Raw genomic sequence first — 282,978 nt, 5'->3', positions numbered from 1 at the left:
TGATGGGCCGTTGGCCTGATCCAGCAGGCTCTTCTTATGTTCAGGTGTTGCTGAACTACAACTCCCATCAGCCCCAGCAAGCATGAGCAATGGCCTGGGGATGATGGGAACTGTAGTGCAGCAACAGGTGGAGGGCCACAGGTTCCCCATGTCTGGTCTAGATAAATTTGCTTCATCCATTTGGCCACTGTGGAAAATGGGATGCTGGACCACATTGGCCTTTGGCCTTGAAGCAGAGCACCTCTGATGAGTTCTTGAGAAGTTACTTTTTCATTTAGGCCTTGGTTCTGACTTTACATTATCGGTTGCAAAGGCAATCTTTGCAGAGAAATCCCTGGAGATTTGGCGAGAAGACTATAATTACATAATTAGGTACATAATTAAACATCTCCTCCTGTATTCTCCTGGATTGATCAAGGAGCAGGTGCAGAAACATGCGGGAGGGAAACATGTTTGGGAGAAATCACCGCTGTGTCCCATAGCCTGACATTTGACAAAACTTGCTAAAGAAACAGTTTTAGAGGATCAATAGATATATCATTTATTAATGAATATTTGAACTATCAAATATCTGCACCCCATGGATGGCATAATAATAATAATAATAATAATAATAATAATAATAATAATAATAATTTATTATTTGTACCCCGCCCATTTGGCTGGGTTTCCCCAGCCACTCTGGGCGGCTTCCATAGGAACCAAAAATACACTAAAATATCACACATTAAAAACTTCCCTGAACAGGGCTGCCTTAAGATGTCTTCTGAATGTCAGGTAGTTATTTCTCGCTTTGACATCTGATGGGAGGGCGTTCCACAGGGCGGGCGCCACTACCGAGAAGGCCCTCTGCCTGGTTCCCTGTAGCTTTGCTTCTCGCAATGAGGGAACCGCCAGAAGGCCCTCGGTGCTGGACCTCAGCGTTCGGGCAGAACGATGGGGGTGGAGACGCTCCTTCAGGTATACTGGGCCGAGGCCGTTTAGGGCTTTAAAGGTCAACACCAGCACTTTGAATTGTGCTCGGAAACGTACTGGGAGCCAATGTAGGTCTTTCAAGATTGGTGTTATTTGGTCTCGGCAGCCGCCCCCAGTCACCAGTCTAGCTGCCGCATTCTGGATTAGTTGTAGTTTCCGAGTCACCTTCAAAGGTAGCCCCACGTAGAGCGCATTGCAGTAGTCCAAGCGGGAGATAACTAGAGCATGCACCACTCTGGCGAGACAGTCCACGGGCAGGTAGGGTCTCAGCCTGCGTACCAGGTGGAGTTGGTAGACAGCTGCCCTGGATACAGAATTGACCTGCGCCTCCATGGACAGCTGTGAGTCCAAAATGACTCCCAGGCTGCGCACCTGGTCCTTCAGGGGCACAGTTACCCTATTCAGGACCAGGGAGTCTGTCCTCCTCTCTTTTGTTTGTAGGTGACCCCACCTTCTCTGCCCTACCAGTGAACCTAAGATCACCAACTTTGATATTAGGGAGGGGCGGACTAGGATTAACAGTCACAAAATATGGATTTGTTACACCTGTACACTTGAACATTTACACATCTAGGAAAGGTCAGTGGTAGAGTTTAGGTTTTTTTTTGCATGGATAAGGTCCCAGGTTCAATCAGACATGATTCTTCTCCTCCCCAGTTTAGATTCATGGCAACCCTGTTACACTGAGAGGCAGTGACCACCCAAGGATACTCAGTTAGCTTCATGGCTAAGTGGGGATTTGAACCCTGTCCTACCAGCTCCTAGTCCAACAGTCTAACCACTACACCACAGCATGCATCCCGGGGACATGGCACGCCAGCCGCAGGGCATGGTGTGCATCCTGGGGGCATGGTGCAGCACCCGCGGGGGCGTGGCACCCATTGCGGTGGTGGGTGCGCGGCGCGTGTCCGGGGGCAGGCGTGATGGTACCCCCCCTCCCCGATAGTGCCGGGGGTGGTGCGCTCCCCCCACCATCCCGTTTCTCCGCCAGTGTATCTCCTTCTCCTTTCCCTCTGGGAAATTTCAAAACTCTCCATCCTGCTTTCCCTCACTTCCTCTCCCTCTATCTCCCTGATGTTATAAGAATTAGAGATCCCATTAAAACCTTATTTTAATCATGTTTCACTTTAATTGTTTCTAACCTTTTAGAATGTATTTTGGAACCTTTTAGAATGTATTAGGCTTGATTTTTGTGTGTTCTGCACTTGTGAGCCTCCCTCCTATGCTGCTCTCTCCTCTCTCCTGATCTACCTCTGAAAGTGGTACAAATGGCAGGATGTTTTAGCACCAGAGTGTAAATCAGCTATCCCTGAAGCTATCTGAGACCTAGGAAGAGGATTTTATCATGCTCTTCCCTCACTGAAGGCTAGGTTGCCAGGATAAAGCCAGACACCCAAGACATAAAATGGTCCAGTGGCCTGGGCACACAAGGACCACTCCAAGCTGATGTGGGGGTGAAGATACCAGGATGGAGCCATGTGTGCTTTACTTCTCATTACCTGTAACCTTTCCTGATCTATGTGAAGATTTTTTAATGATTATTTGCTATGTTTGAAATACTATATGAGCTTTTCTTCTGAAGTGCCTTGAGGCAGACCTTCTCAACTGGCATGCTGAGTTGAATGAGCTCTGTCCTATTACAATAGCTATAATAAATGTTTGGTCCCTAAATCCAGATGCTGGACTCGAAAAAGTTCCCTTGGTTCTGTGGTTTATTCAAAAGGTTCCTCTCCTGGGTAACAAACAAGGTGGTGTCAAGGTGAATTCTTACCACACTGAGATTCCCCTTCCACCCAAAAAAAGTGTGCGCACACAAGGGTGTGTATGTTAAAAGCAGACTAGAAGGACCATTTGTGTTTGTGAAAAAATAAGGGTGGGTGTTAGAGAAGCTAGGGAAAATCTATTAAATATTTTGGAGGATTTCTTGTCCATCTGTTCTCTCCACATCTGGAAACCTGTTAAGATATTGTAAGTCCCCATATGTTGTCCCTTCCCCAACCAGCCTAGGAGAGGTAGCATGGCTTTGTCAGGGGAATGCTGTGGACATAGCGTATCTTGATTTCAGTAAGGCTTTTGACAAAGTTCCCCATGATATTCTTCTGAGGAGCTGATAAAATGTGGGCTGGATGAGATTACTGTTAGGTGGATTTGTAGCTGGTTGGCTGGTTGTAGCTGGTTGGCTGAGTAAATCCAAAGAGTGTTCATTAATGGTTCCTCGTCATCCTGGCAAAAAGTGACAAGTGGGCCCCTTGCTATTCAATGTATTTATAAACAACTTGGATGAAGGAATTGAGGGGATGCTAATCAAATTTGCAGATGACACCAAACTGGGTGGGGTAGCTAATGCCACAGAAGAGAGAATCAGAATTCAAAATGATCTTAAGAGAGTGGAGAACTGGGCCCAAGCTAACAAAATGAATTTCAGTAGGAGGTGGGACACTTGGCTTACTAGCAGTACATGTGAAAAGGATTTAGGGATCTTAGTGGACCACAAGCTTAACATGAGTCAACAGTGTGATGCAGCAGCAGCAAAAAAAGAAAAGAATAAAAGGGAAAAGCTAATGCTATTTTATGCTGCATCAACAGAAGCACAGTGCCCAGATCAAGGGAAGTAATTGTTGCTGTTTAGTTGTTTAGTTGTGTCCGACTCTTCGTGACCCCATGGACCAGAGCACACCAGGCACGCCAGGAAAGTAATAAAGGTAAAGGGTAAAGGGAGCCCTGACCATTAGGTCCAGTCATGACCGACTGTGGGGTTGCAGCGCTCATCTTGTTTTATTGGCCGAGGGAGCTGGCGTACAGCTTCCGGGTCATGTGGCCAGCATGACTAAGCCGCTTCTGGCGGACCAGAGCAGCGCACGGAAAGGCCATTTACCTTCCTGCCGGAGCGGTACCTATTTATCTACTTGCACTTTGACGGGCTTTTGAACTGCTAGGTTGGCAGGAGCAGGGACCAAGCAACGGGAGCTCACCCCCTTGTGGGGATTCGAACTGCTGACCTTCTGATCGGCAAGTCCTAGGCTCTGTGGTTTAACCCACAGCGCCACCCGCGTCCCAAGGAAAGTAATAGTACCACTCTATTCTGCCTTCGTCAGAACACACCTGGAATCCTGTGTCGAGTTCTGTGCATCACAATTTAAGAAGCATGTTGACAAGTAGGAACCTGTGTTATGGAAGGCAACAAAGGTGATCAAGGGTCTGGAAACCAAGCCTTATGAAGAATGGTGGAGAGAGTTGAGTATCTTTAGCCAGGAAAAGAGGAGACTGAGAGGAGATATGATAGCCATCTTCAAATATCTCAAGGGCTGTCAGATGGAAGAGGGAACAAACTTGTTTTCTCCTGCTCTGGAGCATGGGACTTGAACCAATGGCTTCAAGTTACTAGAAAGGAGATTCCGACTAAGCATCAGGGAAAACTTTGGCAGTAAGAGTTGTTCGACAATGGAACTGTTTCCCTCAGGAGACTGTGGGCTGTCCTTCCTTGGAGGGTTTCAAGCGGAGCTTGGATGGCCATCTGTCAGGGATACTTTAGTTGAGACGCCTGCATTGCAGGGAGTTTGACTAGATGACCCTGGAAGTTTCCAACAACTCTACAATTCTATAAGACCAAGATGAAGTTGTGTGTAGGTGCTCTGAAACCCAGAAGGTGTCTGCTTCTCCAAGGACATTCAGTGACCTTAGCTTGTAGCTGGAAAAGTTGGGAACAATGCTGGTATAGGTCAAGGCAACCTCCCCTTCCCCTCTCTGACCCATGCCACATTGTAGAAGCACATTGCAGTGGCAAATTCTTCAAATACCTAAAGGGCTGTTGCATAAAGATGAAGGAAGCTTTGTTTCTCCTGCTCTGGAGGGAGGGTAGGTCCTGAAACAATAGATTCAAGATACAGGAAAGATAATAATAATAATAATAATAATAATAATAATAATAATAATAATAATAATAATATATTTATACCCCACCCATCTTGCTGGGCTTCCCCAGCCACTCTGGGCGGCTTCCAAAAAAATATTAAAATACTGTAATACATCAAACATTAAAAGCTTCCCTAAACAGGCCTGCCTTCAGATGTCTTCTAAAAGTCTGGTAGTTGTTGTTCTCTTTGACATCTGGTGGGAGGGCGTTCCACAGGGAGGACGCCACTACCGAGAAGGCCCTCTGCCTGGTTCCCTGTAACTTGGCTTCTCGCAGTGAGGGAACCCCCAGAAGGCCCTCGGTGCTGGACCTCAGTGTCCGGGCAGAACGATGGGGGTGGAGACGCTCCTTCAGATATACTGGACCGAGGCCGTTTAGGGCTTTAAAGGTCAGCACCAATACTTTGAATTGTGCTCGGAAATGTACTGGGAGCCAGTGTAGGTCTATCAAGACCGGTGTTATATGGTCTTGGCGGCCGCTCCCAGTCACCAGTCTAGCTGCCGCATTCTGGATTAGTTGTAGTTTCCGGGTCACCTTCAAAGGTAGCCCCACGTAGAGCGCATTGCAGTAGTCCAAGCGGGAGATAACCAGAGCATGCACCACTCTGGCGAGGCAGTCCACAGGCAGATAGGGTCTCAGCCTACGTACCAGATGGAGCTGGTAAACAGCTGCCCGGGACACAGATTTGACCTGTGCCTCCATGGACAGCTGTGAGTCCAAAATGACTCCCAGGCTGCACACCTGGTCCTTCAGGGGCACAGTAACCCCATTCAGGACCAGGGAATCCTCCACACCTGCCCACCTCCTGGCCCCCAAAAACAGTACTTCTGTCTTGTCAGGATTCAACCTCAATCTGTTAGCCGCCATCCAACTTCCAACCACCTCCACTCACACAGGACCTTCACCGCCTTCACTGGTTCTGATTTAAAAGAGAGGTAGAGCTGGGTATCATCTGCATACTGATGAACACCCAGCCCAAACCTCCTGATGATCTCTCCCAGCGGCTGCATGTAGATGTTGAAAAGCATGGGGGAGAGGACAGAACCCTGAGGCACCCCACAAGTGAGAGCCCAGGGGTCTGAACACTCATCCCCCCCCACTTTCTGAACACCGCCCAGGAGGAAGGAGCGGAACCACTGTATGACAGTGCCCCCAGCTCCCAGCCCCTCCAGACGGTCCAGAAGGATGTTATGGTCGATGGTATCAAACGCCGCTGAGAGATCCAGCAGAACTAGGAAACAGCTCTCACCTTTGTTCCTAGCCCACCGGAGATCATCGACCAGTGCAACCAAGGCCTGAATACCAACTGGAAGGGATCCAATGGTCCGCTTCTTCCAGGCGTGCCTGGAGTTGTTCAGCAACCACTCGCTCAATCACCTTGCCCAAGAATGGAAGATTTGAGACTGGGAGATAGTTGGCCATCGTGGCCACATCTAAAGATGGTTTTTTAAGAAGCGGTTTAATAACCACCTCTTTCAGCGGGTCTGGGAAGGCTCCCTCACGGAGGGAAGCATTCACCACCCCACGAAGCTCATCGCCCAGTCCTTCCCAGCTAGCTTTTATAAGCCAGGATGGGCAAGGATCAAAGAGACAGGTGGTTGGTTTCACTCATCCAAGCAGCCTGTCCACATCCTCGAAGATAACAGATTGGAATTGATCCCATGCAACTTGACTAGACAGTACTCTAGCACTCTCCCGCCCTGGCCCTGCTCCCACGGTGGAGACTACCTCTTCCCAAATCTGAGCGACTTTATCTGCAAAAAACTTTGCAAAATCATTGCAGGAGATCATGTGGCCCGTACTGATGATTCAGACTAAACATTGGGAAAAACTTTCTGACAGTAAGAACTGTTTGAAAGTGGAATGAATTCCCTCAGGAGGCTGTAGACTCTTATTTTTAGAGGTATTGAAGCAGAGGTTGGATTGCCATGTGTAATGGATGCTAAACTGAGTTTCCTTAATTGCAGGTGGCACAGTGGATTAAACTACTGTGTTGCTTGGGCTTGCCGACTGAAAGATCAGCAGTTGAATCCCTGTGACAGGGTGAGCTCCTGTTGCTCAGTCCCAGCTCCTTCCAACCTAGTAGTTCGAAAGCACACGGTGCCAGTAGATAAATAGATACCGCTCCGGCAGGAAGGTAAATGGCATTTCTGTGTGCTGTTCTAGTTTTGCCAGAAGCAGCTTAGTCATGCTGGCCATGTGGCCCAGAAAAACTGTCTGCAGAAGTGAACATATGCCAGCTCCCTCAGCCTTTAAAGCGAGATGAGGGCTGCAACCCCAGAGTTGTTCATGACTGGACTTAATTGTCAGGGGTCCCTTTACCTAGACTAGATGACCCTTGAAATCCCTTCCCATTCTACAATTCTATGGCTCTGTGGTTCTATGAAACTTGTTTTTCTTCAGCTCTACACATGGAGCCGTGAAGGCAGCAAGGGGTGAAGGCAAATGTAATTATTAAAAATAATGGTGATTTCTTTGGCATCGTCTTGCCAAAGCTCAAGAGGAATAAAATCATATTTGCGTCCAACATTGAACAACAACATGATGTAACTTCTTCAGACTCAGCCAGAAGAGACTGGTACATAAATACTTCTCCACTGTGCCACTGAGGGTGGGGTGGGGTTATGCTGCCCACATGGGGCTGAAGTGAATCCTCTTTGGCTCTCAAGCCATGTACGCCAGGCATGTTCCCTGTGATTAAGTCAATACAGCCTGGGTCTTCCAAGCAGATTTTGACTGCTGGTAATTTGCTAGCTCTGTTGCTGATAGCACTCAAGAAGGAGATTGCAGTAAAAGGCAGGTGCAGCATAATTCACCTTCTGCTGTTGCTATTGCTACTACCTGAAGCAACACCAGAGATGCTGAACTCAAAATGCCCATTGACTTTGATAAGGGATCCCAATGCACCCTTGAATTGGTACAGGCGAGGAGACTACCATATTAGTGGGGTCATATCCGCAGCATCTCCTATTTTCAATCCAAGCGTCTTCAATGAGCCTCCCTTTACCAGAACTTATGGGTAAGTCCTTATGTGCCTACCGTTGTAAAAGCTTTATGCAAACTGAATGTGACCTCATGGAGACCAGATGTTGTTGTCTGCCAGGCATGTCTCCTCATTTCTGGTACTTTTGCTTGGTCAATTATGTCTTCTATTTTCGTCCATTTGGTGGGAAATTGGTAGGATTCATTCTGAATGTCAGAAATTGATCTACTGCAAACTGTGTGCTTTCACGACTCTAGTGAGACATTCTCATCCAAATACACTCCTTCCATGGAAGTATTGTAAAACTGGGAATTTCCTAGCATTAGAATAGTCCATTTGGGCAGGAAGGGGTTGATGGACATCAGGTGTACAGATGCTGCAGACGCCTTTCATGATTTTTGCCCCCAGTCACAGATAAGTATGACACAATCTGGTCTTTGTGTGGAAAGAATGTCAAGGTGAGACACACTTTTTTCCAGGGAAGCAGTCGTGCTCTACTGGTATACCCTGTCCTTCTTGTTTGCTGTTCGGGAGGTCAATCAGAACCACAGGCTTTTCCCCAACCTCACCCTGGGCTATGACATCTATGACAACTATTACAATGCCAGAATGACTTGTGGTGCCATGGTGGACCTGCTCTGCCCTGGGCAGGCAAACATCCCAAACTATTACTGTGGATCATGGAATAAAGTATTGGCAGTTATTGAAGGGGCTGACTCTGACATATCCAAAGATATTTCCACCATGTCAAGCATCTACAAAACCCCACAGGTATGAATGTCAGGAGGGAAGGAAAAAATCCCAGAATGTTATTGCAATTTCTTTGGAGAGATGTGAAAATGTCATTGCTGCTTCTAAGGCAGAAGGAGAGTTTAGCCTCAACCCCCTGTTAACAAAGATGACTAAGGAGATTATGGACTCATCTACACTTACCCCATAGTTAGAAAGCAAAGGTCTGAGTGGCTTTCCATTTGCCCTGTGGTTTTTAGGCATGGATCTGAGAATTTCCCCCTTACCTTACTCCTTTCCCACAGAAAATCTGTTCTTTCCCTCTAAACCAGAAAAAAGCACCAATCTGTGATTTTGCCCAAGGAAAGCAATGGGACATGGGGAAGTGTGGATAAGCCCTTAGTTGAGTCTTCAAGATCCCACAGGTATAAATGGTGTGAATCATGGAGAAGGGTCTTTGAGGAAATTGTCAAAATTCATGCGGTAGAATGGAATCTTTCAGTTATGTGGATTCCTAGCCATCAAAACTGAAATAACAATAAATAAGTTATAAAAGCTAGTGCCATGTGTGATATACATGAGCAATTATGCAAAAGGAAACATTCAATAAACAAGAGGCAAAATACTTGGTTTCTAATTTGCTACCTATTGTGTCTATACAAGTTAAACAGAGCCAGTCCTGGGGCCATGAGTACTGTCTGCCTTAGAATAAAGGATAATTCTGTAAACACATTTCCCCACAACTTTTCATTTTGGGACACTCCAAACACATGTGTTGATATGTCCCTGTAAATTTTGATAATTTAATGAATAAATAATGATTAAATCATATAATACAATTAGATAAATTTGCTACAAGAAACATGTAAAAGCAATAACAAAAACACAATCAGGGCATAACATAAAGCAAACACAACCCATTCCAAAGACTCGGTCACCTTTTTTTGAAAGCAAACAACGAAATATGGTATATTGTTAAGCTTCCCTGGGATATTGTTTTCCCCCATGAACTTTGTCTTTTCCTGTTTCCCATGTCAGAGAAAAGTTATCATTCAGGCAAGTAAAAAGTACTAGATTTGGGATTTTGTTGTGGGTGACAACACTAATCTCTTCTGTTCTTTACTAGGTCAGTTATGGTTTTGTTTCTGATGCTCTTAATGATAAAACTCAGTTCCCTTTTGTCTACCGAATGGTCCCCAAAGAAGAGCATCAGTATCTGGGGATAGTCCAACTGCTCCTGCACTTCAAGTGGACTTGGATTGGCCTCATTGCTCCAGACACCAACAATGGAGAGAGGTTCATGAGGACCTTGAAGCCCCTGCTAACGAGGAACACAATTTGTGCTGCCTTCTCACTTAGCACCTCAGTACAGAAGAGAGTAACAGTGCCTCTCGAAACATTTTTCAGGTGGAACAAAGTCAATGTATTAGTCTACTATGGAGAGATGCACTACTTCTTTAGTACAATACATGCTTTGCAAAAATTGGTTGAAAAGCATATAAGACCCATTGTGGGGAAAGTCTGGATCACAACAGCTTTGTGGGACATCATCGGGAACTTGTCTTACAATATTCTTTCTCCCCTGCACATTCATGGGTTTTTTTCTTTCTTAACTCGTATTAAAAAAAGGGCAAATCATGACGATTTTGACACATTGCTCGATTCTATGATTCTGTTTGGGCATAAAACATTTCAATGTTCATATTCAAAGCACATATTGTCTGTGAAGGGAAGGAAAAGGTGCAGGGAAGATGACACTCCGGAGTCCCTGCCTGACAAAGTGATTGAGAAAATCCTGTCTTTGGATAGTTACAGTATTTACAATCTTGTCCTTGCTCTGGCAGGGGCCTTAAGGGCTGCACTTTCCTCCAAATCCAATCAGATGGTGGCGAAGGGTAAAAAGAGGCTGAAATATCAAAGGATACAGTCTTGGCAGGTATTCCTGTTTTCCTCAAAGGCTAAACAGGCATCGGTGCTGTGAATTCCATTCAGACTTGACTTTACTTTGCCTACATTTACTGTACTGTTACCCACATCTTAATTTTGCTGCTGAGAAAACAATCTGCCTCCACTTTACCACCTGATACAGTCTTGGCAGGTATTCCTGTTTCCCTGACAAAAATCTTTGCTCAACAGGAATCAGTGCCGTGAATGCCATTCTCAGGTGAAATCAGGCTTGCCTCAACACTGGCTTTGCTTTGCCTCCATTTACTGTACTGTTACCCACAGCCTATTTAGCTGCTGAGAAGACAATCTACCTGCGCTTTGCCACCTGCTCCCTCAACAAGGCTTCCTGCTATTACCAGCCAAGGACCAGTATGAATTAAGCAGCACATAAGTGGCACACAAAACACTACCAAACCATCCTACGTTCTAAATCTTGTATTAATAATCCAAAAATTGAGAGAGCAAGGTACAAGATCTACCACAGAAGCCACAAACAGAAAACTCACTCAAATTGTGTTCAAAAGGAACATTCAGTCCCTAAAGTTCCTTTAGCCAGGCACCTGTAGATATCAACGAAGATAAGTTTGATCAAACGAAGTGTCCGTGATGTTGCGCACGAGAGTTAGACAGGGTGCTGGCATTTGTTACCTGTTTCGCCCATGAAGAGTCTCAGGTTTCTTCAGTAAATTTTCTCTCATGGTTTTGATATATTTATAAACATTCACTGGTGGCACAAACCAAAACTTATTAGTGTTTAAATAAAATTCCTAAATAATTTCTGAACAGACAGGTACAAAAGTCTCTACTTACAGTACATGTGTTACATTCCTTCTTGGTTTAAGCTACAATATTTAATTTCTTTCTTCGGGAAATTCTTCCTCAAGATTTTCGTGTATTTACTTCATACTTTTTGCTGCTTACTTCATACTGGTCTACTACGAGTATTGGCAGCTTAGGTTCATTTCTTCATTACCAGCCAAGGAAGCTCATGTCTACACACCACTTCCAACAACCTTACTTTGACAAATAGGAAGCTTGCGCTTGCAGAATTCTTCCCAGGGTGAGGAATGAGGTTTATGGATCTCACGGCTTTAATCTGTCCCAAAAGGATGGAGCAGAAACAATGGGCCACAGATCCATTTCCCAAACACACACACAAAGTGTCAGTCTGTACAAACACCTTCATAGATTAGGCCAAGTTACCTAGATGGTTTTCTTCTTTTCTAAATGTGCATGCTTTCTTTCCTGTTCTAGCTTCACCCTTTCCTGGGAAGCTCCCAGTTTTACAATACTTCCATGGAAGGAGTGTATTTGGATGAGAATGGGCAGTTGACTGTCGAATCTGACGTTGTGAACTGGGTGCCATTTCCCAACAAGTCCTTTGGCGCAGTGAAGTTTGGGAGCATAAGCAGACAGGGATCCTCAAGCACAAAATTCATCATTGACGAAGAGGCTCTTGCGTGGTCCAGACTGTTCAACCAGGTTTGGAAAACCCATTCATTGCATTGTATTCCCTTTTAGTGATATGTTAACCTCTGAGACTCTGTTGGGGAACACAACAATAAAACTGCTGCCTCTCCAATTAATGGGCTAACACTATACAGGGGAGGAGATGAATGGAGGAAAGTCAAAATAAGAAACATTAAAATGGAGGAGCAGGTTGGCTTATGACTGGGGCATGGCATTTGCAGTGGTCAGAAAGCATGCCAGACTTCAGAATTGAGCACAACACAGCTGCTCCAAATACCTTTCTGTTTCAGCTTGTTGGTTTCTCTGGATTTGGATATTTTTAAACAATTTCAATGATTGCAGATTTGTACTGTGCTTATGTACTCATGGCAGACAGCTCCGTCTCCTAAACCCAAGGCCAATACAGTCTCCATGTAATTCTCTCTTCTTGATTATCTCTTTCGGCCCCAACTGTGTCCCAAGGAATTTGGCTGTCTGTTTTGTGCCATGGGTCAAAAAAAGCATCAAACACCACTCACGGGGTTCCCGTAGCATGGCGGATGGACCACAAATCTGACAGCTTTGTCAGATCTGGCTTCACAGAGCTGCTGGGGAAGGCGCAAGGGCCATGCATCTCCCCCAAAATCCCCAAGAGGAGCATTGGGGTGTCTTGGGGATCTGCTGTTTCACGGACGGCGGTTCGGCATTGCCAGTCTCCGCTCTCCATCCTGAGAGGTGTGGAGAGTGAGGGGGAAGCCAAGTGAAACGCTTTGGCAAACTAGGCACCAGTGCAGCTCTGTGAAGCAAAGCCTCAGATCCAGCCACAAGCAGGTACCATTCCAAAATACTGAAGCCGATTGTAAAGGTCTAATTTTGATTGAGTCGGCAAAAACGGGAGTGTTAAAAGGAAATCCGCTCCCGTTCCTGGTGCTATGAGCACGAAATACAGTACATACAAGTGAAGTTCTGATGAAGTTTACTTTGGGAGGTAAGTTAACACATGAACAATAAGGATTAAAAGATTACACACAGCTTTTCTTTTCTTTTTAAAATAATCTTTATTAGTTTCCCACATAAACATATACACATAGATAACAAGTCATACAAAGCAAAAGCAAAATAAGAAAGGAAGAAAAGAAAAAAGGAAAGGAAAATACAGTATATTGTGATTAAATAAAAAGTTAAAATGTAAAACTTCCAATCATTCTCATTATACTGCTTATATTGTCCATGTTTTCTCACACAGATTTATATTATTTCATATTATTTTTATATAGTCCGATAAAATATCTAATACACTTTTTGCTTACAAGTATCAATCCAGTTCTGCAAGTTTATTGTTGTTTGTACAATACAATTTTAAATATTCCTTCAATATTTCCCATTCTCCATATACTTTCTGGTTTGAAACTCCTCTGACTCTTCCCGTCAGTTTTTATAGTTGCAGGTACTATATCATAAGGGTCTGCCACTCTGTTATTGTTGGTAGTGTTTCATTTTTCCAGTTTCTTGCCACTATTATTCTAGCTGCCGTGATTGCATACATAAACAATAGCCTTATACTTTTTAAAAATTCTATTGGTAATATACCTGATAGGAAGATCTCTGGTCTTTTTTAAATGTAAATTTAAATAATATTTTATGTCCACTGTAGATGTTGTTCCAAAATTCATGGATAACTACACAGTTCTACCACATATGAAAGTATGACCCTATGTCCTTTTTGCATCTCCAGCATGTTGGCGACCTGCCTTTATACATTTTAGTGAGTTTTAAAGGGGTATGATGCCATCTGTGTAACATCTTCATAGTGTTTTCCCTGAGGTTGTAGCATGCTGTGAATTTAATATCTGTCCTCCACAATCTTTCCCATTGTTCCATGTAAATATTGTATGCAAGGTCCTGTGTCCACCTTACCATTACTACTTAAACTTGTTCCTCTTTTACTTCACATTCTAATAAGTAATCATAAATTCGTGAAATGTGTTTTCCTTTATTGTGGGTTAACTCTTTTTCAAATCTGGATGTTTCTTTTGCATTTAACTTGACCTGATCAATTTGAACCTGAAGTTATACTATGTTGTGATTGAACTTGACTTAAAATGGAGGCTAAACTGGAGAAGGAATGCAATGTTATTTAATGGGAGAATATTAAAAAATGCCTCTCTAGAAGAAAGTTGGGACTGATTCTCTGATCTTGTGTTATTTTTGGGAAAGAAATCTTTGACTTTTCAGAGTATTGAAGATATCTAATTAAAAGGAATTGCAATTGTGGACTTATTTCATCAAAAGATACTAGCTGGTTAAAAATCAAGATTTAAAAAAAGGGGAAAGAAGAGGACTAAATGAGACTTTTAAAAATATTAGTATTATAGCTTTATTCATATTGGTAATTAAAAATTATTTTGTACTGAATGGATGTTAGGATGGGAATATATAACTGTTAGAATTTGTTTTTGTGAGTAAAGTGGAAGAGGGGGAGGAAGAGCCTGGAAGTACTGGTTTCTTTACTGGGTTTAGTGAAATGGCCTTGACAAAGTACTGACAAAGCCAAAACAATATCTTCGCTGGTGGAAAAAGACTTCTTGTTTTGGAATTTAATCTCAGAGAGGAAGCTGGGAAACAGGGAGAGATTTGACCCCCGTCCCTTCCATCTTCAATTAGAAATGGTAGAAGAAAAAAGCCCAGTGTTGAAACAAACCAACAAGGGTGTGAATCAAAAGAACATAACATATGAATTATACAATTTGCTTTCAGAATTGAAAAGAGAACTGTCCGAGATAAAGGAAACTGTTGATAAGGCAGCTTCTCAAATTCGGGAAAATACTAACTTACTTTCAGAGGCTGTGAGACAATTTAAAGAGGTGAACATACAAACCACCGAGGTGGGAAAGGTTGAGGTGGGAGGTTTGAGGAAAATGCAAGGGAAAGTAAAGGTGGTTCATGGTAAAAATGGCGCTTCGTGTGAATTGATTTAGGAGGCTTTGACTTTGATGGAGACAAAACAGGAAGGGAGGGTAAAAGGCATGAGAGGCTACTATATGTGGTGGCAATGTAAAGTTATTAGGAAGACCTGAGAGGTAACATATAAAGACTTGAAGAGAATGCTGAAAATGACTTTTGTCAAAAAAAAAAAAAAAAAGAAGCTATCATTCTGAAAGGTATAGGACTTAATGGATGTACTGGGAGAAAGACTCTGTCCCGGCACCTGAGGGTGGACACCAGGGCAAGACCAGCCCATCCCTATAGAAGGAAGAAGCCACCGCCAAAGAAGATTTGTAAAATAACTTAGTGAACTATGCAGGACATAATAGACAATTTGAAACCCAAAAGGATATTGATTTTTCTTTTCTTTCTTTTTTTTTTAAATAAGGGAAATGTTTAAAGCATAACCTTGTAAGCTTTGTGTATAGGTTTTTACATTAGTTAAACTTTTAAAAGTCACTTGTAATAAGATGAACAAGGTTTAAAATTTGATTCTCAAGAATATAAGATTTTAAGGACATGCATGAATAAGAGTAAAATAATGGAACCAGGAGGGGGAGTGGAAGGAAGTCAGTTAAGATTTATGGTTTAAATTGTTAAATGTGAATATTATTACTGGTTTTTTTATTTTTTGGGAAAAAATGTTATCAAAAAGGGGGAAAGCATCAAAAACCAAAGCAGTGTCCATTCCACATAGACTGAGACTTTACACTGGCCCAGAAGTTACTTGGCAACAGTCTTTCATTGATGCTTTTTTCTCTTTTTGGTCAGACCCTTCCTCAGTCCAGGTGTACCAAAAGGTGTCGCCCTGGATATGCCAAAAAGGTTCAGGAAGGGGAACCCATTTGCTGCCATGGTTGTGCTCCATGTGCGGAAGGGATGATCTCCACTCAGGAAGGTAGGAGACTTCAGAGGAATGCGCAGCAAAAAGAACAATAAATTATGTCCTTTGTTGATTAAGGTTACGGTACAATCTTATTTAGAATTTAATAAAGTTTCAGCAGCGATTTACATAGTCTTAAAAAGCTTTTCAGGTACCACTGAGACAGCCTTGAGTATGTAAGAATTAGGCAGTGTTGCTGCATCTGGTAGGGTCCCTCGAACCAGCCAGTTTGGCAAAGTAGCTGGGGTGTTTGGTTTGTACTGGGAAGACAAGAGTTCCAGTCCATGCTCCTCCAAGGAATTTTTTTTGTAAATTACACCCATCTGACAATACCTGGTGTTGGGGTGAGATCAGATGTAGCTGCAATTAACAACTTGGAGCTTCAAGATCACTCCAAGCTCTTCCTTGGGAGGTGAATAAGGGGGTATCTGCAATAGGGAACTGCACAGAAAGGACCAACTCTCTGTGTAGATTAGCAGAAACATCAAGCCCTATCACTGTTTCTGTTTGAAGGGGGTTGGCTGGATTCAAAACTGACCTGCTTTTTTTGCTAGTCTGCAGGAAAATGTTCAAGCAGACACTCTTCTTTTTCCAGATGCAGACCACTGCACCAAATGTCCAGAACATCAACACCCTAACAAGGACAGAGATCAATGCATCCCCAAGATTATCACCTTCCTGTCCTATGATGAATATCTGGGGACCCTCTTGGCTTCCACTGCCCTGTTTTTGTCCTTAATCACAGGCCTTGTTTTAGGAATATTCATTAAATATCTTGACACTCCCATAGTCAAAGCCAACAACAGGGACCTTTCCTACATCCTCCTGGTCTCCCTCCTCCTTTCCTTTTTGTCCTCCTTTCTGTTTATAGGCCGGCCAAGGAAAGTGACCTGCCTTCTCAGGCAGACGGCCTTTGGCATCATCTTCTCAGTTGCTGTCTCTTCTTTGTTGGCAAAAACTATTACCGTTGTGCTGGCCTTCCTGGCCACTAAGCCAGGAAACAGGGTGAGGAGATGGCTGGGAAAGAGTCTGGCTAATTCCATTGTCATTTCCTGTTCCAGTATCCAAATTCTCATCTGTGTCATCTGGCTGGGTACCTTTCCTCCATTCTCAGACTCTGACATGCACTCCCAGGCTGGAGAGATCATCCTGCGATGCAATGAAGGATCTGCTGCCATGTTTTACACTGTCCTTGGCTACATGGGCTTCCTGGCTGCCATTTGCTTCACGGTGGCTTTCCTAGCCAGGAAATTGCCTGGGTCCTTCAATGAAGCCAAGCTGATCACCTTCAGCATGCTGGTCTTCTGCAGTGTTTGGGTGTCCTTTGTGCCCACCTACCTGAGCACCAAGGGGAAATACATGGTAGCTGTGCAGATCTTCTCTATGTTGGCCTCCAGTGCTGGGCTTCTGGGCTGCATCTTCCTTCCCAAGTGCTACATTATTGTACTCAGGCCTAGTCTGAATACAAAGGAACACCTGACTACAAAGACTTAACATGACACCTCATTCCTTAACTATCTTTTTGGTTTTTGCAATTGATAGCTAGCATGGTAGCAATAAAACCAGGACACATGAGTTGGGAATGTACCTCCTTAAAAGCTATTGTTTTGGAAATCAGAATACAAAATTATCATTTGAATCATATTCCATCCATTCAGTTTTATCCTGCTAAACCTTATTTATGAATTCTTTTCTGAGGTGTCTCTATATTTTGCCTAATAAGAAATCCTCATCACAATTCAATAATAATCAATGCTGTTCATTAAGAAAATAAAAATTTATTAGATAGTATTACAAACAAATTGCTTATGCATTGTTTTTCAAAATGAAAAGAACCATATTCCATTGGTATCTCTTTATTTCCTGCTGTGCACATCAGGAGAGTCACCTTGATTTTTGGTGCCATGGGTGTTTTTCATGTGGTGCAAGGTGCAAAACATTTTTTAAAGCAGTTGACACAGAATAGGTATGAGTCATGCCCAAGATATGCTGGATAATTTCAAAATATGCAAAGAGATATTAGGAAGCTATTAAAATAGGTTTGTACCTTTCAAATCAGTTTGTCTAGTACTTTTTTTGCTTTACCGTCTGTCTGTGGATACCCCTGTTAGAACATTGTTACACAACATTAACCTTGCTGTTCGAGCATAACTAAGCATTATATCCTCTCTAGATTGGATCTAGACACATCAAAAAGGGGTTTCAGGAAAACATGTTGTAAACATCACAATGGGAAAACACGTTGGCAAAAGCTGGAACTCCACAGCACCATCTAGTGTCACCATGTTATAACACATTTAAAATGTCTGGCAACAGGGACATCCAGCCCTTGCAGCCCAGCAGTGCCCACAGCAGCTTCCTCTTGCACTGGTCCTTTCTGAACCAATCATGCTGAGAAGGGAGCCAACCAGATTTGTGTTTGGGTTCCTCGTGAGGTTATCTGGTGAGTCAACAAGTGAAATGGGATTGAGGATTGGAGTGATCATTATGTGATATTATGGCAGTGGAGAGAGCTGTATTGTAACTTTTGAATAATATAAAGGTAAAGGGACCCCTGACCATTAGGTCCAGTCGTGACCGACTCTGGGGTTGTGGCGCTCATCTCGCTTTATTGGCCGAGGGAGCCGGCGTACAGCTTCCGGGTCATGTGAGCAGCATGACTAAGCCGCTTTTGGTGAACCAGAGCAGTGCACAGAAACGCCGTTTACCTTCCTGCTGGAGTGGTACCTATTTATCTACTTGCACTTTGATGTGATTTCAAACTGCAAGGTTGGCAGGAGCTGGGACTGAGCAACAAGGGCTCACCCCGTTGCAGGGATTCGAACCCCCGACCTTCTATTGGCAAGTCCTAGACACTGTTGTTTAACCCACAGCACCACCAACGTCCCTTTGAATAATATATATATGATAATAATAAAACAACAACAACACAACAACAGAAGGGAGCAATTATATATATATAATGATATGCAATTTTACAATGAACTGATGAAATATGAGGCCATTTCTTTGGACCATTAACACATAGAGGATCAAAGTGTGGGAAATGTTGGGTCTCTGCTTGTTGTTGTTTAGTCGTTTAGTCATGTCCGACTCCTCGTGACCCCGTGGACCAGAGCACGCCAGGCACTCCTGTCTTCCATATGTCAGGAGTGCTCTGATGGTGTTTCCTGCTTGGCAGGGGGTTGGACTCGATGGCCCTTGTGGTCTCTTCCAACTCTATGATTCTATGATTCTTCCACTTCCTCCCACAGTTTGGTCAAACTCATGCTGGTAGCTTCGAGAACACTGTCCAACCATGGGTCTCTGCACCCAAGTCCAAAAACATCAGAAGCATTGGAGATCCCTTGTCCACAATGATTGGGAGTGGCTCTCCAGACTTCCAGGCAGGAGCCCTTTTCCAGCCATACCTGGAAATTATGGGGATGAAACACAGAGTGTTCTGCATGCAAATCATGCACTCTAAGAGTCTAAGCCCAGAGCCATGGTCCCTCCCCAAATGTTCATTCAGTATTTCATTTCTCTTCATTTCTCCTTTCAAATACCTTGAATGCTGAGATTGTTATCCCACTTTTTATTCTATATACCTCCAAACTTCTCATTTTACTTGTCTTCTCTCATTTCATCTTCCCTCCTCCCTTCAATGCTTCTATCATATTACTCCAAAAACTTCCATACTTCCTCCCCACTCCTTTTACATTCACTTCCTCCTCCTATAACAGTTCTCCTCTCTTATCTCTTTCCTCTCTATTGCCAGGTTATTAGGATGACGATTTAAGATATTAACCTTACATCACTCAACCTAATTTCACGCAACACATTCTCTTGCCCTAGGCCTTCAGAAGAGTGGAACATCCCTTCCTTCTCTATCCCTCCCCCTTGAACTTATCTCCTAGAAACCTGTATTCAGCATACTTTAAACTGGCAGTACTGCCATTGGTCTAGGCAAAGGGTCTATGCATGGTCACAGGTGGGGGAGTCAGGAGGTACTGGTTGGGCTGTGGAACTGATGTCCACTGATGGTCCTTGGCTGACTCTTTCAGAGACACTGGGATAGGTCGTGCCAAGCTCCACTGCCCGATTTCTGACCCATGTCACAATGTAGAACTACAATGACAAGTTCACAGAAACATGTTTTTCTCCCGCTCTGCACCTGGATCCACCAGGAGAGTCCAGGAGGCTGCAGAGGCAATCCTCTCCTTCACAATTATTTAAAATAATGGTGATTTACTCCTTTTCTTACCAAAGCTCAAGAGACTCCCCACCAGCACCCTTGAAATAAGGTCATATTAGAGTCCAATCACAAGGAACGTAATGTAAGTTCTACAAACTTTGCCTGAAAGAAAGTGGACATAAATACCTCTCTCCTGGGCCCCCAAGGGTGGGCAACCTATGCTGCCTTTGTGAGGCTCAAATGACCCCTTGCTGTCTCTCAAGCCACGTATACTCTCTTTGATTACATCATGGCAGCTGGGCTTTTGGTTGCTAGTACTTTGATAGATCTGTTGCTGATAGCAGCCTATAGGAAGGGAGGGGTAGCAAGCAGACCCAGAATGTGTCGACTTCTTCCACTTCTGCTGTGGTTGCAGTTGCTACTACCTGAAGTAAAATCTGGGGTGCCAAAAGCAAAATGCCCATTGACTTTGATAAGGGATCCAAATGAACCCTTGAATTGGTTCAGGCCAGGAGACTACCACATCAGCGGGGTTGTATCTGCAGTACCTGTTGTGTTCAAGCCAAGCGTCTTCAATGAGCCTCCCTTTACCAGAGTTTATGGGTAAGTCCTTATGTGCTTACTGTTGTAAAAGCTTTATGCAAACTGAATGTGACCTCATCGAGACCAAATGTTGTTGTCTGCTATCCTCATTTCTGGTACTTTTGCTTGGTAAATCATGTCTTCCATTTTCATCCTTTTGGAGGGAAATGGTCAGATTTGTTTTGAATGTCAGAAAGTCATCTACTGCAATCTGTGCGCTTTCACCCACACTAGTGAGACCTTTGCTTTAGAATAGCCCGTTCTTCTAATATTTGAACAGGAAGCGGTTTATGGATCTCAGGTGTACAGATGCTGCAGAAGCATCTCATGATTTTTGCCCCCCGTCACAGGTAAGTATGACACAATCTGGTCTTTGTGTGGAAAGAATGTCAAGATGACACACACTTTTTTCCAGGAGAGGAGTCCGGGCCTACTGGCATATCCTGTCCTTCTTGTTTGCTGTTCGGGAGGTTAATCAGAACCACAGGCTTTCCGCCAACCTCACCCTGGGCTATGACATCTATGACAACTATTATGATGCCAGAATGACTTCTGGTGCCATGGTGGACCTGCTCTGCCCTGGGCAGCCAAACATCCCAAACTATTATTGTGGACCATGGAATAAGGTATTGGCTGTTACTGAAGGGGCTGACACTGACACATCCAAACATATTTCCACCATGTCAAGCATCTACAAAACCCCACAGGTATGAATGTCAGGAGGGAAGGAAAAGTCCCAGAATGTTATTGCAATTTCTTTGGAAAGATGTGAAAATGTTGTTCATGATTCTAAGGCAGAAGGAGAATTTGCCCTCAACCACCTGTTAGCAAAGATGACTCAGGAGACTCTGGACCCATCTACACTTAGAAAGCAAAGGTCTGAGTGGCTTTCCATTTGCCCTGTGGTTTTTAGGCATGGATCTGAGAATTTCCCCCTTACCCTACTCCTTTCCCACAGAAAATCTGTTCTTTCCCTCTAAACCAGAAAAAAGCACCAATCTGTGATTTTGCTCAAGGAAAGCAATGGGACATGGGGAAGTGTGGATAAGCCCTTAGTTGAGTCTTCAAGATCCCACAGGTATAAATGGTGTGAATCATGGAGAAGGGCCTTGGAGGAAATTGTCAAAATTCATGCAGGAGAATGGAATATTTCAGTTATGTGGATTCCTAGCCATCAAAACTGAAATAACAATAAATAAATAATAAAAGCTAGTGCCATGTGTGATATACATGAACAATTATGCAAAAGGAAACATTCAATAAACATGAGGCAAAATACTTGGTTTCTTATTTGCTACATATCGTGTCTATACAAGTTAAACAGAGCCAGCCCTGGGGTCATGAGTACTGTCTGCCTTAGAAGAAGGGATAATTCTGTAAACACATTTTCCCACAACTTTTCATTTTGGACACTCCAAACACATGTGTTGCTATGTCCCTGTAGTGGAACATCCTTTCCAACACATGGGATAACTGTTGAGTTTTGCAATACTTCAAGGAATGCCTAGAAACATCTGAAATATAATGTCTAGTAAAAATAAATTTGACTAATTTCCAAACACGAAACTGACTCGTGTGGAGAATCGATACTTTAGCTATTATAGGTCTAATGTGAGCTACAAATGTTCATTGTGATTGTGTGTGAGCTTTTTCCTTTTTAACAGTATCTATTTTTCATAAATTTTGATAATTTAATGAATAAATAATGATTAAATCATATAATACAATTAGATAAATTTGCTACAAGAAACATGTTGTAAAAGCAATAACAAAAATGCCATCAGGGCAAACACAACCCATTGCAAAGACTCTGTCACCCTTTTTTGAAAGCAAACAATGAAATATGGTATATTGTTAAGCTCCCCTGGGATATTGTTTTCAATGTCAGAGAAAAGTTATCATTCAGGCCAATATAAAGTACTATGTTTGGGATTCTGTAGGCAATAATCTCTTCTGTTCTTTACTAGGTCAGTTATGGTTTTGTTTCTGATGCTCTTAATGACAAAACTCAGTTCCCTTTTATCTACCGAATGGTCCCCAAAGAAGAACATCAGTATCTGGGGATAGTCCAACTGCTCCTGCACTTCAACTGGACTTGGATTGGCCTCGTTGCTCCAGACACCAACAATGGAGAGAGGTTCATGAGGACCTTGAAGCCCCTGCTAACCAGGAACACAATTTGTGCTGCCTTCTCACTAAGCATCCCAGTACAGAATATGGAAATGCTGTCACCTTCCAAAACATTTTTCATGTGGAACAAAGTCAATGTATTAGTCTACTATGGGGAGAATCGTTACTTCTATAGTTCAATATCTATTTTGCAATTCATAGTTGAAAAGCATGTAAGACCCATTGTGGGGAAAATCTGGATCACAACAGCTTTGTGGGACCTCACCTGGAACTTGTCTTACAATATTCTTTCTCCCCTGCACATTCATGGGTTTTTCTCTTTCTTAACTCATATTAAAAGAAGGCCAAACTATGATAATTATGGCACGTTTTTATATCCTATATTGCAGTTTGGGGAGAAATCATTTAAGTGTTCATATTCAAAGCACATACTGTCTGTCAAAGGAAGGAAAAGGTGCAGGGAAAATGACATTCTGGAGTCCTTGCCTGACAAAGTAATTGAGAACACCCTGTCTCTGGATAACTACAGTATATACTACCTTGTCCTTGCTCTGGCACGGGCCGTAAGGGCTGCGCTGTCCTCCACATCAAATCAAATGGTGGCGAAGGTTAAAAACAGGCTGAAATATCAAAGGATACAGTCTGGGCAGGTATTCCTTTTTACCTCACCAATATCTCTGCTGACCAGGACAATCACCTGTTCAAAGCCAGTTGTTTTTGTTGTTGATTACTGCAGTGGTCTCAACCGATCTGCTGATAACAGGGATCATTACCATGAATTCCATTATCGGGTTAAATCGGGTTCTCCTCAACACTGGCTCAGCTTCCTCCATTTACTGTACTGTTGTTGGTGTTTAGTCGTTTAGTCGTGTCCGACTCTTGGTGACCCCCTGGACCAGAGCACGCCAGGCACTCCTGTCTTCTACTGCCTCCCGCAGTCTGGTCAGACTCATGTTTGTAGCCTCGAGAACACTGTCCAACCATCTCCTCCTCTGTCGTCCCCTTCTCCTTGTGCCCTCCATCTTTCCCAACATCAGGGTCTTTTCCAGGGAGTCTTCTCTTCTCATGAGGTGGCCAAAGTATTGGAGCCTCAGCTTCACAATCTGTCCTTCCAGTGAGCACCCAGGGCTAATTTCCTTAAGAATGGATGCGTTTGATCTTCTTGCAGTCCATGGGACTCTCAAGAGTCACCTCCAGCACCATAATTCAAAAGCATCAATTCTTCGGTGATCAGCCTTCTTTGTGGTCCAGCTCTCACTTCCACACATCACTACTGGGAAAACCATGGCTTTAACTATACGGACCTTTGTTGGCAAGGTGATGTCTCTGCTTTTTAAGATGCTGTCTAGGTTTGCCATCGCCTTTCTCCCAAGGAGAAGGCGTCTTTTAATTTCGTGACTGCTGTCACCATCTGCAGTGATCAGGGAGCCCAAGAAAGTAAAATCTCTCACTGCCTCCATTTCTTCCCCTTCTATTTGCCAGGAGGTGATGGGACCAGTGGCCATGATCTTCGTTTTTTTGATGTTGAGCTTCACACCATATTTTGCGCTCTCCTCTTTCACCCTAATTAAAAGGTTCTTTAATTCTTCCTCACTTTCTGCCATCAAGGTTGTGTCATCTGCATATCTGAGGTTGTTGATATTTCTTCCGGCGATCTTAATTCCGGCTTGGGATTCATCCAGCCCAGCCTTTCGCATGATGAATTCTGCATATAAGTTGAATAAGCAGGGAGACAATATGCAGCCTTGCCATACTCCTTTCCCAATTTTGAACCAATCAGTTGTTCCATATCCAGTTCTAACTGTAGCTTTTTGTCCCACATAGAGATTTCTCAGGAGACAGATGAGGTGATCAGGCACCCCCATTTCTTTAAGAACTTGCCATAGTTTGCTGTACTGTTACCCACATCCTAATTTTGCTGTTGAGAAGACAATCTGCCTCCACTTTGACACATGATCCCTTAGCACGGCTTCCTGCAATTAGTAGCAAGGAAGCTAATGTCTACGCACCACTCCCTTACTTTGACAAATAGGAGGCCAATGCTTGCAGAGTTCTTCCACGAGTGTGGAATGAAACTTACGCATCTCATGGCTTTAATCTGTCCCAAAAGGCTGAAGCAGAAACAATGGGCCACAGATCCATTGCCCAAACACACACCCTGTGTCAGTCTTTACTAACTCCTTCATTAATTAGGCCAGGTTATCCAGATGGTTTTCTTTTTTTAAAAATGTGCATGTTTTCTTTGCTACTCTAGTTTCACCATTTCCTGGGCAGCTCTCAGTTTTACAATACTTCCATGGAAGGAGTGTATTTGGATGAGAATGGGCAGTTGACTGTCGAATCTGACATTGTGAACTGGGTGCCATTTCTCAACAAGTCCTTTTGTGCCGTGAAATTTGGGAGCATAAACAGACAGGGATCCTCAGGCCCAAAATTCACCATTGACCAAGAGGCTCTTGTGTGGTCCAGAATGTTCAACCAGGTTTGGAAAACCCATTCATTGCATTCTATTCCCTTTTAGAGATATGTTAAGTTCTGATTCTCTGTTGGGAGAAACAATATAATGTATGCCTCTCCAATTAATGGGCTAACACAAAACGGGGGAGGAGATAAATGGAGGAAAGTCAAAATAAGAAACATGAAAATGGAAAAGCAGGTTAGAATATGACTGGGGCATGGCTTTTGCAGTAGTCAGGAAGCATGCCAGACTTCAGAATTAAGCACAACACAGCTGCTCCAAATACCTTTCTGTTTCAGCTTGTTTGTTTCTCTGGATTTTGATATTTTTAAACGGTTTCCATGACAGCAGATTTGTACTGTGTTCCCTAGAACTTTGTAATAATGACAGACAGCTCTGACTCCTAAACCCAAGGCCAATACAGTCTCTATGCAATTCTCTGTTATTGTCTATTTCTGCCCCAACTGTGTCCCAAGGACTATGACCCTCTGTTTTGTCCCATGGATCAAAAAAAGCATCCACAACAAATCCGTGTCCATTCCACACAGACTGAGACTGTACACTGGCCCAGAAGTTACTTGCTAACAGTCTTTCATTGATGTTTTTTTCTCTTTTTGGTCAGACCCTTCCTCAGTCCAGGTGTACCAAAAGCTGTCGCCCTGGATATGCCAAAAAGGTTCAGGAAGGGGAACCCATTTGCTGCCATGGTTGTGCTCCATGTGCAGAAGGGATGATCTCCATTCAGGAAGGTAGGAGACTTCAGAGGAATGTGCAGCAAAAAGAACAATAAAATATGTCCTTTGTTGATGAATATTCAAATATAATCTTATGGTTGAATTTAATAAAGGTTCAATAGTAATGTACATAATCTTAATAAAGCTTTCCAGGTACCACTGAGGCAGCCTTGAGTATGTAAGAATTAGGCAGTATTGCTGCATCTGGTAGGGTCCCTTGAACCAGTCAGTGTGGCAAAGTAGCTAGGATGTTTGGTTTGTACTGGGAAGACAAGAGTTCCAGTCCATGCTCCTCCAAGGATTTTTTTTTGTAAATTACGCCCATCTGACAACACCTGGTGTTGGGGTGAGATCAGATGTAGCTGCAATTAACAACTTGGAGCTTCAAGATCACTCCAAGCTCTTCCTTGGGAGGTGAATAAGGGGGTATCTGCAATAGGGAACTGCACAGAAAGGACCAACTCTCTGTGTAGATTAGCAGAAACAGCAAGCCCTATCACTGTTTCTGTTTGAAGGGGGTTGGCTGGATTCAAAACTGACCTGCTTTTTTTGCTAGTCTGCATCTAAATGTTCAAGCAGACACTCTTCTTTTTCCAGATGCAGACCACTGCACCAAATGTCCAGAAGATCAATACTCCAACAAGGACAGAGATCAATGCATCCCCAAGATTATCACCTTCCTGTCCTATGATGAATATCTGGGGAACTTCTTGGCTTCCACTGCCCTGTTTTTGGCCTTAATCACAGGCCTTGTTTTAGGAATATTCATTAAATATCTTGACACTCCCATAGTCAAAGCCAACAACAGGGACCTTTCCTACATCCTCCTGGTCTCCCTCCTCCTTTCCTTTTTGTCCTCCTTTCTGTTTATAGGCCGGCCAAGGAAAGTGACCTGCCTTGTCAGGCAGACGGCCTTTGGCATCATCTTCTCAGTTGCTGTCTCTTCTTTGTTGGCAAAAACTATTACCGTTGTGCTGGCCTTCCTGGCCACTAAGCCAGGAAACAGGGTGAGGAGATGGCTGGGAAAGAGTCTGGCTAATTCCATTGTCATTTCCTGTTCCAGTATCCAAATTCTCATCTGTGTCATCTGGCTGGGTACCTCTCCTCCATTCTCAGACTCTGACATGCACTCCCAGGCTGGAGAGATCATCCTGCAATGCAATGAAGGATCTGTTGCCATGTTTTATGCTGCCCTTGGCTACATGGGCTTCCTGGCTGCCATCTGCTTCACTGTGGCTTTCCTAGCCAGGAAGCTGCCTGGGGCCTTCAATGAAGCCAAGCTGATCACCTTCAGCATACTGGTCTTCTGCAGTGTTTGGGTGTCCTTTGTGCCCACCTACCTGAGCACCAAGGGGAAATACATGGTAGCCGTGCAGGTCTTCTCTATGCTGGCCTCCAGTGCTGGGCTTCTGGGCTGCATCTTCCTTCCCAAGTGCTACATTATTGTACTCAGGCCTAGTCTGAATACAAAGGAGCACCTGACTACAAAGTCACCTGATTCCTAAAATATTTTTTTGGTTTTTGCAATTGATAGCCAGCATAAAGGCAGGACACATGAGTTGGGAATGTAGCTCCTTAAAAGCTATTGTTTTGGGAATCAGAACACAAAATTATCATTTGAATCATATTCCATCCTTATCACTGTTCATTTTTCTCCTGCTAAACCTTATTGATGAATTCTTTTCTGAAGACTGTTTTATATTTTTCCTAATAAGAAATCCTTATCGCAATTCAATAATAATGAATCTGTTGATTAAGAAAATAAAAAATTCTGAGATAATATTACAAATAAATTACTTATGCATTTTTTTTCAACATGAAAGAAACACTTTCCATTGGTATCTCTTTATTTCCTGTTGTGCATATCAAGAGAGTCACATTGATTATTGGTGCCAGAGGTGTTCTTCATGTGGTGCAAGGTGCAAAACATTTTTAAAGTAGTTGACACACAATAGGCATGAGTCATGCCCAAAATATACTGGATAATTTCAAAATATGCAAGGAGATATTAGCAAGTTATTAAATTATATTTGACCTTTCAAATAAATTTGTCTAGTCCTTATTTTGCTTTGCCAGATTATTTGGAAATAATCCAAAGATATTTCAACCATGTCAAGCATCTACAAGACCCCAGAGGTATGAATGTCAGGAGGGAAGGAAAAATCCTGAATATTCTTGCAGTTTCTTTGGAGAGATGTGAAAATGTTGTCCCTGCTTCTAAGACAGAAAGAGCATTTGCCCTCAACCTTCTCTTAACAAAGTTGATTCAGGAGATTCTGGGCTTGTCCATGAGTCGGAGCTGTTTCTCACTTGATCCACCCTTTTTAGGCACAGATCTGAACCATTTCCCCCATGCCTACTCCTTTCCCACAGAAAACCTGTTCTCTCCTTGTATATCGGAAAAACAGCAATTTGTGGTGTTCCCCAGTGGAAAGCAGTGAGACAAGGAGAAGTGTGGATGAGCTTTAGCTAATTCTACAAGATCCCACAGGTATAAATGGTGTGGATCATGGAGAAGGGTCTTTGAGGAACTTGTCAACATTCATGTAGGAGAATGCAAACAGAAATTACAAATAATGAAGTGATAAAAGCTAGTGCCACATGAGATATAATGTAAATATGAAAGACTAAAGTGGTGAAATTAAAAGGGTACATGATAGAGCAGTGAAGTGTCATAAGCTTTGAAACAAACTCTGGGAGCTCAGGATAAAGAAACACAAGAGAAAAGAGTACGTGAAATTTACAGTAAAGGCAAGACTTGAGGTTCACATGCCTAATGTATCCTTATTTGCTATATAAATATTCAAAAGATCATTATTTTCGTGAAAAATAACTGGATAATTTAGCTTGAAGTGGACAGTAGGGTCTCTCAGCCATAGATGTGTCTACACGTGAGGCCCAGTTGCCTGAATATTGCAGATGTCCTTGCAAAGCTCAGTTGTAAGTATATGGTGGTGTTAAGGTCTGTGTTGTGTAGTACCCATGTGATGCTGATACAAAACCTCACACATACACTATGTAGAAGAATGAAAGTTTACTACCCCACTTCTCTCCTCCCTTCTCTCTCTCCCTACCACTCTTCTCCCCCAACCTTATACAATATACAGCATTAAAACCTTCATCAAATATAACTGATCTATAGAAAGGAATGTATGATATGAAGAAAGACGATGAGTGTATTTTTGTAACTGGAGTAAATCTTTTTTTAAAAAATAAATAAATGAAATGAAATGAAATGAAATGAAATGAAATGTTCCATGGGGGTGGGGGCTGGGGAAATAATAATACAAGTAATGTACCTAGTAGTACAACTACTTCAATGAACACAGTATAACAGAAAAATCAAAATTGCCAACACTACATAGCCCCAAACAAAAACAACCCACGACAAACAGGTTACTGCGACCAAACAGCTAACTGAGATTCAGATAAGCTCAGCAGAGTAAGGATGCTTCATCAAACGGCCATTTATTCTCTCCCATATAACTGAAAAGTTGTCATTCAAGAAAGTACAAAGTTTTGCATTTGGGATTTTGTTGGGGGAAATGGCACTAATCTCTTCTGTTCTTTAGTAGGTCAGTTACGGTTTTGTTTCTGATGCTTTTAAGGATAAAACTCAGTTCCCTTTTGTCTACCTAATGGTCCCCAAAGAAAAACATCAGTATCTGGGGATAGTCCAACTGCTCCTGCACTTCAATTGGACTTGGATTGGCCTCGTTGCTCCAGATATCAACAATGGAGAGAGGTTCATGAGGACGTTTAGGCTTCTGCTAACCAGAAACACAATTTGTGCTGCCTTCTCACTTAGCATCCTAATACAGTCATACCTTGAGTTGAATGTGCTTCAGGTTGAGTGCTTTCAGGTTGCGCTCCATGGCAACCCGGAAGTAACGGAGCATATTACTTCCGGGTTTTGCCTCTCGCGCATGCGCCGACGCTCAAAATGATGTCACGCACATGCACAGAAGTGGCAAAACGTGAACCACGCATGCACAGATGCACTGTCGCGTCGTACGTTCCATCTCAATTTGGGCTCAGACCTTGTGCATTCCATAACAATGCACGGAATCAAATAAGTATAAATAAAAGATAAAATTGTAAAAGGAAGTAATGATAAATGATGAAAGTGAATGCATAAAGGTGCTGGAATAGCTTTTCAGAGAAGCCCTACACAGCCATATCTCTCTTATAATTTGATGGACTTGTTAATGAAGATCTCCATTTCACTGACATGGACTTGTGTAAATCAACCTTGTCTTTCAATGCTTAATGTGGTTCAAAGAGCAATAGAACCTCAGCAGCTAAAGCCTCATTTGCAAGAAATGAGGGTCCCTTCAGAAGGTCCTGCATTTTCAAGAATTTGCTTCAAAGTCCACAAACAGCTGCAGTTGAATACACTCTTCTTAAATGTTTAATGAATCATGATATACTTGACCCTATGAATAACATATATAATAATTGTCTTCCTCTGCCCAATTCTGTATGATGGAAATTCTTCCAGGGAAGGAGCAATCTTCTGGGGTCATCTCCACTCCATAAATGTATACCACTTTAATATTCATAACTCCCTCCAAAGAGTCCTGGGATATATAGATTGTTGCTTGTTTAGGAGCCCCCTCTGTTCAAAGTCTCTAACACAGAGATAAGCCATAGGATACTCACATGTGCTAATAGAAGTTCAGGTTTATGATACAACCCAACCAGCTGACTTGTCCATTGGATTTATACAGTAGCAATAATACCTAGACTTAGCTTAGTCATCATCATCATCATCATCATCATCATCATCATCACATGGTCTTTCAGAAGCAATACATGAACCAAAATGCACCATCTTTCAAAATTCAACCTTATCTGAGATTTGCAATGTGGTTCTCCAGCCAAGCATAGGTCCCTGCAACATCCTCCTTCTTAGAAAGAAGTGACAAGTTGGGTGTCTAAAGCCTCCCAACTTGCCCACCCCACCCCACCATCCACAGCAGGAGGAGGAAGGTGTGGTGATGGCCATATTGCTCTGGTCAGGCAGTGACTGAATCACGTGCCAGTGCATGGTTATGTTCTATGCTACACATCCTGGTGTCTCTCCTTCTGAGGGACCAGGAGTATCTCTAGCCATCTAAACTTGAATGTTGCTGCTCAGCATCCTCCTTTTGCCTCTGATCTTAGGTCAAGAAACACTCTCCAAGATTCAGAATGTTTAACTTCAGCTTTGGGTATGATGGAGCATGTAAAACAACACTGTCCTTCCCTGGAGAGCAAGAAGCTTGCTTTCTTTGGTCAAATCTTGCCCCCCCCATCCTGACTGTATGCACTCATGTCATGTAGCCAAATGGTCAAGGAAAATTATGTGGAAATACAGGTGTCTATAGCCTCACAAGTAACCCAACTCAGGGAAGGAGCTTTCCAGACACCCATGTACAGCCCACGTCTTCAGCGCCTGCATGAGCTGGGTGTCGGGAGCACCTTTTCCGACCTTCCGATTACAGGAACGCAGGAACAGCAGCACAGCATTCCCGAGGAATAGGTCCTGGTGCAGTGGACTCACATTTGCTCATGTGAGCACCTCAAAAGCAGCAGAGTAACGGAAGCAAAGCTGTGGAGGTTTTGTTGCATACCTAATTTATTTCTACTGATTAAACAAATAAAAGAACATAACAAACATGTACGAGAGATACAGCTCTCTCATGCTGCCATCTTGTCTCTAGACGGATCAAAGAAAACCCAACACAGTACTAGGGACAGAAGTCTGTAAGAATAGTTCCTCCCCCTCCTTTCTCACAGACAGAAAGCAAAACAAACATGATCTGGTGATCCTTGCAATGGGAGGGATGAAAATATTGACAGGAGCATCCCCAGCAGCAGGAGGAAGTTGTGGTGATGGCCATATTTCACTGGTCAGGTGGTGACTCATTCACATGCTATTGCATGATTATGTGCTCTGCCTTATATCCAAGTGTGAGAAAGAGACACAATCACTTCCTCTCCTTCCTAGGGATTAGGACTATCTCCAGCCACATATCTTGAACATTGCTGCTATCCATCCTCCTTCTTCCTCTCATCTTTGGTCAACGAACATTCCTAAAGAGTCTGAGTGTTTTACTTCAGCTATGGGTATTAAGGAACACCCAACACAACTTGCTTTCCTTGCTCACGGATACTTCCCACTGCATGGAAATACCCCCCTTATGTCTGTTGAAAACCCTTGAAAGAACCGAAACAACCAATTTCTATAAGCTTTTTTTCAAAGGCCTCCATAAAGACATAGAAGGAGCCCCAGTGGATCAGATCAAAGACTCATCTACTTAAGCTACCTGCTCTCACAAAATCCAGCCAGATACCCCAATGAGAAGCAACAAGCAAGACCCAAGCGCAACAACAGGCATCCTGCCTGTGACAGGGGAGGCAAGAACATAGCCCTCAAGCTATAAGCCGTTGATAACCTTGTTCTCAATAACCGAATCCTGCAGGAATTAATTCCACAGGTTAACTATGCACTGTGTGGAAAAGTACTTCCTTTTCTCTGTCCTGACTCTTCCTACATTCATCTGCATGGGACTTCCATGAGTTCCATAGTTATGAGGCAGTGTGGTGTAGGGATCAGGGTGTTTGTATGAGGGCCAAGGAGACCAGGGTTTAAGTTCCCACTTGAAGTCCAAACTTCTAGTATTATTACTGGGAGGGAGAAAAACTTTTTCCTATCCATATTATCCACACCATTCATGAATTTATAAACCTGTATCATGTCCTTTGGGACATGAGTTGGGACGCGGGTGGCGCTGTGGGTTAAACCACAGAGCCTAGGACTTGCTGATCAGAAGGTCGGTGGTTCGAAACCCCGCGACAGGGTAAGCTCCCATGGCTCGGTCCCTGCTCCTGCCAACCTAGCAGTTCGAAAGCACTTCAAAGTGCAAGTAGGTAAATAGGTACCGCTCTGGCGGGAAGGTAAACAGCATTTCCGTGTGCTGCTCTGGTTCGCCAGAAGCGGCTTAGTCATGCTGGCCACATGACCTGGAAGCTGTACGCCGGCTCCCTCGGCCAATAAAGCGAGATGAGCGCCGCAACCCCAGAGTCAGCCACGACTGGACCTAATGGTCAGGGGTCCCTTTACCTATCATGTCCTGCCTTGCTAGTCTTGATTCATCATAGCTGTTCTATACTTTCTTGGACTTGATTGAAGTTGGTGTTTGCTCAAGTTTAGCAGGGCCCAAAATGGCAGCCCCATCTGTTAGTTCTCACAAACATGCTTTGCTCTGGCTTTGCAGCTGCCCATTGAGTCACTCACTGATTTCAGGAAGTAGCACAGGAGCTGAAACTTCTTAACATTATAATTATCAAAATCATGGTGATTTATTTATCTAGTCCAGGGACTTCCCCAACGATGGCCTTTGACTCCACAAATAACATAAACATCAGAATCACAGGCAGAATGAGGTAGCTTCTTGTCACAAGCCTGTAAGGACTGGGTCATAAATATCAGAAACCTGACTTAAGAGATTTGGGGCAGGCAGGGCTCCTATCTGTGGCAGGTTTCCTTTTTCCACCTTTGCTTCTGAAGCTACTGTAGGAGACCAGCTGCACTACTAATGTCACTGCTATCACAAGAGTGTTTGACTTCTGCACGCATAGCCAGGATGCTATTACTGATGCTGCTATTTCTGCTGCTAATGCCCCATGGAGCCAGTGGGATGCTGAAAGCAAAATGTCCATTAAATCTGAAAAAGGATCAGGATCCGTTGAATTATTACAGGACAGGAGACCACCTCATTAGTGGGGTCATAATCAGACTAGGTGTTGGAATTTCCTATTCTGACTTTTCCCGGCGCCCCAGAAACAATTTTGTGCGGTAATTGGCTTTTAAATTACCTATCCTGCATTCACAATAGTTGTTATTTGCAAGAGACAGCACCTAATTTCTGGCCATCTCATATAAAATCTTCTGCCTCCTTTGCCCCTTTATTGCCTTTGGGAAAAGATTTGGGAACTGAGAATCAGCATCCAAGTACCTAGTGACCCCCTGGTGTCCTGCAAACAGGGAGGTTAATTCTGAACCCTTTCCCTGTTTTGACCTTCAGTTTAATTAATACAAAGGCAGCATCCAGAGCACAGTTGATCGTCTCACACCCATTCTGAATAGCGCCATTTAATGATAATACATTATGGGGCAATTTGGTTTCTAAAAATATTTTTTATGAAGAAAGGGCATTTTTAAATTAAATGCCATTGCACAACGTCACCCCCACATACGGTACCTATTCCCAGCAGAACTGCCTAACTTAAGTATCCTAAAGGTTTTGCATGTACTAAATCCACTGTGCAATTAATTTTTTTGGGTTTAATGGGAGTTTAAAAATCAGGATGCAAGTAAGGAGACCACCTCTTTCCCTCCAAACTCTCTTGAATGGTCCTACTGTGGTGGTGGAACTTGCCCTACTTCAGATGGAAAATGCTTTGGGGTGGAAGGAGGAAAATATTGGGGGGGGGGCGTTTTCACTGAGGTTCAGTTGTAAGGAAAATAAGAAGCATCCTTATTTTCATCTGAGAAATGTTGGGGGGTATGCATTCCCTTATTCTGAGCTTCTAGTTAATGCACAGGTGTCACACAAGGACACTGCTTATCTAACTACCTAGCCAGCAGTTGTTTGCATTCTATGGGTCTTAGTTGACTCTGTCCTTAAAACCTCTGTAATTTTGTTGCCAGTTCTCTTCAGACAAACTGACTGCTATCTCTCTCTTTCATATCTTCTCATCCTGTAGATAGTTATTCCAATCTAATTCATCTAAGCTACATTCACCTAATTCACCTAAATGCTACTTCTTTCCTTGTTGGAGCACCTGGACAAGATTCTGCTCCTTCCTAGATGCAGACTTTGACCCCTTAGATGTAAAACTAACAGGATCTTGTTATGTTCTTATAGAACAAGGAGTACGTTATTTTGTTTTCATTTAATAATAATAATAATAATAATAAATTTTATTTATATCCCGCCCTCCCCAGCCGAAGCCGGGCTCAGGGCGGCTAACAACAATCAAATAATCAAACAATCAAACAATCAAATAAACCAACATTCTAAAAATATTTCATTATAAAAATTAATTAAAATCAAGTTGATGGCAACCATTAAGCAAAAGTCTGTGCAGGTTGCCAGAGGAGGGAGTCAGGCTGCGCCCTGACCAAAGGCCTGGTGGAACAACTCTGTCTTGCAGGCCCTGCGGAAAGATGTCAGGTCCCGCAGGGCCCTAGTCTCTTGTGACAGAGCGTTCCACCAGATTGGAGCCGCAGCCGAGAAGGCCCTGGCTCTAGTTGACGCCAGCCTAACCTCTCTGAGGCCTGGGACCTTCAGGATGTTTTTATTTGCAGACCGTAGGTTTCTTTGTGGGGCATACCAGGAGAGGCGGTCCCGTAGGTACGAGGGTCCTAGGCCGTATAGGGCTTTAAAGGTTAAAACCAGCACCTTAAACCTGATCCTGTACTCCACCGGGAGCCAGTGCAGCTGATATAGCACCGGATGAATGTGGTCTCGCAGCGAAGACCCCATAAGGAGTCTCGCCGCGGCATTCTGCACCCGCTGGAGTTTCTGGGTCGTCTCAAGGGCAGCCCCACGTAGAGCGAGTTACAATAATCCAGTCTGGAGGTGACCGTCGCATGGATCACAGTGGCTAGGTCAGGGCGAGAAAGATAAGGGGCCAACTGCTTAGCTTGGCGGAGATGAAAAAATGCCGCCTTTGTTATAGCTGTAATCTGCGCCTCCATAGAGAGGGAGGTATCGAAGATTACACCCAAACTCTTAACGGACGGTGCTGGCACTAACTGCACCCCCGCAAGAGATGGGAGTTGCCCCCTCAATCCCATATCGTCCCGTCCCAGCCAGAGGACCTCTGTCTTCGAAGGATTTAACTTCAACCGGCTCCCACGTAACCATCCGGCCACAGCCTCCAGGCATCTGGTCAGTGTGTCTGGGGCCGAGTCAGGATGGCCATCCATCAACAGATAGAGTTGGGTGTCATCGGCATACTGATGGCAACCCAGCCCAAAACTCCGGACAAGCTGGGCGAGGGGGCGCATAAAGATGTTAAAAAGCATCGGGGAGAGAATCGCACCCTGAGGCACTCCACACACCAAGGAGTGGCGCGATGACAATTCCCCCCCAAGCGCCACCCTCTGTCCCCGACCAGAGAGAAACGAGCGCAGCCATTGGAGGACTGTGCCCTGGATCCCCACGTCGGCAAGGCGATCGACCATGTCGAAGGCTGCTGACAGGTCTAGAAGAATCAGCAGCCCTGACCCGCCTCGATCCAGCTGCCATGGATCGTGGGAGGCTGAATGGATAGTGGGAGGCTGAAACAATTGTTTGTTTATTCATTTATTTGCAGTCCATCACCAATTAACACCTCACCAATCCTGTCCACCTTGTTTGCCATCCAGGAGATCAACCAGCATCCTAAGCTTTCACCCAATGTCACCCTGGGCTATAGCATCTATGAGGCTGCTTTTGATGCCAGAACAGCTGCTGATGCCCTGCTAGACAGTATTCAAATATATAGTTGTGGAAGACAGAAGGACGTGTTGGCTGTTTTTGAAGCAACTTCTTCTGAAATCTCCAGCCAGATTTCAAGCATGTTGGGCATCTACAGGTAGGACTTTCATGGGGAGAGGAGACCAGCTATATTTCATTCCTCTTTGCTGTCTCTCCAGATGTTTCTCAGTTACAAAGCCAACCATTCCTTTTTTTATATATATATAATTTTTATTATTTTTCCAACATAAATTAAAACACAATACAACTGACAATACATAAACAAACAAACAAATAAACACGTATAATTTCATAACCTCTTTTTCCTAAACCTTATTTCAACGACTTCCCCATACCTCCCTTTTCTGCATCCCTATTTTAAACTTTTTCAGCAACCCCTAATTTCAGTTACTTATAATTCACTTTCTTTAATCCTTTTTCTCTTACCCAATTATTTATCACTGCGATTCTGTTTTACATTACCCATTACTCTGGTTTCTCTTCAGATCGTATAAATCTTTCGCCTTTTACAAAGCCAACCATTCCTGACCATCAGTCATTTTTTAATGTATTTTAATCTTTGTTGGAAGCCGCCCAGAGTGGCTGGGGAAACTCAGACAGATGGGCGGGGTACAAATTATTATTATTATTATTATTATTATTATTATTATTATTATTATTATTGATGGGAGTTGTAGTTCAGCAACATCCTGAGCCTGAGTGAGACCATAGAACAAACGTCACATTTTAAGAAAGCTGAAACTGATTTAGAAAGACCTCAGCCTCTTCCTCTCCCCCTTCTCGGACTGGCAATAAGAAGTATTTTAGGTAGGTTAGTCTAAGAGATTGTGACTGTCCCAGGGTTACCCATTGAGCTTCATGGAAAGGTGGGGATGCAAACCCTGTTCTCCAAGGTCATAGTCCAACAATCAAATCACTATGCCATTAAGTAGTGTCTTATTTAAAAGTAGCCCCTTGCTCCTATGCACTTCTTGTTTCTCAGGCAGCCTGTGGCAGTCTGGCAGCTAACTGAGCATGGAGGTTCACATGCCTGTGTAGCTGCTTAGCTTCTGCCTCTCATTCTGTGCAATAGCCCATTCTGCATCAAGCAAGAGGGTGGGGTGCCATGACTCCTGAAGGCCCCAGATGCCTCGCTCCAGCTCAATTCCCATTGGAGCCACGTCCTATTCTGAACAGCATCCCCCTAACCAAGACAGGGCATGCTTCCCAGAGGCATTTGGTTAGCCACTGGACAAGATGGGCTTTGACCTGATAATGTGACAGGTCCCCTCTTGTGCATCACTGAAAACAAGACACCAATCCTTTTTTACTAGATCAGTTATGACTCCAGCGCTCATAATCTTAAGGACAGAACTCAGTTTCCTTTTATCTACCGGATAGTCCCAAGGGAAGAAACTCAGTACATGGGGATTGTCAAGTTGCTGCTCCATTTTGGATGGACATGGAGGGGCCACTAGGTGGCGCATCGGAAGATGGCTGACAATAACATCTCTCCGACCCACATGAGGTAATTTGGAGGCTATGATGGGGGTAATTAGCCTCCTTAACCCCCCCAGGATTGTGGGGGGGACGGCCCTTGCCTGCTGTGCCCTATACCACCCCCGAATTTGTGGGGGTGGGGGCACTAGGCACAAAGCCCTCCTGTGGGATTCCGGCACTCCTGGACGCCGTCCCTGATTCGCGCCGCTAGTTGCAAGCATCTTCAAAAGAAACAATTTGGACGAGATAAATTGCACATGCTTCAAGGAAAAAGGGGAGTAAAGACTGCTGACAGAAGAGATCTCTGATAACAAGACAATAATAAAATATGAGAATATACGTCAAGATACGGTATGACTGAGGGGGGGGGAAACCTGCCTTCCTTTTTCTTATGTGATTTAACAAGAATCCCCTCCCCTAATGAGTCAGAAACTAAGGACTTAAGCTGTGGATTTAAGGCTGTGTGGAGATAAACTTTCGAACCAAAGCAATGTTTCAAGATGAAGCTGGAAAGCTAAGAGTTTTGGAATGATGCAGTTAAAAATGCCGTCGCCATTTTGGGAGGCATTGTTGGAGATCTTGGGTCTGGGAGGAGAAAGAGAGAAATAGAGTTGTTTACATATCGTGGATCAACTTCTCGGTGGGACTTAAGAGCGACAAATGCCAAATTTATGATGGAAAGAGCGATGCTATCTACGAAGGAGATATATGGAAACCATCTGGACTTAGTGGAGGAACGGGAAATCCACACAGGATTATTATTTTGCTTATCGGCTTAAGGAGACTAACAGAAGAGATCGTAAAGGAAAAATAGAAATTATATGAACAAGATATGATGTGGAAACACCAAGATAAGACTGGATAGAATTATGAATTTTGTGTGGACTGATTGGGACTGATTTGGATATTAACGCAGTAATAAGAAGATGATCCGAATCCCCCTTTGGATCTTGAAGTATGGGTTCCCCCAACAAAATTTAAAAATTTGGCTTTGTAATTTGGAATTTATGTGATGTGATTTAATTTGATGTGATTGGCCAGTTAATAAAAATTATTAAAAAAAACAAAACATTTTGGATGGACATGGGTCGGTCTCTTCGTACCAGACAATGACAATGGAGAAAAGTTCCTGGCTGCTTTTACACCTCTGATGATCCGTAGTGGGGTTTGTGTTGCTTTCTTGAAAAAAATTCCATTTTTGCAGGCACACGAAATGTCATCCTTACATTGCAAGCCATCTGTCCTAATACAAGTCAAGGTATTCATTTACTATGGGGACTCTGATCATGGAATTTATATAATCAAACATGCACAAAGAATTCATGAACTGAGGAATTCTCACGGGTTAGTCTGGATCACAACAGATCTTCCGAGCGTTGATGAGATGTTGTTTGGTGATGTGGCTTCCTACCAGCCTGCTCAAGGCTCTTTGTCCTTTGTAATGAATACCCAAAAAAGAACAGAACATGCCTACCATACTCTACTTTCATCTGTAGCTACATCTGAACAGTTTTGGTGGAGAGCATTTAATTGTTCATGCACAAATGATGTTATGTGGAGTCTCCTTCTTTTTTTTTTTTTTAATAATATTTTTATTGAACAATTTTTGATATAACAAAAACAGAACATACATAAACAAACATCAAACAATAATAAAACATAAAAACAAATACCATTTCATAACCCAATTTATAAACCTTACTTCCTCGACCTCCCCTTACTTCCCGTTTCTGTATTCCAAGTTCTTATGGTTGTTCAACGAAATCTTACCTTATTTTATTATAAATTTATAATATTCACCCTTGTTCTCTTCATCATAACCCTTACTGATAGTAACCATTTATTTTAATCCAACATCATTCTAACTGTCACCAATTTTATAATGTTTCTTTAAATACTCCTTAAACTTTTTCCATTCTTCTTCCGCCGCTTCTCTTCCCTGGTCTCGGATTCTGCTCGTCATCTCCGCCAAATTCATATAGTCCATCACCTTCATCTGCCATTCTTCCAGTGTGGGTATATCCTGTGTCTTCCAGTACTTTGCAATGAGTATTCTAGCTGCTGTTGTAGCATACATGAAAAAGGTTATATCTGTCTTTAACACCCCCTGGCCGACAATACCCAAGAGAAAGGCCTCTGGTTTCTTGGTAAAGGTATATTTAAATACCTTTTTCAATTCATTGTAAATCATTTCCCAGAATGCCTTAATCTTCGGGCACGTCCACCAGAGGTGAAAAAAGGTACCTTCCTTTTCTTTACATTTCCAACATTTATTATCAGGCAAGTGATAGATCTTTGCAAGCTTGACTGGGGTTATGTACCACCTATAAATCATTTTCATTATATTTTCTCTTAAGGCGTTACACGCCGTGAACTTCAACCCGGTGGTCCACAACTTTTCCCAATCAGCAAACATAATGTTATGACCAATGTCCTGTGCCCATTTAATCATACTTGATTTTACCGTTTCATCTTCTGTATTCCATTTCAGCAGCAAGTCATACATTTTTGACAAATTCTTAGTACTGGATTCTAACAGCTCAGTCTCTAGTTTTGATTTTTCCACCTGGAAGCCTATTTTCCTGTCTAGTTTATACACTTCATTTATTTGGTGATAATGTAACCAATCTCTCACCTTCTCTTTTAATTTTTCAAAGCTCTGTAGTCTCAGTTTGTCCCCTTCCTTTTCCAAAATTTCCCAATATCTTGGCCATTTCGACTCCATATTTAACTTTTTAACTGCCTTAGCTTCCATTGGTGATAACCATCTTGGAGTCTTATTTTCCAGCAAGTCCTTATATCTAACCCAGACATTCAGCAGTGCTTTTCTGACAATATGATTTTTGAAACTTTTATGCGCTTTAACCTTGTCATACCACAAATATGCATGCCACCCAAAAATGTTATTAAATCCTTCCAAATCCAAAATGTCTGTGTTTTCAAGAAGCAGCCATTCTTTTAGCCAGCAGAAAGCTGCCGCTTCATAGTACAATTTAAAGTCTGGCAGGGCAAACCCTCCTCTTTTCTTTGAATCCGTTAATATCTTAAATTTTATTCTGGGCTTCTTGCCCTGCCAGACAAATTTAGATATATCTTTCTGCCACTTCTTGAAACAGTCCATTTTATCCATTATTTGTAATGTTTGAAACAAAAACAACATTCTTGGCAAAACATTCATCTTTATAGCTGCAATTCGACCTAACAAGGAAAGCTTCAAATTTGACCATATTTCTAAATCTTTTTTCACTTCTGTCCAAGTTTTTTCATAATTGTCTTTAAATAAATTCACATTCTTAGCTGTCATATTCACACCCAAATATTTTACTTTTTTAACCACAGTCAACCCCGTCTCATTCTGAAACCTTTCTTTTTCAATCTGTGTTAAATTTTTCTCCAATACCTTAGTCTTTAACTTATTCAATTTAAATCCTGCCAGTTGACCAAACTCTTGGATTATTTCCAAAACTCTTTTCGTGCTAGCTTCTGGCTCCTGTAATGTAAGTACCAGGTCATCTGCAAATGCTCTCAATTTATATTGTTTGGCTCCGACCTGAATGCCTTTAACCAACTGGTCCCTCCTGATCATATTAAGCAAAACCTCAAGGACCGAAATAAAAAGTAATGGGGAAATAGGGCACCCCTGTCGTGTCCCTTTTTCAATCTTAAACTCTTCTGTTACAACATTATTTACAATTAATTTTGCTTTCTGTTCAGAATATATTGCACCTATACCATTTTCAAACCCTTGGCCTACCCCCATCCCCCGGAGGTTCTTCAGCATAAAACTCCAAGAAATGTTGTCGAAGGCTTTCTCAGCATCCACAAATATCAAAACGGCCTTAGTGTTTATGTTCACTTCCAACTTCTCCAAAATGTCAATTATGTTCCTTACATTGTCCGACAAATGCCTTTTCGGGAGAAAGCCCGCCTGGTCCCCATGAATCTCCTCCATCAAAACTCTTTTCAGTCTCTTTGCTAAAACATCAGCAAAGATTTTGTAATCCACATTTAGTAAGGAGATGGGTCGGTAGTTCTTAAGTTGGGTCTTTTCAGTCTCTGTCTTTGGTATAAGTGTAATATAGGCCTCTCTCCACGTATCAGGTGCCCTTTTCCCCTTCATGATCTCGTTGCAGACTTCCTTCAAAGGTTGTATAAGTCCTTCCTTCAACACTTTGTAATATTTGGAAGTCAGTCCATCTGGTCCAGGTGATTTGCCCAACGTCATATTTTGAATGGCATCTTCTATTTCTTGAGCTGTTATTTCCTGATTCAAAATTATCTTACTTTCCTGCGAGATCTTTTTCAGCCCATTTTTCTCGAGGAATTGTTGTATATCTGTTTCATTCTGCGGCCCTTGTGTATACAGTTGTCTAAAGTAGTTCTGAAAGCAATTTCTAATTTCTGCTGGGTTGCATATGTTCTTTCCTTCCACTTCTAGGTTTGTAACCGTGTTGAGTTTTTGTCTCTTCTTTATTTGCCAGGCCAATAACTTGCCACATTTATCTGCCGATTCAAAAAACTTCTGTCTCATTTGTTTAATTTTCCATTCTATTTCCTGATTCGTCAGTTCCATATATTGTGTTTGGTAGAATTTAATTTCTCTTAATATCTCTTGCGATTTTGGCTTCACTCTTAGTTTCCTTTCCCCTTCTTTTATCTTATCCAGAATTTTCTCCTTTCTCTCATTTTGCTTTCTTCTCTTTAATGTGTTTTGTTGTATCAGAAATCCTCTCATCACGGCTTTACTTGCGTCCCAAATTATTCTTTTTTCTACTTTAGTCCTTAGATTAATTTCAAAATAATCTTTCAGAGTTTTTTGGGCCTTTTTACAAATCTCCTCGTCTCTAAATAGAATGTCATTCATTCTCCATCTAAAAGAACCAGTTGTCGTTTGTTTCATCACCATCTTTACTGCATTATGGTCGGAGAGAGTTTTTGGGCAGATTTCCACTTTTTTTATACTCGACGCCATATTGCTAGTCACCCAGATTTGGTCAATCCGAGTCCATGTCATTTTGGCTTCAGAAAAGAAGGTTCCCTCTCTCTCTAATGGGTGTTTTGTTCTCCAAATATCTATCAAGTCCATATTGTCAGTCATTTCAAAGAAAGTTTTTGGTAGTCTTCCATCTTTTGTCACAACCTGTCTTTGTGCTTTATCCATATTTGTTGAAACCACTCCATTCATATCTCCCATCATGATTAGTTTATAATCCATATAGTCCGTTAAAGTTTCATGCAACTTCTTGAAAAATTCTGCTTTCCCTTCATTTGGTGCGTATACTCCCAGTATCAAAAATTTTTCTCCTTGGTATTGAATTTCAATTGCCAAATACCTTCCTTGATCATCTTTAAAAATTTGTTTCGGCTGCAAATTTTCCTTTACGTAGATCACCACTCCTCTCTTTTTTACTTTGTCTGAAGATATAAATTCTTGTCCTAATCTCTTATTTATTAACAATTTTCTGTGTACTCTTGTTACATGGGTCTCTTGTAGGCAAATCAAGTCCAGATGATCTTTCTTTAAAACATGGAATATATTTTTTCTTTTTCGGGGGTTGTTTAGACCATTACAATTCCAAGTTAGAAGTTGCAAAGCCATGATGGGGTTATTTAATTCCTCCTACAGCTCCCAATTGTTGTTCGTCCTTTGTCGGTGGTTCTGTATCTTTGTCCAATCTTGAAGGATGTCCTTCTCCTGGATGGGTCTCTTTCTGTAGGTCTTCTTCGTGTTCCTCCAAGAACTTGTCTTTATCACTCACTGTCTTTATTCTTCTTTTCTTCCCCTTATATTTAAAAGACAAGCCTTGGGGGAACTCCCACCTGAATGGTATGTAGTTCCTTCTCAGCAAAATCACCAGGTCCTTGTAATGTCCTCTTGCGTCCAAAATATTTTTCGGGATATCCTTAAAAATCTCAATGTAAAAATCTTCAATTCGAAGGGTTGTTTGGTAATGCAGGTTCAATATCTTATCTCGTTCCTCCTTTGATCTCAGAGTTATTAAACAGTCTCTGGGTCTATTCTTCTTCTGCCTTGCTCCCAATCTGAATGCACTTTCTATTTTAAATTGTTCTTTATCCAGCTCCTGCTTCCAAAAGTCGGAAAATTCTTTTGTCAGGTAGTCCACCAGGTTATCTTCTTCCTTTTCCGGCACAAGCCTAATCCTAAGGTTCCTCTCCTTGCGTTGCATATCTTGCATTGAGAGTGCCAGTTCATATTCATTAAGTTTCTTAAACACTGGTGGAAATTTTCCCTCCGCAGCAGTTGCAATTTCTTTAGCTTCCTCAGCTATTTTTCTTGTTGTGGATGATTCTTCCAATAATTTCCCAATTGCTTCTGCGTTTGAATTCACTTTGTTCCCGAGGTCAGTTATGCTTTTTGTATTTGAGTCAATTTTCCCAGAGATTTCTTCAATTTTTTTATTTGTTTCAGCAACTTGTACTTTAGTTTCTGCACCTTGCTTTTTTAATTCCTCTAGAGAGTCACTTATCTTCTCCAGTACCCTAGCAAAGGATTCATCTGAAGACATTATTTTCACTTTTGCCTTTGGTATAGCTGTAATTCCCGAGGCTCCTGATACAGAAGCCCTTCTTTGCATAGAAGAGTCAACTTTGTATTGTCTGCCAGATCTCAAGGTTGTTTCTTGTGAATCCTCTTTCTTGTGATGTTTCTCTTTACCATCTGCCATAACAAAGTCTTTCACTCAAGGTCATACCCACGCTCTAGAGCTGTCAGACAAAAAGTTCTCAGATTTAAAATTCCACTTGTTGCTGAAACAATTTGTAAGTCCTCTAGAGGGCGTACAATCAAGTCCTTACTTCCAAATTATTCTCCCACTCTCCATAAATCAAACAAAAGTCATGGTAGTTCTTTCCAATTATTCTTTCTCTTTCTAAAAAAAAATCCAAATCAGTAAAGTCCTGCAAAGTAGCTGTACTGTGCAACAAAGTAAATGTTTCAAGTTGAGAGTAACCAAAGTCAGTTAATTAAAGATACTTCTTTACCTTCTTGTATCCTCAGTCCTAAGCCGGTTCCTTTTCTCCGGCAGTTCTTTACTTGGTGGTGGATTTCTTAGCTCTCACGGCTCCCCTCTCAATCGGTTACGGCTGTAATGTCTTTCGCTTTGATCTTTCTACAGGACGGAAAGCAGACTTCCTTTTTGGTGCTTGTCCGTCTCGGTGTCCAATTTCTTCAATTTTAGTGTCAAATTAAATTTTAACGTTCAATCCTACTCACGGATAGACGTTCCTTTTAATCCAAATTCATTGGAAGAAGTCAGCGCTCTCCGCTAATGGCGACGCGGCTTCGCTTCGCAGATTGGGTGAAGACGACTCTCAGCACCGCTCCAACACTCCCTCCGCTGATCCGCAGCCTTTAAAAAGGCTATTTCACAGCGTCGGGGGGGCGCAAAGGTGCCCGCCGAGTCTCCAGTTCACAGGCTATGTGCCTGTGATTTTTTAGGGTCCCCGCTCCGCCGTAGCTGACAGGACCCAAACCCACGAAGCAGATCTCTCCCGGAGCTCCGGGAGAAATCCGCCATTAAGCGCTGGCGCTAACCCGGAAGTTCTGTGGAGTCTCCTTCTTTGGAGGTCTTTAAGCAGAGGCTTGACAACCATATGTCAGGAGTGCTCTGATGGTGTTTCCTGCTTGGCAGGGGGTTGGACTTGATGGCCCTTGTGGTCTCTTCCAACTCTATGATTCTATGATTCTATGATTATGTCCATGGAAGGTTGGACAAGATGCACAGAAAAGGAACACCAGGAGACTTTGCCCCAGGAGGTGATTGAGGCAATCTGGGCCCAAGACCACTATAGCATTTACTACATTGTCCAACTTGTGGCTCAGGTCTTAAATGCTGCATATTCATCCAGATCCAAATGGATGTTAATGGTAGGGAGAGGAGACAGATTGGAACTTGAAAGGCTGCAGCCATGGCAGGTCTGTCCTCTCCCCTTTTTGCAAATACGTTGTCCATCTGTGGAATTGTTTTAGAGTCTATATCTTTTATAGTTTATCACATTGTAATTGTTTAATAGGTTTAGGTTTTGTATGCCTCGTCTTTAAGGAGCATTCTCTCACATACAGCTTAATTAATTAATTAATGAATATATTTATTTTATAAAATTTATATACTGCTATATTGTTGAAACAACTCAAATCTGTTTACAAAAAATGATCATTAACATTTTTTAAACCCTTATTTGAAATATATAGAAAGTTAAAATCGTGATAGATAAAAGCAAATTAAAAAGTATGCAAACTTTCAAGAGTTCCAAAGAGCTTTCTAATCCATGTCTTCTATATATGTTTATTAGAGTCTTATCCCCAAGAGGATTTAAAACCTGATAAAGGACCCGTTGTAATGACCAAAGGCCATAATATTTAGCTGATGTGAGGCCTCTACCTCTATGGCCCTGATTTAGAATAGTTCGCTCAAAAATGGTCAGAGGTCTGGTACCTTCCTCAATTATCAAAGGAAAATAATATTGCATCACACAAAATACCCAACTTCATGAAAAGATTTGCTCAATCATATGCTCAGAATAAACATTTTGATTAAGCATATATTTGATTACTTTGATCCATTATGGAATTTGCATATAAGCCTTCAGTTCACATCGGCAACCCTGATATCACGTTTCCTAAATGCTGGTGTTTTCTCTGCCATTCTAGCTTCACACTTTCTTGAAAGAAATTTGGCTTTCCAATTCATCCATAGGAGGGATGTATTCTGATCAGAATGGGGAGCTGACGGCCAACTTTGATATCGTGAACTGGGTCGTATTTCCCAATAAATCTCACAGCAGAAAGAAAGTTGGGAGCATCCAGGGACAGGCATCCTCCGACATAAAATTCTCCATTAAACCGGAAGCCATTGTGTGGCCGGGGAACTTCAGCAAGATCATTGCATTCATTCATTCATTTGTTTATTGCATTTATATCTCACTTTTTCTCTTTTGAGCTCAAAATACTATATCTGGTTTTCTGCCTCTTCCTTTATTCCCTGAAGCAACTCTGTGAAGTAAGTTAGGTTGGGAGGAAGTGATTGGCCCAAGGTCATCCAGGAAGCTTCATGGCTGAGTGGGCCTCCCAGGTTCTCATCCAACCCTCTAACCACTACACCACACTGGCTCTGGTTCCCTTGCCAAGACATCTGTTAAATTCTGATAATTTGCTGAGTGGGCCCATTTCAGGTTAACCCTCAGCTGGCCCCTCCCAGGGTGACTGTGTACACCGCTGCTATTTTCCTTGCCCTCTCTGTTTTGAACTGATACACACAGATACTCAGATGGAAAGGGGGAAAGAGAGGAGAGGCTGCCTTTACACTTGTCATTGCTCACCTACTCATAGATGAAAATGCATCAACAGGCAGGAGAAGCAGCAGCAGTGAAAAGGTACCCAAAGCACGGTAGTGTGGCCCTAGCTGGCATGGGGACTTTAGCAGCTGCCCATAATGCCAATTGCTGGGTGAAACTGCTGTGGTAGAACAAGACATGTGGGACAGGTATAATTGTGTTATATCACTCCTCCATTGCCCACAATCCAGTTCATCCTCCCCTTTCCATACAATATTTCCTTTCAAAGGAGGAGTTTTTAGTGGCTGCTACCCACAAGGGCCATGTTCTAGCTCCATCGTCAGTTGCTAGGAATTGCTAGTGGAGAGAGTGATTTAGAATATGATAGACAAAAATTCTCAAGCTTAACCCCCCCCCCCAAAAAAAACCCACCTTCAGATACCTTCAAAGAACCAAGCCCTGTCCTTTCAGCCACTGATTAATTGCAGCCCATTGCCATATGTCCGTCAAGGAGACCTCTTGATTAATGCCAATATACCAAATTATACAGAAAACAAACACAAATCATGCCGGAGACAGGGGCTCATCCATGGCAGGAACACACTCCCAGGCCACACCCATTCTGCCTTTCAAGTTGGCAGACATGGGCTTAAGTGGCAAAGCGGGACGTGGTGAGCTCCCCAGACCCCACTGGGGAACATTGCCAGGATTTTAGCCTCTTAAATCCTGGCTTTCCCCTGCCTGAACCTCCTTGCAGCCCATGGAGGGCCGTGAGAAGCGACCACCATTGACTCGTGATGAAAACAGGAAACCTACAGTTTATTTTTTATTTTTCCAAAACCAAAAAATAAAGACAAAGTTACAAGCTTCAAATTCAAAATCCATATTCATTTTCTCACATAAGCCTATTACATAAATTACCTAAATTAAAATATACATAATTACTATAATTTAATAATTATTCAGTTGATTCTATTTTTATTTTCTTGCTTACCCCTGCACGTTTTATGCATTGTCTATTAATATTTCAATTCCGGAACCATATTTTATTATGTATTCCTTCACTCCATCCCACTCTTTGATTATTCTCTGATTTGAGTGACCTCTAATAATTGCTGTCAATTTTACCATTTCTACAAACTCACAGAGTTTGTTTTGCCAGTCAAATAATGATGGGATTTCCCCCCCCTTTGAGTTCTTTGCGATCAGTATTCTGGCCGCTGCAGTTGCGTAAAGGAATACATTTTTCTTATCTCTGGGGATGTCATTAGATATTAGACCTAACAAAAATACCTCATGCTTTTTGGTAAAATAACTCTTAAATAATTTTTTCAGCTCCTCATATACCTCGTTCCACAATCCTTTTACAATTTTACATCCCCACCATGTATGGTAAAAAGTTCCCACCTCCCTCTTACATCTTAAACCCACAGTTTAAAAAGCCACACATCATTTAATTAGATAACCCTTTACCTTCCACAATGTATAAATCACATTCTATGTTTTAAAAATGAATCTTTCTGTTAGAAAAAAGATGGTTTTTCCACAATCTCACAAAATTTGGAAGTGTCACATTCTCATTTTTAAGCTGTTAAATCTGGCCACATATTTTTTTAAAGGAATCTTTAATTGAGCCTTTTTTTAGTTGGGGCCTTCAAATGATGTCTGTAATTTATGCTGGTCTCCTTTGATGTTCCTTCTCCTTGTTTTGTAGGTCGTGCCTCATTCAAGATGCACCAAAAGCTGTCGCCCAGGATATGCCAGAGTAGCTAAAGAAGGAGAGGCCGTTTGCTGCTATGAATGTGCTCCTTGTGCGGAAGGGACCATCTCCGTTCAGGAAGGTGGGTGACTCCAGAGGAAAGGGAGAGGCCTGCTGGATCAGGCCAAAGGCCCATCTAGTCCAACATCCTGTTCTCACAGTGTTGAACCATATGCCTATGAAAAGCCCACAAACAGGCCTGAGCCCAACAGCCATCAAGGGAAGGGAGCAGATATTTAAACCAATGTTCGTAACTGAAGGCTTTCTTCCAGATATCCACACTTTCTAAAATTAGAGGGATAGTGACTGGACAGTGAATCTCTTTGACTGTGGCATCCTGCCAGTGGAATGCCCCTCCCCGTGGATACTCCCCTGTAGCCAGCAGTGACGTCATCCTGACACCTGCTATTGGTGGTTTTAGTTTTCATTATAGAGGTACATGTTCTCCTGAATGTGGATGCTGTGGTTCTGTACTTCCTTTTTGGATTGTCACTTATTGTCAAATGTATTGCAACACAGACCGTTATGGATGTAAGAGCTTTGTTAGTGATACTGAAGTCAAGAGGACGTCGTCAAGATGGTATATAGATGGTATCTGACACCAAGTAAACTCGCCAAATGTACAATAAAATTTCCAATGTATGTTGGAAATGTTTAGGAAAAAAGGCTCTCTATATCATATGTGGTGGCAATGAAAGCATGCAAAAAAAGGGGTGTGTGTTATATGAGGAACTCAAAAAGATGTTTAAATTCACATTCCCTAATAGACCAGAAGCCTTATTGGTGGCAATAATAGGAGAAGATATACCTAAGAACACAAGGAACCTATTTTTATACGCAACTGTAGCTGCAAGGATAACGTACGCAGAAAAATTGAAAGAAAGGATTGTTTCGACAAAGAGAACTTGCAAAAGTTAATAGTGTTTGTTGAGTTAGCGAGCTTGATGGCCAAAATAAGAAATTAGGATGCAAAGAAAACAAGAGGCAAGTGGGAGCTTTTTGAATAATACTTTTTAAAAAGTGATATCAAGGTTGACTGGCAAGTAGGATAAGCCTATGAGCAGCAGTAGACAAGTTGAAGGAAAAGAAAAGGAAAATAATAAAGGGGGGGGGGGAGAAAATGTAAGGAGTTGTGGCAAACTAAGAATTTGAAATAGGATGTCAATGGAAGGTAAGTTGGGAAGTCTATGCAAGACTAAGGCAAGTCTTGTATGGATGTAATTTGTAAAATGGAAAATGAATAACTAAAATTAAAAAATATATATACATATAAATAAATTTTTAAAAATCACTTAACGCTTGTGAACTGGTGCCTCTCTCCATCCTTATTACCATTCCTGACATCCCCAACATCCCCAAATTATCCTAACATATGGGGACACAACGAGTTTTGGATGTATGAATGTTGTCAGTGGTACTGAAGTTCTTTTCCTTCTCCTCAGATGCAAAGCATTGCACCAAATGCCCAGAAGATCAGCATGCAAATCAAGCGCGAGACAAATGCGTCCCAAAGATTGTAACATTTCTCACTTATGAAGAGCCCTTGGGGATTGTCCTGGTGTCCTTTGCCCTCTTCTTGTCCTTGACCACTGGTGTTGTCCTGGGAATCTTTGTTAAGTACAAGGAAACTCCCATAGTCAAAGCTAACAATCGGGACTTATCCTATATCCTCCTCATCTCTCTCCTACTTTCCTTTTGGTCCTCCTTCCTGTTCATCGGCCGGCCAAGGAAAGTGACCTGCCTTCTCCGACAAACAGCATTCAGCATCATCTTCTCAGTTGCGGTCTCTTCTGTGTTGGCTAAAACCATCACTGTGGTGCTGGCCTTCCTGGCCACAAAGCCAGGGAACAAGGTGAGGAGATGGCTAGGGAAGAGCCTGACCAACTTCACTGTCCTTTCCTGTTGTGGTGTGCAAGTTGTCATCTGCACCATCTGGCTGGGAATCTCCCCACCCTTCCCAGACTCTGACATGCACTCCCAAGCTGGAGAGATCATCCTGCAATGCAATGAAGGATCTGTTGCCATGTTTTACATTGCCCTTGGCTACATGGGCTTTCTGGCTGCCATCTGCTTCACAGTGGCTTTCCTAGCCAGGAAGCTGCCTGGGGCCTTCAATGAGGCCAAGCTGATCACCTTCAGCATACTGGTCTTCTGCAGTGTTTGGGTGTCCTTTGTGCCCACCTACCTGAGCACCAAGGGAAAGTTCGTGGTAGCTGTGCAGGTCTTCTCTATGTTGGCCTCCAGTGCTGGGCTTCTGGGCTGCATCTTCATTCCCAAGTGCTACATTATCATATTCAGGCCCAATGTGAACACGAGAGCACATCTAACTACAAAAAGTGAAGGTGGTGTTTGATTCTTAGCTCCTTTAAAGATTCTTAGCTTCATACAAAATATAACCTTGTTAAGGTGGACACTACACTGGTTTGTGTCAGGACAATTGGAAACACTATTAAGTCATAGAATCATAGATGACCTGAGTATTTCCAATTGTCTTGCCACACACTTCCCCATCATCTGCACTTCCCAAACAACCGGTTTTAGAAACAAGATAGTAGCAATGCTAAACTAATGAGTTCAGGTGGGAAATTTTCAGAAGTGGTCAAATCACATCTTTCAAGACAACTACAGTGGTACCTTGGGTTAAGTACTTAATTCGTTCTGGAGGTCCGTACTTAACCTGAAACTGTTCTTAACCTGAAACTGTTCTTAACCTGAGGTACCACTTTAGCTAATGGGGCCTCCTGCTGCTGCCGTGCTGCCAGAGCACGATTTCTGTTCTCACCCTGAAGCAAAGTTCTTAACCTGCAGCACTATTTTTCGGTTAGCGGAGTCTGTAACATGAAGCATATGTAACCTGAAGCGTATGTAACCCGAGGTACCACTGTACTACTAACTACCCTCTTCTTTGGATCAAGAATTAAGCTGTGAAGGAAGCTGTGCTTTGTCAATAGTATTTTAATTGTAACACCTGTCATAATTAAGTAAAGCAATGAAAGTGAAGTAAGAGATACTAAGTTAAGCATTTTACCACCTGTTCCAGAAACTTGAACATCTGCCTGAAGTGTACCACTGATTTTTAGCTACTGAAGTTCAAGAAAAGCTGTGTATATACTATTGTCTTTAAGCCTATGACATCCTTATATTTTGTTTAAATAATAAGCCAACTTCTACCTAAAAGAACACATGTCCAGACCTAACTTGGTTTCACAAACTCTTTCTGTAAATAAAATTTTTCTTGTTTCATGAACTCCTTCCTTAGACTCTAAATCACTAAATTTTCATGAACAAAACTCCACTATAGGATAGCCTGTGAGAAACAGTAGTCATTCATTTAACTGGTATACTGTGAGGTGGGTCTGCTATATTTAATTGGACAACTCTGGGCAATTCCCCCCCCCCCTCAATAAGCTTAACAACTCCTGGCAATCTCCCCCCATTTCCTCAATTTGGAGTCAAAAAAATTGGGGGCGTGTTATACACAGGGGCATGTTCTACGCGGAAAAATACAGTACTTCTGCTGCTATTTCTGCTGCTATTGCCCCATGGAGTCAGTGGGATGCTGAAAGCAAAATGTCCATTAAAAATGAAAAAGGATCATGATCCACTGAATTATTACAGGCCAGGAGACCACCTCATTAGTGGGGTCATATATCAAGGAGGTGTTGTAATTTACAAACCTGAATTTTCCCAGCGCCCCATAAACAATGGTATGTGGTAAGTGACTGTATGTTACTCACCCTACATTCACAATTGCTGCTATTAGCTAAAGAAAGCACCTAATTTCTGGCCATCCCTAAAAATCCTTTCTCCCTCCTTTGCCCATCTCTTGACTATGAAATAAGTTTTGGGGATTGGGAGTCATCATCTCAGTGCCCACTGACCTCTTGGTATCCTGCAAACTGGGAGGTTAATTCTGAACCCTTTCCCTTTTTTGGCTTCAGCTTAATTTACAAAGGCAGCATCTAGAGAACAGCTGATCATCTCTGCTCCTGCTTCTTGGGTGTATTGGCAAACCTCTGCAATTTGTTCAGGTCCTGTTGAATCAAATTGTTGGCCCTGGTTTGGAATGAATCAGCTGGTATTCTGACACCTCTCATGTGGGTGTCAATGCCATTATAAGAGAACAAGGGAGATGTTCATGGTGAGCTCTGTCACCTCTTTTTCTAGAAAATTGTACTGGTCACAGCTATGAATCCAGTACAGCGGTACCTCTGGTTATGTACTTAATTCATTCTGGAGGTCCGTTCTTAACCTGAAACTGTTCTTAACCTGAAGCACCACTTTAGCTAATGGAGCTCCCGCTGCCACCGCACGATTTCTGTTCTCATCCTGAAGCAAAGTTCTTAACCCGAGGTACTATTTCTGGGTTAGCGGAGTCTGTAACCTGAAGCGTATGTAACCTGAAACGTATGTAACCCGAGGTACCACTGTACAGAGCAAGCATGTAACTACTGTATGTACCGTATTTTTCACTCCATAAGACACACTTTTTTCTTCCTAAAATGTAAGGGGAAATGTCTGTGCATCTTATGGAGCGAATGCGTGGTCCCTGGAGCCGAATTGCCCAGGGGCAAAAAGCAGATCATTATTTTTTTTTGAAAGAGGGAAGTGGGTGTTGAAACAAAGCCGCTGATCTTTTGCCGGCTGGGGAGAGAGATAAGGGATGCTAGAGATAAAGGAGGCTGCCTGGGAGTGGGGAGATAAAGACAGCAAACTTGCAAAGGGGGGGAAACAGGAAGACTAAAGCAATAAGGAGAGAAATTAGAAGAAAAGGAGGAGCAAAAAACTGCTCCAGCTAAGGAAAAGACACTAAGGCAAACAAGAGAGAAGGGAGTGTTGAAAGGAAATAGCTGATCAGTGGGATCGGAAGAGAGATAAGGGACGTTAGTGGAGGCTGCCTGGGAGGGGGGAGGTAAAAGCCCATGGATCCTTTACATTGGATCACCGCAAATTCTCCCAAATTCACCATCAGATCACATAGCATGTCCATGGCTATAGCCTGCACTAAAAAAATAACACATCCACTCTTTTCTTTTTTAAAAAATAATTTTTATTGAATGGTTTTATGTTACAAAAAACAATACAGCCATACTACCACTAAATATAATTAAGAAATAAAAAATTACATACATCGATATTTAGTTTGTTATTTGTTATTTACCATCTTATTTCCTCCCAAACATTGGATACAACAACACACATTTGTGCAGACACCCACACACCCACACCCACACAGAAAATGATAATAATGAAAGTAAATATTTTTCCCCTTTTATCTTCCAAAATCTTTTCTTCAACTTTGACTTCCTGTCAAGTCCCTTTGCATATGTTTTATCTTACATCCGAATCTTACATTCTGGTTTCTCTTCAGATCGTATAAATCTTTTGCCTTTAACACATCCACTGTTTCCTGGGCCTGCAATGGTGCAAAAATATAGTTACAAAGCACGGATCCACATGGATCCTCAGGATTTTTGCATTGGGTCACCCCAAATTCACCATCAGATCACATAGCAATGATCTGATGCAAAAACAGGGCTACAATGGTGCAAAAACGTGGTTACAAAGCACGGATCCACATGGATCCTCAGGATTTTTGCATTGGGTCATCCCAAATTCACCATCAGATCACATGTCTGTGGCCACAGCATGAACCACAAAAATCATACATCCACTGTTTCGTTCAGAATATTTTTTTTCTTGTTTTCCTCCTCTAAAAACTAGGTGCGTCTTATGGTCAGGTGCATCTTATGCAGCGAAAAATATTTATTTGACTTCTGGCGCAATTCACACATACTGCTCTGTCTACTGTTCTCCTTCCTAGCAACTACACAAGTGAAGGGAGTGGGGAAGGTCCACTTATTTTTTTTTCTATGGCAGAGCAGCTTCTTTCACTATGCTTGTGGTGTCAGCCAGAGCCATTGCCTAGATAAAGGGACTGGTTTGGCAAACTTGCTCATGTCTATCTGCTCATATACAGGACCCCAAGAATTGGAAGTAACTCAAGGCATTGTCAAGCTGAACACCCACCCACCCAAATGCATAACAATACCTAATGTACAAAAACATTAAATAATTATCCTATATTATATAAAGAGAGCCACTTAAAATATTAAGAGCATGATTTAACCCAAACCCACTAAAAGCCTGGAGACAAATGGTAGGTTTTCACCTGGTGCCTGGAAGAACAAACACTTGGGTCAAGACCCACCTTAGATGCTGCTGTCATAACAAATCTCTCTTCCTGTCTCCTAAATATTATTAGTAAGTAATAATGGATGGCTGAAAAGCATGCATAATTACACTGAAATGCCCCCTGTTGCGTTGATTTGATGATTTGGAAATATCTCACCCATTTCTGATTCTACCTATAGGTCTTTTTAAATGGGATCCTCCTTACTGAGGGTGCTGGTTGTGTGCGGGTCCCAAGGACAACCCCGCAGGGTTAAATATTGTCAGGGGCGTAGCTAGCCTTAGCTCCATACCCAGGGATGACGCCAGGCTGTTTGGGCCAATCGCGTGAGGTGGCGTGATTCCTGCACTCTGTAAATGAGGCAGCTTGACGTAATTTAGGCACTTGCCTCGTGTTGCCGGGCACCCGCCCTCCCTCCCTCCCTGATGTTAGGCAGTGTTGCTTTGGCCTTGCTTTGGATTGGGTCACCTATTTTGGAATAGGGGCTGGGTAGGATTTTTTTCCATTTGGCAGATTGGCTTTAGCCACTTAGTTTTTGCCTACCCCCTCAGCAATCGTCACAACTTGTAAGGTTTGGTGGTTAGGCATTGGCTTATTGGAATGTGGGGGAGGGGAGGTGCGGCCATCACCTGCCCCTCCAGGAATAGGGTATTCCAGTAAAGGAATCTGGGGGTCCTGGATCTCGTCCGAAGTCCGCTTGAGGGGCTACGGCCATGCCAGGGCCACAGGAACCCCGGGGTGAGCTTCGGTCGGTCTTCATCGATGTTACTCCCTAGTTTGGTGTTTTCAGACTACCAGCCAGAGAGGCGGGGAGTCAGTTATAGTCTGTTGCCAATGCCTAAGCCAATACCACTCCCTTTTTCTGTAATCAATAAAGTTGTGGCCTAAAATTTGCCCAATAACTTAAACTAAAATGTGTGTCTGTGTGAAGTTATTTATGGGGGGAGGGGTCTTGGGGCCTCAGAGCGAAAATGCATACATGATAATACCAGCCTTATGGAACACCTACAGCTACCCTGATTGAATTTGCAGTTTTATTTTGTAGCAAATAATGCGTTGAGACAAATTTGTTACTCATATCCTATATGTACTTTTCAAATTCTGTTGCAGCAAAGACAACAAAATTCTAATCCATGTAGTCTATGAAAAATTATGATGTAATAAATTTGGGCTGACAGGGAAGTAGGTAGGTAGCCGTGTTGGTCTGACACAGTCGAAATAAAATAATAATAATAAAAAAATGTCTAGTAGCACCTTAGAGACCAACTAAATTTGTTCTTGGTATAAACTATTGTGTGTCAACTGCTTTAAAAATGTTTTGCACCTTGTGCCATGTAAAGAACACCCCTGGCACCAAAATTCAAGGTGACTCTCCTGATATGCACAGCAGGAAATAAAGAGATACCAATGGGATGTGTTTCTTTTTATTCTGAAAAACAATGCACTAGCAAATTATTTGTAATACTATCTAATAAATTTTTATTTTCTTAATGAACAGCATTCATTATTACTAAATTGCGGTAAGGATTTCTTATTAAGAACTATACAAACAGTCTTCAGAAAAGAATTCATAAATAAGGTTTAGCAGGAGAAAAATGAACAGTGGTAAGGATGGAATATGATTCAAATGATAATTTTGTGTTCTGATTTCCAAAACAATAGCTTTTAAGGAGCTACATTCCCAACTCATGTGTCCTGGCTTTATTGCTACCATGCTGGCTAGCAATTGCAAAAACCAAAAACATATTTTAGGAATCAGGTGCCATATTAAGTCTTTGTAGTCAGGTGCTCCTTTGTATTCAGACTAGGCCTGAGTACAATAATGTAGCACTTGGGAAGGAAGATGCAGCCCAGAAGCCCAGCACTGGAGGCCAGCATAGAGAAGACCTGCACGGCTACCATGTACTTCCCCTTGGTGCTCAGGTAGGTGGGCACAAAGGACACCCAAACACTGCAGAAGACCAGCATGCTGAAGGTGATCAGCTTGGCTTCATTGAAGGCCCCAGGCAGCTTCCTAGCCAGGAAAGCCACTGTGAAGCAGATGGCAGCCAGGAAGCCCATGTACCCAAGGACAGTGTAAAACATGGCAACAGATCCTTCACTGCATTGCAGGATGATCTCTCCAACCTGGGAGTGCATGTCAGAGTCTGAGAATGGAGGAAAGGTACCCAGCCAGATGCCACAGATGAGAATTTGGATACTGGAACAGGAAATGACAATGGAATTAGCCAGACTCTTTCCCAGCCATCTCCTCACCCTATTTCCTGGCTTAGTGGCCAGGAAGGCCAGCACGACGGTAATAGTTTTTGCCAACAAAGAAGAGACAGCAACTGAGAAGATGATGCCAAAGGCCGTCTGCCTGAGAAGGCAGGTCACTTTCCTTGGCCGGCCTATAAACAGAAAGGAGGACAAAAAGGAAACGAGGAGGGAGACCAGGAGGATGTAGGAAAGGTCCCTGTTGTTGGCTTTGACTATGGGAGTGTCAAGATATTTAATGAATATTCCTAAAACAAGGCCTGTGATTAAGGCCAAAAACAGGGCAGTGGAAGCCAAGAGGGTCCCCAGATATTCATCATAGGACAGGAAGCTGATAATCTTGGGGATGCATTGATCTCTGTCCTTGTTGGAGTATTGATCTTCTGGACATCTGGTGCAGTGGTCTGCATCTGGAAAAAGAAGAGTGTCTGCTTGAACATTTTCCTGCAGACTAGCAAAAAAAGCAGGTCAGTTTTGAATCCAGCCAACCCCCTTCAAACAGAAACAGTGATAGGGCTTGATGTTTCTGCTAATCTACACAGAGAGTTGGTCCTCTCTTTGTAGGTCCCTAGTGCAGATACCCCCTTATTCATCTCCCAAGGAGGAGCTTGAAGTGTTCTAGAAGCTCCAAGTTGTTAATTGCAGCTACATCTGATCTCACCCCAACATCAGGTGTTGTCAGATGGGTGTAATTTACAAAAAAAATGTTCCTCGGAGGAGCATGGACTGGAACTCTGTTCTTCCCAGTACAAACCAAACACCCCAGCTACTTTGCCAAACTGGCTGGTTCAAGGGACCCTACCAGATGCAGCAACACTGCCTAATTCTTACATACTCAAGGCTGTCTCAGTGGTACCTGGAAAGCTTTTTAAGACTATGTAAATCACTGCTGAAACTTTATTAAATTCAACCATAAGATTATACTTGAATATTCATCAACAAAGGACATACATTGTTGTTCTTTTTGCTGCGCATTCCTCTGAAGTCTCCTACCTTCCTGAGTGGAGATCATCCCTTCCGCACATGGAGCACAAGCATGGCAGCAAATGGGTTCCCCTTCCTGAACCTTCTTGGCATATCCCAGGCGACAGCTTTCGGTACACCTGGACTGAGGAAGGGTCTGACCAAAAAGACAGAAAGCATCAATGAAAGACTGTTGCCAAGTAACTTCTGGGTCAGTGCAGTCTCAGTCTCAGTCTATGTGGAATAGGCACGGCTTTGTTGTGGATGCTTTTTTTGATCCATGGGACAAAACAAAGGGTCATAGACCTTGGGTCACAGTTGGGGCAGAAAGAGATAATCAAGAAGAAAGAATTACATGGAGACTGTATTGCCCTTGGATTTAGGAGTCAGAGCTGTCTGCCATTATTACAAAGGTCTAGTAAACACACTACAAATCTGCAATCATGGAAACCATTTACAAATATCAAAATCCAGAGAAAGAAACAAGCTGAAACAGAAAGGTATTTGGAGCAGTCATGTTGTGCTCAATTCTGAAGTCTGGCATGCTTCCTGACTACTGCAAAAGCCATGCCCCAGTCATATTCTAACCTGCTTTTCCATTTTCATGTTTCTTATTTTGACTTTCCTCCATTCATCTCCTCCCCCGTATAGTTTTAGCTCGTTACATGGATAGGCGTAAATTATATTGTTTCTCCCAACAGAGTATCAGAACTTAACATATCTCTAAAAGGGAATACAATGCAATGAATGGGTTTTCCAAACCTGGTTGAACATTCTGGACCACACAAGAGCCTCTTGGTCAATGGTGAATTTTGGGCCTGAGAATTCCTGTCTGCTTATGCTCCCAAATTTCACGGCACCAAAGGACTTGTTGGGAAATGGCACCCAGTTCACGACGTCAGATTCGACTGTCAACTGCCCATTCTCATTCAAATACACTCCTTCCATGGAAGTATTGTAAAACCGGGAGCTTCCCAGGAAAGGGTGAAGCTAGAACAGGAAAGAAAGCATGCACATTTAGAAAAGAATAAAATTATCTAGATAACATAGCCTAATTGCTGAAGATCTTTGTACAGACTGACAATGGGATCTTTAGCCCATTGTTTCTGCTTCAGATTTTTGGGACAGACTAAAGCCATGAGATACATAAGCTTTATTCTGCACCCTTGGAAGAATTCTGCAAGGATTAGTTTCCTTGGCTAGTAATAGCATGAAGCCTTGCTAAGGAATCAGGTGGTAAAGTGGAGGCAGATTGTTTTCTCAGCAGCAAAATTAAGATGTGGGTAACAGTACAGTAAATGGAGGCAAAGTAAAGTCAAGTCTGAATGGAATTCACAGCACCGATGCCTGTTCAGTCTGTGAGGAAAACAGCAATACCTGCCAAGACTGTATCCTTTGATATTTCAGCCTCTTTTTACCCTTCACCACCATCTGATTGGATTTGGAGGAAAGTGCAGCCCTTAAGGCCCCTGCCAGAGCAAGGACAAGATTGTAAATACTGTAACTATCCAGAGACAGGATTTTCTCAATCACTTTGTCAGGCAGGGACTCCAGAGTGTCATCTTCCCTGCACCTTTTCCTTCCCTTCACAGACAATATGTGCTTTGAATATGAACATTGAAATGTTTTATGCCCAAACAGAATCATAGAATTGAACAATGTGTGAAAATTGTCATCATTTGCCCTTTTTTTAATACGAGTTAAGAAAGAAAAAAACCCATGAATGTGCAGGGAAGAAAGAATATTGTAAGATAAGTTCCCGGTGATGTCCCACAAAGCTGTTGTGATCCAGACTTTCCCCACAATGGGTCTTATATGCTTTTCAACCAATTTTTGCAAAGCACGTATTATACTAAAGAAGTAACGATTCTCCCCATAGTAGACTAATACATTGACTTCGTTCCACCTGAAAAATGTTCTGAGAGGCACTGTTACTCTATTCTGTACTGAGGTGCTAAGTGAGAAGGCAGCACAAATTGTGTTCCTGGTTAGCAGGGGCTTCAAGGTCCTCATGAACCTCTCTCCATTGTTGGTGTCTGGAGCAACGAGGCCAATCCAAGTCCACTTGAAGTGCAGGAGCAGTTGGACTATCCCCAGATACTGATGCTCTTCTTTGGGGACCATTCGGTAGACAAAAGGGAACTGAGTTTTATCATTAAGAGCATCAGAAACAAAACCATAACTGACCTAGTAAAGAACAGAAGAGATTAGTGTTGTCACCCACAACAAAATCCCAAATCTAGTACTTTTTACTTGCCTGAATGATAACTTTTCTCTGACATGGGAAACAGGAAAAGACAAAGTTCATGGGGGAAAACAATATCCCAGGGAAGCTTAACAATATACCATATTTCGTTGTTTGCTTTCAAAAAAAGGTGACCGAGTCTTTGGAATGGGTTGTGTTTGCTTTATGTTATGCCCTGATTGTGTTTTTGTTATTGCTTTTACATGTTTCTTGTAGCAAATTTATCTAATTGTATTATATGATTTAATCATTATTTATTCATTAAATTATCAAAATTTACAGGGACATATCAACACATGTGTTTGGAGTGTCCCAAAATGAAAAGTTGTGGGGAAATGTGTTTACAGAATTATCCTTTATTCTAAGGCAGACAGTACTCATGGCCCCAGGACTGGCTCCGCTTAACTTGTATAGACACAATAGGTAGCAAATTAGAAACCAAGTATTTTGCCTCATGTTTATTGAATGTTTCCTTTTGCATAATTGCTCATGTATATCACACATGGCACTAGCTTTTATTACTTATTTATTGTTATTTCAGTTTTGATGGCTAGGAATCCACATAACTGAAAGATTCCATTCTACCGCATGAATTTTGACAATTTCCTCAAAGACCCTTCTCCATGATTCACACCATTTATACCTGTGGGATCTTGAAGACTCAACTAAGGGCTTATCCACACTTCCCCATGTCCCATTGCTTTCATTGGGCAAATCACAAATTGGTGTTTTTTTCTGGTTTAGAGGGAAAGAACAGATTTTCTGTGGGAAAGGAGTAAGGTAAGGGGGAAATTCTCAGATCCATGCCTAAAAACTACAGGGCAAATAGAAAGCCACTCAGACCTTTGCTTTCTAACTATGGGGTAAGTGTAGATGAGTCCATAATCTCCTTAGTCATCTTTGTTAACAGGGGGTTGAGGCTAAACTCTCCTTCTGCCTTAGAAGCAGCAATGACATTTTCACATCTCTCCAAAGAAATTGCAATAATATTCTGGGATTTTTTCCTTCCCTCCTGACATTCATACCTGTGGGGTTTTGTAGATGCTTGACATGGTGGAAATATCTTTGGATATGTCAGAGTCAGCCCCTTCAATAACTGCCAATACTTTATTCCATGATCCACAGTAATAGTTTGGGATGTTTGCCTGCCCAGGGCAGAGCAGGTCCACCATGGCACCAGAAGTCATTCTGGCATCGTAATAGTTGTCATAGATGTCATAGCCCAGGGTGAGGTTGGCGGAAAGCCTGTGGTTCTTATTGACCTCCCGAACAGCAAACAAGAAGGACAAGATATGCCAGTAGACCTGGACTGCTTCCCTGGAAAAAAGTGTGTCTCACCTTGACATTCTTTCCACACAAAGACCAGATTGTGTCATACTTATCTGTGACTGGGGGCAAAAATCATGAAAGGCGTCTGCAGCATCTGTACACCTGATGTCCATCAACCCCTTCCTGCCCAAATGGACTATTCTAATGCTAGGAAATTCCCAGTTTTACAATACTTCCATGGAAGGAGTGTATTTGGATGAGAATGTCTCACTAGAGTCGTGAAAGCACACAGTTTGCAGTAGATCAATTTCTGACATTCAGAATGAATCCTACCAATTTCCCACCAAATGGACGAAAATAGAAGACATAATTGACCAAGCAAAAGTACCAGAAATGAGGAGACATGCCTGGCAGACAACAACATCTGGTCTCCATGTGGTCACATTCAGTTTGCATAAAGCTTTTACAACAGTAGGCACATAAAGACTTACCCATAAGTTCTGGTAAAGGGAGGCTCATTGAAGACGCTTGGATTGAAAATAGGAGATGCTGCGGATATGACCCCACTAATATGGTAGTCTCCTCGCCTGTACCAATTCAAGGGTGCCTTGGGTTCCCTTATCAAAGTCAGTGGGCATTTTGAGTTCAGCATCTCTGGTGTTGCTTCAGGTAGTAGCAATAGCAACAGCAGAAGGTGAGTTATGCTGCACCTGCCTTTTACTGCAATCTCCTTCTTGAGTGCTATCAGCAACAGAGCTAGCAAATTACCAGCAGTCAAAATCTGCTTGGAAGACCCAGGCTGTATTGACTTAATCACAGGGAACATGCCTGGCGTACATGGCTTGAGAGCCAAAGAAGATTCACTTCAGCCCCATGTGGGCAGCATAACCCCACCCCACCCTCAGTGGCACAGTGGAGAAGTATTTATGTACCAGTCTCTTCTGGCTGAGTCTGATGAAGTTACATCATGTTGTTATTCACTGTTGAACTCAAATATGATTTTATTTCTCTTGAGCCTTTGCAAGATGATGACAAAGAAATCACCACTGTTTTTAATAATTACATTTCCCTCGCACCTTGCTGCCTTCATGGCTCCAGGTGTAGAGCTGAAGAAAAGCATAATAGAGCCATAGAATCATAGAACTGGAAGGCACCTCAAGTGTCATCTAGTCCAACCCCCAGCAATTCAGGAATCTCAGTTAAGCATCCATGACAGGAAGCCATCCAACCTCTGTTTAAATACCTCCAAGAATGGAGAGTCCACAACATCCTGAGGGAATTCATTCCACTTTCAAACTGTTCTTACCATCAGAAAGTTCTTCCCAGTATTTAGTCTGAATCATCTTTCCTGTATCTTGAATCCATTGTTTCAGGACGTACCCTCCACAAAGCTTCCTCCATCTTTTATGCAACAGCCCTTTAGATAGTTGAAGAATTTGCCACTGCAATGTGCTTCTACATTGTGGCATGGGTCAGAGAGAGGAAGGGGAGGTTGCCTTGACCTTACCAGCATTGCTCCCAACTTTTCCAGCTACAATCTAAGGTCACTGAATGCCCTTGGAGAAGCAGACACCTTCTGGCTTTCAGAGCACCTACATACAACTTCATCTTGGCCATATAGAATCATAGAATTGTAGAGTTGTTGGAAACCTCCAGGGTCATCTAGTCAAACTCCCTGCCATGTAGACATCTCAACTACAGTATCCATGACAGATGGCCACCCAAGCTCTGCTTAAAACCCTCCAAGAAAGGACAGTCCACAGTCTGCTGAGGGAAATGGTTCCATTGTCAAACACCTCTTACTGCCAAAGTTTCCCCCGATGCTTAGTCAGAATCTCCTTTCTTGTAACTTGAAGCCATTGGTTCAAGTCCCATGCTCCAGAGCAGGAGAAAACTAATTTGTTCCCTCTTCCATGCGACAGCCCTTGAGGTATTTGAAGATGACTATCATATCTTCTCTCAGTCTCCTCTTTTCCTGGTTAAAGATACTCAACTCTCTCCACCATTCTTCATAAGGCTTGGTTTCCAGACCCATGATCACCTTGGTTGCCCTCCATTCCACGGGTTCCAACTTGTCAACATGCTTCTTAAATTGTGATGCTCAGAACTGGACACAGTATTCCAGGTGTGGTCTGACCAATGCAGCATAGAGTGGTACTTTTACTTCCCTTAATCTGGGCACTATACATCTGTTGATGCAGCCTAAAATAGCATTAGCTTTTTCTTGCTGTTGCATCACACTGTTGACTCATGTTAAGCTTGTGGCCCACTAAGATCCCTAAATACTTTTCACATGAACTGCTAGTAAGCCAGGTGTCCCCCATCCTATATTTGTGTGTCTGGCCCTTCCTGCCTAAGTGCAGAACATTTCAGCACCTAAGTGCAGGTTCTCTAACACCCACCCTTGTTTACACACACACACACACACACACACACACACACACACACACACACACAAACAAACAAACAAACACACACAGCCCTTCTAGTCTGCTTTTAACACACATAACCTTGTGTGTGCACATTTTTTTGGTTGAAAGGGAATCTCAGTTTTGTAAAAATTCACCTCTACACCACCTTGTTTGTTACCCAGGTGAGGAACCTTTTGAATAAACCACAGAACCAAGGAAACTATTTCCGAGTCCAGCATCCGGATTTTGGAACCCAGCGTTTATTATAGCTATTGCCAGTTGAGAACATCTGCCCTGAGGCACTTCAGAAGAAAAGCTCATATAGTATTTCAAGCATAGCAAATAATCATTAAAAAAATCTTCACATAGATCAGGAAAGGTTACAGGTAATGAGAAGTGCTCCATCCTGGTATCTTCACCCCCCACATCACCTTGAAGTGGTCCTTGTGTGCCCAGGCCATTGGACCATTTTATGTCTTGGGTGTCTGGCATTATCCTGGCAACCTAGCCTTCAGTGAGGGAAGAGCATGATAAAATCCTCTTCCTAGGTCTCAGATAGCTTCAGGGATAGCTGAGTTACACTCTGGTGCTAAAACATCCTGCCATTTGTACCACTTTCAGAGGTAGATCAGGAGAGAGGAGAGAGCAGCATAGGAGGGAGGCTCACAAGTGCAGAACACACAAAAATCAAGCCTAATACTTTCTAAAATGTTCCAAAATACATTCTGAAAGGTTAGATACAATTAAAGTGAAACATTGAAACATGATTAAAATAAGGTTTTAGTGGGGTCTCTAATTCTTATATCATCAGGGAGATAGAGGGAGAGGAAGTGAGGGAAAGCAGGATGGAGAGTTTTGAAATTTCCCAGAGGGAAAGGAGAAGGAGATACACTGGCGGAGAAACGGGAGGGTGGGGGGAGCGCACCACCCCGGCACTATCGGGGAGGGGGGGTACCATCACGCCTGCCCCTGGACACGCGCCGCGCACCCGCCACCGCAACAGGTGCCATGCCCCCGCGGGTGCTGTACCATGCCCCCAGGATGCACACCATGCCCTGCGGCTGGCGCACCATGTCCCCGGAATGCATGCTGTGGTCCCCGGGATGCATGTAGTGGTTAGACTGTTGGACTAGGACCTGGTAGTAAAGGTACCCCTGCCCGTATGGGCCAGTCGTGACCGACTCTAGGGTTGCGCGCTCATCTCGCTCTAGAGGCCGGGAGCCAGCGCTGTCCGGAGACACTTCCGGGTCACGTGGCCAGCGTGACGAAGCTGCAACTGGTGAGCCAGCACCAGTGCCGCACACGGAAACGCCGTTTACCTTCGCGCTATAAAGCAGTACCTATTTATCTACTTGCACTTAAGGGTGCTTTCGAACTGCTAGGTGGGCAGGAGCTGGGACCGAACGACAGGAGCTCACCCCGCCGCGGGGATTCGAACCGCCGACCTTACGATCAGCAAGTCCTAGGCACTGAGGTTTTACCCACAGCGCCACCCGTGTCCCCCAGGACCTGGTAGACCAGGGTTCAAATCCTCGCTTAGCCATGAAGCTCACTGAGTAACCTTGAGCGGTCACTGCCTCTCAATGTAACAAGGTTGCCATGAAGCTAAACTGGGGAGGAGAAGAATCATGTCTGATTGAACCTGGGACCTTATCCATAAAAAAACCCCTCTACCACTGACCTTTCCTAGATGTGTAAATGTTCAAGTGTACAGGTGTAACAAATCCATATTTTGTGACTGTTAATCCTAGTCCGCCCCTCCCTAATATCAAAGTTGGTGATCTTAGGTTTACTGGTAGGGCAGAGAAGGTGGGGTCACCTACAAAAAAAGGAGCGGATTATGGGCAGCCCCCATCTGGTCATCCATGGTGTGCAGATATATTCAAATATATTCATTAATAAATGATATATCTATTGATCCTCTAAAAACTGTTTCTTTAGCAAGTTTTGTCAAATGTCAGGCTATGGGACACAGTGGTGATTTCTCACAAACATGTTTCCCTTCCAGTTCTGCACCTGCTCCTTGATCAATCCAGGAGAATACAGGAAGAGATGTTTAATTATGTACCTAATTATGTAATTATAGTCTTCTCACCAAATCTCCAGGGATTTCTCTGCAAAGATTGCCTTTGCAACCGATAATGTAAAGTCAGAACCAAGGCCTAAATGAAAAAGTAACTTCTCAAGAACTCATCAGAGGTGCTCTGCTTCAAGGCCAAAGGCCAATGTGGTCCAGCATCCCATTTTCCACAGTGGCCAAATGGATGAAGCAAATTTATCTAGACCAGGCATGGGGAACCTGTGGCCCTCCACCTGTTGCTGCACTACAGTTCCCATCATCCCCAGGCCATTGCTCATGCTTGCTGGGGCTGATGGGAGTTGTAGTTCAGCAACACCTGAACATAAGAAGAGCCTGCTGGATCAGGCCAACGGCCCATCAAGCACAGCATCCTGTTCTCACAGTGGCCAACCAGAAGCCTACAGGAAACGCACAAGCAGGGCTCAAGCACAAGAGCCCTCTGCCCTCCTGTGGTTTCCAGCAACTGGTGTTCAGAGGCATTGCTGCCTCAACTGTGGAGACAGAGAAGACCCACCATCCGCCACCAACAGCTTCTTACTGCTCCATGAAATTGTCTAATCTTCTTTTAAAGCCATCTTGGTCTGATGGCCATCACTGCCTCCTGTGGGAGCAGGTTCTATAGTTTAGCTAAGCAATGCCCGGATAAATATTTTCTCTTATCTATTCTGAATCTCCCAACATTCAGTTAGACTGGGAGTTCAAAGGTTCCCCATTCCCATTCTGGACACATTGCAGTCTGGCTTTAGGCCTGGATAGCAGATTGGGAAAAACCTGGTGACTTTGATCACCATTTTCTGGAGAGGTTCTGCCCTGTTCATTCTCCAGGACCTATTGGTAGTTAACCATATGAAGGCTGTGTGGGTTGGGAGAAGAAGGCACTGTGTTGCAATGGTTCTGTAAACTATAGGGCTGCTATTGGCCTCCACAGTCACTTACGGACTCATTGTTAAAACCGTGTTTATGGAAGACAATCTTACTTGGCTATGAGTGATCGCCGATGAACATATTATTATTGTTATTATTACAACCTAAAAACACAGCTATCCAATTAGAAGGTGGGACTGAGAAATCCTGCCCCACTAAAAGATGCCACAGTGCCGCCTTTCAAATCAAAGGCCAAAAGCCCAGGTAAAAGAATAGTCTTTTCCTGGTGGCTAAAGATAAATAAAGATGGCACCAGGTGAGGCTCGCTGAGGAGAGCATTCCACGGTGGCAAAGGGAAAACTTGAAGAAGACCCTCTGGTGATGATCCGGGGCCTGGGTCTATTCATGTGGGGAGAGGTAGTTCTTGAGGTGGTGGATTCCTGACCCTCATAAGGCTTTTAAAGTCAAAACTAGCACTTTGAATAGAGACCGTCAACTACTTGGTAGCCATTGCAGTCATGACAGAATTGGTGTTACATGCTCAGGTCACCCTGCCCTGGTCATCAGTCTGGCCAAGGGATTCTGAAACAGCTGATGGAGCTGTGGTCTAAACCACTGAGCCTCTTGGGCTTGTCGATCACAACATTGGCGGTTCAAATCCACACGATGGGTGAGCTCCCGTTGCCAGTGACAAAAAAGAATTCCTAAAATGCTCAACCCAAGAGCACAGTTATAATAATAAGAAATCCTACCTCATCCCACTAAAAGTTCAGCACCACGGTCAAGGCCAGCTTATTTACCAAAGGCATGTATAGATGGGAGTGTCTTAACCTGCCACCTAAAATGGAGAATGATGGCAGCAAGAACATTTGGGGAGGGGGAGCATTCCACAGTTTAGCTCCAGAAACGGTCATCCTTCCAGACTTTCATGTAGGGGCCAAATCACAGGGCTGAAATTTAATGAGGTCACAAAATGGCAGGTCCGCCGGAAGAGCCAGTGACAAAACTGTGGCAGATGGAGGCAGAGTTTGGCATAATCAAGCAGCAATTAATGACTCAGGGACTAGTTTTGTGACTCAGTCTCCCCAAGTTAAGCAGAATCTTTGCATTCAAAAGCACTAAGTGGAAAAGGCTTTTTATTTCATATCACCCGGCACGCCTCACATTTTACTTGTCTACTCTTGTTTTGTCTTCCGTCTTCTTTTCACAGCTTGTATCATATTCCTCCAAAAACTGTCATCTTTCTTCCCTGCTCATTTTATATTCTTTTTCTTCCTTTCCCCCTCTCTTATTCCTTTACCCTCTTTTCCAAAATTGTAATTTTAGATATTAACCCTTTATTACTCATTCTAATTTCCCACAACACATTCTTTCGCCCTTTTTCCTCAGAGCAGAGAGATCTCCCTTCCTTCTTTAAACCTTTGTCCTCCTTCAGCCTCTCTGTCTCCTGGACACCTTATGCCCCTTTAAACTCTCAGTAATGCCCTTGGTCCAACCAAAGAGCTATGTGTGGCCCAGGGGCAGTATGGGTGAATTAGGAGGCACTGGGTGGGCTGTGGCACTGAGGCCCACTGCTGGACCATGGCCCAGTCTTTCAGAAGTGCTAGGAAAGGTGATGCCAACCTCCCGTGCCCCTCTCTGACCCATGTCACAGGTAGAACCACAATGCAGTGGGAAGTTCTTCAGATATCTAAAGGGTTGTCACCTGGAAGATGAAGCAAGGTTGTTTTCTTCTGCTCTGGAGGGTAGGACCTGAAACAGTGGATTCAAGTGACAAGAAAAGAGATTCAGACTAAACTTTAGGAAGAACTTTCTGACAGCTGCTCGACAATAAAAATCTCCTTCTGAAGGTGGTGGACTCTTCTTCCTTGGAAGTTTTCAACTAGAGGTTGGATGGCCATCTTCCATGGATGAATTAGTTGAGATTCCTGCATTGCCGGGGGTTGGACTAAATGACCCTCAGGGTCCCTTCCCATTCTACATTTCCATTGTTCTGTGATTCAATTAAACATGTATTTCTTCAGCTCTACACCTGGCGCCATAAAGGGAGTTCAACATGGTGCGAAGGCAAATGTAATTATTAAAAATGATGGTGATTTCTTTGTCATCGTCTTGCCAAAGCTCAAGAGGAATAAAATCATATTTGCGTTCAACATTGAACAACAACATGATGTAACTTCATCAGACTCAGCCAGAAGAGACTGGTACATAAATACTTCTCCACTGTGCCACTGAGGGTGGGGTGGGGTTATGCTGCCCATGTGGGGCTGAATTGAATCCTCCTTGGTCCTCAAGCCATGTACATCAGGCATGTTAACTGTGATTAAGTCAATACAGCCTGGGTCTTCCAAGCAGATTTTGACTGCTGGTAATTTGCTAGCTCTGTTGCTGATAGCACTCAAGAAGGAGATTGGAGTAAATGGCAGGTGCATCATAACTCACCTTCTGCTGTTGCTATTGCTACTACCTGAAGCAACACCAGAGATGCTGAACTCAAAATGCCCATTGACTTTGATAAGGGATCCCAATGCACCCTTGAATTGGTACAGGCGAGGAGACTACCATATTAGTGGGGTCATATCCGCAGCATCTCCTGTTTTCAAACCAACCGTCTTCAATGAGCCTCCCTTTACCAGAGTTTATGGGTAAGTCCTTATGTGCCTACTGTTGTAAAAGCTTTATGCAAACTGAATGTGACCTCATGGAGACCAAATGTTGTTGTCTGCTATCCACATTTCTGGTACTTTTGCTTGGTCAATCATGTCTTCTATTTTCGTCCCTTTGGAGAGAAATGGTAGGATTTATTCTGAATGTCAGAAATTGATCTACTGCAAACTGTGTGCTTTCACCCACACTAGTGAGACATTTGCATTAGAATAGCTCACGCTTCTAAGATTTGGGCAGGAAGGGGTTGATGGATCTCAGGTGTACAGATGCTGCAGACGCATCTCACGATTTTTGACCCCCATCACAGCTAAGGATGACACCATCTGGTCTCTGTGTGAAAAGAATGTCAAGGTAACACACACTTTTTTCCAGGATGGGATACCTGCCACCCTGGTATATCTTGTCCTTCTTGTTTGCTGTTTGGGAAGTCAACCGGAACCACAGGCTTTTCCCCAACCTCACCCTGGGCTATGACGTCTATGACAACTATTACGATGCCAGAATGACTTGTGGTGCCATGGTGGACCTGCTCTGCCCTGGGCAGGCAAACATCCCAAACTATTATTGTGGACCATGGAATAAAGTATTGGCTGTTATTGAAGGGACTGATTCTGACAAATCGAAAGATATTTCAATCATGTCAAGCATCTACAAAACCCCACAGGTATGAAAAGGAAAGGAAGGAGGGAAGGAAAAAATCCCAGAACGCTATTGAAATTTCTTTGGAAAGATGTGAAAATGTCGTTCATGATTCTAAGGCAGAAGGAGAATTTGGCCTCAATCCCCTCTTAACAAAGATGACTAAGTTTGTTCACACTTTCTCCCATCCCATGGCTAGAAACATGGGTCTGAGTGGCTTTCCATTTACCCTGTGCTTTGTAGGCATGTGTCCAAGCCATTTCTCCCTCACTCTACTCCTTCCCAAAGAAAACCCACTCTAAATTGGAAAAGCAACGGGATAAGGGATCTGTCAATAAGCCCTTAGCTAAATCTACAAGATCCCACAGGTGCAAATGCTGTGTTTTATGGAGAAGGATATTTGAGGAAATTGTCAAAATTAAGGCAGAAGAATGGAATAGGTAATGAAAGCTAGTGGCATGTGAGATGCAAATGAACAAATATGCAAAAGGAAACATTAAAGAAACAAGAGGCAAAATACAACAAAAAGTGCATGACAAGGCAATGGAATGTCATCTTTTGAAACAAACTCTGTGAGCTCAGGCTAAGCAAACCTTAGACAAACCTGTAAAAGTAAGAGCAATTTACAGTAAAGGAAAAGCTTGAGACTTACATTCCTAATGTGGTCCTGCTTATTATTTACATATTCATATGCTACCTTGACTCATGAAAGATAATTAGTTTCATGGAAAATAACTGGATCACTTAGCTTTAATGGCTTCTCTATGCTTCCCCTCTATGGTCCTCTTTAATCAAACACAGAAGACATGGCAACTCTTAGCATCACAGAATGATAGAATAAAAGCGGTTTAAAAAATGCAATCAGGGCATAACCTAAAGCAAACGCAACCCATTCCAAAGACTCTGTCACCATTTTTTGAAAGCAAACAACTAAATACGGGGTGTTGTTAAGCTCCCTGGAGTAAAGCTTCTTGGCCCCGTAAAACTGTGTCTTTTCTCTGTTTCCCATGTCAGAGAAAAGTTATCAGTCAGGCAAGTAAAAAGTACTACATTTGGGATTTTGTTGGGAGTGACAACACTAATCTCTTCTGTTCTTTACTAGGTGAGTTATGGTTTTGTTTCTGATGCTCTTAATGACAAAACTCAGTTCCCTTTTGTTTACCGAATGGTCCCCAAAGAAGAACATCAGTATCTGGGGATAGTCCAACTGCTCCTGCACTTCAACTGGACTTGGATTGGTCTCGTTGCTCCAGAAACCAACAATGGAGAGAGGTTCATGAGGACCTTTAGGCCTCTGCTAACCAGAAACACAATTTGTGCTGCCTTCTCACTTAGCATCCCAGTACGCAATGAGGAAATACTGGAGCTTTCTAAAATATCTTTCATGTGGAAGAAAGTTAATGTATTAATCTACTATGGAGAGATGCGCTACTTCTATACTGCAATATATAATTTGCAAAGGATAGCTAAAATGATTATAAGACCCATTGTGGGGAAAATATGGATCACAACAGCTTTGTGGGACATCACCGGGAACTTGTCTTACAATATTCTTTCTCCCCTGCACATTCATGGGTTTTTCTCTTTCTTAACTCATATTAAAAAAAGGGCAAATGATGACGATATTGACACATTGCTCGATTCTATTGTTCTGTTTGGGCATAAAACATTTCAATGTTCATATTCAAAGCACATATTGTCTGTGAAGGGAAGGAAAAGGTGCAGGGAATATGACAATCTGGAGTCCCCACCTGACAAAGTGATTGAGAAAAACCTGTCTCTGGATAGTTACAGTATTTACAATCTTGTCCTTGCTCTGGCACGGGCCTTAAGGGCTGCACTTTCCTCCAAATCCAATCAGATGGTGGCGAAGGGTAAAAAGAGGATGAAATATCAAAGGATACAGTCTTGGCAGGTATTGCTGTTTTCCTCACAGGCTGAACAGGCATGGGTGCTGTGTATTCCATTCAGACTTGACTTTACTTTGCCTCCATTTACAGTGGTATCTCTGGTTAATAACTTAATTCGTTCTGGAGGTCCGTTCTTAACCTGAACCTGCTCTTAACCTGACGTACCACTTTAGCTAATGGGGCCTCCCGCTGCTGCTGCGCTACCACCGGGCGATTTCTGTTCTCATCCTGAAGAAAAGTTCTTAACCTGAGGTACTATTTCTGGGTTAGCGTCTGTAACCCTAGGTACCACTGTACTGTACTGTTACCCATATCTTAATTTTGCTGCTGAGAAGACAATCTGCCTCCACTCTACCATCTGATTCCTTAGCAAGGCTTCATGCTATTACTAGCCAAGGAAACTAATCCTTGCAGAATTCTTCCAAGTGTCTGGAATCAAGTTTATGTATCTCATGGCTTTAGTCTGTCCCAAAATGCTGAGGCAGAAACAATGGGCTAAAGATCCCAATGTCAGTCTGTACAAAGATCTCCAGCAATTAGGCTATGTTATCTAGATTCTTTTCTATTATTTTATTCTATTATTCTATTCTATTCTATTTTATTATTATTTTATTCTATTATTTCTTTTCTATTATTTTCTTTTATCTATTCTTTTCTAAATGTGCATGCTTTCTTTCCTGTTCTAGCTTCACCCTTTTCTGGGAAGTTCTCAGTTTTACAATACTTCCATGGAAGGAGTCTATTTGGATGAGAATGGGCAGTTGACAGTTGAATCTGACGTTGTGAACTGGGTGCCATTTCCCAACAAGTCCTTTGGTGCCGTGAAATTTGGGAGCATAAGTAGACAGGGATCCTCAAGCACAAAATTCACCATTGACGAAGAGGCTCTTGCGTGGTCCAGACTGTTCAACCAGGTTTGGAAAACCCATTCATTGCATTGTATTCCCTTTTAGAGATAAATTAACCTCTGAGACTCTGTTGGGAGAAACAATAATATACCTTATACCTATCCAAGTAATGGGCTAAAACTATACAGCGGTGGAGATGAATGGAGGAAAGTCAAAATAAGAAACATGAAAAAGGAAAAGCAGGTTAGAATATGACTGGGGCATGGCTTTTGCAGTAGTCAGGAAGCATGCCAGACTTCAGAATTGAACACAACATGGCTGCTCCAAATACCTTTCTGTTTCAGCTTGTTTGTTTCTATGGATTTTGATATTTTTAAGCAGTTTCCATGATTGCAGATTTGTACTGTGTTTACTAGACCTTTGTAATGATGGCAGACAGCTCTGACTCCTAAATCCAAGGCCAATACAGTATCCATGTAATTCTTTCTTCTTGATTATCTCTTTCTGCCCCAACTGTGACCCAAGGTCTATGACCCTCTGTTTTGTCCCATGGATCAAAAAAAGCATCCACAACATAGCCGTGTTTATTCCACATAGACCGAGACTGTACACTGGCCCAGAAGTTACTTGGCAACAGTCTTTCATTGATGCTTTTTTCTCTTTTTGGTCAGACCCTTCCTCATGCCAGGTGTACCAAAAGCTGTCGCCCTGGATATGCCAAGAAGGTTCAGGAAGGGGAACCCATTTGCTGCCATGCTTGTGCTCCATGTGCAGAAGGGATGATCTCCACTCAGGAAGGTAGGAGACTTCAGAGGAATGTGGAGCAAAGAGATCAATAAAAGATGTCCTTTGTTGATGAATATTCTAGTACAATCATATTTTGAATTTAATAAAGTTTCAACAGTGATTTACTCAGTCTTAATAAAGCTTTCCAGGTACCACTGAGACAGCAATAAAGGCAGGACGCATGAGTTGGGAATGTAGCTCCTTAAAACTATTGTTGTGGAACTCAGAACACAAAATTATCATTTGAATCATATTCAGCAAAAAGTACAATAATTCATGTCCTTTGTTGATGAATATTCAAGTATAATCTTATGGTTGAATTTAATAAAGGTTCAATAGTAATGTACATAATCTTAATAAAGCTTTCCAGGTACCATTGAGACAGCCTTGAGTATGTAAGAATTAGGCAGTGTTGCTGCATCTGGTAGGCTCCCTTGAACCAGCCAGTGTGGCAAAGTAGCTAGGATGTTTGGTTTGTACGGGGAAGACCAGAGTTCCAGTCCATGCTCTTCCGAGGATTTTTTTCTGTAAATTACACCCATCTGACAATACCTGGTGTTGGGGTGAGATCAGATGTAGCTGCAATTAACAACTTGGAGCTTTGTGATCACTCCAAGCTCTTCCTTGGGGGGTGAATAAGGGGTTATCTGCAATAGGGAACTGCACGGAAAGAACCAACTCTCTGTGTTGATTAGCAGAAACAGCAAGTCCCATCACTGTTTCCATTTGTAGGAGTTGGCTGGATGCAAAATAATTTGCTTTTTTTGCTAGTCTGCAGGAAAATGTTCAAGCAGACACTCTTCTTTTTCCAGATGCAGACCACTGCACCAAATGTCCAGAAGATCAATACTCCAACAAGGACAGAGATCAATGCATCCCCAAGATTATCACCTTCCTGTCCTATGATGAATATCTGGGGAACCTCTTGGCTTCCACTGCCCTGTTTTTGGCCTTAATCACAGGCCTTGTTTTAGGAATATTCATTAAATATCTTGATACTCCCATAGTCAAAGCCAACAACAGGGACCTTTCCTACATCCTCCTTGTCTCCCTCCTCCTTTCCTTTTTGTCCTCATTTCTGTTTATAGGCCGGCCAAGGAAGGTGACCTGCCTTGTCAGGCAGACAGCCTTTGGCATCATCTTCTCAGTTGCTGTCTCTTCTTTGTTAGCAAAAACTATTACCGTTGTGCTGGCCTTCCTGGCCACTAAGCCAGGAAACAGGGTGAGGAGATGGCTGGGAAAGAGTCTGGCTAATTCCATTGTCATTTCCTGTTCCAGTCTCCAAATTATCATCTGTATCTTCTGGCTGGGTACCTCTCCTCCATTCTCAGACTCTGACATGCACTCCCAGGCTGGAGAGATCATCCTGCAATGCAACGAAGGATCTGTTGCCATGTTTTACACTGTCCTTGGCTACATGGGCTTCCTGGCTGCCATCTGCTTCACAGTGGCTTTCCTAGCCAGGAAGCTGCCTGGGGCCTTCAATGAAGCTAAGCTGATCACCTTCAGCATGCTGGTCTTCTGCAGTGTTTGGGTGTCCTTTGTGCCCACCTACCTGAGCACCAAGGGGAAGTACATGGTAGCCGTGCAGGTCTTCTCCATCTTGACCTCCAGTGCTGGGCTTCTGGGCTGCATCTTCCTTCCCAAGTGCTACATTATTGTACTCAGGCCTAGTCTGAATACAAAGGAGCACCTGACGACAAAGGCTTAATATGGCACCTGATTCCTGAAATATGTTTTTGGTTTTTGCAATTGATAACCAGCATGGTAGCAATAAAGCCAGGACACATGAGTTGGCAATGTAGCTCCTTAAAAGCTATTGTTTTGGGAATCAGAACACAAAATTATCATTTGAATCATATTCCATCCTTATCACTGTTCATTTTTCTCCTGCTAAACCTTATTGATGAATTCTTTTCTGAAGACTGTTTTATATTTTTCCTAATAAGAAATCCTTATCACAATTCAATAATAATGAATCTGTTGATTAAGAAAATAAAAAATTCATAGATAATATTACAAATTAATTACTTATGCATTTTTTTCAACATGAAAGAAACACGCTCCATTGGTATCTCTTTATTTCCTGTTGTGCATATCAAGAGAGTCACATTGATTATTGGTGCCAGGGGTGTTCTTCATGTGGTGCAAGGTGCAAAACATTTTTAAAGTAGTTGACACACAATAGGCATGAGTCATGCCCAAAATATACTGGATAATTTCAAAATATGCAAGGAGATATTAGCAAGTTATTAAAATAGATTTGACCTTTCAAATCAATTTGTCTAGTCCTTATTTTGCTTTGCCAGATTATTTGGAAATAATCCAAAGATATTTCAACCATGTCAAGCATCTACAAAGCCCCAGAGGTATGAATGTCAGGAGGGAAGGAAAAATCCTGAATAGTCTTGCAGTTTCTTTGGAGAGATGTGAAAATGTCATTCCTGCTTCTAAGACAGAAAGAGCATTTGCCCTCAACCTTCTCTTAACAAAGTTGATTCAGGAGATTCTGGGCTTGTCCATGAGTCGGAGCTGTTTCTCACTTGATCCACCCTTTTTAGGCACAGATCTGAACCATTTCCCCCATGCCCTACTCCTTTCCCACAGAAAACCTGTTCCCTCCTTCTATATCGGAAAAACAGCAATTTGTGGTGTTCCCCAGTGGAATGCAGTGAGACAAGGAGAAGTGTGGATGAGCTTTAGCTAATTCTACAAGATCCCACAGGTATAAATGGTGTGGATCATGGAGAAGGGTCTTTGAGGAACTTGTCAACATTCATGTAGGAGAATGCAAACAGAAATTACAAATAATGAAGTGATAAAAGCTAGTGCCACATGAGATATAATGTAAATATGAAAGACTAAAGTGGTGAAATTAAAAGGGTACATGATAGAGCAGTGAAGTGTCACAAGCTTTGAGACAAACTCTGGGGGCTCAGGATAAAGAAACACAAGAGAAAAGAGTACGTGAAATTTACAGTAAAGGCGAGACTTGAGGTTTACATGCCAATGTATCCTTATTTGCTATATAAATATTCAAAAGATCATTAGTTTTGTGAAAAATAACTGGATAATTTAGCTTGAAGTGGGCAGTAGGGTCTCTCAGCCACAGATGTGTCTACACGTGAGGCCCAGTTGCCTGAATATTGCAGATGTCCTTGCAAAGCTCAGTTGTAAGTATATGGTGGTGTTAAGGTCTGTGTTGTGTAGTACCCATGTGATGCTGATACAAAACCTCACACATACACTATGTAGAAGAATGAAAGTTTACTACCCCTCTTCTCTCCTCCCTTCTCTCTCTCCCTACCACTCTTCTCCCCCAACCTTATACAATATACAGCATTAAAACCTTCATCAAATATAACTGATCTATAGAAAGGAATGTATGATATGAAGAAAGACGATGAGTGTATTTTTGTAACTGGAGTAAATCTTTTTTTAAAAAAATAAATAAATAAATAAATGAAATGAAATGAAATGTTCCATGGGGCTGGGGGCTGGGGAAATAATAATACAAGTAATGTACCTAGTAGTACAACTACTTCAATGAACACAGTATAACAGAAAAATCAAAATTGCCAACACTACATAGCCCCAAACAAAAACAACCCACGACAAACAGGTTACTGCGACCAAACAGCTAACTGAGATTCAGCTAAGCTCAGTAGAGTAAGGATGCTTCATCAAACGGCCCTTTATTCTCTCCCATATAACAGAAAAGTTGTCATTCAAGAAAGTACAAAGTTTTGCATTTGGGATTTTGTTGGGGGAAATGGCACTAATCTCTTCTGTTCTTTAGTAGGTCAGTTATGGTTTTGTTTCTGATGCTTTTAAGGATAAAACTCAGTTCCCTTTTGTCTACCTAATGGTCCCCAAAGAAAAACATCAGTATCTGGGGATAGTCCAACTGCTCCTGCATTTCAGTTGGACGTGGATTGGCCTCGTTGCTCCAGATATCAACAATGGAGAGAGGTTCATGAGGACGTTTAGGCTTCTGCTAACCAGAAACACACTTCTCCTTCTGCCTTCTCACTTAGCATCCTAATACAGTCATACCTTGAGTTGAATGTGCTTCAGGTTGAGTGCTTTCAGGTTGCGCTCCATGGCAACCCGGAAGTAACGGAGCGTATTACTTCCGGGTTTTGCCTCTCGCGCATGCGCAGACGCTCAAAATGATGTCACGCACATGCACAGAAGTGGCAAAACGTGACCCACGCATGCGCAGATGCACTGTCGCGTCGTACGTTCCATCTCAATTTGGGCTCAGACCTTGTGCATTCCATAACAATGCATGGAATCAAATAAGTATAAATAAAAGATAAAATTGTAAAAGGAAGTAATCATAAATGATGAAAGTGAATGCATAAAGGTGCTGGAATAGCTTTTCAGAGAAGCCCTACACAGCCATATCTCTCTTATAATTTGATGGACTTGTTAATGAAGATCTCCATTTCACTGACATGGACTTGTGTAAATCAACCTTGTCTTTCGATGCTTAATGTGGTTCAAAGAGCAATAGAACCTCAGCAGCTAAAACCTCATTTGCAAGAAATGAGGGTCCCTTCAGAAGGTCCTGCATTTTCAAGAATTTGCTTCAAAGTCCACAAACAGCTGCAGTTGAACACACTCTTCTTAAATGTTTAATGAATCATGATATACTTGACCCTATGAATAACATATATAATAATTGTCTTCCTCTGCCCAATTCTGTATGATGGAAATTCTTCCAGGGAAGGAGCAATCTTCTGGGGTCATCTCCACTCCATAAATGTATACCATTTTAATATTCATAACTCCCTCCAAAGAGTCCTGGGATATATAGATTGTTGCTTGTTTAGGAGCCCCCTCTGTTCAAAGTCTCTAACACAGAGATAAGCCATGGGATACTCACATGTGCTAATAGAAGTTCAGGTTTATGATACAACCCAACCAGCTGACTTGTCCATTGGATTTATACAGTAGCAATAATACCTAGACTTAGCTTAGTCATCATCATCATCATCATCATCATCATCACATGGTCTTTCAGAAGCAATACATGAACCAAAATGCACCATCTTTCAAAATTCAACCTTATCTGAGATTTGCAATGTGGTTCTCCAGCCAAGCATAGGTCCCTGCAACATCCTCCTTCTTAGAAAGAAGTGACAAGTTGGGTGTCTAAAGCCTCCCAACTTGCCCACCCCACCCCACCATCCACAGCAGGAGGAGGAAGGTGTGGTGATGGCCATATTGCTCTGGTCAGGCGGTGACTGAATCACATGCCAGTGCATGGTTATGTCCTATGCTATACATCCTGGTGTCAGAAAATGTGCAACCCCTTCCTCTCCTTCCGAGGGACCAGGAGTATCTCTAGCCATCTAAACTTGAACGTTGCTGCTCAGCATCTGCCTTTTGCCTCTGATCTTAGGTCAAGAAACACCCCCCAAGATTCAGAATGTTTAACTTCAGCTTTGGAGCATGTAAAACAACACTGTCCTTCCCTGGAGAGCAAGCAACTTGCTTTCTTTGGTCAAATCTTGCCCCACCCCCACCCCCATCCTGACTGTATGCACTCATGTCATGTAGCCAAATGGTCAAGGAAAATTATGTGGAAATACAGGTGTCTATAGCCTCACAACCCCTTCATGGATCACTGCCTTGCCGTGGCGAAGGGGCTTGAAGAACTCAGAGAAGCTATGAACTACGCCGAGCAGGGCACACAAGATGAACAGGTCATAGTGGAGAGTTTTGACCAAACGTGATCCACCTGGAGGAGGAACCGGCAAGCCACTCCAGTATCCCTGCCAAGAAAACTCCATGGACATGGACAAAGACAACAGGCATATAAAAGTTATGACGCTGGAAGATGAGCCCCTCAGGTCAGAAGGCGTCCAACATGCTACTGGGGAAGAGCGGAGGGCAAGTACAAGTAGATCCAGAGCTGATGAAGCGGCTGGGCCAAAGCCGAAAGGACGCTCAGTTGCGGATATGCCTGGAAGCGAAAGGAAAGTCCAATGCTGTAAAGAAAAATATTGCATAGGAACCTGGAATGTAAGAACCATGAACCTGGGTAAGTTGGAGGTGGTCAAAAATGAGATGGCAAGAATAAATATTGACATCCTGGGCATCAGTGAACTAAAATGGACGGGAATGGGCGAATTCAGTTCGGATGACCATCACATCTACTACTGTGGGCAAGAAACCCGTAAAAGAAATGGAGTGGCCCTCATAGTCAACAAAAGAGTGGCGAAAGCTGTACTGGGATGCAATCTCAAAAATGATAGAATGATCTCGATACGAATCCAAGGCAGACCTTTTAACATCACAGTAATCCAAGTTTATGCACCAACTACTGGTGCTGAAGAAACTGAAATTGACCAATTCTATGAAGACTTACAACACCTTATAGAAGTGACACCAAAGAAGGATGTTCTTCTCATTATAGGGGATTGGAATGCTAAAGTAGGGAGGCAAGAGATAAAAGGAACAACGGGCAAGTTTGGCCTTGGAGAGCAAAACGAAGCAGGGCAAAGGCTAATAGAGTTCTGTCAAGAGAACAAGCTGGTCATCACAAACACGCTTTTCCAACAACACAAGAGACGACTCTACACATGGACATCACCAGATGGGCAGCATCGAAATCAGATTGATTATATTCTCTGCAGCCAAAGATGGAGAAGCTCTATACAGTCAGCAAAAACAAGACCTGGAGCTGACTGTGGCTCAGATCATCAGCTTCTTATAGTAAAATTCAAGCTTAAACTGAAGAAAGTAGGAAAAACCACTGGGCCGGTAAGATACAATCTAAGTCAAATCCCTTATGAATACACAGTGGAAGTGAGGAACAGGTTTAAGGATTTAGATTTGGTGGACAGAGTGCCTGAAGAACTATGGATGGAGGCTCGTAACATTGTACAGGAGGCAGCAACGAAAATCATCCCAATGAAAAGGAAATGCAAGAAAGCAAAGTGGCTGTCCAATGAGGCCTTACAAATAGCGGGGCAGAGAAGGCAAGCAAAATGCGAGGGAGATAGTGAAAGATACAGGAAATTGAATGCAGATTTCCAAAGAATAGCAAGGAGAGACAAGAAGGCCTTCTTAAACGAGCAATGCAAACAAATAGAGGGAAACAACAGAATGGGAAGAACCAGAGATCTGTTCAAGAAAATTGGAGATATGAAAGGAACATTTCGTACAAAGATTACCATAATAAAGGACAAAAGTGGTAAGGACCTAACAGAAGCAGAAGACATCAAGAAGAGGTGGCAAGAATACACAGAGGAATTATACCAGAAAGATATGGATGTCTCGTGCACCCCAGGTAGTGTGACTGCTGACCTTGAGCCAGACATCCTGGAAAGTGAAGTCAAATGGGCCTTAGAAAGCACTGCTAATAACAAGGCCAGTGGAAGTGATGGTATTCCAGCTGAACTATTTAAAATTTTAAAAGATGATGCTGTTAAGGTGCTACACTCAATATGCCAGCAAATTTGGAAAACTCAGCAGTGGCCAGAGGATTGGAGAAGATCAGTCTACATCCCAATCCCAAAGAAGGGCAGTGCCAAAGAATGCTCCAACTACCGCACAATTGCACTCATTTCACACGCTAGCAAGGTTATGCTTAAAATTCTACAAGGAAGGCTCAAGCAGTATGTGGATCGAGAACTCCCAGAAGTGCAAGCTGGATTTAGAAGAGGCAGAGGAACCAGAGACCAAATTGCAAACATGCACTGGGTTATGGAGAAAGCTAGAGAGTTCCAGAAAGACATCTACTTCTGCTTCATTGACTATGCAAAAGCCTTTGACTGTGTTGACCACAGCAAACTATGGCAAGTTCTTAAAGAAATGGGAGTGCCTGATCACCTCATCTGTCTCCTGAGAAATCTCTATGTGGGACAAGAAGCTACAGTTAGAACTGGATATGGAACAACTGATTGGTTCAAAATTGGGAAAGGAGTACGACAAGGCTGTATTTTATCTCCCTGCTTATTTAATTTATATGCAGAATACATCATGCGAAAGGCTGGGCTGGATGAATCCCAAGCTGGAATTAAAACAAAACAAAAAATTTCTTTCCAGTAGCACCTTAAAGACCAACTAAGTTAGTTCTTGGTATGAGCTTTCGTGTGCATGCACACTTCGTCAGAAAGATTATCAACAACCTCAGATATGCAGAAATATCAACAACCTCAGAAATATCAACAACCTCAGATATGCAGATGACACAACCTTGATGGCAGAAAGTGAGGAGGAATTAAAGAACCTTTTAATGAGGGTGAAAGAGGAGAGCACAAAATATGGTCTGAAGCTCAACATCAAAAAAACGAAGATCATGGCCACTGGTCCCATCACCTCCTGGCAAATAGAAGGGGAAGAAATGGAGGCAGTGAGAGATTTTACTTTCTTGGGCTCCATGATCACTGCAGATGGTGACAGCAGCCACGAAATTAAAAGACGCCTGCTTCTTGGGAGAAGGGCAATGACAGGCCTAGATAGCATCTTGAGAAGTAGAGACGTCACCTTGACAACAAAGGTCCGTATAGTTAAAGCCATGGTTTTCCCAGTAGTGATGTATGGAAGTGAGAGCTGGACCATAAAGAAGGCTGATTGCCGAAGAATTGATGCTTTTGAATTATGGTGCTGGAGAAGACTCTTGAGAGTCCCATGGACTGCAAGAAGATCAAACGCATCCATTCTTAAGGAAATCAGCCCTGAGTGCTCACTGGAAGGACAGATCGTGAAGCTGAGGCTCCAGTACTTTGGCCACCTCATGAGAAAAGAAGACTCCCTGGAGAAGACACTGATGCTGGGAAAGATGGAGGGCACAAGGAGAAGGGGGCGACAGAGGACGAGATGCTTGGATAGTGTTTTCGAGGTTACCAGCATGAGTTTGACCAAACTGCGGGAGGTAGTGGAGGACAGAGGTGCCTGGCGTGCTCTGGTCCATGGGGTCACGAAGAGTCGGACACGACTAAACGACTAAACAACAACAACATAGCCTCACAACTAACCCAACTCAGGGAAGGAGCTTTCCATACACCCATGTACAGCCCACGTCTTCAGCGCCTGTATGAGCTGGGTGTTGGGAGCACCTTTTCCGACCTTCCAATTACAGCATTCCCGAGGAATAGGTCCTGGTGCAGTGGACTCACATTTGCTATTGTGAGCACCTCAAAAGCAGCAGAGTAACGGAAGCAAAGCTGTGGAGGTTTTGTTGCTTACCTAATTTATTTCTACTGATTAAACAAATAAAAGAACATAACAAACATGTACGAAAGATACAGCTCTCTCATGCTGCCATCTTGTCTCTAGACAGATCAAAGAAAACCCAACACAGTACTAGGGACAGAAGTCTGTAAGAGTAGTTCCTCCCCCTCCTTTCTCACAGACAGAAAGCAAAACAAACATGATCTGGTGATCCTTGCAATGGGAGGGATGAAAATATTGACAGGAGCATCCCCAGCAGCAGGAGGAAGTTGTGGTGATGGCCATATTTGACTGGTCAGGTGGTGACTCATTCGCATGCTATTGCATGATTATGTGCTCTGCCTTATATCCAAGTATGAGTCCCAGGGATTAGGACTATCTCCAGCCACATATATTGAACATTGCTGCTATCCATCCTCCTTCTTCCTCTCATCTTTGGTCAACGAACATTCCTAAAGAGTCTGAGTGTTTTACTTCAGCTATGGGTATTAAGGAACACCCAACACAACTTGCTTTCCTTGCTCACGGATACTTCCCACTGCATGGAAATACCCCCTTATGTCTGTTGAAAACCCTTGAAAGAACCGAAACAACCAATTTCTATAAGCTTTTTTTCAAAGGCCTCCATAAAGACATAGAAGGAGCCCCAGTGGATCAGATCAAAGACTCATCTACTTAAGCTACCTGCTCTCACAAAATCCAGCCAGATACCCCAATGAGAAGCATGCTGGCCTCCAGTGCTGGGCTTCTGGGCTGCATCTTCCTTCCCAAGTGCTACATTATTGTACTCAGGCCTAGTCTGAATACAGAGGAACACCTGACTACAAAGACTTAATATGGCACCTGATTCCTAAAATGTGTTTTTGGTTTTTGCAATTGATAGCCAGCATGGTTAGCAATAAAGGCAGGACACATGAGTTGGGAATGTAGCTCCTTAAAAGCTATTGTTTTGGAAATCAGAACACAAAATTATAATTTAAAATATATGCCATCCTTACCACTGATCATTTTTCACCTGTTAAACCTTATTTATGAATCCTTTTCTGAGGACTAATAGGAAATCCTTATCACAATTCAATAATAATGAATGCCATTCATTAAGAAAATAAAAATTTCTTAGTATTGCGAATTACTTACGCTTTGTTTTTTTCAAAAAATATATATCCCATTGGTATATTGGTTATTTCCTGATATGTTTATCAAGAGAGTCAACTTGCTATTGTTGCCATTGCATATTGTTTACATGGTACAGGGTGAAAAACATTTATATAGCAATTGATGGACAATAGGTGCACAAGTCATGTCCTCAAATATTCTGGAAAATTTTACACCTAAATTAGTTCTCTTTTTCCCTCCTAGAAAAACTATAAGAACTACGTAGGACACTCTCTGTTTAAAGTTTAAAGAACATTAAGTTTTAACCTGGAGAAGGATATATTATATAATAATCAAAAGACACTTTCAAAAATGTACAAACTATTTTTGAATTGGCAAATGTCAGGGAACTGACATCAGAGCGAGAGGCGAAGGGGAGGCTCCCAGATCCTGCTGGTGAAGGACCCAGCACCAGGAGGAGAAGCAGCTCGGTAGAGGGGGAAGGAAATCAGTGCAACACCAGGGATAAAGGGGGGCAGATGGGGGAAGCGGAGAGAGAGCTCCGGGACTCTTCACTGGACATCAGTGAGGAGAGCACAGGTCCTCCACTACCCACGCCCTCCCTGCGCAGAAGACTCCCGCGCAGTGAGAGGAGGAGGAGACTGGGAGTCAAACAGCTTCTATGCTGGAAGAGGTTTAAGAAACGCCCACAGACAGATTCTGCTAGCGACTGAGACAGCCACGCGGAGATGGGCTGTGCAGTCAGAACGGTTTATCAAGGCAATTTAGCGTAGAGAGGCGGCAGTTTACGCACGAGTAACTCATACCCATTACAGCAATCTGTCTGTCCCTGAAAGTTGCTCGTGCGCAGCAGCAGGCAGACAGCATCATGAGCAAGACGGGAGAAGTGAAAGCCCCGGAAGGGGCTGCTGGAGGGCAATCTCTGGTGGAGAGGAACCGAGAGTTGGAACAGCATGTAGCCCTTCTGATGGCGCGGCTGGACGAAAGGCGGTCTCAAGATGCACAGGTCAGGCCCACCCCCATAGCAAGGAAGGTACCGGGACTGGTGCACAAATTTGGAGGGAGGCCTCAGGACTATAGTGCGTTCCGAACGGAAATAGAATACGCGTTGGAACTGCAGCACGATTTTGCAGACAATGGGGCAAGGGTTGCCTACATTGTGGGTCACCTGCAGGATGGGTCCAGTGAGTGGATCAGGCCCCTTATGGCAACGCAGAATGCCGCCATGCAGGACCTGAGGAAATTTTTCCAGGCAATGGACGCAATGTTTTCCAGTGATGTACAACAAAGTGTGGCAAAACGGGAACTGATGAACTGTAAACAGGGAAACCAGTCAGTTAGAGACTACTGGTCACGCTTTGCAATGATAGTTCACCGTCCCGGGTGGCAGCTGGACTCTGAACCCATACAAATGTTATTTGAGGAGGGGTTGTCCCCAACGGTCAAGGATGAGCTTTCGCGCGCACCCCGCCCACAGTCCATGGATCAGCTGACCAAGGCTGTGCTTTCGATTGGCGTAAGGCAGGAAGCGCGGGCCCAGGAGAGGCGGGAAGGGAGAGAGCAGCGTTGCCATGACTACCGCATTCCTGAAATACCAAGGCAGCCTTCCCCGCCGGTGGAGCCAATGGAAATAGATGGGGCGTGCGCGCGGGAAGTTTCAAGTTCCAGCGAAGGTCGCAAAATGGAGGGAACGGATTGGAAAACCACCAAGAAGTGTTTCCTTTGCCAGCGGCCAGGACATTTTGCCAGGGCCTGCCCTCATAGAAAGGCCTGGCAAGGAATGGTGGGAGCCGCAGGGGGTGAGGAGGAGGTGGAAAAGGCACAGGAACAGGGAAACGGGAACGCTTGGCTGCCACTCAGTGGGCACAGCAGCCAGGCCAGCAACCAGTAGAAGTGCCCCAACCAGACCCCCCTAAGGCGGCTATAGCCATCGAAGTGGTGCTAGAACTCCCGAATGGGCACCCAGTCAAGGTGAAAGCGATGCTGGATTCAGGCAGCTCCTGTAATTTCTTCAGCAAAGACTTTGCATTAGAGCACCAGCTCCACTTATTGCCTTTGGATTTCCACTTGCAAGTAACCACCATTGATGGCAGGGAGCTTCTAGGAGGGGGAGTGACACACCAGACCCCACCAATGAGAATGAAGGTGTCCAGGCACTCGGAGACCATCGCCTTTCACGTCGCCTCACTAGCAGGGCCTCCAATAATATTAGGGATGAGCTGGCTAGCACAACATGATCCAGTGGTGGCGTGGCATCAGAGGACAGTCACCTTTGGGTCAGCCTATTGCCTGGAACACTGTCTAGGAGGGGAAACCCCAAGGATGAGCGTAGCCAGGGTGGCTGGGATGGCGGTGGAGCGGAAGGGGGAGGTGCCGCCGCAATATGCTGATCTGCGGGAGGTCTTCAGCGAGAAGGAGGCAGATAGACTACCACCCCATAGGCCCTTTGACTGTCAAATCAACTTGCTCCCGGGGGCGCAGCTGCCGGTGGGTAAGCTGTATGCCATGTCGGACAGGGAGATGAAGGAGTTGCGGGAGTTTATTGACAAGAACCTAAAGAGAGGCTTCATAAGAGAATCAAAGGCAGTGGGAGGCAGTCCGGTGTTCTTTGTGGACAAAAAGGACACAAATAAACCCAGGCTCGTTGTGGACTTTAGGGCCGTCAATTTGGTGTCGGAGCCTGTGACCTTCCCAATGCCCAGGATTGACGACATTTTGACGAGAGTGAGGAAAGGAAAATTTTTTACCAAGCTGGACCTCAGGGGAGCATACAACTTGATCAGGATGAGGGAGGGGGGTGAATGGAAGACCCCTAGGGGCATTTAAGTACTTAGTTATGCCTTTTGGATTACAGTCAGGCTCCGCCTGTTTTCAAGCTTTCATGCACCACGTGTTGGGGTCTCTGCTTTACAAGAACTGCATAGCCTTCTTGGACGACATCTTGATTTATTCGGACAATGAGGAGCAACATGTCAGAGACGTCAGGGAAGTGTTACAATGATTGCAGAAGCACCAGTTGTGGGTCAAGCTACAAAAATGTCAGTTTCACGCCAGAGAAGTTGAGTTTCTGGGCTACAAGTTATCTGACAAAGGCCTAGCGATGGACCCAAGCAAGGTGCAAGCAGTGTTGGAGTGGGAGGCTCCCAAGACACGGAAGGACGTGCAAAGGTTCCTAGGGTTCAGCAACTTCTACAGGAAGTTCATCAAGAACTTCGCCCACTTGACAGCACCCATCACGGATTGTCTCAGTAGCAAAAGGAAGTTTGTGTGGACAGAGGAAGCCCAGCAATCCTTTGAAAAACTGAAGAAGGCGTTCGCGTCGGAAGAGCAACTCCTGCACGTAGATTTGGAGAAACCCATGAGGCTAGAGACCGACGTGTCCGACCGGGCCATCGGGGCGGTCCTCTTGCAGCCAGGGAGGAGCGCCCAGGAATGGAAACCGTGTGCCTTTTTCTCGAGGAAGCTGAGCAAGTCGGAGCAAAACTATACTGTGTATGACTGAGAACTGCTCGCGATCTACGCGGCCTTTCATCGTTGGCGTCATCTACTGATAGGAGCGCAACACCAAATCCAGGTTTGCACCGATCACAAGAACTTAGAGTACTGGAGGACTGCACGAGTACTCAACCAGAGACAGATTCGATGGGCACAGGAGTTCTCCAAGTTTTCTTTCGAAATCCGGTATGTGCCAGGAGAGGAAAACGTAAGAGCAGACGCTCTCTCCCGGAAGCCGGAGTACTTGGAAGGAGAGGGGCCGCCGGAGACACGACACGTTATCCCCGAGGACCGATGGGTGTGTGGGGGAACCTTGGTGGGAAAACGAGAACTGGCCGGGCTTACCAGAAGCAATGTGTTCGCACAAACTAAAATCCGGGAACTCCGAAACGGAAGAGGGGCCCAAGAAGGGTTTGAGGAGAAGGAAGGGGTGCTGTACTATAAAGGGGCGCTGTATGTACCGGGGGAGACCCTGAGGGGAAAGGTACTCAAACAACTTCACGACAACCCCACAGCTGGGCACTTTGGACAGCACAAAACCATGATGCTGGTCACCAGGCAGTTCTGGTGGCCCAGGGTGAGGGAGGATGTACGGGAATATGTACGGGGGTGCGACCGCTGCCAAAGGGCAAAGGGGGAGCGGGCTGCCCCCGCTGGTTTACTGGAACCCTTACCTACACCGGGAAAACCCTGGGAGGTGGTGTCCATTGATTTTATGACCGATTTGCCCAAGTCCCGGGGAAAGACAGCGGTCATGGTAGTGGTCGACTTACTGACGAAAATGTGCCATTTTATAGCTTGCTCACATGCGGTGACGGCGGAGGAGACAGCCCGGTTGTTTGTGGAGCACATTTTCAGGTTGCATGGCACCCCCTTGAGGGTTATCTCCAACCACGGGAAACAATTTACTTCCCAGTTCTGGAGGAAGCTCATGAGCTTGCTGCAAGTCGAGGTGGGCTTCTCGACGGCGAGGCACCCAGAGACCAACGGGCAAGCGGAAAGAGCGAACAGTATACTCCAACAATACCTACGCTGCTACGTCAGCGAGAGGCAGAATGACTGGGTAGAGAAACTAGCGCTGGCTGAATTTGCGTACAATAACGCTGAACACGTGTCCACGGGAATGAGCCCATTCATGGCCAATCATGGGTGTCATCCCAGGGCCTTCCCGGGGAGTGGGGAGGAAAACTGGAGCGTACCCGCGGCAGAGCAGTTTGTGGAAGAAATGGAGGCCCTGCACCAGCAACTTAAGATGAACTTGGAGCGGGCCAAGGAAGTTTACAAGAGGCAGGCAGACAAGCACCGCAGGGAAGGGGAGACCATATGGGTGGGGGACCGGGTGTGGTTATCCACCCAAGGGTTACCCTTCAAAGGGGGGTGCAAGAAGTTGTAGCCCAGACGCCTGGGGCCATTTGAGGTAACACAGCAGGTAAATCCTGTGGCATTTAAGCTCAAGTTGCCCGACAGCATGAAAATACACCCGGTGTTCCACAGGTCCCTACTCTCACCACACAGGGAGGGGCAGGAATTCCCGGGGCGAGAGGGAGAAGTCACCACACACCCACAGGTAGAAGAAAGGGAACACCATCACTCGGCCACGGAAATACTCGATTCAAGGTGGCGAGGGCGCCAGGTGGAGTACTTGGTGGCTTGGGAAGGGGAACCCGGGTCAGAAAACACGTGGGTTCCCGCGGAAGCTATCGATGACAGGTATTTGGTGGAGGTATTCCACCGCCAGTTCCCGGACAAGCCCAAATCCCTAGAGAGATTCTGGGAGGAGCAATTTGGAACCACAGACGACAAAGAGGGTTTTGAGGGGTTTTCTGACTCCGAGGGGGAAGGAGGAGAGGCTTTGGAGGAAGAAGAATTGGACTGGGAGGACTACTCCGTTGGCAGGAACCAGAGCGGGTGGGAAGCGGGTTTCGAATCCACTGAGGATGGTGACAGTTCCTTCCGGGGGTTCCCTGCCTCGTCGGCCAAAGAAGGGGACGAAATTGGTTCCACGGGTCGGGCCGGGGGTGGAGGGGGTCCTGGGGGGGAGGTGGATGTCAGGGAACTGACATCAGAGCGAGAGGCGAAGGGGAGGCTCCCAGATTATGCTGGTGAAGGACCAAGCACCAGGAGGAGAAGCAGCCCGGTAGAGGGGGAAGGAAATCAGCGCAACACTAGGGATAAAGGGGGCAGATCGGGGAAACGGAGAGAGAGCTCCGGGACTCTTCACTGGACATCAGTGAGGAGAGCACAGGTCCTCCACTACCCACGCCCTCCCTGCGCAGAAGACTCCCGCGCAGTGAGAGGAGGAGGAGACTGGGAGTCAAACAGCTTCTATGCTGGAAGAGGTTTAAGAAACGCCCACAGACAGATTCTGCTAGCGACTGAGACAGCCACGCGGAGATGGGCTGTGCAGTCAGAACGGTTTATCAAGGCAATTTAGCCTAGAGAGGCGGCAGTTTACGCACGAGTAACTCATACCCATTACAGCAAAGAAAGGAGGAGGATATCAAAGAAATTACAGTAAAGTGGGAGAGGGACCTGGGACATACGATCAAACCCAATATTTGGAATGAATTATGGACTAAAAATGTAAAATTCATGGCTTGCTTCCTTATAAGGGAAAATCTTATGAAAATGTACTATAGATGGTACTTGACCCCTGTAAAACTAGCAAAAATAAATAAATCATATAATAACAAGTGATGGAGATGTAAGGAACAGATAGGAATACTACCATATGTGGTGGTCCTGTCTAGTGATACAAAGATTTTGGAATATGATTTATGAAGAGATAAAGAAACTTATAAAAATTAAATTTAGCAAGAAACCGGAAGAATTTTTACTAGGAATTGTTTCAGATAATATTCCCCAAAACAAAACCGGGTTATTTACTTATGCAACATCAGTAGCAAGGGTTATAGAGGCAAAACACTGGAAAGATAAAAATACACCCATTAAAGATGAATGGGTGGTCAAATTGTGCAAGTACTTGGAGCTCACAAAGCTGACAGATGCAATAAGAGATAAACCTAAAAAGATGGTGAAAGAAGAATGGGAATGTTTAAATAATTATCTAGGAGATAAGGGTTCATCAATAAAGACCTGGTTATGTTTAGAATGCTACCACATCATGTTCCCTGATGCCAGGATGAGGGATTCTATGGAATGCAAATAGAGAGAATTGATAAGAATAATGACCTGTTGTGACCTTGACGGAAGCGTAAAAGAGACGAGCCTTCTTGTGTTTTGCCTCATTCCCCCCTTTCCCCCACCTCTCCCCCCTTTTTTCTTCTTCTTTCTCCTTCTTCCCTTTTTCTTTCCCATAATGGCTTATATTCTATGCCACATACTTTGATATTTTTGGTAGTTTTTTAGCCTTTTCCATTATTATTATTATGATTATTATTATTATTAAGGATTTTTTTTGTAATTTTGGTTGTTTATATTTGTATTTGTATTTTGCTTTAAACAAATAATAATAATAATAATAATAATAATAATAATAATAATAATAATAATATTTTATTTATACCCCGCCCTCCCCAGCCAAGGCCGGGCTCAGAGCGGCTTACAAGCAATAATAAAAACAAGATGAATGATTACAACTTAAAAACAAAAATAAAATACAACATTAAAATAATGGAACATTAAAATATTAAAATGTAGCCTCATCGCAGGAGGAGAAGGAAAAGAAAAAAGAAAGGGAGGGAGGGAATAAAATTGGCTCCAAGCCAAAGGCCAGGCAGAACAATGTCTTACAGGCCCTGCGGAAAGAAATCAGATCCTGCAGGGCCCTGGTCTCATGAGGCAGAGCGTTCCACCAGGCCGGAGCCAGTGCTGAAAAGGCCCTGGCTCTGGTTGAAGCCAATCTGACATCCTTAGGGCCCAGGACCTCTAGGGTGTTGTTATTTATGGACCTTAAGGTCCTCCGTGGGGCATACCGGGAGAGGCGGTCCCGTAGGTATGAGGGTCCTAGGCCGTGAAGGGCTTTAAAGGTCAAAAGCAGCACCTTAAATCTGACCCTGTACTCCACCGGGAGCCAGTGCAGCTTGAAAAGCACTGGGTGAATATGCTCCCATGGCAGAGACCCCGTGAGGATAAATACAGATAAATATAAACAACCAAAATTTTAATTTTTTTTTAACCTAGGTGGAATCTACACACATATAAAAACCAATCTGAAAATGCTTTTTTAAAAGCGTTCTTAAAAATACATTGAATTTTTCACAAGGCTCAACATCACCATCTAGTGTCACATTGTATATTGCATTTAAAACATTTTATTTGCAGCTGTATAGCTGAGTCCCTAATGTACTTGCAATTGCAGATTTATTCAATTTTGCAAAGAAGTGGTGTAACATGAGGCCATTTCTTTGGACCATTAACACATAGAGGATTAAAGTGAGAGAAAATGATGACTTTGTGCACCCAAGTCCACTCCCAGTCACCAGTCTAGCTGCCGCATTCTGGATTAGTTGAAGTTTCCGGGTCACCTTCAAAGGTAGCCCCCACGTAGAGCGCATTGCAGTAGTCCAAGCGGGAGATAACCAGAGCATGCACCACTCTGACGAGACGGTCCACAATTAAAAAATTACCTTGTGGGGTATAAAGTATTATTATTATTATTATTATTATTATTATTATTATTATTATTATTACCTAACCCAACTGACTGGACCCACTCTGGACACTCCCAACAGAATTAAAAGCACAATAAACCATCAAACATTAAAAACTTCCCTAAGCAGGGCTGCTTTCAGATGTCTTCTAAAAGTCAGATAGTTTTTTACTTCCTTGACATGGAAAGGCGTTCCACAGGGCGGGCGCCACTACCGAGAAGGCCCTCTGCCTGGTTTCCTGTGACCTCACTTCTTGCAGGGAGGGAACCGCCAGAAGGCCCTCGGAGCTGGACCTCAGTGTCCAGGCTGAATGATGGGGGTGGAGATGCTCCTTCAGGTATACTGGGCCGAGGCCGTTTAGGGCTTTCAACACTTTGAATTGTGCTTGGAAACGTACTGGGAGCCAATGTAGGTCTTTCAGGACTGGTGTTATATGATCTCGGCAGCCACTCCCAGTCACCAGTCTAGCTGCCACATTCTGGATTAATTGTAGTTTCCGGGTCACCTTCAAAGGTAGCCCTACGTACAGCGCATTGCAGTAGTCCAAGCAGGAGATAACCAGAGCATGCACCACTCTGGCGAGACGGTCCACAGGCTAGATTCTCTTGCAACACATTCTCTTGCCCTTGATCTTCAGAAGAGAAGGACATCCCTTCCCCTTTGAGCTTCCTTATCTCCTGGAAACCTTGCCCTTGGTCTTCAGGATTCCCTGTTACGGACATGTGGGAGCCAGGAAGTCATGGCAAAGGCTTGTAGCGCCACCTGGTGCCTTGCTGACCTCGGTGACCAGCATGTCCGTGCCTTACAATGTATTAGAATGTATTGACCTTAAAAGGAGTTGTATTTCCTCTGAGCAGTGATTGACCAATGGGGCGAGGGGGGGGGGGAGCCATGACCGGATGAGGTAACGTGAGACATTGGAATGCAGCCATGCGGCTGGGGAGAACAAAGGATAATAAAAGTGACCGGAGAGGGAGAAGATGTCTGAATGAGCTGCCCTCCGTCCATGGAAATATTGCTGGCTCTCTGTGTCTTTATTTTATGCTAAACAAGCGCCATTGTGACGGCTGGCTCCGACAAGTGGTGCCCCGTGTGAGGCTGAATAAAAGGATACGGCTGAGGTTTTTAAAAGAGAAAAAAGAAGCAATTTAAAGCAAACAGTCTCAGGCAGACTAAGAGGATTTTAAAAGAAAACCGTGTGAGGTTCTTCAATTCACTCAACGGCTTCATCGACTTACCACGCCCGGCAAGGGTTTCAAAGCGCTTCACATCTTCGGATCCCCGGTGAGTCGATCCCTTTTATATTGATTTTAGAAAAATGGACAGCTCTTTGACTACTCCCCAACAGAAATTTTTAAAAGACTTAAAATTTCTCCTCTCCTCCAACAAATTGAAAGTTCCTGAGGGTGATTTGATACAGCTCATTCTGGCCATCGATGAGCATTGCCCCTGGTTTCCTCAAGATGGAACTTGGGAATTAAAACATTGGGATAAGATCGGGACGCATTTTCATGGGCATCCCAGCATTGGTGTTCGGATTTTAAGTGCATGGTGCAAGGTTCGATATGCTATGGGTTCTTTATCACCAAAAAATATCTCCATGGCTGCATTGCCAATACAACCTTCAGCTTCTTTAATTCAGCCTGCTGTCCTGCCATGTGTTCCAGCCCTCGCTTTGCCTGCAGCCCCAGATCCCAAACCTCCGGACTACAGTTCCTCACCAGAGGACCTAATCCTGCAAAAATACCGTGGTCTGGCTGGAAATGACCCTGCTCTTTCAGCGGCAGAACCAGCTACCCCTTTTCAATGTGCAGTACTTGCCTGTTCCTTAATTCAGGATACTGTGGTATTTCCCGTTATTGTGCCCCCTGCTGGTGCTCCAGCAGGAACTCAAGCCCAGCACCAACCTTTTGACTTTAAAATCTTGAAAGAGCTGTAATTGTCAGCAAGGACAAATGGACTTCAAGCTCCGTTCACACAGGCTCTTTTGGAAACCACATTAGCCCAACTTTTGGTTCCAGATGACATCAAGCTTTTGGCACGTACAGTTTTACCCCCATCAGCTGGTGTATTATTTGCCCACGAATGGGAAACTGCCTGCCGTGCTTATGCTCCAGCCTTGTTACAACAAATCAGAGGAAATAATCCAAATATTACCCTCGCAGATGTCATAGATGCCATGATGGGGCATGGCCCCTTTGCTCAGGCTTCAGTACAAGCCACACTGCTGCAGATCTTATTGAGGGATACTGCTCTTGCTGCTCAACAAGCAATGAGAAAAATCCCGGAACCCACCAGTATCCAGTCTAGGTGGGGTTCAATCAGACAAGAACCTAGAGAATCATATTCTTCCTTTATGGACAGGCTGATTACAGCAGTGAGTAGACAAATTGAAAATCCTGAAGCCAAACAAATAATTATCAAACAATTGGCCTTTGAAAATGCCAATGAGGATTGTAAAGTTGCATTACGACCGATTATACACCTTCCTGCCACTGACACAGCTACGATGCTACGCATTTGTCAGTCTGTAGGTACAGCAGCTCATCTGCTGGTGGCAGCGCAAAATAAAAACCAGCCTGTAGCCATCGATACAACGTTTCCAGCGTGGCAAACCAAGATCACCGATACCTCAGTGTGGGTAGAACAATGGCCTCCACCAAAAGAAAAATCCGCAGCAATGGCACCATCTTGGTTCTGAACAGCTTATTTCTGAACAATTGACTTTCGGCCACATTGAACCATCTTCATCCCACTGGCTCCAGCAGACAGGAATGCTTTGCTTTTACATTGCCAGTATATAACAATTTGCAACCCACCCAGCGATATCAGTGGGTTGTCCTGCCTCACAGCATGCGGAACTCCCCTACACTTTGTCAGCATTTTGTGAATGAAGCATCAAAACCTTTCCGCATGCGCCACCTAGAGGTGCTGCACACGAGCTGCATCTGGCAGTGTTTGCCTTCCTAACCATTTGCCTTGCCATCCTTTGCTGCACCGTTATACAAGGAAGAGAAGCAGCCGACACAGTCCAGTTGAAACCACCATATTTCACCTTATCGGCTGGCAAGCAGCTGTCGCCTGAATCCTACTCTGGCTGGCAGTATCCACGGCTCAGCCACTCTCGAAGTATAAGATCAGCGTTGTTGAATAAGACTTTTAGGGGAGAAAATTATCATAAGATATGGAGGAATAATATTTTTGTACAAGATATGATTAAGTTTACCAGTTTATTGCATGCTTCTAAATGTTGGGTGTGTATGCCTGCCCCCATTTGTTTTCAAATTAAAGAGGGGAAAGAATCATGGGGCATATATCCAAACTGTCAATATACATTGAAATTCATGTTTAATAGCTCTTGTTCTCTTACAGGAACATACAGTGACCAATCTCAGTGCTATAGAAGCGACACCAGTGCATGGCTAATAAACTAGAAAGGAAGCCTACCATGCAGTTTGGAATCAGAATTCTTATATTCTTGGCTTCCGGATGGAAGTTGATTATAGTGATTATTATAGTAGTTATTTGCATTATTTTGTGTTGCTATATACAATGTATTCCTTCTTTAATTTCTATGTGTACTGCATGGTTCTCCAGTCCGCGGCCCGCTTCCGGTCTCACAAGAGTCGCCTATGGCTCTCGATATAACCGTATTGGTACTGATATATATGATTCTGATTAAAATATAAAGAAAGAGGGCATGTGGGAGCCAGGAAGTCATGGCAAAGGCTTGTAGCGCCACCTGGTGCCTTGCTGACCTTGGTGACCAGCATGTCCATGCCTTACAATGTATTGGAATGTATTGACCTTAAAAGGAGTTGTATTTCCTCTGAGAAGTGATTGACCAATGGGGCGAGGGGGGGGGAAGCCATGACCGGATGAGGTAACGTGAGACATTGGAATGCAGCCATGTGGCTGGGGAGAACAAAGGACAATAAAAAGTGACCCGAGAGGAGAAGAAGTCTGAATGAGCTGCCCTCCGTCCATGGAAATATTGCTGGCTTTCTGTGTCTTTATTTTATGCTAAACAAGCGCCATTGTGACGGCTGGCTTCGTCACGGACACTCCTATCTCTCAGTTGCTGGATCAAAACCATTTTAAATGTAATCACTCTGTTTTGGGGTTGTTATTATATTTACTGCATTTGTCAGACACTTTTTCTCAGTGGAAAAAAAGATCTCAAAGCAACCTAACCAGATAAACTAAAACAGATAAAACCAGATAATTAAAAACAGCTAAAATGCTCATCCGGCAACATCCATGCTTTTATCTTGTATTTATTTTGTTGTTTAGTCGTTTAGTTGTGTCCGACTCTTCGTGACCCCCTGGACCAGAGCACGCCAGGCACTCCTGTCTTCCACCGCCTCCCGCAGTTTGGTCAGACTCATGTTTGTAGCTTCGAGAACACTGTCCAACCATCTCATCCTCTGTCGTCCCCTTCTCCTTGTGCCCTCAATCTCTCCCAGCATCAGGGTCTTTTCCAGGGAGTCTTCTCTTCTCAGGAGGTGGCCAAAGTATTGGAGCCTCAGCTTCAGGATCTGTCCTTCTAGTGAGCACTCAGGGCTGATTTCCTGCAGAATGGGTGTGTTTGATCTTCTTGCAGTCCATGGGACTCTCAAGAGTCTCCTCCAGCACCATAATTCAAAAGCATCCATTCTTCGGCGATCAGCCTTCTTTATGGATCTTGTATTTATAGTTTGCTTTTATTTTTATTTTATCCCAGAACTTCCCTGAGATCTTTTGATGAGAGATGGCATATAAATCTAATTGAAAAATATAAAAAATAAAATTGGTTACAAAAAATCCTACCCCACCTGATTAAAAGATGAGCAGCACCATAGAAGGCACCGGCTTGGGGGGGAAAAACACCTTTGGTGCCTGAAATACTTTCATCACATGATGAAAGGTTAGCTACTAGAGATAAAGCAATCAGTTAATCAGGGCCGGATTTAGAAGAAGAGAGGCCCTGGGCTGCTGCACTTGTGAGGCACCTTCCTACCCTCACAGCTAAAAGAAAATGAAAGAGTGTTATAAACAGAACTGAATGAAGACAAGGATGCTCAAGGGTATTTAAAATTCTGCAATTCTCAATTTCTCCTCCAAAGGACATAAGATGTTATTGTTAAACGCCATGGTGATTTTTTAAAAATGAAAAAAAAATAACACTGAAAAACTTTTGCAGTACCTGAAGTTCGTAAACCTTTTTGTGGAAGAAGCATTATTTTTTAGGAAAATGAAGTTGCAATGTTATTCTTTAAAAACACACACACCTTGAGTTTACAAATTATATTGCCTGGGAAGTGTAAATAATATCATCATGATTACCTGACAGTGTGGCACTTCTAGAATTTACTTTACGTTGTCCTTAAAATGTCAGTTTTAAAATACATATTAAGAAGTAAACTACAACCATCAAATACAGTAAGGCTAAAATGTTTTCCTCTCCTAGCCTTCCTCATAGGAAAATCTTCATCAAAATTTGTTTGTCTAAGTTTGTCACTTTCAGTGTACAGAATGCTCAGTGCGGACAACCTTTCTTGAGACATTGTGGCCCTTAATTCATTTTTAATTCTTTTGAGTCTTGAAAAAAATCCTCTCTCCTGAGCAGCTAGAGAAATAGCTGCAAGATTGCTTCCACATTAGGAAAGGAAATCTGGTGTTTTTTCCCTTGTATATAATTTGATAAATGTGTATATGAGACAGAGGGTGCTCTGCTCTTTACAATCCAGGGGTATATAAGATTTCTGAAATAAAGTTTCCTGCAATGCAGGAATCAAAACGCGATCCTTTGCAGCCCTTTCAACTCTGCAGTTCTGTAATTCTGTGCGATATATATGTAAGACACTGCATATATAAATTGCAATTTCAGCTGAATTTGAGGGAACCACTTGAAGCATCCCTTGTGTTGAGCCATTTCCATTGCTTTTTTTTATATATATAAAATTTTTATTAGTTTTTCAACATATATTATAAGACATTACAAACAACAATACACAAACAAACAAACATATAAACATGTATAATTTCATAATCTTTTTTTCTTATACCCAATTTCAACGACTTCCCCATGCCTCCCTTTTCTGCATCCCTGTTTTAAACTTTTTCAGCAACCCCTGATCTAAATTACTTATAAATCCCTTTCTTTAACCCTTTTCTTTCCTCTTATCCAATCATTTATCGCTGCAAATCTGCTATGCTTTACCCATGACATTTTAACACTCACTAATTTTACAACAATTTTTAAGATAAAATTTAAATTTCTTCCAATCTTCTTCCACCGTCTCTTTCCCTTGGTCCCGGATTCTGCCCGTCATCTCCGCCAGTCCCATATAGTCAATCACCTTCGTCTGCCACTCTTCCAGCGTGGGTAGTTCTTGTGTCTTCCAATACTTTGCTAGTAAAACTCTTGCTGCTGTTGTAGCATACATAAAAAACGTCCTATCTTTCTTTGACACCAATTGGCCTACCATGCCCAGGAGAAAAGCCTCTGGTTTCTTATGAAAGGTACACTTAAGCACCTTCTTAATTTCATTATAAATCATTTCCCAGAAGACCTTAATCCTTGGGCACGTCCACCAAAGGTGATAGAAAGTACCTTCAGTTTCATTACATTTCCAACATTTATTATTGGGCAAATGGTAGATTTTTGCAAGCTTGACTGGGGTCATGCACCACCTATAAATCATTTTCATAATATTCTCTCTTAGGGCATTACATGCCGTAAACTTCATTCCGGTGGTCCATAACTGTTCCCAGTCAGCAAACATAATGTCATGTCCGATATCCTGTACCCATTTAATCATAGCTGATTTAACCGTTTCATCCTGTGTATTCCATTTCAACAGCAAGTTGTACATTCTTGACAGATTCTTAGTATTGGGTTCTAACAATTCTGTTTCTAACTTTGACTTTTCCACCTGGAAGCCAATTTTCCTGTCCTGTTTAAATACTTCATTTATCTGGTAATAATGAAGCCAGTCCCTTACTTTAAACTTCAATTTCTCATAGCTCTGTAATTTCACATTTCCACCTTCTTGTTCTATGATTTCCCAATATTTTGGCCATTTAGATTCCATATTAAGTTTTTTCACTTCCTTAGCCTCCATTGGTGACAACCACCTAGGGGTTTTATTTTCCAACAGATCTTTATACCGAATCCAAACATTGTATAATGCTTTCCTAACAATATGGTTTTTGAAACCTTTGTGAATTTTTACCTTGTCATACCATATATATGCATGCCAACCAAACCTATTATTGAACCCTTCCAAGTCCAAAATGTCTGTGTTCTCAAGAAGTAGCCAGTCTTTCAGCCAGCAGAAAGCCGCTGCTTCATAGTACAATTTTAAGTCCGGCAGGGCAAACCCACCTCTTTCTTTTGCATCAGTTAATATCTTAAATTTTATTCTGGGCTTTTTGCCCTGCCAGACAAATCTAGATATATCTTTCTGCCACTTCTTGAAACAGTCCATCCTGTCCACAATCTGCAATGTTTGAAACAAAAACAGCATTCTTGGCAAAACATTCATCTTAATAACAGCAATTCGGCCTAACAAGGAAAGTCTCAGATTTGACCATATTTCTAAATCTTTCTTAACTTCTGTCCAACATTTCTCATAATTATCTTTAAATAAGTTCACATTCTTAGGTGTTAAATTAACCCCCAGATATTTCACTTTATTTGCTACCATTAATCCAGTTTCACTCTGAAACTTCTCTCTTTCCACAACTGTTAGATTTTTCCCCAATACCTTTCTTTTTTGTTTGTTCAGCTTAAAACCTGCTACTCGACCAAAAACTTGTATTATCTCCAAGACTCTTTTTGTACTAGTGTCTGGCTCTTGCAAAGTTAATACTAGATCATCTGCGAACGCTCTCAATTTGTATTGTTTAGCTCCGACCTCCATTGCTTTTGTTTATTTGCTCATTGCAAACAGCTGAAAGTCTGTAAATGTTGATAATCGACTTAATTTTCAGCAGGGGTTGAATAATTTCAATTGCTACTGTAGATACATACATATAGTTTCCTTGCATATAGGTTGTAGATATAGGTTGTAGATATACATATAGATTGGTTTTGTCAGCCTTGGCTTCTTTCCTCTCCACCCCACCCCTTTTACATTTGCAAATGAAGGCCATCAAGCCAGGTAATTGCCCAGGGCATTCCCCATTGTTAAGCAGATTAAGGTGAGACTTTTCTGCCCTCAAAGACTTGCTGCCATCCAGACCCCCAGGGGTCAAGTTAGTGATTAATTGGATTAGTTCAGTTTCACAGCTACACCCTCATAGCTTTTGCCAACCTGGGATGTCCTTTTAAGTTTAGTCAGGAGTGTGTCTGGATATAACTGAAGATTCTTTCTACCCTCTGCAATGCAGGGTATGTTTGAAGTTTCAACACTCCAGGTGTTACAGGTCATAAGAACATTACTTTATTCTTCTTGTAAACCACTCTGTGAGGTTTTTGTGTCGAACAAGCAGTATATAAATTGAGAAATTGAGAATTGAGAATTTGAGAAATGAATCATTTTGCCATTTCTGGGGCTTACAGACTGCCTTTTATACATCAGTGTAGAGGAATACAAATTAAAAATGAAATGAAATATTTCCTTTTAGTTTTGTAAAGGAATGTTAACAGAGAATATTTATTCAACACACACATTAAATAAACAATGGCATTTTTCACTGACCTGGCTGCATTTGGAAATATTTAATATCGAGGTCAATTTCATGTAGGTGCATATTTGGGCAAATTAGAGGGCTTGTATTTATGCTTACTGTATCCATAATGATGGTGACATTCCATTATTCATGTATTATTATTATTATTTCTTTGTGGAATTTGCAATTATTTATTTTTCATGCAAATAAATCACCTTCCTGAGAAATTGTATGAGCAGAGGCAATAAATATACAAACAAACATCAGAAGCACAAACACACATAAGAAGGTAGGAAGAATCATAGAATTGTAGAGTTGGAAGAGACCCCAGGGGGTCATCTAGTCCAACCCCCTGCAATGCAGGAATGCCTGCTGGATCAGGCCAGTGGCCCATCTAGTTTTCACGGTGGAAGCCCACAACCAGGAACTAAGTTTGTTTGTCATTGGCATCCGTCTAACTCGAAAGACAATGGAGTGTGCTTGCATGGGTGAAGTCAAACTGCTGCAATAGCAGCACGGAAGTGACCTCCCAAAGCAGCATTTGTGCACGCGCGGGTTGATTTCGGCGCTTCTGTGCATGCGCAAAGTGCGATTTAGCGCTTCTGCGCATGCACGACCGCCGAAACCCAGAAGTAACCTGTTCTGGTACTTCCAGGTTTCGGTGGTCTGCAACCCGAAAAAACGCAACCTGAAGCAGCTGTAACCCGAGGTATGACTATAATAACAATATGATTCTATGATTCTAAGGTTTGTCCACTGTGTGAGCTATTTTATGCTTAGTGACAGAATCACTGTGCCTGAAGCTTCTGACTTAAACTTCAGCTTAGTTGGTAGAGCTCCAGGCGTCAGCAAACTTTTTCAGCAGGAGGCCGGTCCACTGTCCCTCAGACCTTGTGGGGGGCCGGACTATATTTTGGGGAAAAAATATGAATAAATTCCTTTGCCCCACAAATAACCCAGAGATGCATTTTAAATAAAAGCACACATTCTACTCATGTAAAACCACGCTGATTCCCAGGCCAGATTTAGAAGGTGATGGGGCCTGATCCAGCCCCCGGGCCTTAGTTTGCCTACCCATGCTCTAGAGTCTAGACTCTTAATCTCAGGGTTTTGGGTTCAAGCTCCATCTTGGGCAAAAGATTCCTGCATTGCAAGGGGTTGGACTAGATGACCCTCATGGTCTCTTCCAACTCTGCAATTCTTAGTAAGAGCAGTTCAACAGTGGACTATCTCGGAAGGTTGTGGATTGCTTCCATGGAGGTTTACAAGCAGAGGCTGGATGGCCCTCTGTCATGGATGCTTCAGCTGTAAAGGGTAAAGGGACCCCTGACCGTTAGGTCCAGTCGTGACCGACTCTGGGGTTGCGGCGCTCATCTTGCTTTACTGGCCGAGGGAGCCGGAGTACAGCTTCCGGGTCATGTGGCCAGCATGACTAAGCCGCTTCTGGCGAACCAGAGCAGCGCACGGAAACGCCGTTTACCTTCCCGCTGGAGCGGTACCTATTTATCTACTTGCACTTTGACGTGCTTTCGAACTGCTGGGTGGGCAGGAGCAGGGACCGAGCAACGGGAGCTCACCCCGTCGCGGGGATTCGAACTGCCAACCTTCTGATCGGCAAGACTTGGCCTCAGGGGTTTTTAGACCACAGCTGAGATTCCTACATTGCAGTGGGTTGGACTAGATGACCCTTGGTGACCCCTTAGAACTCTATGATTCTATGATTGAAAGAGCCAGGGGGTAGTGCAGGACCTGGGTTCAAATCCTCACTCTCAGCCCTACCTACTTCACAGGGTTGTTGTTGGAGATTAAATGAGAAAAGCCCTGCATGCCAACTTTTTTGCTTCTTGGATGAAAAGACAGGAAATAAATACAATAATTAAATAAGTAAATAAAGACTCCCCCCCAGTGGGTCTGCAAATGGTACCTGAGCCCAACAACCCTCTCCCCATCTGCAATTCCTGGCAACTGATATTCACAGAATCATCGGATTGCAGCTTTGGAACCAAAGGCTCATCTAATTCACCCCCCCCCCCAATTTTTTTTCCTTCCAGTAGCACCTTAAAGACCAACTAAGTTAGTTCTTGGTATGAGCTTTCGTGTGCATGCACACTTCTTCAGATACACAGCATGCACACGAAAGCTCATACCAAGAACTAACTTAGTTGGTCTTTAAGGTGCTACTGGAAGGAAAAAATTTTTTTGTTTTGACTATGGCAGACCAACACGGCTACCTATCTGTAACTAATTCACCCCCCTACAAGAAGCTCCTTGGGTGGAAAAAAAAGAGAGAAGTGAATTAGATAAATGCAATAAACAAACAGTGCCCATATTTTTCAAAAAGCGTGCTCAGGATCTGAAAACTAGCCGGAGGCGTTAAACCCGCTTTGATCCGAACAAGGTCAAAGCTCTCCATTCTGTGGTTGGGTGGGGGTAGGAGAGGGGACGACGACTTGGGAGGTCGCCACGCCTCCTGCCCTGCAACGACCCCACCCTTCTTTTTCGCAGCCGTGACTATTTATACCCTTAGTTTGCAAAGCTTTCTCACACGCGTTTGCAGGGTCGAGGAGAGATCGCTGTCTTTTCTTCTCTGGGGAACGTGTGGATTACTGTACTGGAAATCATCTTTCGTCCAGCTTCCAGCAGCGCCCCTTTGGCTACAGAGCGTAGGATCGTCTGCCTAAAACCCTGAGGTTGGTTCCTTTTTACAATTGCTATGAAGTCTTTTTTTTTCAAATTGCCCACGCAGCCAAATTTAGCTTAAACCGCTGCGTTTGTGCTGGATTTAAGCTAAACTCGGCTGCAATGGCGATTTGAGAAACACAATTGCGCACTGTAAACACGTTAACGCATTGGCAGGATTTTAAGAACACTTGCAATTTTAGTAATAACAAATTTAGTTGGTCTCTAAGGTGCTACTACTGGAAGGATTTTTTTTATTATTTTGCTTCGACTACGGCAGACCAAGACGGCTACCTACCTGTAACTTGTAACTTTAGGGACACTATAGAAAAACTGAAGGAAAAATAAGATATGCAGTAGAAAAAAATATGGTAAAGGAACCAGGAGAGGGGGTGGAGGAAAGTCACGGGATTCAGGGAATCCCGGGGGGCGGGAGGTTTAATATTGCTTTAGTATATTTTTGTATTTTTCATTTTTGTTACTGTGCGTTTTTATTCTTGTGATATTTGTATAAAACCTAGTAAAATGTTACATATTTTCGCATTACGAAAGGTAGTCCAAAACATCCAGAGGGCAAGCCGATGCAGTTATTTGAAATTACGTTCTGCAAATAACAGCATCGGCTTGCCCTTTCGATGATTGCGACTACCTTTCGTAATGCGAAACCTCCAGAGGTCTAGCAACTTGGCGTGCGCTCCCGTTGAAGCAGGGATTTGCTCCCGGGAAAAGCGGAGTGTGTGTGGCTCTGTCCCAATTGATAGATCCGATCTTTAAAAATCAAATAGAGATGGGAGTAGCGGGCTTGGACAGAGAGGGGAGTTTTCTGAAAACTTTTGCCGGCAACTAGAAACTCCTCCCTCTCCCGACACCGCCGTCGCCAAAAGGGGATTTTTTTGCACGTTGGGGAGTCAGGGTCGGACAAGAAGGGTCAGTGGCGCAGCATATGCCGTCGCTGCCCAGGGCAGGCGCGTTTCCAAGGGGCGCGGGGGGCGCGCTCCAGAGGGGCGCGGAGAGTGCCCTCCCAGGCGCGGGATAGCCGCGCGCGCACCCTTCCTGCTGGCCTGCCTCCTCCAGCCCTGAGGACGGGGCAATTGCGCACCGCGCGCCCCGACTCCCGCGCCTACCACCAGCCGTCGGGGGAAGGGGAGAGCTGCTGCGCCGCGCTCCCGGCTGGAGAAGGCAGGCAAGCAAGCAGGGGAAAGGACGGGAAGGAGACAGGCGAGCGGGAAGGGGAGAGGAAGGAACTGGCAAAGAGGCACAGCAGCTGTAAAAATGTGTGTTTAGAAAGCAGGGAGGTTTTGTGTGTGCGTGCGCACAAATGCGGAAGCCCCGAATAAAAACTTGCATGCAATCATGGGCGCAGTCAGGATTTTTGTTTGCTATGCATTTTTATCGATTGGGTTCGGGCAGCTGCCCCCCCCCCCCCGCCGGCTGCGCCCATGCATGCAGATTGTGAAGTTGAAAAGGAAATGCTTCAGGGAAACTTCTGCGTAACTACAGTCCTTCGGTCCCCCTCGCTCATGCACGCGACCTACCTAGGCTCTGTTTCTCGCTCTTTGAAATCTTAAGCTGTTCTGCCCTTGAACACTGAGAAACCCCTTTTGCATTCCCTTGGGCAGCTTTCAAGTAGACGCAGGGAAGATCTCTGTCCCTCCCCCCCCGCCCCTCTTTCATAGTCAGCTCCCCCTCAAAGTTGATAAAAGGCACGAACCCTTCTCATGATATTGTATTCGTATCCTGACTTTTAAACGTGCCAGTGTCCATTTTTATTACTCCAGTTTGTATCCAACTAAGAACAAGTAGTTCATAGGTTTCTTAATTTCAGCAGGTCTCCTCGGAGTAAACCTGCTGAAATTAAGAAACCTATGAACTTCTGTGGGGCCTGATCTGAGTAGGACTAGCATTGGGCACAATGCCATATTTTTACGCTAGTTGTAAATTGCTTTGGCACTATTATCATTTATTGTGTAATGGGAGGTTATATATGTATGCACATATATATGTGTGTGTGTATGCATGTATGTATATATAAACACAACATATATACACAGCTCAAGTGTGTAAAACAAAAAACCTATAAATGGCTTACAAAATTTATAAAATAGAACGTTAAAATGGCTGAATAAAAAAATACAGTGGTACCTTGGTTTACAACCAAAATCCATTCCGGAGGTCTGTTTGTAAACCAAAACAGGTTGTGACCCAAGGCACACTTTCGCCAATGGGGCCTCCAAAAATTTTTTTGTTCGTAATCCAAAAAAATGGGTTGTAATCCAAAAAAAGGTTGCAAACCAGGACATGCACTTCCGGGTTTGACATGTTTGTAATCCAAAACGTATGCAAACCAGACTGTTTGCAAACCAAGGTACCACTGTAGTTAAAAGCAAATATTCGAAAACATTCAGAAGATTAAAATCCAGGGCAGTTAGTAAGAAAGGAAACACTTCTACATGTCAGTATTACATGGTGTGTTACAGAAATTAATGGAAAATTTCTAAAAATTTGTTGGTTTCCCCCCGGCTGAATGCATTACACATAAAGTTAAGGGTGAAAAAAAGATGTTCAACAAATGGTTTTCCTCTGAGGTAAAGTTAAATTAGCTCTAGAAATGTACTGCAAAAAACCAGTCATTTTTATCTTTCTTTATTAAAAAAATAAATGTCTGGATAGGCTTGCCTAAACAAAAATGTTTTAAGTGGGTGCTGAAAATAATACAGCAAGGATGCCTGTTTGATGTCAATAGACAGGCAGTTCCAAAGTTTAGGTGTTACCACACGCTGCATCAATTTAGCCCCTCTTTTTGCTCACCTGTATTTAAATTGTTCTATGTATATTTTTGGGAGGGGCCATTGGTCAGTCTCATCTGGGGTGCAGTTGTCTGGGGTTGCAGGGGGCGAGTGGGTGGTAGGCCCATTATGTTTTGGGGAGCAGGGTCCCTAAGACAGCATCCTAGGAACCCCAGCACCCCAAAAGCGACTTCTGCCTCACCACTGCAAAGTGCTGGTGCTATTTGCCCTCTTAGTAGCTAAATAGGTGCTTATATGCAGACTCACTGCAAAACATGGTCTGGAGCTTCATTAACTGCAAACCCTGAAATTTGGGGGCCCTCCAAACTGGTGCCTAAGTTTTGCAATCCTTTCGCACTGCCCCTGAACCCTGTAATTGACTTGCCCCTGGTTCATAGTAATACATCAAACTGGGATCCCTAGAACAGGCAGAGGCAAACTTGGCCCTCCAGATGTTTTGGACATTGGGTTTATTTGGTTAGATTTACAGATTATAGCCATCATCCCTGACCACTGGTCCTGCTAACTAGGGATCATGGGAGTTATAAGTTCTGTGTTTTTTAAAAATGTTTTTCCCCCCACATCCAGACATTTAATAATGTTACGCCATTCTAAATTTCAATCACACCACAGTTGCCTGTTCTGTAATGTGAAAGGAAGGTTAGGAATGTAGATCCTGCCTCGTTTAGTGTTGCAGCACCTGCTCTACTTGCCTTCTGATCAAGCGCTTTTACGGCTTAGAAGTTGAGGGAATTTTAATAAGTTTTAGTTTTTTCAAAAAAATGTTTCAAAATACAATGGGGTTCCCTCCCTTGATGTTACAGTATTATCTTTTTTAATTGATTTGTGGCTTTTAAAAAGCACACACAAAAAACCCCAAGCAGTATAGAAATTCTATGAAATAAATTAATGCTATATTTCCAATAGTTTCTGAAACAGTGCCATGGCCACACGTGTTTCCTATTTCTGAAGTGAGGCTTTTGCTTGTGGAAGAAAGTGCAGCAACAGTGCAGGCTAAGGGAAAAATTTGTGGGGGGAACACATGGTTTGGAGAAGAGTAAGTGACAAATTTGCAGAGAATAAAATCAATAAAATCCGCACCTTGTTGTGAGTTGCAATCACTGTGAGGTCCAAAAGACCTTGGGGTTCAGTACAGAACCTGCAGGTTCTGACTTTGGAAATAAGGAGCTTCCAGCAACTTGGATGAATCCAAAAACTACAGTGCACATTTAAGCTCATACAAATTGCCTTCCATTAAATTTCAATGGGTGCTTCTATTGAAAAGCAGTGATTGATTGATTTTCTCTCTCTTTCTCTCCCACCAGAAAAAAACTAGACTCTGCTGGATTGCTTCACAGTGACTGCCTCTTGCACAATGGGCAACCTGCAGAGTAAGATGGAGAGGACAAACGGAAGGAACCGGTTGGGACCACAGTTCAGCATAAAAGAGGCACAGAGTGGTTCCCAAAACTCTACAGAAGAATCTCCACTGGAGCCTTCCCAAGAGGATCTTTTGGAGCTGGAGGATGAGAATTTCGTTCTGGCACTGGAGAGCAGCATGGAGGAAGAGAAGGAACTGTCTAGTTCTGATGCGCTGAACTTGCCACTTCCAGCGCAAGGACATTGTGTCCAAGTTCCCCTGAACAGCACCCCAGGCGAGGTCCCAAAGCTGCGTAGAAGCAGACGCCTCCTAAGGCAGTCCTCCTCCACGTCCCTTGAGCCAGAGGACACCACCACTATAGAGCCACCAGCAAAAAGGCAGAGGATCTCTTTCGTGTGGAGATACTTCACGACAACAAGCAAATTTGTGGTCCAGTGCCGTGTCTGCCATAGGGCCATTCGCCTTGGGAGGCCTGATGGTTGCCAGCTGGTGGGAACCACTGCAATGCACAGTCACATGATGAGAAAGCACAGAGACGTCCTTGACAAGGCGTCGGAAAGTGGCAAGACTGCATCTTCCAGGCCTCGAACCCGGTCTGTCTCAGGCACCTTGGGGTCTCACTCCGCTCTTAACGAGGTAGCAGGAAGTGGCCAGATGACACCCTCCAGGCCTCACACTCGGTCCATGTCAGGCAGTTCTAGATTGCAGTCCACTCCGCTGACCTGTGTGGCATGCCAGCCGATGGAATACACTTTGCTAGAGAGCAACAGCAGCCAAGATTTTGAGTCCAGAGATGGCAACGCTGTGCTGGTACAGGAGGACTGTGCAAAGGGAAGGGCACTACCAGGACTCAAGGAAGGAGGAGCCTCTGGCTTCAAAATGCCCCAAAAGAACCCACTTCAAAAGGTTGCCGCCAACATGGAACCATCAGCCCATCGTGGGAAAACGTCTTTTGTGTGGAAACTCTTCGCCAAGGATGCCAATAGCAAATTTGCGGTCCGTTGCAGTCAAACTGTTAGTCTTGGGAAGCCCAGCGGCTGCCAGCAGGTGGGAACCACCACAATGCACAGAGATGTGGCTGACAAGGCCAAAAGAAGCAGCAATACAACACGCTCCTTCCCTCCTAGGGAGAAAGAAAAGGCAAATGACCGGCTCTGTGGAGGAAAGATGAAAGAGCTAGACTCTGTGGCAACTGACGCAGGGGAAAGAGCAAGGGTAGCTCCTCACCTCGTCCAGGCCAGGGGCAGTGTGACAGCCTCAAAGAGAACCGCACAGGAGATCCTGGGTGAGGAGGACGCCCTTGGCTCAGACGCTCGGCGCCAACGTTTCAGGCATTTCCGCTACCAGGAGGCCGAGGGGCCCCGAGAGGTTTGCAGCCAATTCCACCGCCTCTGCCAACAGTGGCTGAAGCCGGAGAGACGCACCAAGGCTCAGATGCTGGACCTGGTGATCCTGGAGCAGTTCCTGGCTGCCCTCCCCCCGGAGATGCAGAGCTGGGTCAAAGATTGTGGGCCGGAGACCAGCGCCGAAGCAGTGGCCCTGGCTGAAGGTTTTCTCATGAGCCAAGCGGAAGACCAGAAGGAGGCTGAGGTGAGAGACTGTTTTGCTCTGGTAATTCCAAGGCCCCAATCCTTTCGTTGTATTTGGATTCACTGCCTCAGGGAGTGCTGATCAATCTTCTAGCTGATAAATTAGACCCTCTCAGGTGCTGAGATCAGCAGATGGGGCCCTCGGTAGTTCCTGCACCCTCAGGTGGGTGGCAGAAGGCCTTCTCTGTGGTGGCCCCTAAGCTGTGGCACTCCTTCCCCACAGAGGTACATCTGGTACCTACATTATACAGCTTCCAGCGAATGCTGATGACGCTCATTTTTACCCTGGCTTTTAGGACTCGCCTTACTTCTATGAATCCAAGTTCTGAATTGTTTTTAGTATTGTGTTTTAATGCTGCAACCTGCCCTGGGACCCTAGAGTGAAAGGGAGGGTAAATAATAATTATTAATAATGATGATGATTATACCGTGTCGGCGCAAATATAAGCCGCTCCCTTCCTGGCCTTCGGGGAGAGGACGGGGGACTATGCATGGGACAGGCACCGCTTTGCAATGTTCCTGGTGCTGTTTGCCCCGCGCTCCTGGCTGCATACTGGATAATTTTTGTAAGGTCGTGAATATAAGCTGCACTTTAACTTTTCATGGTTGGAATTTGGGGGGAGGGGAGTGCGGCTTATATACGGGCCAATACGGTAATAATAACTTAATACTTGAACATTTATTCATCTTACGTTATTTAATGGCACCCCTGGCCTTTTCCTGACCTGTTTCCTGTCTATCCTCCCACCCCCTCCCCACTTTCTTGCATGGGTTCCTATCTCAGGCGCAGGAGATGTCATCCAAAACAACCTCACGTTTCATGGAGACAGAGAACACTCTGCCAGATGCCACTGAGAGACCACTGTTCAGGGAGATCAAACAGGAGACTGACATGGACACCACCTTTTTGGGTAAGGATCATAATGGAGCAGGCTTCAACATAGTCTCTCCTTCTCTTGAATATGCCTGGATCCTGTGGTTAAATTACGGAGCCTAAAATGCCTCCCTGTTTTCTTTGTCTTCTCCGTAGGATGTCAAACAACGTTTGGAGACAGCAGGGTGGCTCCAGAGGTTCCTTCTAGGCCTCCTCCTCTTTGTGGTGGACTGGAAATGGCTTCTGCTCAGTTGCAACAGGTACGGGGTGGGCGGAATTGTTGGGGAGATGAGCAGGGGACCACCCAGGTTCCTTTTTCAGACCCAGCGAGAGGTGCGGGATTTGATGGGACATCCTTCTTTCAGGCTCCCGTGTCCCTTGAGGACGTGGCGGTGCATTTCAAAGAGGACGAATGGGCTCTGCTGGATCCGGACCAGAGAGCGCTGCACAAAGAAGTCATGGAGGAAAATTATGCGAGTCTGGTATTTCTAGGTAAGGCTCCTCCTTGGTTTTGGCCGATAGATCCTGAAAGCAGGAATAGTTGCTGCTCTTTGTATGCAGCAGTGCATTGTGGGAAACGTCACGGTGTGTGACAGTAGCTGACAGGGCCTTTAGTGTGGCAATCTCCACCCTGCGGAACTCCCTGCCTTCTTTCAGACATCTACATAGCTGTCAACTTTTCCCTTTTCTTGCGAGGAATCCTATTCGGAATAAGGGAATTTCCCTTTTAAAAAGGGAAACGTTGACAGCTATGCGTCTCTTAAAAACTTTACTTTTCAGACACATCTTTACAATATGGATTCCCCCCTTTCAGCCAGCTAGTATCTGTTGCTGTTTTACTGATGTTTGCAAACACGTTTTACAGATATTTATTTTCATTATTTTAAAGTTTATTTATACTTTTCAAATTCATACATTTCATTAATTTCACAATCATTTTAACATTTCAAAGTTTGGCTTCCTCCGCCCCCCCCCCTTCTGCCGTTCCTTAAATTTATTTTTTAATATCTTCTGCATATCCAAACTCATTTAATTTGCTCATTTAATTATCTACTTTATATTTAAACTCGAATGAACTCGAATGAAACTGCAGGTTATTGCAGTAATCCTGCCAATGTTTTCATCTGTTTGCAATTTATCTGTAAATATTCACTAAGCCATTTCCATTCTTTTCTAAAAAGTTTATCTTGATTTCTTATTCTTCCGGTAAATTTCGCCATTTCTGCATATTCCATAAGTTTTTGCATCCTTGCTATTGTGGTCTCATACATAAATAAATTTCTATACAATTTAGGTAGTTCTGTCACTAAATTCCCAAAAGAGAAGCTTCTGGGTTTCTTGTTGTTTTTTTTACAAAGGTTATTTTGAACATCCTCTTCAATTCATTATATATCATTTCCCAGTAAGCTTACTGGCTTACCATTTTACAGATATTTATTGACTGATTTAATTGAATTTATGCCACGAGCTGCCTTGATATATGCTATGAAAGTGCAAATCAAAAAAATGCAAATAAATAAATAGTCAGTTAAATAAGTTCTGGCCCCATCCAAGCTATACATTTAAGGCAGCATTATAGCATTACCCAGGCCTATGGCTATTAATTAATCTATGACCTGTAAAAGTGTGGGGACTATTATTACAATTAGGTTGTCTGTCAGTATGCTCTTTACTATGTTTTTGTCATTGATGCTGTGTAATGTGTTTTAACGTTGTACGACGCCCTGATAAAGGGCAGTATATAAATTTGATAAATAATATCTTCTTTCTCTGAAAAAAGGACTACCAGTTTCCAGATCTGACGTCGCTTTGCAGAAAGAATGGGAAAATGAATTCCTTGAGGGCTCTGAAGAAGAAGAGACATTAGCAGGTAGGTGCTTAATTGACATGGGACTCCTGCATTTTTGGCCTAGCAAGCTATGCAGACACCTGGCAGACATTTTGATTTCTGTGTGGCCAGACTCCCATGCCCTCCGTAATTAAACTCGGCACCAGAAGGAGGCAGGACCTTTTTAGTAGTGTCTCCTGCACTCTGGAATTCACTTCTGAAAGATATACAACGGGGGCTCCCCTCAGTTTAAGAAAGTCTTTATAAAAACTCACCTGCTTTCTCTTACCTGTAACTGAATGCTGAAGAGGTAGCTCTCTACCCTGGCCTTGAGACATGTTTTGAGAGCCTGCCCCTTTCCCAGGACTGTAATATTTTTATCCTTTTTAAAATTACGGATTTTAGATTGTTGTAAACCACCCCAGGACCCGTTGGCAGAGGGTGCGTAATAGATTTACTTTATGCTACTTATTTTACAAAAACATTATTTAGCGCTTGATTATAGAAAAACCTCAAAGCAAGGCACAAAGCAACTACAGCTGTTCCCCTGCAGAAATCAAGGGTAAATTCAAATAATTTAAAATAGTAATAAACTACGAACACATCAGTATTCTAGATATCTGGGTAGACTTGTCGGAGCAAAAATGTTTTTAGCAGGCGCCAAAAAGAGTAGAGTGAAGGCACTTGTCTCATATCAATATGCAGGGAGTTCAAAAGTATAGAGACTGCCATACTAAAATACCAATTTCCTACAAATGCGGAACACATGTGGCATGTGTAACAGTATCAGTTATTATTTCCTTTTCACCATCAGAGGCTGTTTGATGGAATTGAAAGGGATCTGCCTCCCCGCTTAATATTTTCTGCTTTCTTTGATTTCATTGAGTTTCCTTCCTGATTTGAGGACCTGTTCCTGATTTCTCTCTCGATTCTTTCAGGTGATGGGAGTGATAGTGATGAAGAAAACAGTCCTCAAAGAAAGAAAACTGAACAAAAGCAGAAGAAGCGCTTGACTTCTGTAGGGGCTGGCTTCTGTGAAGTTCCAATACTGGCAGAACGTCATGCAGGAAACAAAAGGAATATTGAGAATGGAGAGAGACTGTTGATGTGCTCAGAGTGTGGAAAGGGTTTCATTGGCTGGATGAACCTTACTAAACATCAGAGAATCCACATGGGAGAAAAACCACATGAATATTCAGAGAACAGGAAGCCATTCTCTCGCAGCTCAGACCAGAGATTCCATGTTGGCACAAAGCCCTATAAATGCTCAGAGTGTGGAAAGAGCTTTGTTCAGAGCACGTACCTGAGAGTGCATAAAAGAATTCACACAGGGGAGAAGCCGTACAAATGCTTCGAGTGCGGAAAGAGCTTCGGCTGGAGTGGAAACCTGAACAGACACCACAGAATCCACACAGGGGAGAAGCCGTATCAATGTTCCCAGTGTCAGAAGAGTTTCCGTCACGGATCAAGCCTTAAACTTCACCAGAGAATTCACGGAGGTGAACGCACTTTATAAACATCGAGGTTTTTGTGGAATACATATGTTAATTTGCATTACAAAACTTGCACTTGGGAGAAACTCAACGGCTAAGAGCAGGCATAGGCAAACTCGGCCCTCCAGCTGTTTTGGGACTACACTTCCCATCATCCCTGACCACTGGTCCTGTTAACTAGGGATGATGGGAGTTGTAGTTCCAAAATACCTGGGGGGCCAAGTTTGCCTATGCGTGGACAGTGGAGCGTGGATATTCTGGTATCCCTTCAGGAGAAAGCACATGAATAATTACAACAACCTTCACAATCTGGTGCCCTCCAACCACATAGGATTTGCACCAGCCTGGAGCTACGATACTTTTGAATATTCATTTATCACTGTCCCGTTGTGTTTGAAAGGAACTATTGAACAGCACTTTGATTGACTTGTTTATTTCTAGAGTCATGTTTTCCCCTCATTATGACTTACTGGCATTGCATTGCAGTAGGATGTGAGGTTTTTCATCGTTTCTGCGGCTCCTGGGCTGCCTCATGTGTAGCAGTGCAGAAAGGCGAGCCTACTAAACCACAAATGCAATGCAATGAGCTATTTCTGCTTAGTTTTGTACACAGCACACACATTCTGATAAATAACGACCTTTTGCATTGCCTTGGCGACATTTGAAAATAGGTCTTGGAGATGCCAGTTTTGTGTGGATGCCTTTTGGATATCTAGACTGGATTTGAACACATCAAAGAAGAGTTTCAGTTAAACGTGTTGTAAATTTAAACAGGGAAATCCGGGAGGGAAAGATGGGACTCCACAGCGCCATCTGGTGGCACAGTGTTATATTGCATACACAACACTTTCTTTATCAGCCTAGCAGAGTCCTTGATGTGATGAGCACTATGTATATAATGTGTGTATTCTTATTTTGTTACTATTTGTATTCGTTATATAAGGTTATTTTTTATCTGTTGAATTTGCAAATAAACGGTTTTTTTAAATGAAACAAAATTTTGGGGGGGGAATTGTGTGACCAGAGGCCTGGCTTTCTTTTAGCTAGTGATTTAAACTCCACAACTTAAAGCCTTTGAAAAGCACAGCAGCCGTAGTTCTGAATCTGCATTTGGGCTTCCCATTAAAGGGATAGCTCCCATTCACACCATACCTTTAAAGCACTATTACAAAGTTGGAAGGGACCCTCAGGAATCTCAGCTAAAGCATCCATGACAAAACTCTTTGGTTCAGACTCCTTTACTTCACATTGCTTTAAACAAATGTGCAGGAATCAATGTAGGCTTATGTGGTTCTCCTAGAGGACATAGGACCTTACTACAGTGGTACCTCAGGTAAAGTACTTAATTCGTTCCGGAGGTCCGTTCTTAACCTGAAACGGTTCTTAACCTGAAGCACCACTTTAGCTAATGGGGCTTCCTGCTGCCGCCGCGCCGCCATTTCTCTTCTTATCCTGGGGCAAAGTTCTTAACCTGAGGTAATATTTCTGGGTTAGCGGAGTCTGTAACCTGAAGCGTATGTAACCTGAGGTACCACTGTACTTCTTTAAAATTGAAAGCTGCTGCTGCTGTTGCTTTGGTGAGCACTCATAGTCGAGTCAGATTGTCTTCCATAAACACGGTTCTAACAGTGGGTCTGTAAGTGACTGTGGAGGCCAATTCTGGACCCACACGTCCTTCCACAGTGGGGACATAGGTTTCCGGGTGGGAGTTGATCACAGTGAGGGTTTGCCAAGTGTGCCTTCCTCTTAGCACGTTTCTCCCTTTCGTCCTGAGTTTGAGCATCTTCAAAGTCCAGGACACCTTTGGTAAAGGCTGTTCTCCAATTGGTGTGCTCGCAGGCCAGTATTTCACAATTGTTGGTGTTTATACTACATTCTTTTAAAGATTTGCCTTGAGAGAGTCTTTCCACCTCTTACAGTCATAGGAAATTGGTAGGGCTATGGATGTTTCTGGCCTGAAATCCTGGTGTAGATCTACACTTAAGGTTTTTAACGCTAAAAAGGAGTTAAGGAATTATTCTGACAATCATATAACCATACGACTTTTTAAAAAAACATTCATAATGCATTATTAAAATATGACACCAGAGGGCGTTGCAGAGCAACCAGAAACCAGGGAGGGAAGGCGAAACCAAAGGGGACTTTTGCTGCCTTGACGTTTTACAATTATATTTCTAATATCGTTCTAATAACTTTTAAAAGGTGAGTGTAGTTCCAGCCCTAGACAGCCGCTGCCAGTCAGTCCAGAAAATACTGAGCTGGACAGATAGATAGTATAAGGCACTTTGCTATTTTCCTATTGAAGCAGAGGGCCAAAGCTCAGTTTCTGGGCATCTGGTTTGGCTTGGTCCCCAGTTCTGCATAGCCAGACTTGGTTTGCCAGGCCTTCTCCTGTGGGCCACAAGTCCATTTTGGGCAAGTCACAAAACATCTGATGTGGGCAGGGCAGGGCTCCAAAGAAACAACCAGGAGCTTAAATTGAGTCCCTGATTGTTGGATTGCTCCCACCACCCATCAGCTGAAACTGCTGCTAAAATAATAATAACAATAACAATTTATTATTTATACCCCACCCATTTGGCTCGGTTTCCCCAGCCACTCTGGCTGGCTCCCAACAGAATATTAAAAGCACGATAAAACATCAAACGTTAAAAACTTCCCTAAACACACCTGCTTTCAGATGTCTTCTAAAAGTCAGATAGTTGTTTATTTCCTTGGCATCTGGTGGGAGGGCATTCCGCAGGGCGAGCGCTACTACCGAAAAGGCCCTCTGTCTGGTTCCCTGTAACCTCACTTCTCACAGTGAGGGAACCTCCAGAAGGCCCTTGGAGCTGGATCTCAGTGTCCAGGTTGAACGGTGGGGGTGAAGACGCTGCTTCAGGTATACTGGGCCGAGGGCGTATAGGGCTTTAAAGGTCAGCACCAACACATTGAATTGTGCTCAGAAACGTACTGGGAGAAAATGAATGTGTTTCAGGACCGTTGTTATATGTTCTTGGCGGTCACTCCCAGTCAAACTGCTCAGAAGACTGATTTGACTTTCCCAGATAAGATCAGAGACCTACCTAGTGCTACTTTTCCAGAAGAAGAGGTAGAAGAAGAAGAAGAAGAGTTTGGATTTGATATCCTGCTTTATCACTACCCAAAGGAGTCTCAAAGCGGCTAGCATTCTCCTTTCCCTTCCTCCCCCACAACAAATACTCTGTGAGGTGAGTGGGGCTGAGAGACTTCAAAGAAGTGTGACTGGCCCAAGGTCACCCAGCAGCTGCATGTGGAGGAGCGGAGACGCAAACCCGGTTCACCAGATTATGAGTCTACTGCTCTTAACCACACTGGCGCCAGAACCCACCACGAACGCCTCCCTTTTTGTCTTAGAATGGCAATGGCACCCACATAAGAGGTGCTGGAAGTCACCTGAGAGGTTCCAGAACCTACCTGAGAGGTGCGGGAACTTACTTCTGGTGGGTTTCCCCCTGGAAAAAAAGCCCTGGACCTACCAACTCCACCTGGTACACAGGCTGAGACCCTACCTGCCCGCAGACTGTCTCGCCAGAGTGGTGCATGCTCTAGTTATCTCCCGCTTGGACTACTGCAATGCGCTCTACGTGGGGCTACCTTTGAAGGTGACTTGGAAACTACAACTACCGTAATCCAGAATGCGGCAGCTAGACTGGTGACTGGGGGCAGCTGCCGAGACCACATAACACCGGTCTTGAAAGACCTACATTGGCTCCCAGTACGTTTCCGAGCACAATTCAAAGTGTTGGTGCTGACCTTTAAAGCCCTAAACGGCCTCAGCCCAGTATACCTGAAGGAGCATCTCCACCCCCATCGTTCTGCCCGGACGCTGAGGTCCAGCGCCGAGGGCCTTCTGGCGGTTCCCTCATTGCAAGAAGTGATGTTACAGGGAACCAGGCAGAGGGCCTTCTCGGCAGTGGCGCCCGCCCTGTGGAACGCCCTCCCATCAGATGTCAAAGTGATAAATAACTACCTGACATTCAGAAGACATCTTAAGGCAGCCCTGTTCAGGGAAGTTTTTAATGTGTGATATTTTAATGTATTTTTGGTTTCTATGGAAGCCGCCCAGAGTGGCTGGGGAAACCCAGCCAGATGGGCGGGGTACAAATAATAAATTATTATTATACCCAACAACAACAGGCAGTATGGACCAGAGCACATTTTCCTATTGGCTGAATTATTTCTCCTTTCAGCCACTCCTGATCTGTCTTGGGTGGTTGCCAGGAGTAAATGCAGTATAAGCCGTCAGTGGAGACTTAAGGAAGCTGGAGAGGCTCCAGAAGTAATTTGCATTTTCTCACCATGGATCATAAAGAGAAGTAGAGTTCGTATGTCCTCCATTCCCCGCTCCACCGTGGAGCACAGCAGGGACCCCTAGCTGACCCCAATCCTCTCTGACGCATGCACATCCTGTACGCTTCCGGTGCCATTAGCCAATTTGCTTCTCTGGCTCATGGAGCAGAGTTGTAGCAAAGTGCACACAGGCATGAACATTTTGAGCATCACAACACTGGCGATGGTAAGAGGACTTTGGTTGTTCCCAGCAATGTTATGTTAGCTCTCTGAAATTTGGAATGTCTCCAGGTAGAATGGTATAAAGATAACCCCAATGGCAGCTGAAGGGCAGAAATCACCCAAGCTGCTGTCTGTAGGCTAATTTTGCTGACACAACTGGACTTTTGTCGTTTTCCTACTCCTTTCTCCATGTAGTCCTGCCTACATGAACTCTGGGAAGTTGCAGGGAAACAGCATAACAGGTTGGGGTGCGTGATGTGACTGACTGCTGGGTCCAGTCCCGCCACAGCAGATTGGAATTATCTATCCAAAGTCCTGAAACCTCATCACTGGGGAATAGTGAATGTCTAGTGTTTCCACTTTATTTTATTTTTTTAATTTAATTGAAATTTTCAGATAAACAAAAGCATACATAATAACAGACGAGACACAGATAACGAAACCTGACCATGAACATAATCCCAGTGCCAATTGTAAACACACAGAAAGAAGGGTTTGGGCACAAATAATAATGGAGAAGATGTAGACACACCAATAGGAAAGGCCAATAAATATAATTTATATATATTTTTCTTTTTAAGAATGTATAAACCAGTTTAAGATGTAAATAATAATACAAATACTTCTTTTTGCATCCGAGATACCTTGCAGAAAATCAAATCACAAGGACTCTGTGTGCAACCTTCACCCTAGTTTTTGCATTCAAAAGCTAAAAACACTCACTAAATCATTTTACGTCTGCTAAAAGTTTTCAAACTTTGTCAGATAGAACTAATTTAGCAATAACTTTAAATGCTGAGAGTTAAATCTTAAGAGCAAAGCCTAGGAATAAAGAGGACAGCAATGTATACTTTTAGAACCAGTAAATCACAATATGCAGGAAAACCAAGGCTAAACCAAGAGATTTTTAAAATTCTTATGCAATAACAAACCTAATAGATGTGTTTAGTTAACCATTACAATGCACATGTGGGTAGATTTACAGACCTGTGACTATAGTTACAATTTCTTATAACCATTTGTCTCCAGATAATTTATACATTTTCAAGCTAAATACCAAAAATGATTAGGCATGATATCAGTTCATAATGGAGGGTGGAGATTCAGGGTGGGGCAAGATAGGACAGCTCCCTGTTGTCACAAAACAAATTCAACAAACGAAAACCAAATAACTGAAAATGACACTTTAGATCTTAGTTGTCTGTTATACTCCATGACTTTTACTGCTACTGGTCTAAACCATAGAGCCTAGGGCTTGCCGATCAGAAGGTCGGTGGTTCGAATCCCCACGACGGGGTGAGCTCCCATTGTTCGGTCCCAGCTCCTGCCAACCTAGCAGTTCGAAAGCACGTCAAAGTGCAAGTAGATAAATAGGTACAGCTCCGGCGGGAAGGTAAACAGCGTTTCCGTGCGCTGCTCTGGTTCGCCAGAAGTGGCTTAGTCATGCTGGCCACATGACCCAGAAGCTGTACGCCGGCTCCCTCGGCCAATAAAGCGAGATGAGTGTGTAACCCCAGAGTTGTCTGCGACTGGACCTAATGGTCAGGGGTCCCTTTACCTTTACACTTGCCATTCCTTATTCCACTACTCTTTAGAGTGCAATGAATTATATCTCCAGTGCTGGGCCCATTTCAGCCATGCAGCTGTTGCTAGGTGGATGATTTGATCCTTATATCACCCATTTGGCAGGGTTTTAGTTTTTAATTTTTGTATCCCGACCTTTCATTTGCTTTCAATTCTACTACCCTTTTTTCCTTTCTCCTTCCTTGCCCTTCTCTCTCTCACACCCCACCTCTTAGCAAAAGCTGCATCTTCATCCTCAGGTGATGCCCAAGAAAAGGCACGTACCTGGCTGACTCCGTGACCTTTCTCCACAAACGCCAGGAAGGCTGAAGTCAGAGCCAGTTAACTCCCTTGTATCTGTCACTAAGGCTTTAAGCAGTTTATGTTTGAAGCATTCCTTGCCCTTCCCTTCCCCCTGAGGCAGGTAAGGAGCTTTTGTAATAAGTCTAATATATGCATTTTAAAATTGTTTTGCAAGACCTACTTACCCTTCAAATTCAACACAACCTAATCAAGTATTCTGCATAGGATTGCACTTGAAGAATTCCAGGGTTTGTTTAGCTGAAAAGCATCAGCATCCACGCTTTACAGAAAACGTAAGTTTCCAAAATCCATAATTATCAGGGCATCAACTTTTTCAAAACGACCAGTCTTCTTTAAACGGATATTCTTCTTGTTCTCTTATTCTGTAAGTTAAATCTGTGAGCTGCACGTATTCCATCAGTTTAAGTTGCCATTCTTCTTCAGCTGGGACCTCGCTCATTTTCCATTTTGGGGCTAACAAAACACGGACCACAGTAGTAGCATACATAAATAGTCTTCTTTGACACCTGGGAATTTCCCTCTGAATTATCCCTAACAAAAAGGACTCCTAACAAAAAGAAGACTGGAAAATGTTCCCTGAATATATGGGTGAAAATTGTGTTTATTTAAAAATGCTGTTAGCATTAAGATAAACAGTGTAAATAAGTTTTGATGGATGTAACAATGGATTACCGAATGGTTTACTTCATGTAAAATATGCAGGCATGTATGGTATGCAAAATGAACCACGGAAAGGGAAGAAGGCAAGTCATTGATTTAAGGTTGTTTAAATGAATACTTTGAAATATATATATACTTTTTCAGAACAACCAAAATGTTACTAAAGAGTATGCAAACTTTTGGTTGCACCAAATCTCTTCATAAGGCTAGAATCAGGCTGGAGTTTATTTACTTAAGAGATCACCTTACCCCTTATGTACCAACTTGATCACTTCAGTCTGCAGAACTTGCACCTCTATAATTGCCTGCCTTATCTCCATTCTGTGACTGAAGGGGGTTGAACTAGAATCATTGTACTGTTTTAGACGCCTCCTGAAAGCGTTTCTCCTTTGGCAGGTCTGCCCAGACACATGATTTGGTTACCCTGATGGAGAAAATAAGAATTTCACAAACTGTACCATTTTGATCAAACTCATGTTGGTAGCTTCGAGAACACTGTCCAACCGTCTTGTCCTCTGTCGTCCCCTTCTCCTTGTGCCCTCCATCTTTCCCAACATCAGGGTCTTTTCCAGGGAGTCTTCTCTTCTCATGAGGTGGCCAAAGTATTTGGAGCACTCAGGGCTGATTTCCTTAAGAATGGATAGGTTTGATCTTCTTGCATTCCATGGGGCTCTCAAGAGTCTCCTCCAGCACCATAATTCAGAAGCATCAATTCTTCGGTGTGCTCTGGTTCATGGGGTCACGAAGAGTCGGACACGACTAAATGACTAAACAACAACAACCATTTTGATTATTCCATTTTCTTTTGAGCCTATGGCCTAGCTAAACCGAAACGCCTGGCGCATTCCTGCCTGCTTTCAGAACTAACTGCTTTTAGGTACTGCACATAGCGAATGTCCGTTCCAGAGAGCTAGTGTGGTGTAGTGGTTAAGAGCGGTAGTCTTGTAATCTGGGGAACCGGGTTCGTGTCTCCGCTCCTCCACATGCAGCTGCTGGGTGACCTTGGGCCAGTCACACTTCTTTGAAGTCTCTCAGCCTCACTCACCTCACAGAGTGTTTGTTGTGGGGGAGGAAGGGAAAGGAGATTGTTACCCGCTTTGAGACTCCTTTGGGTAGTGATGAAGCGGGATATCAAATCCAAATCCAAACTCTTCCAGAACACTGAAAAGAACAATCTGTTGGGATCTATGGTGACCGCTGTTTACATGGAAGGAGAATCGGCTAGGCATGGCAATTGTGATTCATCTTGAATTGTTTTGTAGACACATGAAAGAGGATATTGGGAGGCATTTAATGAATAGGAAAATTAGTCAAGGTCTAAAGAAAGAAAGAATAAATGATTATATGTCATCGCATGTGTCAGGGCTACCCTAGGTCCCAGCTCACAAAGGACCAACGCTGCTTCGTTGTTAAGTATAAAAGCCTTTATTGAAGTTCAGTTTCACTTCCAGAGCCGCAGCGCGCAGCCCCACGTCTAAAGTGTCAGACCACTGATGCTCCGTCTGAGTCTCCTCCCCCTTGACACCAATTTAAGAGTCTAGCCTTGCTCCACCTTCTCCGCTGCTCCTTCCTCCTCTGGGTCCGCCTGCCCGCCGGGGTTCCGCCCTTTCTAGCCTCTTCTCCCGCTGATTCCCCTGAGCCTTCTCCCTCCCTCCGGCGGGCTTTAGGAGCTGGTTCCCCATCCGGGTCTCCTGCTGTTCCGCGCGCCTGCACATTTGAACTTGGCGCGCGCGCCCAGCCAGCAACTTTCCTCCTGACCGTTCCACTGCTGCTGTCACTGCTTCCCCCATCGGGGGGGCTAGCTGCAACTGACCTCCCCTCCGTTGGAGGCGTGGTCAGCCCTGACTCCCTCTCTGGAGGAGACACTGCTCCTGACACATGTGACTCCTCCCCCCCACTACGCTCTGGTGGGGAAACTGGTCCTGATCCTCCACTGCTGCTTTGGGGTTCCCCTCTGGCTCCTTGTTTCTGGTGCGTCCCCCCTGGGACCCCCCTTGCCCTGACCATCGGCGCCCCCTTCTGGGAATCTTCTGATTCGCTGGAGAAGCTCATGGAATCTCTCGGGCCACTGTCATACTCCCCTACGCTGCCCTCGGATTCTTCCCCTTCGCTCTCCCAATCCTCTCTCCCCAGTGCTCCTGCTCCTGATTCCCTGACATCCATCCCCCCCTCGAAGCCCCCCCTTCCCCCCTCCCCCTCTTCGGGTGTGGGTTCCGGGTGCTCCAGTCCAGTGGGTGTGAGTGCGGGATACCATTCTTCCCCCCTGGTGTGTAGCCGGTCCACTGGATCCGGCCCAACCGCAACGGGCTCGTCGACGTCGATTTCCTCTGCTTCCATCTCTCTGCTGATGTGCTCGAATCCAGGATCCTCCCCCAACACGTCCATGTCCTCCCCTCCCCCGGGTACCTCTGGTGAGACAGCTTGCAAAGGTCCCCGCAGCAGCTCCCTGCGCCACCCCACCTCCGGTTGAGTGTCCCACCAATAGGAGCGGTCTGTGGCAAACCCCGAGAGAGACCCCTCCGAGGAGCTAGTGTCTGGCGTCGTCTCTTCAGCTGATGAAAAACCCTGGAACGTACTGGCTGACAGTGTGGGCGTGAAGAGCCAGTCGTCGAAATACTCTGCCGGCATAGGTCTGTGTGGGAAGAGTGCATGGAACTCGTCTTTAAGATAGTGCTCCTCCACGGCATAGCACGGTACCCACCTGTTGGCACTGGCTGGGGTACCTTCCCTGGCGAGGAGGTATTCCACCCCCTCTTCCCCCCACCTCGAGTCCAAAATCTCCGTGACCTCGTTGAGTGGCGTCGCCCTCCGTGACCCCTCCCTCTTCGGAGATTCACTAAGTGTGTCTGGCGCGTTCCCTGTCGCCTGAAACCTGTGGGGTTCCCTGTAGGGTGTGAGCACTGACCTATGAAAGACTGGGTGCATTCTGGAGCCCTCCGGGAGTGTCAACCGGAAGGCCACTGGATTGATTTGCGCCGCGACCTGGTAAGGTCCCAGCTGCTTGTGCTTGAGCTTCCTCTTAGCTAGCGTCCTGGCCGGCACTGCCTGGGCTGCTAACCAGACCCAGTCCCCCACCTGGATGTCCTCCCCGACCCTCCTGTGCTTGTCTGCCTGCATCTTGTAGGCGTGTTTCGCCAGTTCCAATTGCCTTCGGAGTTGCTCGTGGACCTCCTGTAACTCTGCTGCTAAGTGCTCTGCTCCCCTTGGCTCCCCCTCCCCCGTCGTCTCTAACCCCGGGAAAGTTCTGGGATGCCGCCCATTATTGGCGAAGAACGGTGTCACTCCCGTAGACCCGTGCTTCGTGTTGTTGTAGGCAAACTCGGCCAGCGGTAGGTAGTCCACCCAGGTCGAGGGTTGTTGATTGGCGTAGCATCGCAGGTACTGCTGCATGATGGCGTTGACCCTCTCCGCTTGTCCGTTGGTCTGCGGGTGTCGTGCCGACGCTAAGTTGATCTTGACGTTCAGGATGCCCAGCAGCTTCTGCCAGAAGCTCGAGACGAATTGGCGACCCCGGTCGGACAGGATGGACCGCGGCAAGCCGTGAGCTTTGAACACGTGGTCTATGAACAGCTTGGCGGTCTGTTCCGCTGTGGCCACCTTCGCGCACGGAATAAAGTGTGCCATCTTGGTGAACATGTCTACGACCACGAGCACCGCTGTTTTGCCTCGCGAGCTGGGCAGATCTGTGACAAAGTCCAGGGCCACTCTCTCCCACGGTTCGAGCGGCGTCTGTAGGGGTTCTAGTAGACCCGCCGGCTTCCTGTGTACTGGCTTGGCCCTTTGGCAGGTGTCACACCTGGAGACGTAATCCGCGACTTCTCCCCTCACCTTGGGCCACCAAAAGTCTCTGGTTACTAATTCCGCCGTTTTGTCCTTGCCGAAGTGCCCAGCGCTGGGCGCGTCGTGTAGCTGCTGCAAGACTTTCGCGCGGAGGTCGTCTCCGGGCACGTAGAGAGCCCCTTTGCGGATGAGCAGTCCGTCTCGTATCTGGAACTCGTCGTCCTTCGCTGTGCCTCTTCGCACCTCCTCCATCTTGGATTGTGCGAACGAATCCGTCTGCAGCGCTCGACGCACCGCGTCCAGGTCCACGGCAGCTGAAGCGCACGCCCACGCTTTCGGTGCGAAAATGTGCTTGGCCGCCACCGGCGCCGCTTCCTCGAGATACTGCGGCTTCCTGGATAGTGCATCCGCCATGACGTTGTTGTCTCCCGGGATGTATTCTATCCGGAAATCGAAATCCGCAAAGAACTCCGCCCAGCGGATGTGTCTCTGGTTCAGGAACCGCGCCGTGCGCCAGTACTCCAGGTTCTTATGGTCCGTGCGGACTTGCACTGTGTGTCTGGCTCCAACGAGGAAGTGCCGCCACGCCCTGAAAGCTGCATGAATGGCCAGCAACTCCCTGTCCCAGATGGTGTAGTTCTGTTCCGCCTTGCTGAGTTTCCTGGAGTAGAATGCGCACGGCCTCCATTCCCCTTGCGGATCTTGCTGCAACAGGACGGCCCCCACTGCTCTGTCTGAGGCGTCCGTCTCAACCCTCATTGGTCTGCTGGGGTTTACATGTAGCAGCTGTTCTTCGGACGCGAAGAGACGCTTGAGTCTCCGAAAGGACTGCTCCGCCTGGTCCGTCCAGGTGAACTTCTTCTTCTTGGAGCTGAGGGTGTCCGTGATGGCCGCCGTCTCCTTCGCGAACCCTTTGATGAACTTGCGATAAAAGTTGGCGAAGCCGACGAACCTCTGGACCTCCTTCCGATTGCGCGGGCTCTTCCAGTCCAACACCGCGCGGACCTTGGCGCTGTCCATGGCGAGTCCCTTGTCGGACAGCTTGTAGCCCAGAAAATCCACCTCCGTCATGTCGAACTGGCACTTCTCTAATTTGGCGTAAAGTCTGTGCTCCCGTAGCCTCTGCAGGACCTCCTTGACGTCCCTCTCGTGAGCCTCCTGCGATTCCGAGAAGATCAGGATATCGTCCAGGAAGCAGACGCACTTCTTGTAGAGGAGTCCCGCTAACACGTGATGCATGAAAGCTTGGAAGGTATGGGAGCCATTTTGCAGACCAAAAGGCATTACGCGATATTCATAGGTGCCTAAAGGTGTAAACATGGCTGTCTTCCACTCATCGCCCTCCCGCATGCGTATAAGGTTGTACGCCCCTCGTAGATCCAACTTGGTGAAGATCCGTCCCTTCCTCACCGTCGCGAGCAGGTCGTCGATCTTGGGCATGGGGAATGCTGCGGGCTTTGTTTTGGAATTTATGGTCCTAAAATCAACTATGAGTCTCCGTTGGGGCGTGTCCTTCTTCTTCACGAAAAACACGGGACTGCCCCCCACTGCTTTAGATTCTTGGATGAACCCCCGCTTCAAGTTGTGATCTATGAACTCCCTGAGTTCTTGCAGTTCATCTTCAGACATGGAATACAGTTTCCCAGTCGGCAGCGTCGCTCCCGGCAGGAGGTCAATCTTGCAGTCGTAAGGCCTGTGGGGAGGCAGCTTATCCGCTTCCCTCTCGCAGAAGACCTCCAAAAACTCCTTGTACTTGTCGGGTACCGCTTGCACCATGCCTAGGTGTAGCTGCGGTTCATCCTCTTGCCCCTCCTCCTCCTGGCGGGTCTGGATGCAGTGTTCTGCGCAGTAGGAGGAACAGAAGGTCAACTGCCGCTGGTACCATGCCAATGCCGGGCTGTGCCTATCCAGCCAACTCATACCCAACACTATGGGCGTGTCCGACAGGTGGGTGACGTTGAAGCTGATGACTTCGCGGTGGTTTCCAATTTGCATCACCATCGGTGGTGTTTGCTGTACCACCTCTCCTCCCAGTAGCTTCCTGCCATCGACCGTGACGACGTTTAGGGGCATCGTGGCTGGCATGAGTGCTATGCGATGTTGCTTGATAAAGTCCACTCCAATAAAGTCTGCGTTGCTCCCAGAGTCAATGGTTATTGGTACTTGCATGGTGTGCCCATTGGGCAACTGGAGCGATGCGGTGAGTTGCACCACTGGTTTGGGTGGGAGGGGGTCTGTGGGCTGTAAAATCTCTGGGGACTGCTTCACTGACTTGCCTGGTTGGGCCCCAGTGGCTCTGTTTCCAACCAGGCTTCTTCTTCCCCCTGCAGCTGTTTCAGCTGCTCACCTGTTCCCTTTACTGTTGCTGAGGCTGCAGTGTGCTTCTGGAGCCTCTGGGGACACTCTTTGGCCATGTGCTGTGCACTGTCGCAGATGTAACACTTCCTGGTCCCTCTAGGAGCCTTCCCCTTGACTGCTCCCGGTGTTTGGGCTCTGCTGGCAGTCTGAGCCCTTGCACCACCAATCTCCATCGGCTCTTCTCCCCTTCCCAAAGGAGGCATGGACAGCGCCCGCCCCGCCTCTCTGGGAAAGAAAGGGGTTGTCCTGGCTGGGGTGCTTCCCTTACGTCCTTCCAGGCGCACACCAATTGCCAACGCTCTTTGGGCAACTTCTTGGGTATTTTGGGGTCTTTCTCCTCTTGCCAGTTCATCTTTCACCTCTCCACTTAGCCCCTCCCAGAACAGGTCTCTGACAGCAATGGAGTCCTTCTCCCAGCCCAGCACGTTCAGTAAGGCAAAAAAGCGCGAGTGATACTGCCTCACCGTCGCTTTCCCTTGCTGTAGTCCATGCATTTCCCTCCGAGCAATATCTACATCTACCGTAGATTTAAAGCAAGCGTCCATAGCTTTGATAAATGCATCGGAATCTTTGAGGGCAGGGTCTTTTTCGCGCCACAAATTCCGCAGCCACGCTTTTGCTTCCCCATGCAAATGAGTGATTATGAAGCCCACCTTCTCTTCCTCATCTCTAAAGTCTTTCCGAAGCAAATTGAGCGCGTAAACCACGTCAGCTCTGAAGTTAGGGTATTGCTGCAGGTTCCCATCAAAGTGCGCCACCAGGCTGCCCCCCCTCTTCCCGAGGCCAACTCCCTCCGGTTTGGGTCCTGGCAGCCCCTCTTTCCCCCAACGGTCCCACCTGGCTTGCAGATCCCGGCAGAGCGCTACTGCTTCTTCTTCTCTTTTCCTGGATGCTGCTACTTCCGCGTAAAGCGTCGTGACTGCTTCTTGCAGTTCTTTCACCTGGCTCTCTGTAGTCATCTTTGCCTATCTTCGTGAGCTCGCAAAACACCAAGTCTTGCCCCTCGCTGCACCAACTCACGCTGCGAGGTTTTTATGAGGGACGGAGCATACTGTCAGGGCTACCCTAGGTCCCAGCTCACAAAGGACCAACGCTGCTTCGTTGTTAAGTATAAAAGCCTTTATTGAAGTTCAGTTTCACTTCCAGAGCCGCAGCGCGCAGCCCCACGTCTAAAGTGTCAGACCACTGATGCTCCGTCTGAGTCTCCTCCCCCTTGACACCAATTTAAGAGTCTAGCCTTGCTCCACCTTCTCCGCTGCTCCTTCCTCCTCTGGGTCCGCCTGCCCGCCGGGGTTCCGCCCTTTCTAGCCTCTTCTCCCGCTGATTCCCCTGAGCCTTCTCCCTCCCTCCGGCGGGCTTTAGGAGCTGGTTCCCCATCCGGGTCTCCTGCTGTTCCGCGCGCCTGCACATTTGAACTTGGCGCGCGCGCCCAGCCAGCAACTTTCCTCCTGACCGTTCCACTGCTGCTGTCACTGCTTCCCCCATCGGGGGGGCTAGCTGCAACTGACCTCCCCTCCGTTGGAGGCGTGGTCAGCCCTGACTCCCTCTCTGGAGGAGACACTGCTCCTGACACATGTGACTCCTCCCCCCCACTACGCTCTGGTGGGGAAACTGGTCCTGATCCTCCACTGCTGCTTTGGGGTTCCCCTCTGGCTCCTTGTTTCTGGTGCGTCCCCCCTGGGACCCCCCTTGCCCTGACCATCGGCGCCCCCTTCTGGGAATCTTCTGATTCGCTGGAGAAGCTCATGGAATCTCTCGGGCCACTGTCATACTCCCCTACGCTGCCCTCGGATTCTTCCCCTTCGCTCTCCCAATCCTCTCTCCCCAGTGCTCCTGCTCCTGATTCCCTGACAGCATGATATTATGATAAGGGCTGATCTAAAGAGCCAGGTGATTTTGGTTGGTTCAAGGTGATGACACTGGGTTGCATCTGTTAAGAATCCTTTTATTGGTGAATAGTAATCACGTGTGTATAAAAACATTGCTTTGAATGGGATTCTTTACAGCCTCCTCCTTTTTTTTGAGGCTGTCTCTATGCACCTTTTGGGTTTCTGGGAAGGATACCCCGAGTCTAGGAACCCCCTTTTAATTTCTCCAACAACACCTGCTCTTAAATTTCATTTTTGTTGCTTGACCGTTTTTATAAAATGTAAAATGTGTTATGTATGATGATGATGAATATATTTGTTTACTGCTTTGGGCTCCTTTGGGAGGAAGGGCAGGATATAGATTTAATGAATTAATTGGGTAATTAATTGAACAAAGCAGGGGCATACACAATGGCTACTTCTATTGAATTAATGCTGCGGAAATTATTTAGCCTCGTCAAATTTAGTCTATTGGTCACACAAGCATCCTCAACCAGAGGAAGCCATTGCCAGGAAATACTAATGGGGAAGTCCATTCAGAGCATTTGCAAAACCTTGTGGTCAAAGGATGGGACATTTCTCTGGCAAAGTCAAGTCCCACAATCTCAAGCTTGTTGGTTTCATCACTCAGGCTTGCATTCACACAGCAGCTAATTCTGTTTTCTCAACTTTTTGCTCACAGTTACCGGTAATTTCCATCCTATATTTGAACTTCCTCACGACGTAAAAAACCACCTCTGGAAATATAGGGGAATATAGCACAAGTTCAGCACTCAAATCCATGTTCTTTGTTTCCATGGCAGAAAAAATCCATTGGCAAATAACGTGGAGATGAACATGCACAGTTCAAGAAGGACACTGACAAACTGGAACGTGTCCAGAGGAGGGCAACCAAAATGGTCAAAGGCCTGGAAACGATGCCTTATGAGGAACGGCTAAGGGAGCTGGGCATGTTTAGCCTGGAGAAGAGGAGGTTAAGGGGTGATATGATAGCCATGTTCAAATATATAAAAGGATGTCACATAGAGGAGGGAGAAAGGTTGTTTTCTGCTGCTCCAGAGAAGCGGACACGGAGCAATGGTTCCAAACTACAAGAAAGAAGATTCCACCTAAACATTAGGAAGAACTTCCTGACAGTAAGAGCTGTTCGACAGTGGAATTTGCTGCCAAGGAGTGTGGTGGAGTCTCCTTCTTTGGAGGTCTTTAAGCAGAGGCTTGACAACCATATGTCAGGAGTGCTCTGATGGTGTTTCCTGCTTGGCAGGGGGTTGGACTCGATGGCCCTTGTGGTCTCTTCCAACTCTATGATTCTATGATTCTATGATTCTATGATTCTAACGTGCGTGATTTCAGCTATATGCAATTGTAGGCGAGCTAGCTGAAATTGCATGCGTTAAATGCAAGCAAGACGGAGAACTAAAAAGTGCTTTCCGCACCAGATCCACCAGGTACGTAAAGAGCTTTTAAGCTCTCCACTTTCCTAGGCGGGCAAGGCCCACTCAGCATACTAACTCTGGGGTGCTCTCATGAGACATCGTGGCACAATCTCATACCCTTCAACATTTCTTGGATGAAAATAGGCACGACTATATACACAGGTCCCAAAAGATCTACTGTGGTTCCCTGTACATTTCCAAGCACAATTTGAAGTGTTGGTACTGACCTTTAAAGTCCCAAATATACCTGAAGAAGCATCTTTACTCCCATTGTTCAGCCCAGACACCGAGATCCAGCTCTGAGTGTCTTCTGCTGGTTCCCTCGAAGCCAGGTTACAGGGAACCAGGCACCTGCCCTGTGGAACATCTTCCTGTCAGATGTCAAGGAAACAAACAGCTATCTGACTTTTAGAAGACATCTGAAGGCAGCCCAGTACAGAGAAGTTTTTACTGTTTACTGTTTTACTGTGTTTGATGTTTTAATTTGTTGGAAGCCACCCAGAGGCAATCCAGTCAGGTGGGTGGCATATAAATAACAATTTCTTCTTCTTCTTCTTCTTCTTCTTCTTCTTCTTCTTCTTCTTCTTCTTCTTCCTTTGTGGCTTAGGGCCCTCGTATTTACGGGACTGCCTCTCCTGGTCTGCCCCGCAGAGGACCTTAAGGTCCATGAATAATCATAGTTTAGAGGTCCCGGGCCCTAAGGAAGTCAGATTATCCTCCACCAGGGTCAGGGCCTTCTCAGTGATGGCTCCGACCTAGTGGAATGCTCTGTCCCATGAGACCAGGGCCCTGCAGGATTTAACTTCCTTCCGCAGGGCCTGTAAGACAGAGCTATTCCGCATGGCTTTCAATTTGAACTTAGCCTGATCTTTTATTCCCCTTCCCTCTCTCCCCCTCCCCTTTTTATGAAGATTACCCACTCTGGGATCCCACAGCTAATTCTCCCCTGGTCTCTAGCTAGCCCTGGTGATCATCCAATGTTTTTTGGATAGATTCCCTCCCTAAACTGATTTTTGAATTCTGAATTTATTGTTATTCACGTTTTATACTGCATTTTATGCTGTTTTTTGTTGCATCAATTAAATGTTTTAAATTTGTTGTTAGCCACCCTGAGCCCAGTTTTCTGAACTGGGAAGGGCGAGGCACAAATAAAACTTTATTTATTATTTATTTATTTATTTATTATTATTATTCTATTATTATTCTCTGCCTTGCGCAGGCTCTGGGGATGTTATGCTCCCAACCCCTTCCCGCTTAGCCATGGGGCAATTCCAAAAGTTTGGGTATATGGAATTTCCATGTATACAGTACATGATACACAAAACCCATGGAAGCAAATCCCCATGTAAGACGTGGCTGTGCCCTATTCCCAGGTCCCTCTCAGGAATGAACCTGGGACCTTTTCCTGCCACCAAGCTCTTCACCTTGAACGGAGGGTTGGCTTGGGAACTTCAACCAGCTGGCTGATACGGGTTGAGAGGCCATGTTAAAGTTTGATGCAGGCCCAGAAAGAACACAGGTGTGTGAGAGAGAGGTTACGAGGGTGGAGGGGCGGGAGAGAATGAGAAAGAAATTCAGAGGGACAGACAAGCGCTCCAAGTCCCTTTATCACTCTCAAGGACTGCCAGGGTTCAAGGCTACAGAAAGTCCAATGGATGTACAGTAAATACAGCCCACACAAGTTTGCTAAGACAATTTCGCAACTTCCACAGTTTTGGAAGCACAAGATGGTCACAAAGTCCAGTCATTTTGGATTTGGCTCTGTTGCAAGGGATGGCTCTGTAGCACGTTCAGCTATTTTTTATTGCCTCATTCATCCCCCCCCCCCAGGATTTGTCAGATGAAAATTGCTCCTTTCCCCACATATGGTGGGACTGCCCATAGGTGTTTAAATTCTGGACAGCAGTTTGGCAAGAAGTGACCCAAAACCGAAAATATCCTGTTACATATCCCCATAGGAGCCAGTGTGGTGTAGTGGTTAAGAGCGGTAGTCTGGGGAACCAGGTTCGCGTCTCCTCTCCTCCACATGCAGCTGCTGGGTGACCTTAGGCCAGTCACACTTCTTTGAAGTCTCTCAGCCCCACTCACCTCACAGAGTGTTTGTTGTGGGGGAGGAAGGGAAAGGAGATTGTTACCCGCTTTGAGACTCCTGAAGGGGGGTGAAAGGCGGGATATCAAATCCAAACTCTTCTTCTTCTTCTCTACTGTCCCAATTAAATCAGGACATCCTGTTTTGGGGCTCTGCGCTCTCACGTGGGTCACTTGACTCGCCTGGGACCGCATCATGGAAGACGCACAGCCCAGTTTTTGGCCATTTTCTTGACATGGATGCTGGTGGCTGTCAGAATGTGCCATAGATTTGCATAGTGGCATTATGATAGCAGTTTTAATTCATTAAAGATCCCTAGCATAAAGGTAAAGGTAAAGGACCCCTGACCATTAGGTCCAGTCGTGACCGACTCTGGGGTTGCGGCGCTCATCTCGCTTTATTGGCCGAGGGAGCCAGCGTACAGCTTCCGGGTCATGTGGCCAGCATGACTAAGCTGCTGCTAGCGAACCAGAGCAGCACAAAGAAACGGCGTTTACCTTCCTGCCGGAGCGGTACCTATTTATCTACTTGCACTTTGACGTGCTTTCAAACTGCTAGGTGGGCAGGAGCAGGGACCGAGCAACGGGAGCTCACCCCGTCGCGGGGATTCGAACCGGCGACCTTCTGATCAGCAAGTCCTAGGCTTTGTGGTTTAACCCACAGCGCCACCCGCATCCCTATCCCTAGCATGGAATTTGCCTTTTTCACAGTGGCCACACACTGGGTCGACATCTTCATTGATCTATCCGCTATGACTCCAAGCTCTTGTTCCTGGTCAGTCACAGCCAGTTCAAGCCCCATGAATGTATATGTGAAATTAAATTATTATTTTTGCACTGGCATGCATCTCTTTACACTTGCTTATACCCAATTGCATTGGCCATTTTACTGCAGCCTGGAGAGGTCCTTCACAATCTCGTTTTCTCATCCGCAAACCTGGCCACCTCACTGCACACACACCAATGTCCCTTCGGGTGCTGAGATGTTTGCTGAACCTTCATGAGATGTACTTCACAAATGGAGCACAATGCAAATGAAAGTCCCTTAAGCTGCGTGCTCCAAAGGGCATGTTAAAGCTACACAGCCTTATGCTTTCTTTGGCAAACAGCACCTGGCCAAACCCCACAGAGGCATCCAAATTGGAGAAATACCTGGCACTTGCCATTTCCCCCAGTCCATCCTTTGTGGGAATGAGGAAATGTTCTCTTTTGATGGACATGTTCAACTGTTTGCGTTCTTCTCTCAGCTGCACCAGGAAAGACAGATGGCAGATTTCTTTGGTATCATGTTTCATTCATTTAACAACTTATTCAAAAACATCTTAAACCTCCATTTGGCCAAATTTGGTTGCCCACCTATAGATATACGTATTGAGACATCTGGATGGTTTATATTGAGTTATATGGGTGTGTTGATTATTATTGTATCCTTCATGTGAGCTGTTGGTGTTCTTTTTTCTCCTTCACTTTCCCCCTCTTCCTCTACTTTCATTGTTTCTTCTTTGATTCTATGAATCATCATCATCCCAGAACATTTGTTGTATAAAAAGCTGCAGGATTTCAGCAGAAAGTTATGGGATGCTCACTAATTGGAAATGAAACTGTTAGCTCAGCGCTGACACTGTTAGCAGGTTCAATGATCCCCCCATAAAAATGTCTAACCTTAGGAAAACTTATCAGTTAGGATAGAGAACTCAGACAGTGGGGGAGAATCACATGCCCACCTCATCTAGGCTGAGGGTGTGTGCAGAGGATGCCTTATTTGAGAGACCCCTTCCCCCAAAAAACTGGTCGCTATGGCACTCCAGCTATTATTGGACTCTCCTCTGCCCCAGGCAACATGGCCAATGGTCCAACTGCCTTCTGTGAGCTGCTCATGAGGCAGAAACAGTGACAAGCTGTCTTCTTCTTCTTTGGTGATCACTTGTAGCTGAGTAAGATTGTCTTCCATAAACACGGTTTTAACAGTGGGCCTGTAAGTGACTGTGGAGGCCAATTCTAGATCCACACATCTTCCACAGTGGGGACATAGGTCTCCGGGCGGTAGTTGATCACAGTGAGGGTTTGCCAAGCGTGCCTTCCTCTTAGCACATTTCTCCCTTGCGTCCTGAGTTCGAGTGTCTTCAAAGCCCACGACACCTTTGGTAAAGGCTGTTCTCCAACTGGAGCGCTCGCAGGCCAGTGTTTCCCAGTTGTCGGTGTTTATACTACATTTTTTAAGATTTGCCTTGAGGGAGTCTTTAAACCTCTTTTGTTGACCGCCAGCATTACGCTTTCCATTTTTAAGTTCGGAATAGAGTAGTTGCTTTGGAAGACGATCATCAGGCATCATCACTTCAACACTGGTGATCTTTTCTTCCTCCAGTACACCGGCATTAGTTCACCTGTCTTCTCAAGTGATGTAAACACCTCCTTAAAGACCTATCTATTTAGACAGGCATTCCCAGGCTCACAGGATTCATCACATTGTTCTGTTTTGCTATTTATTGATATTTATCAAATGTTTTATTGATGGCCTCTCTGTTTTTACTTATGTATTCCTTTGTATTTTTTGGATTTGAGTGAGGCATTTTGTTTTTGTTTTCCCAAGTAGCTTGCTGCGATTTAGGCAAACTGCTTTGGGGTTCTACATACTTAGAGGTACATAATATGCATGGGAGGTCCAGAGGGTGGCAGCATGAGAACAAGCCTTTTCAGTAGGGGCTCCCTTGTTGTGAAATGCTCTCTTCAGGAAGGCTCACCTGGTGCCTGCAGGATAAATATTGACCTCCTGTATCCAGAATGCTTAGCTCTAGTTAATGCATGATGGGGTTAAGACCACAGTTTTGCAGGTTTAACTTGGTCATGCCCTCTTACCTTGAGAGGAAGGGCTGCCAAAGCTTTTTATTCCCTCTCCTCCACCATGTGAATCCTAAGCAGGAATGTGTGCATGTACGCTTCTTCAGATACATAGGCTTCCATTTCATGCAGCTCAGTGTGGTGCCTTCCATGATTCTAGATCCAGGTGGGTAGCCGTGCTGGTCTGACGCAGTCAAAATAAATAAATAAAAATTACAAAATTGTCCAGTAGCACCTTAGAGACCAACTAAGTTTGTTCTGGGTATAAGCTTTCGTGTGCATGCATCTGAAGAAGTATCTGCAGAAGTTTACATGCACACGAAAGCTTATACCCAGAACAAACTTAGTTGGTCTCTAAGGTGCTACTGGACTATTTATTTATTTAGACTAAGCAAGAAAGTTAGTTTTCTTGCTGAGAAGGAGTGGGGTGCAATAATCAAATCATCTGCAAATGCCAAAACGTAAGAAACTTGTTTGGTCTTGCACTTGGTGTGCAAGGACTTGTCTGCATGATTGTGTGTACCCCAGCTGTGTGAGCAGGTTGTGTAGCTTCCCACTCCTTGCTCTAACTGCTTGTTTTTAATCTAGAAAGCCCCTTCTGAACTCATAACCTCCAACATTTCTCTGATGAAAATAGGGGCAGCCTAGCTTGCATACTGCCTTTGGTTTGATGAAACCTTGGAGCTGTTTCGTATAGATCTCTTCCGAGATCTGCCCATACAAAAATGCCACTTTAATGTCTATGAGTTTCATTTGTTTCGAAGTCAATACTCTCTCGGTGAGAGAGCCCCAGACCTGGATATAGGCATCCAGAGAATTCTTATTTTACTATTTTAAACCAAATTACCATTAAAACACCCACAGTGCCATCATCATGTATCTTTTGGCACCAGGCAAAAACTTTTAACTAAAGTTTTAACTAAAAAATAGCTTTTAACTATCTGTGGCCTTTTAGAGTGGGTGTGATTTGATTTGATCTGATTGTTTTACTCTATGTAGGGGTTTTGTTTTTTCGTTTGTTGGTTTGTTCCTTGCTTGTACGTCACCATGAGTTGAGCAAAAAAGGAACTAATACATTTAATAAATAATAATAGTTTATAAATATTAGTGATGATGACAACGGAAGCCGGATCACGTATAACTGCTCTGACGCCATCACAAGAACAAATCGTCATGAATGCACAATAAGTTAAAGATGTCTGCTGTGGGGGGCAAGTGCTGTCCCTCAGGATAGCCTTGAGACAAGCTGGGAAAGAGGGGGAATTGGATTCGGTACCTGAGTGGCCTGCAGGGAATTTCAAGGCAGGACTGTGATGGAAGGGGGGGCAGGTTTTTCTCATTGAAGCGGACCAGATGTTTGGAGCAAAGGCCAACGACTGAATAAAATGTGTGATGCTCTGCCAGCCAGTTTGTGCCAAATGGACAGCAATAGCGTTATGGAATGCCTGGGCCTGAAATAAATCTTCTTCCCAGCACCCAGGGTAGCTTCCTCCTTCCCTTCCCTCTGGGTGAAACACAGGACAGTGCCTTGCATAACAAACACTGCCAGTGACCTCTTTTCTCTCTCTCTGTCTCTCTCCCCTGTTTGCTTGCCAGGGGACATTCTGTGTGCTCTTTGTGACTCAAGAGCTGCCCACACTTCCAGCACCTCCTCCCTGGGGGCTGTTTGTAGAGGACGAGAGTCAGTTATAAAGAGACGGGCTGGACTGGCGAAGGCAGGAGCAGCACAGGGTGCAAAGGACCAGCCTCCACCTCGCCTGCCCATTGCCTGTATCCTGACCACCATGGGGAAGGGCCGGATCCTTGTGGGACCCAGCTTCTTTCTCCTGCTGCTGTTCCTCCTTCCTGGGGACACCTTGGCGTCCGCCACAGAACCGTAAGCTGCTTGCTGGAGGGGTTATCCTACCACACACACGACTTCCTTGCTTTCTGCAAAGTCCACCTCTGCCTCTATCCCCCAGAGAGCAACTCTCTTAAATCCCCATGCACAGCTTCGCGAAGGCAGAAGGTAGGGAGGCCGGCAGCAGGGGGTGCTAGAGCCAGCACTTACCTGATGGCTGAATGCTGGTTTTGCTGCAACTTACAGGGAGGGGAAGGGGCAAGGCAGTGCGGAGGTCAGCACAGTGTGGGCGCCCCGGTAGGTGCATTGGAGTAGCAGCAAGGAGGTCGGCGCAGTGCGGACACACCCGCAGAAGCATTGGAGTAGCTCCATAGGCACGTATGCTCTCTGCCAACCTCCCCACTGCGTCACCCGTCCCTCTGCATAAGTGGCAGTGATACAGGCACCTATAAAAATAGCACTGGCTCTTTCTATAGCTAGATAAAGTTAAAGGGCCCCCTGACCATTAGGTCCAGTCGTGACCAACTCTGGGTTGCAGCACTCATCTTGCTTTATTGGCCGAGGGAGCCAGCGTACAGCTTCCGGGTCATGTGGCCAGCAGGACTAAGCCGCTTCTGGCGAACCAGAGCAGTGCACGGAAACACCATTTACCTTCCCGCCAGAGCGGTACCTACTTGCACTTTATCTACTTGCACTTTGACATGCTTTTGAACTGCTATTTTGGCAGGAGCAGGGACCGAGCAACGGGAGCTCACCCCGTCGCGGGAATTAGAACCGCTAACCTTCTGATCGGCAAGTCCTAGGCTCTGTAGTTTAACCCACAGCGCCACCCACATCCCACTATAGCTAGATAGTCATAGTGTGACACGGGTGGTGCTGTGGGTTGAACCACAGAGCCTAGGACTTGCCGATAGCTAGATAGTCACGGGGAAAAGCAACAATTGGAGGAATTCCACCAAGGCTTTTGATGGGCCATAACTATAGTTGGGGCTTTATTTTCAGCCAGAACTTGCTGGAACTCAGTTCCGGCAACCTGTCAAGTGGGCGCCATTGCCATTCTAAGAGAACAAGGGAGGTGTTTATGGTGACTTCCAGCACCTATTTTTCTAGAAAAAATAGCCCTGGCTATAATGAGGAACCCAAAACAAAGAGCCCCTGGTGTCGTCCTCACTTCCCGGTCCCCCTGACCTTTCCTGCCCCCCTCCTCCCAGGCAATACTTGGTTCTGGTGCCCTACTTGATCCACACAGAGACGCCTGAGAAGATCTGTATCCAGCTGAACCACCTGAATGAGTCGGTGACGTTGAGCATCACTCTGGAGCATGGAGGGCAGAACAGGACCCTGCTCACTGACTTGGTGACCAAGAAGGATATGTTCGGGTGCCTCCCATTCCAGGTGAGAATTTATTGCTTGCCATTTTGCTCTATGCACCTAAATTGAGGTTGCCATGCTCTTCACATTGCAGCAGGCACCCTCATGCCAGCCGCTATGGCACTCATATCCACGACTTTTGGTTCCTCTGCTGCCACGAGAGGAGCACTGGGCCATGCTGCGCTGGGGGGGGCACCTGCACGGGGGTTGAAGTGTAGGTGGGTTACCACGAGGCAAGACACAGTGATAACAGCAAGAACTAACAGAACCGGACAACAGGGGCAAAGCAACCGCCTATATACATTTCCGAAGGCCTGGGCCACTCCCACTCCCAACGTGATTGGCTGCCTAAAGTTCCAAGCTGCGAAGCATGACTCAGAGTTTAAGGGCCAATGGCAGAGGCCCAAATCCTGAAATGTTCTGTGATTGGATATCATGTATCGAATCAGAACGCAGGGTCTCATAATCCTTAGTCTAGACTCAAGCTCAGGCAAACACAGACCACTGAATACATAATAGGGGTGCCTGCTTCAACCCCCCTCAAAAATTCACACCCAGAGCCATCGCCCCTCTAGCACCTCCTCTCCTCTCCATGAAAAAGATGCACCAAATACATCAAAATGCAGTATTTCCTATGCAGTCATACCTCAGGTTGAAGTAGCTTTGGGTTAAGCATTTTCTGGTTGCGCTCCGCGGCAACCCGGAAGTAAAAGAGTGCATTACTTCTGGGTTTTGCCTCCCGTGCATGCACAGATGCTCAAAATGACATCATTTTGGAACGGATCCCGTTCGCATCCAGAGGTACCACTGTATTAAGAAAAGGATAGGTGAGGATTAGGAATGTCACATGTACACACTGCTTTCCAAACCAGCAGTGGGAGCCCCCTGGATTCCAGGTAAGTGGGAGTCTATACACAGACCAAGCCTGCTCCTCTATTCCTTTTCCTTCCTTCTCCAGGTTCCCAAATCCAGTGGTTTTTCTAGCTCCCCAGAGACATTCCTCACAGTGGAGGTAAAAGGGGATACGCTGCACTTCAAGAGCCAGAAAGCTGTGCTGGTCAAAGATCTGGACATCCTGCTCTTCATCCAGACAGACAAGCCCATCTACAAGCCAGGGGAGACTGGTAAGTGAGAGGCTGGGTTTACGGGAAGGGAGAACCGCTAGTTAAGCGTCCCCTTTGTAAACAAGGCTCTCTACAGACCATGTTCAGCCTGCGAACGAGAAGATAGAGAGAGGTGACATGATAGCCATCTTCAAATACCTGAAGGGCTGTCATCACATGGAAGGGGGAGCAATCTTGCTCTCTGCTGCTGTTTCAGAGGGGTAGGATGTGAACCAACGGGTTCAAAATGCAAAGAAGGAGATTCTGGAAAGAAGTCAGGGACAACTTTCTGTCGGCAAGAAACGCTCGACAGTGGAATGGACTCTCTCAGAAGGTGGAGGACAGAAGTCTGTCCATAGTTTGGACAGAACTGAGTATACATTATGAAATATACTCAGAGTCGCAAAGTGATTTCATGCTCTTTATTCAGCTCATAGTGGTGAGGAGGAATGAATGTCCCCTCAAGGTATCTGCTTTATATACATTATTTACACAATGGGCTGCACATGATTGGCTAATTCCGGAATTCTACTGTAAGCCAATCAGGTTGTGGATTCACTTCTATCTGGAGCATGATTGGGTGGTTCCTGCCAACCAATCATATTGCTGCATTGTTCTAGGACCAATCTGACTGCTGCATTCTGAATCCTATTGTTCTAGGACCAATCAGACTGCTGCAGTTTGGATCCTATTCAACTCAGTACATAACACCCCTCCCCTCTAAGTTCCAGTCCTGCCCGGGAGGTCGTATTCATAGTCCTCGAGGTACGCCGGTGGCCTACGTGTGCGTTGCGGCCTGGGGTGTTCCCTGGTCCGGGGTTCAGGTTCTGGCTCATGTTCCAAGGATGCTGGCTGTGATGGGCCTGTCTGGTCTGGTGCAACCGGCTCGCTCAGTCGTGGTTCTGGTTCCGGTGTCCTTTTGGCTTCGCGGGTCCTCTCTGTATTTACTGATTCTGCCTCTCCTGCTGGCCCCTCCTGCTCTATGGGCCTCACTGCCCCTCTGTTCCCTTGGGACTCCTCTGACCTTTCCTCCTCCTGGTTTTCTCCCGGGAATCGTCGCCGTATCTGGTCGCAGTGGCGGCGCCAGCATTGCCCCCCATCCGTTAGCACCTCGTACGACACGGGACCAGTGACCCTGGTGACTGTGGCGGGTACCCATGCTGGGCCTGCCCCAAAATTCTTTGCGTACACTGGGTCCTGGGCCTCGAAGGTCCGGGGGTTCCTGCCTTCCCCCACCACTACCTCATCCTGAGCTCTATCGGGGTGAAGGCGGTCCAATCTGATTGCAAGGCGCCGACCCATTAGTAGTTCAGCGGGGCTCCGGCCAGTCGTTGAGCTGGGGGTGCTGTGTTGTGCTAGGAGGAATGTGGCAAGGCGGTACTCCCAATCCCCTTGCGTCATGCGGCGAAGGGTGTCCTTGGTGGTCCGCACCATGCGTTCTGCTTGGCCATTGGTGGCAGGGTGGAATGGCGCCGAACGGATGTGGCGGATGGCGTTCTGCGCTGTGAAGGTTTGGAATTCTCCTGACGTAAATGCAGTCCCGTTGTCTGAGACGAGAGTGTCAGGGAGCCCGTGGGTTGCAAACAGCCTGCGTAGTACCCGGATGGCTGCGGACGTAGAAGTGGACGGTACCAGTGCGACTTCCAGCCATTTGGTGTAGGAGTCCACCACTATGAAGAATGTTTTCCCCTGAAAGGGGCCAGCGAAGTCCACATGCAGGCGTGACCATGGTGCTCGGGCGGACTCCCAGGACTGGACTGGGGCCCTTGGGGGATCTGGGCGGGATTCTTGGCAGGCCTGGCAGTGTTTGACCCAGGCCTCTATCTCTCCGTCGATCCCCGGCCACCACACATAACTCCTGGCAAGGGCCTTCATTCTTACTACCCCTGGGTGTGTCTCGTGTAGGGCTGTGAGGACCCTTTTGCGGAGGGGCTGGGGAACAACGACCCTGCTTCCCCATAACAGGCACCCCTTGTGGGCTGACAGTTCATGTTTGCGGGTTGTGTAGCCGGCGAATTCTGGCCCGGGGCTGCTGCTGGGCCATCCCCTCCACACCCAGTCCAGGACACGGGAGATGACCCTATCTTTCTTGGAATGGTGTGCAACTTCTTGTGCCTGAATGGGGCGGTCGGGAAGCAGCTCCAGGCTCATAACCTCTTGTGCAGGTGCTGGGTCGGGGCCTGTTTCCGGTAGTGGTAGCCTGCTGAGGGCGTCCGCATGGCCCATCGCCTTCCCAGGGCGGTGAATCAGTGCATACTGGTAGCTGGCAAGGAAAATTGACCACCTGAGGACACGAGGAGACAGCACTTGGGGGGTCTGCTTTTCGGAGGCAAACAAGCCAAGCAAGGGCTTGTGGTCAGTCACCACGGTGAAGGGCCGCCCGTACAAGAAATCATGGAATTTTTTTACTCCCTTCACGATTGCCAGACCCTCCTTGTCGATTTGCGAGTAGTTCCGCTCGGTTGCGTTGAGTGTCTGGGAAAAGTATGCCACCGGTACCTCTCTTCCATCCGGGAGTTGGTGTCCCAGGACAGCGCCAATGCCATAGGGTGAGGCGTCGCATGCTAGCACCACCGGCAGCCTCTCGTCGAAGTGTGCCAAGACCGAGTTTGAGACAAGCAAGTCCTTGACTGCCTGGAATGCGGCCTCCTGGCGCTGGCCCCACACCCAAGGGGCCCGCTTGTCCAGGAGTCTGTGTAGGGGCTCCGCTACCGCCGCCTTGTGGGGAAGGAAGGAATGGTAAAAGTTCAATAGTCCCAAGAAGGCCTGAAGTTCAGTCTTGTTCTTGGGCGCTGGGGCATCACAAATGGCCCGTACCTTGTCCCCAGTCGGGTGGACCCCTTCTGCGTCCACCATAAATCCCAGAAAGTCCACCTGAGGCACTCCTAGTAGACATTTTTCCCGCTTCACCTTGAGACCCGCCGTCTGGAAACGGTGCAGAACGGTGCGGAGGCGGTCCTCAAACTCCTCTGGTGTGGGCCCGGCAATCAACACATCATCGAAGAAGGGGGTGACGCCAGGAATCCCTTTAAGGAGAGAGTCCATTAGATTCTGGAATATGCCTGGTGCCACGCTGACACCGAATTGCAGCCGCTTTACCCTGAACGCTCCTCTGTGCGTCACAATCGTCTGTGCCTCTGCTGTGGCCTCATCTACTGGCAGTTGTTGATATGCTTGGGCCAAGTCCAGCTTGCCAAAAATTTTCGACCCAGCCAGGGTGGCAAGGACATGGCTGACCACTGGCACTGGGTATGCATGGGCCGTGAGGGCCTTGTTTATGGTACATTTGTAGTCTGCGCAGATGCGGACCGAACCATTCGGCTTGACGGGTGTGACGATTGGGGTTTCCCAGGGGGCATTAGGCACCGGCTCCAGCACGCCTTGCTCCACGAGTCGGTCCAATTCCTCGTCTATACGGGGTTTCAGGGCGAACGGGACCCGGCGGGCCTTGAGCCTGACTGGTCGTACTGCGGGGTCAAGCTGTAGAGCAATGGGGGGGCCCGTATACTGTCCCAATTTCCCATCAAAAACCCCCGGAAATTCCTTGCATATGGCGTCGACGTCCACTTGTAAGCTCGTGTGGTTCACCCCGGTGACGGCTAGCCCCAGTGGTCCAAACCATGCCAATCCCAGTAAGCTAATGTAGGGGCCCTTGACCACAAGCAAGTCCAGTTGCCGCGTCCGCCCTCGGTATTGCACCCTGAAGGTCCCCACCCCCATTGTGGGGACCTTACGTTTCTGGAAGTCCCGGAGGGTGAATGGGGCCGGCCTGAGTTTGGGACCCCCAGTAGGACACAGTTTCCTTAAGGTCCTTGCCGAGATTATGGATAGAGTTGAACCCGTGTCAAGCTCCATGCGGCATGGGGCCCCCTCTATCTGTACCTCTACATAAATTTTCTCTACGTTGGGGTGGGGCAACTGGTATACCTGGAAGTCCGTGAGCTCCGTCGAGTTGCCTTGGTGTGTTGGGCCCCGGGACCTGGGGCTCTTGGATTGGTCATCTGATGCCTGGCGTCGGGTGGGCCGAGCTCGACACACCCGGGCGATGTGTCCCAATTTTCTGCACTGCCTGCACTCTGCGTTGCGGAAACGGCAGGTCCTCCTCTCGTGACTGTCTCCACAGCTTGCGCAGTTCCCTGCTTCTCGTCGAGGCAGCTGTGGTATGTGGGCTGCTTGAGTGCGCTGCTGTACTCGGTGCACCTCCTCCCTGTTGGATCCTGAGTCGTTGGTGAGGTCTTCGTGGTGGACCCTCGGTTGGGACGGCTGGCTCGGCCGTGCCTCTTGCGTCGACCTCTCGGCAGCTTCCGTTGCCAGGGCCTCCTCCAGAGCGACCTGGAACGTTAGGTCCTTCTTAGCGTAGAGGCGTCGTTGCAGCTTCTCATCCTTCAGGCCACCGACGAGGCGGTCACGAAGCATGTTCTCCAGCTCTGAGAAGTTGCAGAACCGGGCAGCTTGGCGGAGAGAGGTCACAAACCCAGTTATGGTTTCCCCAGGGGCTTGCCGCTTTGCATAGAAGGCATTTCGACGAGCCACCACAGAGGGCTGTGGCGAAAAGTGCCCCTTCAGCTGTTCCATTATTGTTTTGTATGGAACAGTAGCGACGTCTTCGGGTGCAAGGAGAGCCCGGGCGATTTCAAACGTCTCCTCTCCGCAGACGCTGAAGAATATTGCCCTCTTCTTGGCGTCTTCTTCATCGGTGACCCCTTTGGCTTCTAGGAGGAAGGTGAAACGGGAGGCATACGCTTCCCAGTCTCCAGATGCTGGGTTGAACGGCGAGAAGCTGCTGTCAGTTGCCATTCTGAGTTCCTTGTGTCCCGGAGCTGAAGCCTGGATACACGGTGCGAGGCAGCGGTGCGGCAGGTGGCGGTGCTGCGGTGCTGTGTGTGGCAGTCAGCTCAGCGGGATCCCATCCTCGTCGCCAGTGAAATATACTCAGAGTCGCAAAGTGATTTCATGCTCTTTATTCAGCTCATAGTGGTGAGGAGGAATGAATGTCCCCTCAAGGTATCTGCTTTATATACATTATTTACACAATGGGCTGCACATGATTGGCTAATTCCGGAATTCTACTGTAAGCCAATCAGGTTGTGGATTCACTTCTATCTGGAGCATGATTGGGTGGTTCCTGCCAACCAATCATATTGCTGCATTGTTCTAGGACCAATCTGACTGCTGCATTCTGAATCCTATTGTTCTAGGACCAATCAGACTGCTGCAGTTTGGATCCTATTCAACTCAGTACATAACACATTACATCTGGGAAATGAGCCCAGTGGTGTAGCATGGGGGCTGTGGCTCCGGGTGCCATTTTGTGAGGGGGTGCAAGCAAGCGCCCCCACAGCAGGCTCCTCCTTTGAGGCCTGGATCCGTGCAAGAAGGAGCTGCTCCTAGGCTGTGGTGCTTATGCCGGGCTACAGCTCCGCCGCCCACCTTCCTCAGCTGCGAGGTGCCTTGCACCCAACTGCAGCAGCTCAGTTGCAGGGTCAGGCCTGACCTGGTGGTGGAGAGCAGGAGGAGTGTGGGAGGCAGTTTCCCTGCTCCTCTTCTCCCCTGGACTGTAGCAAACGGGAGGGGTGCCCTCCGTGCCCCTTGGGGGTGTGCCCTGCATGCCCACCCCGGACAGCATGGACATATGCTCCGCTGCTGAAATTAGTCACTAGAGGGCTGTAACAATTTGTGTCCTGGGTATGCCTGGACGATGTATTGACACATTGCCCAGGACCGGTTGGGGGGCCAGAGCATAACAGCGGCTTCACCTGGCAGTATATTGTAGGTGGGGCTTGCCTGCACCTGACTCCAGTGCCCAGTGGTAGGGACAAGCTACCTCGGCCCCAGCCCCACAAGGGGCTGAGGCAGCTTGTTCCTCCCTCCACTTTTCAACATCACGACGTATTACCATATAGGGAGCTGGTGGCGCTGTGGTCTAAACCACTGATCCTCTTGGGCTTGCCAATCAGAAGGTCGGCAGTTCAAATCCCCATGGTGGTGTGAGCTCCCATTGCTCTGTCCCAGCTCCTGCCAACCTAGCAGTTCGAAAGCATGCCAGTGCAAGTAGATAAATAAGTACCACTCCGGCGGGAAGGTAAATGGCATTTCCATGCGCTCTGGTTTCTGTCACGGTGTTTGTTGTGCCAGAAGTGGTTTAGTCATGCTGGACACATGACCTGGAAAACTGTCTCTGGACAAACACCGGCTCCCTCGGCCTGAAAGTGAGATGAACACCGCAACCCATAGTCACCTTTGACTGGACTTAACTAGCCCTGGGCTCTTTAGACTTGTCTGCCCATGCACAGAGCGCCAGTGTGGTGTAGTGGTTAAGAGCAGTAGACTCGTAATCTGGTGAACCGGGTTCGTGTCTCCGCTCCTCCACATGCAGCTGCTGGGTGACCTTGGGCCAGTCACACTTCTTTGAAGTCTCTCAGCCCCACACACCTCACAGAGTGTTTGTTGTGGGGGAGAAAGGGAAAGGAGAATGTTAGCCGCTTTGAGACTCCTGAAGGGGAGTGATAAAGTGTGATATCAAATCCAAACTCTTCTTCTTCTATCTGAAACCCAAGGGGTGCATTGGTTGCCAGATGCGAAATAAATCAGCATGATTTTCAGTTCTTGTAGCAGCTCTACGTGGACACACCAGAGACTGAGCATGTCCTCTTCCATTGAATACTCTGTGCTTGTTAGGGGCAACAGAATGGGGCTTCAAAGGGCACTTACCAGATTATCACTATATTGGGGTTTGAATTGCACACCTGCAGGTTCAAGTTATGTAATGATAGTTGATTGGGAAGTCTTGCATAAGAAACCTGCTTCCTCAAAAGGTCTTGCTTTGATGTCATCTGTTCTCCCTACAAACAAATCAGAACGAATGCACCTTGAGCAGTTTGTATGGGAACCCATGAAGAATGGGCCCCTTTTGTATTTGTGTTGTTGTGTTGCCTGCTGTTTGGGGATTCCTTTTATATACATATTTATCTGCACGCAGAGCACCCATGCTACAAATCAGCCACAAGTCAACAGGACACAACTGCAACTGAACTTGCTTTTTAAAAATCTTATTTCCTTTCCAGTTCATTTTCGTGTTGCCACCCTGGATGAAAGTTTCCGACCTGTTACTGGAAAAGTGAGTTTTTCTCAGTGCCAAAGTATGATATGCAGATGGGTGATCAGAGGGTAATACCCATTTATTTAATTATTTAATGTTAATTAAAGCATCAGTTCAGACCAAAAAGAGCACCACTAGGACACTTGATGCTAGGAGCTAAATCCTGTACTAACATAACTCTGGAGCTAAATTCTAAAGGTAGAAACTCTGTTTTTTTAAAACAAAAAAACAAAACAAAACAAAACCAGTTTTCAGCTCTGTGGAAGGAGTAAATTATAGTTCAACACAGTACAGATCTGGTTAATCGAAAAGTCAGTTTAGATTTTATTTTATTTTAATAAAGATAGGCTTCTTCTTTTTTCAAAAAGTTCATTTTGAATATCAATCTTCCTAGGTTAAAAAGGTTAGGTGGTGGTTTTTTATGGTGAAAAATGACTCAGCTGAAAGTTTCAGCTTTCAGTTCAGTTGAAAACCAGCTTAAAAAAACTGATCCAGTTTAGCAAAGTGAGAGTATAAGAGGGAAAACAGTTAAAGTCGCAAACCAACTTTGCTGCCTCCTTAATATCACTGAATAGCTGGCCAGCAGAGCTTTTCTCTGTGCTGAGGGGACTGCCGACACCTGTCCCTGAAAACAGGGACGATCAGGCACCTGTCGTGACACGTTTGTCAGGCAATTTGAGGAAAAGCTCCCTCCACTTCATGTTGAGTGGAATGCTGCCATTATTGCAGCGGCAGGTGAAGTATTTGACATACTACCTTGCCGATCCTGCAGAATTGGTTTCAGTCAAAGAGGCCTGAGGAGGTGGACAAGAATGGGCCTGATTTACTCGTTAGAATTGCTGTTTCATTTGCTTTCATATAGTTGTTTTACTGGATTTCGGTTTCATTTTTAAAAAAATAATAGTTTCAAAATAAGATTTGCAAATGCAATAAACGAAACATTGAACTAAAATACATCATAAAAGCAACCATAATGGCAAGAGGAGTAAAAATGCATCATCATCATCAACATCAAGCTTTAAAAAGAATGAAGAAAAATGAATGAATGTTGGGATATAACATTCGTATTTTTACAAAATATATCAGGTATTCATAAGTGTTGCCAGATAAAATTGTATTGAGTAGGAACATGCCAAACACGAGATTGTTTGGTCATATGAATCGCAAACAGCCTCAAAATAGGTGCAAAGTCTGAAGGGGCCACATTGCCCCTGCCAGCACTTTATTCTATGGGTCAATTTTTCAGAGATGGGAATAAACTCAACTTTTTCAAACCATAAGTTCCAAGAGTGAAAAAGATGAGTGCTTTTACCCTTGGGAGAGCATTAGGTGAGTGGGGACCAGCAGATATCAAATTAATAGTTGACAGAGTTTTGTTTTGTTTTTTCTTTAATGGATATTGCTTCTATGTTGTCCTCCACCCATATTAAGCTGTTTAGAAACACTTTAAAAGGAATAAATGAGCATAAAATACTGCTGGGGAGGTTGTGGGGTGGGATTTGCCTTTGAGGTAGTTTCTCATTCATTGTCATCTCTGATTTCTCTCCCTGGCCCCTTCTATCTTTTGCTTCCACAGGTCCCATTGATTTACCTCCAGGTAAGTGGCCAATACATCTTCACCTCTCATCATAATAACCTATAGCTAGTTTGGGGGCAGGGAAACAATGTGCAAAGCAGAATGCAGCTATCCTTTGACATTCACATTTATCGGAATTTTGCGATGCAGTTCTCCAGCTGATGTTACCTTGGATAATCTCGGGCAAATATTTGCTACAAACAGAAAAAAGGGGGTTTAGCTATTAACTGTGGCTACAATCATCCAACTACCTGTCAGCAAGTTCTGTTTAACTCAACAGGGCTTGCTTTAGAGTTGCTTTAGAGTTAAAAAACTATATGTCTTTTTGTAAATAATAAATAATAATAATAAATTTTATTTATATCCCGCCCTCCCCAGCTGAAGCCAGGCTCAGGGTGGCTAACAACAATAAAACAATACAACAGTCTAAAATCATTTCATTATAAAATGAATTCAAATCAAATTGATGGCAATCATTGGGCTAGAGTTCTGTGAAGATTGCCAAAGGAGGGAGTCAGGCTGTGCCGTGACCAAAGGCCTGGTGGAACAGCTCTGTCTTGCAGGCCCTGCGGAAAGATGTCAAGTCCCGCAGGGCCCTAGTCTCATGTGACAGAGCATTCCACCAGATTGGAGCCACAGCCAAAAAAGCCCTGGCTCTGGTTGAGGCCAGCCTAACCTCTCTGTGGCCTGGGACCTTCAAGATGTTTTTGTTTGAAGGCCGTAAGTTCCTCTGTGGGACATACCAGGAGAGGCAGTCCTGTAGGTACGAGGGTCCTAGGCCTTCAACACCTGAAGGCAGCTTTTAATGTTTGATGCATTCTGTTATGTACTGAGTTGAATAGGATCCAAACTGCAGCAGTCTGATTGGTCCTAGAACAATAGGATCCAAAAGGCAGCAGTCTGATTGGTCCTAGAACAATAGGATTCAGAATGCAGCAGTCTGATTGGTCCTAGAACAATGCAGCAGTATGATTGGTTGGCAGGAAACACCCAATCATGCTCCAGATAGAAGTGAATCCACAACCTGATTGGCTTACAGTAGAATTCCGGAATTAGCCAATCATGTGCAGCCCATTGTGTAAATAATGTATATAAAGCAGATACTTTGAGGGGACATTCATTCATTCCTCCTCACCACTATGAGCTGAATAAAGAGCATGAAATCACTTTGCGACTCTGAGTATATTTCACATTCCACCCAGCACCCCGCTCTGTATTTTGTCAGAAGCTGACCAGAGTGGCTAGGGTAACCTGGTCAGATGAAATGGGTGGCGTTTAAGAATTGTTGTTGTTGTTCTTGTTATTTAGAGTGCAGGTGCTTAGGAGGTTGTGCTGAATGTAAGAAGGACATGAAGAAGGATTTGTCTTCTCCCTGGCCCCCTTGCAAAAATAAAAATCTATTAATCAGCTCGTTGTAAAATAAAGAAAAGTCAAGTCCTGGATAGAATCAACTCAGCTGAAAACTAGCTTGCCCCATTTCTTTGGGTTCAAGATCCTCTGGAAGGAGAGGAAAGGAGAGAACTGCACACATTATCTGCAATTTCTTTAAATCAGTATATCCCAGGCATAGGCAAGCTCGGCCCTCCAGATGCTTTGGAACTACAACTCCCATCATCCCTAGCTAACAGAACCAGTGGTCAGGGGTGATGGGAGTTGTAGTCCCAAAACATCTGGAGGGCCGAGTTTGCCTATGGCTGGTACCGTATTTTTCGCTCCATAAGGCGCACCTGACCATAAGGCGCACCTACTTTTTTGGGGGAGAATTCAAGAAAAAAAATACCCCCAGCCCCAAACAGCAGGTTGGGGAGCAGCGGGGCTGGCGGGGGAAGCCTGGGTCCCCCCCCCCAGCCCCAGGGACCACACATTAGCTCCATAAGATGCACAGACATTTCCCCTTAGATTTTAAGAGGAAAAAAGTGTGTCTTATGGAGCTAAAAATACAGTATATCCTATTACACATTCAGCTTCCAGACTTGGTAGGTGGCCTTGTTGTAACTTGTCCTGGCAAAGGGCAGGTAAGAAATGATGGTGATGATGGGGTGACGAGGAGGTGTCTACCTTCAGCAGGCTGTGAGGTTCTCTTTGCCTGCCTGCCTCCCCTTCTCCCAGCCCCTTAGGAGTGAATTTGTTTGCATGGTTCCTCAAACAAAGCCTCTGTCTGTTGAAATTGCTGGTTAATTGTCAACGAAGCCCCTCTTTGGAGGGTTTGAAGTAGGGCTGTGTGCAAGCCTGTTGATCTGCCCCCGATTTGCAGCCCCTGGATCAGGCCAATGCTCCCTGTGGCTAGAAAACTCCCCTTCTGTGCCGACAGAGCAGCTCTGGGATCCTAGGAGCCAACTCCACGCCCAATAAAATATCTGAGGGGGCTGGGCTCCCCAAAGTTGACACGCATTCTGATGGTGTGCATGTGGCATGTCTTCTGATCAGTTATGTGGGGCAGAGCTTACCTGGGCCTCCCCAATATTTATGCATTGGCACCCCTTTCTGAGCTGTTGCAGAATCCCTACTGCAAATATAGTAGCAGCAGACCCTCCAAACGTCCCTATTTTCCAGGGACATCCCTAATTTAGAGAAACCGTCCTGGTTTCTGATTTCATCCTGGAATGTCGTACTTTTCTTTAAAAGGTAAAGGTAAAGGGACCCCTGACCATTAGGTCCAGTTGTGGCCGACTCTGGGGTTGCGGCGCTCATCTTGCTTTATTGGCCGAGGGAGCTGGAGTACAGGTCATGTGGCCAGCATGACTAAGCCGCTTCTGGCAAACCAGAGCAGCACACGGAAATGCTGTTTACCTTCCCGCCAGAGTGGTACCTATTTACCTACTTGCACTTTGACATGCTTTCGAACTGCTAGTTGGCAGGAGCAGGGACAGAGCAACTGGAGCTGACCCCGTCGTTGGAGAAATGTTGGAGGGTATGGAGTTATCCTACCCCCGAGCTATATAAAGGCAATTCTGATAGGGTAGTTTCTTAAATGTTTAATGTTTTATTATGTGTGTGTATGTGTGTGTGTATGTTGGAAGTTGCCCAGAGTGGCTGGGGCAACCCAGTAAGATTTGTGGGGTATAAATAGTAAAAATTATCATTATGGAATGGGACACCCCTATTTTCATCGGAGAAATGTTGGAGGGTATGTAGCAGGTGTTTGACCACCTGCGATCCTGAATGCTGGTGGCATCTCATAGTTTATGTACTGAACTGTTGACCCCAATACTCCCCTTTCATGCCTATTGCATGTTTCTAGGGCTCTGGAGACAGGGACCTTGCATGGTCCCTGCTGCAGAAATAGCAATTGCTTTCCAACTCACCTACCCCAGATCATTACACCACTGGATATGTCCCAGCCTTGTCCTCTTCTGGAGCCAGAAACAGCAGTCCCTCCTTTTAACCTGTGTGATTCCCCCCACCCTTAACTTTCTTGTGACTTCCAGGATCCCAAGAACAACCGCTTGATGCAGTGGACCGAAGTGGAGCTGAAAGGGGGCCTGGTTCAACTCTCCTTCCCTCTCGGCTCTGAGCCCCCCCAAGGCACCTACAGACTGAAGGTGCAGAAAGTCACCAATGCATGGGAGGAGAGAGCCTTTGAAGTGTCGGAATATGGTGAGGAGGATGGAAAGGTCCCAATTGGGCTGCAGGGTATTGGGCACCCAGGATGCTGAGCAGAAGGGGGTTGGGGTTCGTGATGTATCTATCCCTTCATTTATTTTTCCTGCTGCCTTGTGGAGTTTGCACCCAACAGGGGCAAATAATAATGAGAAGTGAGGTCACAGGGAACCAGGCAGAGGGCCTTCTCAGTAGTGGCACCCGCCATGTGGAACACCCTCCCATCAGATGTGAAGGAAATAAGCAACTATCTGATTTTAGAAGACATCTGAAGGCAGCCCTGTTTAGGGAAGTTTTTAATGCTTGATGTTTTATCGTGTTTTTAATATTCTGTTGGGAACCGCCCAGAGTGGCTGGGGAAACTCGGCCAGATGCTCAGGGTAATAATAATAATAATAATAATAATAATAATAATAATAATAATATAATAATAATAATACAGTGGAGGAACGGCCGATAGGCTGTTTTGGAATCTTAGAGGTGAGGTTTGCAAGTCCAGCCAAAGCTTTCCTTCACCTCCCCTCTTCTTTCCCCTTCTGTAGTATTACCCAAATTCGAGGTTGTGGTGAAGGCACCTGAGGTCATCACGATTCTGGCCGAGGAACTGGAAGTGACTGTTTGTGGAGTGTAAGTGGGACTTCTCGGTGGGACGAGGGTGGTGGTTCCCAAAGTGGGCTGTACAGCCCCCTGGAGGGTGGTGGGGAGGCAACCTAGGGGAGATGCTGGGAGGCAACGGGGTGTTGGTGGTGTTGGTGGGTGCTGCAGGTGGTGAGTCAGGACTCCTGCTAAGTGACTTTAAATCAGAAGTTGAGAAACTGGCATCACTTCAAGTCCATCCATCACATTCAGAATTTACTTCATTGTGGTTACTAAATGTGGTATCTGTCAGGAGTTCAGCCTGCACTCGAGGAGGACCCTGGCAGAGACACATGTCCGACAGGCATGTTCCCTCCTCCTGGTCGATTGTTTGGGAGTTTCAAAAGCTTTCTTCTGCCTGAACATCACAGCGACCGATGGCAACCGATACCGGCACACTTAGGGATCCACAGAGTTTGCACACCTTGCATGACAGACCTCAGCAACTCAGCATTTGGGCTAATCTACTTTATTTACATATAAACACACACGGAGCACTGCAACATGGCTCCCTCTCTCTCTAGCATCAGACAGCAAAGAGAAAAAGAACAAAGGACAATAGTCCCACTTCACGGAACACAGTAACACAAACATCCTGTCTCCGTCACTTCCCAACATATACCGTCATGTGAAAGACAACAATCCCATGACTGCAATCATGGAGCAGGAATTCTAACAGTATCCAAGACCCTTTCTCTACCACAGACCCTGGAGAGAAGCTGCTGAAAGTCAGAGTAGACAATATTGGTCTAGAGGGATGGAAAGTCCAATCTAGTAACTTCTTCACCAAACTCCGGACAATAAGCACCCACGAAAAATAAACATATAAAGATTTTTTTTAAAGAGGCAGTCTTGACAATGTTCCCTATATCTCTGTATCCCTTCTGAGGTCTTCCCCACACTAACTTCCACACAACCAGGGCTGTCTTTAGCATATGTGGCACCGGGGTGCAAAAAACTGCCCAGCACCCGGGTGCCCCACACCCCTAGTGCCTATGGGTAAGCTGACCCTGCACACAACTCTGTGTCGGAGCAGTTTTTCTTACACTCCAGAGTTTCCCCCAGAAAAACCTGCTCTTTAAAGCTGAAATGCAACAAATCTGGATTTTCCGTGGTTTTCCATTTGCTCTGATTCAGTGGTAGAGAGTGGGTTTTCACGGAGAAAGCTCTGGAGAAAAAATAACCCCCAAAATGAGCACTCATAGCTTTAAAGCATAGATCTTGACTGCAAAGTACGGAGGAAATATAAGTGTAAATAAGCCCTTGATCAATGCTATCTATGACTGTTTCTGTCTCCAGGTACACCTATGGGATGCCCGTTCCTGGACAGGTGAAGATACGTGTTTGCCGGAAATACAACGATGCCGCAAACCGACGGTACAGCAGTTACACAAGCTCATGTTCCTGGGCAGAGCTGGGGGGTGTATGTGAAGAATTCAGTGGAGAGGTGAGTCTCCAAAATAAAACTTAGGCTCAATACAGATTTACAGTCTTAGCTGGGAAGGGTTGCAGCTCAGTAGAAGAACATCTCCTTTGCATGCAGGAGGTCTCAGGTTTGATTCTCAGCATCCCCAGTTAGGGCTGGGAGTTACAGGAAGCTAAAGGAAGACTTGGACAGCCAAAGCCTTCTCAGTGGTGACAACGTGCCCCAACAGAGGACTTGATTTCTGCCAGAAGCTGGACTTTTAGTGCTGCAGCTCCAGCCATCTGGACTAAGTTACCAGTTGAAATTAGACAGCTACCCATCATCAAGCCATTTGGGCAGCTATTTCACACACACCCCAAACAAAAACAACAAGAAGTCTTCTCCTGGAGTGAGAGTCAGCCATTCTACATATAGCATATAGATGACCCTTGGGGTCCATTCCAACTCTTCACTTCTATGATTCCATGTTCTTTGAATTCTATAAATGGCTTTATTGTTGTTGAGGCGTTCACAAAGGAAAGGAAGGATTGAACTCTGATTAATAAGAATACACACAGAGGCTTGAACCAGCAAGACTCTGGGAAGGGTGCGTATGATAGTCTCTCTCTGAGTCTCCAGCCCCCCTCGGCCCAGGTCATTTTATTCACAAAAGAACTTTTTACAGAGTGTTCGTAAGAACCAATCAGATTTCCTCTGAGCATTTAAACAAACCCCAAGTGGGGACAAAGTTAAACTATAAACACTAGTTAGGCATGCATACTTTGGAGTAAATGAATGAAAACAACAAAAGGGCGCATGCAGCAACCCCAGAGGTCATCAACAATCAGTACACGTGATAAGAAGGATGGCCAGGAGAACAGTGACCATTATCACCTTAATGTGAAACCTGTTTCCTGGCCCTAAGATTAACATCCAAAGATTAATCCAAAGCTACATCGACGAAGCTGCCCATTATCTCTGAGGACCCAGGACGTCTGCCTGTCTAAGTGTGTACGTGACTTGTGAAGCAAGAGAGAAATGGGCAGTAGAGGAAATGGCCAGAGATGCAGAGGGTTGTGGGATTTGATCAGAAATTATTGTCAATGAATCAAACCCAGTCAACACAATGCATTCATCATGGACACAATGGCTTGATGCATATTTTATAATTCCTCATAGTAATCCCACCTGACCCCACACTCTGGATATTTGCACTCCTACAGTTGTTTGTTGTTTTTGTTTTTAAATTGGGATGTTGTTGTTTATTTATTTAAATGACTTTTACAACTTGCTTTCACCCCACAAAAACCTCAGAAGTGGCTTGCTCAAAAATAAAATCCACTAATAAAAATAACTATAGCATTTAAAATATAAAACACAGCAGCATTAATACCAACATTTAAAAATAGTAATTTCACAGTGCTCTCTGAAACAAAATAAAAAGGGGGTGGAGAGAGAGAGAGAGACTTTCAGCATCTATCTAAAGATGGGAAGGGAAAGATTTAGATAAATTTCCCAGAGAAAATTCCAGAGTTATAGTGCCACTGTCAACCAGGCTCTGTTGCTAGGACCCATCTATCAAATATCTGCTAACAACGGGCTAGAGAGCAGGTCCTCTGATGCCAAGCTGAAGACCCAGGCAGGTTCATATATTTCAAGGTGGTCCTTTAAAAAATCTGGTTCTGGGTCATTAAAGGCTTTAAAGGCTTACAGCAGCACTTCCACACTGTGGTGTTGCGGAGAGAGCTAGTTGGCTTGGGTAGGTCTGGGTTGCAGAAGTAGACCCAGAATGTGTTTCTGTCGTGATTCAGGCATGGGCAGGGCTGGAATTTGGAGTCAGCTTTGTTGTTTTTAGAATTTGTAAAGATGGTTTTATTGTTCAGTTGTTTCCAGAGTTTGAAACACTGGCATGGTTTGCAGAGCTTACGTTCTTGTGTTTTATCCCACTTTTATCTCGTAAACAGCTTCAGTGGCTTCTAGCTATGGTTTATAATTTTGTTTAATAGTAGTATAGCAATAATAACACTAGGACAGAAAAAAAGAAAGAAATTGTCGTGGTCATTGTTAACAACCTTGCAAATCTTTGGCTTCCCAAATAGGCAGATGCAAATGGCTGCTTCTCTCAGGTGGTGAAAACGAAAGTTTTTCAGATGAAGAGGGATTCGTCTGAGATGAAACTTGAAGTGGAGGGCAAGATCGTTGAGGAAGGCACCGGTGGGTTTTGTGGAACAGAAGGGCTGGGTGTGCCGATCAGAACTGGGTTGGGGGCAGCGTGGCCACAGAAAGTCCATGTTGGGGCATGTGCAGAGTGCCCATTCAACACAACATCAGTGTTATGTACTGAAGTTCTCACCCTGGGCCAGCAGGGGGATACTGTAGATAGTTATGCAAATGAAGGATCGAAAGTGACGTTCAGTGATTGGATAGTTTTAGAAAGTTGTTACTGTAACAAGGTACTGGAGCTCTATATAAGCAGGCTGACTGAGCCCTTCAGCTCAGTTCAGTTCTGGCCTCAGAATAAAGAAGAGCTGTTTGAAGAATCGCTGTGCCGTCTGATATGTTCGCCCACAACCTAACAATCAGGTTGTGCTGACCAGTGGCTGAACATTCACTTTCCATTCAGAAGGACCCAGGTTCAGCAGCCAGCCTTGGAAAGCTTTTTTCCAGTCCTGAGGGCTGGTTAGATAATCCTTTCTGGAACTCTGGAGAGCCTCTTCCAGTCAGTGTAGAGTCTGACTCGGCGCAAGGCAACTTCCTACATTCCTGTTTAAATAGAGGGTCATAGCTCAGGGTTAGAGCATCAGCCTCGCATGCGAAAAGATCGCCAGCTCAACATCTCCAGGCAGAGCTGGGAAATGTCCCTGTCCAGAAGCACTGCTAGCAGCCAGTGTTGACAAAACTGGGCTTGATGGACCATGAATCGGACTTATTGTATTTTTTTATTTTTCGAAACAGAAATTTATTTATTTGATTTTCCATATTAAAATTTACATTCACACCACAACTGATTATATAAAAAGCAAGATTCCCAAGAATCTCCTGGACTTCCCTCCTCCCCTTTGTGGATCTCATTGTTAAACTTTTCCTACTGCATCTTTTATAACAGTCCAGATTTTTATATCTCCATTATATCCATTGTTGTCGTTACATTACAAGTGTTATTGCAATCCAGCTAATGGTTTTAACGGTTTGCAATGGTTTTTAAGATAAATTATAAATTTCCCCCATTCCTTATTAAAAATTTGGTCTTCCTGATTTCTGATTTTTCCGGTCGTTTTTGCCATTTCAGCATAGTCCATCAACTTGATCTGCCATTCTCTTGCGTGGCGAGTTCCTGCCCCCCCCCAGTGGAAATAAAGACATATGACACAAATATTAAGGTTAATGGGCTAAATAAAACCACAACTTTATTGGTTACAGGTGATGAGTGGTATTGGCTTAGGCATTGGTCCTAACCAACTATATCCGACTTCAGCCCGTCCGCTTGAAGTCCGGGAAGGGTTAACCACCAGTAGGGGGAGTCCTGCTGATGCACATCAACTAGGAACTCCCCCTGGGGTCACTGATAGGGGGCATGCCTTAGGCCCTCACCTCCATAGGCTTTGGACAGGGCCATGCCCCCCCCTGGAATCCTTTATCGGATTACCCTTCAATATGTGGGGCAGGTGATGACACTTCCTCCCCTCTTCCAACTACAGAACAATACCAATGCCCAACCGCCAATACCAAGAAAGTTGTGGCGATTTGCTACGAGGTAGGCGAAAACCAAGTGGCTGGTGCCAAATTGCCAAGTGGAAATTTCCTACCAGGCCCCTCAACGGTGACCAACCAAAGTCCATAGCAAGGTCAAGGAACGAAAACCTTATAGGGCGGGAGGGTGGGAAAAACTAGAACAACTGGCAGGCGGCAAAGAGGGAGATCCTCAGCCGCGTCCTGCCTTAAATAGGGCAGGCCATGCCCCCAGAGCCAGCTGATTGGCTGGCCAGGGGATGACACTGCTGGGAATCCCCCAATCGAGCGAGGCTCGGCCCGCAACTCCACCTCCTTCGGAGGGTGGAATTGGCTTTCTGGTAAGGATTTTGTCTTCTTTCCATCTCTGGGCAAATAGCATCCACACAGCTGTCATCGCATACATAAACAGTCTTTTCTATTCTCTTGGAATCTCAGCACCTAAAAGAAGAGCTTCTGGCTTTTTTGTAAATGAATCCGACTTATTGTAAGGCACCTCCCCGTTGTTGGGATACTGCCAGGGAGATAAGGTCCATCTGAGGCCCCAAGCTCACTTCCGCTGCGCCACTCTGCTCAGGCAAGACAGACAGAAAACGAAAGGAACATATAGCATAAACATCCTGTGAGACAGGAACTTACGCAGGCTGTGATGGATGGATTCTCAGATGGATTCTATCTCCCTGGCAGTATCCCAACACCCACCTCTCCCACTAAATTTGTTGTTTCATTTTTCGCAGGGGTGGAACTGACCGGAAACACTTTCTCCACAATTACCGCAACTCTCAGCACAGTTACCTTTGAAAAGGTGGACACTTACTACAAGCCTGGCATCCCACTTTTTGGGCAGGTATTTTTTATTTTTATTTTTATTATTTATTATTACTATTACTATTAATAAATTAAATTGGTATACTACCCTATACCCATAGATCTCAGGGTGGTTCACAAGATAAAATAGCAATATAAAAACCACAAAATACATAATAAAACTAAAGACAACCCAATAATCCCCCTGTACAATGGAATTTAATGGAAAATGCAACTTAAGCTATTCTGAAATAAGACACTGCAGTGCTCCCAATGTATTTGCCAATGTAGTTCCCTGTCTGAAATAAAAGTCTTTGCTGTGTATTGGCCTCTGCCCACCCAGGCGAAGCTCGTGGACGGTGCCAGTGTTCCGATGGCCAACAAAACCGTTGAGATCCGTGTTGATCAATCAGGACACAGAATCAACTACACAACTGACCACCAGGGGATTTTCCAGTTTTCCGTCAACACGACCAGCCTCACGGATAGTTCTATCAGGATCCAGGTGAGTGTTCCTGGGGACTGGAGGGGAAACAAGGGAGAGCTTTCACATTAACCAAGCCTGATGAGGAACAACTGAGGGAGTCGGGTATGTTTAGCCTGGAGAAGAGGAGACCGAGAGGAGATGAAACAGCCATCTTCAGATATCTGAAGGACCATCGGCACATGGAAGATGGAGCCAGTTTGTTTGCTGCTGCTGCTCCAGAGGGTAGTTAGAAAGGAGATTCTGGCTAAACATTAGGAAGAAGGATAAGAGCTGTTCGGCAGTGGAAGAGAGGACCCTGGAATGTGGTGGACTTCCCTTCCTTGGAGGTTTTTAAGCAGAGATCGGATGGTCACCTCTGCTGATCTCTTTAGAATCTTCGGGCATGATTTATCTTTTATCTGCTTCTTTGTTGATTTTAATTATTTTCTTCCAATGTTTTTAAATAGGTGGTTTTGATTTTATTTTATTTTTACTGTTGATTTCATTATTTTATTCTTTTGCTAAACTGTTTTGAGTGTGGGTTTTGTTTTGTTTTTTTACAGTCAAGCGGTATGTGAATTTTATGAAATAAAGAAAATTATTACTGTCGTACCTCGGTTGTCGAATGGAATCCGTTCCAGAAATCCATCCGACTTCCAAAAACATTTGACAACCAAGATGCGGCTTCTGATTGGCTGCAGGAGCTTCCTGCAGCCAATTGGAAGCCGCATTGGACATTCGGCTTCCAAAGAACATTCACAACCCGGAACACTCGCTTCCGGGTTTGCGGTGTTCGGGAGCCAAAACGTTCGACTCACAAGACGTTTGGGATCCAACTATGACTGTATTGCATTTTGTTGTACGCTAACGTCATTGAGGCATCCGTGCCTTTCCTCTCCCCTCTTTTTGTTTTTGTTTGTAAACCAGGCAATTTATAATTCAGGCTTGGTATGTCATGAATGGGGCTGGCTCAGTCCCCATCACCAGGGCGCCTCTCATTCAGCCTCGCGCTTTTATTCACCAAGCGAAAGCTACCTCCACATTGAGCCCGTTCCTGGGACTTTAAGCTGCGGTCATACTCAGCCAGTTCGAGTGCATTACAGCCTGAAGCCTGGGCTGGTGGAAGATAAGAAGATTCACTTTCACTACCTGGTAAGCCCAAATGGAGAGATCTTTGTTTCAGTGCCTTGGGCTAGAACAGTGAGGGACCACCCAGGGGGGCTGAATCTTAGGTCGTACAGCAGGGAAGGACCTCTGCCATTGACCAGTGCCATCGCTGTGTGTTGGTTGCTGCACGTGCAAATAGGTCAGAGAGGAAGCTGGGCATTGGTCTGATAACTGTTGATAAGACGGGGTTAGGTGGCTTGGAGCTGAAACGATCGATATTATAGCAGCCATATTTGCCTTATACATATGAAGTCCCTGACATTGTCAGGTGGGGCACTATGGGCAACTTCTGAGATTTGGTTCGCCTCTGCCAGGGGCTGAACCTTAGGGTGGCAGAGACTAGGGCTGCCATACTTCCAAAATTTCCCAGACCCAGCTGGGATTTAGGCCCCGTAAACAGTGTCTGGGTGGGAAATTGCTGAAATGTCTGGGAAAATCCAGACATATAGCAACTCATGTCGGAAGTGTAGATGCTGGCGAATTTCCTTTAAAATAACTCAAAACTTCATGGGTTTTTTTGGCCAAAAAAGCTTGATGGTGTGCCTGGATTTTCACTTTTTGAAATATGTCCTGGCAAAGTCCTTGCCCACAGAGGTTCTGCTTTCTTTCAGACATCCTTTTAAAAACTGCATTGTTCAAGCAAGCCCTTAGAACATGAAGTTTTTTTTCTTCTACCTGTTAGCTTCTGTCAAAGCTTTTACTGTTCTTATCATACTACTACTGTGTTCCTTGTGTTGTACTTCACCTTACTATATTGCCTATGGAAAATACATATTCCCAGAGTGTTCTTAGCAATCAAGCCCTCTTCCCAGAGAACTCTGAGGATTGTATCTCTATGATGGGAATGGGGCTTTATCTTAATAGCTAGTTATTTTATATTGACTTTTATTGATTTTGGGGGGCAGTTGCCCCTCCTTGCCGCCCCGGCTATGCTCATAGCTTTCAGCACCCTTAACAAACCAGTTTCCAGAATTCTTCAGGGGAAGCCACAGCTGTTTAAAGTGGTATGGAAACTGCTTTAAAGGTAAAGTCCAGATGGGGTCTCTTGTAAAACACAGCAGAGAGATACTGGAGGAGGGCATGCTTCTAGTGGGGCATGCTCTAGTTATCTCCCGCTTGGACTACTGCAATGCGCTCTACGGGGGGCTGCCTTTGAAGGTGACCTAGAATTGCAACGAATCAGGAATGCAGCAGCCAGACTGGTGACTGGGAGCGGCCACTGAGACCATACAACACCAGTCCTGAAAGACCTACATTGGCTCCCAGTACGTTTCCGAGCACAATTCAAAGTGTTGGTGTTGACCTTGAAAGCCCTAAATGTCCTTGGCCCAGTATACCTGAAGGAGCATCTCCACCTCCATCGTCCAGCCCGGACACTGAGGTCCAGCTCCGAGGGCCTTCCATCCTCTTTTTTTTTTATAATATTTTTATTTTTTCCATATAAACACAACATACATAAACATACAAAGACAAAAACAGAACAAAAAACATGTATCATTTCATATCCTAATTTCTTATACCTTTCTTCCCCGACTTCCTCATGCCTCCCTTTTCTGTATTCCAAATTCTTATCGATTGTTCAGCAAATCTTCCCTTATTTTAATTTAAATTTAGACTAGTCTTCCTTATTCTCCTTGTCTTAACCATAGCTAATAGTAACCATTTACTTTCCAGTCCAACATCATTCTAACTTTCATTAATTTTGTAATATTTCTTTAAATAGTCTTTAAATTTTTTCCATTCTTCTTGCGCTGCTTCTCTTCCCTGGTTTCGGATTCTGCTCGTCATTTCTGCCAAGCCCATGTAGTCTATCACCTTCATCTGCCATTCTTCCAGTGTGGGTAGCTCTTGCGTCTTCCAGTACTTCGCAATGAGTATTCTAGCTGCTGTTGTAGCATACATAAAGAAAGTTATATCCGTCTTTAACACCCCTTGGCCGACAATACCCAAGAGAAAGGCCTCTGGTTTCTTGGGGAAAGTATATTTAAATACCTTTTTAAGTTCATTATAGATCATTTCCCAGAATGCCTTAATCTTCGGGCAAGTCCACCAAAGATGAAAAAATGTACCTTCAGTTTCTTTACATTTCCAACATTTATTGTCAGACAAATGGTAAATCTTTGCAAGCTTGACTGGGGTTATGTACCACCTGTATATCATTTTCATAATATTTTCTCTTAAGGCATTACATGCCGTAAATTTCATCCCGGTGGTCCACAACTTTTCCCAATCAGCAAACAAAATATTATGACCAATGTCCTGAGCCCATTTAATCATGGCCGATTTAACCATTTCATCTTGTGTATTCCATTTCAGCAGCAAATTGTACATTTTTGACAAATTCTTAGTACTGGGTTCTAACAGTTCTGTCTCCAATTTTGATTTTTCCACCTGGAAGCCAATTTTACTGTCCAGTTTAAACGCTTCATTTATTTGATGATAGTGCAACCAGTCTCTCACCTTCCCTTTTAATTTCTCAAAACTCTGCAATCTCAGTTTGTCCCCTTCCTTTTCCAAAATTTCCCAGTATCTTGGCCACTTGGACTCCATATTTAACTTTTTAACTGCCTTAGCTTCCATTGGCGACAGCCACCTTGGAGTTTTATTTTCCAGCAAGTCTTTATATCTAACCCAGACATTTAATAGTGCTTTTCTGACAATATGATTTTTAAAACTTTTATGTGCTTTAACCTTGTCATACCACAAATATGCATGCCACCCAAAAATATTGTTAAAACCTTCCAAATCCAAAATGTCTGTGTTTTCAAGAAGCAGCCATTCTTTCAGCCAGCAGAAAGCTGCCGCTTCATAGTACAATTTAAAGTCTGGCAGGGCAAACCCCCCTCTTTCCTTTGAATCCGTTAATATCTTAAATTTAATTCTGGGCTTTTTGCCCTGCCAGACAAATTTAGATATGTCTTTTTGCCACTTCTTGAAACAATCCATTTTATCAATTATTTGCAATGCTTGGAACAAAAACAACATTCTTGGCAATACATTCATTTTTATAACTGCAATTCGGCCTAACAAGGAAAGCTTTAAGTTGGACCAAATCTCCAAATCTTTTTTCACTTCTCTCCAAGTTTTTTCATAATTATCTTTAAACAAATTCACATTTTTAGCTGTCATATTTATACCCAAATATTTCACTTTTTTAACCACAGTCAACCCTGTCTCGTTCTGAAACCTTTCTTTTTCTATCTGTGTCAAATTTTTCTCCAAAACCTTTGTCTTGGACTTATTCAATTTAAATCCTGCCATTTGACCAAACTCTTGAATTGTTTCCAAAACTCTTTTCGTGCTAGCTTCTGGCTCTTGCAATGTAAGTACTAAGTCATCTGCAAATGCTCTCAGTTTATATTGTTTAGCTCCGACCTGAATCCCTTTAACCAACTGGTCCCTCCTAATCATATTAAGCAAAACCTCCAGGACCGATATAAAAAGTAGTGGGGAGATAGGGCACCCCTGACGTGTCCCTTTTTCAATCTTGAACTCTTCTGTAACCACATTATTTACAATTAGTTTCGCTTTCTGTTCAGAGTATATTGCACCTATACCATTCTCAAACCCTTGGCCTACCCCCATCCCCCGGAGGTTCTTCAACATAAAACTCCAAGAAATGTTATCAAAGGCTTTCTCGGCATCCACAAAAATCAAAACCGCCTTGGTATTTATATTCACTTCCAACTTTTCCAAAATGTCAATTATATTCCTTACATTGTCCGACAAATGCCTTTTCGGGAGAAAGCCCGCTTGGTCCCCATGAATCTCCTCCATCAAAACTCTTTTCAGCCTCTTTGCTAAAATATCAGCAAAGATTTTGTAATCCACATTCAATAACGAGATGGGTCGGTAGTTTTTAAGTTGGGTCTTTTCAGTCTCTGTCTTTGGTATAAGTGTGATATAGGCCTCACTCCACGTATCAAGTGCCCTTTTCCCCTCCATAATCTCATTACAGACTTCCTTCAAAGGCTGTATCAGTCCTTCCTTCAAAACTTTATAATATTTAGAAGTCAGTCCATCCGGCCCGGGGGATTTGCCCAGCGTCATGCCTTGAATGGCATCTTCTATTTCTTGTGCTGATATCTCCTGATTCAAAATTGTTTTACTTTCCCGCGAAACCTTTTTCAGCCCATTTTTCTCGAGGAATTGTTGTATATCCATTTCATTCTGCGGCCCTTGTGTGTAGAGTTGTCTAAAGTAGTTCTGAAAACAGTTCCTGATTTCCGCTGGGTTGCTTATATTCTTTCCTTCCACCTCTATATTTGTCACCGTGTTGAGTTTTTGTCTCTTCTTTATTTGCCAAGCCAATAACTTACCACATTTGTCAGCAGATTCAAAGGTCTTTTGTCTCATTTGTTTAATTTTCCACTCTAATTCTTGATTCATCAGTTCCATATATTGTGTTTGATGAAATTTAATTTCTCTTAAAATCTCTTGGGATTTTGGCTTCGATCTTAATTGTTTTTCGAGGGCCTTCCATCCTCAGAGGGCCTTCTCGGTAGTGGCGCCCGCCCTGCGGAATGCCCTCCCATCAGATGTCAAGGAAATAAAACAGCTATCTGACTTTTAGAAGACATCTAAAGGCAGCCCTGTTTAGGAAAGTTTTTAATGTTTGATGTTTTGTCGTGTTTTTAATATTCTGTTGGAAGCTGCCCAGAGTGGCTGGGGAGACCTGGCCAGATGGGCAGAGTATAAGTCATCATAAATTATTATTTGCGTGGCGAGTTCCCGACCCCCCCCCAATGGAAATAAAGACACATAGCACAATTATTTTGCGAAAAAAATCCCTGCGTCCAGTCAGGCTTCCCTGCATGGCTCTGCTTGGGAGCTGACCTGGCAGGAGAGCAGAGTAGCAGCGGTCCTGTGTCCGTGTGAGATGAGGGATAAATCAAGTCCAGAGACAGTTCGGTTCTTATCTCTAGAAGCGTTTATTTACAAGCCATAAATCAGTCTCATTCCATCGGAGCTTTCCGGCATTCTCCCGTGCTCCAAAAGCACACACACAGCCTCTTAACTGAGCTACGTCTCAGTCAGAATCGAAAGCAAGTCTGAAAGCAGACACACACTGTGACTCACTTCTCTGCTTCAAGCTCCTCCCAGATACAGGACACCACGGAGTTTTAACCCTGTCAGTTCCAAACTCCACAATTATTAAGGTTGATGGGCTAAATAAGGCCACAACTTTATTGGTTACAGCAGTTACAGCTGGCAGGCGGGGAAAGAGGGAGATCCCCGGCCGCGTCCTGCATTAAATAGGGCAGGCCACGCGCCCAGAGCCAGCCGATTGGCTGGCCAGAGTGTGACGCAGCTGGGAATCCCCCCAATCGTGCAGGGCTGGCCTCCAGCTGCTGTGTGTATGGTGGGGCTGTGAAGCCCGCAACCCCACCTCCTCTGTAGGGCGGAAGTGGCCTATTATTATTATTATTATTATTATTTTATTATTATTATTTTATTATTATTATTATTGTTGTTGTTGTTGTTGTTGTTGTTATTATTATTGCAGTTAATCCTGGTTAATCAATGGAGGCTGGTCCATTAGGGCAAAATGGACGCAACCTCACTAACCTCAGCCAGACCCCATCTACCTACCTTCTTCCTTAGAACCAGTCCAGGGCTTGTCACTGCTTGTCGCCTTCCTTCTGCTTAGTTTCTGTGTTGCCCTTAGTCACAGCATGGTAGAGTATGGGACAGATTTATAACCAGCAGTTTCCATCTGCCATTGCCTCGGTCGCCCCCTACCCTTGGGCTCCCCACGTTCCACCCTGCCAGTTGCAAGGGCCACTAGACATTCGCCTCTTCCGCCCTCATCAGGGGTCTTCCTCCTTCCTTGCAGGTGATGGCTAAAGGGGGCGTCGTACATTCGGGGATCCATGTTCAGCCTGTGGAACATAGTGAAGGTAAATGCCACCTCCTTTCCATTTCTCTACTTGAATGCCAACCTGGTGGGAGTCAGCCACGTGCCATTTCCGTTCCAATTGAAATGGTGCTGTCCTACCTGGAATGGTTTTGCTGCTTCTTCTTCTGTCTGTTTTTAAAAATGTGCATTGTGTTGCTGTAACCTCCACACCCCTCTCGGGCCTCATGAGGAAGGCCAGGTAAGAAATCTTACAAATCAATAAATGGTGAAGATTTGACGTTTTCTCTCCCCCCCCCCCCGCAAACAGTTTTTGATCTGGGCTTCCACTGAAATGAGGCTGCATTTTAAGTTGTACTTTAATCCTGTTTTTAAGTTGTATTTTAATCAATTGTTTTTATACCTGATGTTAGCCGCCCTGAGCCCGGTTTTGGCCAGGGAGGGCGTGGTTTCTTACCCCCATCACCAGAAGTTTAAAGGTTTTAATTTATTCCACGGAACCAACTTAGCATCAATATTAAGAAGAGTTTGGATTTGATATCCCGCTTTATCACTACCCGAAGGAGTCTCAAAGCAGCTAACATTCTCCTTTCCCTTCCTCCCCCACAACAAACACTCTGTGAGGTGAGTGGGGCTGAGAGACTTCAGAGAAGTGTGACTGGCCCAAGGTCACCCAACAGCTGCATGTGGAGGAGTGGAGACGCGAACCCAGTTCACCAGATTACGAGCCTACCGCTCTTAACCACTACACCACACTGGCTCTCATTGTACTAATACTGGTTATTGCTGTTTAATCTGGCATGCAAGACAGTAAAGGTAAAGGTAAAGGTAAAGGGACCCCTGACCATTAGGTCCAGTCATGGCCGACTCTGAGGTTGCGGCACTTATCTCGTTTATTGGCCGAGGGAGCCAGCGTACAGCTTCTGGGTCATTTGGCCAGCATGACAAAGCCGCTTCTGGCGAACCAGAGCAGCACACGGAAATGCCACTTACCTTCCTACTGGAGCGGTACCTGTTTATCTACTTGCACTTTGACGTGCTTTCGAACTGCTAGGTTGGCAGGAGCAGGGACCGAGCAACGGGAGCTCACCCCGTCACTGGGATTCGAACTGCCGACCTTCTGATCGGCAAGTCCTAGGCTCTGTGGTTTAACCCACAGCGCCACCGACGTCCCTTTATGCAAGACAGTAGCCATAGATAATGAATTATTTTGCATATTGAAGTGCAAGGGGAAGTTATTGGGTTGTTTTTATTTTGATTATGTATTTTGTGGTTTTATATTCTTATTTTATCCTGTGAACCGCCCTGAGACCTGCAGGTATAGGGTGGTATATAAATTTAATATAAAAATAAAAATAAAAAATAAAATAAAATAAACATAAACATAAAAAAATAAGATGGGCCAGTGGCCCATCTTGTCCAGCATCTTATTCTCACAGTGGCCAACCAGGGGACAGTTATGGGAAGCCCACAAACAGGATTTGAACTCAAGACCCCTCTCCCCTCCTGCTGCTTCCAGCTACTAGCATTCAGGAGCATCACTGCCTCGTTACAAGAAAATAACATGCTATACAAATGCCCTCCAGAGTGTTGCTAGAGTTATGAGTGCCACATGGAACTGAGGGCTTCTCTATACTGCTTCACAATTTCTTCAGAGGCTAAGCGAAGGGCCTTTACTTGTGCCCGTCTCAACTGTTTTCCTACAGCAGTTCTGTTGGGTCGTTATTCCAGAGTCCCCATCGCAAACAGAACATGCACCTGTAATGACACGGCTCTGGAGACTATGGAACATGTAATGCTCTTCTGTCCCAACTGGACAGATGAAAGATCTCGGTTTTTAACTCCTCTCATGAACAAGCTTCATCTCCCAATCCAGTCCTGGATAGTGTCCCTTTTTTTGCAGGATTCTGATTGTTGGATTACCGAGATGACAGCTAACTTCCTGCTCAGTGTGATGAAGAGGAAAGCGGCACTAACTTCTTTTTAACACCACAGCTGCAGTCGATACGCTGCACAATCGAACGAAGTTCCAAGTAGCTTTATTGTACAAGGACAATGGAGCTAGGACAAATCTGAGGAGCTGAAGGACCCCTTTAACGATCCTCCTCCAGCCTCAGCAGTTTTTTGTCTTTTTGTTTCTGTACTATTCGGTCACTCGATGTTTTAAATCCTCTGTTGCTTCTCTTATCTCTTTTTTTCCCCTTCCTTTAAGTATTTGCCCAGGACGATATCTACCTTTACCTCCCCACCCCCATTTTATGTTGTTATTTCTATGTATATCATGCTATGGCCACACGGCTAATGCAATAAAACCTAGTGAACTGAGGGCTTTTGGCTTCTGGTTCTCATGCCGACTCCTTCAATGTTTCCTCAGTTTTATCCTCGTTGGTTGTCTTGAGAGCTGAAGCTCGGGCAAAGAGACCACATTGGAATTAATTCTCGTAACCCCTCTCTCTCCTCTGCCTGCTTTTGTGATTCTCTGCTTACCAGCCAAAGGGGTATTTTCTCTGGACCTCCCTGTGGACGCAGACATTGCTCCATTGGCCCGCTTGCTTCTGTACACAGTCTTGCCCAGCGGAGAACTTGTGGCTCACTCGGCAGACTTCCCTGTTGAGAACTGCTTCAGAAACAAGGTAAGGCTGTGGGGACTCTCTGAGGCCTGTTGGTTTCTGTTTCCCTCACTGAGCAGCTGCTGCAAGTCACAGGACTATGTTTATCATTCCACAGTCCAGATACTGCTGGATTCCCACGGGAAAGGGAGACGGGATGTGACGTTTCCTGTTTCCTTTGTACTGTCGGTTCTTTGTTGGAGTTGCTCTCTGCTTCTCCCAGAGACAAGATGTATATTTGCATGCTCTCTGCATAGAGTAGTAATAAAGCTTAGCAATGTAGCCATACCTGCCTCATCCTTTCGTTGCGGACTCTGGGTGTTTATACTCTGCTGGGCTCAAGCCAAGATGAGCCGTATCAGCTCGGAGGCCAATAGCTAGTTCGTTCTCCAGGACATCACCGAAGATGTCAGTTTGTTCACCCAATAGAGCATCGCCTTTACTGGTTGGACCAGTAAATATCAGCTCGTTGGCAGTGGCAGAGGGCAACCCAATGAAACAAAACAAAAACAAAGAGGGATTATTTCATGCTGTTATGTACATGAACAAATTCAACAAAGGCTTTTTTTATGTGTCCAGGTGGAATTGTGGTTCACTGAGCCCAAAGGGCTCCCTGGCAGCCAAACTCGACTCGTTCTTGCATCCGCCAAAGACTCCCTCTGTGGCATCCATGCTGTTGACAAGAGCGTCTATCTCTTGAAACCCGAAGCTGAGCTCTCCCCTCAGACTGTGAGTCTCGAGCTGCCTTTAAAACTGTCTTCAGGTAGAACATTTCCAGAGCTGTTTTCTCTCCTCCCCCACTATCACCCATACCGCCTCTTTGGTGCCATTCTTACTACTATCATTACTGTTATAATAATTATTTCAATTCATCCTTCTTCTTAAGGTCCCAGGGAGGGCTACAACAATTAAAACACATAATTGATATTAAAACAATATACAGTGGTGCCTCGGTTTTTTGAACGTCTCCACTGACAAACGTTTTGGAACTCAAAAGCTGTAAACCCAGAAGTAAATGCTTCCGTTTTCGAACGCGCCTCAGAAGTCGAACTTCTGAGGTGGCTTCCTGTTTGAGTTTTCCATACGTTTTGAGGCTTCCGTATTTCAAACATTTCGGAAGTCGAATGGTCTTCTCCAACAGATTACGTTCAAAAACCAAGGCGCCACCGTATTGCACAATATTTTTAAAAGGTTAAAACAACTTAAAATTACAAAAGAAAATAAGGTAGCAGAGGCAGAAACATCTGGAAAGCCAAACAAACTTTGGAGAAACAAGCAATGGTTGTTTTGGTCAAATGTGGAACAGCCTGTTGTTAACTTGTGGTTTGTTAAACACACCATGGCTTCAGCTCAAACCAGGCCAATATAAGTCAGGCAGTTTGAACACCCTAAGGTGCTCTTGTACAGAGTGGCGTAGCGTGGGGGGTGCAGGGGGGGCCGGCCGCACCGGGCGCAACATCTGGGGGTTAGGGTTGGGGGCGCAAATCCACGGGCTAGGGGGCGCAAATCCACGGGTTAGGGGGCGCAAATCCACGGGTTAGGGGGCGCAAATTACTTGCCTTGCCCCGGGTGCTGACAACCCACGCTACGCCACTGCTTGTACATACCTTACCTGGGAGTAAGTCCCAATGTGACTAAAATCTGAATAGACGTGTCCAAGATTGCACTGTAGGTTCCATATAAAAAGGCAAAGCGTTATTCTGATTATAAGATGAGCTGAGGATGAGGGATGAGTAGAACCGAAGAGCATTTCCACTTTTGAAAATGTGTGGGAAAACATGGAGCAGACCTATTTCCCTGTGCCAAAAGTCAGCAATAGATGGTGGCACCTGGAATCAATTTGGCAATAGTGTAGAATTTTCCCCTCCCCTCCCTAGATAGGACAAGTGCTGGGTATAAAGGACTTGGGGATGACCACCAGTATCGGAAGTATCGAAGCCTTTTTGGTCGTGCTGAATTGTGACTACTTCATTTTCAGATTTATGACTTGCTTCCTGTGAAGAACCTCAAAGGCTATCCACATGATAACCCTCATTTGAACGAAATGACCACTCGTCCCTGTGTGACAAGGAAAGCAATTATTGTGGGCGGCATCCGCTACAACCCTGATTCTTACACTTACGGTGAAGGGGACGCCTATGAAATTCTCAAGGTGAGCACTAAAGGTCAATGAAATACAGTGGTACCTCGGTTTCTGATCGTCTCCGTTGACAAACGTTTCGGAATTTGAACGCCGAAACATCACCTTGCCGACAAAGGTCCGTATAGTTAAAGCTATGGTTTTCCCAGTAGTGATGTATGGAAGTGAGAGCTGGACCATAAAGAAGGCTGATCGCCGAAGAATGGATGCTTTTGAATTATGGTGCTGGAGGAGACTCTTGAGAGTCCCATGGACTGCAAGAAGATCAAACCTATCCATTCTGAAGGAAATCAGCCCTGAGTGCTCACTGGAAGGACAGATCCTGAAGCTGAGGCTCCAATACTTTGGCCACCTCATGAGAAGAGAAGACTCCCTGGAAAAGACCCTGATGTTGGGAAAGATGGAGGGCACAAGGAGAAGGGGACGACAGAGGACAAGATGGTTGGACAGTGTTCTCGAAGCTACAAACATGAGTCTGACCAAACTGCGGGAGACAGTGGAAGACAGAAGTGTCTGGTGTGCTCTGGTCCATGGGGTCACGAAGAGTCGGACACGACTGAATGACTAAACAACAACAACAATGTACTGCCACTTCTGGGGTTGGGTTTTTTTCTACTCAAAACATTTCAATGACTGTGGCAAAGCACTGGACTTTCTAGCTAGCTAGAAAGAGAGAAAGAGCGAGTCAGAATTCCACCTCACTACCATGCCTCTGAGGGACGTGGGTGGCGCTGTGGGTTGAACCACAGAGCCTAGGGCTTGCCGATCAGAAGGTCGGCGGTTCGAATCCCCTCAATGGGGTGAGCTCCCATTGCTCGGTCCCTGCTCCTGCCTACTTAGCAGTTTGAAAGCACGTCAAAGTGCAAGTAGATAAATAGGTACCGCTCTGGCGGAAAGGTAAGCAGTGTTTTCGTGCGCAGCTCTGGTTCACCAGAAGCGGCTTAGTCATGCTGGCCACATGACCCGGAAGCTGTATGCCGGCTCCCCCGGCCAGTAAAGCGAAATGAGCGCCGCAACCCCAGAGTCGGCCACGACTGGACCTAATGATTAGGGGTCCCTTTACCTTTTCACCATGACTCCACATATATCAAACCTTTTGATGTACAAAATCCCCACCCCCCACCCCGTCTATGCGCTATAAAATGTTTCATAATGGCTCCTTGGCTTTTTTTACAGGACTTTGGCTTGAAAGTTTTCACGAGCACCAAGATACACAAGCCTCAGATATGCCAAGCCCAAAGACAGAGTAAGAACTGGCACTGGGATGAGGGGGCGAAACTGCAATGATGATGAAAATACACTGGTCTTGCTATGTAAAGCCCTGCGCAGCTTGAGATCAGGATCTCTGAACGATCACCTTGCCGTCTCCATCACTGTTTTCCAGATTTAAAGTTTTCGTTGTATATATTTTAAGTGTATCTTGTTAAGGGTGCTGAGAGGTGGCCCCTATTCCCCACACAGACGTACAGTTCACGGGGAGGGGGGGTAACAGTAAACCCCTCTTCGCAGGGAACACTGGGAAGCTCTGCAAGGGGAATAAGGATCTCCTAACAACTCTCCGAATGCTTAACAAACTATACTTCCCAGGAGGCTGTAGGGTGCGGTGGAGGCACCATGGCTGTTTAAAGTGCTTCACGCATAAACTAACATGTTTTCTGTTATGTACTGAGTTGAATAGGATCCAAACTCCAGCAGTCTGATTGGTCCTAGAACAATAGGATCCAAAAGGCAGCAGTCTGATTGGTCCTAGAACAATAGGATTCAGAATGCAGCAGTCTGATTGGTCCTAGAACAATGCAGCAGTATGATTGGTTGGCAGGAACCACCCAATCATGCTCCAGATAGAAGTGAATCCACAACCTGATTGGCTTACAGTAGAATTCCGGAATTAGCCAATCATGTGCAGCCCATTGTGTAAATAATGTATATAAAGCAGATACCTTGAGGGGACATTCATTCATTCCTCCTCACCACTATGAGCATGAAATCACTTTGCGACTCTGAGTATATTTCATTTTCATAACCTTCCTGGGACCTTAGGGTGAAGGGTAGGCAATAAATTAAATCAAAATAACAACATTCATCGCAATCATTAAGCAGTATGAATTATAAATTAAATAATTGATCATTATCAGTAGCGGTACAGTGGTACCTCGGTTTTCCAATGTAATCCATTCTGGAAGACTGTTCGAAAACTGAGACGCAAAGGGTGGTCTGCAATTTCAATTGAGAAAATTGAGGAAAAAGCACTCAGCGGAATCCATTCGACTTCCGAGGCACGTTAAAAAATGGACGCGTTTACTTCTTGGTTCTCAGCGTTCGAAAACCGAAACGTTCAGCTTCCGAGATGCTCGGAAATCAAGGTACCATTGTACTGATCGTTTTGTTAGTTTTTATTATTTCTTAATTTTTATTTTAACACTGGGGGGTAGGCGCTAAGTAGTGGCACAGAGCTGAATCACACATTCATGTTCCATCTGACAGAAAAATGAAGGGATGGCCAACATGACTGAGTAGGAAGAGTGCCTCCAGTGCTTTTTAGCGGCGATAAGCGTGCGCAAGTCACTGCGCAGTTCAGAAGTCGGAACAGAGCTTGAGTGGATAGCTGTGGGCAATTTCCCCCTGAAAGTCTGGCAATGTGTTTTGACACCAATTAATAATGTAAATAATATCCTCTCCTCTTAGGTTCCTTTGAACCTCAAGCTGGCTATGAATCAAGATATGCCCAGCCGATAGCGTATCTTAGTAGTGCTGGTGGTGTCTTCCTTGATTCCCCTGAAGCTACGAAGCCTGCCAGGAGTTTCTTCCCTGAGACGTGGCTGTGGCAACTGGTCGTATTGGAGTAAGTGGTATTAAGTAGTGGGTTGACAAAGCAGACGACACAGAGATTCCTCCAAGTGGTTCTTTATAGTAAGCTGGAACTGAACTGAACAGCAAACAGCTCAGCCGGCCTGCTTTTATAGCAGTGGCGTAGCGTGGGGGGTGCAGGGGGGGCCGGCTGCACCGGGTGCAACATCTGGGGGTTAGGGTTAGGGGGCGCAAATCCACGGGTTAGGGGGCGCAAATTACTTGCCTTGCCCCGGGTGCTGACAACCCACGCTACGCCACTGTTTTATAGGCAGCCGGCTGTCAACATTCTAACAACAACACCCCAGGGTTTCCCGCCTAAATTAACTGATGTGGACCTGAGTGAAAACTATATACACAATACCCCTGGTGGCCAGGGTGAGAACTTCAATACATAACACCCCTCCCCAACGAGATAAGGCATTAGTTACAATCATAGTGGTTCCGTTATATACAGCAATACCCTTATTGGTTTCAGTAAGGCACATAAGCATATTAATTGACCCTAATCACCATACAGCTTTACATGTGCAGTTTGTCCGGTGAACATAGTCTTTTAAATAAGCTGGGTGCTTGGAAACCCTGCCAGACCGCCAAGGGCCAGTACCAGAGTCCGGGTGGCCGCCCGATTCTGGCTGCGACCAAATGTGGCTTTGAGCCCGAGTTCCCTGGCTCTGCTACTGTCGAAGGAACCACTGCGAGCGGACTTGGCGGACGGTCAGGCACGGCGGTGGTCTGAGTCTCTGGAGAGCCAGGCAGACCCACCGAAACGGCTCGGCTTGGCTTCATGCCCTCAGTTTGTGAGGAAGATGTAGGTGGAGCCTCGCCTTCCATTAGCAACCGCTCTTTGAGCCTTGGGGAGAGATGGGGACAAATAATGTGGCAGAGGGCGTAGGAAAGAGGTTTTCAGGCCCTGTACCCGCAGGCCTCAGGGAGGTTCACAGCATAAAAATCAAATTACAGAAACCCCCTCCCCAACACCTTTTAAAAGGGCATTGGATGTCAATCAGCTATTAGACTAGTTCTTTAGCTAGTAAGACACCATCAATATGTCAATCAGCCAAAGAGGAATGCTTTTGCCTGGCTCTTGAAGGTGCGTAATGAAGGTGCCAGACGAACCTCCCTGGGGAGAGCATTCTGCAGACAGGGGGCCACTGCAGAACAGGCCCGTTCCCATGTTGCCACCCTAGGGCATGCCTATTTTCACTGCAGGATCATACCGTCCAACGTACTCGGGCTCACGCCTCCTTCCCCAAGCCTGGGAAGTGTTTGCCCAGCTTAGGCAAGGAGGGGTGATGCTCTGTCGGGGTCTGAGAGCCTCCTTCCCAAAGAAAAGGTGGTGGAACTGTGTTCCGGCGAATTCCACCAGAAAACCCCCCACTTCATACAGGTTCTCCATCAAAGCATATACAGTGGTACCTCTGGATGCGAACGGGATCCGTTCCGGAGCCCCGTTCGCATCCTGAGCAGAATGCAACCCGCGTCTGCGGGTCATGATTCGCCACTTCTGCGCATGACGTCATTTTGAGCGTCTGTGCATGTGCGAGCGGCGAGACCCGGAAGTAACCCATTCCATTACTTCCGGGTCGCCACGGAACGCAACCTGAAAATGCTCAACCTGAAGCTACTTTAACCCAAGGTATGACTGTACTATAATTCCCACTACATTAGTCTGACACGGTACCCCCAACAGCACCCTGGCTCTCTTGCAGCGGTAAACCCCTCCAGGGAGGCTACTTAAGTTCTCCCACCCACCCCAACCGCTTGTTGAAAGGCGCTGTGGTGATCCACACTAACTCCCCCCTCTCTTTTGTTCACCTGTGTCCTTCAGCGGCGATTACTCAGGTACAGGGGACTTCTTTGGCCACTCAGAGAAAGAGGGTGGCATCGTTCCAGGAGAAGTGATTATGCCTGTGACCATTCCGGACACCATCACGGAATGGCAAGTGGGAGCTTTCTGCTTGTCGTCAGACCACGGCATTGGCATTGCCCCGGTCGCCACTGTCAACGCCTTCCAGTTGTTCTTCACTGAGGTCACCCTGCCTTACTCTGTGGTGAGGGGTGAAGCATTCATGATGAAGGCCACTGCCTTCTCCTACCAGAAAAACATGATGAAGGTGAGGAATGCCCAAACTTGTCTCCCAATTTGGGGGAGAGGGACCCTCTTTCCTCTTTCCTTGGCATAGGATTAGGATCTTGTGGGCATAGAATATATAATAATAATAATTGTTGTTGTTGTAGTCTGGAGGGTTTTTTGTAAAAAATATACATTTATCTATTTTTAATAATAATAATAATAATAATAATAATAATAATAATAATTATTTATGTATACCCCACCCATCTGACTGGGCTTCCCCAGTCACTCTGGGCGGCTTCCAACAAAATACTAAAATACAGTAGTCTGTAGAACATTAAAAATTTCCCTAAAGAGGGCTGCCTTCAGATGTCTTCTAAAAGTCTGGTAGTTGTTGTTCTCTTTGACATCTGGTGGGAGGGCGTTCCACAGGGCGGGTGCCACCACCGAGAAGGCCCTCTGTCTGTTTCCCTGTAACTTGGCTTCTTGCAGTGAGGGAACCGCCAGAAGGCCCTCGGCGCTGGACCTCAGGGCTCCCATGGCTTTCGGAGACCTGTGCAAAGCTAAGCCTGGGCGCGCTGCGCCTCCCCGCTGTCCCCCAAGCTTGCGGGGCTGGCGACAGGGAGAAGCATGCATCTCCCCGCCCCCAGCCTCCAAACCATGTCAGGAGACAGTGGGATGGCGCGCTGCACCTCCCCGCTGTCCCCCGAGCTTGCGGGGCTGGCGGTGGGGCTCTCCTGAAGCCTGGAGAGCGGGAGGGGTCGGTGCGCACCGACCCCTCTCGCTCTCCAGGCTTCAGCGAAAGCCTGCATTTGCCCCAAAGGACGCACACACATTTCCCCTTCATTTTTGGAGGGGGAAAAGTACGTCCTATAGGGCGAAAAATATGGTATTTTTGCTAATTTATTAGGAATTAAATACCATCAATACATCATTTTCATATAACTTTGTTTCAAAGAATAGCATGCTGTAAACTTTAAATCCCAATTCCATAACCTATCCCATGCTGTTAATTGTATAGGTAAAGGTAAAGGGACCCCTGACCATTAGGTTCAGTCGTGGACGACTCTGGGGTTGTGCGCTTATCTCACTTTATAGGCCGAGGGAGCCGGTGTTTGTAGACAGCTTCCGGGTCATGTGGCCAGCATGACTAAGCCACTTCTGGCGAACCAGAGCAGTGCATGGAAACACCGTTTACCTTCCTGCCAGAGTGGTACCTATTTATCTACTTGCACTTTGACGTGCTTTTGAACTGCTAGGTTGGCAGGAGCAGGGACTGAGCAACGGGAGCTCACCCCATCGCAGGGGTTCAAACCGCCGACCTTCTGATCAGCAAGCCCCAGGCTCTGTGGTTTAGACCACAGTGCCACCCGCGTCTCTAATTGTATATTATATCCAAAATGCCTCACCCAGTGTATCATTACTGATTTGACCTGTTCGCCTTTCGTATGCCATTCTAATAATAATTTAAACATTTTTGAAAGTAATTTAGTCTTATTTTCCATCAACTCCTTTTTAAATTTAGAGGTTTCACTAAAGAAACCTTTCTTTTTGTCCATCTTAAATATATCATTAATCTCAAGGTATTGTAACCAATCAGGTAGCAATCGTCTTATATCTTCAAACCTCTTTAGTTTCAACTCATGATCTGCTTCCATTAATAGTTCATTAAAAGATGCCCAGTCATTTCTCATGTTTATTTTCCACCCAGAGATATCGTCTCCAGTGGGGAAAGCCACCGTGGTGTTTTTTGTTCTAATATTCCCCCCCCCCATACTAATATTCCCCCCCCCCATGGGCTGGGTGTTCATCAGTATGCAGATGACACCCAGCTCTACCTCTGTTTTAAATCAGAACCAGTGAAGGCGGTGAAGGTCCTGTGTGAGTGTCTGGAGGCGGTTGGAGGATGGATGGTGGCTAACAGATTGAGGTTGAATCCTGACAAGACAGAAGTACTGTTTTTGGGGGACAGGAGGCGGGCAGGTGTGGAGGATTCCCTGGTCCTGAATGGGGTAACTGTGCCCCTGAAGGACCAGGTGCGCAGCCTGGGAGTCATTTTGGACTCACAGCTGTCCATGGAGGCACAGGTCAAATCTGTGTCCAGGGCAGCTGTTTACCAGCTCCATCTGGTACATAGGCTGAGACCCTATCTGCCTGCGGACTGTCTCGCCAGAGTGGTGCATGCTCTGGTTATCTCCCGCTTGGACTACTGCAATGCGCTCTACGTGGGGCTACCTTTGAAGGTGACTCGGAAACTACAACTAATCCAGAATGCAGCAGCTAGACTGGTGACTGGGTGCGGCCGCCGAGACCATATAACACCGGTCTTGAAAGACCTACATTGGCTCCCAGTATGTTTCCGAGCACAATTCAAAGTGTTGGTGCTGACCTTTAAAGCCCTAAACGGCCTCGGTCCAGTATACCTGAAGGAGCGTCTCCACCCCCATCATTCTGCCCGGACGCTGAGGTCCAGCGCCGAGGGCCTTCTGGCGGTTCCCTCATTGCGAGAAGCAAAGCTACAGGGAACCAGGCAGAGGGCCTTCTCGGTAGTGGCGCCCGCCCTGTGGAATGCCCTTCCAGCAGATGTCAAAGAGATAAACAACTACCTGACATTCAGAAGACATCTTAAGGCAGCCCTGTTCAGGGAAGTTTTTAACGTGTGATATTTTACTGTATTTTTGGTTTTTATGGAAGCCGCCCAGAGTGGCTGGGGAGGCCCAGCCAGATGGGCGGGGTATAAATAATAAATTATTATTATTATTATTATAAACCACTTTCCTTACTACATGGTTTAGGAAAGCTCTATGTACTTTAACCTTCTCGTACCACAGATACGCATGCCAGCCAAATCTGTTATCTTGGGCTAGTCTGGTGTGAGAGAGTGAGAGAATTTGTTAAGAGGAGTCAGTCAAACAGTTGAGATAATCAGTCAGAAGGTATTAAGAAGGTATAGGCCAGTAAAGAAACAGAAGTTAAGATACTGACAGGAATATTATCTGAGAAACCATAAACTTGTTAATGTTTGTAAAATAAACTTGTTTTTTGGTTCACTTTTAACAACTGACTAGACTCAGTGTTTTACCAGAGAGTAACTGGTTGGTGGCAGCGGGGAAGCGAGCACAGTGGTGGCACAGGGATCAATAGACCGTTAAACGTCCGGGGACCCTGTGTGATCGCCACAATGACCTTCAAGATCTAAAACACAGAGTTGCGTCTGCCTCCTTCATTGTACAGCTTTTGAAGTACAGTGAAGATGCAGCCCTTTGCCCAGGCTTCTGGGCAGCTTTTAGGACCCACCTTGTTTTTATGGCTCTAAGTGGTTTCAAATTGTTTTCTAATGTCATTTCTAATGCTATCATCCACTCTGAGACCTTATGGGTCATCTGACACCTCTCATGGCTTTCCGAGTGTCAACTTGATCTCTTCCTGCTCCTCCTTTAAATTCTTTTTGTGGTATTCTGCTTCCTTCCCACCGTAACTTCTCTCTGTCCATGAACAGGTCACTATGTCTCTGGCTCCATCCCCTGACTTTGAGGCCATCCCAGTGGAGGAAGAGGCGCCTTCTTGTCTGCCTGAAAATGGGAGGAAAACCATCTCCTGGTTGGTGACACCCAAGTCTCTGGGTAAGCAGCAACACATCACATTTTGGATTTGGTGGGCGGGGTGATGGGGTGGTGGTGATGAGGGTGATGGTGTGAGGAAGAGGAGCAAGCCTGTCCCATCCTCATGTGGTAGGTAGACTATCTTCCTTCAGGGAAGATCAGGGATATAGGTAGATGGAGGGGAGATTATGCCTAAAGCAGAGTACAGTGGTACCTCGGGTTAAGAACTTAATTCATTCCAGAGGTGCGTTCTTAACCTGAAACAGTTCTTGACACTGAGGTCCAGTGCCGAGGGCCTTCTGCCGGTTTCCTTGCTGCGAAAAGTGAGGTTACAGGGAACCAGGCAGAGGGCCTTCTCGGTGGTGGTGCCCGCACTGTGGAATGCCCTTCCAGAAGATGTCAAGGCAATAAACTATTTTACTTTTAAAAGACAACTGAAGCCGGCCCTGTTTAGGGAAGTTTTTAATGACTGACGCTGTATTGTTTTCAATATTCGGTTGGAAGCTGCCCAGAGTCACTGGGTCAGGACCCCTGACAATTAGGTCCAGTTGTGAACGACTCTGGGGTTGCAGCGCTCATCTCGCATTATTGGCCGAGGGAGCCAGCGTACAGCTTCCAGGTCATGTGGCCAGCATGACTAAGCAGCTTCTGGCGAACCAGAGCAGCGCACGGAAACGCCGTTTACCTTTCCGCCGGAGTGGTACCTATTTATTTACTTGCACTTTGACGTGCTTTTGAACTGCTAGGTTGGCAGGAGCAGGGACCGAGCAACGGGAGCTCACCCCGTTGCAGGGATTTGAACCGCCAACCTTCTGATCGGCAAGTCCTAGGCTCTGTGGTTTAACCCACAGTGCCACCCACGTCCCTCATTACATATATAAAACATTCATAAAACATATGGATAATTACAATTAAAAAACGCAAGTCCAGCCCTTTCGTTAAAAACAGTGTTGGTATCAGGAAGTCTTCAATAGTTGCCTAGGAATATTTTAAGACAGGTGATGCTAAATAGCTCCATAAATGGCTTGAGGAGAAGAAAAGGCTACAGAGAGAGAGAGAGAGAGAGAGAGAGAGAGAGAGAGAGAGAGATGGGCAGGATGACAAGATGGACATTTTCGTTCTAGGGGAAGTGAACTTCACAGTCAGTGCCAAGGCCCAGCCCTGTGGGAATGCAATAGAGGTGGCGAATATCCAAGAACAGCAGGACACTGTGATCAAATCTGTTTTAGTGGAGGTAGGAGAGTTGCTTTAATCTCGGTGATGGTGGGGGCTTGCATGCATGTAATTGCACATATTTATGCTGGGAAAACGACACCTTAAAGATGGCAAAGTCCTGCCTCAGGAGGTTACCCTCCATGTCTTCCAAGAGCACATGTGGGCTGCCTTGGGAGATGATGGACTCTCTTTCCCTGGAGGTTTTTAAGCAGAGGATGGATGGCCATCTGCCATGGATGCTTTAGCTGAGATTCCAGCTTGCTGGGGGTTGGACTAGAAGAAGAGAGTTTGGATTTGATATCCCGCTTTATCACTACCCTAAGGAGTCTCAAAGCGCTAACATTCTCCTTTCCCTTCCTCCCCCACAACAAACACTCTGTGAGGTGAGTGAGGCTGAGAGACTTCAGAGAAGTGTGACCAGCCCAAGGTCACCCAGCAGCTGCATTTGGAGGAGCAGCTTGCTGGGGGTTGGACTAGAAGAAGAGAGTTTGGATTTGATATCCCGCTTTATCACTACCCTAAGGAGTCTCAAAGCGCTAACATTCTCCTTTCCCTTCCTCCCCCACAACAAACACTCTGTGAGGTGAGTGAGGCTGAGAGACTTCAGAGAAGTGTGACCAGCCCAAGGTCACCCAGCAGCTGCATTTGGAGGAGCAGGGAATCAAACCGGTTCACCAGATTACGAGTCCACCACTCTTAACCACTATACCACACTTGGTCTGAGGATTAGATCAGCCTCAGAGTCCCTTCCAACTCTACAATTCTGTGATTGTATGATCATACAGCCAAGGACTTGAGCAACGATGGTTGCAACCTCCTTTTGATGCTTAAGGCAGTACAGTGTTCGACTAAAGAGTTGCACAGGTGCAATGGGAATGTCATTAGTGCAATGAAATTATCCCTTCCCCTCTTCTGCTCCATCCCCAAATCTGCTCTGGGGGGATTTAGCAGGCACACTGGGAGAGGAGAGGGGAAGAATATTATATTGCACAAAGAGAAATCCTTGTGCAGATGGATCATTGAAAATAACCCTTAAGTTGAATGGATTATACCCAACTAACTCCTAATTAGAAAAAACCTATTACAGTTAATGAACACAGGTTTGGTCATGTCCATTAACTTCAATGGGCCCTGGCCACATTCACACCATACATTTAAAATGCTACGATGCCACTTTAAACAGCTCCAAATAATTAGAAGAGCTGTAGCTGGTTAGGCTGAGAGAAAGCTGAGACCCCTATTCCCCTTGCAGAGCTACAATTCCCATTGTGGTTTAATAATCAATTCCTTTTCCTAGGCGAGTCTGGGAACTGTAGCTTTGTAAGGGGAGTAGTCTTTGTCCATGGAGTTTTCTTGGCAGGGATACTGGAGTGGCTTGCCGGTTCCTGCTCCAGCTGGATCACGTTTGGTCAAAACTTTCCACTATGACCTGTCCATCTTGGGTGACCCTGCACGGCATAGCTCATAGCTTCTCTGAGTTATTCAAGCCCCTTCGCCACGGCAAGGCAGTGATCCATGAAGCAGCATATTAAAAAGCAGAAACATCACCTTGCCAACAAAGGTCTGTATAGTTAAAGCCATGGTTTTCCCACTAGTAATGTATGGAAGTGAGAGCTGGACCATAAAGAAGGCTGATCGCCGAAGAATTGATGCTTTTGAATTATGGTGCTGGAGGAGACTCTTGAGAGTCCCATGGACTGCAAGAAGATCAAACACATCCATTCTTAAGGAAACCAGCCCTGGGTGCTCACTGGAAGGACAGATCGTGAAGCTGAGGCTCCAATACTTTGGCCACCTCATGAGAAGAGAAGACTCCCTGGGAAAGACCCTGATGTTGGGAAAGATGGAGGGCACAAGGAGAAGGGGACGACAGAGGACGAGATGGTTGGACAGTGTTCTCGAAGCGACAAACATGAGTCTGACCAAGCTGCGGGAGGCAGTGGAAAACAGGAGTGCCTGGCGGGCTCTGGTCCATGGGGTCCGAAGAGTCGGACACGACTAAACGACTAAACAACAAGGGGAGTAGAACTCCTCACAACTCTCAGCAGAGTCCCTAACAACCTATAGTTTCTGGTATCCTTTGGGTGAAGCCATGACTCTTTAAAGGTGCATGATGTATGGTGTAGATGGGGCCTGTCCCCTACCCCCTCACACAATGCATTCATTTATTCTTCAAGTTTAGATCTTATTTCCTTCTCAAGGTAGGCATTAACTATTTCCGTTATCTCCTCAGAGTCTCTCGTTCTAACCTTTCCCCTTTCCCATTCTGTCTCCACAAAGCCTGAAGGGATTGAGAAAGACATGGTCTTCAGCAGCCTCTTGTGTCCAGCTGGTAAGTGCCCGGTGGTAGGGCCTTCTGCAGAAAGCTCACACTCTTGGTGAGATGACAATGGCGAAGCTGATCTACAGCCTGTTGCAGATATTAATACTGTGACTCCTTTTGGAATAAATCATTGTCCAGGCCCATAAGAACATTTTTAAATTTTTTGCTTTCCGAAATCTTCAGAAACAGAACATAGGCATCAAAACTACAAGCAAAATATCCATACAATGTCTTGTGCTGTCCAGCACAGGTTCTACATCTTACAAAATATAAAATAATTCAAACAGACCTAGAAGCAGAGGTCTGTCTCTTCCCACAGCATCCATTTTTTGCCTGGAGCTGTTTTTCTCTCAGAGAGGGATTTTTACATGCCCTTACTTCACAAAGCCTTGAGACAAAAGACACAAAGGCAACTCCCTTCAAAACGGATGTTTGCAACCCAATACCATCATCACATGATCTAAGGTTACAACACTCACATGTTAGCTACCAGAGAACAACAATCAGTTAGTTAATTATCTACTCAGCAAGAGCTCAGAGTGCTCTCCTTGGCTTTAATAGAGCCCTATAGAAAATATCCATGTTAAACCTTCAGCAATATACATTTAGCCATTTTTCATTTCTGTGTCAATTAAACCAGTTATACTTCACACGGCCTCCTATCCCGATCAGCTGGATACTTCATTGAAGAGGAAGGAGCTGGAGCATCTGTAAGGGGCATTTCATGGTCTTTCAGAAGCTGCCCATGAGATTGATGGGCAAAGGCATGATCAAAACTCTCTCTTTCTCTCCTGCTTGCAGAAAAGTCACAGTCATCAGCACCTATAGCTTTAGCGCTGCCGGCCAATGTGGTGGAGGGCTCAGCCAGGGCTTCAGTCTGTGCACTGGGTAAGTGGGGCAACCTTGGAGGGGCCCATGCTAGGGCTCCAGTTACTCTTGTAACTCCCCCCCCCCAAAAAAACAGGCCCAAGGAGGACTGAGGATGCTCAAAGGTTGTGTAACACTGAGGGTGCCTCTATACTAGTTTCTGGTGGGGTTCAAACACTTACCTTCAAATTTAGGTTGCGGCGCAATTATAGGTGATTGGTAGGTCTCTTGTGCAGCAAACCTAGTTTCCCAAAAGATCAGACTTATTTGCGATAAATAAAAGTGAAGCACTGGAAAGCACGGGATGACAACTGCTTTGATGCAGCATAATCTAACCTCCCCGAAAACAAATCAGAACAAATGGCCAAGATCACCTAACCTCCCTGAAATCAAATCTACATGTGGATGTTCAATGAAGAGACAGACTGGAGGCACCCTGATTGTCTGTTAGGGTGGGTAGGTGGGTAGGAGAAATGGGGGGGGGGGGAGTGGTGGAGGGCAAATGGAGTGGAGTGTATTGAAAAGGGGCTTGATGGAAGCCTGGATGGGAGCTCTCTGAACAATTCCTCTTGCCAGTCAATAATAATAATAATAATAATAATAATAATAATAATAATAATAATTTATTATTTGTACCCCGCCCATCTGGCTGGGTTTCCCCAGCCACTCTGGGCGGCTTCCAACAAAGATTAAAAATACATTAAAATGTCACACATTAAAAACTTCCCTGAACAGGGCTGCCTTCAGATGTCTTCTAAATGTCAGGTAGTTGTTTATCTCTTTGACAACTGATGCGAAGGCTTTCCACAGGGCAGGCGCCACTACCGAGAAGGCCCTCTGCCTGGTTCCCTGTAGCTTTGCTTCTCGCAGTGAGGGAACCGCCAGAAGGCCCTCGGCTCTAGACCTCAGCGTCCGGGCAGAACGATGGGGGTGGAGATGCTCCTTCAGGTATACCGGGCCAAGGCCGTTTAGGGCTTTAAAGGTCAACACCAACACTTTGAATTGTGCTCGGAAACGTAGCTTTCTTCCCAATTCCAAATGGTGCCTGGATCTTCCGTCTCCTCTCCTCGCACGCCCAAGCACCCCCCTGCCCTATGGACTGCCTGAGTTCAATGAATAACGAGAGACATGACAGTCAAATCGGGGCACAATTTTATTGACTACAGGTGTAAGAGGTTTGGTATAGGCACCCACTTCTGACCAGCCTGCTGGAAGGACTTAAATTTGGGATGAACCATAAATGAGGGAGTTCCTGACCTACATCAAGGAATAACCCTACCCCCCTGGGTTGCACCTGGGGAGTGCTGTGGCCCTAGTCCCCTTCTGGACGTCACGAAAGAAGCATCTCTCCTAGATCCCTTTAATGGGATAACTGCTTTTTCAGAGGGGCAGGCAGAGGCTACAACCTCCAATCTGACCAAGACTTTGCCTACCCAATGCCTAAACCGCCACTCAAGCAAATGCTCACCAAAGCTCCAATATGTGGCCTGATCTTTTTTTCCCTCTCCCCCCTCTCTTTCTCTCCCTCACCTCCCCTTCTCGTACTGCATCCCAGGAGACATCATGGGAACAGCCATAGAGAACATCCACCAGCTTCTCCAGCTGCCCTACGGCTGTGGGGAACAGAACATGGCCCGCTTTGTCCCCAACATCTACATCCTGCAGTACCTGAATAACACAGGGCAGCTGACGGAAGAGGTCAAGTCCAAGGCCATCGGATACTTAGTGGCTGGTGAGGAAGACTCGTAGCTCTGCGGGAAAAATTCTACTCTTGTTGTCTTCCTTTTGAGCTTTGGGGTGGGCAGGGAATGAAGTATCTGGCAGCTTCTGTCACTTTCTCATTTTCCCAATCTAAAATTCAGTTCTATATATTTTGCAACAATTTGCACTCTCTCGCTTTCGCTCATCATTAAAAAATTGTCAGCCTTTTCATGTGAATGTCTCTAAATCAGCCTTTCTCAACCTGTGGGTCCCCAGATATTGTTGAACTACAACTCCCATCACCCCTAGCTAGCAAGGCCAGAGCTCAGGGATGATGGGAGTGTAGTCCAACAACATCTGGGGACCCACAGGTTGAGAACTGCTGCTCTAAATAATATACCTATAGGCAGTTTTGACTACTGCATGCATTTTTTTTGCAAGCAATTTCTCTGAATACAATGCATTTTTGTATGATGTTTTCAATAATAGCTTATTTTTATGCTCTTTCTCTCTCTCCTTTCCCTGGCAGGACTCAAGGCAGCATTTTAATAATTAATTATATGATTAACAATTATATAGTAATTCTAGGAATTAAAATATAATGCATTTCTGCAAACATTGATTGGTGAACTGCATTCCAAAATTCAGATAAGTGCTAACTTTGAAGGGTTATTCATTCATTTATTTGAAGGGTTATTGTCAGGTGCAGGGAACTGGCTTTCTCCCAGCTTTGGCAGCAGATAAGCAGAACAAAGGGAAAGGAGTCCTTTTACTTTACTGATCACAGCGAGAGAACAAAAAATCCATTTCTTAGGAATGAAGGTGCTCCCAATTAAGGTTTTCACCCCCTTCCTCCCTAGTCACCCATGTCACTACCGCGTCTTGTAACCTGATCCCACAACCACTGTGCTTTCTGTGCTGCCACCTTATCTGCTCTTCTTGACCTTGGGCTGAGCAGATGAATGCTTTCCAGCGACAGTGAGTCTGTTAACTCCCTCCCTCCCGATTCTTCTCCTCCTAGCTGTTCCCCATCCAGTACTTCCCAGCTTCTGCCTTCTGAAGTATGTCCCTCTGCAAACCACTGTTCCAAATCTATACAGCCCTCCTCAGCATGGTCCCTGACAGTTACTCATTTATTTTTATATCCCACCTTTCCTCAAAGGAGCTCAAGGTGGTGTACTTCCTCTTTCCTGCTTTACCCTCACAATAACCTTGCGAGGCAGGTGACTTAAAGAAAATGCAATCCATTGTGAAAATGTAGAGTACTGAAGATAACAAGACTGGAAGAAGAAAAAAGAAAAAACCCCAAACTAACAGCACCCATCCATTTTCAACTACAGCATTAGTTGTTTCATTTCTAGGGGCCAGATTCATCACGGGGGCTGTGAATTCAGGGCATCATTTGAAGTCAAATAAATGTAAAGGGGAATGAAAAAGAAAACCATGAAACCTGACCTTTCAAACAGTGCGCAAGACCTTTATTAAGCAATATGTTGCCTTGCCACTTCCTTCCCAACGAGACACCTCCGTTGAAGTTAGGGTGAGATGCAAAGGTATTCCGACAGATGAAATTAAAATTTCGCCTTCCATTTTAGGCTACCAGCAGCAGTTGAACTACAAGCACTCTGATGGCTCCTTCAGCACCTTTGGACAAAATAACTGGGAGCCAGGAAACACCTGGTGAGATTGACAGTGCCAGACTCATAATTTCAGCGGTGTGTGTGTGTGTGTATGGTGAGATTTGGCAGGATGTCTGAAAAGTTGCAGTAGTGAGGTAGGAAAGCTGTGGAAGGGGGAATCTCTTCCGGCAACCTTGGGTTTCAGATAGTACATGGGTAGACAAGTGTAAAAAGCCCTGGACACAAATATTCATGGCCCTCTAGTGGTTCATTTACCAGAGGTACAGTCATAACTTGTGTTGCATCCGCTTCATGTTGCATCTTTTCGGGTTACGAACGTGTCAAACCCAGAACTGTTTACTTCCAGGTTTGCTGTGTGCTCACGCGCAGAAGCGGCGCTCTAGTTGTGGACTTTTTGGGGTGCAAACAGCACCCCAGAACAGATCGAGTTTGCAACTAGAGGTACCACTGTAATGTATTTTGAGTTAACTCTGGAAGTGTGCATTCGATTCTGATCAAAGAGCGCAATATACCATATTTTTCGCTCCATAAGACGTACCTGTCCATAAGATGCACCTAGTTTTTAGAGGAGGAAAACAAGAAAAAAATATTCTGAACGAAACAGTGGGTGTATGATTTTTGTGGTTCATGCTGTGGCCACAGACATGTGATTTGATGGTGAATTTGGGATGACCCAATGCAAAAATCCTGAGGATCCATGTGGATCTGTGCTTTGTAACCACATTTTTGTACCATTGCGGCAACAGTGGGTGAGTGATTTTTTTGGTGCAGGCTGTAGCTATGGACATGCTGTGCAATCTGATGGTGAATTTGGGGTCACCCAATGCAAAAATCCTGTGGATCCATGGGCTTTTACCTCCCCCCTCCTAGGCAGCACCCTTTATCGCTAGCCTCCCTTATCTCTCTCTCAATCCCTTACCGATCAGCTGCTTCCTTTCAACACTCCCTTCCCTCTTGTTTGCCTTAGTGTCTTTTCCTTAGCTGGAGCAGTTTTTTGCTCCTCCTTTTCTTCTAATTTCTCTCCTCATTGCTTTAGTCTTCCTGTCTCCTCTCCTTGCCAGTTTGCTGTCTTTACCTCCCCCCTCCCAGGCAGCCTCCTTTATTGCTAGCGACTCTTATCTCCCTCCCTGATCGCTTGCTGATCCGCGGCTTTGTTTCAACACCCAATTTCCTCTTTCAAAGCATTATCTGCTTTTCGCCCCTGGGCAATTGGGCTCCAGGGACCACACATTCGCTCCATAAGACGCATAGACATTTCCGCTTACTTTTTGTTGGGATTTTTATCTCACCACCTGCTCAGCAAGTAGCACTATGGTTGTTTATATCATGTGAGTGTCTGAGAGCGTGAGACAGGAAGTCTCAGTGCTGTTGGAGGGTTGTTGGAAGTTAGTTTCACTTCTGATTGTGATGTTTGTCTGTACTGCTGCTTGTTGCTTCGATGGCGTCCGGGGGTCCGGCACACTTCCCTGCGCGGCTCTGACCTCTCCCAAAGACCTTTGACTCCAGCAGAGTAAACACAGCAGAAGCAGAAGCAGGAACGTTCTGTCGTGTGGTAATAACTCAGGCTGAAACGCAGCAGTCTCCTTATCTTTAAAGGTCTTTATTCCTTAGCAAACACAACAGCTATAAATTTCCTGGCGACAGAGCGCACATCTTGCTGCTGCTCCACGGAGCAAACACGCACACTGTCTTTTTCTCTCTCAGAGATACTGACCACTCCCACTTCCGTGTTCTAAACACACCTCTCGGAATGTGAAGCGTCACTCAGAACTTCTTAACCCTGTAAGTTCTGACTCTCTCAACACCCCCTCTCGCATCACATTCTGAGAGGACTTGTGAGCACACCTTTACAGACCTCTGTGTGTCCCACACCTTCCCACCTGCCTGTTGAGTCTCCTCACAAATCTCTGGTTCGCACTGTGTGAGACCAACCCACGCATTTGTGACTTGAAACCTCTCAGGTGGAATTCCCTTTGTTGCCCGTGAAGACCGCCTGGGCACAAACTGGGGTTCTTCTTCTGACCCACTGGGGCCAGCAAGTGCGTCTTCTTCATCAGACTCCCCCTCTGACTTGACCCGTCTGTGAGCTTTCTCCATCACTCTAACAGGAGATGAGGGCTCACTCTTGGACACTCCTTTCACAACCTGTGGAGACGCCTCCCCCTGGTCCTGATCCTGATCATCGGCCAGATCACCATTATCTGGCTCTCCCTCCTGCTCAGATTCGGATTCAGACAGACAATCTGAGACAGTGTCATGGCTGACTTTGCGCCTTGAACTATTTCCCTGCTGCTCTTTGAACTCAGCATGCTTGCTGACCAGAAGCTTGGTCTGATCACCTTCTGGGTACGCAAATCTCCACCCCTTGGTCGCGGGTTCATACCCACAGAAGATCATTTCCTGGTACCTTGGACCACCTTCTTGCTGCAACCACTTTGGTACAGGCACCATGGCTCTGCAACCAAACGAACGGAAGAAATGCACCTGTGGCTTCTGTCCGTTGAGCAAGAAATATGGGGTGTCACCTACCACTGCATTGTAGCACCTGTTCATCGTGAAATTGGCCGTTTTTACTGCCTCCCCCCAGAAACTGTGAGGCAACCCAGAGTCACTCAATAGGACTTCTGAAACTTGGATCAGAGCCTTACTCCTCAGCTCTGCCACGCCACTCTCCTGAGGCGAAGTCACCTTGTGACGTATCCCCCTCTGGCGAAAGAAACTCTTTAGAGCAGACCCAGTGACCTCTGAACCACGGTCAAACTGGAAACCTTGCACCTTGGTGGAGAACCTCTGTTCCACCGCCGCAACCCAATCTTTGATCAGTTGCGCTGCTTCCTCCTGCGTTGTCAGAGAAAAAGCCCAGGAGTTCCTAGTAAAATCATCGATCAAAATCAGCAGATGCCTGGCTTTGCCCAGACTTGGCTGAGGCATAGGCCCAAACAGGTCTGCGTGCACAAGCTCAAAAGGCTTTGTGGTTACCCTCTCCACTCTGGGATAACTGCATCCCTTGTTCTTGGCTTTTCTACAAGCCCTGCAATTTAGGGTTGCACCACATTCTCTTACCTTGCACCCTTTGGTGCATTCTGATAACACCTGCAAGTCATCACAAGACCCGTGTGCAATCCTCTTGTGCCACACGCATGCACATGAAACATGAGTGTTCCCCTCTCCCTCCAGAGGTGATTCCAGAACAAAGAGATTGTTCTGATTTTTCTCAACACGTACCAGTTGCTTCCCCCCTCTGGAAATTGTACAGACATTGTTCTCAAAACTCACTGAATATCCCTCCTGTAAAAGACAAGGTACAGATAACAGGCAGTGTTTTATCTCAGGGAGAACATAGACCTTCAGTTCATCCTGCAAGAAAGAGACAAACATGTTAGCAACATGGGTCACATGTCCCTGTGAACCTGTAGCAAATTTAACTGTTTTCTCAGTTGAAACAGCCTTGCAGTTCCACATTTGTCCATCAGGTGGCGCTGTTACCAGATGGGCATTCGCAGCCGAGTCAACAACCCAACGTAGGACTCTCCCCCCTCCGGAGTTGTCCTTCTTTGTTGCCTTAGCAACTGACTTCTTGCTGCCCCCGACCTTGGGGCTTCCGCTGCAGGTGTTGTTGTTGTCCAAAACTGCCATAGACGCAGACAGCTGATAAGCGTTTTCCTCCCCTTCTGGAGCGCGTACTTTCTGCGGTTTCCCACGCCTGCCCCCTCTTCTGGTCTGGTTGCCCTGGAAACCCGGCTGGTTCCCATGGGAAATGTCCTTGGAAACATCCTGCCCTGTCTCCCTTGCTCTCTGTGGGCAGCTGCGACACAAGTGGTCCGGGGAGTTACAAACAAAGCAGCGGCGAACGGAAAAAGCCTGAACAGAGCACTCCGCTGGTCTGGCCCCTCTGCAACTGGAGGAGCCGCCCGAGCCAGCCTTGCCCTCTCTGATACGCCGTTCTTCTTCATCCCCCAGACGGCCGGTCACATATTCCAGCGTCAGCTGTTGCGGATCCATTGACTCCAAAGTTAGACACAAATTGTCATAACTCTTGTCCAGAGAGCTGAGCAAGATATAAACTTTCAGCTCCTCTGAGAAGTTCACCTGCAGCAATCTCAGCTGGTTGAACACAGAAAGCATCTCAGTTACATGCTTCCTGATGCTGTTCCCAGGACGCAGCTTCATCTCAAACAAGCGTCTGGTGGTGTGAATCTTTGCCCCAGCTGTTGTTCTATGATGCACTCTCTCCAGTGCTTGGTAGGCCTCCTGCGCAGTCTCAAGCCCCTCAACCAGTGGCAGTTGCGACCCCTCCAAACTGAGCACTATAGCGCCCAGGGCCTTCTGGTTCTTTCTGCGCGAGGCATGAGCTTCTGCGACTTCCGCTGCCGTTGCTCCGGCTCCTGGCTGGGGCAATGGGGCCTGTTGCACCGCCTCCCACAGACCCTTGGCTTGTAGCCAGGCCTTTAGCTTCCTACTCCACTCCTCCCAGTTCTTGCCGTCCAGCCTCTCAAAAGGGACGGAGTACGATTCATGGCTGTCTGCCATCTTGCCCCGGGGCCCGGCCTACTTACGGTACAGTAGCACCTCCCGGTCCGGCTGATCCCAGCTCCTCCCGGCTGGCTCCAGCTACTCCTTAGCTGGCCTTTGGCTGCTCCTCAGCCTCTTTGCCTGCAGTCACCTTTCCCAGCGTCTCATCGGCTGGCCTCTGGCTGCAGTCTCTCACACGCACGAACGTTTCTTATCTTTATTGCTGATCACCGATAACCTGTTGCTTCGATGGCGTCCGGGGGTCCGGCACACTTCCCTGCGCAGCTCTGACCTCTCCCAAAGACCTTTGACTCCAGCAGAGTAAACACAGCAGAAGCAGAAGCAGGAACGCTCTGTCGTGTGGTAATAACTCAGGCTGAAACGCAGCAGTCTCCTTATCTTTAAAGGTCTTTATTCCTTAGCAAACACAACAGCTATAAATTTCCTGGCGACAGAGCGCACATCTTGCTGCTGCTCCACGGAGCAAACACGCACACTGTCTTTTTCTCTCTCAGAGATACTGACCACTCCCACTTCCGTGTTCTAAACACACCTCTCGGAATGTGAAGCGTCACTCAGAACTTCTTAACCCTGTAAGTTCTGACTCTCTCAACACTGCTGAGAGAGAGCAGACATGCTGGTGGATTCTCTGTATATATAAAGTAGTTTATAGCTACTTGTTAAGGGTATCGGGTGGTTGCTTGAGAGCAATCAGGCAAGATGCCTCACTGGTTTGTTCTAAAGCTTTATTATTGGTGCTAAAAACCTTTACAATGCAGAGTGCCTCTATTCCATGCCTTGCTCATTCACTGGCAGAATCTGAGAGTGGGCGGTCCTTAAATCTTCCCCAGAAGAGCAGTCTCTTGACCCCCAGCCTACGCCTCCCCTCTCTGCGCGCAAGCCTACTGTGCAAGGAAGGCCTGGGTAACGGGGGACCTCCCTCCTCCCCGCTTTGCTCAGGCAAGGTGTCCTGGCACTGCCTTGCATCTTCCGAGCCCTGCATCTCCTCCTCACTAGAGGCGTGGCTTCCTTCCTCTGCTGAGGAAGTGCTGCTTCCCACGATCTTTGGGGGCTCTCTGTAATCCACCCGCCCTTTCCCCTCTCGTCCCCGAGCCGATGGCAGTTCCCTGACACTACTGATTGTCTCTTTCTTCTGCAATGAGATGCCAGAAGACGAGTGTGCTCCTCTCAGGAGGGAAGGGTCACTTATCACTGGTCTCTCTGGACTGAGGAAGATTTACAGCCAGAGGGTGACCACCAGAGAGACGCCCCGGTGTCTTGGGAAGCTGGTGGCCTTCCTGGGCGTTTTTCCAACACTTTTTAGGAAGAAAAAAGTGTGTCTTATGGAGCAAAAAATACGGTATACCAGGAGACTTAGTTTGGTCAGGCAGAGCTCCTGAGAAGGGTGACCAAGAGGATAAAGCAATCCAGAAACCAACCCTTATGAGGAACGCTTGAGGAAGTTTGGTATGTTTAGCCTGGAAAAAAGAGACTGAGAGAAGATAGGATAGCCATCTTCAAATATTTCAAGGGCTGTCACATGGAAGATGGAGCAAGCTCTTTTTATTGTGCTCTGGAGGGTAGGACTCAAACCAAGGGCTTCAAGTCCCAAGAAACACTGACTAAACACTAGGTGAAACTTCGGTCAGTGGCGTAGCGTGGGGGGTGCAGGGGGGGGCGGCCGCACCGGGCGCAACATCTGGGGTTAGGGCAAATCCACGGGTTGGGGGCGCAAATCCACGGGTTAGGGGGCGTAAATCCACGGGTTAGGGGGCGCAAATTACTTGCCTTGCCCCGGGTGCTGACAACCCACGCTACGCCACTGACTTCGGTAAGAGCTGTTGGGCAGTGGAATAGACTCCCTCCAAATGTGGTGGGCGCTCTTTCATAGGCGGTTTTAAAGCAGAGGTTAGATGGCTACCTGCCAGGGATGCTTTAATTGAGATTGCTGCATTGCAGGGGGTTGGAGTAGAGGACCCTCAGGGGTCCCTTCCAACTCTATGCTTCTTGAAAGCGGTATGCATCTACATTGGCTCCCAGTATGTTTCTGAGCACAATTCAAAGTGTTGGTGCTGACCTTTAAAGCCCTAAACGGCCTCAGCCCAGTATACCTGAAGGAGCGTCTCCACCCCATCATTCAGCCCGGACTCTGAGGTCCAGCTCTGAGGGCCTTCTGGCCGTTCCCTCACTGCGAGAAGTGAGGTTACAGGGAAGCAGGCAGAGGGCCTTCTCGGTGGTGGAGCCCGCCCTGTGGAACGCCCTCCCACCATATGTCAAAGAGAAGAACAACTACCAGACTTTTAAAAGACATCTGAAGGCAGCCCTGTTTAGGAAAGCTTTTAATGTTTAACAGACCACTGTACAGTGGATGCTCGGGTTGCAGACGTGATCTGTGCGGGATACACGTTCGCAACCCACAGCGTTCGCAACCTGCGTCTGCGTGTCTGCTCACACACGGGTTGCGATTCAGCACATGCGCGATTGCCAAAACCCGGAAGTAACCCGTTCCAGTACTTCCTGAAGCATCTATAACCCGAGGTATGACTGTATTTTAATACTTTGTAGGAAACCGCCCAGAGTGGCTGGGGAAACCCAGCCAGATGGGTGGGGTATAAATAATAAATTGTTGTTGTTGTTGTTGTTGTTGTATAATCAAGAACAAAAAAGCATACAGCAGTTTGTTTGCTTTGATCGACTCTGCTCTGGGCTCACTTTCAGGCTGACAGCATTTACACTTGTATCCTTTGCCCGGACCAAGTCCATCATCTTTGTGGAAGAGAAGCACATCAGCGGCGCTCAGGCCTTTCTGGCTTCCAGGCAGAAAGAGAACGGCTGCTTCCATAGCACCGGGACCCTCCTCAACAACGCCCTGAAGGTACAGAGGGTTGGAGGGAGACTCTATGGTGAAACATCAGCACAATCATAGGGCAAAACATCTCAGCTTGTTTGGGTTGGCCAATGGGACTTGGGGTTAACTTGGAGAAACTTCTTCTGTTTTGCTGAGTTTTACTTCCATTTTTGGTCCTGAGCCTTCAGCGTGGGGATTGCTCTAGATATTGCTGGAGCGACAATCTTGCAACTTAGCATTCCAACAGTTCTGGTGCAGCTTAGCTGCTGCCACAGCAAATAATAAAAATAAAAATAAATCAGTGCTCAGTGCAAGACACTGTGCCTTCTGAGGAAAGTGGGTTCTTTCTCCTTTCCCCGCTGCCTCTCTCAAGTGTATCTTTTAAAAAAGCCTTTCTCAGTATCAACCACCTGTGACCCTGAGATTTGCAAGTGAGGCCTTCTTGGTGGCGATGCCACCACCAGGAGGTGTTCAGAGGGTGTTGACCCATGGCAGGGCCTTCTCAGTGGTGGTACTCTGTTTATGGAATTTATTTATTTCATAAAATGTATATACTGCTTGCTGTTGCTGTTGCTGGGAACTGTCTTGTCTTGGGAGACAATGGAAGAATGTGACTTTGGGGTGAATTCAAACTGCTGGATTGTAAGAAAGAAAGAAAAACACTTCAAAGTGGTTTACAAAAAGAATGGTTTGTGCCTTCCTTCCTCTTGACTGAGTTTCATGAGTGCTTAGAAAATGTCCCTGTTTATTCTTGCATTTGATGGCTGAATGACACTGTTCCTGGCAACTCTCTCTCTCTCTCTCTCTCTCTCTCTCTCTCTCTCTTTCTTTCTTTCTTTCTTTCTTTCTGTCGATGTTTTTGCCATACTGGGCTCCTTTAGGAGGAAGGGTAGGATATAAAATTCAGCAATCAATAATGAATAATATTTGGAGAGCAGTAGATTGATCTCGCCCAAGAATTGATGCTTTTGAATTATGGTGCTGGAGGAGACTCTTGAGAGTCCCATGGACTGCAAGAAGATCAAACCTATCCATTCTGAAGGAAATCAGCCCTGAGTGCTCACTAGAAGGACAGATCCTGAAGCTGAGGCTCCATTACTTTGGCCACCTCATGAGAAGAGAAGACTCCCTGGAAAAGACCCTGATGTTGGGAAAGATGGAGGGCACAAGGAGAAGGGGACGACAGAGGACGAGATGGTTGGACAGTGTTCTCGAAACCACCAGCATGAGTTTGACCAAACTGCGGGAGGCAGTGGAAGACAGGAGTGCCTGGCGTGCTCTGGTCCATGGGGTCACGAAGAGTCGGACATGACTAAATGACTAAACAACAACAACAACAACAGATTGATCTTGGGGTGGGGGGAGTTCCCTGGAGATGGCAAAGGGCTTTCCTGTACCACATGGGGGCTGAGCGATTCCCATCTTTTTTCTTACAGGGCGGGGTTGATGATGAGATCACTCTGTCTGCCTATATCACCATCGCCTTCCTGGAGATTCCTCTGCCTGTCACTGTAAGTAGCCATCTTTTCCATTCCGCAACTCATCAGGGACAACCATTCAGGATGGGTAGAGAGTATTATAGCCTGAGATAACGTCCCATGAAGCTAAACACTCTAGCAAAGAACCAATAACCAATCAAGCTCTTATTGGGCCAAAGTCCTGAATCCATTTAGCCTAATTCAGAAAAGGTTTTTCCAAAATAATTAGTCGATGGACTCTGCTTTTAAATGTTACCGGTTTTTTTTTTTAAAAAAATAGATAGATGTAAAGGTAAAGGGGCCCCTGACCATTAGGTCCAGTTGTGACCGACTCTGGGGTTGCGGCGCTCATCTCGCTTTATTGGCCGAGGGAGCTGGCGTACAGCTTCCGGGTCATGTGGCCAGCATGACTAAGCCGCTTCTGGTGAACGAGAGCAGAGCACAGAAATGCCATTTACCTTCCTGCCGGAGCGGTACCTATTTATCTACTTGCACTTTGACGTGCTTTCGAACTGCTAGGTTGGCAAGAGCAGGGACCGAGCAACGGGAGCTCACCCCGTCGTGGGGATTTGAACCGCCAACCTTCTGATCGGCAAGTCCTAGGCTCTGTGGTTTTAACCCACAGCGCCACCCGCATCCCAATAGATAGCTGTAGATGTTGCTATTAACCTATTTGGGTTTTTTTAAAACAATATATTGTAATACCTCGGATCCTGAATGCCGTGTGACTTGAGCATTTTGTTAGTGTTCCGGTTTGTGTCTGATGGGGTTCCGAGGCTTCCGGTTGTGTGCAGGAAGCTCCTGCAGCCAATCAGAAGCCGAGCCTTGGTTGTCCAACGTTTTCAGAAGTCAAATGGAGTTCCAGGATGGATTTTGTTCGACAACCAAGGTACAACTACCGTATTTTTGGCTCTATAAGACTCACTTTTTCCCTCCTAAAAAGTAAGGGGAAATGTGTGTGCGTCTTATGGAGCAAATGCAGGCTGCACAGCTATCCCAGAAGCCAGAACAGCAAGAGGGATTGCTGCTTTCACTGCGCAGCGATCCCTCTTGCTGTTCTGGCTTCTGAGATTCAGAATATTTTTTTTCTTGTTTTCCATTTATCTTTATCTCCCTGGCATTTATCTTTATCTCCCAACATCCTCCTCCAAAAACTAGGTGTGTCTTGTGGTCTGGTGCGTCTTATAGAGCAAAAAATCCGGTATATGTATATTTAAAAAAACCTAACAGGATGCTGGGCAAGATGGGCTCTGTCCTGGTCCAGCATGCTCTTACGAGCCCTTTTGAGAGGGATGTTAGTGAAGCTGAGCCCAATTCCCTATTTGAGCTCCTTGGTGTGCTGAGAGTGCAGTTTATATGGCTTGTGGAATTTGGCCAGAAAAGTAGATTTCCCCAAGTTCCAGTCATACACAGAGAGATGCTTCTAGAGGAGTGTATCCACCCCCAGCATTCAGCCTGGACACTGAGGTCCAGCTCTGAGGGCCTTCTGGCAGTTCCCTCCCTGCGAGAAGTGAAGCTACAGGGAACCAGGCAGAGGGCCTTCTCAGTAGTGGCGCCCGCCCTGTGGAATGCCCTCCCATCAGATGTCAAGGAGATAAACAACTCTCTGACTTTTAGAAGACATCTGAAGGCAGCACTGTTTAGGGAAGTTTTTAATGCTTGATGTTTTATCATGCTTTTAATATTCTGCTGGGAGCCGCACAGAGTGGCTGGAGAAACCCAGCCAGATGGGTGGAGTATAAATAATAAATGATGATGGTGATGATGATGAAACTAATAAAGTGGCTTATTAGACACACCTTGGGTAGAAAAGGTTTCCAGTTCTAACCTAACTGATGCAGAGAAGACAAAGGTAGCCATGCTTTCTAACTGGGAAGATAGATCCCTCTCACCTTTAGGTCCAAGAGAGAAGTGAGATGAGCAGGAGGAAGTTGTAAACAGGATGCAACCTAAGACCTATCAGTATAAACATCGAAGAGGTAGGGAGGTCAGCAGAGAGGTAGAAGTGACAAGGATAGCCTGGGACTCTGGAGGTCTCTTTCTCGTTTCTTTTATCCCACACAAACCCATCTCAGTGTGCTGAGTTGCACCCAAACTTCCAGTGGTTGTGCTGAGACTTTGGTCTTCCCAGCAATCTGTGGCCAGGAGGCCTGATCCTGCCACTCAAGCCACCTCCAGTAGCCTTCTGTCAGGTCTCTGGAAATGGCTGCAGTGGCTTGAGACAAGCTTCTCCTTCCTTCTCTCCCCAGCACTCCGTGGTGCGCAACGCCCTGTTCTGTTTGGAGACGGCAACGCAGGCGAAGGAGATCAACACTTACACCAAAGCCCTGCTGGCTTTCGCCTTTGCCTTGGCGGGGAAAGAGGACAAGAAACAGGAGATGCTGCGTTTGCTTGATGGGGAAGCTGTGGCAGAAGGTGAGAGGCAACATCTTTGCCTAATAATAATAATAATAATAATAATAATAATAATAATAATTTATTATTTATAACCCGCCCATCTGGCTGGGCCTCCCCAGCCACTCTGGGCGGCTTCCAAAAAAATATTAAAATACTGTAATACATCAAACATTAAAAGCTTCCCTAAACAGGGCTGCCTTCAGATGTCTTCTAAAAGTCTGGTAGTTGTTCTTCTCTTTGACATCTGGTGGGAGGGCGTTCCACAGGGCGGGCGCCACTACTGAGAAGGCCCTCTGCCTGGTTATCTGAAGGAGTGCAGCCTTATATTAGTTTGATACCTGTTTTAGAAAATGCTTTTGGAGCCACTGGTAAGCCTCGTTTATTAAAATGCCTGTAGTGGTGCCAGGATCGTTTGACTTGCATGCTAATTCACCTCTCCCTTTTTGAAGCTGATGGCTCTCTTCACTGGCAGCGGCCTGGAAAGCAAGAGGCAGACGCTGACCTTCCATTCCATCGCTTGCCGCGTGCACCTTCCGCAGAGGTGGAGATGACAGCCTACGTCCTCCTAGCGTACCTGACCAAGCAGCCGGCGCCATCGCAGGAAGAGCAGGCGAAATGTGCCCGCATTGTCAAGTGGCTCGTCAAGCAACAGAACCCCACTGGCGGATTCTCTTCTACTCAGGTAAAGTTCCTCCCTCCTTTCCGGGGACCCAGGAGTGGAGGATGTTGGAAGGGACACAATCAGGCTGTTTTGGTTCATTAGATACAAGGAGTCCCATCAGGGCAAAAACTCCTCGGAAAGACATAGGCCTAGAGAAAAATAAAGGTCAGAGAAAGTTGAAAATGTTGCTGAAGTTTAGGTTCCTTGGCTCTAGATACAAGCTACTCAGACTCCATATTCTCACCATAATTCCCCATCTTACCTTAGTCACATGTTAATTTATCATTAATAGCTATATCCCATGAGGGACGCGGGTGGCGCTGTGGGTTAAACCACAGAGCCTAGGACTTGCCGATCAGAAGGTCGGCAGTTCGAATCCCCACGGTGGGGTGAGCTCCCGTTGCTCAGTCCCTGCTCCTGCCCACCTAGCAGTTCAAAAGCACGTCAAAGTGCAAGTAGATAAATAGCTACCACTCCGGCGCGAAGGTAAACGGCGTTTCCGTATGCTGCTCTGGTTGGCCAGAAGTGGCTTAGTCATGCTGGCCACATGACCCGGAAGCTGTACGGCAGCTCCCTCAGCCAATAAAGCGAGATGAGCGCCGCAACCCCAGAGTCAGCCACGACTGGACCTAATGGTCAGGGGTCCCTTTACCCTTTACGTTTAGCTATTTCCCACACCTCTTTATACCATTCTTCCATTTTATATTCTGCTTGCCCCTTCCACATCCTAGCTATCATAATGCGTGTAGCTGTCAACAAATTGGTGAGCAAGTCCTTGGATGTTTTTTTTTAAGGAAAGGGAGTTTAACCATGCTGTACTGTTTATATAAGTACAGCTGGAGAATGTTGAATCTGGGCCAGTATCTTGGACCAGGAAGCCCTTCAAAGGGAGGGCTGTCCTCTTCCAGAGAAAGACATATGGCTCACACGCCCCTCCCCGTGGTCTCTGTTGCAGGACACTGTGGTGGCGCTCCAGGCCCTCTCTCTGTATGGGGCTTTAACCTACTCCAGGAGTAGCACAGGCACAGACTTGTCTGTGCACTCTGGAGCGAATGCCCTGGAAACTTTCCATGTGGACAACACCAACCGCCTGCTTCTCCAGTGCCGATCTCTGCCCCAAGTGCCAGGAGACTACAATGTTGAAGCGACAGGAGATCGCTGTGTCTATATCCAGGTGGGTAAGTGCCCAGGCAGGGTACCTGGGAGAGACAGAACATGTGATGGTGTCAGACTTCGAGGAATCGGCTTTCTCCCCAGTGGCAGTAAATCAGAAGATCAAATGAAAGGAACGTCTTACCAGTTAGATTCTTTAATAATCACAGTGAGAGACAAAGATTGTGTCTCGATAGAATGGCGGTGCTCCCAATTAAGGCTCACTCCCCCCCTCCTTCCCAATTAATCTATGTCACTCCTACGTCTTGTAATCTGAGCTTATACCCTCTGTGCTTTCTGTTCTGAGACTGTCTGAGCTGTTCTCGACCGTGGGGAGGGTGGTGGAAGAATGCTGTCCAACAACTGTGAATCTGTTGACCCTCTCCCCCCAGTGTTTCTTCTTCTAGCTGTTCCCCATTCAGTATTTCCCAGCTGCTACCTTCTGAACTGTGCCCCTCTGCAAACCACTGCTCCAAATCTACGTTGTCTTCCTATTCCTGGGAAGATTCAGGATCAGGGGGAGGGGGTGGCTCCCAGCATTCCTCCTCAATGCAGCCCACCACAGCATGGTCACTGACAGATGGTTTCCAAGCCACCATGTAGTCCCAGGTCATACGAGGGAAGAGAGCTCCTGGCTAAAGCAGAGCGTACCCTCTCTGCTTAGCTCACCCTTCTATTTTTTTAAAAAATCGTTTTTATTGATTTTCCAATAAAAAAAATCCAATTAATATATCCAATCATAATACTCCAATTAAAATAAAAAAGACCAAATTATAGTCCAGATTATAATTATTAATTTTTTGGAGCTCCCCACAGTCTGGATCTCTGAAGCACATCTCCACATCTCATTCCTACCTCTCCTCGTTGTTTCCATATTTTCCACATCTCGATTTTAACGCTTTATAATTCTCTGTCCCCGAGTCCAGGATTCTTGATTGTGTCAAACATCATATACTTTCACCCCTCGAATACAGCTTTATTAGTATATCTTTTTCCAACTGTCTTTTTATCAGCGCAGCTTCCTCTGGCTCCATTCCAATCCGGGATGTTGTCCAAATCTGTTATCTGAAGTTTAATGGCGCAGCAACTCCCAATCATTTGCTCACCCTGCTACTTTTAAGAACTTTCTGCCACCAGATCATAGAATTGTAGAGTTGTGTAATGGCTTTAGGCGTTGCTTGTGCGTAAGTTACCGCCACTCTGGGCTAGGTTGCCTGGTTAAACCGTTTCTGTCTGGACAGCCATCCACTCCATGGCTGTTCAGTCGCTAGCAGAATCCGTCAGTGGGCGTTTCTTGAACCTCTTCCAGCAAAGTAGTTCTTTGACGCCAAGTCGCCGCCTACTCTCCCTGCGCGGAAGTCTTCTGTGCAGGGTGGGTGTGGGTAGCGGAGGACCTGTGCTCTCCTCGCTGGTCTCCTGCGAAGAGTCCTGGAGCCTCCTCTCTGCTTCCCCCATCGGCCCCCCTCTATCCCTGGTGTTGCGCTGATTTTCTTCCCCAGCCGGAGACCTGCCTCTCTCCCTGCTTGGCCCCTCTCCAGCATCGCTGTGGAGCCTCGCCTCCTCCTCTAGTTCCGATGGCAGTTCCCTGACAAGTTGGAAGGGACCCCAAGGGTTTTCTGCTACAACCCTCTGCAATGTAGGAATCTCAACTAAAGCACCTTCAGCATTTAGCCGAGTTTCCTGCATTGCAGGGGGTTGAATTAGATGGACCTTGCAGTCCCTTCCCACTCTACAATTCTATGATCCATGACAGATGACCACCCAACCTCTGTTTAAAAACCTCCAGGGTGTCCTGCTGCCAGAAACGTCTCACATACCTGAGTGCTGTTTCCCTTCCAGACCACCTTGAAGTACAACGTGCATCCACGCCCGGAGGACTCGCCTTTCAAGCTGGACGTGTACACAGTCCCTGAGTCTTGTGTTGGACCCAAAGCTCACAAAACGTTTGTCGTTGCTGTAAATGTCAGGTAATCCCGTCACAAAGCCCAGGCTGGTTAGCTAGCTGCATCTGTACAGGAGCACAGCATCTCTGGTCCTTGGTTCGGTTGATACTTTGCTCTGTTTCTTGAACTGTCTTACAAATTGTTTGATAATCGAGTTGTGTTGTTGTACTATGTTCTGGGGTAGCTAGTGGAGTCCTAGCAATTACACAAGGCCAGTTATTCATAAGGATGAAGCGTAGTTAAAAAATATCCTTAATAATAAACCAGCCATTTGGAACAGGCCCCATCTAAGCCCCTACAAACACTGTGGGGCAAACCATGGTGGAATCTATATCTATATCTTTACAGTACAGTCATACCTCGGGTTAAATATGCTTCAGGTTGAGTGTTTTCTGGTTATGCTCCATGGCGCCCCGGAAGTAACGGAACGCGTTACTTCCGGGTTTCACCGCGTGCACATGCGCAGACACTCAAAATGACGTCACGCACATGTGCAGAAGTGGCGAAACACGACCCGTGCAGACGCGTCTTATGTTCTACTCAGGATGTGAACGGGGTTCCGGAACAGATCCCGTTCGCATCCAGAGGTACCACTGTATATGTACTGTTGGATCGTAAAAAAAAACCCCCACTAAATGAAACCTCAAAGCCATTTACAAAAATGATAAAATTATCAATTAGAGGAATTAATAATTCCTCTAATTAATTTTACACTTAAAAAGTAAAAATCACATTAAAACAGATTCATCATCAACTATCTACACATCTACATGGGCTTGTCCAAACAAAAATGTTTTTCTCAAGTGGCAACAAGAGTATAATAAAGGCACCTGTCTGATATCAATAGTCGGGGAGTTCCAAAGTTCCAGATATCATTGATATAAAGCTCTCCCACGCCATCCCTTGGAGGAAATATCATCATTGGTTTTAACCATAATTAGGGATGGGGAGAAATATAATTCAGTTTGGATTTAGAGGCATTCAACGGGAAATAAAGGTCACTTTTCAAACCAAATTTTGAACCGAAGCACAACCATCCTTAGGAATTCATCCTTCTCCTAATTTTTGTAATCCGGTTCTTCAGCCAAGTAATGTGTGCAAAGCTGCGTGTCGTAGGATAAAATGTGGCTATAAATGCATACTTCGTTGAAAATAACATAAGAAAAACACATACAGTCGTACCTTAGTTCTCAAATGGAATCTGTTCTGGAAGTCTGTTCGACTTCTGAAAACGTTCGAAAACCAAGGCGCCGTTTCCGATTGGCTGCAGGAGCTTCCTGCAATAAATCGGAAGCCGTGGAAATCATGTTGGACGTTCGGCTTCCAAAACACATTCACAAACTGGAACACTTCCGGTTTTGCGACGTTCGGGAGCCAAAACATTCGTGTCACAAGGCATTTGAGAACCGGGGTACGACTGTAATATGAAGAAGAATTGTTTTGCAAAAAAAGTATGCATGAGGAAAGATTAGAATCATAAAATTCTAGAGTTGGAAGGAACCCTGAGGATCATCTACTGTAGTCCAACGCTCTACAATGCAGGAATATGCAGCTGTCCCATATGGGAATTGAACCTACAACGTTAGTATTATTGGCACCACGCTGTAACCAACTGAGCTATGCAGGCTCCTCAGGGACCACGAGAGTCACCTAGTCCAACTCCCTACAATGCAGGCATCTTTTGCCCAACGTGAGGCTCAAACTCACGACCCTGAGATTAAGAGTCTCACGCTTTACCAACTGAGCTATCCTGGACGAGTCCAGGGGGGCCAGGAAAGATTCCTGCCTGAAACCCTGGAGAGATGCTGTCCCTTGGTGTAGACAATATTGAGCTAGGTGGACCAATGGTCTGAACTCAGTATAAAACAACTTCCTATAAATATAAAAATGTGCCTAGTGGGAGATATTCACACTGGAATACTGATGAATTTTCATGAGGATTTTTTTTTTAATTTTTTTTTTAATTTGCAAGCTGATGTAGAAATGTGGACAACTAAATTTAAGACTGAGGAAAAACAAGAAACTGAGAATGGACATATCCATCCATGCTTAACCATAATAAAAACATTGAATTTGTAACCTGCCTTTTAAACACACACACACACACACACAAATGTGTTGTTGTTGTTGTTTAGTCGTTTAGTCGTTTCCGACTCTTCATGACCCCATGGACCAGAGCACGCCAGGCACTTCTGTCTACCACTGCCTCCCGCAGTTTGGTCAGACTCATGTTTGTAGCTTCGAAGACACTATCCAACCATCTCGTCCTCTGTCGTCCCCTTCTTCTTGTGCCCTCCATCTTTCCCAACATCAGGGTCTTTTCCAGGGAGTCTTCTCTTCTCATGAGGTGGCCAAAGTATTGGAGCCTCAGCTTCACGATCTGTCCTTCCAGTGAGCACTCAGGGCTGATTTCCTTAAGAATGGATAGGTTTGATCTTCTTGCAGTCCATGGGACTCTCAAGAGTCTCCTCCAGCACCATAATTCAAAAGCATCAATTCTTCGACGATCAGCCTTCTTTATGGTCCAGCTCTCACTTCCATACATCACTACTGGGAAAACCATAGCTTTTACTATACGGACCTTTGTTGGCAAGGTGATGTCTCTACTTTTTAAGATGCTGTCTAGGTTGGACATTGCTTTCCTCCCAAGAAGCAGGCGTCTCTTAATTTCGTGGCTGCTGTCACCATCTGCAGTGATCATGGAGCCCAAGAAAGTAAAATCTCTCACTGCCTCCATTTCTTCTCCTTCTATTTGCCAGGAGGTGATGGGACCAGTGGCCATGATCTTCGTTTTTTTGATGTTGAGCTTCAGACCATATTTTGCGCTCTCCTCTTTTACCCTCAATAAAAGGTTCTTTAATTCCTCCTCACTTTCTGCCATCAAGGTTGTGTCATCTGCATATCTGAGGTTGTTGATATTTCTTCCAGCAATCTTAATTCCGGCTAGGGATTCATCCAGCCCAGCCTTTCGCATGATGAATTCTGCATATAAGTTAAATAACCAGGGAGACAATATACAGCCTTGTCGTACTCCTTTCCCAATTTTGAACCAATCAGTTGTTCCATATCCAGTTCTAACTGTAGCTTCTTGTCCCGCATAGAGATTTCTCAGGAGACAGATGAGGTGATCAGGCACTCCCATTTCTTTAAGAACTTGCCATAGTTTGCTGTGGTCGACACAGTCAAAGGCTTTTGCATAGTCAATGAAGCAGAAGTAGATGTCTTTCTGGAACTCTCTGGCTTTCTCCATAATCCAGCGCATGTTTGCAATTTGGTCTCTGGTTCCTCTGCCTCTTCTAAATCCAGCTTGCACTTCTGGGAGTTCTCGGTCCACGTACTGCTTGAGCCTTCCTTGTAGAATTTTAAGCATAACCTTGCTAGCGTGTGAAATGAGTGCAATTGTGCGGTAGTTGGAGCATTCTTTAGCACTGCCCTTCTTTGGGATTGGGATGTAGACTGATCTTCTCCAATCCTCTGGCCACTGCTGAGTTTTCCAAACTTGCTGGCATATTGAGTGTAGCACCTTAACAGCATCATCTTTTAAAATTTTAAATAGCTCAGCTGGAATACCATCACTTCCACTGGCCTTGTTATTTGCAGTGCTTTCTAAGGCCCATTTGACTTCACTCTCCAGGATGTCTGGCTCAAGGTCAGCAACCCCACTACCTGGGGTGTACGAGGCATCCATTTCTTTCTGGTATAATTCCTCTGTGTATTCTTGCCACCTCTTCTTGATGTCTTCTGCTTCTGTTAGGTCCTTACCACTTTTGTCCTTTATTATGGCAATCTTTGAACGAAATGTTCCTTTCATATCTCCAATTTTCTTGAACAGATCTCTGGTTCTTCCCATTCTGTTGTTTTCCTCTATTTCTTTGCATTGTTTAAGAAGGCCTTCTTATCTCTCCTTGCTATTTTTTGGAAATCTGCATTCAATTTCCTGTATCTTTCTCTATCTCCCTCGCATTTTGCTTGCCTTCTCTCCCCCGCTATTTGTACACACAAATGTACAGAAGGCAATTGACATAAAACTGACACACAGGACAAAATGATGTTCCTTTTTTATCCAACCAACAAGCCCATTATGGAGGTTTCCCTGACAATCGGTGACTTCCGCAAGGGAGTAACTGGACAAACATTTTGTCTCCAGCTGCAACACAGTTGGGTCCCTTACATTGCTTTGCTTTGAATGTACAGTGGTACCTCTGGTTGCGAATGGGATCCGTTCCAGAGACCTGTTCGCAACCCGAAAAGAACGCGACCCGTGTCTGTGAGTCTGCGCATGCACAGGTCGGGATTCACCGCATCTGTGCATGCACGTGACGTCATTTTGCTCATCTGCACATGCGCAAGTGGCAGAACCAGGAAGTAACACGTTCCATTACTTCCGGGTTGCTGTGGGATGCAACCTGAAAACGCGCAACCTGAAGCAAACATAACATGAGGTATGACAGTGTTAGAAGCCACATTGGGTGGCTGTGGGAGGTCTGGTGGTCAGGGATGACAAGCATTGGAGTTCTGGTGTGAGAATTCTTTCCTTTCCCTCTTTGATCTCTCAGTTACACTGGCAAGTGGCCGACCTCTAACATGGTGATCCTTGATGTGAAGATGCTCTCAGGATTCATCCCCGTAAAATCGTCTGTAAGACAGGTAATGGCTGTTTGTGTGGCAGTGCCCCCACCCCCAAAACTCCCTTGGCTATGTTGTTGTTGGCATCTGACTTGAGAGACAATGCAGTGCGCCTCCGGGGATGAAGTCAAACAGTTGCATTAGCACAGGGGTCCCCAAACTAAGGTCCGAGGGACTTGTTTATCTGTTCCCCCGCCGCCCGCTGCTGCCACCTGCTCTTACCCGCTGCACTGCGCTGCTGCCCACTTCCGGGTCAGAGGAGCACCGGAAATAGCTTGTGCGCAAGCGTTATTTGCACATGCACAAGCGTTATTTGTGGTCCACATCCGGGTCGAAGGAGGCTGGTGCACATGTGCACAAGCTATTTCTGGTGCTCCTCCAACCCGGAAGTGCGCCAGAAATAGCGTGTGTGCAAGCGTACGGGCACGTGCTCCCCCGCCCTCCGGCCTGCTACGCGATCGGCGCTGGAGACACCGGCCTGAGGCGCGGTAAGTTTGTTGATCCCTGCATTAGCAGCACCAAAGTGATCTTCCTGAGGCGCAAGCCTGGGCAGTGTGTATAGAGATCCTGGGCTGCCCAGAAGACAAGAGCCCCTCTTGGCCTCGCTGATGTGGTTCAATGGAAAGCAGAGCAATACATTTGGCACCAGCTTGGCCGCAGGAGTTTAATCTTAATTATTTACAATTTTTGTTTAACCCGCAAGAAAGAAGGGCCTTTTCTCTGGCTAGGTTCAATTCTAATCCTAACCTCCTTTGGGGTAGGTTTGTGGGTTTGGCAGAAGGAGATAGGATCTGCCCATGCGATGCCCACCTGGTGGAAACTCTAGCTCACACAGCCTTAACTGTAAAATGTATGATGACCATTTCTAGACCATCTATATATTCCAACATGGAAACCATCGACGGAGGTCATGCACTTCTTATTACAGGGGAGAGAACAGGAGCTCACCAAGACAGTAGCTAAGTTCCTCTATTTGATTCTTTGTCACCAAAGTATGCTACAGGAACCTGCCCTTGCTGGAAACCTCAGAGATGAGGTGGATTGCTCGCCCCTTCTGCCCTTTGGCAGGTGACTATGCCATTGGGGTGGTGACGAGATTGCACTGGCCTATCTATTCTGAATGTATTCTGAATGTTCTTATGTGATGCCAGGAAAGGGTACTTGACTTGAGTTGCCTGAAGGAGGTGTACTGTTCACTGTCCTCGCGGTGGCCAACCAGATTTCTGTGGGAAATCTGCAAGCAGGACCCAACCACAAGAGCACCCTCCTCTGATGTAGCTTCCAGCAACTGGTATTCAAAAACATTTTCCCAAAGCCATGGACACAAAGCATAGCCGTCCTGGCCGGAAGCACTAACAGTAATCCTTGCACTGACAGGCACCTGATTGAGAGAGCGGTTGCTGAACAGCTTGGTAGGTTTCTGGATGAAACATCGGCTCTCGATCCATTCCAGTCCGGCTTCCGCGCTGGTCATGGGACCGAGACGGCTCTGGTCGCCCTAACAGATGATCTCCGCAGGCAGCTGGATCGAGGCGGGTTGGGGCTGCTGATTCTTCTAGACCTGTCAGCAGCCTTCGACATGGTCGATCACGAACTCCTAGACCACCGCCTTGCCGACGTGGGGATCCAGGGCACAGTCCTCCAATGGCTGCGCTCGTTTCTCTCTGGTCGGGGACAGAGGGTGGCGCTTGGGGGGGAATTGTCATCGCGCCACTCCTTGGTGTGTGGAGTGCCTCAGGGTGCGATTCTCCCCGATGCTTTTTAACATCTTTATGCGCCCCCTCGCCCAGCTTGTCCGGAGTTTTGGGCTGGGTTGCCATCAGTATGCCGATGACACCCAACTCTATCTGTTGATGGATGGCCATCCTGACTCGGCCCCAGGCACACTGACCAGATGTCTGGAAGCTGTGGCTGGATGGTTACGTGGGAGCCGGTTGAAGTTAAATCCTTCTAAGACAGAGGTCCTCTGGCTGGGACGGGACGATATGGGATTGAGGGGGCAACTCCCATCTCTTGCGGGGGTGCAATTAGTGCCAGCACCGTCTGTTAAGAGTTTGGGTGTAATCTTCGATACCTCCCTCTCTATGGAGGCGCAGATTACAGCTATAACAAAGGCGGCATTTTTTCATCTCCGCCAAGCTAAGCAGTTGGCCCCTTATCTCTCTCGCCCTGACCTAGCCACTGTGATCCATGCGACGGTCACCTCCAGACTGGATTATTGTAACTCGCTCTACGTGGGGCTGCCCTTGAGACTGATCCAGAAACTCCAGCGGGTGCAGAATGCCGCGGCGAGACTCCTTATGGGGTCTTCGCTGCGAGACCACATTCATCCGGTACTATACCAGCTGCACTGGCTCCCGGTGGAGTACAGGATCAGGTTTAAGGTGCTGGTTTTAACCTTTAAAGCCTATACGGCCTAGGACCCTCGTACCTACGGGACCGCCTCTCCTGGTATGCCCCACAGAGAAACCTACGGTCTGCAAATAAAAACATCCTGAAGGTCCCAGGCCTCAGAGAGGTTAGGCTGGCCTCAACTAGAGCCAGGGCCTTCTCGGCTGCGGCTCCAATCTGGTGGAACGCTCTGTCACAAGAGACTAGGGCCCTGCGGGACCTGACATCTTTCCGCAGGGCCTGCAAGACAGAGTTGTTCCACCAGGCCTTTGGTCAGGGCGCAGCCTGACTCTCTCCTCTGGCAACCTGCACAGAATTTTGCTTAATGGTTGCCATCAACTTGATTTTAATTAATTTTTATAATGAAATATTTTTAAAATGTTGGATTATTTTGATTGTTTGACTATTTGATTGTTGTTAGCCGCCCTGAGCCCGGCTTCGGCTGGGGAGGGCGGGATATAAATAAAATTTATTATTATTATTATTATTATTATTATTATTATTATTATTATTATTATTTCTTCTTTGGTGATCACTCGTAGCCGAGTAAGATTGTCTTCCATAAACACGGTTTTAACAATGAGTCCATAAGTGTCTGTGGAGGCCAATTCTGGATCCACACATCCTTCCACAGTGGGGACATAGGTTTCCGGGCAGGAGTTGATCATGGTGAGGGTTTGCCAAGCGTGCCTTCCTCTTAGCACATTTCTCTCCTTCGTCCTGACTTCGAGTGCCTTCAAAGCCCATGACAACTTTGGTAAAGGCTGCTCTCCAACTGGAGCGCTCGCAGGCTAGTGTTTCCCAGTTATCAGTGTTTATATGACTTTTTTTTAGATTTGCTTTGAGTCTTTGAACCTCTTTTGTTGACCACCAGCATTACACTTTCCATTTTTAAGTTCAGAATAGAGTAGTTGCTTTGGAAGATGATAATCAGGCATCCACACAACATGACCAGGCCAACGAAGTTGATGTTGAAGAATCATTGCTTCGACAATGGTGATCTTTGCTTCATCCAGTACACTGGCATTAGTTCACCTGTCTTCCCAAGTGATGTAAACACCTCCTTAAAGACCTATCTATTTAGGCAGGCATTCACAGGCTCACAAGATTCATCACATTGCTCTGTTTCATTATTTATTGATATTTATCAAATGTTTTATTGATGGCCTCTCTGTTTTTACTTATGTATTTCTTTGTATTTTTTGGATTTGAGTGCTGCATTTTGTTGGTGATGTTGATGATGTTGGCATTAGTTCACCTGTCTTCCCAGGTGATGTGTAAAATTGTTTGGAGACACTGTTGATCGAATCTTTCGAGGAGCTGGAGCTTGATTTAGCACTATGTTGAATACAATATTTACACTCCTTGGGGCTTCAGGCAGAAGCAAGGATGGTGGCTTGTCACAATTACTTGGGAATAATAAATCTCTCTCTTCTCCCACCCCCCAATCCCCACCTCCAGCTAATGGGTAAAGCACAGGTCAAGCGGACAGAAGTGAGCACCAGCCACGTCCTTTTGTATTTGGAGAAGGTGAGTGGGGAGATGGGAAAGCAAGAAGTGCATCCTTTGGGGAATGCCAACAACTAGAACCCTCTGCCTGCCTGATGACACATTCTTGTGAGGTCTTGCTTTGCTGGGTGTGTGGCTTATAACAGCTTATCCAACCGGCTTTCCCACAGGTGGACAATGTGACCCAGAGCCTATCCTTCACGGTGGAGCAGGATGTCCCTGTCCAGCACCTGAAACCTGCCCTGGTGAAAGTCTACGATTACTATGAAACAGGTAAGAATGGGCTCTGGTACTGCAGAACTGCTCAGTATATAGTAGTGTTCCAAGCCACCCAAACTCTAAGCAGTGAGAGATTACACGGGTTCCAACCACTCCTCCAGGGTTCAGTTACCTTGGAATGAAGGCCAGCGCAGGCTGTGGTTTCTTTAGGATATGTTGTTTTCCCTACACACATATATACAACCTAAGCCTAAGCTGGAGGGGCTCACAACATTAATCCCCCCACCCCCCAAAAATATTGCTTCTCCATCACTCATAGCTTGGGATCCAGCACAGAGCAAGCATGTCTCTTGTGTCTCCATCTTCCAGCCATCTTCCAGCCCAGTTCACAAACACCACACTGGCTATTGTCCTCTTACCTAGGTGAAGTCCACCCATTACCCTGGAGGGCACGATCAGTTAGTTGTATCTCTCACAGCCTGCCTCATTCTTTTGGGATGCTGAGGAGGACACTTAAGTGGCCAGCTAAGTCATTGTTTTACAAACAGACTTGTCTGACTAGTTCAGCAATAGAATCCTCTATTAGAGTCTAACTCTCACTGGGTATAGGACCCCAAGATTTGGAAAAGACTCAGACTGACCTTCCGAACCCACAACAGTATTGTTTTTAAGGTTCATCTCACGCTTCTTACTTAGCTCTCAAACTGCCTTCCCAAAAAACCCTGTAAATCTGCCATGTTGTTGTTGTTGTTGTTTAGTCGTTTAGTCGTGTCCGACTCTTCGTGACCCCATGGCCATACAAAAGTAATAGTTCTAAATGTTCTAAAGCCAACCCACCGAAAAAATCCACCAGACCAAAAATCTGGTGGCAGTTGGCACTGATGCAGGAAGTTGGCGGAGCCAGAGTCTTTCCTGACCATCTTTCATTGTATTTCCAGGTGACAGTGCTATTGCAAAGTACAGCACCCCCTGCAGTACAGGTAAAGTATGAACAGAGATTGCCTCTCACCAACCCTACATGTGAAGCAGATCAAAACCACAAAAGGCCTCTCTAGGCCAGCACCCATATTTCTTCTGTGTCCAACCCAGATGCCATTGTGTAGACCCATAGTCAGGACATGATTTAGGGTCCTGCACCAAAGTCTCTAATACTGGCAGCTGCATCAAACAAAAGAGCTAGCGGAATGGAGGACTGGACTCCCATTCTGCAGGATGAGGGGTCCCCAACCTGGGCTGATAGAGTTGGGAGAGGGACATGAAAGGGGGACAAACTGTAAATTCTCTGGCTTATGGGGTGGCTGGTCACCATATGGATGTTCTGTCTCTGACCCCTAAAACATCTTGGGCCATTTCTGGTTGAATGCTTGGCCAAAGGAGATTCTTGTGCTTTTCCCTCCACTGCAGATGACATTAAACAGGGGAATGCGTGAGGAATGAAGCCCATCAGTCCCAGTACACTCTGTTGGCATCTTCCTTCCACCATCAGACACGTGGACAGAGCAACCAGGACAGCAATACAGAGAGGGAAGCATTTATCCCAATACAGCCAACAAAAATCTTCTCTGCTTTGCTTGCTTATTCCACCATTTGAATAAGCCCTGTACCGACCTTTTCTCATTTTGAGATCCATTTCTACATCTGCTACTACTTCCCTCTATTGGATGAAAAAGAAAATAAAAGGAATCCATTCATTTCTTTTTAACCTGTCTGGCCTCATATTTTCTTCTGGCCCAAATCCAATACAGAATTAGATCTTGAGCTACATGTTTAGCAGCAAACTCATGTCTTAGAATGATGCTGAATGGCTGCAAAGTGTGTGTGTGAAAGGGGGGGTAGAAGGATCTGTCACTTTTGTTTCTCTCAGGTTCTCATTTTTTCAATCCTAAATCCAGTTCTCCAAATTTCTGCAGCAATTCACAAATTTTGTTTTATAAAAAAAAATCATCATGAAGGTGTTGGAATGCCAAGAAAATAAAGAGGTGCTCTTGAATGAGCTGTCAAGATGGTATACATCTAAACCAACTTTCCAGGATGCAATCCCTATGGGGTGAAGGGGGTATTGTCTCTTGAGGAGACAGGAGTCAGCTGAAATTCCCTCGTACCTAGAATGACCTACAGAGTCTCAGTCAACTCCTTTACTGCCTCCAGCTGAATGAAACCAGCTGTCCAGATAACTCCTGCCGTCCCAAGGTACAGCTTCTCCAATGTCCCATACACAGCAGAATCTCATGACACAGAGCCTTGAAATACAGACTTCCTGACCTAGACGTTCTGATCATTAGTTCCCAAAACTGGGTATTTGTAAGTCCAGGGTGCAGAGTGCAGCACAAGAGAGTTTGGGTCTCAGGTTTACAGAATCCAAAATTCCCAAGTCCATTTGACTCCTTCCCACCCCCCACCCCCACCCCAGTCATCTCCACAATCCCATATTCAAGATAGTGGTGCAACTCCTCTTCTCCATGAGAGGGGTTGCCTGAGAAGAGTCTCCAGGGTCTGGGCAGACACCCAGCTCAGGATCAGCTCCAGCAGTTCCTCTGGCACAGAGTCCCACAGAACAAGACTGGTATGCAATAAAGAGAATTATCAGGTATCTTAAAGGTACTATTGCTTACAAGCTGAAATTATCAGCACAAGATTCAGGTGAACTGGAGGTATGTACTGATGCAGACTAGGCACCAGATCTTAGTTATTGTAAATCCACTTATGACACACTATTTCTTTAGTATAAAACTACAACTGAACAATATTGCAGTAAGCAGAATATTGTGTCTGTTGCAAGTTCTGAAGCTGAATATATCAGTTTATCTACAGCTTTTAATGAGAGAATGTGGTTTAAGCAAATATTATTTGAAATGAATTTAGACATGCAGAAAGCTGCCACAGTATTTGAGGATTACCAAGCACGTATAAGTATGGCAGAATCTGAAAAGATTAGCAAAAGGACAACACATATAGACATCAAATTTCATCATGTAAAGGATGGACGTGATCAAGGAGTAGTAAAAAAATTCAGTATACCCCAACTGAAGATATGCTTGCAGATATTATGACTAAAGTACTGGCAAGAGATAAACGTGTGGATTACTTATTGTAACTAGAATTGAAGACTGTTCTGCAGTAAAGCTTTGAAGTGCATTCTTGTAATGGAGAGATTTCATTTCTTTCTTTTCTTTTTTCTGTTTTTAAAGCTTTATTTACACATTAAAAGTTACACATAATAAAACACACTGAAACACATTGATCTATTGTACAATAAAAAAGAAAAAGAAAGGAAGGAAGGAAAAATAGAAAGAAAAAGAACATTCAACAAATCATCTTTTCAAGTACATACAGTAATTTAAGGAATACAAACTGTCATCATCATTATTATGAACACATATTTCAACATGAGATTCTTTTCACATCACCTTATATTTTTCTCCTTGCGACTCTCACTTTCTTATCTATGTCTAACCTCTGGTTTCATTCCCGTGATTTACTTGATGACTTCCTTCTGCCTCCATGCGGTTCTTAATTTTTCATATCTTAAAATTTCTGCATCCATTTTAACATGGTGGAAAACCGTTCTGTTATCTCTGTGGAATTTAGTCTGTGCTCAACCAATTGTGATCGTTGGAACCATATTTCATCATGTAATTTTTAAAAGCATCCCATTCTTTTCTGATCTTGTCTCCACATTGATTTCTTATTATTTCTGTTGATTTTACCAACTCAAGATACTCACATAACTTTAGGTGCCATTCTTGTTTTGTCAGTATTACATTACTTTTCCAGTACTTTGCTATTAGAATCCTGGCAGCTGTAATTGCATGAAGAAATACTCTTTTATTAATTTCTGGGATATCTAATAAAAATAATTCTGTTTTTTTAGGAAATGTGTATTTTAACATTTTCTTCAATACTTCATAAATTGTGACCCAAAAAGATTTATTTTTGGACACGTTCACCACATGTGGAAAAGGTTTCCATTTTCATGATAACACCGCCAACAATACTATTATTTTTTTTGCTTTTTTTGCCGATTTTCATGGGCTCAAATACCACCCGTAAGCCATCTTCATAATATTTTCTTTAATCAGTTAGCATGCTGTGAATTTCATATTTTTTTCCCAAAGGTTTTCCCATTTCTCCAATTCTATTGGATAACCAAAATCTTGGGCCCATTTAACCATCAGCTCTTTAACTTCTTCATCTTTTAGATTCCAATCTTATTATAACATACATTTTTGAGAGATTTTTATTATTTAATAGCAATTCACTTTCAAAATCTAATAATTTAGTATCAAATCCATTTATTATTTTTTCCCCTTCCTTAAAAATTTCATTTAGCTGATGCTATGGTAACCAACTTATGCCCATTTGTTTAAGTATGTCATATTTTTTCAATTTAAGTTGGTTGTTCTCTTCTTCCAAAAATTCTTTGTATGATTGCCAGTTGGTTTCTGTATTTTTCCTTTTAACTGCTATGGCTTCCATTGGTGAAAGCCACCAAGGGGATTTAGGCTCCAACAAATTTTAATTTCTTTCCCAGAATTCATAAAGTGCTTTTCTAATAATATGATTAAGAAATCCTTTATGTATATTGTAGCCCAAATAGCCGTGCCAACCCACTATATTATCCCATCCTTCAATATCTAATAGATTTGCATTCTTTAACGTTATCCATTCTTTAATTTAGAGATTTCATTTCTACACAAAATCCACATTAGGGATTCCATGGAACAACTCTAACAATACATGCTCAACCATTTCCATGCCACATCAAAAATGATATAAAGATAACTGGGTTTCTCCCTGTGCCCTATTCCTGGAAAGCATATAATAACTGATCCACATTAGCATTAGCAGCATAAAGGCTCGGTTATCTAGTGGAAATTAGGCAGAGATAAAGCAAAACATATTAAAGATTCAGCCCAGCAACCATTGCAGTTATTACATAATCATTTTGTTTATTCATGATGTACTCAAAATGGAGAGATCTATATGGATAAATAATCTGAAGACAAGTAAGCATGCTTCATTTCTTCAGTGGTGGGCATAGTCAACATTGAATCATTAAAGCATAAGATGTCATCTTAAGTTTTTGTTGCGAGGTGCTCCTTTGTATTCAGATCAGGCCTCAGCACAATAATGTAGCACTTGGGAAGGAAGATGCAGCCCAGAAGCCCAGCACTGGAGGCCAACATAGAGAAAACCTGAACACCTACCATGTATTTCCCTTTTGTGCTCAGGTAGGTGGGAACAAAGGACACCCAAACACTGCAGAAGACCAGCATGCTGAAGGTGATCAGCTTGGCTTCATTGAAGGCCCCAGGCAGCTTCCTCGCTAGGAAAGCCACAATGAAGCAGATGGCAGCCAGGAATCCCATGTAGCCAAGAGCACCATAAAACATGGCCACAGACCCTTCGTTGCACTGCAGGATGATCTCTCGGGGCTGGGAGCACATGTCAGACTCCGGGAAAGGGGGAGACATGCCTAGCCAGATGGTGCAGATGACAACTTGGACACTGGAACAGAAAATGACAACGGAGTTGGCTAGACTCTTCCCCAGCCATCTCCTCACCCTGTTTCCTGGCTTTGTGGCCATGAAGGCCAGCACCACCATTATGGTTTTTGCCAACACAGAAGAAACAGCAACTGAGAAGATGATGCTGAAGGCTGTTTGCCTGAGAAGGCAGGCCACTTTCCTTGGCTGGCCAATGAAGAGGAAGGAGGACAAAAAGGAAAGCAGAAGGGAGACAAGCAGAAGGTAGGAGAGATCCCGGTTGTTGGCTTTGACTATTGGAGTTTCCTTGTATTTAATGAAGATTCCTAATATGGTGCATGCTTTTATAGAGAAGAAGATGGCAATGGAAACCAAGGTGATCCCCAGATGTTCTTCATAAGCCAGGAAGATGATACTCTTGGGGACACATTGATCTTGGTCCTTATTTGGATGCTGATCTTCTGGGCATTTTCTGCAATGTTCAGCATCTGTGGAAGTGAGATAGAGTGGCCTCAGCCTCACTTACATCTATAAACAACCATGTTCTAGTGTATATATAGGGAGATTAGGGAGGTTAGGAAATAAACATGTATAACAGGGAAAGAGAGGCAAATCTTGTTCATTTGCTTATTTAATGTTTACATCTGTATGCTCTAGTCCCTCCAAGGAGATAAGAGGAGGTGGACAAGGGTTTTCTGAGTTTTGATCACCAAAGCAATGTGATGCAGATTCATCTTAATTCTTGCCTAATTCTTGCAATTAAGCTTGCCTAATGCTGAAGATCCACCTCTTTACCTTGACTTGTGACACTTTCCCCCCATTATTATTTGATTATTTATTTCTTATATTTAAGTCACAGCTTTCCTCCATGGAACTCATGGTGGTTTACATCTTTCTCCCTTTCTCTTTTTACCCTCACAACAACCCTGTGAGCTAGGTTTGGAAGGCAGGAAGGGAGGGAGACTGGTCCAATGTACCATTTGGAATACATATATACTACATCTTAGATAATTTTTCATTATCTGGAATGGAAGGAAATTATTTAAACAAATAATTGTCTTCTCATATTTCACTTTTTATGTAAGTTTCTTTTTAATATCTTCAGTACTTAATACAAACATTACAGTGGTGCCTCGCAAGACGAAATTAATCCGTTCCGCGAGTCTCTTCGTCTTGCGGTTTTTTCGTCTTGCGAAGCACAGCTATTAACGGCTTAATGGCTTAGCGGCTTAGCGGCTATTAACGGCTTAGCGGCTTTAAGAAAAAGGAAACAAACTCGCAAGAACTCGCAAGACGTTTCGTCTTGCGAAGCAAGCCCATAGGGAAATTCGTCTTGCGGAACGACTCAAAAAACGGAAAACTCTTTCGTCTTGTGAGTTTTTCGTCTTGCGAGGCATTCGTCTTGCAAGGTACCACTGTATCTTACATCTTTCATGAAATGCTCGCAGTATTCAGATCAAAATTGTCCAAATATTGTAATTGTTTTCATGTATTGTATTGTGCTTTTACTGTGTTAGATATTTTTACTTTTAAAATAACTTCCTAAATTCATTTCCTTTTTGGTGTGGTGCTGGGTTTAAAAACAAAATAAAAATCATTGAGGGCATGGTATAAAATAGGAAAAAATGAAGGCACTGTAGGTAGCGCATACTTTAGAGATTACTTCTTTAAGGTCCTTTATTTGTACTCCCTGGATTTATATATCCAAGCCAATAAATTTTCACAGAAAGCAAGTGTCTGAGCAAACCTCTGTCCTGGATTTACTCTCCCAAGGAATACTCTCTCTCCTGGAGTCACCCACCTTCCTGAGTGGAGATGGTCCCTTCAGCACAAGGAGCACAAGCATAGCAGCAAACGGGCTCTCCTTCTAGAACCATCTTGGCATATCCCAGTTGACATCTTCTGGTACACCTAGAACGAGGCACAGCCTAACCATAAAGAGAAGGAGTATCAAGGGAAAAACGTTAGGAGAAAGAAGAGGAGAGGAGAGGACTATAGGATCCTCTCTCACAAATATATCTTAACTTTGTCCCATACAGAGAAAGCTGTGTCCTCCCAACTCTCACCTGGGAGCATCCCTCTCTTCTCCCGGCCCCTAACCCTGAGAGATCTCCCCTCCCCTGTCTATCACACAGAGACCCATACAGTGCTTTTTAGGCACTGCACAAGCAGAAGTGTGGATGAGCCATAGGGAACACAGGCTGTCTTGTCTCAGAATCCCTGGACATTCATTGAGCATCCCAGATTCTGCTCTCATCTGGGGTAGTCGTGGGAAGAGGGAGCACCAGTGGCTGCTCTTGTTGGATAGTTAAGAAACATTCGCTTCACATTACAATGCCATTTTGCAGCAGATGCATGAGGAATAACATAGAGAGGCCCTCTTAACCTTTTCCCCTCTGTTGCACCTCCTACCTTGTTAAACTGCTTGGGCCACAAAACGGCTTCTGGGTTAATGGTCAGCTTCATTCCGGCAGATGCCTCTCTCCTTACACTCCCAATGTTCACCATGACACGAGACTCATTGGGAAACATCACCCAATTCACAATGTCAAAGTTAGCTGGCTGCTCCCCATTCTCGTCCAAACACGGTCCGCCCCTGGAAGTATTCAAACACTGGATTTCTTTTAAGAAAGGGTGAAGCTGAAACGGCAGGGAAAAGAACATGAAGAGACCAGGAAAGCATGTTGAATATCTCAGAGCTGCTCACTTGCAGCTCTTACGAACTGTGGCCGGTGTGCATCTTATCTAGACTAGAAATACTATTCAGATGTTCTATTTTATTAAAGCATCTACAGAGCACCTTTCAAAAAGGAAGGCGCTTAGAAATATATATATATATATATATATATATATATATATATATATATATATATTCATACTTTTCAGATATATACATTTCACTGATTTTACCGTCATTTTGACATTTTAAAACTTGACTTCCTTCCCCCTCTTTCTAAGGCTCCTTAAATTTATTTTTTAATATCTTCTGCATATCCAGATTAACTTAACTTGCTCATTTATTTATCATATATATATATATATATATATATATATATATATATATATATATATGAAGAAGAAGAAGAAGAGTTTGGATTTGATATCCCGCCTTTCACTCCCTTTAAGGAGTCTCAAAGCGGCTAACATTCTCCTTTTCCTTCCTTCCCCACAACAAACACTCTGTGAGGTGAGTGGGGCTGAGAGACTTCAGAGAAGTGTGACTGGCCCAAGGTCACCCAGCAGCTGCATGTGGAGGAACGGAGACGCGAACCCGGTTCCCCAGATTACAAGACTACCGCTCTTAACCACTACACCACACTGGCTCTCATATATATACTCTCATACAGCTACAGGTTATTATAAAAACCCTGCCAGTGTTTTTATCTGTTTACAATTTATCTGTAAATATTCAATAAACCATTTCCTTTTTTTTTTTTAAAAAAAGGTTGTTATCTTGATTCCTTATTTTTCCGGTAAGTTTCACTATTTCTGCATATCTCATAAGTTTTTGTATCCATTCTTCCTTTGTTGGGACTTCTTTCCATTTTTGGGCAAGTAACATTCTTGCTGCTGTAGTCGCATACATGAATAAATTTCTATACAATTTCGGTAGTTCTATCCCTATAATTCCCAGAAGAAAGGCCTCTGGTTCCCACCCCCAAATGTTATTTTAAACATCCTTTTCATTTCATTATATATCATTTCCCAGTAAGCCTTAACCCAGGGGTCAGCAAAGTTTTTCAGCAGGTGGCCGGTCCACTGTCCCTCAGACCTTAGAATCATAGAATCATAGAATCATATAATCATAGAGTTGGAAGAGACCACAAGGGCCATCGAGTCCAACCCCCTGCCAAGCAGGAAACACCATCAGAGCACTCCTGACATATGGTTGTCAAGCCTCTGCTTAAAGACCTCCAAAGAAGGAGACTCCACCACACTCCTTGGCAGCAAATTCCACTGTCAAACAGCTCTTACTGTCAGGAAGTTCTTCCTAATGTTTAGGTGGAATCTTCTTTCTTGTAGTTTGGAACCATTGCTCCGTGTCCGCTTCTCTGGAGCAGCAGAAAACAACCTTTCTCCCTCCTCTATGTGACATCCTTTTATATATTTGAACATGGCTATCATATCGCCCCTTAACCTCCTCTTCTCCAGGCTAAACATGCCCAGCTCCCTTAGCCGTTCCTCATAAGGCATCGTTTCCAGGCCTTTGACCATTTTGGTTGCCCTCCTCTGGACACGTTCCAGTTTGTCAGTGTCCTTCTTGAACTGTGCATGTTCATCTCCACGTTATTTGCCAATGGATTTTTTCTGCCATGGAAACAAAGAACATGGATTTGAGTGCTGAACTTGTGCTATATTCCCCTATATTTCCAGAGGTGGTTTTTTACGTCGTGAGGAAGTTCAAATATAGGATGGAAATTACCGGTAACTGTGAGCAAAAAGTTGAGAAAGCAGAATTAGCTGCTGTGTGAATGCAAGCCTGAGTGATGAAACCAACAAGCTTGAGATTGTGGGACTTGACTTTGCCAGAGAAATGTCCCATCCTTTGACCACAAGGTTTTGCAAATGCTCTGAATGGACTTCCCATTAGTATTTCCTGGCAATGGTCACCTCTGGTTGAGGATGCTTGTGTGACCAATAGACTAAATTTGACGAGGCTAAATAATTTCCGCAGCATTAATTCAATAGAAGTAGCCATTGTGTATGCTTTGTTCAATTAATTACCCAATTAATTCATTAAATCTATATCCTGCCCTTCCTCCCAAAGGAGCCCAAAGCAGTAAACAAATATATTCATCATCATCATACGTAACACATTTTACAAAAACGGTCAAGCAACAAAAATGAAATTTAAGAGCAGGTGTTGTTGGAGAAATTAAAAGGGGGTTCCTAGACTGGGGGTATCCTTCCCAGAAACCCAAAAGGCGCATAGAGACAGCCTCAAAAAAAGGAGGAGGCTGTAAAGAATCCCATTCAAAGCAATGTTTTTATACACACGTGATTACTACTCACCAATAAAAGGATTCTTAACAGATGCAACCCAGTGTCATCACCTTGAACCAACCAAAATCACCTGGCTCTTTAGATCAGCCCTTATAATAATATCATGCAATGACATATAACCATTTATTCTTTCTTTCTTTAGACCTTGACTAATTTTCCTATTCATTAAATGCCTCCCAATATCCTCTTTCATGTATCTACAAAACAATTCGAGATGAATCACAATTGCCATGCCTAGCCAATTCTCCTTCCATGCAAACAGCGGTCACCATAGATCCCAACAGATTGTTCTTTTCAGTGTTCTGGAACGGACATTCGCTATGTGCAGTACCTAAAAGCAGCTAGTTCTGAAAGCAGGCAGGAATGCGCCAGGCTTTTCGGTTTAGCTAGGCCATAGGCTCAAAAGAAAATGGAATAATCAAAATGGTTGTTGTTGTTTAGTCATTTAGTCGTGTCTGACTCTTCGTGACCCCATGAACCAGAGCACACCGAAGAATTGATGCTTCTGAATTATGGTGCTGGAGGAGACTCTTGAGAGCCCCATGGAATGCAAGAAGATCAAACCTATCCATTCTTAAGGAAATCAGCCCTGAGTGCTCACTGGAAGGACAGATCCTGAAGCTGAGGCTCCAAATACTTTGGCCACCTCATGAGAAGACTCGACTCCCTGGAAAAGACCCTGATGTTGGGAAAGATGGAGGGCACAAGGAGAAGGGGACGACAGAGGACAAGACGGTTGGACAGTGTTCTCGAAGCTACCAACATGAGTTTGATCAAAATGGTACAGTTTGTGAAATTCTTATTTTCTCCATCAGGGTAACCAAATCATGTGTCTGGGCAGACCTGCCAAAGGAGAAACGCTTTCAGGAGGCGTCTAAAACAGTACAATGATTCTAGTTCAACCCCCTTCAGTCACAGAATGGAGATAAGGCAGGCAATTATAGAGGTGCAAGTTCTGCAGACTGAAGTGATCAAGTTGGTACATAAGGGGTAAGGTGATCTCTTAAGTAAATAAACTTATAAATAAAGTAAAGTAAATAAAGCCTGATTCTAGCCTGATGAAGAGGTTTGGTGCAACCAAAAGCTTGTATCCTCTTTAGTAACATTTTGGTTGTTCTGAAAAAGTATATATATATTTCAAAGTATTCATTTAAACAACCTTAAATCAATGACTTCCCTTCTTCCCTTTCTGTGGTTCATTTTGCATACCATACATCCCTGCATATTTTACATGAAGTAAACCATTCGGTAATCCATTGTTACATCCATCAAAACTTATTTACACTGTTTATCTTAATGCTAACAGCATTTTTAAATAAACACAATTTTCACCCATATATTCAGGGAACATTTTCCAGTCTTCTTTTTGTTAGGAGTCCTTTTTGTTAGGGATAATTCAGAGGGAAATTCCCAGGTATCAAAGAAGACTATTTATGTATGCTACTACTGTGGTCCGTGTTTTGTTAGCCCCAAAATGGAAAACGAGCGAGGTCCCAGCTAAAGAAGAATGGCAACTTAAGCTGATGGAATACGTGCAGCTCACAGATTTAACTTACAGAATAAGAGAACAAGAAGAATATCCGTTTAAAGAAGACTGGTCGTTTTGAAAAAGTTGATGCCCTGATAATTATGGATTTTGGAAACTTACGTTTTCTGTAATGCGTGGATGTTGATGCTTTTCAGCTAAACAAACCCTGGAATTCTTCAAGTGCAATCCTATGCAGAATACTTGATTAGGTTGTGTTGAATTTGAAGGGTAAGTAGGTCTTGCAAAACAATTTTAAAAGGCATATATTAGACTTATTACAAAAGCTCCTTAGCAGCCTCAGGGGGAAGGGAAGGGCAAGGAATGCTTCAAACATAAACTGCTTAATGCCTTAGTGACAGATACAAGGGAGTTAACTGGCTCTGACTTCAGCCTTCCTGGCGTTTGTGGGGAAAGGTCACTGAGTCAGCCAGGTACGTGCCTTTTCTTGGGCATCACCTGAGGATGAAGATGCAGCTTTTGCTAAGAGGTGGGGTGTGAGAGAGAGAAGGGCAAGGAAGGAGAAAGGAAAAAGGGTAGTAGAATTGAAAGCAAATGAAAGGTCGGGATACAAAAATTAAAAACTAAAACCCTGTCAAATGGGTGATATAAGGATCAAATCATCCACCTAGCAACAGCTGCATGGCTGAAATGGGCCCAGCACTGGAGATATAATTCATTGCACTCTAAAGAGTGGTGGAATAAGGAATGGCAAGTGTAAAGGTAAAGGGACCCCTGACCATTAGGTCTAGTCGCAGACAACTCTGGGGTTACACACTCATCTCGCTTTATTGGCCGAGGGAGCCAGCATACAGCTTCTGGGTCATGTGGCCAGCATGACTAAGCAGCTTCTGGCGAACCAGAGCAGCGCACGGAAATGCCGTTTACCTTCCCGTCGGAGCTGTGCCTATTTATCTACTTGCACTTTGACGTGCTTTCGAACTGCTAGGTTGGCAGGAGCTGGGACCGAACAATGGGAGCTCGCCCCGTTGCGGGGATTCGAACCACCGACCTTCTGATCGGCAAGCCCTAGGCTCTGTGGTTTAGACCAGTAGCAGTAAAAGTCATGGAGTATAACAGACAACTAAGATCTAAAGTGTCATTTTCAGTTATTTGGTTTTCGTTTGTTGAATTTGTTTTGTGACAACAGGGAGCTGTCCTATCTTGCCCCACCCTGAATCTCCGCCCTCCATTATGAACTGATATCATGCCTAATCATTTTTGGCATTTAGCTTGAAAATGTATAAATTATCTGGAGACAAATGGTTATAAGAAATTGTAACTATAGTCACAGGTCTGTAAATCTACCCACATGTGCATTGTAATGGTTAACTAAACACATCTATTAGGTTTGTTATTGCATAAGAATTTTAAAAATCTCTTGGTTTAGCCTTGGTTTTCTTGCATGTTGTGATTTACTGGTTCTAAAAGTATACATTGCTGTCCTCTTTATTCCTAGGCTTTGTTCTTAAGATTTAACTCTCAGCATTTAAAGTTATTGCTAAATTAGTTCTGTCTGACAAAGTTTGAAATTTTTTAGCAGACGTAAAATGATTTAGTGGGTATTTTTAGCTATTGAATGTAAAAACTACGGTGAAGGTTGCACACAGAGTCCTTGCAATTTAATTTTCTGCAAGGTATCCCGGATGCAAAAAGAAGTATTTGTATTATTATTTACATCTTAAACTGGTTTATGCATTCTTAAAAAGAAAAAAATATATAATTTATATTTATTGGCCTTTCCTATTGGTGTTTCTACCTCTTCTTGCCAACAAAGGTCCGTATTGTTAAAGCTATGGTTTTCCCAGTAGTGATGTATGGAAGTGAGAGCTGGACCATAAAGAAGGCTGATCGCCGAAGCATTGATGCTTTTGAATTATGGTGCTGGAGGAGACTCTTGAGAGTCCCATGGACTGCAAGAAGATCAGACCTATCCATTCTGAAGGAAATCAGCCCTGAGTGCTCACTGGAAGGACAGATCCTGAAGCTGAGGCTCCAATACTTTGGCCACCTCATGATGGCCACCTCCTAATGTTTAGGTGGAATCTTCTTTCTTGTAGTTTGGATCCATTGCTCCGTGTCCGCTTCTCTGGAGCAGCAGAAAACAACCTTTCTCCCTCCTTTTATATATTTGAACATGGCTATCATATCACCCCTTAACCTCCTCTTCTCCAGGCTAAACATGCCCAGCTCCCTTAGCCGTTCCTCATAAGGCATCGTTTCCAGGCCTTTGACCATTTTGGTTGCCCTCCTCTGGACACATTCCAGTTTGTCAGTGTCCTTCTTGAACTGTGGTGCCCAGAACTGGGCACAGTACTCCAGGTGAGGTCTGACCAGAGCAGAATACAGTGGCACTATTACTTCCCTTGATCTAGATGCTATACTCCTATTGATGCAGCCCAGAATTGCATTGGCTTTTTTAGCTGCCGCGTCACACTGTTGGCTCATGTCAAGTTTGTGGTCAACCAAGACTCCTAGATCCTTTTCACATGTACTGCTCTCAAGCCAGGTGTCACCCATCTTGTATTTGTGCCTCTCATTTTTTTTGCCCAAGCGCAATACTTTACATTTCTCCCTGTTAAAATTCATCTTGTTTGTTTTGGCCCAGTTCTCTAATCTGTCAAGGTCGTTTTGGAGTGTGATCCTGTCCTCTGGGGTGTTAGCCACCCCTCCCAGTTTGGTGTCATCTGCAAATTTGATCAGGATGCCCTTGAGTCCATCATCCAAGTCGTTGATAAAGATGTTGAATAAGACCGGGCCCAAGACAGAACCCTGTGGCACCCCACTAGTCACTCTTCTTGAATACATCTAGACTAGCCAAGTATTCTTGTACTATCTCCTTAGTTATTCTGGGCTGTGTTTCCTCTGCTGAATCATTTGCTCCAAATTCTTCAGGTCGGGCATTGTTTTCTTTATCGGAGAAGACTGAGGCAAAGAAGGCATTGAGGAGTTCAGCCCTTTCTGTGTCCCCTGTTTGCATTTCACCATCTCCTCTGAGTGACTCCACTGTTACTTTGTTCTTCCTTTTGCTACGAACATACCCATAAAAGCCTTTTTTGTTGCTTTTAACCTCTCTAGCAAGCCTGAGTTCATTCTGTGCTTTAGCTTTTCTGACTTTGTGTCTACACGTGCTGGCTATTTGTTTGAATTCCTCTTTGGTGGTTTCCCCCCTTTTCCATTTTTTGTACACATCCTTTTTTAATCTTAACTCAGTTAAAAGTTCTTTAGATAGCCACCCTGGCTTCTTTAGGCACCTTCCATGTTTCCGTCTCATTGGTATTGCCTGAAGTTGTGCTTTTACTATTTCCCTCTTAACAAACTCCCAGCCATCATGAACTCCCTTTCCTTTTAGTATTACTGTCCATGGGATCTCACCCAGCACTTCCCTAAGTTTTATGAAGTCGGCTTTCTTAAAGCCTAGAAATTGAGTCCTAGTATGCTTGGCTGCTCCTTTCCGCTGTATAGTAAACTTCAGAAGAGCATGATCACTTGCGCCTAATGATCCTTCCACTTCTACCCCACTAACCAGGTCATCAACATTGGTTAGGATCAGATCTAAAATGGCTGTTCCTCTTGTTGCTTCTCCCACTTTCTGGACAATGAAGTTGTCTGCAAGGCCAGTGAGGAATCTGTTTGACCTTATGCTCTTGGCTGAGTTTGACATCCAACAAATATCCGGGTAATTGAAGTCCCCCATTACTACTATCTCCCTTCCTTTTGCATGCTTGGCCATCTGTTCCAGGAAGGCATCATCTGTGTCCTCCGTTTGGCTTGGGGATCTATAGTAAACTCCCACAATGAGGTCACTGTTATTCTTCTCTCCCTTAATTTTGACCCAAATGCTCTCACTTTGGCTTTGAGGTTCTAAATCTTGGATCTCTTCACAGGTATACACATCCCTGACATATAACGCCACTCCTCCTCCTTTCTTGTCTGGTCTGTTTCTCTGAAATAGATTGCATCCCTCCACTATTACATTCCAATCGTTGGACTTATCCCACCAGGTTTCAGTGATGCCTATTATGTCATATTTAGTTTGCTGTACCAAGAGCTCAAGCTCATCTTGTTTATTTCCCATGCTTTGCGCATTAGTGTACAGACATTGAAGTCCATTAATCATTCCCCCGTGTCTCTTATTTAAGGATTTTTTCCTCCCACCACTAGGTCTGCGTGCTGTTTGCTCCATTTGGTCTATGACATTTGGATGATCATCTTCATCAATTGATAGACTCCTACCTTCAGGAGCACTGTCTCCCTCCCCCACATTAGTCAGTTTAAAGCCCTCCTGATGAGGTTTCTGAGATTTTTGGCAAAAACATTCCTCCCAACTGTTGTGAGGTGCAGCCCATCGCTTGCCAGAAGTCCATCTTTAAGAAACTGCAGTCCGTGATCTAAGAATCCAAACCGTTCCTGTTTACACCATTTGCGAAGCCAGTTGTTCGTCTGTTAGACATTTTGCCTCTGTTAGACATTTTGCATATTTAAGACCTTGTGGGGGGCCAGACTACATTTTTTTTGGGGGGGGGAATGAACGAATTCCTATGCTCCACAAATAACCCAGAGCTGCATTTTAAATAAAAGCACACATTCTACTCATGTAAAAATACTAGGCAGGCCCTACAAATAACCCATTTTAAATAACAGCACACATTCTACTCATGTAAAAACACACTGATTCCTGGACTGTCCACGGGCATTCCTAAAAATCAGTGCTCAGGAACGTTCTTGTGAAAATGTTTCCCAGGCAGGCACATTATGTGACCCATGAGAGCAGCAAAATAACCAGACTACACAACGGTGATAGGATAAAATCAGGCCAAATCTTTATTGAAAGCAGCAGGCAGGGCAAGGGTTGGCCTGACATTGGGTCCCAGGACCAGTTCATCATTCCATAAGTCCCATGTTGATGGAAAGGATCCACTGGGTTTGGATCACTCCAGACCTGTTCCATGGGAGTTGGTCAGTATTGACCCTTGCTGTGGTGACCAGGGTGCAGATTCCTAACAGGCAGATACCACAACACCAACCTTGGGGGTGCCGTGCTCAATCTTTCCCCCAGGGCCCCCCTTATACTATGCCCAACGTGATTTCCACCATCATACAAACAAGAAGAAGAAGAAGAAGAGTTTGGATTTGATATCCCGCCTTTCACTCCCCTTCAGGAGTCTCAAAGCGGCTAACATTCTCCTTTCCCTTCCTCCCCCACAACAAACACTCTGTGAGGTGAGTGGGGCTGAAAGACTTCAAAGAAGTGTGACTGGCCCAAGGTCACCCAGCAGCTGCATGTGGAGGAGCAGAGACTCGAACCCGGTTCCCCAGATTACAAGACTATTGCTCTTAACCACTACACCACACTGGCTCTCAACAACATTCTTCGCCTAAGAAAGGCCATAATTTCACTGAGCTAAAGAGGGGTGGGAGAACAACCCAACCAAGTTCCATTCAAGCCCTGTCAGCCATTGACCCAAAATTGCTCAGTGAAGTTTATAATTTGCCGGTAGGTGGGCTGGAAGCTCTCAAGGCAAAATGGACCTGAGCTCCAGGGGAAGCAGCCTTATATAGGCTTTCCCATCCCCTCTGCATGGGACAGCTTTTTCTATCCCACCACACAAACATGATACTGGGTGAAACCTTGCCCAGTATTTTGCTGCAATCTATGGACCACAGTGCCGCGGGGCAAAGGCGTCCCATGCTTCTTGGGCATGGAACGAGGCATATTGGAATTAGCTAAATGAACACTATTTCTGCAGTTCTCCATGTTATCTCTAATAAAGAAAGGTAGCTACAGCAGAAAAGGCCTTCACAGGTTTATCGACATATGAGATCAGCATATCTGTGGGATATGTGGCTTTGTCAAGTACCTCCTCTCCCTCGGTCAAGTGAAGGTGTCTTTCTACATACAGATTTCCACAAGATCTGGGACCTTGAAAGAAGATTTCCCACAAAAATAATTATTTCTGGTGACCCAGAAACTACAACTAATCCAGAATGTGGCATCTAGACTGGTGACTGGGAGCGGCCACCAATACCATATAATACTGGTCCTGAAAGATCTACTTTGGCTCCCAGTATATTTCCGAGCACAATTCAAAGTGTTGGTGGTGACCTTTAAAGCCCTAAACGGCTTCAGCCCAGTATATCTGAAGGGGCGTCTCTACCCTCATCATTCAGCCCAGACACTGAGGTCCAGCGCCGAGGGCCTTCTGGCAGTTTCCTCACTGAGAGAAGTGAGGTTACAGGGAGCCAGGCAGAGGGCCTCCGCAGTATTGGCACTCGCCCTGTGGAAGGCCCTCCCATCAGATGTCAAAGAAACAAACAACTACAGTGGTACCTTGGTTTAAGAACAGCTTAGTTAATGAACAACTTGAATTAAGAACGCTGCAAACCCGGAAGTAGGTGTTTTGGTTTGTGAACTTTGCCTTGGAAGCAGAACATGTTCCGGTTCCTGTTGAGTGTGTTCCATTTGTAAAATGAGCCCCCTGCTGCTTTGGAAAAGCACGCCTTGGTTTAAGAACACTTTGGTTTAAGAACAAATTTCCGGAACCGATTAAGTACGTAAACCAAGGTACCACTGTATCTGACTTTTAGAAGACATCTGAAGGCAGCCCTTTTTAGGGAAGTTTTTAATGTTTGATGTTTTATTGTATTCTTAATATTTTGTTGGGAGCTGCCCAGAGTGGCTGGGGAAACCCAGACAGATGGGTGGGGTATAAATAATAAATTGATGATGATGATGATGATGTTTGGAGTATGTTGTCAGCAGTATGCTGATGACACTCAGCTCTAGTTCTCCTTTACATCTGCAGGTGAGGCAGTGGAAATGCTGGTCCGGTGTCTTGATAATGGACTGGATGAAAGCCAACAATCTGAAGTTCAATCCAGATAAGACTGAGGCACTGTTAGTGGGTGGTTCCCTAGACCAGAAGGGTGGAAGATCACTTGCTCTTGATGGGGTTACACTTCCTCTGAAGGAGCAGGTTCGTAGCTTGGGAGCATCATCATCATCATCATCATCATTATTCTTATTATTATTATTATTAATAATAATAATATCATCATTATCCACATTTATGACAATGGATTTCAGTTTGCAAATATGGGGAAGGCAATACCTGCCATGGCTGTAGACTTTGATGTTCCCATTTGCCTCCTTCACCCACCACCAGCATCTGGTGTGACCTAGTTGACAAAGCAGCATTTAAGGCCTGAGCCACGGCATGAACACTGATGTAAGTGCTGTAGCTGTCCGTGGACAGGGCTCTCTCCAGCTCCTCTTGGGGCAGTGTCTCCAGTTTTTCCTTCTCTCTGCATCTTGTCCGACCTTTCACAGACAGCCCAGGCTTTGAATATGAACAACGAAATGCTTCCTCAAAAAATTCCCCAAGAAGATTACTACGTTCATCATAACCCTGTTGGGTGCTTCTTATTTCTGTATTCATTACAAAGGAGAAAGAACCATGGATGTACTGGAAGTAACGAGGGGGGAAAGATAAGATGAAGTTGATTTCCTGAAAAGCTGTTGTGATCCAGACTTTCTCTCCTATTACCTTCTTATATGCTTTGTGTAGCTTCACGGACACAAGGAGAAACAGGGGATCAGTTACATGGTAAACTAATACATTGACTTGTCTCCAGATGGATAAAGTTTCGCTTGTACTAGTTATTAAATTGTGATTATTCTCTGATATCCTTTTGGATAAGGCAATGCAAATCCCTCTGCTGATCATCATAGGTGTCAAAGCACGCACAAATCTCTCTCCACTGTCATTGTCTGGAGCAAGGAGGCCAATCCAATTCCATCTGAAATGCAAGAGTAACTCGACAATCCCCTGGTACTGAGTTTCTTCTCTGGGTACCATGCGGTAGACAAAAGGGAACTGGGTTTTATCTTCAAGAACCTGGGCAACGAAGCCATAACTGATCTAGTGATGAAAGGAAAATGTGTTTGTTTTGCTTTGCTTTCAATATAATAAACAAATATTTATTAAGCTATTGGTAAAGGTAAAGGGACCCCTGACCATTAGCTCCCATCGTGACTGACTCTGGGGTTGCGGCGCTCGCTTTATTGGCTGAGGGAGCCGGCGTACAGCTTCCGGGTGATGTGGACAGCATGACTAAGCCGCTTCTGGAGAACCAGAGCAGCGCACGGAAACGCCGTTTACCTTCCCATCAGAGCGGTGCCTATTTATCTACTTGCACTTTGATGTGCTTTGAACTGCTAGGTTGGCAGGAACAGGGACCAAGCAACAGGAGCTCACCCCGTCGCGGGGATTCGAACCGCCAACCTTCTGATCAGCAAGTCCTAGGCTCTGTGGTTTAACATATAGTGACTGATATATAAGAAAATTTGCACTGGCAGGGACCAACGTCAGTTGTAGTTGGAAAAATCTGGAAGGTGCCAAGAGGGTGAAAGGCCGTGTTTTCAAAAAAAGAGCCATAGGTCCATAGCTCATGATTTTCACATTTTTAAAAAATGTTCCTCCTTGACCCCAAAGAGAAAGTGTAGTTTTTTGTAGTTGAAATTTTACCCTGTCCCTGCATGCTCCCACCTTCATACCTGTGGGATTTTGTAGATGGCTGGCATTGCTGAAATATCTTTTGCGCTTAAAGAATTGCCTCTTTCCAGAACAGCCAGAAGATGATTCTGCTCCCCACAGTTATAATTTGGAATATTGATTTCACCGCCTGCAAGTAGCTCTAGCATGGCACCAGAAGCCATCCTTGCGTCTAAATAGTTCTCATAGAGGTTGTAGCCCAGGGTGATGTTGGGTAAGAGTCTGAGATCCTGGTTGATCTCCTGGACGGTGAACAAGGCGGACAAGAAATGCCAATAGGAGATCAGCGTCTTGCTGCAATCAATCAATCAATCAATCAATCATCAATGATCTGTCTCCACTAATGAAGAGAGCGCATGGCCTATACTATATTTTATTATTTTATTTTATTTCCAAGCATATTTTAGCCCTGCCTTTCAGGCAAAAAAATAACCCAAAGCATCCTAAAATTTCACTTTTATGACAATCTCTGTCCTCAGGCTTATAATTTTAAAAGGCATGGCATAAAAGGAAATGGACTCTGGATGAAGGAGGAAAGCTTTTGTTCAGCTGAGAAGGATTTTCACATGATCTGCTCTTAGTTTAGTGCGGCATTCCTCAGAGAAGTTTATAATAATGCAGCATATAAATTGCAGAAACAAATTGAAAATAAATAAAATAATGGACGGTACCATGGAAATTGAGTTTCATGCCAGCTTCGCCTCCCTCCTGCAGGTGGGATAAACGAAAGCAAAACATCTGATCCACAATCAGATTCACTTGCATTCTCATGCCCATGTCTTCAAAAGGCAACAGTGCAGCAAAGCTAGGAGAATATTTCACCAGGGAAAACCCAGTGAGGAAGAAAATAAGTAAGTGTGTGAGGAACTCATTGCTGGACTCCAGCTCCTATCAACCTCTTACCCTCCAAGTGTCTCAATTTTCCAGGGACAGTCACAGAATTATGAGAACCATCCCAGTTTCTGATTTGATCCCAAAATATCCCTATTTTCCCTGCCAGCCACCAGTCCCACATGACACACTGGCTCTGAGGACAGGGTCGAAAGGGGGAGAAGAGTGGAGAGCAAAGGAGTCTCATTAAAAAAAAAGTTTTTGCATCTGCATCTAATCTTGGCCCTTTCTCCAAATACGGAAAGAGGAAGCAGTCCCGACCGAAGAAGAATTGCAAACCAAGTTAATGGACTATGCTGAAATGGCAAAACTGGAAAGCTCAGATATCAAGAAGACAAGAAATTTAAAAATGAAGAAGAATGGGAAATGTTTATTATGTATTTGCAAAAGTATTGTAAACAACTCCCGACTCTGGGGTTGCGGCACTCATCTCGCTTTACTGGCTGAGGGAGCCGGCATACAGCTTCCGGGTCATGTGACCAGCATGACTAAGCCACTTCTGGCGAACCAGAGAGCGCACCGAAACACCGTTTACCTTCACCGCCAGAGCGGTACCTATTTATCTACTTGCACTTTGATGTGCTTTCGAACTGCCAGGTTGGCAGAAGCAGGGACCGAGCAATGGGAGCTCACCCCATCGTGGGGATTCGAACCACCGACCTTCTGATCAGCAAGTCCTAGGCTCTGTAGTTTAACCCACAGCGCCACCCGCGTCCCTTCCAGTAGCACCTTAAAGACCAACTAAGTTAAAGGTACTGCTAGACTATTTTTTAATTTTTTATTTTGACTGTGTCAGACCAACTTACCTGAATCTTGGAGTAAAAATGATATGAAGTTGAAAAGAAAATTTAAGGAACCAGGGTTGGGGGCGGGGAGGAAAGACATGGGATATTGTTTTTGTGTATATTTTTCCTTGATTGTGGTTGTGGTTGTTTTTTATTTTTGTTATTTTTTGTTGAAAAAATAATAAAAATATCATTAAAAATAATAATAAACAGAGCCCTTTCTAAAATTTATTTACTGGTGCATGTTTTTCTTTTTGTCAATCCACCAAAGAGTCAAATCAAATTGGGATCAAGAGGTTTTCTCAGGGTGGAGTGTGTTCTGTGTCCCATTGATCTAGTGGTGGTGGCACTCGCCCTTCTTTCAATAGGAAATTCTCTGCGGGGGGGGGGGGGACGCCAAAATTGGGGGAGTCAAATTGTGGTGAGTGAGAAATGCCCCTACTTTCATCTGAGGAATGTTGAAGTGTCAACCAGCAAAGCCAAAGGCCAAGGACGATGGGAGTTGCAGTCTAGCAACCTCTGAAGGGCCCCAGACTCCCCAGTCCTGAAATGGGGGCTATTTTCCTGCAAAATAGGAGAGCATGGCCACCACCTGCATATAATTACTTACTCCTCAATCCCCACAAAGGGGGTCTTGGAAAAGACGTATGGTTGTAGTTTCCTAAACTGGCGTGGATGCATAATCCCACCAATCACGAAGTCTCCAGGCCGGTAGTAATTGAATGCTTCGTTTTGTTCCCTGATCAGATTCAAGGGGCATTTTGCCTTCAGTTTCCCACAGACTCCATGGGGCAGCAGCAGCAGCAGCAGCAGCAGCAGCAGCAGGGGTCTCATTCTGGCTCTGCCTCCTAAACTTCTTTTGTCGGTGGTTCCTCTCACCTCCAAAGCTTGCTAGCCAGAATCATCCATGGATTATTGCAGTACCAAAGCTGCAGTGACTTCCCCAGTTCTGGCAGGGCTCAGCTCAGTCTTCAGAGCTGTGGAACATCATGCAGGCTTATACCCACCACCCCCAGCCTTTGATCTGCACTAAATGTTGACTCGGTCTGTCTCTGACACAGAAAATATTACCTGCGCTGACTCCCCCCCTCCCCCGGCACTGTGCAATTAACGATGTCACACTGTTGATGATCCTGATGCTTAGGCAAGTCTTCAGAAACATCTCTTGAGCCTTTAGAAGAATAAATCACTATGATTTTCAGAATCATAAGTGGAAGATGTTTCACCTTGACAGCTTTCCGGAGTCTTCTATGGCTCAATGGGAAGGTGCGGAGCTAGGGGGAAATATGTTTGTGATGCATCTCCAAAGTTTGACATGAGTCAAAGTCAGGAGGGTGGCAGGAGTTTGGGCTGAAGCTTGCTCACAAGGAACTAAGAAGAGCCTGGCAGCTGGATCAGATGAAAGGCTCATCTAGTTCAGCATCCAGCATCTCATGAAAGCAAATTAGACCGCTCTGGGAAGTGCACAGCCAGGGCAACAGGGTCCCTATGGGGCTGGTCACACTTTTTCAAGCACCATCATAGAGACTCGGGTGGCGCTGTGGACTAAACCACCAAGCCTCTTGGGCTTGCCAGTTGCAAGGTCAGCAGTTTGAATTTGTGTGATGGGGTGAGCTCCTGCTACTTTGTACCAGCTCCTGCCAATCTAGCAGTTCAAAAGCATACTAGCGTGAGTAGATAAATAGGTACCACCGCGATGGGAAGATAAACAGCGTTTCCATGCGCTCTAGCTCTTATCACAGTGCTCTGTGTGCCAGAAGTAGTTTAGTCATGCTGGCCACATGACCCAGAAAGCTGTCTGTGGACAAACGCCGGCTCCCTCAGCCTGAAAGCTGAGATGAGGTCCACACCTCATAGTCGAATTCGACTGGACTTTACCATCCAGGGGTCCTTTATGTAGGCACCCTATGTAACATACCCTAATAATCGCCTTAGATGTTCTTAAGGTTTTTAAATACGTTTTTAAATTTGTATTGCTGCTTTGTTGTTTGCTGTCCTGGGCTCCTTTGGGAGGACGGAGAGGAGAGAAATATACTACTACTACCAATATAATGTCTAGAACCACAACAAGGAAGAACAGGCTGGCAGGGTAGATGAGAAGATGGGTGTCCCACAGCTTATTTGGGTATTGGGTAGAGGTATATACTGTCCAAGCATCCTGATTTTCCAGGGACAATCCTGAAATTACAGAAGCTGTCCCAGTTTCTCATTTGATCCCAGAATTTCCTGGCTTTCCTCAGGAGCTGTTGGTGACCTCCTTGCGGAACTGTACTGGTCACCAGTGTTACCATGGAAATGTTCTAGGCTAGATTCATGATGTCACAAGCTGGACAAGCTGAAAAGTCTCAGGGTTCATCCACACTTCTCCTTGTCCCACTCACTTACTTTCCCCTGGGAAAACCACTCTTTAGCACTCTATCCCAGCAAATGACATTTTGGGTTTTTCTCTGGATTGACGTTTGCTCCAGTTTAGCATCAAAGAGGAGATGTTCCCTGGAAAAGGATCAGGACAAGGGGAGAACCACTCAGACCTGTGCTTTCTAGACACAGGGCAAGCTGCAGTGTGCACGATCGCTCAGCAAACAGAGAGACAGTCAAATGTCAAAGCCAGGCCTGAATGCTCTCATGGTGAATCTTCAATACAGGCAATAAAAGTTTTTTTTTAAAAAAAAATTGTGGCTGTGCTAACTTTTACAGTAGGGGGAAGTTTTTTGGAACAATTTGCAGAGGGGTTTTGTGTGTATTGGTGTATCTGTTTAGGGAAGCTTTTAATGTTTAATAGGTTATTGTATTTTAGTGTTTTATTGGAAGCCGCCCAGAGTGGCTGGGGAAACCAAAATATTATTATTTTGTCATGTCTACATTTTGGTGCCCATTATACATCCAACCAGCCACTGCATTCTGCAGGGAGGGTTCCTTATGGACCCAGGGCCTTTAGCACGGTGGCACCTTCAATATGGAACTTGATGCTTTTGAATTCGGGTGCTGGAGGAGACTCTTGAGAGTCCCATGGACTGCAAGAAGATCAAACCTCTCCATTCTGAAGGAAATCAGCCCTGAGTGCTCACTGGAAGGACAGATCGTGAAGCTGAGGCTCCAATACTTTGGCCACCTCATGAGAAGAGAAGACTCCCTGGAAAAGACCCTGATGTTGGGAAAGATGGAGGGCACAAGGAGAAGGGGACGACAGAGGACAGATGGTTGGACAGTGTTCTCGAAGCTACTAGCATGAGTTTGACCAAACTGCGGGAGGCAGTGAAAGACAGAAGTGCCTGGCGTGCTCTGGTCCATGGGGTCACGAAGAGTCGGACACGACTAAACAACAACAACAACCAGTTATATATCGTACCTTTTGGTGCTTTTGAATACCTTTCTTCCTGAACCAGCCACTTAAGCAGAGAACTTTTTCACAGTCTGTATCTGTATTGGATTTGAAATTGTTTTTATATATAGGATTGTTTCCAGATATGAAATACCTTTATTTATTTCTTATTGTTGTTTCGTAGGAAGAAATTCGTAAGTGAAATGAACAAATAAGAGGAAGTTTCATGTGTGCGTACTCTTCAGAAATGACCACACCATGCTGAGTGTGTAATTGAAGTCCATCCTGGTTATCATGACCTTTTGGACAGTGAGTTCTCACAGATTTAGGGGGCACATTAAATGAGGAGGTGGGGAAGTCCCATCACATGAGGGATAGTTGCATCCATGTATGCAACAGGTTCATTGAATCCCACTCAATGAACCAAAGTTAATCATGTATATTCATTTCAATGGGTCTACTCTGAGTAGGACAAACGGTAACACCCCTTGTGTGTGTGTGTGTGTGTATTCATACCCTAAAATAATACCTCACTCTGATGAAAGTGTTTTGTTAGGAAAGGCCAGACCAAGCTCACATGTCCTCCCCACCCTCCCAAACTGACCCATGTCGAGACCAGAGAGACACCTTCTGCAAGTTCTCATAAACATGTTTTCCTCCAACTTTGCACTTGGGCCTTAAGCCACACAGAGACTCCAGGATGTTGTCAAGGTGATGCTTCTCCCCCTTATAATTATTATTCTTCCTGCCAAAGCTCCGGGGATTTAACTAGAGATCGCCTTTGAAAAAAATCAACTAAACATCAGACTCAAGAGCAATATGAGGTAACTTCTTGCACTGGACCTGAATGGTACTGTCCGAGCACTTGAGGTCTTTCCTATTCCTAGGATTTCAGTAATAGAAGTCATAGCTATTTAAGTGCTACCTTCCTTCTGACATGCCCTCACAGCCTCAGTTGATTCGTGCACCCAAGAGGGCATCTCCCATTATTCTTCCACATCAGCCCTCTATTCCTCCTTCTAACTCCCACAGCAGAACTGCCTCCAACTGTCACTTTCCCAAAGTTCCAATTTCCTTGGCAACCATTGTCAAGAATGCCTAGAACTATTCTGACTAGATGACTTCCCTCCACCATTCCCTGAGTTCCATATTTGTCCTTTTCTACTGTGTAATTTAGATCAATCAGATATTCCATTTTTTCATTATATCCCAAGTCTTTGTTACCTTCAAGTGCTAGATAAGCCCTGTTAAAAGGTTCAGTTGTTTAGAGTGGTCTTCCAAATACACTATAAATTTTCCCTACTCTTTATTAAAGTCTTGATCTTCCTGGTTTCTGATTTTCCCAGTCATTTTTTGCCATTTCAGCCTAGTCCATCAATTTAATTTGCCATTCCTCTATGGTAGGGACCTTGTTGTCTTTCCATCTCTGGGCCACAAGCATTCTAGCAGCTGCCATTGGGTACATAAACAGCCTTTTTCTGCTGCTTCAGTATTTCTGCACCTATAATTCCTAATAAGAAAGCTTCTGGTTTTTTAACAAACATTATCTTAAACATTTTTTTTTCAATTCATTATAAATCATTTCCCAGAGTTCTTTCATTACACTGGTCAACAACAAATTTGTTGTCTGCTTTTTTCAGTTGATTTAGGACAAATCTGATGCGCTGAATCAAAAAATCACATTGATTTTGCTCAATCAGGTCAAGTTTTTGAGCTATGGCCACATGTCTTTTTTATGTTTTTGTTCACATGTACACTTGTGTGGAGCATTTTAGAAGAAGTTGGTGGGGGTAAAATGTCATGTCGAATAATTGTTTTGATTTGAAATGATTATTTTAATGACAAGAAGTATTCGGGTTCAATAGTTCTGGGTGATTATGTTGAAAAGGGATCAGTTTGAAGTCATAAAACCTCGGAATCTTCCATAAATTGGTGCGGCAAAGCATAAAGTTGGGGGATCAAAACTAAGTTAATGGGACAGCCGCCCCACGAAGTATCCTGATCCTCAATCAGCATGTCGTCCTGTAGCTCATTGTGATGAAATTCCAGTGCCTATCTTCGGATAACTTCCTGACATTAGTGACGAAGATGCCTCCAGTGTTGAAGGACAAGAAGAAGAAGTGGTTCTTGAAGATGATGCTCCACATCCACTTTCCCAAAAGGAGTTGAATGATCTAGTTCGCGACCTCAGCTTGTCAAAGGACTCTGCCAAACTGTTGGCATCCAGATTGAAGGAAAAAAACCTCCTCTCTGACAGTGCTCGCATCAGCTTCTTCCGCAACAGGCATCAAGAGTACCTCCGTTTTTTCTCGGAAGAGAAGGACTTGGTGTACTGTGCAGATATTGCGCAGCTTCTGCTCAAGCTTGGAGTGCCACAGTACGAACCCAAAGATTGGAGACTGTTCATTGACAGCAGCAAGCGATCACTGAAATGTGTTCTGCTACACAACGGCAACCAGTTTGCCTCTATACCCCTGGCTCACTCGACTACACTGAAGGAGAACTATGAAGCGGTGAAGTATGTGCTGGAGAAAATTGGTTGTGATCAGCATAAGTGGTTTATTTGGGTTTACCTGAAGATGGTGAACTTTTTGTTGGGACAAAAGTCTGGCTTCACCAAGTACCCATGTTTTCTGTGCATGTGGGATAGTAGGGACCGTGCTCAGCATTACACCAAGAAGGACTGGCCTGTGCGGGAGGAATTGGTGCCTTGCAAAGAAAGGAACGTCATCAATGACCCTCTGGTGGACAGAGACAGAATACTCTTCCCACCGCTGCACATCAAGCTCGGCTTAATCAAGCAGTTCACCAAGGCTCTGGACAAGGATGGTGACTGCTTCACTTACCAGGCTTTTCCAGGATTGACCACGGAGAAGTTGAAAGCTGGCATCTTTGATGGTCCTCAGATCCGTCAGCTCATCAGAGATCCAGAGTTCGGAAACTCAGTGAACGAAGTGGAACTGGAAGCGTGGAAGACATTTGGTAGCGAAGAACTTTCTTGGCAACACACAATAAGGCCAGAAACTACGCAGAACTTGTCAACAACATGCTGACTGCTTTCAGAAACCTGGGCTGCAACATGAGCGTCAAGATGCACTACCTATTTTCACATATGGACCGGTTTCCTGAGAACCTGGGTTCAATGAGTGACGACCAGGGGGAGAGATTCCATCAGGACATGAAAGAGATGGAGACCAGGTATCAGGGTCGCTGGGACGCAGTCATGATGGCTGACTACTGTTGGACTCTGAAGAGAGACCTCCCTGCTGCTGAGCATTCCTGGAGTTCCAAGAAATGGAAGTTCAAGCCCTGAAGTTTGAAAAATGGTGAAGCAACATGCAATTTATGTGTACTTACCTTTATCAATGCCCACCATTCAGTTTACAGTAAACCTGACCTGATGGAGAGAAACGGATGCCATTTCCTGATTCAGCAGTGCAAAAATACCCTAAATCAGTTGTAGAAATCTAGACAACATTCAAAAAGTAAAAAATTGTTGCCCAGTGTTATTTTACAATTCCACCACATATGATAAAAGGTAGGGAAGGCCAATTTCTAAGTCCTGTGTCTGGTTGGGGGATAATTTTGCTTTGCTCTGTGCTCATAAAGGAGCCCTGAGCTGTGATAAAGCAATATGTTTTAGACACAACTATGTGTGTTTGAGTTCTGTAGTACTGGATATAATCAGTTTTGAATATTTTAAAATATAAATGGCATCTTAATCTTTTGTTGTCAGGTGCTCCTTTGTATTCAGATCAGGCCTCAGAAAAATAATGTAGCATTTGGGAATGAAGATGCAGCCTAGAAGTTCAGCACTGGAGGCCAACATAGAGAAAACCTGAACGCCTACCATGTATTTCCCCTTTGTGCTCAGGTATGTGGGCACAAAGGACACCCAAACACTGCAGAAGACCAGCATGCTGAAGGTGATCAGCTTGGCTTCATTGAAGGCCCCAGGCAGCTTCCTGGCTAGGAAAGCCACTGTGAAGCAGATGGCAGCCAGGAAGCCCATGTAGCCAAGGGAACCATAAAACATGGCCACAGATCCTTCATTACATTGCAGGATGATCTCTTGGGGCTGGGAGTGCATGTCAGACTCCGGGAAAGGGGGAGACATGCCCAGTCAGATGGTGCAGATGACAACTTGGACACCGGATCAGGAAATGACAATGACGTTTGTAACCCGAAGTGTTTGTAACCCGAGGTACCACTGTATATTGGTCCTCTTGACTATTATGAAGCTGTTTTGTCAGTAAAGGCCAGTCGAAGTACACCTTTCCCCTCACATTGACCCATGTCAAGATCAGAGAGATACTTCTGTAAGTTCTCGTAAACATGTTTTCCTCCAGCACTGCACCTGCTCCTCAAACCACACAGAGACTCCAGGACTCCACTGCCTAGCCAATGCTACTCCCCCTTATAATTTTTCTTCTTCTACTCAGGGATTTAACCAAAGATGGACTGTGGGGAAAAATCAACTAAACAGCATTTCAAAGTGCAAGGTGATGCAACTTCTCCTTGCGCTGGGCCTGAAATGTTTTCTATTCAGAGTCTATGTTTTGCATTCCCCAGTGCAATAACTTCCATATTGTTTGAGCACCTGAGGTCTGAGCCGCTAAAGTTCATGTCACTTTTTGTCTGGTTTTTTCCATGTACAATGACAATGAACAACTTCCTATTCCCAGGATTTTGGTCATAGTAGTCATAGCTTTTTTCATGCTCTTTTTCTTCTGACGTGCCCTCGCAGCTTCAACTAGTTGGCAAACCTAAGAAGGCATCTCCCACCCTTCTTCACTAGCTCTCCATTCCTTTTTCATCTGCCCCTGAAAAACTGCCCCCTGCCCCAATTGTCCCTTCCCCAGCATTCAAATCCTTGGCAACCGTCACCAAGGCTGCCCAAAACTATCTCGCCTTGGTTAGATGATTATGTTTCTTTTTAATTTAAGATATAAAGGCCACAGAAGAGTGTGTCATGAGTTGCCTTCTTCATTCAGTGAGAAAGAACACAGAACTCTTAAAGCAGCCTTTCTCAACCTGTGGGTCCCCAGATGTTGTTGAACTACAACTCCCATCACCCCTAGCTAGCAAGGCCAGAGCTCAGGGATGATGGGAGTTGTAGTCCAACAACATCTGGGGACCCACAGGTTGAGAACCGCTGTCTTAAAGTAACCAAAGGTCTTGTGGCATCTTAAAGTCTGAACAATTATATTATAGAGCAAACTTTCATTAACTATAGTATGGCTCTTCAGTTCTACGAAATGTTGAACTGGTTCCTTGTTTGCGGGTGGGGGGTGGTTCTCATTTCCTCTTTAAAATTATATTTTAATTCTTGTTTGGTATAGAGGCAGCTCTTCTCCCACATGTTGCTGTCTGCCTTGCACTGCCCTTTTAGACCTACATAGCTGCCTTGGATAACACAGCTCTAGATGAGCAAAAAGAACAAGCGTGCCCACCTCTACCTTCATTTAATGAACACCTTCAGACTGGTGTTTTATTGAGGGTCTATTCTGCAACATGTTCTTGACACAGTATTAGGGGGAAGGTGCATTCTGCATTAGTTTGTCCTGTGATGCTTACCCAATGGTCCCCCATTGCTTGAGAAGGCTATAGCAGGAGAAAAATATACTATCCACTGAATACACTGCAAGCACATCTAAATCTCTCTAAGAGTCACGGCTTCCCTCAAATAAACCCGGATACTGTAGTTTATACTCCAGAGAGCTATGAGTCTGGCCAACTCCATGGTCATTTCCTGTTCCAGTGTCCAAGTTGTCATCTGCACCATATGGCAGACAATTTCTTCCTCATTCCCAGAGTCTGATATCATCATCATCATCATCATCATCATCATCAAACCTTTTATTGGCATCACATACAACATCCAAAACAAATCAATACAGAATTACCACTTCCCCAGTGGCACAAAACATTTGCTAAAAGAAAGGAGGCAGAGCAGTTTATCATCACATCTCTTGGTCTTCAGGGAGATCAGATGTCTGCAGTGTATTTCGACAAAAAACCTTGCCTGGACTAATCACCCTGCAGTGCAATGAAGGGTCTGTTGCCATGTTTTATTGTGCTCTTGGTTACATGGGCTTCCTGGCAGCCATCTGATTAAACAGTGGTTTTCCTAGCCAGCGCCCTTTCCTAGTCTGTGCCCATCAATGACGCCAAGCTGATCACCTTCAGCATGCTGGTCTTCTGCAGTGTTTGGGTGTCCTTTGTTCCCACCTACCTGAGCACCAAGGGGAAGTACATGGTAACTGTGCAAGTCTTTTCTATCTTGGCCTCTGATGCTAAGCTACTGGGCTGCATCATTATTCACCAAATGATACGTTGAGGCCTGATCTGAGTACATTTGCCTGAGTTCCTGTCATCTTTACCTGTGATTGGAGGTTAGATTAGCACCACCACCACCCCGTCCTGTTGACCATTTGTACTAGCAATAAATTCAACAGACAATAATAATAATAATAATAATAATAATTAATTATTATTATTATTATTATTATACCCCACCCTCCCCAGCCAAGGCTGGGCTCAGGGCGGCTAACAAGCAATAATAAAAACAAGTTGAACGAATACAACTTAAAAACAAGAATTAAAATACAACATTAAAATACAGAAACATTAAAATATTAAAATGCAGCCTCATTACAAGAGGAGAAAGGAAAATGAAAAAAGATCTGTGACGTGAATGTTGTTCCTTAAAACTAGCATTGTAATGCATTTCTTGTTTTTCCACATAAATAAGGAAAGAAATCACTCCTTAATAGTAAACTGTGAGAAACTGAATTTTCAATGGTTTCATTTCCTTGGGGTTGGGATGCATGCGAAGAATTTTTCCTCTTCTGGAAAAAAGCCAAATAAAGGTTATGGGAGTCTGAGGTATAAAAGGTCCGCGAGAGATCCAGCAGAACTAGGAAACAGCTCTCACCTTTGTCCCTAGCCCGCTGGAGATCATCGACCAGCGCGACCAAGGCAGTTTCTGTCCCATGACGAGGCCTGAATCCTGATTGGAATTCCTCCCAAGGAAAAACCAGACCAAGTGTCGAGAGGATCCTGATCCTGCACAGAATCGCCAGATTTGGGGGCTTGGTTGAAATACAGCCTTGCTTGAGGATAGGTGCTCTCATGGGGACACCCCTGTGGCGTTTGCCTCCTAGGTAGCTCAAAAGGAAAGGGTTAAAATGGGTATGATGTGATTGGCCAGTGAGAATGCAAGGGGGGAGTAAAAGTTTGAGTGGGAGGTTTTGAAAGTCAGTTGAGGTTTGGGAGTTGAGAGTTGAGTTCAGTTGGGTTGAGGTTTGGGAGTTGAAGGAGGAAGAGGGAGGTTTAGGTGTGGGTTGGTAGAGTTGTATTGTGAGAGAGTGAGAGGAATTGTTAGGTGGAATCAGATAGATATTTGGAATAATCAGTTTGGAGTTGTTAGAAACTAAGAATAAGAAACTGACAAGAGAAAAAATAACTGAAACCATAAGCTTGTTCCTGCATTTAAAAATAAACTTGAATATTTGTTTATGTTAACAACTGACTGGACTCCGTGTGTCCCCGTAAGATACGGGGTGGTGGCAGCGGAAAAAGCAATGGCAGAGGTGTGATTACTAGCTGAATCACTTTCCACACTGCACACATTTAAATGCTTTTTCATCCTGTGTGAGTTTGTTGATGTTTTCTAAGTCTTCCTCTTTGACTGAAGATCATTCCACACTCCATACATTTAAATGATTTCTCCCCTGTGTGAATTCGTAGATGGTTTTTAAGGTTTCCACTGTGACTGAAGCAGTTTCCGCACTCCGTACATATAAATGGTTTTTCTCCTGTGTGAATTCGTAGATGTTTTATGTGGGATCCTTTATCTGCGGAAGTCTTCCCGCACTCCATACATTTAAATGGTTTATCCCTTGTGTGAATTTGTAGGTGTTTTTTAAGGTTTCCACCTTGATTGAAGCACCTTCCACACTCCATACATTTAAATGGTTTTTCTCCTGTGTGAATTCGTAGATGTTGTGTATGGGATACACTATCTGAGGAAGTCTTTCCACACTCCATACACTTAAATGGCTTCTCCCCTGTGTGAATTCGTAGATGTTTTGCATAAGATCCACTATCTGCGAAAGTCTTCCCACACTCCATGCATTTAAATGGCTTCTCCCCTGTGTGAATTCGCTGGTGTGTAGTAAGGTCTTGCTTCCACCTGAAACATTTTCCACACTCCATGCATCCATATGGTTTCTCCCCTGTGTGAGTTCGCTGGTGTAAGGTAAGCCGTTGCTTCCACCTGAAACATTTTCCGCACTCCATACATTCAAATAGCTTCTCCCCTGTGTGAGTTCGTTTGTGTTTTGCATGGGTTCCACTGTCAGCGAAAGTCTTTCCACACTCCATACATTTAAAGGGTTTCTCCCCTGTGTGAGTTCGCTGGTGTGTAGTAAGGTATTGCTTCAACCTGAAACACTTTCCACACTCCATACATTCAAATAGCTTCTCCCCTGAGTGAGTTCGCTGGTGTGTAGTAAGGTAATACTTCCACCTGAAACATTTTCCGCACTCCATACATTTGAATGGCTTCTCCCCTGTGTGAATTCTTTGATGTGAACTAAAGAATGCACGATCAATGAAGCACTTTCCGCACTCCAAACATTTAAAAGGTTTCTCCCCTGTGTGAGTGAGTTGGTGTTTTGCAAAGTTTCCACTCTGACTGAAGCTCTTTCCGCACTCCATACATTTAAATGGTTTTTCTCCTGTGTGAATCCGTTGATGTGTTCTACGGCTTCCAGAATTAGCAAATGTTTTTCCACACTCCATACATTTAAATGGTTTTTCTCCTGTGTGAATCCGTTGATGTGTTCTATGGCTTCTAGAGTTAGCAAATGCTTTTCCACACTCCATACATTTAAATGGTTTTTCTCCTGTGTGAATCCGTTGATGTGTTCTATGGCTTCTAGAGTTAGCAAATGTTTTTCCACACTCCATACATTTAAATGATTTCTTCAATGAAATTCCAGGTGAATTCTTCGTATTCTGACTATTGTTTCCATCAGCTGCTTGGGGAGGAAAGAAAATCCTGTTAGGCTTCCAAGGAAGAGAAATAAGTAACATAACACACATCTGGCAAAAATAGCACCTCTTATTTCTCTTATGTTCTCCCTTTCCATGTTCCAATTTTTTAAGAATACACCTAACATAATGCCTAAATATAGTAATGCCAGGTGTTACAATATGGGAAGCAAATGAAAACTTCTTTCCACGAGCACCACCTTCCCCGTTCTATCTCAGTTTTCCTCGCTCGGCAAAGCCCACAGTAGAAGAGCCCGTCCGAGCACTGTGGACTCTCCCGGCTGGACTCCAACTCTCCTCCCCGGACACTCAGGCTGGCGCCCTTGAGACCATGGTGCCCTGGTGAGCCGTGCCAGTTGCACCACCGGGTAGAGACGGGCCTGCACATCTAGTGAAAATAGCACCTCTTATTTCAATATATCTTACGTTCTCCCTTTTCCTTCTCCAATTTTTTTTAGGAATGCAGCTATAATAATGTCAAATTATTATAATGCCAGGTGTTCCTTTTTAGGCAGCAAATAAAAACTTTCCTCTTTTCCCAGGCCTTTGCCTAATTAAATCATCTCTTTAAATTGGGGGCGGGGTTCTGTTTCGGTTGTTACAATGTTTTGTATTTTTCTATTTTCTGTGATGCTTGGATGAAGGGTGGTATATGAACAATTCTATGTACACTTGGAAGAGACCACAAGGGTCATCTTGTCCAATCTTCTGCAGTGCAGCAATCTCGACTTTGCATCCAACCTCTGCTTAAAAACCTCCAAGGAAGGAGAGTCCACCACCTTCAGAGGGTGTCTACTGTCAAACAACTTTTACCATCAGAAAATTCTTTCCGACGTTTAATTGGATTCACACTTCTTGTAATCTGAATCCATTGCTTCAGGTCCTACTCTCCAGAGATGAAGACAACAAGCTTGCTCCATCTTCACATGACAGCACTTTAGATATGTGAAGATAGATCTCTGAAGATGGCATATCTCTTCTCAGTCTCCTTTTATCCAGACTAAGCATATCCAGCTTCCTCAGCCATTCCTCATAAAGCTTGGTTTCCTGACCCTTGACCATGTTAAGCTTGTGGCCTACTAAGGCCCTGAGACATGTACTACTGCCAAGCCAGCTTTTCTGTTTTTATATTGCAAGCTGTGCAGTGAAGCTTAGATGAAGGGTAGTATATGAGCAATTCTATGTAAATTTGGAAGAGACCCTGTAGGCCCTCTTGTGTAATCCCCTGCAGTGGAAATAGCACCTAAAATTCAAAAGCCTGGGGAAAGGTTTTCCTCTTCACCATCTATGTTCCCATCTCCATTCCCCTGGAACTCACCAGATGTCTCTGAGAGCCCTGGGAGAAAATGCACAGAGGTTTTGGGGAGGGATGCAGGAGGCAGTCTGACAAGGTCATCTGTCCATCTTCCTCCTTCCATCCTTGCTAGGTTGGCAGGTTCAGCTGCTTTCATCCTTCCTGAGGAGCTCAGAAGATGCAGGTTCCTGGGAGGGAAGAAGAAGCAAAGGGAGCCTCAGAGGCCCTGCAGGGATTCTACTGCCCAAAACATTCTGCAGCCTCTGGAGAAGGAGAAGGGGGAGAAAGAGAAGAAGAGGAGGAGGAAGTGTTTGGACTTGATATCCTGCTTTATCACTACCCTAAGGAGTCTCAAATGGGACGCGAGTGGCGCTGTGGGTAAAACCTCAGCGCCTAGGACTTGCCGATCACATGGTTGGCGGTTCGAATCCCCGCGGCGGGGCGCGCTCCCGTCGTTCGGTCCCGGCGCCTGCCAACCTAGCAGTTCGAAAGCACCCCCGGGTGCAAGTAGATAAATAGGGACCGCTTACCAGCGGGAAGGTAAACGGCGTTCCGTGTGCTGCGCTGGCTCGCCAGATGCAGCTTGTCACGCTGGCCACGTGACCCGGAAGTGTCTGCGGACAGCGCTGGCTCCCGGTCTATAGAGTGAGATGAGCGCACAACCCTACAGTCTGTCAAGACTGGCCCGTACGGGCAGGGGTACCTTTACCTTTACCTTTAAGGAGTCTCAAAGCGGCTAACAATCTCCTTTCCCTTCCTCCCCCACAACAAACACTCTGTGAGGTGAGTGGGGCTGAGAGACTTCAGAGAAGTGTGACTGGCCCAAGGTCACCCAGCAGCTGCATGTGGAGGAGCGGGGACGCGAACCTGGTTCACCAGAATCTACTGCTCTTAACCACTACACCACACAGACTCTCCAAATGGGGAACCCCCGTCCCAACAAGAGCCCCATTTTTAAAGTTTCTTTGGTGATACCAATTCAATCTGTGCTCTCCCCGCCAGGGCTTGCTTGTGAGTAAATCTGCACAGGGATGCTCTGCATATTCCTCCTCTTTGGGCACCCAAAACATGCACCAGGTGAGAGACTTTGGAGAAGACTGCTCCACTCCCTTCCTCCAGCCAGGGCTTTCTTGACTTTTCTGCTTACTTGGGGGGCTGCTTTCCCTTCCAGCCTCCACCCATCCATTTCTCCTTCTTCACCCACAGTCCCTTGGAAATCAGCACACCTCTCCCAGTCTTGGATTGTGATGATGAAGATTTCTGGATTGCAGGTCCAGCCTCTTTTAAACTATCATGCAGAGCCCAAAGTTTAAACAAGTTGTGATGTTCTGGGAGGGGGGGAGAAGCCAAGGCAGCCCTAAACCCCTGCAGAGATTTCTTTCCCTAAGTGGCACCCCAGCAACTCCTCCTACAGGAAAATACGGGTGACTTCCTCCTGAACCCCAGCAGAGTCATAACTGAAAGAGGATCTTCTTCACTCCACCATTAAAAAACACTCCTTTCCTTTCCGGACTACCTTTTCTCTCTGCCATCTTGGAACTCTGGCAATGCAGTCTCCCTCCCTCCTTCTCCCCCGACCCGTTTAGGGGAAGCGGATGCAACTCTGAAGAACATCACCAGAGTCCTCCTGGATCCGGCCAAGGACCCACCTAGTCCAGCCTCCTGACCTCAGGGTGACCAACCAGATCAAGGTGGGAAGCTTCTTTGCATGCCTAAAATTCCCAGGATCAATCCCCAGGCAGTTAGGGATGAGAGGAACTCCCTGCCTGCGAAACCCCAAAGAAACATTGATGCCAGTCAAGAGTCAGCAACACTGACCCAGGTGGACCAATGGTCTACTTTGGTGTCATGAAGCATCCAACCTTGGGAGCCCCAGTCCTAGAGGGAGATGCAGTTTCCGCGTAGGAACGGGGAGAAAGGGAATTGGGACCCCCCCCCTTCCCCCCGTTTTTGGTTGTGACTTTACGGAGACTCCTGGGCAGGAGGGAGAAGCCAAGGCACCCCCTCCGGAGATTTCCTCGCCCTTTCTCTCAAGCCCCACATAACTGAGCACGTGACACAGTGTGTATGCATGTGTGTATACACACACACACACACATATACAGAAACACAAAAGCCCAGTCAAGTGTTTTATTGTGGTAGCCAAAGCCCTCACGGCCCCATGGATTTGGCTCCTATGCTCCACCCCCCAGAACCAGAGAACTGGGGAACTGGAAGGGACCCCTAGAGCCCCTTCTCTCAAGCCCCGCCCCACATATCTGATCACGTGACGCAAGCCCCCTCAAGTGTTTTATTGTGGTGGCCAAAGCCCTCCCGGCCCCATGGATTTGGCTCCTATGCTCCACCCCCCGAACTGTGGAGCTGGAAGGGACCCCGAGGGTCATCTAGACCACCCCCGCGCAATGCAGGGGTCGCAAGGAAAGCGTCTGCCACAGATGGAGGCCCACCCGCTTTCCCCACTTGGAGCCCCTCCTTCTCAAGGGGCGCCCACTTCCGAGCCCCCCAAACAACCCCCCCGGGGTCATGGGTGGGTGGGGTGTACTGGGACCTCAGAGGGCTTGGGAACCATGGCTTCCCTTAACCCCACCCACCCAGGGGATCCTCCTATTCATCCCTCAGCCCCCCAACAGCCTCCTCTGCACCCCGCGTCGCCCCACAGCCTCCCCTTCGCCCAAAGGACTCACCGCCCCAGAGGCCTCCCAAGACAAGCGGAAAGAGGAGGCGAGGCGGAAGGACGGAGAGAGGGGCCTTTCCCAAGCCGCTCTAGGCAACCGGGCTCTCTCGCTCTCCTTAACCCTTACGTGGCCGCCCCTTCTCGCCACTTACTAGCTTTTGCAGAGTCCGCTTCGGGAGGTTTTTGCGCGCAGACGACGCAGCAGATCCGGCAAGAAGGGAACAGGCTACACTTCCCAGAAACCTCTTTTTTTTTTTTTTAAGCAACAAGAGACTACAATTCCCAGCAGCTCTTTATCACCCAGGCTCCCTTGCAGCTGCAAAACGGGTGGTCGGCTGCCTCTGTTGGATGGGCAGGAAGGATTTGCAAGATTTGCAGCGTGGTCGGCGCGCGAAAGCCTCTGGTGTCCACTTTGCAAAAGCTGGTAAGGGTGGGATCAGAAGGGACCCCTTTATTTCTGGGCGGGGGGGGTGCGTTGACCTTGGATCATGAAGACGGGGAGCCCCTTCTCCCCGAGTGATCTGAGTTCTTGCTTTCGCTTCTCTCTTGCATGATTTTGCAGCCGCAAAGAAGGGGAAGGGGCCATGCAGCCCGGCTTTGTCCTCCTGGAAGGCGACCGAGAGAAAGGATAGGGGCTTTACAAATTAATTATCAATTATGTAGGGAGGTGGGGCTCGACAAGAGGGAGATTCGCCTCTTGCTAAGATGGAAGAGGCAGGAAGTGAACGGTGGCGAGCTGCAAGGCGTTTTGCATTTTCTGATCTAGCAAACTTTTTGAAATGTTTAAGGTAATGGTTTTGTTTAACTTTGCTGCGTCAAATGTGCAGTCTGTATTTGACCGCCTTTGCAATGTTTTCTTTTGAAAAATTTTAAGGTAATATACGTTGCTTTGAATGTGTATTTTATATACAGTATTACTTTACCCAGTAATGTTTTATTCTGAACTTAATGTGTTGCAAACCGCTCTGAGATTTTTTTTCCTTTTTAAAATATATAAATCAGTATGACAATGACATGAATTACAGTAATAATTCTATACAGAAAAATATTTTGCAGGGTGCAAAGGGCCCCACTTTTCTCTTTATTGATTGTGTGATTTTGCAGAACTGTGCGTTGCCCATATTTTTAAGAAAGATCCTTTGGCCTCTCCAAATAATTTTATATACACTTGCAATCGAAATTATTCAATCCCCATTGCAAATCAGGTTTATTATCAAGGTTTACAGACTTTCAGCTGTTTGCAATGAGAAAATCAAACAAAAGCAGTTGAAATAACTCAATGCAACTACGGTTGTACCTTGGAAGTCGAACGGAATCCATTCCGGAAGTCCATTTGACTTCCAAAACATTCGGAAAGCAAAGCGCGGCTTCTGATTAGCTGTACGTAGCTTTTAGAAGACATCTGAAGGCAGCCCTGTATCGGGAGGTTTGTAATGTTTGCTGTTTTTGTTATATTGTTTATAACATTGTTTATATATTGTCAGGTATTCAGAGTGGCTGGGGAAATCCAGCCAGATGGGTGGAGTATAATAATTAGAATAATAACAACAACTAATTATTATTATTTATGTACTTTATTGCATTTATGATCCTATTTTTCCCTCCAAGGACCTCAAGGTGTGATACATGGTTCTCCCTCTCCCCATTTCTTCCTCACAATGTTCCTGTGAGGTACCGTTAGGCTGAGAGAGAGTGGATTTAGTCTAGCACTGTCGCAGGAACACCCCCCCCCCAGTCATTCAGTTTGTACAAACTTCACACACACTCACACTCACACACTACATACGCTACGCTTCTGTTATAAATTCATAGAAAATCAACCATGCATCGGATTTGCACTGTTCCACTTTTATTTTACTCCATGAAGGAAGGACTACAAAATGGGGAAGGTTTGATACAGGCCAGCCATAATCCCTTGAGCATCCCAGCACATACACAGGAGCCCTGCCCAGTTGCTATGCCAACCCTGATGGTCCTAGACAGAAGACCATCAAGATCACAAAGAACTTGCATATGGGAGTGGATTTAGCACGGACTGGAACAAAGGACAATGATCAGCTCTTCCCTCTGGGGGCAGGAAACTGCAAACTCCCCTCTGTCACCTGGAAAGTACTAATGGGGAGGGGGAAAGAGGGAACCAGCCAGGTGACAGGACACTCAGGTTACCACCACAACTCCTCCCTCAACCCCTCCTTTCTGTGATGTAGGTGTGATGTATCTGGGGGGGGGTGGTCTTGATCTACAGGGTGGCAATTTCAAAAGTCTTTATAAGGCCTTGCACACCATTTTTCTGGGTCCTTCCTCTCTCCTGCAAGTGAGGGGAGCACCCTGTTGCAACAGTTCAATAAAGGCCAAGCCCACAGGCTGCTGTTTTGCTCCAAGTTATCCTGGTTGGTGTCTTTGTTTTTGTCCAAGGGAGCCCTCGGATTTTTCCGTTAACAGCGCTCTTACAACTACCCTGACACCATTCTACCCCACACTGGTAATCTGCCCCCCCCCCTTTCAGGCCTTAAATCTGAAGATAATGTACTCCAAACTCCACCTTCTTCCTGATTACTGGCTTTGAGCTGTTTATTTGGGGGAATATGGGGATTCAGCTAGTTCTCTCTTTCTGTTTCCTTCTTTCCTAGCGTCCAATGACCTTGCAAGATGTTGATTGGCTTTTTCAGAGATGAGGAGGGATTGCTGCTGCAAAACTGAGCCTTGCATGGGAGCGTCATGGAGGAAAACGACGAGAACATGAGCTGCCTAGGTAATATATACATATATATAAATATAATAAAAATGGCACAACAAGGAAAAGGAAAAGGAAAAAGCATACTCAGTTCTTACACGAGCTGGTATAAAAACAGCCCACAGCAATAACACATTTTGGGTCTTTCAGTAGAGTGGATGGAATGAGTCGTTGCTTCCCATATCTATCAACCATCATAATGGAGTGAATTAACAAGGACACACTGTGCCTGTCTCTCCCCTGACACAGGTCATCATACAGGGTGACAAAAGCAGGAAAACCAGTTTCTTCCAAGAGCACCTGGATCTAGTCAAAGATATATATCGTATTTTCCTCAAATTCATTTTGTCCTTAAGGCAGCATACATTTTTTTAAAAAAAAATTAAGTGCTGCACTGACATAGTCGTGATACAATTAAAATTTAGTTACCATATTTTTCTGTGGAAAAGACAGTGCTTTTTAAGGGGGTTTTCTTATACACAGATATTGAAGAGGGGGGACACATGATTGGTGGCAGTCGCAAGCAGGAGATTGTCAGCAGCAGTTAGGCATGTGATTGGTGGCTGCAGCAAGTCCTGCTGGCGATTGGCTGGTGCGACAATTTGGTGGGCGATTAGTGGTTGCTGGCTGTGGGCGTGCTTGGGATTGGTGGTTTCGGAGAGGCATGCAATTGGCAGTGGCGGTCAGGCGGATGAGCGATCGTCGGGAATCCTCCTCACCCAAAATAGCTTAACAACTCTGGGCAATCTCTCCCCCCACCACCACTTACTTTATTTGTGGTCCCTAAAAATAGGGGTCGTCTTATGCACGGAAAAATATGGTATCTTCCTGCGCAACGCCAAATATCTAATGATTAACCGTTCATTTAACATATATATCAGATTTTAAGTCAGCAAGAAACTGGCCAAAAGGTTGGGTAAGTGCAGTTTTTCCAGAGCTCACCATGAACACCTCCCTTGTTCTCTTAGATAGAATGGCAATGGCACCCACCTGAAAGGTGCTGGAACTGAATTCTGGCTGGAAAAAAGCCAATACATTAGTGCATGGGAGCTCCACTCCTCCTTAAAATAAGATTTTTATACTTCACAGTTCTTTTGGCTGTAGCTCTTAAAGGCCCCCTCTTAAAGGTTCCCAGAACTGGGGGTTGGGCAAGTCAGGTGATTCCAGCCCCTTGCATGCACACACCCTTTCTTATCTTTGTGCAGCATTGAGTTCCATAGATGAACGACACAAATATTCATTGTTTCCAAAGTTCACGTTCTCATTTTCCTGTTTACCATTTGTCCCAGGAAATGGCATCGGGGAAAAGAACATTTGTAGTTCTTCTGGGAAGTGTTTTACTGGGAAACTTGATCTTGTCAAACACCAGAGACAGAAGCCGCACAAATGCCTGCAATGTGAGAAACAGTTTGCTCTACGGTGTCAACTAGTGAGACACAAGAGGATCCACAAAGGGGAGAAGGCCTACAAATGCCCTGAGTGCAAGAAGACGTTTACCTGCTCAGAAAACCTTATGATCCACCAGAGAGTCCACACGGAGGAGAAACCTTATGACTGCAGGGAGTGTGGCAAATACTTTCCCCAAAAATATAACCTTATGATCCACCAGAGATCCCACAATGGAGAGAAACCTTATGGGTGTGGGGAGTGTGGCAAATGTTTTTCTCAAAAAGCTTGCCTTGTGATCCACCAGAGATTGCACACTGGGGAGAAACCTTACAGATGTGGGGAGTGTGGCAAATGTTTTTCTCTAAAAGCTCTCCTTGTGATCCACCAGAGATCCCACACTGGAGAGAAACCTTACGAGTGCATCGAGTGTGGGAAATGGTTTGCTGAACCATCTACTTTCAGGCGCCACCAGAAAGACCACACTGGAGAGAAACCTTACAAGTGCATAGAGTGTGGCAAATGTTTTTCTCGTAAAGTTCACCTTGTGAGGCATCAGAGATCCCACACTGGAGAGAAACCTTATGAGTGCCTCGTGTGTGGAAAATGGTTTGCCGAACAATATCCTCTCAGGCGCCACCAGAAAGTCCACACTGGGGAGAAACCTTATGAATGCACAGAGTGTGGCAAATGTTTTTCTCAAAACACTAACCTCGTGTCTCACCACCGGAGAGTCCACATGGGAGAAAAGCCTTACAAATGTATGGACTGTGGAAAGGGCTTTGCTGAAAAAGGTGATTTGATGAACCACCAGAGAGTCCACACAAGAGAGAAACCATACAAATGCATGGAATGTGGGAAAAGTTATGCTTTCCACTCAGCCGCTTTGTTACACAATAAAATCCACACTGGAGAGAAACCCTATAAATGCACAGCGTGTGGGAAATGGTTTGCCAACCAATCTTCCCTCAGGCAACACCAGAAATTCCACACTGGAGAGAAACCTTACGAGTGCATGGACTGTGGGAAGTGTTTTGTTGCCAACTCTACATTGGTGATCCATCGGAGATCCCACACTGGGGAGAAACCCTATAAATGCACCGAGTGTGGAAAATGTTTTCAACGCGACTCACACCTCATGAAACATCGGTTAATCCATACAGAGGAGAGAAATCATAAGTGCCCTGAGTGTGGGAAATGTTTTCCTGACAAGTCTACCTTGGTTGTCCACCAGAGAGCCCACACGGGGGAGAAGCCATATAAATGCACCGTGTGTGGGAAATGTTTTACTTACAGTGCGAGTTATAGAAAGCACCAGATAATTCACACTGGAAATAAATGTGAGAACACTGTCTCTTGAGAATGGGGCATACACTATCTGGCATAAGGTCCAGTGTTCTCCCCCACCATGCATAACAGTAAATTTTAGAAAGTACCAGGGATTGAGGTGGGGGTTAATTTTCTCACTGATAACACCATTTTTAACAAAGGGATACAGGGTGGATCCAGGAAATTACCGGTGGGTTCCCAGAGTGTCTGTACATGGAAAACTGCTGGTAAGTTTTAAAAATAAAACAACTTTGCATACAGTAAGAGAGCTCAAGAGACTCTTTTGAGGCTCAAATTTTATTTCTTGATGAGCATGGGCCACACAGACTTTTATTTTTAATGCATTACACACATTGCAGGATGGGGGTACCTTGAAAGAAGTTACTGCTATTCCCACCTTGTATGTTACTCAGATGTAGATGCCATGGAGTTTAATGGAGCTTTTCCCCTGAGAGCTGTACAAATGATGAAAATAATAATTTTATAAAACTATCATTTCGATGATTCCATTTTCTTTTGAGTCATTGCCCAGCCACATTGAAAAGGCCCATTGCTAGGCATGATGATTGTGATTCATCTTGAATTATTATTTAGGTAGATGAAAGAAGATATTGGGAGACATTTAATGAATAGGAAAATCAGTGTCTCAACAAACAAAGACATGATATTATGATGAGGGCTGATCGGAAGAGCTATGTCATATTTGATTGGTTCAGGATGGTGACAGTGGGTTGCTGTAACAGTGGGTTGGTGACTATTCAGATTGCTGCAATCCTTTGATGGTCAAATGAAATCACATATGTAATCTAGAAGTGTATATTGAACATAGCTTTCGATGTGTTTCTTCACATCCTCATTTTTGAGGCTGTCCCTTTGTGCATTTGTAGTTCAATAAAGGCCTGTCTTTTCACTTGGAGCCTGCACTCTTTTCTTTTTATTTTCTGGGTGGGAGACCTTCATTCGAGGAACCCCTTTTAAATTTCTCCAGCACAGCAATCCTGAGATCTACGCTGCATCCAGACACATCAAAAAAGTTTCAGGAAAACGTGTTGTAAAATGTTCATAATGGGAAATCACGTTGGCGAAAGATGGAACTCCACAGCGCCATCTGGTGTCACAGTGTTATAACACATTTAACAGGCTTTTTAAAAAAACTATTGTACCTGAGTCCCAGGTATAGTGCTTCATTTGTCTAGGGGCAAGAGCAGAATTTGAAATGTTCTAAAGACTAGGTGCATTTTGCAACTTGCCATGATCCAATTGCTACCGGTTTTGGATACGTGGGCACATGTATTGCGACTGAGCCCCATCACCATTTGGCATATGGTATTAAAGCATATACCTAAGAATGCATAAGGGTAAAGGGACCCCTGACCATTAGGTCCAGTCGTGGTCGACTCTGGGGTTGCAGCACTCATCTCGGTTTATTGGCCAAGGGAGCCGGCGAACAGCTTCCGGGTCATGTGGCCAGCATGACAAAGCTGCTTCTGGTGAACCAGAGCAGCGCACAGAAACGCCGTTTACCTTCCCACCAGAGCGGTACCTATTTATCTACTTGCACTTTGGCGGGCTTTCGAACTGCTAGGTTGGCAGGAGCAGGGACTGAGCAACGGGAGCTCACCCCATCGCGGGGATTCGAACCGCCGACCTTCTGATCAGCAAGTTCTAGGCTCTGTGGTTTAACCCACAGCGCCTTACAGACCCGCAAATCCTCCTTGGTCTCGGAATCACTACTGCCCTTTCCTGTCAGAGTATTCCCTCTGAGGACCCTTTTCCCTTTAAACACCGTGTGGGACTGCGTCTTTTTTATTTTAACAGTGTTCTGTGATTCAGACCCTGAGAGCATATATACTGAAAGTCCTCAGCTCTCCCTCCTGTCAGAACGAACCCCTCACAGACCAGATATGAATCTCTCACCCAGTCTCTCACTCCACTCCAACTGTCTCCCTTGGAACTCTAGCCAACCAGGAGCTCTTGCTAGTTAACTGTTTGCTAGCAGTGACTCAACCTGCTCAATAAACTTCCATCACATGTCCCACACCTGAAAATCATTGCGTAGGCAAGGTTGCATATGCCAGCCTCGATGCAGCAATGGGCAGGAATTGTAAAAAGGTATTCTGGGGTTCCTGTTTCAATACGCAAATATATGTGTATCGTACACACAGAACCTTATATACTTCGTAATACGATTAAGCTATAAACACTAAAGTTCTAAACATAACTATATAGCATAACACTTGACTATATTCTTTTACATCTTTAGATAAGCATTGCACTTTAAAAACACAGGATCTAAATACATTTTAACCACTTTTAAATTTGCATTTTAACTAATTGCATTTCAAACAATTACATCTCATCAAATAAACATATATATAGCATGATTGCCCCTGTACTTATCTAAATGTTTCATTGTGACAGGGCATCTGCAATTACATTATCCTTCCCTCTGATGTGGGAGACATCAAAATTGTAGTCTTGCAGTTGCAGACTCCACCTTATTAGTTTGCTATTGGTACCTTTCATTTGGTTTAACCATTTCAGAGGGGAGTGGTCCGTACAAAGGGTAAATGTTCTTCCCCACAATATGGCTTTAACTTACCAATAGCCCATACAAAGGTCCGTATAGCCAACAAAGGTCCGTATAATTAAAACAATGGTTTTCCCAGTAGTGATGTATGGAAGTGAGAGCTGGACCATCAAGAAGGCTGATCACCGAAGAATTGATGCTTTTGAATTATGGTGCTGGAGTCCCATGGAGTGCAAGAAGATCAAACCGATCCATTCTGAAGGAAATCAGCCCTGAGTGCTCACTGGAAGGACAGATCCTGAAGCTGAGGCTCCAATACATTGGCCACCTCATGAGAAGAGAAGACTCCCTGGAAAAGAGCCTGATGTTGGGAAAGATGGAGGGCACAAGGAGAAGGGGACGACAGAGGACGAGATGGTTGGATAGTGTCTTTGAAGCTACGAACATGAGCCTGACCAAACTGCGGGAGGCAGTGGAAGACAGGAGTGCCTGGCGTGTTCTGGTCCATGGGGTCACGAAGAGTCAGACACGACTAAACAACAACAACAAGCCCATACAATGACTAAACATTAACTGAAAGGTGTTCCCTCTCCAAGAGTTTCCTACTTAAGTATAGGACGGGGTGCAGATGTCCCTCCTCCCCATTCTGGGAAAGAATTGCCCCAACTCCTATATTGGAGGCATCCATGCAAGGGGGCGGGGAGAAGTGTGTCAATCTTTCACAAGACCATTTGATGACAACCTGTCAACAAACCTTTTTTTCCTTGAGGGCCAAGAGTTCCTCATCTGCATTCTTTAAGAACAGCTTGAAGAGAAGACCTGGAGAGGCAAAAGTGAGTGATCAAATGAAGTGCATTCTTGTGATCCATTATGCAGGGTGGGGCTTACCTGGACCCTGCAAAATTTTATTCAGGTTGGCACCCCAGGGCACCTGTGGTGAGGCTGCATGGGTCCCTTTTGTTTTGTTTTTTTCCAAATAATATTTATTATTTTCAGTAAATAAACATAGTAAAGAAAGAAAAGATTAACAATAATAAAGACAAAAAAGAAAAGAAATAGAAAAGAAAAAAGATACATACAACATATTACCACTTAATTAATTAAAATTAAGTACCATCCAATTTCATAAAAACAGTATTTGACTTCCTCAAATCTCTTCCATCCGAATTTCTTAGTAATTATATGTAGCAGTTTCCAATATCAGTGTTTCAGAAGATCATATCACAGTCCTAATCATATTACATAGCTTTCCTTATCGTACATTTTCTTATTTATAAATTTAATTCCATTTTAATCCTAGGCCTAATTGTTTCTTTCAAGTGATTACATATCTTTAATATTACAATATTTATTCAAGTAGTCTTTAAATTTCTTCCAGTCTTCTTGATGTTCCTCTTCTTTCTGGTCGCGGATTCTCCCGGTGAGATCAGCCAGCTCCATAAATTCCATCATCTTCATCTGCCATTCTTCTACCGTTGGTAGTTCTTGTGTTTTCCATTTTTTGGCTAATAAAATCCGTGCAGCAGTTGTGGCATACAAAAATAATTTTACATCTTTTTTGGGCAGTTCAGAACCTGTTATTCCAAGGAGAAAGGCTTCTGGTTTCTTCATAAATGTATATTTCATCGTTTTTTAAAATTCATTATAATTTTTTCCCCAGTGCATGGGTCTCTTTTGGAGGGAGAGGGAGAGTGGGGACGCCATGTAAAGTTTAAATAAAATAAGAGAGCCCGGCTGCCTAGAGATGCCTGGAAAGGGACCCTCCCTCTGTCCCCTCAACTCTGTCCCCTTCCCCTCAGTGTTACAGTCACAGCTTCTCTTAACCTCTCTTCATTCAAAAAAACAGTTGTTATACTTCAGTTTTTGTTAGTTATGGCAGGTGGTTCAGTTAAACAATACAACACAGCTTCCTTCCCCAATCAATACCCTGGTTCATGAGTGAGGGGCACCTTTCCTCAGCCCTTCTCTCTAAGCAACCCCACTCCTGAGGTAATTCCAAAATGGCGTAACAGACCCAGGGGATCCCCTCCCCCCTTGTGACTGGCTTGGGGGTCTTCTCTCCCTAGAAGAACTGCCCCCTCCTGACTGGAAGGTGAGCCTAAATTCCCCCTAGATCTGCTTCTTCTGCCTCACACTCCTGTCTGTAGACCTTCCCCAGACCCCCAACCTGCTCTCCCTATCCAAGCTGGGAGGGTCTTTCCTCACACCAATGGACAGTCTCCTCAGGGTGGGTGTTCAACTCAAACAGGAATCTGTTCTCCCTCAGGGAAATCCCATCCTCCTCCCTAACTCCCATCTCCAAACAATCCCTCTCCCTCTTCTCAAATCCAGTCCTGTCTCTCATCTCAAATCAAGCTCTTTCCCTCAACCTGAGCCCTGTTTGACTTCTCAATTCAAGCTCTATTCCAACTCTCTGCCTCAGAAAGGGCTCCGGTTATTTTCCCTCCAAAAGTTCTGGCTCCGCCCCCTCTTGTCTGTCTGTCTGTCTTGGGAGCCAATCAGAGAGAGGCCCCAGCCCTCTGGTGGAATTTCAGGGGAACTGCATCACCAGGCTCTGCTGTCCGTTCCATCATGGCATTTTGATATTAATTTTTTTATTATTACTTTTGCGTAGATCAAATGGCAAAAGTAGTAAATAATGGCTAATTTGTGAGGGCGTCAGTTTGCCTGCACTCCAGTTCATTTCACCATCACAACGTGCATCAACAAAGTCGATGGTGTCAGAAATGCATTATTCTGTTCTGGGGAAAGCCGCTTTCCTCTTTTCTTTAACTGTCCATGCTTTTCCCAATCCTCCCCCCTCCCCCTATGTTATGTACTGAGTTGAATAGGATCGAAAATGCTGCAGTCTGATTGGTCCTAGAACAATAGGATCCAAAATGCAGCAGTCTGATTGGTCCTAGAACAATAGGATTCAGAATGCAGCAGTTTGATTGGTCCTAGAACAATAGGATCCAGAATGCAGCAGTCTGATTGGTCCGCAGGAGCCACCCAATCCAGCTCCAGGTGGAAGTGAATCCGCAACCTGATTGGCCTACAGGAGAATCCCGGAATTAGCCAATCACATGGGGCCCATTGTGTAAATAATGTATATAAAGCAGACACTTTGGGGAACTTGCATTCATCACTACTATGAGCTGAAGAAAGAGCATGAAATCCACACACGACTCTGAGTATATTTCACCCCAAGCTATAGGAATAAAGGAAGCGCACATTCCCCTCAGAGAGAAAGGAGCGGGCTTTGGCTGATGGTCTGCGGAAAGGGAAGGAGGGCAGAACAGGTGTTTCCACCCACTACACCACACAGCCCCTTCTTCAGGACGCAGCTGGCTTCTGCATCTCACCTTGTTGGGTCCTTTTTGGAGAGCCCACCTCCAGTCTGGAGGCCTGGGCGTAGCCAGGATTTATGTTAGGAAGGGGAGTAGAACAGAGCTATCCTCAACCCGATAGGTCAGTTTGTTAATTCTTTTTATTTATTTATTTGCTTAATGAGGGCGGTTTGCAGCTGCCCTCTAGCTGCACCCATGTCTGGAGGCTGACAGAAGCGAAGGGTTTTTTTGGCGGGGCGGGTGGAGAATATTCCCTTTCCTTCCGCAGAGTTGCATCGACTTCCTCCATCCCATCTGCTCCCCCCTCTTGCTTTGAAAGGGGGCCAGGCATGGCATCCTCCCTGGACCAGGTGGGTGCAGACTGGCAGGTGGAGGCCGTCTCTCGTGGATGCTTCCGTGGAGAGTCCAGCATCGCAGCGGGTTGGGCTGGATGACCTCGGGGGTCCCCTTCAAACTCTCCCATTCCCCGATTCTGTTCTTGTAAGCCCACTTGCCTCTGTATTGGGCCCGAGGTCCTGCAGCCTGGCCCTGTCCCCACCCCCACCCCCCGCCCCGAACAACTCTTTGGCGGCGCCCCTGAGAATCATAGAATCGTAGAGTTGGAAGGGGAGCCGAGGGTCATCTAGCCCAACCCTCTGCAATGCAGGGCTCTTTAGCCCAACATGGGTCTCGAACCCACAACCCTGAGAGAAAAAGCCTCATGCTGTAGCCACGGAGCCATCCCACCTTTCCCAGCGTGGGAGCCCAGCTGAGCGTTGCCGAGTCATGTCCTGAATCTGGCGGGATCCAGATGCCTCCCACTTTCTCCCTGGGCAGTGATCACTGAGCGGCGAGGCCACGTAAGGGTTAAGGAGAGCGAGAGAGCCCGGTTGCCTAGAGCGGCCTGGGAAAGGCCCCTCTCTCCGTCCTTCCGCCTCGCCTCCTCTTTCCGCTTGTCTTCGGAGGCCTCTGGGGCGGTGAGTCCTTTGGGCGAAGGGGAGGCTGTGGGGCGACGCGGGGTGCAGAGGAGGATGTTGGGGGGCTGAGAGATGAATGGGAGGATCCCCTGGGTGGGTGGGGGGAAGGGAAGCCGCGGTTCCCAAGCCCTCTGAGGTCCCAGTACACCCCACCCACCCATGACCCCGGGGGGGAGTGGGTTGTTTGGGGGGCTCGGAAGTGGGCTCCCCTTGAGAAGGAGGGGCTCCAAGTGGGGAAAGAGGGTGGGCCTCCATCTGTGGCAGACGCTTTCCTTGCGACCCCTGCATTGCGCGGGGGTGGTCTAGATGACCCTAGGGGTCCCTTCCAGCTCCACAGTTCTCTGGTTCTGGGGGGTGGAGCATTGGAGCCAAATCCATGGGGCCGTGAGGGCTTTGGCTACCACAATAAAACACTTGAGGGGGCTTGTGTGTGTGTCTGTGTGCACACATGCACACAAACTGTGCCACGCGCTCAGTTATGTGGGGCGGGGCTTGAGAGAAAGGGCTCCATCTTGGATGAGGAAATCTCCGGAGGGGGTGCCTTGGTTTCTCCCTCCTGCCCAGAAGTCTCTTTAAAGTCACATCCATAAACGGGGTGAAGGGGGTCCGAATTTCTTTCTCCCGCTTCCTACTTGGAAACTGCTTCTCCCTGAGTGCCTGGGGGCTCCCAAGGTAGGATGCTGCATGACACCGAATTAGACCAAAGGCCCACCTGGGTCAGTCTCTGCAGGGGTCTGGGGCTACCCTCCCTCCCAAGACGCCACAAGTTGTTTAAACTTTGAGCTGTGCAAAATAGTTTAAAAGAGGCTGGATCATCACCATCACTATCCGAGGCTGGGAGTGGTGTGCTGAGTTCCAGGGGGTTGTGGGAAGAGAAGGAGAAATGGTTGGGTGGGGGCTGGAGGGGAACCCTCCCCCCCCCACAAAGTAAGCAGAAAAGTCAAGAAAGACCTGGCTACAGGGAGAGAGGGGATCAGTCTTCTCCAAAGTCTCTCACCTGGTGCTTGTTTCTGGGTGTCAGAAAGCAGCCCTGTGAAGATTTACTCATAAGTAAGCCCCGGTGGGTTGCTCGGTCCCTGCTCCTGCCAACCTCGCAGTTCGAAAGCACGTCCAAGTGCAATTAGATAAATAGGTACCGCTCCGGCAGGAAGGTAAACGGCGTTTCCGTGCGCTGCTCTGGTTTGCCAGAAGCGGCTTAGTCATGCTGGCCACATGACCCGGAAGCTGTACGCTGGCCCCCTCAGCCAGTAAAGCGAGATGAGTGCCGCAACCCCAGAGTCGGCCACGACTGCACCTAATGGTCAGGGGTACCTTTACCTTAAGCCCCGGGGGGGGGGAGGGGGAGGACAGATTAAACTGGTATAACAAAAAAAACCCTTAAAAATGGGGCTCCTGTTGGGAAGGGGGAAACCCCTTTGGGGCTCTTCTAGGGGCAGCAGAATGTTCTGGGCAGGAGAATCCCTGCAGGGCCTCTGAGGCTCCCTTTGCTTCTTCCTCCCTCCCAGGAACCTGCATCTTCTGAGCTCCTCAGGAAGGACGAAAGCGCCTGAACCTGCAAACCTAGCAAGGATGGAAGGAGGAAGATGGACAGTTGACCTTGTCAGACTGCCTCCTGCATCCCTCCCCAAAACCTCTGGGCATTTTCTCCCAGGGCCCTCAGAGACATCTGGTGAGTTCCCGGGGAATGGAGATGGGGACATAGATGGATCAATAGATGGTGAAGAGGAAAACCTTCTCCCAGGCTTTTGAATTTTAGGTGCTATTTCCACTGCAGGACTCCTGGCAAGTTGCTGATCTCCCCTTCTTGGGCAAGGTTCTTGACCGCGTGGTTGCAGACATGATCCAGGTTGTTTTGGAGGAAGCTGATTTTCTAGATCCATTTTAATTGGGCTTTGGCCCAGAAACTGCTTTGGTTGCCCTGTATGATGACCTCTGTTGGGAAAGAGACAGCAGAACCGTGTCCCTACTAATTCTTGACCTTTCAGCGGCTTTCGATTCCATCTACCATGGTATCCTTGTAGAGCAGTTGTTTGCGCTAGGGAGTGGGTGACCCCGCTTTGCCGTGGTTCCGATCTTACTTGGATGGTTGTTTCCAGAGGGTGTTCCTTGGAGAGTATCCTTCAGCCCTGTGGAACCTTCAATGTGGGATTCCCCAGGGTTCAGTTTTATCCCCTATGCTGTATAACATCTATATGATACCACTAAGTGGAGTTACCCAGAGGTTTGGAGTATGTTGTCAGCAATATGCTGATGACACTCAGCTCTATTTCTCAGTTGCATCTACAGGTGAGGCAACAGGTGTGCTAGACCATTGTCTTGCCTCGGTAATAGACTGGATGAGAGGCAACAAACTGAAGCTGAATCCAGATAAGACAGAGGCCCAGTTAATGGGTGGTTCCCTAGACTGGATGGCTGGGAGGTTGCCTGCTCTTGATGGGGTTACACTCCCTCTGAAAGAGGAGCCATGTTGCTTGGTGGGACTTCTGCATCCATTGCTGGCTCAGGTGGCCATAGTGGCATGGCTTCAGTTGACAGCCCCAGCTGCACCCCTGTCCTATTCCAACAAGAAAGACAAGTGGGAGGTACATAAAGAAGCAGATGTGGCTGCATAAGGAGCTTTTGGAAGAAAGGGGAAATCATGAAGGAAGAGTATAAATGAGTAGCCAGCAGTAACAAGGATAAGATCATGCAGACGAAAGATAAGAATGAGCTTGGGCGTACAAGAGAGCTAAAAAATAATAAAAGTCCTAAGTCTGCTATTGTTCAACGTCTTTATAAACAACTTAGATGAAGGAATTGAGGGGATGGCTACTCATCCAATGTGCAGATTATGCCAAAGCGGGAGATTCAGTATCACCATAACAGATTGGAGTACTGGGCAAAAATGAATTTCAGTGGGGACTGAATATCAGATTCTACAACGAGGCCAGAAGAACCAACTGCACATATATAAGATGGAGGACGCCTGGGTTGCCAGTAGTACCTGTCTCAGGGCCTTAGTAGACCACAAGCTTAACATGATCAAAGGACTGGAAACCAAGCCTTATGAAGAATAGCTGAGGAAGCTGGGTTTGCTAAGCCTGAATAAAAGGAAACTAGGAAGAGATATGCCATCTTCCTCGTACACCTCGTACCTACGGGACTGCCTCTCCCGGTATACCCCACAGAGACCCTCAAGGTCCATAAATAGCAACACCCTTGTGGTCCCGGGCCCTAAGGAAGTTAGATTGGCTTCAACCAGAGCCAGGGCCTTTTCAACTCTGGCTCCGGCCTGGTGGAACGCTCTGCCTCGTGAGACCAGGGCCCTGCAGGATCTGATTTCTTTCCGCAGGGCCTGCAAGACAGAGTTGTTCCGCCTGGCCTTTGGCTTGGAGCCAATTTGATTCCCTCCCCCTCTTTCTTTTTTCTTTTCCTTTCTCCACCTGCGATGAGGCTACATCTTAATATTTTAATGTTTTCAATGTTTTAATGTTGTATTTTAATTTTGTTTTTAAGTTGTATTCATTCAACTTATTTTTATTATTGCTTGTTAGCCGCCCTGAGCCCGGCCTTGGCTGGGGAGGGCGGGGTATAAATAAAAATTATTATTATTATTATTATTATTATTATTATTATTATCTTCAGATATCTTATCTAAATTGCTGTCACGTGAACATGGAGCAAGCTTGTTATCTTCATCTCTGGAGGGTAGGACCTGATCCAATGGATTCAGATTACAAGAAATGTGAATCCAGCTAAACAGTAGAACAGACACCCTCTGAAGGTGGTGGACTCTCCTTCCTTGAAGCCTGTTAAGCAGAGGTTGGATGCTTAAGTCGAGATTGCTGCATTGCAGAAGTTCGGACAAGAGGACCCTCGAGGTCTCTTCCAAGTCTAGATAGAATTGTTCATATACCACCCTTCATCTAAGTATCACTGCACGGTTCACAATATTAATGAAGAAAAATACGTAACATCGTAACAACCAAAACAGTACAGCCACACATACAATTTAAAGAGGCAGAGATGATTTAATTAGGCACAGGCAAGGGAAAAGAGGAAAGTTTTCATTTGCTGCCCAGATTGTAACACCTGTCATTACTATATTTTGACATTATTTTAGGTGTATTCCTAAAAAAAATGGAACATGAAAAGGGAGAACGTAAGAGATATTGAAATAAGAGGTGCTATTTGCACCCGATGTGTGTTATGTTACTTCTTCCTCTTCCTTGGAAGCCTAACAGGATTTTCTTTCCTCCCCAAGCAGCTGATGGAAACAATAGTCAGAATACCAAGAATTCACCTGGAATTTCATTGAAGAAACCATTTAAATGCATGGTGTGCGGAAAGTGCTTCATCCAGAAGACAAAGTTTACTTTACACCAGCAAACTCACACAGGAGAGAAACCATATGGATGTATGGAGTGTGGAAAGTCGTTCAGCCGGAAGGAACACCTTACTGTACACCAGCGAACTCACACAGGGGAGAAGCCATTTCAATGTATGGAGTGCGGAAAGACATTTGCTGATTCTGCAAGCCATGCAAGACATCAACGGATTCACACAGGAGAAAAACCATTTAAATGTTTGGAGTGCGGAAAGTGCTTCAGTGTAAGTGGAAACTGTACAAAGCATCAACTCACTCACACAGGGGAGAAACCTTTTAAATGTTTGGATTGCGGAAAGTGCTTCATTGATCATTCTTCCCTTAGTTCACATCAAAGAATTCACACAGGGGAGAAGCCATTCAAATGTATGGAGTGCGGGAAATGTTTCAGGTGGAAGTATTACCTTACTACACACCAGCAAACTCACACAGGGGAGAAACCATTTGAATGTATGGAGTGTGGAAAGTTTTTCAAGTGGAAGCAATACCTTACTGCACACCAGCGAACTCACACAGGGGAGAAACCATTTGAATGTATGGAGTGTGGAAAGTGTTTCAGGTGGAAGCATTCCTTTACTACACACCAGCAAACTCACACAGTGGAGAAACCATATGAATGTATGGAGTGTGGAAAGAGTTTCAGGTGGAAGTATTACCTTACTACACACCAGCAAATTCACACAGTGGAGAAACCATATGAATGTATGGAGTGTGGAAAGAGTTTCAGGTGGAAGCAATGCCTTACTACACACCAGCAAACTCACACAGGGGAAAAACCATATGAATGTATGGAGTGTGGAAAGAGTTTCAAGCGGAAGCATTCCCTTACTACACACCAGCAAACTCACACAGGGGAAAAACCATTTAAATGTATGGAGTGTGGGAAGACGTCCGTAGATAGAGGATCCCATATAAAACATCTACGAATTCACACAGGAGAAAAACCATTTAAATGTAACGAGTGTGGAAAGACTTTCGTAGATAGAGGATCCCATATAAAACATCTACGAATTCACACAGGAGAAAAACCATTTAAATGTAACGAGTGTGGAAGCTGCTTCAATCAAAGTGGAAACCTTAAAAACCATCTACGAATTCACACAGGGGAGAAACCCTTTAAATGCACGGAGTGTGGAAAGTGCTTCAGTGTGAGGGAACGTCTTAATATTCATCAACGGTCTCACACAGGGGAGAAACCATTTGAATGTAAGGAGTGTGGGAAGACGTCCGCTGATCGTTCAACCCATGCAAGACACCTACGAATTCATACAGGAGTGAAACCATATGAATGTATGGAGTGTGGGAAGAGCTTCACACGGAAGACAACCCTTACTTTACACCAGAGAACTCACACGGGAGAAACGATTTAAATGTATGGAGTGTGGGAAGAGCTTCAGTCAAAGAGGAAGACGTAGAAAACATCAACAAACTCACACAGGATGAAAAAGCATTTAAATGTGTGCAGTGTGGAAAGTGGTTCAGCTAGTAATCACACCTTCACATCAACAAATTCACACTGGGAAGAAACCACTTAAATGCTCGGAGTGTGGAAAGAGCTTCAGTCAAACTGGAATGTTCATATTCACATAAGAGAAACAATTTAAATATATGGAATGTGGAACAATTTTCCACTCACATTTCACTCTTATCACACAAAATATAGAGCCATAAAATTGTAGAATGGGAAAGGCCTTAAGGGACATCTAGTCCAACCTCCTGCAATGCTAAAATCTCAACGGAAGAATCCATGACAGATGGCCTTTGGAGAATTTTAATCAGTGAAGGGGAGTCCACAACCCACCAAAGGAGTTTGTTCCCCAGCTGAAAAGCTCTTATTGTCAGAAAGTTCTTCCTGATGTTTAGTCAGAATCCACACTTTAATCAATTTGCTAACCCTCATCTTAAAATAAGAGCTAATCTGATCATGTGTCGCTTTGCATTTTGAACTTAGTAAGTTTCACAATCAATAATACTGGCTGATGTACAGTATTAAATATATGTGCTTAGGAAGTTTGCATTAGACAGGATACGTTTGTCTGCAACCAATTGTGGGATGTTTCTGTTTTGAGGGTTTCGGCTAAATCAGGGTTTCCCAGACTTGGGTCTCCAGTTGTTTTTGGACTACAGTTCCCATCATTCCTGACCACTGGTCCTGCTAGCTAGGGATGATGGGAGTTGTAGTCCATAAACAGCTGGAGAACCAAGTTTGGGAAACCCTGGGCTAAATGATGACTCATTGCTGGAAACCTGAGTGGTCTCTTTTGGCAATGGAACCCGAGAACTCAGGGGAGCAATGTATTACTTTGTATCTTTGTAAGCTTTATTTTCAACTCTTTTAAAACTGTTCTGCAATAAAGCTTTGAAACTCATCCTTTGTAGTGGAGACTAATTGTTTTCTACTCTACACACGGTCTGTATCAGAGCAACTGTCACCATTTCTCAGTCCAAACCACCTCACAGGGTTGTTGCAGTGATAAAATGGAGAGGCTGGAGAAGTGTGTCAATCTTTCACAAGAGCATTTGATGACACACTGTCAAGATACTCAGATCTGGTGTTTCTGTGGGGGATCGGGATCCTCTCCACACCTTATCTGGTTTTTTCTTGGCAGGAATTCCAGTTGGGATTCAGGCCTCATCATGGGACAGAAACTGCCTTGGTTGCACTGGTCAACCACATAACACCGGTCTAGAAAGACCTAGATTGGCTCCCAGTACAATTCCAAGCATAATTCAAAGTGTTGGTGCTGACCTTTCAAGACTTAAACGGCCTCAGCCCAGTATACTTGAAGGAGCGTCTCCACCCCCATCGTTCTGCCCGGACACTGAGATCCAGCGGCGAGGGCCTTCTGGCGGTTCCCTCCCTGCGAGAAGTGAGGTTACAGGGAACCAGGCAGAGGGCCTTCTTGGTAGTGGCGCCCACCCTGTGGAACGCGTTTCCATCAGATGTCAAGGAAGTAAAAAACTATCTGACTTTTAGAAGACACCTGAAAGCAGCCCTGTTTAGGGAAGTTTTTAATGACTGATGTTTTAATGTACAGTGGTACCTCGGGTTACATACGCTTCAAGTTACATACGCTTCAGGTTACAGACTCCGCTAACCCAGAAATAGTGCTTCAGGTTAAGAACTTTGCTTCAGGATAAGAACAGAAATCGGGCTGCGGCAGCAGCAGGAGGCCCCATTAGCTAAAGTGGTGCTTCAGGTTAAGAACAGTTTCAGGTTAAGTACGGACCTCCGGAACGAATTAAGTACTTACCCTGAGGTACCACTGTACTTTTAATCTTTTGTTGGAAGCTGCCCAGAGTGGCTGGGGAAACCCAGCCAGATGGGCGGGGGTATAAATAATTTATTATTATTATTAACGTGTTTGTCAGGGTTTGGGGGGGGATGTTGGGTGAGTGGGAAGTCACTAGTTTTGTGGAATTGGAATGTAACTGTTGAGTAACAAATATAGCTTTCTCTAGGGAAAAAAAGAATAGAATATTATTAGCTCTATCTGCTGATGGATGGCCACACCGACTCGGCCCCGAACACACTGACCAGATGCTTGGAAGCTGTGGCTGGATGGTTTTGTGGGAGCCGATTGAAACTAAATCCTTTGAAGACAGAGGTCCTATGGCTGGGTCGGGATGGCATGGGGATGAGGGACCAACTCCCTTCTCTTGCGGGGGCCCAATTAGTGCCATTGCCTTCCGTTAAGAGTTTGGGTGTAATCCTTGATGCCTCCCTTTCCATGGAGGCGCAAGTTACAGCAACAGCCAAGGCGACATTTTTCCACCTTCGCCGCATCAAGCAGTTGGTTCCTTACCTTTCCCGCCCCGACCTGGCCACAGTGATCCATGCGACGGTCATCTCCAGGCTTGACTACTGTAATTCGTTCTACGCGGGGCTGCCCTTGAAGCTGTCCCAGAAACTCCAGCGGGTGCAGAATGCTGCAGCGAGGCTCCTCACGGGGTCTCTGCCATGGGAGCATATTCACCCAGTGCTTTTCAAGCTGCACTGGCTCCCGGTGGAGTACAGGGTCAGATTTAAGGTGCTGCTTTTGACCTTTAAAGCCCTTCACGGCCTAGGACCCTCGTACCTACGGGACCGCCTCTCCTGGTATGCCCCACGGAGAGCCTCAAGGTCCATAAATAACAACACCCTAGTGGTCCCAGGCCCTAAGGAAGTTAGATTGGACTCAACCAGAGCCAGGGCCTTTTCAACTCTGGCTCCGGCCTGGTGGAACGCTCTGCCTCATGCGACCAGGGCCCTGCAGGATCTGATTTCTTTCCGCAGGGCCTGTAAGACAGAGTTGTTCCGCCTGGCCTTTGGCTTGGAGCCAGTTTGATTCCCTCCCTCCCTCTCTTTCTTTTTTCTTTTCCTTCTCCTCCTGCGATGAGGCTACATTTTAATATTTTAATGTTCCATTATTTTAATGTTGTATTTTATTTTTGTTTTTAAGTTGTAATCATTCATCTTGTTTTTATTATTGCTTGTAAGCCACTCTGAGCCCGGCCTTGGCTGGGGAGGGCGGGGTATAAATAAAAAATTATTATTATTATTATTATTATTATTATTATTATTATTATTATTACCTTCCAAAAAAAAAGTTTCCCTCACAGAGGAGTTGCTCCACCCAATTGGTCATTCTGGTGGTCCTTCATTGAACTTTCCCATCTCTACAATATCCTTTCTGAAGTGAGACAACCATAGGGTTGCCCTATATGTCAAAAAGTGACAAGCTGAAAGAAGTTTAGCTTTTTTGGGGGGGCCAAAGTTGTTGAGCTTTCTCTGCAGGATCAAGAAGAATTTTTTTTTGAGGTGGTTTTTTTTAATTCACCAAAATCCACACGTCTGACAAGGATTGCCATACGTCTAGATTCTTCCAGACATTTAAGCGATTTTTTTTTGCTTGGAAACTGTTTCCTCCGTTGAAATCCCTGCAATGTCTGGGAAATTCTGGATGTATGGCAACCCTGGACAGCCAGAACTGCACTGCTGCATTCACAGTGCTGTCTTGCAATCAATATGTATGCATTACAGAATAGAAGTATTACAGAATATGGGGGCTGCTCCAATAGTTATATCCATGGTGCCAGCGACATTAGAGGAAAGTGAATAAACTGCTGGGTGTGTCAGCTTTTGCAAAGTGCGCTTCGGAGGACTTTGCGCACCAACCACGCTGCAAATCTTGCAAGTCCTTCCTGCCCATCAGCAGAGGTAGCTGACCTCCCACTTTGCAGCTGCAATGGAGCCTGGGCGATAAAGTGCTGCTGGGAATTGTAGTCTCTTATGGCCTTAAAACGGGATGCGGGTGGCGCTGTGGGTTAAACCATAGAGCCTAGGACTTGCCGATCAGAAGATCGGTGGTTCGAATCCCCGCGACGGGGTGAGCTCCCGTTGCTCGGTCCCTGCTCCTGCCAACCTAGCAGTTCCAAGTGCAAGTAGATAAATAGGTACCGCTCCAGCGGGAAGGTAAATGGCGTTTCCGTGTGCTGCTCTGGTTTGCCAGAAGCAGCTTAGTCATGCTGGCCACATGACCCGGAAGCTGCACGCTGGCTCCCTCGGTCAATAAAGCGAGATGAGTGCCACAACCCCAGAGTCTGCCACGACTGGACCTAATGGTCAGGGGTCCCTTTACCTTTACCTTTATGGCCTTGAAAAGAGAGAGAAAGTGGTTTCTGGGAAGTGTAGCCTGTTCCGTTCTGCAAGCATTTCTCCCCGCCCCCAGGGGGCTGGTTGGTGGGCAGGAAGGGGCCGGCAGAAACATTGCAAGATCTGCAGTGTCGTCAGCATGCAAAACACTGTGCAAACGATAGTAAGTGGCGAGATCAGAAGCAGAAGAGGTTTCCTTTATTTCTGGAGGGGCGTGCACTTAGTCTGGAGACGGGGAGGGAGTGCACTTCTCCGTTGGTTTTCTTTTTTTCTTGCTTCAGCTTCGCTTGCGTGACTTTGCAGCTGTAAAGAAGGATCCTAAGAATGGAGTGAATTAACAAGGACACACTATGCCTGTCTCTCCCCCAACAGAGGTCATAATACAGGGTGACCAAAGCAGTTTTGTGCCCAAGCCAGACCTCAACCCTTATTGAAACGAATCTAGGAAAATCAGTTTCGTCCAAGAGCACCTGTATATATTGTATTTTCCACAAATTCATTTTGTCCTTAAGGCAGCATATATTTTTTTAAAAATGTGTTAAGTACTGTGGTAATATAGCCATGACACACAATATAAAATCAGTTATCTCTCTGTGTAAGAATAATATCTAATGAGTAACAGTTCATTTAACATATATGTCAGATTTTAAGTCAGCAAGAAGCTTACCAATAGGTCAGGTAAGTGCAGTTTTTCTAGAGCTCACTGTGAACACCTCCCTTGTTCTCTTAGAATGGCAACGTCACCCACCTGAAAGGTGCTGGAACTGAATTCTGGCTGGGAAAAAGCCCTGGGTCAGGTCAAAATATGTGCTGATTTCACATCCAAAAATAATCTCTGACCAATGGGTATATGGGTGCTGAGATAAGATGGCGCCTGGCACACTTTCGCTGCGCCGATGGACGCCTGTGCCGATAGAAAAACTTGAGCTCTCTTTGAAGCTCTTAGCAGAGTTCTGCAGCGGTAGAAAGTGTTGCCTTGTGTGTGGATAATAAATCAGACTGAATGCAGGCTTCTTGCTAATCTCCAACAGCCTTTAATGAGAAGAAAAACATCATAAATCAGCCCGGCGAGAGAGCGGAATCCTTTCGTCTCTCAGCCAAAAACGAAAGGAAACTCACACACAAAGAAAGATTCCCGTATGTGAACCAAACCACGCCTCAGAATGTGAGACGTCACACAGAACTGTTTAACCCTGTAAGTTCTGATTCTCCTCACACCCCCTCTTGTCTCGCATCCTGAGGGAACTGTGAGTATAACTCATCCCAAACACAACCCTTCACAGAACTCCCCATGTCGCTGGAAGGTCAAGGGTTTAGTAAACCCATCAGCTAGGTTCTCCCGGCTCGAACAATACTTGAGCCATATCCAACCTGCTTGGACACTCTGACATACATTCTGGAAACGTATGTCCAAATGCTTGGTTCTGGACTTGAACTGTCCAGATTCTGCCAACCTAAGACAAGGTTGATTGTCTCCCCAAACAGTTATGGGCAAGTAATAATCCCCACAGATCTCTTGGATCAAGCACTGGTCCAACTCCCTGCACAAATCCGACAATGCACTGAACTCAGCCTCAGTGGAAGAAAGTGCAATAAGACTTTGCTTCCGGGACTTCCACCCAACCAGGGATTCCCCAGCCCAGACACAGACTTCCTGTCCCCAAGAGATGCCCAATCGCTGTCACTCCAGCACGTAAGCCGTGCATCACCTTCAGCTGACAACGTGAGGCAAAAATCTTTGGTATCCTGCAAATACCTCAACACTCTCTTGATGCCTTGCCAGGCATTCACACTGGGCTTTGTAGCCTCCCTGCTGAGCAGATTCACAGCAAACGCTATGTCTGGTCTGCTCCACTGAGAGAGATACAACAGACTCCCTAGCACTGACTGAAACACCTCAGGGTTTTGGAACTCAGAATGCTCCCCAAGCTGACTGTCCTTCACGAAGTTGGTCTCCATGGGCATTCTGACCCCTGCACAGTCAGACATCTGGAACTTCTCAAGCAACTGCTCAATCTTGCCTTTCTGACTGAGCAAGAAACTCCCGTTCTCAGACCTGTCTATCCTAACGCCTAGATAAACCTGAACGGGACCAAGGTTATTGAGCTGAAACTTCTTACCAAGCTCTTTGGCAAAACCTTGCACCTGTCTACCTGTCTGTGCCACGTACAGAATATCATCTACAAACACCAGAATCGCTTCCTGTGTCTCTCCTGACCCCCTCAGGTACAGGCAACTGTCTGCAAGACTCTTCCGGAAACCCAAACTTTCCAGAGCTTCATTCAGGCACATGTTCCAATTTCTGGCTGACTGTTTCAAACCATAAATTGACTTGTGCAGCTTCCACACAACACCTGGCTCATTGCCCTCAAACCGTGGAGGAGGTAACATGTACAGATCCTCTTTCAGATCCGAGTTCAAATAAGCCACATCCACATCAAAGTGGTGCACTTGGTGCCCTCTTTGAGCAGCTACTGCTAAAAGCACGCGCAGAGTCTCACTCTGGGAAGTAGGAGCATACACCTCGGTGTAATGCAGCCCCCTTCTCTGCGTGAACCCTCTGGCTACAATCCTCGCCTTGTACTGTGGTTCTCCAGACGCTGTGGGCTTAATCCTGTAAACCCAACGACAGCTCACGGCCTGCTTGCCCTCTGGCAGCTTCGTGGTGGAGAACACACCTAAGGACCTCATTGAGTTCAACTCCTTTCCCATTGCCTCTTGCCACTTCCTGGTTTCCGCTTCAGGCAACTGTTGAACCTCCTCAAAACTCTCAGGTTCGCACTGCGCTAAACCAACCCACACGCTGGTGACCTCAAACCTCTCAGGTGGTACTCCCTTTGTAGCGCGTGTGGAACGTCTGAGCATTGTCTCAGGTGCTCCCTCTGACCCACTGGGGCCAGCAAGTGTGTCCTTGTTAACAGAAGACTCCCCCTCTGACTTACTGTGTCTTCTGGCCTTCTGCACTTGACTAACGGGAGACAAAGGCTCACTCTTGGGCTCTCTTTTAACAACCTGTGGAGATGCCCCTCCCTGTTCTTGACCCTGGTCAGAGACCTGGTCCTCATCAACAGGTTCAGCTTCTAACTCTCCCTCCTCAGCAGAATCAGACAGACACTCTGAGAGAATGTCAGAATTTGCATGGATCCTTGACCAACTACTCTGCTCACAGAACTCAGTACTCCTGCTGACTAGAATCCTGGACTGATCGCCTTCCGGATAGGCAAACCTCCACCCTTTTGTCCCAGGCTCGTACCCACAAAAGATCATTTCCCGGGACCTCGGGTCACCTTTCTTGCGTTGAGCCTTTGGCACAAGCACCCAAGCTTCACAACCAAACACACGGAAGAAATGCACCTTGGGCTTCTTCCGGTGCAGCAGAAAATAGGGCGTGTCCCCTACAACAGAGCTATAGGACCTGTTCAAAGTGAAGCTGGCAGCTTTCCAAGCTTCGGCCCAAAAGCTCTGAGGCAAACCAGAGTCAAACAGTAGAGCACCAGCTGCCTCAGCTAGCGTTCTGTTCCTACGCCATTCTCCTGAGGAGAAAAAGCAACCGTCAACCTGTGACTTATCCCCTTCTGGCGGAAGAAACTCTGCAGAGCAGACCCGGTGAACTCTCCACCTTGGTCGCTCTGAAAGCTCTGCACCTTGGTGGAAAATTGTAGTTCCACCACTGCAACCCAGTCTTTGATCAGTTGCGCCGCCTCGCTTTTCCGTTTCAGCGAGAAAACCCAGCCGTTCCTCGAAAAATCATCTGTCAGCGTGAGTGCATACCTGGCCCCGCCCAGACTCGGCACTGGCATGGGTCCACAAAGGTCTGTATGCACAAGCTCAAAAGGCCTTGTGGTTACCCTCTCCGATCTGGGATAACTGCACCTTTTTATCTTTGCTCTTTTGCATGCCCTACAATCTAAAAATTTACCACATGCTTTCATCTTGCAACCTTCAGTGCATTCTGGCAACTTCTGGATGTATTTCCAACAGCTATGCGACATTCTCCTGTGCCACAAGTGAGCACACGAATCATGTGTGGGAACGTTAGCACACTGCGCCTGTGCTGTCTCAGCGTCCTCCTTACTCTCCAGAGATGTCTCCAGAACAAAGAGGTTGTTCTGACATGCAACACTGACCAGTTGTTTCCCACCCCTGGAAATAAAACAGATATCATTTTCAAAGCAAACCTTATAACTCTCCTTTACAAGAGCAGATACAGATAAAAGACAACACTTCATTCCTGGCACAACGTAGACTTCCAGCTCTGCCTGTAAAAAAGAAACAAACACATTGCCAACAGTGGTTAATTGTCTCTGTGAGCCATCAGCAAGAGTGACTGTTTTCCCAGTTGAAACAGCCCTGCAGTTCCACATTTCGCCACTAGATGGTGATGGCATCAGGTGATGGCTGGCTCCTGAGTTGATGACCCAACGCAGCATGCTGCCCTCACTGGAGTTGTCCCTTAGCGTTGCCATGGAGGCAGCAGCAAGGTGATAAGAAGAACCGTCCTTCTCACTTCCTCTGTCACGTCCTCCCTTTGCATTCCCACGCTGGCCTCCTCTCCTAGACTGGCTGCCATGGAAACCTGGCTGGCTGCCACGAGGACTTGGCTGACTGCCATGGGAAGCGACCTTGGAGACATCCTGCCCGGCCTCTCTGGCTCTCCTCGGACAGGACCGACGCAGGTGGTCAACAGACCTGCAGACAAAACAACGACGAGTGGAAAAAGCCTGAACTGTGCCTTCTGGCTTGGCCCCCCCTCTGTTACCGGCAGGGCACCCTGCGCCAGCTCGGCCCTCTCTGAGACGGCGTTCTTCCTCGTCACACAAACGACCAGTCACATACTGCAGCGTAAGATCCGCTGGATTCATCGATTCCAAAGTTAGACACAAATTGTCATAACTTTTGTCCAAAGAGCTGAGCAAAATATAAACTTTCAGTTCCTCAGTAAAATTGACTTGCAACAGTCTCAGCTTGTTGAAAACAGAGAGCATCTTAGTCACATGCTGTCTGATGCTATCACCAGGACGCAGCTTCAGCTCAAACAAGCTTCTGGTGGTGTGGATCTTTGCCCCAGCTGTGGTCCTGTGGTGCACTCTCTCTAGTGCCTGGTAGGCCTCATGAGCAGTCTCAAGACCCTCCACCAAAGGTAGCTGTGAGCCCTCCAAACTGAGCACTATAGCTCCTAGGGCTTTCTGGTTTTTCCTCTGTGAGGCTTGGGCAGCTGCAACAACTGCTGCTGCATCTCCGGCTGCAGCTTGCTGTGGGGGCCCTTGGGTCGCCTCCCACAGACCCTTGGCTACCAGCCAGGCCTTCAGCTTCCTTGACCACTCCTCCCAGTTGCTCCCATTTAATTTTTCAAAGGGGACTGAGAATGACTCCTGTCCATCTGCCATCTTCTCCCCCGGGGCTGAGCCTACTCACGTAACAGCAGCTCCTCTTGGCACCCAGTCCTGAAGATGAGATCCTCCCCAGCAAGCTTCGCTGCCTCAAATGTTAGGCAGGAGCTCCAGCTGGCTTCTCCCACACACACAGGCACGACGTGGCAACAGCTTCCAAAGCTTGGCTAGCTTCCATAACCTGCTGAGATAAGATGGTGCCCGGCACACTTTCGCTGCGCCGATGGACGCCTGTGCCGATAGAAAAACTTGAGCTCTCTTTGAAGCTCTTAGCAGAGTTCTTAGCAGAGTTCTGCAGCGGTAGAAAGTGTTGCCTTGTGTGTGGATAATAAATCAGACTGAATGCAGGCTTCTTGCTAATCTCCAACAGCCTTTAATGAGAAGAAAAACATCATAAATCAGCCCGGCGAGAGAGCGGAATCCTTTCGTCTCTCAGCCAAAAACGAAAGGAAACTCACACACAAATAAAGATTCCCGTATGTGAACCAAACCACGCCTCAGAATGTGAGACGTCACACAGAACTCTTTAACCCTGTAAGTTCTGATTCTCCTCACAATGGGAGCCCTACTCCTCCTTAAAAGAAGATGTTTTATACTTCTCAGTCCTTTTTGCAGTAGCTCCCTAAAGGTTCCTAGGACAGGAGGGTTGGGCAAGTCAGCTGATTCAAGCCCCTGCCAGAAGGCATACACACACCCTTTCTTAGCTTTGTGCAGCATTGAGTTCCATAGATGAATGACACAAATATTCATTGTTTCCAAAGTTCACGGTCTCATTTTCCTTTTTACCGTTTGTCCCAGGAAATGCCATCGGGGAAAAGAACATTTGTACTCTGCGTGGGAAGTGTTTTACTGGGAAACTTGATCTTGTCAAACACCAGAGAGTCCATGATGGACACAAGCCGCACAAATGCCTGCAATGTGAGAAACAGTTTGCTCTACGGTGTCAACTAGTGAGACACAAGAGGATCCACAAAGGGGAGAAGGCCTACAAATGCCCTGAGTGCAAGAAGACTTTTATCTGCTCAGAAAACCTTAGGATCCACCAGAGAGTTCATGCCGGGGAGGAACCTTATAAGTGCATGGACTGTGGGAAGTGTTTTGCTGCCAACTCTGCATTGGTGATCCACCAGAGATCCCACACTGGGGAGAAACCTTATGAATGCACAGTGTGGCAAATGTTTTTCTCAAAAAGCTTACCTTGTGACCCACCAGAGAGTCCACACTGGGGAGAAACCTTACAAGTGCATAGAATGTGGCAAAAAAATTTCTCAACCGTCTAACCTTGTGATCCACTGGAGATCCCACACTGGGGAGAAACCTTATGAATGCACAGAGTGTGGCAAATGTTTTTCTCAAAAAGCTCACCTTCTGATCCACCAGAGATCCCACACCGGGGAGAAACCTTATGAATGTGGGGAGTGTGGCAGATGTTTTTCTCGAGAACCTCACCTTGTGATACACCAGAGATCCCACTCCAGAGAGAAACCTTATGAGTGCCTAGAGTGTGGCAAATGTTTTTCTCAAAAAGTTCACCTCTTGCCTCACCACCGGAGAGTCCACACTGGAGAGAAACCATACAAATGCACGGAGTGTGGGAAAAGTTTTGCTTTCCGCTCAAACGCTTTGGTACACAATAGAATCCACACTGGAGAGAAATCCTATAAATGCACCGAGTGTGGAAAATGTTTTCAATGCAACTCACACCTCGTGAAACATCGGGCAATCCATACAGGGGGCAGAAATCATAAGTGCCCTGAGTGTGGGAAATGTTATCCTGACAAGTCTACCTTGGTCGTCCACCAGAGAGCCCACACGGGGGAGAAGCCATATAAATGCACCGCGTGTGGGAAATGCTTTACTTACAATGCAAGTTATAGAAAGCACCAGATAATTCACACTGGAAAGAAATGTGAGAACACTGTCTCTTGAGAATGGGGGGCATAAGGTCCAGTGCTCTCCCCCCACAGCAGTAAATTTTAGAAAGTACGGGGGATTAATTTCTCACTGATAACACCATTTTTTAACAGTGTGGATCCTGGAAATTAAAGGTGGGTTTTCGAAATATCAGTCCATGGAAAACTGCTGGAAAGTTTTAAAAACAAAACAACTGTGCATACAGTAAGAGAGCTCAAGAGCAAGCTGATTGGGGGGCCACTAGGTGGCGCATCGGAAGATGGCTGACAATAACATCTCTCCGACCCACACGAGGTAATTTGGAGGCTATGATGGGGGTAATTAGCCTCCTTAACCCCCCCAGGATTGTGGGGGGGACGGCCCTTGCCTGCTATGCCCTATACCACCCCCGAATTTGTGGGGGTGGGGGCACTAGGCACAAAGCCCTCCTGTGGGATTCCGGCACTCCTTGACGCCGTCCCTGATTTGCGCCGCCAGTTGCAAGCATCTTCAAAAGAAACAATTTGGACGAGATAAATTGCACATGCTTCAAGGAAAAAGGGGAGTAAAGACTGCTGACAGAAGAGATCTCTGAAAGCAAGACAAAAATAAAATATGAGAAGATACGTCAAGATACGGTATGACAAATGACTGAGGGGGAAGGGGGGAGAAAACCTGCCTTCCTTTTTTTCATGTGATTTAACAAGAATCCCCTCCCCTAATGAGTCAGAAATTAAGGACTTAAGCTGTGGATTTAAGGCTGTGTGGAGATAAACTTTTGATCCAAAGCAATGTTTCAAGATGAAGCTGGAAAGCTAAGAGTTTTGGAATGACGCAGTTAAAAATGCCGTCGCCATTTTGGGAGGCATTGTTGGAGCTCTTGGGTCTGGGAGGAGAAAGAGAGAAATAGAGTTGTTTACATATCGTGGATCAACTCCTTGGTGGGACTTAAGAGCGACAAATGCCAAAATTTACGATGGAAAGAGTGATGTTATCTACGAAGGAGATATATGGAAACCATCTGGACTTAGTGGAGGAACGGGAAATCCACACAGGATTATTATACTTGCTTATCGGCTTAAGGAGACTAACAGAAGAGATCGTAAAGGAAAAAGAGAAATTATATGAACAAGATATGATGTGGAAACACCAAGATAAGACTGGATAGAATTATGAACTTTGTTTGGACTGATTGGGACTGATTTGGACATTAACGCAGTAATAAGAAGATGATCTGAATCCCCCTTTGGATCTTGAAGTATGGGTTCCCCCAACAAAATTTAAAAATTTGGCTTTGTAATTTGGAATTTATACGATGTGATTTAATTTGATGTGATTGGCCAGTTAATAAAAATTATTTAAAAACAAACAAAAAACAAGAGCAAGCTGATTGGTAGTTTGGGATTCAGGCCCCGCAAGATACGAAGCATCCCAATACTTTTTTTGTTGCTGGGAGCAGCATAGACTCTTTTGAGGCTCAAGTTTTATTTCTTGACGAGCATGGGCCACACAAGCTTTTCTTTTTAAGGCATTACAAACACTCATTGCAGGATGGGGGTACCTTGAAAGAAGTTACTGCTATTCCCACGTCGTATGGAGGTGCAACAGAAGGACTGATACAACCCTGTCGCCTGTTCACATTGCAGGCTAGAGCTGGGGCTGATGGAGCCATCCTTGTATGGTTACTCAGATGTAGATCCCATGGAGTTTAATGGAGCTTTCCCCCTGAGAGCTGTAGAAATGATGGTGAAAATAATAATTTCATGAAACTATCGGTTAGTTGATTCCATTTTCTTTTGAATCATTGCCTAGGCACACTGATAAGGCCCATGGCTAGGCATGATGATTGTGATTCATCTTGAATTGTTATTTAGGTAAAACACGGCTACCTATCTGTAACTGTTATTTAGGTAGATGAAAGAGGATATTGGGAGCCATTTAATAAATAGGAAAATCAGTATCTCAACTGTCAGGGAATCAGGAGCAGGAGCACTGGGGAGAGAGGATTGGGAGAGCGAAGGGGAAGAATCCGAGGGCAGCGTAGGGGAGTATGACAGTGGCCCGAGAGATTCCATGAGCTTCTCCAGCGAATCAGAAGATTCCCAGAAGGGGGCGCCGATGGTCAGGGCAAGGGGGGTCCCAGGGGGGACGCACCAGAAACAAGGAGCCAGAGGGGAACCCCAAAGCAGCAGTGGAGGATCGGGACCAGTTTCCCCACCAGAGCGTAGTGGGGGGGAAGAGTCACATGTGTCAGGGGCAGTGTCTCCTCCAGAGAGGGAGTCAGGGCTGACCACGCCTCCAACGAAGGGGAGGTCAGTTGCAGTTAGCCCCCCCGAAGGGGGAAGCAGTGACAGCAGCAGTGGAACGGTCAGGAGGAAAGCTGCTGGCTGGGCGCGCGCGCCAAGTTCAAATGTGCAGGCACGCGGAACAGCAGGAGACCCGGATGGGGAACCAGCTCCTAAAGCCCGCCGGAGGGAGGGAGAAGGCTCAGGGGAATCAGCGGGAGAAGAGGCTAGAAAGGGCGGAACCCCTGCGGGCAGGCGGACCCAGAGGAGGAAGGAGCAGCGGAGAAGGTGGAGCAAGGCTAGAATCTTAAATTGGTGTCAAGGGGGAGGAGACTCAGACGGAGCATCAGCGGTCTGACACTTGAGACGTGGGGCTGCGCGCTGCGGCTCTGGAAGTGAAACTGAACTTCAATAAAGACTTTTATACTTAACAACGAAGCAGCGTTGGTCCTTTGTGAGCTGGGACCTAGGGTAGCTCTGACATCAACAAACAAAGACATGATATTATGATGAGGGCTGAAGAGCTATGTCATATTTGATTGGTTCAGGATGGTGACAGTGGGTTGCTGTAACAGTGGGTTGGTGACTACTCAGATTATGAGTCCACCGCTCTTAACCACTACACCACACTGGCTCATAGTTGGAGACAACTATGTTCAGGATTGGGGCTTCTGGGCTACACTGACACAAAACAGCTTGTTTCTAGAGACTCAGTCCCCCGTTGTCCTCTGAGGGACAGGGCCCACGCAGTTGGCCGCCTAAACCTGAGAAGGAGCAAGGGGGGGGGGAGGAAAGGAAAGGAAAGAAGCAAGAGGCAGTTTCTCCAGCCAAGCTGGCAGTGGCTTCCCCCTAGAAAGGGGGGGGGGCATTGGGAGAGGATCCTTAACTTGGCCGAGAGAAATAGGGGAAATACAGGACACAACATTTTACATAAAAATGGGACGCGGGTGGCGCTGTGGGTTAAACAAGAGAGCCTAGGACTTGCTGATCAGAAGGTCGGCAGTTCGAATCCCCGCACTCTCTCTACTTGGGACTGGTCTTCTGAGATGTCCTTCCAGAGAAGGCTGAATGAATTATCTGGTCAGGGATGCTTTGTGTCCCCAGACCTAAACTCCCTTGTGTGGGGCCTTCTGAGGTAGAAATTCTGCTGGACCCATTATCAGTAAAGTGAGTCTCACGTACGCAAGGGTACGGCTTGACTGCAAAGCTTGCAGGAACTAGTTTAAGAGGAACCTATCAATGTTATGGGATGCAGGTGGCGCTGGTGGGCTAAACCACAGAGCCTAGGGCTTGCCGATCCGAAGGTCGGTGGTTCAAATCTCCGTGACGGAGTGAGCTCCCATTGCTCAGTCCCAGCTCCTGCCAACCTAGCAGTTCGAAAGCACGTCAAAGTAGATAAATAGGTACTGCTCCGGCAGGAAGGTAAACGGCGTTTCCGTGCGCTGCTCTGGTTCGCCAGAAGCGGCTTAGTCATGCTGGCCACATGACCCGGAAGCTGGACGCCGGCTCCCTCAGCCAATAAAGCGAGATGGGCGCCGCAACCCCAGAGTCGGCCATGACTGGACCTAATGGTCAGGGGTCCCTTTACCTTTAAGGGACAATCCTGTTTTATACAAGATGGGGGGCAGCCCTACACCTGACCCTTTTAAGCTTTGCTTTATTATGGGTCCGATCAGCGCTTTTTCCTAGGGAAAAAGGTGCCAGAAATTCCAGTTTTCAGAACTTTGGACTTTCCACAAGGATACCCACTCAATGAGAACACATCAAGACTGTTGAGATTAGGGATGCACAAGTTATCAATGAAAAAATATATATACGGCTGCCTTTCCCAGTGCTTCTAATATTGG

General features: G+C 45.4%; 10 protein-coding genes and 3 long non-coding RNA genes across 20 annotated transcripts; 8 read left to right on the top strand and 5 right to left on the bottom strand.

Moving 5' to 3' along the window:
• Positions 1-8,544: 8,544 nt before the first annotated feature.
• LOC310757462 lies at positions 8,545-11,960 on the top strand. The gene is made up of 3 exons (XR_014545232.1): positions 8,545-8,642; positions 10,445-10,536; positions 11,802-11,960. It is a non-coding gene; the product is annotated as an uncharacterized lncRNA (long non-coding RNA).
• A 596-nt stretch (positions 11,961-12,556) lies between these two features.
• LOC310758093 (vomeronasal type-2 receptor 26-like) lies at positions 12,557-17,358 on the top strand (the record flags this gene model as incomplete). Its single annotated transcript, XM_083604030.1, has 4 exons — positions 12,557-12,740; positions 14,754-14,881; positions 15,753-15,879; positions 16,460-17,358. 4 exons carry the CDS (start codon positions 12,557-12,559, stop codon positions 17,356-17,358), a joined length of 1,338 nt encoding a protein of 445 aa, XP_083460156.1.
• Positions 17,359-20,417: 3,059 nt separating this feature from the next.
• Positions 20,418-51,362, top strand: LOC310758092 (vomeronasal type-2 receptor 26-like; the record flags this gene model as incomplete). Its single annotated transcript, XM_083604029.1, has 6 exons — positions 20,418-20,641; positions 21,036-21,327; positions 22,588-22,881; positions 25,005-25,232; positions 25,831-25,957; positions 50,452-51,362. The coding sequence occupies 6 exons, from the start codon at positions 20,418-20,420 to the stop codon at positions 51,360-51,362; spliced, it is 2,076 nt and encodes a 691-aa protein (XP_083460155.1).
• A 5,484-nt stretch (positions 51,363-56,846) lies between these two features.
• Positions 56,847-61,908, bottom strand: LOC310756992 (vomeronasal type-2 receptor 26-like). 2 transcript variants are annotated; one of them, XM_083602051.1, is made up of 5 exons: positions 61,692-61,908; positions 59,799-59,890; positions 59,184-59,411; positions 58,452-58,578; positions 56,847-57,868 (listed from the first exon to the last, which is right to left on the bottom strand). In XM_083602051.1, exons 2-5 carry the CDS (start codon positions 59,850-59,852, stop codon positions 56,970-56,972), a joined length of 1,308 nt encoding a protein of 435 aa, XP_083458177.1. In that variant the 5' UTR covers positions 59,853-59,890; positions 61,692-61,908; the 3' UTR covers positions 56,847-56,969. The 2 variants fall into 2 exon arrangements, 1 of the variants encoding a protein (XP_083458177.1); XR_014545009.1 differs by lacking the exons at positions 56,847-57,868; positions 58,452-58,578; positions 59,184-59,411; positions 59,799-59,890 and adding an exon at positions 60,392-60,608.
• An 11,398-nt stretch (positions 61,909-73,306) lies between these two features.
• On the top strand, positions 73,307-75,930 carry LOC310758091 (vomeronasal type-2 receptor 26-like; the record flags this gene model as incomplete). The annotated part of the gene is made up of 3 exons (XM_083604028.1): positions 73,307-73,420; positions 74,026-74,152; positions 74,953-75,930. Coding segments are annotated over 3 exons (1,140 nt in total), but the record flags the coding sequence as incomplete, so codon positions are not given.
• Positions 75,931-93,850: 17,920 nt separating this feature from the next.
• On the bottom strand, positions 93,851-96,046 carry LOC310757357. Its single transcript, XR_014545099.1, has 2 exons — positions 94,515-96,046; positions 93,851-94,442 (listed from the first exon to the last, which is right to left on the bottom strand). It is a non-coding gene; the product is annotated as an uncharacterized lncRNA (long non-coding RNA).
• A 7,612-nt stretch (positions 96,047-103,658) lies between these two features.
• Positions 103,659-114,839, top strand: LOC310756501 (uncharacterized protein). Of its 2 annotated transcripts, XR_014544909.1 has the most exons (8): positions 103,659-103,901; positions 108,002-109,647; positions 110,431-110,557; positions 110,677-110,780; positions 110,886-111,012; positions 112,301-112,390; positions 113,287-113,941; positions 114,065-114,839. XR_014544909.1 is itself a non-coding variant. In XM_083600683.1 (7 exons), the coding sequence occupies exons 2-7, from the start codon at positions 108,052-108,054 to the stop codon at positions 113,862-113,864; spliced, it is 2,622 nt and encodes an 873-aa protein (XP_083456809.1). In that variant the 5' UTR covers positions 103,659-103,901; positions 108,002-108,051; the 3' UTR covers positions 113,865-114,839. The 2 variants fall into 2 exon arrangements, 1 of the variants encoding a protein (XP_083456809.1); XM_083600683.1 differs by having other exon boundaries at positions 113,287-114,839.
• A 22,051-nt stretch (positions 114,840-136,890) lies between these two features.
• Positions 136,891-212,404, top strand: LOC310756408 (alpha-2-macroglobulin-like). Of its 2 annotated transcripts, XM_083600302.1 has the most exons (36): positions 136,985-137,165; positions 138,341-138,524; positions 139,459-139,624; positions 146,668-146,720; positions 148,279-148,299; positions 151,707-151,875; positions 152,421-152,505; positions 153,814-153,961; positions 156,019-156,133; positions 158,386-158,495; positions 158,799-158,960; positions 159,849-160,073; positions 165,925-165,988; positions 168,436-168,578; positions 169,134-169,283; positions 170,533-170,706; positions 171,871-171,940; positions 173,380-173,536; positions 175,373-175,658; positions 179,118-179,241; positions 180,345-180,454; positions 182,716-182,767; positions 183,560-183,646; positions 185,181-185,357; positions 186,922-187,006; positions 194,197-194,353; positions 195,763-195,837; positions 198,054-198,219; positions 198,651-198,883; positions 199,818-200,036; positions 201,854-201,981; positions 206,514-206,604; positions 210,436-210,504; positions 210,654-210,756; positions 211,641-211,682; positions 212,107-212,404. In XM_083600302.1, the coding sequence occupies exons 1-36, from the start codon at positions 137,074-137,076 to the stop codon at positions 212,130-212,132; spliced, it is 4,518 nt and encodes a 1,505-aa protein (XP_083456428.1). In that variant the 5' UTR covers positions 136,985-137,073; the 3' UTR covers positions 212,133-212,404. The 2 variants fall into 2 exon arrangements, with proteins under 2 accessions (XP_083456429.1, XP_083456428.1); XM_083600303.1 differs by lacking the exon at positions 148,279-148,299 and having other exon boundaries at positions 136,891-137,165; positions 146,668-146,734.
• Positions 198,879-237,866, bottom strand: LOC310757412. The gene is made up of 3 exons (XR_014545177.1): positions 237,196-237,866; positions 236,298-236,368; positions 198,879-199,011 (listed from the first exon to the last, which is right to left on the bottom strand). It is a non-coding gene; the product is annotated as an uncharacterized lncRNA (long non-coding RNA).
• LOC310757325 (vomeronasal type-2 receptor 26-like) lies at positions 215,473-230,633 on the bottom strand. The gene is made up of 4 exons (XM_083602647.1): positions 229,830-230,633; positions 218,601-218,828; positions 217,990-218,116; positions 215,473-216,676 (listed from the first exon to the last, which is right to left on the bottom strand). The coding sequence occupies exons 1-4, from the start codon at positions 230,574-230,576 to the stop codon at positions 215,778-215,780; spliced, it is 2,001 nt and encodes a 666-aa protein (XP_083458773.1). The 5' UTR covers positions 230,577-230,633; the 3' UTR covers positions 215,473-215,777.
• A 3,864-nt stretch (positions 237,867-241,730) lies between the features above and the next one.
• LOC310756849 (uncharacterized protein) lies at positions 241,731-249,393 on the bottom strand. The gene is made up of 3 exons (XM_083601704.1): positions 249,309-249,393; positions 246,649-246,812; positions 241,731-245,314 (listed from the first exon to the last, which is right to left on the bottom strand). Exons 2-3 carry the CDS (start codon positions 246,779-246,781, stop codon positions 243,918-243,920), a joined length of 1,530 nt encoding a protein of 509 aa, XP_083457830.1. The 5' UTR covers positions 246,782-246,812; positions 249,309-249,393; the 3' UTR covers positions 241,731-243,917.
• Positions 249,394-249,428: 35 nt separating this feature from the next.
• On the top strand, positions 249,429-255,663 carry LOC310756871 (uncharacterized protein). 5 transcript variants are annotated; one of them, XM_083601760.1, is made up of 3 exons: positions 249,429-249,722; positions 251,929-252,050; positions 253,322-255,663. In XM_083601760.1, exons 2-3 carry the CDS (start codon positions 252,017-252,019, stop codon positions 254,776-254,778), a joined length of 1,491 nt encoding a protein of 496 aa, XP_083457886.1. In that variant the 5' UTR covers positions 249,429-249,722; positions 251,929-252,016; the 3' UTR covers positions 254,779-255,663. The 5 variants fall into 5 exon arrangements, with proteins under 5 accessions (XP_083457886.1, XP_083457889.1, XP_083457888.1 ...); XM_083601763.1 differs by having other exon boundaries at positions 249,447-250,724; positions 251,968-252,050; XM_083601762.1 differs by having other exon boundaries at positions 249,628-249,722; positions 251,968-252,050.
• Positions 255,664-261,466: 5,803 nt separating this feature from the next.
• On the top strand, positions 261,467-268,297 carry LOC310756819 (uncharacterized protein). Its single transcript, XM_083601641.1, has 3 exons — positions 261,467-261,562; positions 263,068-263,231; positions 265,809-268,297. The coding sequence occupies exons 2-3, from the start codon at positions 263,132-263,134 to the stop codon at positions 267,296-267,298; spliced, it is 1,590 nt and encodes a 529-aa protein (XP_083457767.1). The 5' UTR covers positions 261,467-261,562; positions 263,068-263,131; the 3' UTR covers positions 267,299-268,297.
• The last annotated feature ends 14,681 nt before the right edge of the window (positions 268,298-282,978 follow it).

The sequence above is a fragment of the Podarcis filfolensis genome (genome assembly GCF_964270895.1).
Source record: "Podarcis filfolensis genome assembly, chromosome: 2".
In the NCBI taxonomy this organism is placed as follows: Eukaryota; Metazoa; Chordata; class Lepidosauria; order Squamata; family Lacertidae; genus Podarcis; species Podarcis filfolensis.
The sequence above is the reverse complement of the archived record's forward strand: the minus strand, read 5'-3'. Positions and strand labels throughout refer to the sequence as shown.

Bases quoted from the DNA above. Each gene is read 5' to 3' on its own strand.
- LOC310756992 (XM_083602051.1), bottom strand. From the start codon at position 59,852: ATGGTGGTGAAGGGTAAAAAGAGGCTGAAATATCAAAGGATACAGTCT. The intron at 59,412-59,798 runs GTATTGCTGTTT...TTCCTGTTCTAG, and splicing joins AAAGGATACAGTCTTGGCAG to CTTCACCCTTTCCTGGGAAG. The intron at 58,579-59,183 runs GTTTGGAAAACC...CTTTTTGGTCAG, and splicing joins GGTCCAGAATGTTCAACCAG to ACCCTTCCTCAGTCCAGGTG.
- LOC310756501 (XM_083600683.1), top strand. From the start codon at position 108,052: ATGGGCAACCTGCAGAGTAAGATGGAGAGGACAAACGGAAGGAACCGG. The intron at 109,648-110,430 runs GTGAGAGACTGT...TTCCTATCTCAG, and splicing joins AAGACCAGAAGGAGGCTGAG to GCGCAGGAGATGTCATCCAA. The intron at 111,013-112,300 runs GTAAGGCTCCTC...CTCTGAAAAAAG, and splicing joins TGCGAGTCTGGTATTTCTAG to GACTACCAGTTTCCAGATCT.
- LOC310756408 (XM_083600302.1), top strand. From the start codon at position 137,074: ATGGGGAAGGGCCGGATCCTTGTGGGACCCAGCTTCTTTCTCCTGCTG. The intron at 156,134-158,385 runs GTGGGTTTTGTG...CATTTTTCGCAG, and splicing joins GATCGTTGAGGAAGGCACCG to GGGTGGAACTGACCGGAAAC. The intron at 200,037-201,853 runs GTGGGTAAGTGC...TTTCCCTTCCAG, and splicing joins ATCGCTGTGTCTATATCCAG to ACCACCTTGAAGTACAACGT.
- LOC310757325 (XM_083602647.1), bottom strand. From the start codon at position 230,576: ATGGTACCCAGAGAAGAAACTCAGTACCAGGGGATTGTCGAGTTACTC. The intron at 218,829-229,829 runs GTATTGCCTTCC...CTGCCGTTTCAG, and splicing joins AAAGTCTACAGCCATGGCAG to CTTCACCCTTTCTTAAAAGA. The intron at 218,117-218,600 runs GTAGGAGGTGCA...CTTTATGGTTAG, and splicing joins GGCCCAAGCAGTTTAACAAG to GCTGTGCCTCGTTCTAGGTG.
- LOC310756849 (XM_083601704.1), bottom strand. From the start codon at position 246,781: ATGAAAGCAGCTGAACCTGCCAACCTAGCAAGGATGGAAGGAGGAAGA. The intron at 245,315-246,648 runs GTGAGTTCCAGG...CTCCCCAAGCAG, and splicing joins AGGGCTCTCAGAGACATCTG to CTGATGGAAACAATAGTCAG.
- LOC310756871 (XM_083601760.1), top strand. From the start codon at position 252,017: ATGGAGGAAAACGACGAGAACATGAGCTGCCTAG. The intron at 252,051-253,321 runs GTAATATATACA...CATTTGTCCCAG, and splicing joins CGAGAACATGAGCTGCCTAG to GAAATGGCATCGGGGAAAAG.
- LOC310756819 (XM_083601641.1), top strand. From the start codon at position 263,132: ATGGAAGGAGGAAGATGGACAGTTGACCTTGTCAGACTGCCTCCTGCA. The intron at 263,232-265,808 runs GTGAGTTCCCGG...CTCCCCAAGCAG, and splicing joins AGGGCCCTCAGAGACATCTG to CTGATGGAAACAATAGTCAG.